Raw genomic sequence first — 288,358 nt, 5'->3', positions numbered from 1 at the left:
TCTCATCTGTCGACATCAAAAAGTCAATCCCACAGTCCATGCTGGGGCAGAATTCCCCTCCAAGGCACTAGAAATCCCTCCAGAATAAAGAAGGTAGAACTAGGGTTTTATTTTGTCTGGATTTATCTCTTCTTGTGTTTGGGATTTCATCCTTTTTGACAGAAAATAAAATGCTCTGTAGTTGGCCACTTAAACATCAGTTTGTGTCTAGGTCTCAGATTGGCATATACACAATATTTTGATCAAAAACATAAGACTGAGAGAGGAAGAGCAAGAACAGCATAGGTAAAGACTCTGTCACTCAAATTTGCAATGTTCCAGAGAAGGAAAAACTTGCTGACCCTCATGGTTACCATCCTATACCTTGAAGCATGAAATTTGACTACTTTTCTTCTATAACTGATCATCAAATACTCCTACTTTTTAAAACTCTGATCAGAGTATCTGCCTAACTGCTGTTCTACAGAATGAATCCATCAGTCTTGTTTTGTCCTTCATGTGGGTTTTGCAGGTTTTTTTGCATCTGTTAGAGTCCCAGTTTAATCTTAATGTGCTGCTGCTTAGCAGTGCTCATAACACTTGGGCATGCATTAATTGATCATTGGACATGGTCTCCTTTCCCATCTGTTTCACCAATTTGTTCCATTCAATTTCATCCAACACTTCTCACATCAAATTGTGCTGTAATTTCCTCTGCTGAAATTCAGCATCCTTCGTGTTTGACTCCTGGGTCTCTCCGTAGTTCTAATTACAAACCTGGAGGATTTAGTTGGAATTTTAATGGTAATATAATATTAAGCCTAAAGCCCAAAAAAGTACTCTGTATTTTGAAACTACCACGAACTGAGAGGCAGACCAGGCAGTGGGCTTTAAACACAAATGTGCAAAAAAAAACATTTAAGGAGACTTATCCCTAAATTCTTTCTTTTCCCCTTAACCCACTCATTTCATTAGGGAACATTTAATTTGTTAAATTGCAATTTTCAGACACCTTAAAGAGAAAAGATTCCAAAAATGTACTGCATATTTCATGCCAAAATGTTATTCCAGAGTTTGCCACCCATTTGTGTTTCTGTAGAAATACTTGCCTCCCACTCCTTGGCACTGGCTCAAAACTCTTTTTCTCAAAGGAGGTGCTGAAAAAGCATCTGAGTATTAATTTGTCTTTTGTGGGAGGTTTTAGTGTTGTTATAAATCACTATAAATCACAAATCAGGCTTTAAATGGGAGACTTCAAAAGCTGCTCACTGTGTAAAGCTGTGAAAATGAAAAGCTTAAAGCAAATGTTATCTGGATGTGTTGTATTTAAATTGCCTCTAGCAGGCTTTAGCAGCCTGGTTTTGACAATTTCTGACCTTTGCTTCCAAATGGTGAAGGAAAGTGTGGTGGGCATCTCCTCCTACATTGACAAACATGATTCAAAGCTCCATTTGCCAAAGGGAGCTGCTTCAAGTACCACATTCAGATCTGTTGGGCAGACTTTTCCAAGGATTATTGATAATTTTCCCAGTGCTCAAGATGAATTTAAGGTCTTAAGCACCACAACAGCACGTCTTGTTCTGATATGAAATACATATGATTCCTGTGTGCAGTTCTGAATGTTTCAAAACCCCAGGCAGAGACCCCATAATACCCTATATTTACATGACATTTTCATTCTGAGGTATTTTTCTGAGTCTGATACAGCAACCATGTGTAGGTAATTATCAGTAATCATCACTAATTGTTTTTGCAATTCTTTTTCCATTTTGGCCTTAACTTTGAAACAGCCTCTTAACATGAGCTCATCAAAATGTAGACTTTGTGAACACAACATTTCTGAACAGGAGCTGTATAGGAAGTTTGACGAGACAAAGCGTTCCAGCTTGGAGCCTGGCCAGGACACAAAAGTCATTGCTACAAGTCATGAGATCTTTAATGCCCACAAAGTGGTCAGGACCTCCGCTGAGTTTTACGAGTGCAATGTCTCACCCAAAGAACAACTTCTTCAGCAGCACAGTACCCCATTGTATTGCACTGGACTAGTTCATGTGCAAGGAGAAGAGTACCATTCAGTGAATCGCTCATGCCAATGTGTCCGGCAGACCAGACTGTCTTAGCGAGTCTTCCAATCCAGCAGACCACCTGTCTTGGCTCACCACATGTGGCTGAACTCCAGTAAAAGATGGCAAAGCTCTCAGCCTTCTCAGATAAGGCATCTGTCCAGCTTTACTAAATTTCGTTCATACCTTCCTGCTTTAGCCCAACAGTCTGCAGAGCAGACGGGAATTCAAACAAGGGCTGGACTGCTCTTCCTTTGGATCTGCAGCAGCTGAGGTTTGCATCTGAACCCTCTGGGCGGTCTAAAGATAATAGGCTACTGAGAAAATCCACTGAATCAGCATGTCCTAACACCACCTAGGCCAATCTACCTTTCACCACATGGGGCCATACTTCAGGTGAATTAAAGACACCCTAGCTGAGTGAAGAAAGCTGTGGAGATTGCAGCTGCTTTCCCATCTTCATTGGAGGTTTGGTTGTTTCTGTAAATGTATGGACCCTGCTGTGAGTTTAGTCTAGCAATGCAGAACTGGCACAATTTCCATAAGACAAGAACTGTGTGCAGCTCTGCCCTTTAGAGCTGATGCTTGTTTCAGTGGCTTTTGAACATCCAATAGACTTATGGCTAAAAAGGGGAAGACATATTGAAAACTTTAGGTATGTGATGAATCTGTAGATTTGTTTTAGAATCTCTAAGCAACTGCGATAATTATGAGCCTATCCCAGATTCACTACTGACAGTTCAATTTGCTGTTCACGTAGATCATCTATGCACACCATCAACTGATGGTGCTAGGAGTGAAGACCAGGCCATTATTTTCTGCAAAAGATAAGGTGAAAGATTACCACATTATTTAAAGAAATCTAACTTTAAAATCTTCCCTGGAAAATCTAGGCAGAGATTAGAGGACTTTTGGGAAGAAAGTCTTGTAGTTTGTGGGAGGGAGAAAGAGAGTAGATAGAAGAAGGGAGGGAAGAAAGTAAAGTATTGCCAATTTTAATTTTTCCTCTGGTTTGTTAATTCTGACATAGGGAAGGTGGAATAGCTCCTGGCTTTTCTTTTATTGCGATTATACTATATAATGTTGGCAAATACACCTGGAGCTGACGATAGAAAATTTTCAGTAGCACATTGTTATGAATAAACTAAAAAAAAAAAAAAAAGAAGCCAAACACAAAACTGAGTGTGTGGTTATCTTAAAGTGACACCCTAAGGCCTTACTGTTGTACTTTCAAATTTTATAAGCCTGTCACTCTGGCAACAAATAGATAAAAGAACAAAGATATGTATTTTCCTTTGAAAGTGAGGAAAGCATTTGTAAGGTTAATTCCTGTGGTCTTTGTGCAGGTAGAAATCTTGAGCAGTTTTATCTGAGTAAGATCTGAAAAAAGACATCAGGACTTAGCTAGCCAATGTACTCTGATTCTGTTCTCTCTTCCACCACTTAAACAAAAAACAAACAAAAAGCAAAATTTAAAAAAACCTATGGAATTATGATTGCCTGACATAATGTACAGGAAGTAAGAGTGTAAAATAAGGAATGCTCCTGTGTGATAAATGTGTTCTTGAGTGGTACATATCATCTAAGTGCTGACATTCCATGTTCAAAGATATAACACTGAGGCTACTGTTTTTAATTCCATAAACTTATGTCTTTATAAGAAGTATTTGTATAATAGTTGTCTACACTTTTGTTCATATATTCATGCACACACTAACATACACAGGCATGTACATTAATAAAATGTCATTCCTTAGAGGCATTCCTTTGCTGAAGGATTCTTGAAGGCAAGAAAATCTTAGCATTTCACCCACAGGTAGATCTGAAAGCACTTTCAAAGACCACATTGGTTTTTTGCTCTGGTTTGTTAAAATCTATGAATCTCAGATGGTTTTTCACGGTAGTAACTCAGAAAGCAAGACAAAACTGAGGGCAGGGAATAACTTGTACTCATTGATTTGGAAGCTGTCCCACACTTGATGATTAGAAAAGACGAAAGCGACTTTTCTTCCTGTTTCCTCTCAGATTACTATTTCTGCAAAAATTCCAGGTTCACTCATAAGTCCCAGAGATCTGGGAGTGCATCAACATGACAGAGCTGCACTGCATGGGCTGTGGCAGTGTGGAAGAGGTGAGTACTTCCTTTCTGAATCTTTAGTTTGAAATCACAAATGTAAGAAGGGTGGGCCAATACATGCTACCACCTTGTAATTTTGGCTGTTTCCCCAGTGTACAGGCTGTTGCCATTGCATGGTTTCAGTCATTGCTTCAGCAAATAATTCATTATATGAAGGAAGGCTTTAGAATGACACTTGGGAATGGAAGACAGAATATGGAAGACTTTTTGGGAGGGTCCTGTATAAGCAGAAAATAAGCCTCAATACACATTGTTAAAAACAAATTTGAAAAATATTTAACTCCTGCTCAAACAAAAAAATATTTCATACATGGTCTAATTCCTTAAAAAGTATTTTATTTCTCTATAGATGAGTAACAGCTGTGGTTAGGTTTTGTACAGACAACAAATTTCAGAGTTTGAGTGCTCCTGGGAAGCAAACACTCATATTTCTGGTATTTACTTCTTCTCACTAGAAAATTAATCCTGAAGAAAGAGTCACTCCTTCTGAATAATATCCTGAAGCCATGTATCTTTACACTCGTTAATAGCAGGTGGCATCTGGGTCAAGATCACAGGAGAAGAATTTAGCAGGTGGTCTCATGAGGTGACTCATATCACTTCTCCTTTCTGCTTCTTAGAAGTGAGGGAGGTACTAACAAGAAAGATGGTGCCAAAAGGAAGCAGTACCAGTGACTCAGTGGGTGGCAGACTCTCAGTCAGAGCTAGTGCTGCTCCCAGTCATCACCTAAACTGGTGACAGGAGGGCTTGGGTGGGACAGACATAGCATATTTCAGACAAGGGGAACAGATCGTAACCCAAATTCTTATGATCTGTTTTCCTGTAATGACTTTTTTTTTATTTATTAGCAGCTGGATCTATGCTGATGTGATACAAGATTGGCTCCCTAACTCAAAGAGATTATGAATCAGTTAGAGGGCACACATCATTGAATGGCTTGCAATGGGGTAATCAAAAGAGTTTAGGAGAAGAAAAGTCTGGGGAATGAAACAGAAAGCTGTTAAACCCCACATATTTTATTTTTTTAAAAGCAATCCAAACTAGGATAGCAACAAGATAAATAACTAGTCTGCTGTTCTAAACAAAAGCTATATAACCTTTCCCTTCTTCTCTTCAATACAAGATGTAGAGACCATCTGTGTTCCAGTACTCTAAAGCCACTGGAAACTTCAGGGAGATGTGATCTCTCAAGCTGAGCATGGATGGAAGTTCAGTTTTATTCCCCAGAAAAGCACTTTAATCACCAACCTATTATACAGAACAGAAGCTGTCTCTGCCCACCTGTACTGTGAGGATCCTTCATCCATGCTCTAGGAGCACCTACCAGCATGGAACTCCACTAAGTCCTAATGGCCTTTCAGTACTTAAGGGGGACAGATTTTTGTATTAGGGCCTGTTGCAGTAAGACAAGGGGCAATGGTTTTAAAGTAGAAGAAGGGAAATTCAAATTCAATATAGGGAAGAAACTTTTTACAATGACAGTGGTGAAACAATGAAACAGGTTCCCTAGAGAGGTGGTAGATGCTCCATCCCTAGAAACATTCAGGATCAGGTTGGACAGGTCCCTGAGCAATATGATCTTGTTTAATATGCCCCTGCTCACTATGGGGCTGTTGGACTAGATAACCTTCTAAAATCCCTTCCAACCCAAAGCATTCTGATTCTATAATTGCTGCTGTAGAGAAAAATCCTCCATGTTCATGGAAATGTCTACTTTAAAACAATGTAAATGAAGGCATGAGCAACAGAGAAAGACATCCTCAAGGATTTTCAAAAGATACCCAATACCTCCCAGATAATGTGAGGTGACCTTCATGCAGCAGAAATTTTCATAGCTTTCTAGAAACCAGTGTAGTCTTGACAAGCCTACATTGTAGCTGTCTGTAGAAATGAATGAATTAAAAAAAAAAATACCAGGGCAAAATGTTTATCTAAGGTAAATTATATTGGATACCTGGACTTTGGTGCAAACTCAGTGATTTATAGTGGTCAAGGCTATGGGCCAAATCTTTTACTATACCTTACATGCTCAAGATGCTCAAAATGATTAAAGATGCTCAAGAAAGAACTTCCTAAAAATAGAGCTTTTCTTCTAGAAAACAGTGAGTGTAAAAGAAGCTTAGGGATGAAGCTGTCCAAATGGATACACCTTTACACAGTCACAATTTAAAAAAAAAAAATTATACTCAAACAGTTCCAAGACAGTTTTTCTTCACCAAATGCAGATCTGGAATATTTTTGTTCACATCCTGATAGATTTTATTGAGTGATAATTTATAAGCCAGCTGATGTCAGCATAACCAGAGTTTAGCATAATTTCTTCTTTTTTTTTTTGCTCAGCAGAGTTATATTTATTGGTCTGTTCAGTTACATTTTAGTAAGGTGCAGCATGAGCCAACAGAACATAACTCTGAAAAACTACTGTGAACGGGGTGTCTCCATGTATTTTATACTCCCTCTCATGCCTTATATTCTCATAATATATTAAAGGCTTCTAATGCCACCTTCCAAGAAATTTTCAACTTTTGCTCATAAATAATTTTTAACAGTTCTGGCTTTTCTGAATATTTGTGAGTTTCATTTTTTTTATTCCCACTTTATCTCATGAAATGACAACCTCAGGGCAAATGCCTGATTGACTGACCCACATTAGATATTTCAAAAGTGTCTGTGCAGAGTTCAAATGTCACCAAACCAGCTCAAGAGACCTCTACAGAGTTCATCAGGTTATCATTTTCCTACAGTTTGATTTGTGGTTCCTCTGCTTCAGTAACTGTAAAGAAATTAGTTCCTGGCTAGACAGGAACTGGTAAAATGAAAGTGATGTTGGTGGAGGTGTTAGTGACATGGAGATTTTTTTTTTTTCCCTGTAAATGATATTTGCCCTGTCTTGTCCCTTTGTGTTTCTTAAAGCCATTACTTAACTATCTGCTCTGCTGATTTGTTTGTTTTTATTGTTTGGTTGGTTGGGTTTTTTCCCTTCAGCATGTAGAAGTAACCAGATTTTCTAGAAGCCTTTCTCGACTGTTTCGTCTTTGTATTCACATATCTACTTGTTATGGTCTGCAGTCATCTTTCACTGAATATAGAGCTGGTTTGCTGACTCTCTTCCATGAAGCTGTTCTCTTTTTCTTAGATGTCTAGACATTCATGCATACACCTAGAATACAGAAGAAATAGATGTGAATTGAGGCTACAGAGCTAAATGCTGCTGAAGGCTGCTGAAAAGAAAAATTACGACAAATTTGCACAAGTGAAATCTCTGTCAGAAATCTACACAGCTCCTCCGGCCTCATTCATGGAATTTGTCCTATAACATACTTACTATTTTAAAAAAAAGCATGTGTTTTCAGGGTCAGATTTAAACTAAGAATAAATGCATCTTTTCCAGAAGAGGAATAGCATAAAATATCCTTCGTTACTTGCATATGTTTTTAACCAACTCCTGATCAGACAATAAATAAGCCAAAGAGGGAGGCATTTTCCTCTTCTAAGGAAATGTTGATAGTTAAAACTTTTTTTTTTCTTTTAAAGGAAATAAAAATACTCAGACACAAAGTTTGCTGGAGTTGGGCAAATTCAACAATTTATTCTGAGAGGAAAAGAAAGAAATAATTTTAAAATTAAGTTCTCCAAGTTATAGCAAGTGTGTTTTCCACTTTGCTCTAATTAGTTAAAATTTGAAAAGAAAACCTGATTTTAATGAAACAGAAATAAATCCATTAAGTTTCTTCTTAAAAAATGCCAAAACATGCCATTTGGAGTACAATCACTTGAAAATTTTGAGTGAACTTTCCTTGAGAAATGCGACAAAACTAGCTTTTCCCACAGAAATTTTTGGCTGTTGGCGAATCAACTTTTCTTTAAAGAAGATTTACAAAAACCTTTTGAATAACTTGATCATAAAGCCCTCAACATTTAATATAAGGATTCAAGAATCAGAATAATAACTTTTTGTCATTTCCTTTGACTGAAGTAAAACCATTGATAGATTGCATCTGTTCCTTGGCTTGCTCAGTCCGATTCATTAGGGAAAATGAGTACATGAGAAAAAACTGTATAGTAAGCAGTTTCAGTATCTTAAGTTCAACTTTTTGCTTTCAAGTCATCTGGTTTGATCCCAGATGTGCTGCTTGTCACATGAACATCATGGGATGCTGAGAAAATCCACCTTTGTGTCAAATTTCTGCGTAGCTTCACTTTGCCTCTAAAGCTGTGGCTGAGCAAACTTTAATTGACTCTCAGAGAGAAGTGTGATAGCAACTTAGTAGCTCCTAAGCATGAAAACCTTTGTTGAACAAGAGGAAGAAGCCAGGGGAGAAAACTGCAAAGAAAAGAGAAGCTGAAGAATGAAAAAGATACAGTCCAAAATGACCTTAGTTCATATACTCTGTGCCCTTAAGTAAGTGTCATGGGTAGCCAAAGGTCCCAGCAAGACCTTTGCCTGGTAGGCCCCAGCAAAAATGCCTGATCAGAGCACTGGTGTCCTTTGCATCCTGAGGACTGGCTTTATGGAAAGTCCTCTCAAAGTAGTACTGATGTGGGAGAAGCACAGAAGTCATGTAGTCTACAGTGTACCCTCGTAATGGTTGAGTCAGAGAAATTAGAGATGGAAAACACACTTAGGTCACTTGGTCCATTCCCCAACTTTTAGGTTTAAAGGTTGCTCCCAACAATGTGTTCTTCATTGCTTTGTCTAGTCAGCTTCCCCCTTTTCCCTGGGGGGACCATTCCACATACTAATGGACCTCGTTGTTAGGAAAATTTTCCTGATGTGCAGCCTAAATTTTCCTTGGCTCATATTCATCCCACTACTTCAGTTAAAACCTCCTAGTCAGCTCTTAACTTCTCTCCACCTCAGGCCCTTTTCTTCCATTAGAGGAAACAAATGAGTCTGATTGAGTAAAACCCTATGTGTTTAAAAAATAACGACGTCCTTACCTCCTAAGACTGATAGTCAATATAGAATTAGCATAAAATGCTAAGATTGCCTTATTTTATGTGGAAGAAATGAATAAGCCCCTGGAAGCTTTTATGACATGTCGGTTGGCAAGGCTTGAAAATCCAACATCTACCACCATTTGCTAAAACACATGGAATCAGTTTCCATTTGGAACAGATCAAATTGCTCTGGCTAGTCAGTCAAAGCTTGAAGTCCCATGCAAATTTGTAACTTTAAGACTTGTGAGTTCCCTTTCCAATCAAGGTTAGGGAATAGAGCTCTATACCACCTCACTGGTGATGTATATCATGGACCATGGGACACCAGACTGGTGTCAACAAGATTTTCAGTACTTTGGAGAATATAGAAAGAAAAAGTGAAGTTTCAATTTCAGCTTACAGTCAAGTTAACCTAAGAACTCAGTGTATTCTCCCATCATAGCCACTTGAGTATTTGATGATTTGATCCTGACAAAAGAAATGCCATTTTCTATTGACCCACAATAAATACTCTCAAAAAATTGAGGAAATTGATAAAGTAGTAGTGCAGAGGAGACAAAATGTTTCAATTCTTGAACTACTGACATGGTTTTAATATCTTTAGTAAAATAATTATCAAGAAACAGAAACAGTCTATGGCATTCTTTCAGACTTCGGAGGAGCCTCTTATTTTTGTTTTGTTACAAAACCAATTTAGTGCCATCACCATGAATCATCAAATAGTTCAGCTGGCCAAATTCACATTGTTCTGTTCAAAATATGTTTTGAATGATGGTTATAAGAAGTAAAGCTCTTTATGAAGGCTGTTGCAACAAGGTTTGTCTCTGAATAAAATAGGGTTGAAGCCAGAATTCAAGATCAATGGGAAATACTGAGCAGTAAATGGGAAAGATGTGGATCAGACCAGATGCTGACAATATAAGATGTACAACAAGCGTTGGGAACCACTCCTACAAGCAAAAGCAGTAGTGAGAAGTTACTGTTTCTGCCCAGCTTATTTTAGAGACACACTCTGCAGCAAAACACAGCAAGAGGTTGTGGTATACTTTTCTGTCTTCAACTTCTACATTACTGAATTCCTCTTTGTTGAGAGGGTGATTTCAGTTTCCTGATACTGCTCGCTATTAATGATTATTTGTGCTGTTGCAGCGCTTAGCATCTCCTTCCATGCTAAACTTTGCACAATGACAGAACAAAAACATATTCCTTGCTCTTAAAACGTACAGCTCACAAATAGAGGGTGAGAACCATCAAGGTTGAGGAGAAGCAGATGGACAGCATTGCTTAGTGCAGTGGTCCTGGCACATCCAGGAGAAAAGAGAGTGTCTCTTCACAGTATCTGAAAACCTGGCCCAGACTATGTTATCTCTCTTTCTTTTAAAACCAGTACCAATTCCCTTGTGTTTTACAGCCTAATTCTTCATGGTTAAGACAAGAACAGAACTTTAGTGTCCTTCAAGAGGAAAGAAAATTCTGCGTGGGAGAGGATCAGAAGCACCCAAGCAACCGCAAAATCCTGTGCCTTTGAACTCACATGTGCAGTCATGTGAGAGCAAGGTCTCCCAGCTCAGTTACCAGCTGGGAAGGCCCTTATGCTCAGGATCAGTCAGTTTCTGTTCAATTTCAGAGTGGTGCTGCCTGAGTGTTTCTCTGGCACATAGTGGACTCCAATTCATCTGAAGCCAGACAGGTTCTGTCTTTCTCTGTACTTCCATGCATCCCATAGATTACATAAGCAAAGGGTTTCCCAACCCATGGGATGGGTATGAAGAATGTGGCTTCAGTTGCTGGCATCTGGGTATTCAGGATATGGCCTCGTGGTTATGGGTGCAACCAACATCCTGACCCTAGTGTCCTGGATAATGGCTCATGGACTGAAATAAAGTGAAAAGAAACCCAAAGAACTCTGCAAAATGCTGTAGTGAAAGGTCTGGGAGGAAGCTGAATGCACACAGGCTGTATGGCTTTGTGGGCAGAGATGGGTGTCCACAGGGGCATCTGGCAGATGGTACCTGCTTTATGCTTCCCAGCCAGAGCTGAATAACCACCTTGTCTGTAGTGGGGAGCTCACTCTGAGGGTCTCTACGCTGCCAGCTTGCAGCTGGGCTAATGCAAAGGAATGTGCTTCATATAAATGATTCTTTATTAATTATTTTTACTGTAGGATTTGAGTGTTGTTACATGTGAATATGTGTACAAACATTGGAAGAACAATGTGTGCTAGAGAAAACAAAGTGAAAAAAAAAAAAATCAGGTTTCCTATTCCTCCTGGGTAAACCTCTGATTTCTCCCACTTTCTTGGGCTGCAGACTAATACAGATTTGTAGAGCCTGCTGCCTCCTCAAATAATTCCTGCTGGAGCAGCAGACATTGAGCACGTCACTTAAATCCCATGAAGATGTTTAGCTCCCAGTCCACATCCTGAGGAATTTAATCTCTGGGAGAAGGAAATGACCTGGGTGTCCCTCTCGGTGCTTTCCCGGCACAGGATAACTCATGATGTGGGGCTGGAGCTGGATACTTTGCAGGGGGTTCCAGTTTTATTGTCAGTCATATTCTCCTGAGCTCCCAGTTTCCTTCTTTCAGCTCCTCACACATCTGTCAGGGCCCAAATAAATGTGATATACTGATACTTCACCAGTTTGAAATGAACTACAGATACCAAACAGAGTATTAATTCCATTTACCTCCAGCCAACTAGAAGACAAGCATCTGGCTTAAACTAGTTGTCTACAGTCATGGCAGAGGAATGGACATGCGAGAAGTCAAATGCCTTCCTCCTTTTTTAAAAAAACCTCTCTTAGGCTAGGATGAATCACATGCCTCCCCATGGCTGTAGAGGACCTAGTGACTTGAAACCCACCCTTGATACTTTCTGCAAAGCAGTTGTGAAACATGAGGTCTGTGTTTAGGATTTTAATGATGGTGGAGACAGAAAAGGTTCTGATGATCACCCATGCTGACTCTAAGAATGACAACCTGGCCTCTAGCCTATAAATTTTGCTCATCCAGACTGTTTCAGGATTTGTAATACAGAACTAAAGAAGATTGTCAATTACAAAATTAATCTTACCCTACAAATTGCTGCCTATGCAAATAACAAAGCTATAGAAGAGGAAGAAGGAGAGACTGAAGATGTCCTGAGAAAGAAGGCCAGCATGCGATTTTTGTGTAAACCCATGAGGTTATTTCTACACAGGACACTGAACACATACTATGACATTATAACTTTCAGCCCTTTGCTCTCTGAGATGAATCAAAACAAACCAAAATGAGGAAAGTCTCCTGAACTGTTTTCTGTGAGTTATGAGGCCCTGGATATGCTATCTCTGCAGAGACTGTGGGGACAGGGTGCAGGGACAATATCAGCTGCACCAGGGTTTCTGTCCCTCAGCTGCTCTGATGCCAGCTTCAGCTGCTTCAGGAGACGTTTGTTTGTGAGCTGTGCTTCAGCTTTTGACCAGCAAAGTATCATGTGTGGCAGCAGCAGCTCAGCAATGCGAGTAATGCTGCTAAGCAATCAGGAGGCAGCAGGGCTGGCAGTGCCAAGTCAAGTTTGAATGGTTGCAGATGAAAGCCAAGAAGAGCAAACAAAACCTGAGACAGAGGCAGCCTTTTTGCTATTGAAGCAATGCAGCCACTCATTTCTTGCAGTGCTTAAGTGGTTTAATTAAGTTGAACAAATAAAAAATTTCTAAAGGACATGAGTCTACTGAATGCACTGAGTAGAGAATATTGCACATTTTTTGAATGAGATGCCTGTGGGCAGGACCCCTCTTTGCACAGCAGTGAAACCCTTTTGTGCCCAGACATACATGAGATGGGTTTTAACCACCTGGCTCAGGCACTGCTAACAGAGCTCAGCATGGGCTGCCCACAAACCTTGGATGCAAATTTGCAGAAACGGACTCTGTGGCTGCAGCACTAGCAAAGCCTTGGCCAGGCTCAGGCTGGCTCAGTTTGGTCTGGATTGATGTATTTACTTCAGCAGGACCCTACCCACAGAGAGCCTCTGTCTGTCTTGTCGACTCTGGAGCCAGTTGCTGCACCCATGTGGGAGCCAGCAGTGGTTACCAAGTGAATCTGAAAGTTGCTAGTCTTGGCTATGGGCTCTCGTCCTGCCTTGTTGTCAGGATGCCACAGGACCAGACAGTTCGGAGTCTAGACTGCAAGGGTGTTGACCATCTATTATCTCTGACTGTGGGACCACAGCAAACTTGCTTCTTCAGAAAGAGGCTCAGGAACAGCACTTGTTTCCACCTGCCAGCTGGATCACATTTGTGGTATCTTAGAGAAAGAAGAGAATTGCTTTGCAGCTGAATATGTAATACTATAAACATTTTCAGGTGTTTTCTGGATTTGCATGCCCAAATCCCTTAGACATGTAAATGAAACCAACTCTAACCTTGGTTCATAAAGCATCATCAACTGCACAATAAAATTTTTATCTGTACCTGAGGAATGTATCTGTGGAATATGACTGCACAGATCCAGAAAACTCCACTGAGATTTTCACCAATATTAAGCAATGAGTGGGTACTATTCAAAAACAACAGGATAAACCAAGTAAAACTATAAAGAGTAGGAGAACATGCTATTTATTTACTACCATGCAAAACGGAAAGAGGGAAAGATGGGCAGAAATGAGAAATATTTGTTTGTTGTTTGAGGGGTTTTTTATACATATCATAGAGCTTTCCTCTTTCTTTCCTGTCATATTTTGTAATGAAAGGAGAAAAAGTGATAAACTTTGCTGTACTCTTTCTGTTTTAGTCTATGGATACTACTATAGCCAAATCAAAAGCCAAAACATTTTTCAGATACTCCTTTTATCTCTGTTGAAACACATAAAACTAAAAGGTAGCACAGGCCATCTATGAAACGTCTTTTTTTCCCTCCCCCTTTTTTTGCTATACAGATCAGAGGAAAAAAAATCTGATTACCCTCAGGTAAAAACCATGATTGAACAGGACAATTGCTTTGTCTTTCAGGCACAGATTCAAAAAACAGGGAGAGGTTTATATGTAAATAGATATGCAGTAACCAAAACCTCAAATTCAAATATACCTGAGATTTGGGGAAGTTTGTATATTCATTCAACCTTTGTGACTTAGATTCACCTGTAACAGAAATATTTGCAAATAGAATGCTTCCTCTTTCATCTTATCTAGCAATCTGTCTGTTTATCTGGGTTTTTCTTAGAGATGGCCTCCGATCCTGATATTTTAGGGCTGCATGGCTAAATTAAGGTTCACAGAGGTCTTTATTTTCTCATTTGCCATGATCATTTGTTTCATTTTAAATCATTGGAATGAAGAGAGGGGCAGCCATGCATCCTGGCTGAGCCTCCACTGGCCCTATGCTTGGCCTATTTTATTGTAACTGATGATTATTTTTTTCATGTACAGAGTGTGGATGAACAGAATGGTTTGGGTTGAAAGGGACCTTTAAAGGACCTTTAAAAATCATCTAGTCCATCCCCCCCTGCAGTGAACAGAGACATTTTCAAGGAGATCAGATTGCTCAGAGCCCAGTTCTACCCAGCCTGGAACGTTTCCAGGGATGGGACATCTAGCACCTCTCGAGCAACCTGGGCCAGTGTTCCACCACCTCCACCTAATGAAAATCTCCTCTCTTTCAGTTTAAAACCACTATCCCTTGCCCTGTCACAACAAGCCCTGCTGAAAGCTCTGACCAGCTTTCCTACAGGCCCCCTCCTGAACACTGAAAGGCCACAATCAGGTTTCTGCAAAACTTTCTCTTCTCCAGGCTGAACAATCTCAACTCTCTCAACTTTATAGGAGAGGTGTTTCATCCCTCTGATCACATTTATGACATGAAATTTGCTGCAAGAACTGTGATTCCTCTTTCTTGGGGCCCTTCCAGAGCAAGGAGCACATCCCAACTTTCAGCTCCAAGCTCTGGTGCCTCTGCCAGGCCAAGTAGCATCCAAGGGTACCTCATCAACTGCTCTTCAGGTCATGCATCTTGAAGGGGCGAGTCCTGGATTCATGACCAAGAGCTCTTCTCCCATCCACAAAGAGGATTGCTTGAGGTTTCACACCTTCAATGCCAACTTTGGGCAAGCTGCTGCAGCTTGGCAATACAAGAAGGTAGTGAAATACTGGAATCTGTCTGCATGTGCCTGGCTAATTGCTTTAAATTAGCTTGGCCCATTTATGCCCTTTAAGAACCCCAGGCACCATGGGCAAGTAGAATATATACACATCAGCTAAGTGCCTTCGGTTCACACTCTCTCAGAGGACAAGAGGTGGATGAAGCTGTTTGGTAGCTGTTCAGACCAAGTACTGCTTAGACAACTACCTGCATTGTGTTTTGACCCATTTATCATGGCCCTTACCTCCATCAGTAACTACAATTAGCCCTGAGATTTAGTGTACCAGGACGGGCTCCAACTTCCACGATCCACATGCATCATGGATGGAGAGAAATAGGAGAATTTTGCAGAATTTTATTGTATTCTTTCCTGTTTATGTCCTCCCACATTGCTCAGAGGGGTTTGACACCTCCTAGAGAACTTTGTCTTGGGTAACTTCTCACCACTTCAGATTCTCTGCATTGTCTGTGCGAGACCACACCAATTCCTAGCAGTGCTCATGTGGGTAATGGGTGAGAGGTGGGGAGCAAGCACATCTGAAAGGAATACAAGAATTATAAACAATTTTATTAAAAAGACCACAAAACTAATTTTAATATATGTGGCCATTTACAAGGAACAAACAAACAAACAGAAACAAACTGGGGAGATGTGGTTGCTGTCAGAGAGCACAGCAAACTGGCACTCATGGTGTGGGCAGATTTCAGTAGGGTTCTTTTCCTCCACCATACCTCTGCCATGGTTTGTCCCCAGCCAGCACTGGCCCCTGTGAGCAGGGTGAGCTGGTGCAGGGCCCAGCACTAAGGAGGTGGGGTGCCATGCGTGTCCTGCTGAGGTGCCAGGGATGATGCCAGCTGCGTCAAGGCTTGGGCAATGACAGAGAGATGGCTGTTCATTGTCCGTAGCTCTGCCAGGATGTCGCTCACATTTGCAGATGACTGCTCAGAGCTTGGGGGCACAGCATGGGCAGCTGGTGGTGATGAAGCAGCCCCCAGAACCCTGTCTCCCATAGGTGCTTCCCTGGGATTTTCATCATGGGAGGAGTGTAGGAGTGTGTTACTGCAGCACTTCATGCCTTCCAGGGAGCCTGTTCTTATGGGTGTCTGGTCTTCCTCCTTCCCTTGAATGGTGGCGAGTGTTGCAGAGGCAAGGAAGGGCAACCAGTTGATGAGGTGGGTGGCACTGCCAGGTGGGACTACTGGCAAATAAAGTCCAGGGTGAAGGGATGGAGTAGAGGTGGGTGGTGCAGGAAGACAAGGGAGTTTAGGATGAACAGTGGCAGCAGAAGCTGATGTTGATGGTGGAATAGGAGGTGGTTTGGGATGTAAGGCTGCAACACAAGCAGGTAATGGTGGTGAAAACGATGCAGTACCAGTGTCAGAGGAAGCAGAGGGTGATGCTGAAGCTGTAAAAGGTCCAGGTTCTTCAGAGGTTGGTGGTGAAGTGGCAGCAGGTGGTGCATCAGGCGTGCAAGGGATTGAGTCTGCAAGGAAGACATATCATGAGCCTTGATTCACGCATGTACTTACCTACAAGGACTGTTGCTTGCTGTCACTTCAGTGTTGACTGGATCTTTTTGATTCAAGAGAGAATTTCATCAGCTGGTACTGAGACTCTCTGCAGGCCGATTAGAAAAGAACAGACATGCTCAAAGACAAAAGCCTACTGTAGGTAAAAAATAATGTTATAAATCTAAACTAGCCTTCCACTCTCATTCTTCCTAAAGCTTGTGGACAGGCCTTAACATTTTTCTGGTTGACATCTCAGAGGTATGCATTAGCTGGTGAATTACCTACTGTGTTTTCCTGGCCAGTCATGGAATAATGGTAATGTCCTAACTGACTCAGATCTCCTGTGGAGATGTGAGGGCTGGACAGCTGCTGCCAGAACCAAAGTTAATTGTTGTTTCATAGAGGTTCCAGTTTTCATCATTCTGGTTCGAACAGACAGATCAACATCAGAAACAGTAAGAACTAGTTGGTGGCTTAAACTCTTTAATAATTTTATGTGGAAGCAATTTTATTGCAACACAATTAAACTTAGATGTAGACCCTTGCCTGTTGATATTTAGCAGCTTCAGCCATGAAAAGCAACAAAGAGAGAGCTTGACACCTATGCTACCTTGCAAAAAGTTCAATGGACTTCATTCTATGGTCTCTGAAGTCACTAGAACGATGCTTGCCTGCCCCGAGTCCAAAAGTGTAGGATGACAAAGAAGTCTCTGGGGAATATACAAAGTCTTGGAGAGCCACGCCATGGTCCAAGGTGCTCTAGCTATTGTGTTCAGCTAGTAAATATTGCATAGAAAGGATGATCCTATTTTAACAACAATTCTGAAAACCAGAACTGTAATAGGAAATGTTAGCCTTTCAACAGCCTCAAAGAGCTTCATAACTGGAATTACTACACCATGCCACTGATTTTTATTTTAGCGTTGGAATGTATTATACAGAAGGAACGTGAAATGCTGGAGGAATGGTCACTACAAGACAGATGGATTTTAAAACTACTTCTACTGCAATTAAGAGCAAATTTTAAGGCACTGCTGCAGCTAGAAAGACGCAAATTAATAGATTTATCTAGGGTAAGACAACCTAGAGAAAGCCAAGTACTGAGGTGCTAACACTATTATTATTCCTGGCATCTAAAAAATCTGATGTGAGAAACCCATTTCATTACTGACTGGCTTGATACTCCAGATAGGAAACTGAAAGCAAATGAAAGCTTTCCCCTGTCATTTCTAACAACAAACCAATTGGACATGCAACCAGCAAAAGTCCATCTTTGTCCCACATGGGACCACCATGTTTTGCCTAACCAAACACACATGCTGGTTGGAAGGGATTATGACAGAAACTTCAGCATGGCTTTATGTCCCTGAGATTTTTATGGAAAGTTACTGCAGGTTCCTTGAAACAGTTTCCTTCCCTTGTCTCTTGGCTTTCTTCCCAACACAAAATCCCTGCCTGCAGAGGCACTCAATCCTAGTTCACTAGAGATGGGCTGAAGGTGCTGGATGTTGAGTTTCCAAAGCGTTATTTACTGGACTTTCGTTTTCCAAAACAAAGCATAGTTCAAATACAGGTTCCATTTCCATCCAAACCGCTGAAGTTTGAAAGGGTGAGATGAAAGAGGTTCAGGTTTGGCTCAACTGTAGCGTTAACCAAAACAGTGTTTATGGTCCATATATAGCATATCTAATCCCTGTCCATGCTGGCCAAACAAACCAAATTAAGTGAAACGTTTGTCCATACATTGGAGAGCAGAGGAAGCTCAACAAACCCTGAGGTAATCTGGTTTAGCACTGCGACAAATAACTGCCACAAAGTATTCTTAAATAGTTAAAGAGTAATTTGGGTTAAAATACAAGGAGTAGTAACTAATACAGACAAAAACAGAGACTAAAATCTGGTCTTCAAAGGCTCTTGTCTCAGCTGCAGTCTTTCCAAACAGTGTGGCTTCCTTAACAGAAGCTACAGCTTTGTCACCCCACTAATCCCCCTTAAGATTTATTTATGCCATGCAGCCATTTAAATTGATCTTGCTCAGTTTGATCAGGCTCCCATGCTTCCACCTAAGAAATTCCACATGGGTGTCTGAGCACCCGTGCAGAGAGCCCCCAGCACATATCCAGAACATATGGAACCCATCACACTCCTCAGTTCCACAGCCAGATATGTGCACAGCTGACACAGTGCAGTCTGTGCATCCAGAGCAGTTGCTTCTCTGGATGGGGTCTGACTCAACTTCTCAATATCTAAAGACCCAAACTGATGGTGAAAACTGCAGAAATCACAATGTTGCTGAGGTTGGAAAGGAAATTTGGAAACTTTCTAGTTACAACCTCTGTTCAAAGCAATGTCAGCTAGCATAAATAGTTTTTATCCATGGTAAAAATTGCTAGAACACATTTGAGAAAGCCTCAGCCTGTGGAAATCCTAAGCACAGTGAAGCTTAGAGCAAGCTACTGCAGTTGCTTGCAATATACAACAGGAGGGCTGGAACACCACTCCAGTGATGAAAGGCTGAGAGAGTTGGAGTTGTTCTGCTGGGAGAAGGCTCCAGAGAGATCTTATTGTGGCCTTCTTTTTTAGAAGGGTCTGCTGTGACAGGACAAGGCATGATGGTTTCAAACAAGTAGAGAGGAGATTTATACCAGATATAAGGAAAATATTTTTGTAAATGAGGGTAGTGAAACAATGGCACAGGTTGTCCAGAGAGGTGGCAGATGCTTCATCTCTGGGAACATTCTGGGTCAGATTGGACAGGGCTCTACTCAACCTGATCTGTTTAAAGATGTCCCCAGTCACTGCAAGCAGGTTGTACTAGATGACCTTTAAAGGTCTCTCCCAACCCAAGACATCCTATGATTCTATTTATTTCCTTTTTTGCTAATTTTGTTTTATCCAAATGCTGCAACTCATCACAACTCTAGTCCCTGCTTTTTTCAGTTTTTCTGTACAGACCCAGCAGAAAGAGTCTTCCTAAGTGAGCATGCAGGTGTATACTCATTTCTGGGTGTGTTAGATTTGCATCCACACATAGCTGTAGCTAAGTGGTGTTGGATGGATACCTGGAGAGAAGTGTTGAAGACAAGGTATCACAACTCTAGTCCCTGCTTTTTTCAGTTTTTCTGTACAGACCCAGCAGAAAGAGTCTTCCTAAGTGAGCATGCAGGTGTACACTCATTTCTGGGTGTGTTAGATTTGCATCCACACATAGCTGTAGCTAAGTGGTGTTGGATGGATACCTGGAGAGAAGTGTTGAAGACAAGGTGGTCAAGTACCTTCCCTAGACATATCAACCCATCAGTGCCTGGTCATTCAGCTTCCTCCAGTACACCCAGTCTACAAAAGATGCATAGGTGTTATAGCATGCTCCCACATGCAAGCACTGACTATTAAATCAAGCTCATAGTTTAGAAGAAAAGTTATTTCACTAGTTAGGAAAGTTAATCCAGGACTCAGAAAACCTGGGTTGGGACCCACTTCATCTAAATAATTAAACTGTAAGTGCCTGGTGAAGAAATTCCAGGAAAGTACCTGCATTTTCTATGTTGTGTATACAGGGAAAGCCTCCAAACAGAAGACTCAGACACGTAGGCTGGCATCCCTGAACAACTTCAGTGTCACTTAGTTCTTTCTACTCAGTGTGTAGGGGACTTGGCCTCATCCTGTAGGGGTATTGGTTTCTTGAGATGGGGTTCAGGTCACCTTAAGCTTTGTCTACAGTATGGATACATACATCTTATCTATTTCCCTAGTCTTTCTTCACAGTCAACGGATTAAGCAGGTCTAGCAATTACCACTTTATTGCTAGAATGAGAAATATTTTTCCTCATCTCTTTTCTGGGAATAATGTAGGATAACTAACTTGAATGTGGGTGCCACGCACTGAAAATGTCTACATTTCAAGAGAAAACTCCTATCCTGGGTGCATGAAAAAAAGATGGATGCCCTGTTTGGGAACAGTACTACCCTCTGGGTCTTCCAAAGAGAAAGCAGTTTCACATCTAGGTGTTATCTGTTTGCAAGTAATAGGGAATACTTCTGCACTGCCACCTCTGAGAGCACCTTGGGGTTTTAAAAACTCACAGGACTGTAAATAGACCAGGTGATAGAGTAATGAGAGCCAAGGAGCACCTCCAGGAGAGGATTTCCCAGTACTTGTCCTGCCTGTGATGATGATGAATGTTACCACAGAATTAATGGGCTGCCCTGTGAGAATGGGGAAAATAAAGTTATTTTAAATACATTCATCTGTATGAGAAGAGCACAAAAATTTAACCTTTCAGGCAAGCTTGGCTATCTTAGCTGCTTTTGTCTGACTACTGATTTTATCTGCCTTGCAGCCAAAATGCCTCAAATTGTAGTTTCTTAGCCTTTTGTCAGCTAACAAGGGAAAGGTCTGTGAAGGAGAAACCTTGAGGGAAAAGCAAGGGCATGACTTTCCACTGACGGACTGCACGGAATTCAACTCATCTAACATTAGCCTTTCAACTGGCATCTAGTCTGAAACAGTCATCCTGCCTCCAGCAGAGAAAGAAGCACCTCTGGGGACAAGCCATTTCAAGCTATCAGGTCCTCAAGAAGGATGGGAGGATCATGCTCTCAAATGTCCCTCCCTTTCTAACACTTCTTGTAGGACTAGGTCAAATATCTTAGATAGGCTGAAGTTACAGAAACACAAAATGGCAGCAGCTGGAATGGACCTCTGGTGGAGATCATCTAGTCCAAATACCCCTGACAAAGCAGGGGCACCCAGAGCAGGTTGCACAGGACCACATCTAGGCATGTTTTGAATATTTCCACAGAAGCAAACTCCACAGCCTCTCTGGGCACCCTCTTCAGTGCTGTCACCCTCAAAGTAAAGAAGTGTTTCCTCAGGTTCAGGTGGAAGTCAGGTGAGCTCAATTCCCCTCTTTATATATAGATGCAGTAGGCAATTTGCTATCAAAGCAGTAGCTGGGCAATGCTGTCTGGCTGTGTTCCCGTGCAAGACACACAACCATGGAGATAACGTGTAAGGTGCAAAACACTGAAAACCTGGGCCCTGAGAGTGCTTCCAGAAATGAGCTGGTGGTTCAGGTGGTGATAATCTTTCAAGTGAGTCAGCACTAAACAAACAACCTATGTCAATAAGGATATTGAGATGTTGAAATGAGTAACATAGTTCCAGTAACCTGCAGGAGGCCCTTAGTGCAGTGTCCTTTCTGCTTCTGAAGCTGCTGTAAAGCCAGCAGTGACTGCATGTGTGCCAGCAGTGACAGAGTGTGTGCACACACTCCCACTTGATTTTGCAGATGCTTCCCAAGAAAGGCTAAATATATGCCTGCCTCCTCTTTCTGGTAAGAAGTGAAACTGAGGTCCTAACAGCTTGTGATAAAGGAAAGGCCAATGGTAACGTGTGTGTAAGCGAGGATGGTACTGCTCTTGCACAGAACTGGATCCAAAGGCATCCCTCCTGGGCTGCTCAGGTTTGATTCCAGTACAGACTGCTGGTCTTCAGTGGAGTTTAGAAGAGCTCCCAGCTATGAATTAAGTTTAGAAAGGATTAAATTACAGCACGAAGAGACTACCAGATATTGCATTAGGATAGATCTGAATAAAAACATCATGTTTGCACTTGCATGTTTTCAGAAGTGGAATCTGATTCTAGATATTGCGTCTAGCATCCTTTTTTTTCTTTTTTTCCGGTACAATTATGAATTTTGTTGAAATAGGACAAAGAATAATAACTTTAAACTGAAAGAGGGTAGATTTAGACTAGATATAAGGAAATTTGTTTTTTACAACAAAGGTGGTGAAACACTGGCATAGGTTGCCCAGGGGGGTGGTAGATGCCCCATCCCTGGAAATATTCCAGATCAGGTTAGATGGGGCTCTGAGCTAGTTGAAAAACATCCATCCCCTCTGCAGGGGGTTGGGCTAAATGGCTTTTAAAGATCTCTCCCAATCTAAACCATTTAACGATTCTATGAATCCATGAATCCAAAATAGCTATGAACACTCAGCTGGTTTGGGTGAATGGCTTAGAAATATATAGAAAATTCATAAAAGCAATAGGCAAGCTTACCATTAATTATTTTTCAGGTAAAGCAAATCACATTTATATCCCAGAAATCCACTCTTCTCTTCATACATGGAAATACACCAAAATATTGTATCTATCAAGATGCTGCAATCTTCAATGATGATGGCGGTTTCATGTAATTAAATACTCCCACTCAAGCTCAGGAATTTTGAACAAGATATTAACTTGAAAAAATACATTAACAGATCACAGTTTTAAAAAATGTTTTTATTGTGGTCTCTTTTGGGGTCTGTTTCTCTTCTTTCAGGTACAATACACCAAGCCTAGCTGGACTGGGCTTTATGTGACTAATCACATTATGACTCCTGTGGAGTTGTGCTCTTTCAAAATTTCTTGAGTAATAGTCTGTTATGAGTATGTACTTATTCCCCTGTCATGCGAACAAATTTGTTCTCACAGTTTGTCATGGACCATCTGCTTTTTCATCTTTGTCCCTGCCTTAATTTCAGTGAGATTTTATTCACTTCCTGACAAAGTATGCATTTTTACACTCATCTGGGACAAGATTTTCCAAGAACCTGAGGTCCTTCTTTGACACCTATGAGACAAACCCAGACTTTTTGAAGTGCTTTGCAGCTCCTGTTGTTTTCTAAAGAAGAACCCCTGAGGATGCCCTGCCGTTTCAGCATGGAGAGGGAATGGGGGAAAAGGGAGGTAGGTATGTTGGAGAGGTAATTCTGCTGGGCAGCAGGCAATTCCTCATGACAATATTCATTGCCTAACACATTTTTCCCACTGTGCTCAAAGCAATGCACAGACCAGTCTCACACTGGCTACACTTTATGGGGGCCCAACTTAAACACGTGAAAAATTAAATGCCTTGACAGAAGTCTATAATGGACTCAGGAGCAAAAGCCACATTCATCCTCCCCATCGACTGACACTGCCAATACAGCCCTCTGATGGTTCCTTCACACTGCTCCCCTATGAATATATTGTCTTAAATTGGGGAAGCCTCTTTTGCCCTCTCCTTTACAGCACAGAACTAATGCAGCGCAGGAAAATGTGTTGTTTAAGGAGATTGACAGCCCAGCTCTCACTCTAGCCATGCAAGAATATCTTCCCCATCCACATTTGCTCTCCTTCCCAAAAAAATTACTGCAGATAGAGAAGTGGCTGAAGAGAGTATTTAAGTCTTCTGAAAATAAAATAAGACTGACAATTACTTCTGGATAGACAAAAAGAAGCAGTAAGGAAAAGAAGGAATTGCCATGAGCAAGTCATTTTGTCCATTTTGTCTTGTGTTTTTCCTGCATCGTCAGTAAATGCTGCCTCAAAGGAAACTATCAAAAATGTCTTCAGTTACAGTTATGCCATCATCTGCTGCAGAAAATTTTCTCAACGTTCCTTTAATAAATCAGGATTTTGGCTCAGGACAGATGCTTTCACTGTGTATGATCACCTTTTGTACAAATCAGGCCAATAAATTTTATTTAAGATTAGGCTCTAAACGGACTGCAACTGTATGGATTACAGCTGAAAGCAGAGTAGGTGCTGCTTTGAATCTGACTAGTAGCTACACCAAAAGCTTTTTCCTGTCTTGAAGCAGATACCCTTTCCAACATATTTTAATTCTGGGAGTCTTGTTTTCTTTCTTTAATAAGTACTATTGTGTTTCTAAATGCCTTTATTATGTTCTTATTATCCTTGAAAACATCCTGCTTCTTTTTTATTTTTTTCTTTTTTCTTGTTCTTTGGCGAGATTTTAGTTTTGATTAACTCCTATAGTGATGAGTTTCTCAAGTTAGTTGTCATTATGGCAGGAAGTTTTTCCATTTACAAAGCAGATTTTTTTATACTAATCAGCCAGATAGTGTTTTCTCTGAAACCACCTGAGTATCTACACTTTGTGCCTTTCTCAACAGCACTTCCTGCCACACAAGCCCTAGAAAAAGCCTGTGATGACATGAAGTTCAGTAGGCACTAAGAATCATAGAATCACAGAATGGTTTTGATTGGAAGATGTCTTTAAATTCAGGGTGCAACCATTAACCTAGCACTGACAAGTCACCACTAAACCATGTCACTAAACACCACATCTACATGTAAATACCTCCAGTGACGGTGCCTCCACCATTTCCCTGGCCAGCCTGTTCCAGTGCTTGGCAACCCTTTCAGTGAAGAAATTCTTTTTTCTATTATCCAACCTAAACCTCCCTTGGTGCAACTTGATGTCATTTCCTCTTGTCCTGTCACTTGTTATGTGGGAGAAGAAACTGACACCCATTTTGCTACAGCCTCCTTTTGGGTTGTTGTAGAGAGCAAGAAGATCTCCCCTCAGCCTTTTTTTTTCTCCAGGCTAAACAAACCCAGTTCCCTCAGACACCCCTCATAAGGCTGGTGCTCTAGACCTTTCACCAGCTTTGTCGCCCTTCTTTGGACACTCTCCAGCACCTCAATGACCTTGTTGTAGTGGAGGGGCCCAAAACTAACACAAAGATATGGTAAAGAAGCAGAAAAGAGAAGACAGAGCAAGTGTATCTTTTGCCTTTAGTTCAAGGTTCAAGGCGACCATGAACATTATAGAAAGAAATCCTGAGGTTCCAGACATTTGGAGATTTTTTTCCTTTGCTGGTTTGAGTTTAATTTCTTTACAGATACACTCTGGAAATGTCAGAACAGATTCATATATTAAATAACAAAATGTAGTTATATTAACCTGCCCTTTTTTCCAGGAAAGATATGAGACACACCGTGCAATGTTATGGTTTTAGTAGCCGATGAGTCAAGTCTGGAAATTCAGTACACATGAGTCAATGAGATTTCATATTCCTACAGAGTGTCCAGAAGGGACATCATTCAATCAGTGGACAGACCTCTTGCCTATATATCACATAGCTCTTCTTGGGCTGACTTAATGAAACAAACTGCATCCAGGCCGGGTTACCCTGAACTTATGCCATGCTTTAGATGCGATTGTCCCTCTCAAAGATTTGTCACAGAAGAGTTTTCAACTGAAACACAGTGACTGTATCTTTTCCTAGGTATTTGCCATCAGGCTGCCTCAGCCCAAGGCTTCTGCTAAGCCTTATGGCCTACATAAGAATTTTATACCATAGCAGACCAGTAATCTTTATCTTGCTTCATTTCTCAAGCACTGGAAACTCAGTACTTAAATGCAGGAGATGCTGGGAAAGTGTAGGAAGTCTCTTGTCCCATCTTGAGCAGAAACAAAGCTGTTTGCCCTCCTTGGTAAGCATTGTCTGGGTGAAAAAGGGAGAGTCTGAGTAGCAGATCATGGTTAGACACAGCACAAAAGCTTGGCTGTTGCACTGTCTAAGAATCTGCAGGCCATAACCTGCCCATCAAACTAAAGTTGGACACTTTGTACAATTCCCTAAGTAATCTGAAGATGGCAAGGGAATGATCTTGCTTTAAGTATGCAAGAAAAATAGGAACTAACTCATGGAATTCATTAAATTTTCATCTGTTTCCCAGTATGTTTCATCCTCAGAGACATGGTGCCATTTTTAGGAAAATAACCTTGTAAGAAAAGTCCCCTGAAACTGTACAGCCTGAGGTACTTTTTCTCCTCTTCATACACTGAGCAACCCCACAGGCTACACCTCTCCTACAATTAATCCAAGTGGGAGAGAGCCATAATTGAACACCTGAGCTATGCCAGTCTGGACGTGAATAATATTTCCCTGAGTGACCCTATCGCATCTTTGTTGTTTGTGAACTCCCCCAAGTGTGTCAGGAGAGTCAGAAGAGAGGAAGTATATCTCTTTTTTTATTTTTTTTTAATTTAGATATCCTGGGATTCTTTCCCAATCTCTCCTGTCAGATTTGGGAGAACTTGTTTACTCCAAAGAAAGGCTTCCAGCAGTCATGATCAAATCTGTGTCCTCACTACAACACAGGTGGGTGCCAGCCCTTGGCCATAAAGAACCTAGGCTGCTTATCCCCTCCTTGGAGTTCCTGGCCTGAATCAAAACCACCTCTTAAGCCTGAATGAATTTTTTAACATGTGCAGAGTTGGTGCCCTAGAGATGTACCTTTCATCCTAATTTTCATTTCAGCTGCTAGATATACCCAGGCAATCATGGCAGGCACCATGGAAATGCTGTCTTCACAAAAACATTTTGTCTCCAATAACATTTTCATTTTACACCCAAGTCTAGCCAGAGGTGAATTCTTTTGTTTAATGATGAGCCACAGCTCCTTTGGAACAAAATGTTCTCCTGTAAGCCGTGTGAGCTGCTGGTTTTATTGAAGAACAGTCCTGCAGACCAAGACAATGCTGTACTTCACTACTCTTTTTGAATTACCACTCTGTCATTTCCCAGAGGAACATGATCGGCCGACCACTAAACTCTGCTTTAAGATCTCATGCCCGATCTAAATGAGACAGAATGAAGCCCTGGAGAGATTTCAACCCTTGCTTTGTTGTAAAAACATTGCTTTGTTTGGAATGTATTTGCCTTTGTCCTGGGGATGAAAATGTAACCCAGTGCCCAGTTTTGAAATATATAAATACAGTGCTTTGATAATGTAGCATATAGAGAGATCCATAGCATTTGTTCTTTTTTACAGAGCCCTTTTTCTTGGAGATCTTCAACCAGCTTTGAAATCCTCAAGCCTTGAGCCTTCTGACAGCTCAGTGAAGTAGGAACATTTCTGTGTTACACAGGCTGGCATGGTGATCCAATTAGGAAATCTGTAGCAGACTTGAAATGAAACCCAAACCTGTACTTGCAACAGTGAACTCAGCCTTCCTCTACGTCCAGTTCAATTACACAAGCCAGCAGCCACCCAAGTGTTCTTGACACCCACTCACAATTCCAGTCAGTGGTCACAACCACTTGGCTCCCTGGTCTTCCCTGTGCTTTACTTTAATATACTCAGATTGTAAACTGAATACATCTAAGTATGTGATCCAGATCTTGTCACCCTGTGGTTGAATCCTGAGCCATCAACAGTTGGATGACTGAGTCTGCTGGACTCTACTCCGCTACTCTTTTGTACAAACTCCTGTTGCTCCAATGCACCCTGGGACAGAGATTTCATGAACCCAGACCCTTGCTTTGCCATTATCTATGTATGGCACAGCACCTTTAACAGCTGTGTACCAGGAGTCAGGAATTTGTGGTGTGACACACATGACAAAGGTAGACAAACAGTCCCTCATCCCTCCACCTACCTACCTTTGCCACCACATGACCTCCTAAATAACTGACTGGAGGAGACACTCACCCACTCAGAGAGCAAACAAACGTGTCAGCTCTGCACAGAGTTACTCTTGTCTCTCCATATGAGTCCAAGTTCTTTGATCACTACGTGTACCAACCCTTGTCTGATATTTCAGGCTATGCATGGTGGGCTTGGATGCTCGCTGGGTGGAGGGAGGCACCTCTGCAGGGCAGGAAGGAGTGATTCAGACACTCCTTGCTTTGAGTTAATATTTACCCAGTAGGTCTGGGTTTGGGTGAAGGACTCTGTGTCTGGGGTCACATTCCCACTCTCCTGAGTGGAGGTATCTGGAGCCATCAGCCCTTCTCCTGGGAGCATGTCTTCTTTTTGGGGGGGCTTGCATTTTGGATGCAAACTGGCATGCTGTGGCTGTGTCTTTGGCTCTTGTTTCTTTTTTTTTTTTTTTTTTGGGGGGGGGGGTGTTGTGTGTGTTTATTTTTTGTTTGTCTTTTTTTTTTCCCCCTAATTGTAGTCTGGAGTTTTCCTTAATGGGAGAGAGAAGTTTTTGAGACTGGAACTATGCTCTTCTCTTTGTTTCTGGTAAGACATAACACTAGCCTCAGGGGACTGCACTCCAACAGGGATATTTTAGTTCTGCCTGGCTCAACTTCTTGCTGGTCTGAAGTCTGATTGCTATTTGTCATTGGGTCTGCCATCGCTGGGGAACAGACACTGCCCCCACTGTGGCTGCTCTAGTAGACTGGAGCCTTGAATTTGGCTGAGCTTCCCAGGCATTTCCACAAGGCAAATAGTAACACTAATTTCAGATGGACGCTGTATTCGTTGCTTACATTCCTAAAGGGCTGTGTTGTGCTGCTTTTGTCTGGTTCTCCATGATAAACGTATTGCTACATTTCACCCTGGGGGTTGTTGAGTCCTGCTGATGGATGATTAAGTTTCTCTGCTTGTGAGACTGAAGATGAAAGAGCATTTTGAGATCCCTTTTGCTAGATGAAGATACCTTTCTGCTCCAGTCCTGAACATGATTTTGTGAAATTGTTGAGTATATCCAATCCTACAAAGCTCAGTTTCAAATATACCTGTGTAAAACAGGAATAATTCCATTGGCATCAGTGTCATTATGCCAATGTAATCGTGGGAGAAGGAGAAGAAATACTCCTACAGGGAATTTTTCTATGTTTTTTTGGGGGGAACCATGCTGACTGGAAAACCACAGCAAAATTATTTTTAAATGAGAAAAATTTCTTTAAGACAGATCAGCCTTTTAAAAAGAGAGACAAATGGAATGAAATGCTGCAGTTCTAAGTCCTGCGGTCTTTGGGAAATAGGGCAGTTTGCTGCAAAGAGAGGCATAAATAGGCAAAGCTGCAATAGATGCAAAAAGGGAAAGACCCAGCAAATGCTGTTGCTTGTGAATTGTGTTATCAAAAGTTCTCATAGTGTATAAGAGATGAGATTGTAGAGGCAAATTTATTCTCAAGCACACAGACGGAAAAATATAAACCTCTGTAAGAACCACTGAGTAAACCTGAGAAAAGAAAATGACTGTGCCTGGAAATGTTTAGGGGATGGTGTTTGTCAATTAATGAAATGAGCAGATTAGTATACTGCAAAGATGTACACAGACTAAGTCCAAAGGAGACTTTTCTTTTTCCCCAGGTAGAGGAATGCAGGGAAATTTTGCTCCATGCTTCATATGCAACCAGTTGTTTTTCTTTCATAAAACCTGGTGATTATTGAGAAAAGAAAGTTTGCTCCATAGTGCTGGGTAGAGGATCACAATTACTCTATGCCACCAGGTTCCTGTTTACCTTCAGGTTCACTGATTTTGGAGACAAGCCCTTCCCACTCGGTTTCTCAGTTGTGTCAACAGCTTTCCCACCAACACAGTGATGTGCTTTGTGTTACAATGCGCAAACAGGAGAACAGCTCAAGCCAAAAAGGACACATCAAGATTGTACTCCTTTCACGATTTGACCAAGTCTGGATCCTGTCTCATGGTTTGGACTCATCACTAAGAGAAATATACTGATATCTCCAATAATGTATTTTAACAGAAAGAGGAAGTTTTCTAAGGACACAATCCATTCACTTTGTCAGGGATGGCTCCTCTCTGTGCCAGGAAGCTTCTCTCTTTTATGTGGGAGCTCCTTGCTTTACTACAGGACGTCCTTAAAAAGGGGGAGTGAGTGGGACTCTGGCAGCTTTAGGAATATGCAGTACAACAAAAGGAAGAAAGACTAAAGGGTCAGCTGCCTGTAAGGAGAGGGCTTCTTGATTAACTTTATGGAAAGAAAATGAGCTGTAAAAAGACAGCATTTTGTCTTTAACAAGGACTGTGAGTCAGGAACACAGCCAGCTGGGCAGTCTGCACTAGCCCTGGACTGTTAGGAAACCAAGATCAGAAGGAGCCTGGACGCCATCAGGAACGTGAGGAGAGACAGGATGGCTAAATGGCAATGTGGAAGAGCTGAGGTGCATCTGCTGAAGCCCATAAATGATTCAATGAACAAACTCATGCAGGATCCTGTCTTAGAAGGGAAAGAATTAAGTCTTCAAAGGCAAAAAAAATCCAACCAAACCCCCAAAAAACCACCCCACACTGTGCTCATCTGTTCCATAGACATCAACTATATAATCACAGAGAGAAGGAAAACATTTCAAGACAACACTGCTGCTCAGTCTCTCTAGGCATTGGGAAAGTGGATATGCCATTGGAAATGACTACAAGAACCCCAAATCATCCTTGCATAGCTTGCAGTACAGGTAATGCTTTCAGTTAATAGCAGCAGAGGTTTGCAACAAAATACACAGTGAAACACTATGTACTGTGTCAGATGGAGGCACTGAACTTGGCCAGTCCCTGTGGTGTTATGAGATGGGGCTTGAATGAAACATCCAAAGGCAGAGCAGTGCTGTGAGTCAGCTGAAATGCATACACCAACATTGTCATTATCCTGAAGTACACAAGATCACAGAATCACAGGATCACAGGATGTTAAGGGTTGGAAGGAACCTCCGGAGATCATCAAATCCAACCCCCCTGCCAGTGCAGGTCACACAGGAATGCATCCTGTGGGTCGTGAAAGTCTCCAGAGAAGGACACTCCACAACCTTCCTGGGGAGCCTGTTCCTGTGCTCTGTGACACTTACAGGAAAGAGTTTTTTCCCTCATGTTGAGATGGAACTTCCTGTGCTGTAGTTTACTTCCATTGCCCCTTTTCCTATCACAGGGTACAAGTGAGAAGAGGCTGTCCCTTCCTTATTGACACCCAGCCCTCATATATTTATATACATTTATTAGATGCTCTCTCAGTCTTCTCTTCTCCAGACTAAAAAGCCCCAGATCTCTCAGCCTCTCCTCATAGGGCACATGCTCCAGTCCCTTAATCATCCTTGTAGCCTTCCACTGGACACTCTTGAGTAGATCTCTGTCCCTCCTGAACTGGGTAGCCCAGAATTGGATGCAATATTCCAGGTGGGGCCTCACTACAGCAGAGCAGAAGGGGACCAGACCCTCCCTGGATCTGCCGGACACACTCTTCTTAATACACCCCAAGATACCATTGACCTTCTTGGCCACAAGGGCACATTGCTGTCCCAAGGATAACTTGTGGCCACCAGGACTCCCAGGTCCTTCTCCATGGGGCTGCTCTCTAGCAGATCACCTCCTAACCTGTACTGGTGCCATTTATTATTCCTCCCCAGATGCAGGACTCTGCACTTGTCCTTGTCAAATCTCCTTTGGTTCCTCTGTGTCCAGCTCTCCAGTCTGTCCAAGTCTCACTGGACGGCTGTACAGCCTTCAGCTGTTTTAGCCAAGCCTTCCAGTTTGGTGTCATCAGCAAACTTGCTGAGCAGACACTCTGTCCCCTCATCAATGTCATTGATGAAGATGTTGACCAGGACTGCCAGCACTGATCCCTGGGGGACTCCACTAGTTACAACTCTCCAGCTGGCCTTGGCGCTGTTGATCACTGCTCTTTGCACTCTATTGTGTAACCAGTTCCTAACCCATCTCACTGTCTGTTCTTCTATCCCACACTTCCTGAGCTTACTCACAAGGATGTTATGGGAGACAGTGTCAAAAGCTTTGCTAAGGTTAAGGTAGACTACATCCACTGGTCTCCCTACATCTACCCATTCAATTACAACATCATAGAAGGCTATCAGATTAGTCAATCATGATTTTCCCTTGGTAAATCCATGCTGACTACTCCTGATCATCTTCTTCTCCTCTGAGCTCCCAGAGATGACCTCCAGAATGAGCCACTCCCTCATTTTTCCATGGAGGTGAGGCTGACTGGTCTATAGTTTCCTGGAACCTCTTTCTTGCCCTTTTTGAAGACTGAAGTAACAATGGCTTTCCTCCAGTCCTCAGGCACCTTTCCTGTTTGCCACAATTTTTGCAAAAACCACATCAGTTTGTGGTAGAACTACAACATCAAGCCAGTTCTCTCAACACTCTTGGGTGCATCTCATCAGGGCCCATGGGCTTGTGTATATTCAATTTATATAACTGATCCCTAGCCTGGTCTTCATTACCTAGTGGAGAGTCTTCCCTCCTCCAGGCTTTCTCTCCTTCATCCAGGGTCTGGAGTTCATAGGGGCTGGTCTTAGGAGTAAAGACTGAGGCAAAGAAGGTATTTAGCAACTCTTTCTAGTTGCTTACTCCAGGACTTGCAAATCTTTGGCATTGATCCTTCTCAGTGCAACTGGTTGTATCAGCATTTGACCCCTGCACTTCTTTGTCCTGGATTTTTCTTTCTCCCAGGAACCCTCAATTTCAAATGTTTGTTGGACAAGTTTGCAAGCACAAGTTTATCAACTTTTGTCAATAATGCATCTGGACAAGAGATAAGGAGTGCATTTATTCTCTCTTCCATTACTGAATTAGATTGTTTTAGCAAACTTGCAATTCAACCTAAATGTCTTGTATAATGTAAAGAATGTTTTTATCTACTGTGCAGTAGAGTGAGATCAGCCCTTAAAGAAATGAGTTTTCAGAAAACCCTGTAAGATGCATTGGTCAAAGGTGGATCTGTACTCTTAGCACCAGTAATCTGAAACAGTGTCTAAGCAGTGGTGCTTCAAGGCCATGGAGACTAGTTTCTCCACTTCCTAATGCTGCTGAAATTCCTTACAATTATACCATGATCTCCCTATAGATAAACAGCCCCAGGGCCATACTCTGCCATCAATTACACTTGTAAGTTTAAAAAATGTGCTAGCAAATCACTGAGGTCAAATTCAGCCAAGAGTGAATGGGCCTGAGAGTAGAGTTTGGCTTAGAGATGTAAGTGAAACATTTCCCTGACACATATACCACAGCACATTTCCCAGGATTCATTCTTCCTACAAAAGGAATGTGTGTTTTCGTGGGTTTCAAGACTCATTCAGTTACATTCTTCTCATGATGTGGAAATGCAGGAAGCTCATCTCTGTTTGATAGTTCACCTGTGTCTTCCATAGATAAAAGGAACTGCTGCAGACAATCTTCCTTCATTATAACAGAATCACCTGCCCACCTGGAGTATACATATCTGTGATATATGGTGATGCTAATTTTATTTCAAAGGTGAAATAGGATGCCTCTCTTAAATCTGTGCTGACTGGGCAGCCGAGGGAGGCCACCCTTAAAGGAGGTTGTAGTGAAGTGGATGTCAGTCTCTTTTCACAAGTTACAATTGCTAAGATGCAAGGAAACAGTCTCAAGTTGTGCCAGAGGAGGTTTAGGTTGGATACTGGGCAAAGTTTCTTCACAAAAAAAAAAAAAAAAGAAAAAAAAGACTGCCTGGGGAAGTTGGTAGACTCACCATCCTTGGAGGTATTTAAAAGATGTGTAGGTGTGGTGCTCAAGGATATGGTTTAGTGGGTTTAGTGGACTGGTCAGCATCAGTTTTATAGTTGAACTTGATAATCTTTAAGGTCCTTTCCAACCTAAACAACTGTACGACTATGATTCCATGCAGCAGTATCTCCACTGCAGCTAGAGTCCTTAAGCTGCTAAGAGCTTTGTCTGAATGAGGATTGTTATTTGCTTCATAATTTTGCTGTCTCCCACATTCTCTCTCCCAAATACAGCAAAAGTAATTCTTCCCTCCCTCTGGCATGGCAATTCTTAACTCGCTGTTTACAAAACTCATTACAAATTCTGGGTGAAATGTGTTTGAGAAGTGCAAAATAAATTTGACACCCTTTCAAGGCTTCCTGTGATTGTCCACATTTATGGAGATTAGTCAGCTTTTCAAAAGGATTATACAAAGTGAAAGCTTGCAACAGCAGGAGGTTGGGATCAGTGACCCATAAAGTTCTTCCAGTCCTGTGTTCATGGAGGTTTCTTCCAAGTCATACCAAAGATGTTAAAGACTACTTGTGTGGTCTGAACTTAACACTTTTTCATACACACTCCCTACTGAAATTTTTTATTCCATCGATTGAACAGGGCAGAAGTAGGGGAGGGTAGGGCCTTTGTGTAAAGGTAAGAGAAACCACTTCCCACAACAATAACAGTGGAGCGCACCATACAAGCTAGTTGACAGATCGGGAAACTGAAGTGGTCACCCATGTCAAGAAATACCTCAATAAATACAAATAGCCTCATCTCTCTGGTCTCAAGATCGGAAATCTAGAAGCATCACTTGTGTTACCACTGCCTGTTCAGTCCTGGAACTCCCTTCTGAAACCAAACAGCTAGTAGCAGTTATGATGGTGGTTTGGTGGTGTGGACACCTGTCCATATGAAATTAATCTTGCACCACCAAGCTCATTTTCTTGTGGCAATTTACCAAATTACCATATGGTAATAATTTTTGACAGCCACCATTTTAGGCTGAATTAAAGTTAGTGATTCAACGACAGAAGATGCTTTGGTCATCCGTTTAGCTAAGCCCATACTTTAACCTAGGTGGAAAGTAGGCAGTAGCATTGCTTCCCAGTATTGGGGCAGGTATGTGTCAGGGATGAATTCAGATAGCCTTGCCTTCCTCCACCTCCAAGTCTATCCCACATGAGAAAACCAACAGTTTCTGGTGTTCATATATGCTTTGCCAGCCAGAATGTCAACCGCATGCCACCTCTGAGAAGGCCACAATTCAGTGGCTGCCCATCAGACCGATTGGTTCATATTTATAAAGTGCTTTGCTATGCCAGATGAAAGGACAGTATTATAAATGCCCCATTCATTTAGGTTACATACAGTAGCAGCAAACAGAAAAATCATTACCCACAGGGTTCAAGAGGCGTATTCCTGTTTATTAATTGAAGACCACATAAAGAATGCTTGGTTAAAGAGTTCATTTTGGATTGGACATTTTGGTGCTGGCCCAGCAAATGAAAATAATTGTGAAAATTTGCATGGGCAAACAGCACAAACATCAAATTTCCACAACTCAAAACAAAATCCTCCATAAAAAAGTAGTAAAAACCTTTTTATATGGACTATCCTTGTTCCCAGCACACCAATGGGAAGTGAGGCAATCGAACTTTTGCCGGATCAGGACTATGATGAAATTATTATCCTAGCAAGGAATAATTTAAGTTGGAAAAAGAAGAATTGCTATATGGTGAGCATCAGCTATTCTGCAACTTAGTATGCAACATGCTAAACCTCCTATGGGTTCACAGGATGTCTAAGTTTCTTGTCTTTTATGCGTATAGCTGAGTCTTTGGATTTCTAAACTTCAATTCCTCACTTCTTTCTCTGTATCTTTGAGACACATGACCTTCTCTGTTCATTTGGAAAGTTATGTCAAATAAAACCTTTTCTGTCTGTCATCTCACTATTCAAGTGCTGAGTAGATGCTCCTTCATAGTTCCTGGGAACATGCCGTGGCTTTAATGCATAACAACCATAAAAAAATAAATTACAAAGCAGAAAGGAGATAAGGCATGGGTTTAGGCTGCCTTTTGAAGATTTATTAAAACAAACTGATATTTCTTACAACGTGCATGTAACCAGAATACATAATTGGCAATGATAATCATTAACAGGTACTAATGTTATTTCAGAACAGAGGACAGAATGAGGCAGACTAAACCTCCATGTATACAGTAGAGGAAACCCAAACTGTAATAATTAAATGCAAATAAAGCTTGGGGGCAAAAATTCCTGGTCTCTCCAAGATAAGAGAAATGTATTTCTACCATCTATACTTCATTTATTTCTCTTGAAGACTCTAATTTGTTTTTAAGCTAATAGATCAAACATTCTTGTCACAGTTCATACAACTGTCTCAAATATGTGAGAAGTACCCACCAGGCGAGGACCACCAGCAATTTTTATGATTTCTTTACACTACAAATATTTGGCAGAACTGAAATCACCCAATAAAATAAACCTGCGGATTCATCTGCAATTTTAGACTCTCTCCAAGTATTTTTTGGACTCCTTCCCAAAATAACTGATGCTTATGATATTCCAATATCAAATAAAAATATGTCCTAATTTTCATGTCTCACTACCACCATCTGTTATTACAGAGAAAGTCATCTTTTTTCCTAGCGGGCCAGGTGGCTTGGAGACATCCATGTGGCCACGAGCATAGCTCTGGTCTGTCTGTGCTTCCAGTCCTTTTGTGTCATTGGGTTGGTGGGATATCAACATATCATAAAGGCAGAATTGTGGAGCAGTGGTGGTGGAATATAATTTCTTACAGCAGCAGCTGCCAGCTGATGCCCAAATAGCTGGCAACACTGCCACATAGGTGACCTTATCTCTCCAAGGGAAAGTGCACTTGAATTTAATTATATGCCAGAATGGCATTAGGGAAGGGTTTAGGAAATAACTTTGGTGAAGGGAATAGAAAAAAAAATACTATGTTTGAAAATCTGTCCATATATATGTTCAGTGACATTACAGAGGTCTTCAATGAAAGCCACTCAGCAGTACACAAATGTTGCTGCACTTTCATGAGGTTCAGATCCACTAGCTGCCACTTGAGAAAGTGAGTACCTGAGCTTTACACACATTCAATTCTTCTTTATATTACATCCAGGCATTAAATATGAGTAAAGTTTTTCTCCTCCAAACCAAATATGAATTTATAAACCACCCCAAACTTCTGCCTCTAATGTTGCTTTTGACAATGAAACCACATCACTGTTTATTCACCCCACAAAGTGATGTCAAAGAGCCATTCCTGAACAGCTAATACTGCTCTTCTTCATTCCTGCAGATTTTTTTCTACCCAGAGGTCTTGAGTTAGCAAGTATTACTTGCAGTACATCTTGTAAATCCTACAAATCCCTTTAAAATCTGGTGCACAGTGTCAGTTTTATGTTTTCCAGTAGGAAAGAGTATGGCTTTTGTTGCCACCAGAATCCCAGCTGTACATTGCCTTGTAGATATTAATTTTTAAGGTTACTCTGACTTTGGCAAAGTACCTGATTTTACAAGACTTGACTCACAGCTTGTTAGACTAGCTGTCATTGACTAGATGAAGAAGAAAAAAACCTTTATTAGCATACTGATGAATTCAAACATTCTTATTTCCCATGGGTTGGAATTGTATTCTTTCTCATATAGCAGTGTAGCTCCACAGCACTCAAATCAAATCAAGAGAATTAGCAAGTAGAGCCAACCATGAATTTCCCTTTTTATTTTTTTTCTGTTTTAATATCCACTTTTCTTGTGTACAAAGAAGGTGCTGGCCCTAGAAAAAGCTTTATTTTCCTGAAATATCTCCATTGACTCTCAGGAGAGCTGAGGGAAACATGGGGTCAGTGTGATCTGAAAATTGTTTAGTTCAGTTCTATCAAATTAAAATTATTGTAGGTCAAGCCAGCCTGACATGAATCTACTCTAGCTGGACTTACACATACATGGTGAGATCTGTATATCCATCATGAAGCAGTGGATATTCACTCCAACAAGGAAGTCCAGTCAGCAAGAAAACAACCAGAAAAAAATCAAATTCCACAAGGTCAGTGGAGAACAACTGTAAACACCTTAGTGTTGAAACAGCCCAAACAAACAAAATATTTCAAAATAGCTCCCACGTTTACAAAAAAGAAAAAGAAAAAAAAAAAAAAACTCCCCAAAAACTACAAGTATCTTATTCTATTATAAGTTTCCAGCTGTTTGGTTTGAGACTCAAATGAAAGATGATTGTGAATGCTTAAAGCTATGACACAAATTCAGGTCCTTGTTCTAGTGATGCATCGGGTCAGAGACAGAACCATTTTGTTAAGTGACAGGAAACGCTACATTGTGGTGGGTTTCTTGGATTTCCTAATCCCATGTATATTAGAGGTTATTGTACACTATCATTTATATTCACAGACAGGATAGTGGGACCACATGAGTATTGCTACATGGGCAATATATAAAACAGTGCAAGGACATACGTATTAAAACTAAAAATCTATCACAAAAAGTTCCCTTTGAGGTAAGCTGTCTTCCAGAACAAGACCACAAAGGCACCACATGAAACTGTGAGGTGAAAGAATAAAAAAATAAACATAAAAAAAAAGATTCCCAAAACGTGCAGCGAATATGCAAGGCTTGTGCTGAAAGATACTGTACAAGACAGATGTTTGCATGAGGTCAAAAAGTGATCACATACTGGCAGTTTGTATTGACAGAGCATGAGGAAGAGGGAGGATGTTTTTGAAGTCAGGGTGTTCTTTGTCATCCTCTTTGGCTAAACAAAGGTCACTTCAGAGAAGGGAAGGCTGGCTGTGACCCCCACTGTCTCTCTAGATCTTCCAGCCTTACCATGCCTGTGCTGTTCTTGCTCATTGAGTTTTACTTCTTGTGACATTTCAACTGCTAGTCTTGATCTTCTGTTACAGATCTGTAGATGGGTATAGAGGCTGAGAGATGAGATGTATTGTGACCTGGGAAGCAAATGTTCTGAAAACACACCTGAACTTACTAACAGTGTACATTTGCTCACAACATGGAAAACTGGAAGTGATAACCAAAAGGGTCTATTCTGAATTTATGTTTCTACTGTCATGATCCCACAAATGCACTATCATTCACAACAGTCCACACCAGGCCAGTACTTGCTGCAAATGGGCCTTTCCCTATCCTGGCTAAATGCTGAAGGACCTGCTTCTTAGGGACTGCTGTTCTTCAGAAAAAAGTCTCTCAGTTCCCTCATCAACTATCTAAACAAGCTGTTTATTTTTTCTTCTCTATGTGACTAGAATAATATGTAATAGGAGTTTAACTCTTCACTGTATTCAAAAGTAAATAGTTTTTATGGTGGTGGAAACTCTCATACATAGAGGCACAATGCAGAAACACATAAAGAGCTGAAGATGTACAGAAAGTGTCAACATTAGCAGAAATTCCATCAGGTCCAGCGCAGAGTAGGCTACACATTCAGTCAAAACAACCTCCTAGTTATTCTACTTAGGTCTTGAAGAACATTATTTCAGTGCCAGCACCAAGACAGACTGCTCCTGATGACTCTGAAATCACAGATGGAGACACCCCATCCAACGTCACCAGAACCAGCTCGCTGAAGACTGATCTGCAGGCTGAACTGAAGAGGCAAAACCTGAGAGCTGTGTTAAATCTCATATCCTCTACAAGGATCCAGTAACCCACTCACCATTGGGTTAAGCTCCTATTGAATATGAGCAGAGCTCCTTACATGTTGTGCAACACAATGGAAAATTGAGACCATACCATAGATGAGGACATACAAGTTACGTGGTTTGCCTGAGGCCACACAGTGAGTCAGCGGCTAAATTATAAACTTGGGAGTCCCTGGCTCCAAGTCACTTATTCAATCTATGCTGCCTCTAAGGCACATTACATTGGGGGTATTGTATGGAAATGACATTAACTTTAAAGAACAGTGTACAGCAGAAGCAAGCAAAATAAGTGGGCTTTTTTGTGGGCTGATTTTTTTTTCTTTAAAAAAGCATGAAAAAAGTGACATGAGCAGTTTTGCAAGCACACAGTGCAAATTAATTTTGCACAATTTGATTTCGAAACCTCCCTCCTGGATTAAAAACCTAAACACCGAGTTTTAGGCCATAATGGACCCTTCTTTTCCACTCTTTTTTTTTTCTCTCTCATTTTTTCTTTTCTTTTCTTTTTTTTCCCTTCTTTTTCTTCTGGCGATTCAGTTAACCCTCAAAAAATAGAGGTTTAATATGGAAATGCTGACAGCTCCTTAAGCAGAGCATTGCATTTGCAATACTGTAATTATGCCTACTTCAAAATGCTCCAAAGAAAACAAGATTTTCTTGTTCAAACAAATCTTGAATGGTTTCAGCCTCAGAATTGAATCATTCAGACCAAAAAGGACTGTCTTAAGCATTTTGAACCAGGACTGCACCAGGAGATGTGGAAAGAGATAAATGCAAACGGATTTTACAATATTTACCTAATTAGATCCACATCTCTGCTTTTCTCTCTTGAATGAGTAAAGACCAGATTAACCTTATTATTATTATGTTTATTTGATTGACTTAGGAATTTCATCTGGATAAAAGGGAGTCTAGATGTCTTTCTCCATGCATGCCCAGCATGAAGCCAATCAACATGTCTCTCTAAGTAACAAATTTGTTTTATGTCATCTATCAACAAGATACTGTAATATTGGATATATCTTTAGTATAATGGATGACTGCTCCTTAAAGACTTTGCAGCTTAGAGATTTCCATCCTGCATTTTTATGTCCCCACAGAAAATCAGTTGTCATATTTTCCATCCTTGGGCAGAAATTTATAAGTATATGTGTGGTGCAGAAAGTGCACACAGCACATATAATGAGGACACAATCAACATCTCAGCACTGCTCTTTGGGTGAAGGATGTTTGCTTATGTTGCATGACTTCCTTGCATCCTGTTTCTGCACTGTAAAACAAAGGCAGAGATGTGTATGTGAACAGGATTCCTATGGTGGTGATGAAAGAGTAAGAAAAAAGGGAATGATGTCTTTCACCATTCATAATGTGCAATTTTGATTGTTATGCCTGTTTCCTGCAAATAACCCATCCTAACAATATGTACTATATCCCTATTGAGCATAACCAATACTAGATCAAAACTGGAGAGGGATTTGGTGTCAGCTTCATTGCATTTGCATTTGCATTTGCATTTGCATGGGCAAAAACCCTCACACAGCAACCCTTCCCCCACAGGGAAAGAAGCCTCCAGCCAACTGAAAGCTTTCATTTTAAGAGCACAGGTATGTGTAAACCCATAATAATGCTCTTGGACTGCAGCTCTCCCTTAGTAAAACAGCAAAACAAAACACTCCTAATTAAGCTAGTGGCTCAGAGGATGTAAAAGTCCAAAATTATTTCAGCTCCCTATGGAATTTATATGGAATGCAGTATGCAATAACACACCAGCACACCCAGATGTGGATGTTCCACAGCTGCCTGTCTCTGCTTTGACGACAAGCTACAAAGATTCTTCTCTTCACAGTCATCCCCACAGGAAGGAAAAGGTGATTCCTCTGTGCTTGTGTGTCAAATTGTGTAGTGGAAGGGAAATTTTAGAAATAGAACATTCATACATGTAACCATTGCACTCAGCTTTTATTTTCTGTGTCTTCCAAAGAGTTGGCTTTGACTATCTGATCCCTCCCAAACTCAGCAATGTGTCACATAGTACCAAGGGACTCTTGGGAAGCACAACATCAATCTCCCCAAGGTTTCCCCTTGGAGTGTCAATGCAGATGTTATTTTTCACTGCAGCTGTTGGGGGCAGTAGAAAATCAGTCCTGGGTTTCTGTAACCTGTATGACCTGAGTGTGGATCATATACAGGCTATATACATGCCCTCATGCTGAACAAGTTTGCAAGCCACCTGGCATGTTGGGAAATATAGGAAAAAAGAAGTCCTGCTTTGAGAAATTGATGTTTGGGTGGACCTTGAGATATGGACTCTCGTGCTTCCGATCAGGATCAAAATCTGCTATTTTAAATTGCAATATATTTTAGTGAATGGCAGTTGGTTTTGGCTAGAATTTTTCCATTTTCAAGCCATAAGTATACTTAGTTCAGATGTAGCTGCTGAATTAAGTTGTGAAACAAGTAGTTTAAGTCCCAGGGTCAGGCAAACAAATTTGTTTTGAACATAGGAAGGAGGCACATTACAGGTGGAGACCAACAAGACAAAATTTTGGAGGTTGTTTTTACACTAATGGCTATCAAAGATCATTTTTCACCCCCAAATCCCACTCTAGAGGGCACAGTTACTACAACAGCATGTACTGAAAGTGCATGTTGGGCTGCATGGTATGGAAAGACTCTCTCTGGGTTGTGCAGCAGGAGCAAGGAGCTGGGTTCAATCCATGCATGAACAACTAATTACTTCACATTTTAGTACATTATAGGATTCCCTGGTCTTCACCGATGTCTGTGGTCAACTTTAAAATCATTTGGAAGCCCTAATGCATAAGAGCTCAACTCATCTTCATCCTTAGACCACAGAAATTAAGAGACCTGTCTCCAGTATCCAACCTCATTAACCCATGGGAAAGAGAGCAGTATCCTAGAGGACAGATGAGCCCAGAATCTGAAGGCATCAAAAAAAGTAGCTGCTTCCTCCACTGCTGAGATGGATCAGGCACTTCAATCAAACTGGAGTTCTCAAAGATAGATGGGATGAGTCCTGTGCCCTACAATGCCCAGTGACAGAGGTTTGATCACCATCTCAGAGACATGATGGAGCTGAAGTTAAGAGAGAATTCTCTGTAGGAGTTCTGGAAGCCACCTCTATCCTCCAGGTCTCCTGCATTAGAAAACTGCCTGGCATCTCTCTTTTCTGCCTTTGCAATCTCTTGCTACTGAGCAAGAAGCCCCTTTCCGTAACAACAGCACGTCATGGACAGTTTGCGGCTTGCTTAAGCAAAGCTTGGAGGAGCTGAATCAGTGCTCACATCGCACCTCTGAGACATTGCATAGTCCTTCCAGGTCCTAGCATGGCCCATAAGTTGCTGTCTTCAAGGTTTTGCTTTCTTCTACTGCCTGCTCATGGTGTTTCAGGTGCTGTTCCAAACAGCCAGTGAGCAAAATGCAATGAAAAATGGACCACTGCAGCGTAGATGCCCATATCTGGGCTGCTAGTTTAGGCTTAGAGTCAGCTAGGCCACACCTAAAAGAAATGGCTAAAATAACCCAGGTTTGTGTAGTCTCTGTATTTTCTAGGAAGCATTAACCCATGTGCCTCAGCTTAACCTACATTCATCTCAGAAGTCCAGGGATGGGATTTTTCTCTAGGCTACCCTTATTTGGAAAAGTGAATGCTCTGTGGCGTACTGGTTCCCTATGAGGTCATACTGGGATCTTCCAGAACAGCTCCAACTGCATTCTGGGCTGGGTTGGGATAGGGCAGTAGCTGGTGTGCACTGTCTGGTACAACAAGTGCCAGAATGCTCCTTTAATAAAACCATTGCTTTGAATAAAAGAATAAGAGAGAAAGAAGAATAAGAAAAGAATAAGAAAAGAATAAGAATAAGAATAAGAGTAAGAATAAGAATAAGAATAAGAATAAGAATAAGAATAAGAATAAGAATAAGAATAAGAATAAAGAATAAAGAATAAGAATAAGAATAAAGAATAAGAATAAGAATAAGAATAAAGAATAAAGAATAAGAATAAGAATGAATGCCCAGTAGCTAGAGGGTTGGGCCTTGATCCTGAAAATACAGACTCACATGGGTAATTATATGCACTTAAGAGTCCTCTTGCAGTGCTCTGAGAACTTAGGTACAGGTTGCTCCAGTTCAGAGCTGCAGCAGGAGCAGGACACACCAAGCTGCATGACTGGTTTCAGCATGCATCAAAGGAATCACGTTCCAAGTCTGAATGAGATAAGACGTCCAACCAGAAAGCTGCACCTCAGCTATATTCCCTTTTTTTTTTTTCCAGTAGGAAAAGAAAAAAAAAAAGGCAAAAGGATTTCTGGGAGTTCTATTGGAAGGAAATGCTTAAATCAGGATTTTATTAGTTAACAGGACATGGTTCAAGATTTTTGTATCCTGCAGCTTCCCAGTCTCCACTGACCTGTGAGCTGCCATGAGGATCACCTGTTTCTCATGAGATTTAACAGGGATTAGTAGTTCCTGTGTGGGAGCTATAAACACAGTCCTGCCAATCACTTCATTCTCCTTATTCAAGCCAGAAGAATAATACAAGGTCCTGCTCTTTTTCCTCTTAAATTTCACATTCTCATTTAGAATATTTTTCCTTTTTGAAAGATCATCCAGGGATACACAGATAGAGGATTATTTTAACAACTGAGCTCCTATACTGGACCTTTTATGTTGCCTGTTTCTAACTGATATTCTTGTATACAACAGACTGAAATGGTCAATCAAAATCAATAACATATGCTATACCCAGGTGTTTCATACAGCACCCATATATTATTTTCCCCTATAATTACTATGTTGTTACAAAGAGCATAGAAGTAGTTTAGTATCTGTATCAGAGAACTTCTAGGAATAAAGAGACTTGACTGAAAGAAAATATTCTTACAAAAGTTTTCCTGTACAGGTAGTTGCATGCTGACACTAACACAGTTCCTTATTACTTAACATTTTTTATGTCAGGTTTGTATGAAAAGCTCCAGCCTGGAGAACTAATGTAGTGAAACTCACCAGGTGGTTTCTGTGTTCCACCCTAGAGGTAGCTGCATTTCCACTCTGTGACTAAGCAGATGATGCCTACTTGGGGCTAGATTGTTTTATTTTTTCACTCCTACACCCAGCAATTTCCCAGCCTGAAATGGAGATACCCTAAAGTACAGAAAAGTACATGGTTCTCAGTATGGAAAGAAGTTTTTGACAGACTTAGTGAACACATAAATATTTTTTCACATATGTTGCAGCTTGGCACTTTTGTTTCTCTACTGTATGTGAAAAGAGACTTGGGTTCTGTTTTAGCTAAATAGGAGATTGCCCTAATTCTTCCTCTATCCTCAGGACAGTAAAAGAATTAGTGAGAGAATGTGTGAGCTGTTTGTAACCTAAATGTATCCTTCCTCTTATCCTCACAGCTTGCTTCATAATTGGCATGTAAAGCAAAACAAAACAAAATAAACCAAAAATCTCTGAGATAGTGCAGCATCCAACCAGCAGTGGAGGATTTGAGCTCATGGATCCCACTTCTCCTTTTTCTTATGCAGGTTTCGAACAACCCAGATGGGCTCCAGAATGAGAAGACAACTTTTCTACAAGGAATTATGCCACTGGCCAAAAGTACAACTAGTTCTACTGCTAATTATGGCCCAGAGCAGAACTGATCATAAATTTTCACTATGAAAAGCAGGAACTCCTGCTCCTTGTACCATTCAGCTCTTCACACAAAGAATTCCTCTGGAGAGGCAACTCTACCAGTTGTATTTCAGGAACACACATCCTACCCATCTTATAATCAATACCAAGAACAATTTACTACTTAAAATAATTTAATTCCCATTTTCAGAGCACCATTTCCCAGCAGGAAGCCTTTTTAGAGGTACAGCAGGCAGTGACCTCTGTGCTCATACTGCACTTGCAATCTCAGTGAGCGCTTTCACAGCATTCCTTCCCCTCAGGGCTAAGAGCTCTCATGGGTGAGGGATGGTTGCTCCCCAGTGAGTACATATGAGACAGATTTCCACCCTGCTGCATCTACCTTTGTATTTCATCACACCTCTGAGGTTTGCACACACATCAGCACACTGCTGAATGGGTGACTGCAACGACCACATGCTTTTGAGACCCTTAAGCAATCTAGCACAAATCACTTTAGGTAAAGCTTGGTTATTTAGTAAACTTCTTGATTGTTTTGTCCCTTTTGAGAATTCCTACAGTGTTTTTAAGCCCTCCTTTGGCAAATATCCATTTCTACATGTCACTGACTGCTGATTTCAGTTTATGCTATAGAATTAACTGACACAAACATTACAGGTGTCAGAAAATGTTACCTACAACCAATTCCTTACACATTCATATAATTTTGTTGCATTAACTTGTGTTCATTCACTTTTTTCTGCTCTTGATGTCAGAAGTACCACTTGTCAGAATTACCATCACAGAAGACTTGGTTCACCTTCCTAGCAGAGCTGTAGAAGGGTTGAGCAGAGAGGACAGGAGAGTTCCATGAACCAATACTGCTCTCACCAGCAGCTGACTCAGGACTGCATGGTCCAGAAGATGCCATCCAGATCTGTGTTTCTGTGAAGAGTCAGCTGCAAAGACAGTTTTCTACTTGTGAGCTTCTACTCACAGATAAAGCTTGCAGGTAAGAGCTCAAAGTGCTATAGAAAGTCGTGCCCATAAGGAGGGACAAGGCCTTATGCCAGGGCAAGATCCCTTTGGGTTTACTCTACCAACCAAAATGGCCTTTTCCTAGTCTTTCACACTGCAGAGCCAATGCCTAGTCACTCTTAACCATCATTACTAGCTCTTTCAGGAACACAGTGTTTTTTCAGATCTCTTACCCTCCTGTTAAGTATCTGTGTTTTGGATTATTATTCCCAGCTTTATTAGTTTGCCTTTTCCCAGACAGAATCTCATTCTGTTTCCTGCTCATATTTCTAACCTCTGCTTCCATTAGTGTTATTTCTCTGTCTTCACTTGGTTTACAATTCTTTCCAGCACAGTGTCATGTGCAGATCTAGTTAATGTACTTGGTTACACCTCCTTCCAGGACATTAGTAAAGGTATTAAATAATGTTGCTGCTAGCTCAAATCCATGCAGCACCCTGCTGTTCACCTCCATCATCCTCAAGACCACAGCCATCCATCACGTGCACCATTTATCACCACCAAACAGACTTTGCCAACTAAAGCTGTTCTGTTTGAATTACTCTGCTAGATCTGGGTGAGGTCAAAAGGGAAGAAATGACAAGTGTTGGTGACAGAAGAAGGTGGAACAAGTTCGGGATGATGATATCGTTCAAAGTCAATCCTTACCAAGGAATCTAAATAGACCAATAGAAACAAATGTAATCCCTTTTTACATTTTACCATGTCCTTTATCAGAGGTTTCCCTGGTCTGACACTACCAGGGACCTCATGCTCAAGGGAAGGACTATTTATTGACCCAAGAATTTCTCCACCAGCCAATGCACAATGGGAACAGTAGCCACCAACAGAAGACAAATACTATCTGTTCCTACACATTCAGACATGAACTAAAATGAAAGAAGGAGACATTCAGAGCAGGCACATCACCACTCCTCTTTCTGTTGGGAACTGGAATGAGGAAGGCTGGTGAATCTGAAACTTCTGGGCTGGAATGGACAATTGTCTGGGGACTACTATCATTTCTGGGCATCTACACTGAGAAGGAGGTTGGCAGAAAGACAGGAGAAGTCTTTTCCATCCAGGCTTCCTATTTACGAAACAACATATTTCCCCTGTACTTATCTAGATGTGTGGTATGTACAGACTGATGTCAGGAACATAAGCATTGTCACACTGAATTGAAGACCTGAGGTCCAACAAGCTTGAAGTCCTGCCTCAGACAGTGGTCAGCATCACATAAGAGGTGTAGCTCTTCTGAAGCACACAAAACTGTGTGTCAGCCCTGTCCTCCTTCTAAGGACTGCAACCAAAATCTCAAAAGCAAAAGACCATTTTAATCCCTGAGGTATGAAGCATAATATTTCAAACTGTTTGATATCACTGTGAGAACTCTGGATTCACCATCTAACCACAAAAATGTCCCAGCCTTGTCTGCAGGATAACAAGCCTCCAGACAAATTCAATGGGAAAATCTCATCTGAAGACAATACATGTAAACAAGGACAGCTGCTCTGGCCTGAACAGTTAGTTAATACCTGGACCTTTGAAGATTTGTTTCTATTAGAAGAAAATTTTCTGTTTCTTGAATGTAATCCTGTTTAACTAAGGATTAACTAAGGAATATGCACACAAACCCCTATTTCTTTGAATGCAGTAGAAACAGAAAAGTAAGCAGTTGTTTTGCTCTGAAATATCTGAGCTTGCTCCTGTAATGATTTCTGTGCCTAAAACGCCCTCTTTGTACTCCAGATATCATTTACCAAAGATAAATTAAATAAAGAAATGTGGAATTAGGTAGAATTAGAATTACAGAACTTGACTTTGTCTGGCCAGTGGTAGCAAAAAGCACTTAAAGAGAATACCAAGTAAAAGTATTTCTTGAGTGTACACACATCTCTAGCTCTAAGTTGAACACACCGATGAATATTAAGGAAGTACCCCACTACCTTACCAAAGCACTGGGGTTTCAGATTTCAGCAGCCACAGGAAATAAATGGCACGGGATAAAGGTACAAGGAAATAGGAGGGGGAAAAAATCCTAAATTACTGTGTGTTTTTAATTAAAAATAGCAGTTTGAGCAATCTAGTCAACATACATTTCTTTGCTCAGATATTATAATTATGATTATAATAAACAAGTCTGAACAGAAAAGCAAAAGAGCAAGACAGATCTCAGAGCAGAAGGTTGAAAGGGAATAATACAAATGAGATATAGAGAATATTATTTCAGACAAACAAGAACAGAGACAATTTCTTAAGTAAAACTTCAGAATTGCTGAATACAGAGCTACAGAGACGAAGGAACATAATGAATTTTAGCACAACCGTTTCAAATACCTAGATCATTTATCATGAAGGTTCCCTGCAGCAGGTCAGATTCCTAAATCCCCACACACACTGCTTGAACTAGCCCTTGTCTCTTCCATGGTGTTCAGGTGATCTATCTGTGGGTCGTGCTGTGATAATATTGGGTCCCATAAACTGACTGCTCTTGGGTGTGCCACACTACTAATATTTCACAGGAAATTTTATCCCACATATGTAGGAAAAGGCATTCATCCTCCAGAGTCTGAATGGAGCTTTTATGCACTTTAGAATCATACATATGATAGATCAGTGTTCTTGAATTGGGCCTGACTCCTTAATAATCAAAAAATGATTTTTATCTTTAAATATTTCCTTTGCTCACAGTGCTAGGCAAAAACTTTAAAAATAGAGTAAATTGTTTTTCTTTCATAATTTTAAAATTTGAAATTGCCTGTGAGAAAAGGTTGTTAAGTCTGATGTGCTGCCTGAATTCCAGTTGTGTGCCTACATTTGAATTATTTTCCATTCCTATGTCATTTAATCTAGTAGGGCAATAAATTTCATTTTCTGTCCTAAACTACATCAGCATTGTGCATTAAATGGCTTCTCATCATCTTAGACTCAAGGAAAGTGACCCTAAGGATCACTTAAGGTATACTTCATCCTGTCCCTAGTATAGACCACCTTGCCAGCAAGGCATCTCCTTGTGGTCCATCGCCCTTCCCAATGTAATCATGTAACACACAGGCATGCCAGCAACAGCTGTCATGCCTGCAATGATGTTGTGCTAGGAGAACGTTTAATTTCTTTGCAACATGGCATTACAACAATAAGAAAAGCCTGTTCTGGTGAGAGGTGCCAATAGCAGAAGTATTTTAGAGGGTACTAAATGTCAGCAGTGAAAACACCTGCATGACTGCTGGTTTAAGCTCATCTGCTCTATGTAACCAAACACTGTGGTGGAAACACATGGAGTACGATTTGTCATGCTGTTTCTCAAATAAGCCAGACCCTTATGGACAAGGTGTATTTCCCTGTGTTCACAGTCCAGAAAGCCTACCATATCCCGGCTGTATCATAAGCAGTGTGGCCAGCAGGTCAAGAGAGAGGGTTCTGCCCCTCTACTCTGCTCTGGTGAGACTCCACTTATAATGGTGTGTCTGGCTTGGCTCTGGAGTCCTCAGCATGTGAAAGGCATGGACTTGTTGGAACATGTCTGGAGAAGGGCCAGAAAAATGATCGGAGGGTCGGAACACTTCTGTTATGACGAAAGGCTCAGAGAGTTGGGACTGTTCAGCCTGGAGAGGTTCCAGGGAGATCTTACTGTGATCATTCAATACTTAAAAGGGGGCCTATAAGAAAGACAATCTTCTTAGCAGGGCCTCTTGTGACAGGACAAGGGGTAATGGTTTTAAACTAACCAAAAAAAAAGAGAGAGAGAGATTTAAGCTATAAGGAAGAAATATTTTACAATGAGGGTGGTGAAACAGAAGTGGTAGGTGCTTCATTCCTGGAAACATTCAGGGTGGACATAGCTCCGAGCAAGCTGCTCTAGTTAAGGATATCCCTGTTCACTGAAGGGACATTGGATTATATAATGTTTGAAAGTCTCTTCCAATCCAAACCATTCTGTGTGTCTGTAACTCTACTGTGCTGCACAGTAACCCTGTGCTTCAACTTTGCTGCCTATAAAAGGGTCCTCCACCTGCCCCACAAGTGATGATTAAACATGTTGAGATGGTGAGCTGCTCACTTAGCCTGTCCTGAGGTGATAAATCTTCTAGTGCCAAAAGCAGAGAGAAACTTACTGTCTTCCTTCTGCATAATACATTGTTGTAACTACAGCTTCTCAGTGCAGCTATTGGTAAATGGGATAACAACAGCTCTTCAGGAGTGAAATTGCTGTGGAATTCTGATCCAGAAGAATTTGCTTCGTTTAGGGTAGACACCAGGGCTGGGAAGGCAGGGCAAAATCAGCAAGCATTTCCTGTACTTTCTGCTGTTTTTCTCGGTTTAAACAGGCCAGCAAACAGGTGTAATTAACAACATTCCTGCCCATCTGTCAGGAATATGGTTTTCTTCTATGCAAAAGTCTTTGCAGAACATGAATACTTTCTGCAGAGAATCATGGGATGAGTCCACTTCTTCATTCAGATCATAAAGAGTGGGATACAAGTGTGATGAGGCCTGTGCAGTTGGGTGAAGAAGGTAAAACAGCATTTATTGAAGCCAGAAGATGATCAGTGCTGTCCTCTGACCACTGTGTTCTTGTCACTAGTGGGGAGCCTGGAACACCTTACCAATCCAAAATGAAAAGATTGTTCAGTCAGCAAGATTCTGTCTTCTGCTCAGTCAGCAGCGCAACAAGAGGAAATTGTGTTGGGGATTTTTAATGCAGAAAGATGCCTGGACCTCTCCTTACTGTTAGGAAATGTAAGGAAGGGTGTAAATGTGTACTCTAATACAGAATTTCCTGCTCTTTTCTTGATTCCCAATGTCTTTTTATGGCAAAAAGTAGGGTTAAGATTATAAACTGGGACACACCAAAACCATATGCTGTCTTCAGCAACTGTTTCTCTGCAGCTGGCTTACACTACTGTGAATGCAAATTCTAATTTGCCACAATTTGCACTGAAGTAATCACAACTTTTAAGGAAAACATATCAATTAGGCAAAAGATGTAATATCTGACTACCAATATGTATGGATTTTGTTCCAGCATGCTCTAGAAAGTTACACAAGGTTATCTGCAAACATATGTTATAATTTCTAATCTTAAGGTATAGCATTTTGAAGTTCTAGAAGACGCACAGGACCGGGTCAGAATTATGTGAGCACCTAATTTCTATTTAGATCCCACCTGGTATCACTGGAGCTCAGTGTCTGAACAATACTAGGGTATGAACCTTAACAGTGATATTAAGTCTGCAGTAACAAATGGTAGTTGATGTTATGAGTTGATGTTATCTCCTTAGAGTGCAGTCTTTACCCCTAATCATCTAGACCTTTTTTTTTTTCAGTCAATGGAGAGAAGCTGGCATTGCCAAATTTACCTTATCCTAAAAGAGATACCTAAATTAGGTAGAAAAAACTTTTCATAAGTGATTGTTTCTTTCCATGGAGCATACACAGTCAGCCTGTGATCACCATCTCAGCTGCGTCCATCTGGCAATCTAAAATCAGCAGAGGTAACTCCACACAGCCTGTTCAATCCTGCCATCCTCACTCTCAGTAGCTCTGCTACTGGCTTTGCTAAGCACCTATAAATTAAGACGAGTCTCGTGGGGAAGGTCTGGAGAACCTGTTAGTGAACAGGCAATAAATCAAGCTACAGGACAAAAAGGAAAAAAAATTAAGCAGAACTTGCTAGGCTTATCTTCAGTAATCCACAGAGGTTTCGCTTTTGTGTCATAATCTTGTGTGAGCAATTTCCATCAAAAGTTGCATTATTTTAATGACTTCATTTAACCAGTATGAACTCAAATGAAAACTTTGTTTAGGTAGACTGATAGGATTAAGTCAAAACCAATTATAATCTGGGTTTGTATTGTAAATGTAAAAGTGCATCTCCCAGCACCTTAAATGAAGGTAGAATAAGCTGCATGAAGCATCCACAGCTCCATTTTTTGAAAACTTTTTCATCAATTTTCACACTTTGATTTATTTAATCATACCCTTCCCTATAGAAGAAGCAACACTGTGTTTTCAAATGTAAATTAGAATTAAGCTAGGCACCTTCCTGGGCTCCCTGACCTGCCCTGGGAAAGGAATGGGCATGTCAGCAGCACAATTCATACCACCTGACAAAAACAGCACTTGATCCAAGTCTGCAGTCTCAGTTTCTCAGCAGAGACTGTTTCAGACTGTTTCAGCAGAGATCTAGATAGCTATGTCATATAAAGCTGGTGAGATGAATGTCACCTAAACCAGAGTCCAACTCAGCCTTTAAATCGATACTGCTATTCCATACAGCAGTGTCTTTAAAACTTTCCAGTTTTCATGGGAATGCTGTGTCTGTTCCCAAATTGGGTTAGCAGAGCTTTTCTCTGCTGTCTGGCAAGTTCACTTGCTTCTCCTCAAAATCACTGTGAGCACCTGGGCCCAAACAGGCACTCCTTTATATAAGCTTCAATCTAACATTTCCAGTTTCATATCAGCCTAAGAAAAACTGGTTATGGAGGAACAATGATAACTTTAAACAGCTCTGAAAACAAATACAATGCAAAAGGCTCTCAGAGGTATGTTTGTGTAAATGTAAGCATATGTTTCTGCATTTGTTTTCATATTAATGTTATTTTAGTGTCTATTTCATTGCTAGCATTCAAAATGACTTAACAATACACTGATAGTACACATTACAGTCCTCCCACATGAATTGTTCCCAAACATAGAGATAACACTCTTCCAGCACTTCATGCAATTGAAATATTTATTCATTTGCCTTCATGGGAATATAAGGCAAAGCATATTAAATCAATAACTATGCAGAGGGTTTCGTTTTTCCATTAAGCCTTCAAATTAAAACTGACAAACTGGTTAAATGGATCATATCTTGCAGTTTCCAGACTCTGCTTTATGATATTAATCAAATGCTGAGCCAGAGGAAAAACATGGTCAAAGTCAGAGAATAGTAGAGTCAGGCCCTTCACTGGTGTAAAATGGAATAATTCACTATCTCTACTTCAGTTTATATTGGCTGAATGTCTAGTCCACAGGCTTTACACTGACAGCTATTTTGACAAAATCTGCATATTAGACACTGTGTATTTTCGTTTTCATATTCATATCAGAGTAAAAGACTTAGACAGCAAGTTGTTTGAGGCAGGGATTTCCACAACTGTCTACAATGGGCTGTGTTAATATATTCACCTCCATATATTGAAGGAGAAATAGTTTTTCCTACCCTCAAAGGGATCACTACTGCTGAAGTCAGTAGTACCTGCACTTCTTTTCCATTGTGCTCTCAGCACGATGTGCTCATCGCTGACTGTAAAACCACAACGTTGGGATCCTAAGAATGAAACTGTATGTCAGGACTGTGGCCAGGAAGGAATTTCTCAGAGGTCTCAGTCTTGGGGCTTTTAAATCCTTTTTTTTTTTTTTTTCATGGGTAGCATTGTCTACTTCTAGGATCACCTCAAATTTTGCCAGTCTCACCAGCTTACAAGCACCTGTGTTGATCCATCAGCTGTTCCCACCACCCTTGAGTGTTCCCCAAAGCCTAAAATATACAGTAAAGACCACAAGTGCGAAGTAACAAGGAGAGAATAAAAGATATGAGAAGATTGAGGTACCTACAACAGGTAGGAATTGCTTCTGCAGTTCTTCTTACTTTCATGCTATCCCATCAACAGGATCTCTATGTCCCTGTTACACCTGTTATCTACAAAACCGTAATCCCACAGACAGACCCCATGTGTCTGCACTGTCAAGTAATGTATCTTTTTTTTAAAAGATAGGAGGGAGAAAACACTGCTGTGATCCAAGACCACAAGTTGCAGAGATTTCCTCCTCATCCTGACCTTTTTTTTCCCTTTTGTCTCTTGGTCTCTTTATATAATCCCTGTACTTTGCTATTGAACTGGCAGCAGAGATTATTTTTATATACATATATATATTTATATATAATTACATCACATGTAAGATCCATCTAGTCCAATATATAGCTTTGGGCACTGGCCAGCAGTGATATCTAGCATAAGAAAAGATAACTGCACTATTTCCCCAGGATACTGGAGCTGGTGGATTGGGACATTTTGTTGTAAAGGCAATTGTTAACCCACAGAGTCCATACAAGCCAGGAGTGGCAAAATTTGGATTGCACCCTTTCATGCTTGGTTAACTCCAAGCTAACCATTTCTTATCTTGGGGTCCTATAAGAAAGACAGGACAGTTGTCTTAGCAGAACTGGTTGTGACATACAAGGGGTGGTGGTTTTAAAATAAAAGAGAAGGAGCTTTAGACTAGATCGAAGGCATTTCACCACAGTGAGGGTGGTGAAATGATGGAATCTCTTGCCCAGAGAGATGTTAGACACCCCATCCCAGGAAACATTCTAGGTCAAATGTCCCATTAGCCCTGAATGGGGCTCTGAGCAACATGATCTAGTTAAATACATCCCTACTCACTGCAGGGGATTGGACTAGATGACCTTTACATGTCCCTTCCAACTCAAACCATTCCATGATCTCTACTAACTCCCCATCAACCTTTGCATTGTGGCAATGCAAAACAGTGGTAAAAGTTAGAAAAAAGGACCATTGCTATGTGGCCCTGATCTCATCACACTGAAGGTGCTGGCTGTGACCTGGTAGCATGCAGGTAAGGACCACAGCGAAGTGGGGCCAGCAGCAGGGAGTGACAGGCTCCTTGTCATCTTGATTGGACACCGCATTTCAGGACGTGTGTAGCAGCATGCACACAGCCAAATCAATTACTGCTTCAAAAGTGTCCTGTGAGTAGTTTCATATAAACCATTGCTTATTTTCCTCTTATCTGAGCACAATAGGATACATTCAGTGCAGTTAGGAAGACAGATTCCTCTTACAAACATTTTCTGCTCTTGTGTACACTTTTCCATTTTTGAGCTCTGTGGGACCATTAGCAACACACCAGTAAATCTTCAGGATCTATTCCCCATATGAACACAATTCTCTGTAGTTTGCCAGGTTACAAGAAATATAATTAGGACTCCTTCACCTGACAGATTAATGAGCCAAACAGCAAAAGCCAGATAGCAGTAAATTAAGCACCTAAACACAGCGATCTCTGCACATAATATAATCATGAAATAGCACATCTTTTGTAACAGCCTCAACTGTTTCAACACATAAATTCTTTATAACATATCAGTTTTATGGTACTTTTTTATTGTACCTTGGTATAAACATTTATACTCGTAGTTTGCCTTGTCAGTAAATATTTAGCATTTTGTTCTAAATGGTGACAGCCCTGGGTTCTTACACACAAAATGTTGCATGGATTTGTCACGTGAAAGTATTTAATGTGCATTTGGCAATAATCACCTTTTAGAAGAACTAACAAATGCTTGACAAGCTGCTTGTTAAATCCTGCATGGCCCCAGACTCAAAAGACAGAGCTCCTGACATGCTGAAAGCAGACACATCTGACCAAGGCCAACATATTTGATTAGGTTAGATTAATCTGCACTTGTGGAGAAAAGAGAAAAAAAAAAAACAACACAAAAAACAACAAAACAAATAAAACAACAACACAACAAAACCCCCAAAAACCAAAAACCGAACACCGGATCGCTCCTAAAATGATAAATCCTGTTTCAATTAGAAACAGCCATACTATGTGATTTTGAAGGCAAATTAAAAAAAAAAAAAACACTGAACATTTCATAGTTGCACTGCAGTTTTGTCCTGTTGAAGCCAATAAACAAACTTAAGGGTTTTATTTGGGATTAGATAGTAAATTACTGTTTTCCGTAGAATTTCAGAGGAAAACAGGATTATTGCTTAATTTTTAACCTAGTGGTGTCTAAAAAATAAGTTAGAGAATGAGCTGATTTCTCACATATTTAGAATTTCCCAGTATCTTACCATTTAGGTACAAAACGAGATGTAGTAAGCTGATTCAGTGGATGATCATCACCAAAGCAGTATGGTATGGCTATAAACAGAAAGACTTGCTTGCAACACTCAGCTTTTCAGTCCTCATCTTTCACAGCTACCCAAAGAGCCCCCAGCACGGTCACACTTTGTGCAGACAAGTTCTCCATGAACACACACTCTAGCAACTCATTAGCTCCCTGGATTTCCTTGGGATGGGATTTGTCTCACCTAATTAGCCATTGCCACACCAGTGGTCTGCACAGAGCCTGTCTTGTGGGCTCCCCCTCCAGCCATGGGAGAGTTGGTCACCTCCCGAGAGCCATTTGTTTTGCCCAAAGACAGAGAGAACAGCACTGAGAAGGTGCCTCCATTTCTCTGGGGTCATTAGCAGAATGCTGAATGATGGGTTTAGACTGGACACCTTGGGTTTAGACAGCTGAAGTTAGGTGAGAGAAACCCTATCCTGTGAGTGGGAGCTGATCCCACTTCCTCGTGTGGCCACATTGTTTTGCTCAACAAAAGCGTCTTTCTTTGGGGTGAGTCTCAGGATAATGTTGTAATGAAGGAAGACCAGGAGCACTTCTGCTAGAAATTGTTTACAGGAAGAAGACCTTTTCTAACCTTTTCAGAGGAAATTGTTCCCTTCAAATTTTTCACAGAAACCCAAACTCAAGTACAGCATTTAATTTCCCATTTGCTCAGAAACAAGTAGCTCAGAATACACATTAGCCTCAGGAGCTCTGTGAAAAAAATGTTATTTGGTGATCCTCCACACACAAAGTTTACACACAAAATGATTTACTAAGGTAATCATGCTTACGGTGACAGCATGTAGACACACAGCAAAACATTTCTTCCAACATGATACTTTTACTGAATTAAAATAGAGTAATTATGCTAACAAGCAGGAGGGCTGCACTTGTGTCACCCAGGCAAGGCATGAGCTAAAAGGGAATCACAGAATTATAGAAGGGTTTGAGTCAGAACAGATCTTTGAAGGTCATCTAGCTCCAACTCCCCAGCCATGAGCAAGGACATCTTCTACTAGATCAGGTTGCTCAAAACCCCATCCAATTTGATCTTGAACGTATCCAGCAATTATGCATCTACTACCCCTCTGGGCAACCTGTTCCAGTGTCTCAACATCTTCATTATAAAAAATTTCTTCCTTATATCTAGTCCTTTAGTTTAAAACAATCGCCCTTTATTCCTTTTATTTTTAGTAGGGCCCTCCTAAAAAAATCTGTTCCTACCTTTCTTATAAGCTCCCTGTAAGTACCGAAAGCCTGCAATAAGATCTCCTTGGAGCCTTCTCTTCTCCAGGATAAACAACTGCAACTCTCTCAGCCTTTATTCCTACCAGAGGTGCTTCATCCCACTGATCATTTTTGTGACCCTCTTCTGAACCTCCTCCAACAGATCCATTTCTCTCTTGTATTTGGGACCCAGAGCTAGATGCATTATTCCAGATGGGGTCTCATGAGAGCACAGGGGGAGAATCACCTCCCTGGACCTACTGACCACACTTCTTTTTACATATTCCAGAATAAGATTGGCTTCCTGGATCATGTGTATGCACTGCCAACTCATGTTGTGTCATGTCATACCATATCATATTGTCAGGTGTTATTAACATAAACACCTCTGTAGCCCAGTCTCAGTTCAGGTTAACTCTAGCACATCAGGCAGAGGGTTTAACGTTTAAAGTGACTGAAATAAAACCCCAGCCAAACAAAAAATATAATTCAGAGCTATAAGGTTGAACAACACAGTCAGTAGTCTTCATATGTGAATTATCCATCCAGATTTAATTCAGAGTAGGCAGTTTCATTTCCTCTTGTGGACACTTGAGTAATGTCATTAAGTATTCATCATCTTTGGCCACTTTCTGCCTCCACAATGGCCACCCCTTTGCAGCAGGGAAAAGAAACGCAATTTGGTTTGCAAAGCTTATGAGGCACTTTGGAATAGTGCCAGTGAAGAGTAAGAATTAAAGTGCACGTGATGAATTTTGCATATGTTTTTAGCCATTTGTGACATGAACTTTATGAACCATGCATTGCAGTAGATGGCTGTTACTGCCATGACTTTGGTGCCCATAAAGCACCGCATAAATGCTTTGCAGGAATGTGGACAGCTCAGAGTCAAATCCTCTCTGATTCAGGGATGGGTATGTCCCTGTTCCCTACATATCAAGGCACTGAGTAGACTCTTCAGGGCTTACATTACCATTTCAGCTCTTACTGCTGAAGGACATTACTTTTGGAGATGTTAAATGCCTGCTGAGGTTGTCTAGCACAGAAAGCCACCTGGATCTTCTCAGTGCCACTTGGGGTAATGCCCTACCTCCAACAATGCTGAGTCCTGAGGCCACCTCGAGGGAAATATGTTCCTGTGCCCAGTGCTGCAGGGAGCTCACTAACTACAAGGTGAACCATATGCTGCAGCACTCCCAGAGCCAGAAAACACCACACTGCAGCTCAGAAGTTTAAATGGTGGGGTGAAAGAGGCCTCAAAACCCTGGGAAGGAGAGAAAAGCACAACCTGAAGAGAAAACCAGTGTGTGGGGAAGTCTTAGCTTTGGATACAGTTAAGCAAGCAGGTCTCCGGAGAAACCCCTCAGGCAGGCAGTGCTGGTGGGATGGTGCACTCTACAGCCTGGGGGATGCTCCAAGGGCAGCAGCAATGCTGTGCTCCCATGTGCCTCCTCGGAGTCCACAGACCTCATACCAGAACTCAGGATGCTCCCTCAAAGACACCACAGGAGCACGCACAGCATCACAGTGCCCTGCTGCTCACCTGCATCAGTAACTGCTTCCTAGATCAAGTGGTTGGAAAGGGATTGGACTACCATGAGGAACAGGCCAGTGTGGCCACCAGACAGGCCAGCATTGCTTTACAGCATCCCTCATCTGCACCCATGCCCTGCAAAATTCACTACAAGCATTCCCAGCACAAAGTTCACTATCTCTCCACCCTAAAACAGTCAGGGGAGATTTTATATTGCCACTAGTCATGTTTTAAGACTGACTTTAAAAACGGTCCCTTACTCCAGCTGCTAAAACAGCAAAGGGTGACCACCAGGATTTCACAGTCCAGCAAAACCAGAACTTGGCAGAGGAAGGGTGAAAGGTCCAGAAGATCCCATTCTTCAGAGAGTGGGATTTATTCAGCATTTTGCTGAGTTTTTGGAAATAAAACAACCAATCCCTGGACAGGGGTGTAAGGACCCTGAATGAGGCACGCTCTGCAAAACCGAGAGCAACTCAGGCTGTATTGTTCTCTCGTTTGATGCCTGGGGGAGGGGAGGAGGGGGGTTGGGACGGACGTGTGAGACAAAAGGTGCCTGTTTCGGCTACATCTCCGTGGGCGTATGACGGCGACCGTGGGTTTCGGTTTGCGTGAGCCCGTGTGAGCTTCAAGCCCTGCTTGCGTAGTGGCTGTGCAGGAGCGTTGGTGGCACAGAGTGCCTGTATGTGACAGACGGTGTGGGTTCGGGGGCTGTGTGGCTGTGGTATGGACAAGTTTGTCTGTAAGCATGTCCCGTAAATGCTTCTACTGCTAAAGGGAACTGTTTCGTAACAACAAGAAAATAAAATAATAATAATACGTGTTGCCTGTTGAGGCAGGAGGCTGCAGGCTGGTACCTAGGTGGCTACCAGCCTGCTTCATGCCACAGCAGAGGTAGAAAATTTCTCAGCTATAAAAGCGATCAGAAAATGCAGTTGTTCCTCTGTAAACCAAAACCTTGTATTTGGAAACAAGCAATGCTTCATTATATCATCATGGCTTCTGACCTTGGACACCTTGAAACCAAAATGGTTAGTGCATTTCTTTTTTCTTTTTTAAAGAAAAAATTCAGACCAACAGAAATAATCCCATCTTCATTTCCATGAATGTGAAGAAGAATTAATTTTCCCTGCTTTGGTCACTGGCATTTTCAAGTATCATAGAATTATATAATGGTCTTGGTTGGAAGGGACCTCTAAAGGTCATCTAGTTCAACCCCTCTGCAATGAGCAGGGACATTTTTAACTAGATCGGGTTGCTCAGAGCCTGACCTGCAATGTTTCCAAGGATAGGGCATCTACCACCTCTCTGGACAACCTGTTTCTACAACTGTGAGCGCTAAGGTTACATTGTATGTGCATCAGAGCCACTGATAGGTTATGCTCATTTCTCCTGGGCCTCGAGGCAATAAAAGCTCTGCAAGCTTTGCTGGACAAGGGAGGACAGGAGAGGATCTTTTATTTCATGGCGTGCCCAGGTGTTGGAACAGGATTAAGACATGAATAAAAAGGAGCTGCAAGTGGGCAAAGAGAGCTTTTCAAGGACAGATCTTCCCCATTTTGTTCCAATAAGCCCTCCCAGGGCTGCCCTTTTTACTCAGCGTGAACACTGAAACCCCAGTTAATTCATAGGAGCTAAAGCAGATCACTGAAACCCTGAGTACTGAAATATGCTTAATTTATCAGCCTATCTTTGTCTCCATGTGATCTACATGATAGGGATGAATATTAACTTCCTTTGAAGAAAATAACGTGAAGCAGCCACATGTTTTACCTGGCAAACTTATGCAGGGATGATTCATTCCAAGAACACTCTGAAAAATCCCCACCTCACTTTTACCTCTAGGAAATTCCCTTTTCATGGGAATGAAAATCACAGCTCCCACGCCCACAGATGGCAAGGCTTTGGCACTCTGAAAGGTTAGAGATGCTTCATCACAGCCTCACTCACTGAGTGAGCATAAGCAACAATTGCCCCTAACCAGATCATATATTTTTTTCTAACTGGCATAATTTTATGGTGGGCTTAAGCAGCTTGCCATGCTCCTGTTGTTGCTTTTAAATTTTTTTCCCTACTTCGGGTGAAACCCCTGCAGAGGGGGCAAAAAAAAAAAAGAGAGAGAGAATAAATAAATAATGAAGAAAATGTTTCTCTTTCCCTCTCAATGTCAGGAATGTATGGAAAGCTTTAGGCTGCAGCAGTATTTTGACACTGTGCGCAGTACTGCTCCCCTCCCCTATTCCTTTGAGGTTCATCTTTCAGACCACAGCTCTGTTCCGCTGCCAACTCGTTGGAAGTGTTTAGTGACTGGAGAACTGTTGCCTGCTCTCTTCAGAACTTCACACTTCATTTTTCCAGATCCCTGTGAGCAGCAGCAAATATTTCACCAGCCTGGTTTGCTGGCTACCACCATAAATCAGACTTAGGACCCAAAAAAATATCCAGGCCTGTCAAGGCATTAAGCTTTATTTTCAGGCTGGATCTAGTGGTAAATGAGGGCTTGTATTTTCCTTTAAAACTGTAAAGGGATTTTAAGGATTGTTGTTGGACAATGGCCAGATTCAAAAGATACAATGCAGAATGTAACTGGTTAGAGGAGATTTGAAAAAGTCTTAAGTATGAAAAATGGCTTTTCTTAAAGGTTTTTCAGTGAAATGTGAAGCCAGGCTTGAATTTCATAAAGGCTTTGGCATAGGCTGTTTATGAGGAAGTCAATTGGGAAAGTGAAGAGAATGATGATCGTGAGTGTTTGAGGGGCTATTTGTCCCAGCCTGCTTCTCCAGATTCACCAGGCAGAGATCTGTTGTGGATATCGTAGGCACAACAGCAGAGAAAAATATATTTAATGGCCATTTGCTTGATATTAATTGCTTTAAAAATCAGATATAAAATAGAAACCTGTATATAACATTGTGGATTTGGGGAAGTTTGTGATTCAAAAGATGCTCAGGAAAATTACTCTTCACAGCCCAGGCCAAAATTAGATTGCAGTAGGTTTGTTTTTTTTTTTTCAATAAGAGTCTCTTGAAGTAAACAACCCCAATTCATTCAGTCTGCTCTTCATTATCCTAAACAAGCAATGAATAGAAACTGGGTGGGGAGTCTAGGAGTGGGGCTTGATTGCCAGCATTGTCGCAGGCTTGCTCTGCGACCTTATGCCACTAGGATTCAGCAGCCTGGTAGCTGTATACAAACAGTCTTTTTTTTTTTTGGCATGATAATAGCAACCAAACTCATTTGCACAATTTAACTTTAAAACATGCCACAAAGCTTCCAGGCAATGGCAAACTGAACACCAGCAGAAACACCCAACCGAGTCACCTTCACTCATCCCACGCCTCAGTTTCCCCCACATCTGAGAAACAAGGAGAAGATCTGACCCAGACAAAGTGATAAGGAGGGGAAATGTTGCTTCATTGCTCTCACCCTCACTCCTGGCTCAGCTCCACTGACCTGGGGAAAGCAGAGGTCTGTTCCCATTTTTGATGCATTTCCCCAGGCTTATCTGAAGCAGGTTTGTTCAGTATTCCTGCCCCAGAGAGAGAGCTGTCATTCACCATGGCAAGGTGTTTTGAGGATAAATTGGTTGACACTTGCTTGGTGACAATACCATTCAAAACTGTAATTAAATCAAATACATTTGAACTAACTTTTTTCTCATTGGGCAAGTATCCATTCCTGAGACTCAACACTAGCAATCCTATTTTGCGGCTTCTGGCATAGCAACTCCAGCTCCTTGTCCTAAAGAAAATCAGGATAAGACATCAGCTTTTGCATATCATGTGCTCTCCTACTTGCCCTAGTGCCTGCAGTGTGGGCTAACCACGACAAGAGCTGGTATTCAGAAACACCAGCTACTCAGCTCCCCAGAATGCCTGCCTTTATGCTGTGAAGCTCAGAAATGTCAGCATCCTCCACATAGTGCAGGCAGGGAAAGTTCAAAGGCACATGGGAGTGACAGCAACTTAAGAAATCACCAATCAGCTGAGCCTCTGTAACTATCTGTGCATGGGCATCTGGGACACCTCAGATGGGAATTAGTATGATTTAGCTGAACGTGCTTGCTCATGGCAGGGTTAGGCTGTGTCACCTCACCTCATGAGCCGAGAAGGATGAAAATGCACTTGCAGTACATCCCCACCTGTCAGCTGGCTGTGAATGGGAAGGGTTTCACTGCCAACACTCAGTTGCCTGTCTGAACCATCCTGTTTGCACAACCTGTTCAGAGCTGCACAGTTGGGCCCTGAAGAGAAGCACTGCTTTGTTAACTAAGGCTTTTCCACGGGATTTCACTCCCCAGCTACTTTTGAAGAGTTGAACTTCAGTATATTAAGACAGGCCAAACAAAGTTTTGGTATACTCTCTGCATCACAGAAAACAGACATGCTCTGAGAATGCTTTTTCTATGAGGATTCATAAAATGAGAGAAAAAGCACTGCAGCCATAGGAGAAAAGCCCTTACTGAGCTGTACCTGGCCCTCATTTCTTTTTTCTCTTAATGGACTGACTCCCAAGCAGATGGCATGCTTGAGATAAACTACATAATTTAAGATTTCTTCACACAGTAAAGACACTGCTCTCTGCACTCACAGGAGATGGTCCTTAGCATGCTCTTCACATGTCCTGGCTAGAGGCAAAGGGTCTCTGGAGACCTTCACCTCCCACAGTGAGCCAGAGGCATTCCCTGCCATAGGCATTGACAGCTTCCCCCAGTAAATACCAAAGCCTCCCAAGGTCCCTTTGCCTTGTCTCCCATGGTTGTGTTTGATCTGAATGGTTTCCTTTTACATTTCTCCACTGGTGCCCATATTCTGCTCTGCTTATTGCTTGCTGCCTCTCTTACAGTATTTCCCACCTCCTCTGACCTTGCTACCACCGCATCTTGGGTGTTCTGCATTTGAGGCTGCTTCAGCAGTAGGCTCCAAGTCAATTAATTTTCCAAATCACAGCTAACTCAGAAAGGCATTCATGAGTGGCAAGCTGGGGAGGCCAGCCATACATTGGGGGAGGAAAAAAAAAAAAAGGTTAGTTTCCCAATTTAGCCTGGTGTGTAGCAGGGGTGGCCAGGAACCGGCACCGGCTGCAAAGCAGGATCATTTTCCAGGTATGCCAAGAGTGCAGGCACTATGCTCAGAGTAAAACAGAAACTCCAGCCCCTTCACCCACAGCAGGATCAGACCCCCAGCAAAATTACTTCCTATGCTGGGAGCTGACATAAGACTCCACACTTTCAGGCAAATAAACACCTCTTCATTTCAGTGGCTATCTGACACGGGTATACCAGAGGACAGGTCAAAGCTTATAACTTCTTTATATTTTTAATAGCTATGAACACACTGCTGGTGCTTAAGAAATACTCTTGTTAATAACTGAGGAGCGTGAGAGGGCAGCTCAGTGGTTAAGGTGGGTGCTTTGGTAGAGACAGGTTCCACCCTTGCCTCTACTGCAGTCTTTTGGGGTGATTTGGGGGCAAGTCTCTTTATACAAGCATATAAACTATTTCTCACAGGGTGAGCTACAATGGAACCTCCAACTGAGTCATCTCCACCACTGAATGTGTGTTTCTTCACCATCTTGATGCCCTGGGAGCAGGCTGTTCTTCTGTAGCAGAGGGTACGGGTACTTAGTACCTACTTGGTACCTGATATTCACCATTGGTACCTTGGGGTAGCAAGCACACACAGGTACAGAGGTGGAGGAGAAAGCTCACACCCTTTTTTACCCTGCAGCAACTTGTTTGTATTTCCACACTCCCAGTTGAGCACTGATGTGGTTACAACACAGGTAAGTGCATACCCACTACTTAGCATGGGTCAAAACCACACTGAAGACACGAAACCATAGCTTCCATGCTGGGAATCTATAAACTGATTCAAGAAACAAGCATATACTACATTTTCCATGCTATGTATTTATGATGTTTAACTTTGTTAACTTGCCTGAAACCAGTTTTGTCTGACAATGCTGCTGTATGTTGGTGTACAGACAGAATTTCTTCCATCTCCTTTCCCCCTTGCTTCTATAAGGTGAATTGCTTTCTCCTACCTACCAGATGGGTTGCAAAGACAAATATGTCATGAGTTGGGAGCATGCAGACACAAGGATGTCATGGTGCAACTAAATGCTTTGGAAAGATAACAAAAATTAATATACTTGGCCACATTAAAAAACACCCAACAACAAAACAAAACAAAGACTAGGGCTCATTCTTTGGATAGAAGACCAACAGACCCATGTCCATGGTATTCAATTTAGCCTCCAGATAAGGGTAATCAAATATAAAATGACCACTGGGTATGGTCCTTGGCCTGTTTTGGCTGCTGTGCCAGGCACTGTATGGGAGAACCCAAGCCAAAAGCTTGGCCAGACCTCCTTCTAATAATTCTGTTAGGGCATGTCCATGCTAGTAACAATGATCGATGTGTCCATTGAACTGTTGAATTTATTAGTATAAATGTGTCCTTTCAGACTGACTTTCACCATTGAAATGCCTTTTCTTTGGATAACCATCTTTATTGTCACCTTTCCATTGTCCATCATAGCTCAGTGCTGTAGATATTTGCAAGAAAATACTACCTTGTGCTCATATGGCATCAATTATTTCATGTAATCTCTGCCTTCTCTCCCAGATAGACCACCTCTTTCCCTTCCCCTCCCTACCTCCTTCCCTAATCTAAGGAAACAAGAGTGATTTTCATTAGAGCATCTGAGAGCTTGCTGCTTCGTGCCCAGGTTCATCCTTGCTCCACCTGATCACAGCGGAGTGAGCGTAAAACCAGAAGAATTGAGGTCTGCTTTGAGGGAATTAGCAAGTCCTTTTTGAAGTCTCTGCCACTGTGTCCCTTGGCAGAGGTAAAGAGCTTAACTATGCTTATCTGATTTTGGGTCCCTCAGCACTAAGCCAGCTCACCACCCAGACCCAGAGCAAGACAGATCCTCCACACTGGTCCTGTCCGTATAATTCTCATAAACCCCAGATCCACACGCAGCTTGGAGAGGGACAAGGTTGAGAGCTTGAATTCTGTTTTGTCTTTAATTTTCTCTTAAATTTGTTCACTCAGTGCAAGTAAATGCATTGAGCTCCTTCAATGTGCCCTGTACTACATGGTTTTTTCACCTTAGCAAAACCTTTTCTCAGTACCATCTGTCCCTGCAGTGCATTCCTCTGGCTATTGCCTTCACTTTCTCAGGGTTGCCTCTCACTTTGTCATAGAATCATAGAAACAGAATTGTTTTGGTTGGAAGAGACCTTTAGGAATGTCAAGTCTAACTGTGAACCCAGAACTGCTAAGTTCACCACTAAACCACGTCCCTCAACACCACATCTACACATAAGTACCTCCAGAGATGGTGACTCCACTGCTTCTCTGGGCAGCCTGTTCCACGGCTTGACAACCCTTGCTTGCTCTGAAGAAACTTTTCCTGATATACAACCTAAACTGCACTGGCACAGCTTAAGGTCTTTTCCTCTAATCCTGTCACTTGTTACTTGGGAGAACAGACCAACCCCCATCTCACTACAACCTCCTTTCAGGAAGTTGTAGAGAGCAAGAGGGTTTCCTCTGAAACTAATTTTCTCCAGATTAAACAACCCCTGTTCCCTCAGCTGCTTCTCATAAGACTTACTCTCCAGTGTCATGAGTTGAGTTGCATCTACTGATGTGTATTCAGTATCATGCTGCCATTGTGCCAGCTTCAAAATGAAAGTGCTGTCTGCAGCAAAGTAGCATGGGGCTTGAAGTTCAGAGAGGCTTCTTGTTCTGGTTTCTGTTTCCGTTTTCTGTTTTTTTGAGGCGTTGGTATTTCCGCTGTGCTGGCTGCTTTGTGCTTGGGTGGGGGGAAACCATTTTATCACTGGCTTCTGCTGCTGCTTCTGCTTTTGCTAAGGTAATTGTACAGCATATTGTCTCAGTAAAGTTTTTATCTCAACTCAAAGGGTATTTTGATGTTACTTTCCCTCCCTTCTGTGTGGGGAAGAGAGGCTTGTGAGAGTGGGCTGTGTTAACCCAGGACATCCAGACCCTTCATCAGCTTCATTGTCCTTTGGACACACTCCAGCACCTCCAAGTCCTTCTTATATTGAGATGCTCAAAACTGAACACAGTATTTGAGAAGAGGCCTCACCTAAAGGGGGACAATTATTGCCCTATTTCTACTGGCCACACTATTGCTGATACAAGCCCAGCCATATGACTGGGCTGAAAGAAGGCACATCTGGACTGTCATGCCCTCTAAGACTACACTTTCCTTTTATCTCACCTTGACTCCATCTGAACCTCATACACGCTCTTATTCCCTCTGACAACCAGCTTTTGCCCATGTATCAGGAGCTGTACAAGGAGAAGAAGTGTCAGCCACTCTGCAGGTGGCATGCTCTGAAGTGGACCTGCCTGTTTCACATGAATTTGATATATTTATACAGCTCCTTCCTCTCTCCCTGAAAGGTGTTTACCTTTCTTTCTTATTCAAATGCACAAATGTAAACAACCTCTGCAACTATCTCAGGTCAAACCATCCCCTAGAGATTTATGACTATGATTTTCCAAGAAATCCCATCCCATTCTATTCTTGACATTTCTCCCTGAGTTGGCAATAGCAACATGTCCTCATCTTCATGTGGCAGGTCCCATCTTCCAGTTGGAAAGTCATATTCACAAATAGGTTAGGTGGGTCTAGCTCTGTTAAGTAGGTCATTGGTGAGTAGGACATTTCAAGCTTTTCATCTCCTTCCTGCCCAAGTCTCATCACTTGCTGCACTGTTTTCCTGCCTCTCTGCTCCCATGCTGAACACGACGCTTTACAACCAAGTACCTGCCTGCCTCCTAAATCTAGCATCACCAATGGTACCTCTGGTTTCTTCAGCACTTCCAGCTCCCAGTAACACACCCCAGTAACGTGCCTAAAGCAATCCTCTCAGGAGACCAGAAACCAGTAGTTAACAGCAATGTTGTGTTGAGGAGTATTGCATTCCCAAAGCAGGTCGTAACACCAAAACATATAAATTGAGTAGCTAAAAGGGGAGCTAAGACCTAATCAGACTTTGTGCTACTGATTACAGACACTTTGGTATAAATATTGATTTTTGAAGCATAATCAGCTGTATAATCAATTGATTCCTGGGATGGGGTGGGTTTGTTGCAGTACTAGGAAGCCTCAAGTCAGAAGCAAATATAGAACTGGAAAAAGATCCATTAAAATGGCTTCCTGTCAGAAAGTTTAATTCAAAGTAACTTTTACTTTTCTTTTCTTTTCCTTTTTTTTAACCTGAGAAAAAACTTTGATGTATAAAAGACACTTTCCTGAAACAAAATAATCTCTTTTAGAAAAAGTGTGTTTCATAAGAAGAAAAAAAGAATTGTGTCACACTACAACTGCACTTTTTATAACGTATTTGAGTACCTCTGATTTCCTAATGCCTCAGAAGTGTAAATATAACACATCAGAGATATGAAGTCATTTGATACTGTGGCAAGATGTTGAGTAAGACCTGGTAGAGCAGATGAAATAGCCTATTTATTTATTGTATATAGTTTCAGGGTTGGGGGTTTGTTGTTGTTTGGGGTTTTTTTTAATAGATATTAAAAGCAGCTGTTAGCACAAACAGCAGAGCTTATCTTATTCCTTAAATCAAAATCTAGCCTCTTGGTGATGTCATATAACAGTTTGACTCTGAGACATTGTATTGGCATTTCCTGCAAAATGGAAATAGTAAGACCATGAGTTTTGCAGAGCACTTCCTCCACACGTTCGTAGGCACGTGTTTCTCCTCCCACCTTCACTCCATCTGCAATCACTGCTCTGATGAAGTGTGACCAATCCAGAAAAAAAATTGCTATGTGGGATGGTGGATTCACTGGAAAAAGCACCGTTTATTTTCCACCCAGCAAAATCCCTTTTTGTTACTGCTCTTTGATAAGCCGTGGTTTGTGTTCTGTTTGGAAGCCTCAACGATGGTAGACTGTGCCTTTTCATCACTTGAGCGCTTTTGCTTTCAGTTGCTCAGCTATAAATAGGAAAGTCTTTGTTCTTCCCCCTTTGGATCACAGCTACAAACATGAACCATCGAGGATACTCCAGCCTTTCCATGCATCTCAGTTGCTCTCCTGCGAGAAAGCAGCCACACAAACAACAGGCTGTTTTGTTTGTGCTTTCTCTGAAGTCACAATTTCTTCCACTAAATGTTTATGCATTCCAAACTCAAGCAACTTGCCTTGCCTCTTGGGAACCCAGGGCCAGTGATTTACATTACTTTCAGGAAGATTTGGAGATGTATACTTAATGAGTTTATTTAACAAGTCAATCAGCATGTTTTTTTTTCTCAAAGCTAAACTTTTCCTAAAACCAAAATAGATAGCATTTATATTGGTGGTAATGGGAACATGTCAATAAGAACCAAATTTAGAGGCAGTAGTAGGATACTGTCTTGACACAGTTTCTTTACAAGATCATGAAAGTTCTTTGTTTCAGCAATTTTGGAGTCAGCTGCTCAGTTTAGGTTTACACTCTGTAAGACAGGGGCAATCTACCACTTAGTTTCCCCAGTGTCCTCAAGCCTGACATGGAGATCCTATCTCTAGGATTCAAAGTCAAAGTTACATTAATGGTACTGACATCCCAGTGCTGGACACTATGCTGGGCATGAGAGACAAGCTGAGAGCAAAAGGAACCCCTGAAAACCCTGATGCCTGGTCATGAGTAGTTTGGTCCAAGACTGAAACACAGAGCAAGAGGAAAGCAATCTGTTCTTCACATGTGTCTTCTCTGGGTTTCCAAGTATCCTCAGTTACTCATTTGTGACAATTTTCCCTGCCTTGTTTTCATTTCTCTTTCAGCTCAGCGTTTTACTCTTTCCTTTCTTTTGTTTTTTGCCTTCTGAGTACAAATGAACTGAATTCTCCAAACCCATCTGCATTTCTATCAGACACTGGAGGTTTTAAAAAAAAAAAATCAAACCAAAAAAACCAACTTGGCATCATTTCTGAAGTTTCCCTATGTACACTTTCCTGTTCGTGTATTTCCGTCATCCAGGTATCATCACTCAATAACCATACTGTGGCTGTAATGCTTTTCACATGGAAGGAATTGTGTTTTATTGATGGCAAATGTTGTAATGCACTTTCATGTCAAGATGAAAATCTGAGAAAGAAACTTTTTATAGTGTATGCTACATGAAACCTCTACACTGAACCAGGCTTAGAGAGAATATACTCAAGTACACATATGCTATGACTATATATAGTAAATTAAACAGTCCTGGCATGCTGGAATGGGCACAAGAACATATACAGCATGGGTACAGTTAAGTAACACTCTCCCAAGCCATTTCCAGGCATAGATCACATGTTAGCAAAACCAAGGACCAATCTGAACGGGCTTTCAGGATGTGGCTGTTCTCTTCTAGGGGCTGAGAGTGTTATGGATATAACAAATATAAAAAGCAAAGTGGCTTCAGGACCACAGCCTGGACCAAGGCACAGTTTGATTCATTTAACTTTTGGGATGAAGCCTACCATGGTTTTGGGCAATGACACCTGATTTCTGTCTGTCACTGATGATGGTGTCATTTGGCAAAGGGGTGCCACAGCTGAGCTCCTAGTCCAGAGACAAATCAGGGCAACACCATCCAAAACACTGTTCAAGTGAAATAAAGCTAATCTCTGCTGATGACTGCCTGGGGACACAGGCATTTCTGGGTAGGAGCAAATGCAAGGGCAGCCTGGACACCACACCAGCTATAAGCAATATCCGGCTCCCCAAAATCAGAGTTTCCCCTTGCAGCATCTCCACCGGCATTGCCCCAGCATTTTGAGCACAGATGGAGAATATGTTCTTCTGGAAGGCACATGTGCTGCCTTTGATGGTGAGGACCTGGGTGTGCAGTGCAGCCAGCTAATACAAAATGCCTGCCTGGCATCAAGGGACTGACTACGTGACACAGCTGGGGACAGTAGTGCCTCTAGCTTGTCATTACCCCACATCCAGAAAGACTCTTTGTGCAGCCGATTGATGTCCTTCCTCCCACTGCTTATGGAAATACACAGCCTGGCCAGAGCCTTGGTTGGGTGCCACCTGCACCCAAGCCACAGCTCTTGCTATTTCCAGCATATGGATCTTTTTCTCATTAATTTTAGGTTCCCTTGCTCTGCACAGGATCAGGAATGATGTGGCTGAAATGCAGAAGAACCCTTCCAAGACTGTTTTCTATCCCTGTTTGCTGCCCTGTGGCCACCTGCCATCAGCTTCTTTTCAACTGCTGCAACATGAGTGAGGGTTGTCGCAGCATGTTTATATCCCCATCAGAGCAGGAAGGTTCAGACACCTTTCAGTAAAAGCTTCCTGGGAGGTTTCCAACATGAGTTTTTGCAAACGTGAAATATTTATCTACATTTTGGGAAAGCATCCAAGTGTTCCAACAAAGCTGTTTGAAGGATCCTTGAAGCTTTTGTGAGGTTGAATTGTCTTCTCAACTCAGTTACCATTTGTGCATTTATTTAATGTTAGCGATTTTGTATCCAATTCATGTGCCACAGCAGCAAGATTACTACTCTTTTCAAATTCAGGAGAAATTGTTCTTCTCCTCCTTTCTCATTTGATTCCTGAAGCAATTTTCCATTAGCCACTGAGAGGAAAACCAGAAAATTCCACCCAAAGTAAAGATAATGGGTCAGGTCTCAGGTCTTCCTTGCTCATGTCACTCACTGAGACCTATTCAAAGGCTCTAACTATTAATTGAAAATCTCCTGGGGTAGTGCACGGAGCTGACAATTTTTTACAAAGAGCGCTTTCCTGTTGGAAACAATGCCTCCCTCACTATTTTGTGGACAACCATCAGTTTAAAGGTATCAGCTTAAAGGACTGAATATTAATTTGGACTTCAACATCTAGAACTATTTTGCAGCCATGAGGAATATCAAATCTACTGCTACACCAGCTCCAGAGCCATCTCATGACCCTCATCATAAAGCAGGCAGCTAAACTGGTTCAAATCAAAGTACAAAGTACTTTCCCTCTATTGAGTACAAAGGGAGCAAACTTAGGGTAACTAGCCCAGATGTGGAAGTCTGTCCTGATAAGGTGAGATAACCTCTTTGGGCTCTGGCAGTGATTTATTTGCAGCAGTTGTTCCCAAATAGATCATTACCCTTGGCTGGGTTTTGAGGGGATGCCTGCTATGTGGAAGTATTAATTACTCATTAATACATATCCAGGAAAGATTCAGACCCAGAAAAACCAAGTTGGAAATGCACTCCTTTCTCCTCCCAGGAGAAAATCACTGTTGATACACATGCTTTCTTTCCACTTTATTTTCTTGCACGCTTCATAAATCTCACTTTCCTTTCCACACTTGCAGCCCAACATCAGAGGGTTGCTCAGCCAGAAGGGAACCCCAAATTTCCATGATTAGCTAAGTCAAATGAACTCTGCGTGTTACAAGGTCGGTGTACCAGAGTGAAGGTCCAGGCAGAGTCAAGAGTGCAAAGGACAGACAGAAAGAAGCCCAAAGTGTGCAAACAGGTAGCACCCAGTCAGGCAATCCAGATAAAAAGAAAAGCTTCTGCAAACAACTAGTAGCCAGAAGGACAGACCTACTCTTGGTCTGTATTATTTTCCTACCTAGAAGTTTGGTCTACAGCAAAAAAAAAAAAAACCTTTAGAAAATAGCCAGGCCTGCATTAGCAGTTAGTTGTTTTTTGTGGACGGAAAGAGAGAGCTCTACCTTTTCTCTGAAAACACCTCACACAGGGTTCCTGGAAGAGGGTGACACCTGTTTTCTACAGTGGCTGGCTCTTATTGAGGGCTCAGGCTAGTCCATGATTCAAGTCATGACTCAAATTTTATTTCACATCTACAGAAGATCTGAGGAATAAACTCAGGAGAAGGACAGGGTGTGCAGAGATGTATAACAAGGCCTTTGCTGGTCCAGGTGTATTGTGTTCTGGAGGATATGAAAAGTGAGAACTTAAATTGTTTTAAATTGAGCATCTTCCCATCTTGCTTCTACATTGCTGGGACTTTTCTTTTAAAATCTTAATTCTCCTTTTCTTGTTCTAAGGGCTTGAGTGAGAAGAGTCATTCTCTCCTAGGTGTTTATGTTCAACATCCTGAGTTTATTCATAGAGCAACAAGCCTGCCTTTAAAAATCAAGGCTAAATCTAGGTCAAATCTGATAAACATTTTATCCTTTGCTCTGCAGAATCAGAGGGCTGAGGCACATAATTGTGTCACTGCAGCTCAGTGAGTGACACAGTGTCACCCTCACTGCACACTCAGGTGTGCACACGCAGCTGCAAGCATAAGGTCAAACACATGAACTTGAATTCTTTTTCATGGGGCTTTGAACACTTTTGCTGAGAGTCACCATTTGCGTTTTGAAGTTGCATTAAAAACTTCTTTACTATGAGAGTGACTGACAGAGCACTGGAAGAGCCTGCCTAGAAATGATGTGGAGTCTCCTTCTCTGAATAGATTCAAAACCCACCTGGATGCAGTCTTATGCAACCTTGCTCTAGGTGAACCAGTTGGACTAGATGATCTTTCCCACCATTCTTTAATTCTGTGATTCTGTGATTATTTCAGTATTTGTGGGACCAAAGCCTCTTCACAGGCTCTTAGTTTTCTACACAATAAAATTTCTTGCAGATTTTAGAAGAAGGGTCCAGGAAACATGGCACATCTATAGCTAAACCTACATACCAGAGCTGGGTAGTATTGGTCTACCTGATACCCTGTTTGGGAACCCACTGATACACAGTGCATTTGTCCAGCCTGTATGACCTTTAAAAAATATCCAGATGCAGAGGAAAATGGTCCAAGCTCAAATTTTCTCCCAGAAAAATTGTTGAGACAATGCAAGAGTGCACCCAAGTCACAAATGTTAATGGCTGGTGATTGGACTTGATAAACTTAAAGGTGACTTCCAACCCAAACAATTCTGTGATTCTGTACGTTGATGGTTGGAGAGGAAAAGGGCATTATGGAGCACTTATATTGCCTACTATGGACTCAGTCTTTGAAATAATCTCATCTTTGAACATTGAAGAGCTGCCCCAGTCCTCAGTTTATTCAATGAGGTCATTGCATGAAGAGCAAGCCAGCTTTGTTGATGTGTACAGGAGCTTGCTCTTCTGTACTACAGCATGTCTCAGCTGTCCTCTTTGCTGCATAATAAAGGCTATACTCAAACCTATGCTTGGATAGAAACACGGAAGCACAGCATAATATCAGTAGTACTGTTTCTTTCCAAAAAGGGCTGAAAAATGAACATAAACACCCTAAAATGTCTAAGTTAATCCTTCAAACTGACAGAAGGACATACTTCTTTACAAAATCCCTTGTTGTCTACCTGGGCCTTGTGTTCTTAGAGCTCCCTTATTCATGGAACAGCTTGAAGGGACAGCAGTTATTCATAGAAGTTACTTCTACATATACAAGACAGTCAGGATGTGACAGCCCAGATAGTCAGAGCAAATAAAATGCAAATAATGAAACTATCTTCATGTGGTTCAACCCTTTTCGTCTGCTATCTTCAGCATCTTTACCACACCACTGTGATGGCTGATAAGAAAACAGGGGTCAAAGCGTCAAAAAAAACAGGGGTTGTTTCCTTTGCATCGAGCACGAAAAGCAACATCTCCCAGCTTTCTCATGGTTTAGTCTAACCAAGACAGTGGCTAAATTTTGCACAGGTGGGACTCAGAGGTGCTGACTGCAGGAGGGAGGCATCTGCTCAACAATGTGTCACACCCATTAGCATGACCCAAAGCCTAGGACACCTCATTTTTCCTGTACACTCTGCTTTTCTGCATCAAGCAGAAGACTTTATATAATTTCTTCCACTGCAGGAGATAGTTGCAAAAACTTGTCAGTAGTGCTCAACATACCAGTTACAGAATGACAGAATTGCTAATTCCTAATATCCAATGTAAACATGCCCTGGTGCAATTTGCAACCATTTCCTCTTCTCCTGCCACTCAATATTAGGGAGAATACCCACATCACTACAGCCTCCTTTCAGGTAGTTGTAGAGAGCAATTAGGTCTCCGCTTAGCCTCATTTTCTCCAGACTAAACAATTACAGTGCCCTTAGCCACTTCTCATAAGAATGGCTTGTTCTCCAAGCCCTTCACCAGCTTTGTTGTCCTCCCTTGGACACGCTCCACCACCTCAATGTCTTTCTTTTTATGAGGTGCCCAAAACTGAACACTGTATTTGAGGTGCAGCCTCACCAGTGCTGAGTACAGGGGCATGATCATTTTTTTAGTCTCTCTGGTCACACTATTTTGATACAGGTCACGATGCTGTTGGCCTTCTTGGCTACCTGAGCACGCTGCTGACTCATGTTCTGCTGGCTGTCTGCTGGGGATGGGAAAGATCTCTTTGAAAGATATTCCACCTCTACGAACAACCCACTGGCCGTAAGTTTTGTTATGTTCTTGCTGTTATAATATGGGGTTCAGTGTTCAGGCTTCATATTGAGAAGTACAAGGTCATAGACTTAAAGTTCAAGTTCCTGGAGTCTAAGGATTTAAACTTGTTGGAGAAACAGTCAGGCTTGGGGAGAGAGGGCTTTTTGAGGCAGTTGATTAGACCAACTGATAGACTACAAGCTCTCACAAGCAACAGCCAAAAGCTACAAGGATACAAAAAAACCCAAAAACACAAACAAAAACAGTGCAAGATGAATCTAAGAACTGAAATTCATAATTTTACTAGATAGTAACCATTACAATGTTTTTATAGCACTTAATCTTTTCCCTCATCTCTCTCACTGCAAGGTCTCTCTCTGCTCTACTTTTATGTCTCCGATAATTTATAACATTCCAGTAAACTCAGTGCGATTTTTCCCAGTTTCTCCAGTTTCTTTTTTTATTCGGAGTCTGAAAAATGCCTTGGCCAAGAGCTTCTCATTTTTTTTCCAGCTGTGTTGGTTGATCTAATAAAGATATTGCTTTGTCTCACTGATCTCCAACAACAGCAGCATCAGACATGGGACTTTACAGAGGAGCAGTGGGATACATTACTACTCGAATGACCAAACCACTGACCAGAGGAGAATAAGACTATCTCCACCTTCTGAAGTCTTCAAAACTATCTGGAAACCTCCAGTCATACATATTATTTGGGGCTGAGGGTGTATGGTCTAGATCGTGTTCTGCACAAAGGAGGATCCCAAAGCACTGTGTCAATGAAGAGTATAACATTAATAATTATCAACATCCTTACTACTTAATTGTGCACGTGACCTTCAAATCTATGTATCTAGAAGCCAAAATTCTTCATTTTTCTAGGAAACATTAATTCATTCAGCAAAACCAGTGGGATTTCCTATGAAAAACCAGAGGTGAATTCCACCTCTTCCACCTGCTTTTCTTGGAAAGGCCAATTTGCCCCAACTCATGCACACAGACCCCCAAACATGCCCAGGCACAAGGTGCTGTTTCACTCATATGCACATAAAGCTAAAGCTCCCAAAGCCTAAAGATTCATTGTAGGGTACTTCTCCTAGCAGGGAAGCTGGAGTTTTCTTATGTTCCATTTTAAAATACTTGAGTATCACCTAAGTACTACAATACTGCATAAATACATATATAGGGAAAATTTATTTCCCCCTTTCTTGTATTGCATGTGAGTATGAGTGGGCTTCTAAGCTTCATGTCTTCCATCTTTGAAGTTCAATTTCTTATTTGTAGCTGTGGCAAAGAAGCACTAAACAAATGATTGTTACTTCATTTGTAAGGCCTGAGTTCTGTGGTCATTCTTAACTCCAGCAGCAGGCCTTTGCAAATTCAATATTGGCTTTTGCCTGTTGGATGTACATTTTCAAGAGGCAGTATCCAAGCTGCTATAATTTTCCCTGATTTTGGTTCACACAACCAGTGCAAGTTCGAAAGGACACAACAGGGTGGGAGAAGGTCTGTGTGCACCATCGATGGGTTCAGGTTACGCACTTAGAGGTGTATCCCTTTGTGCAGCTCCTATTGTCTCCCATAGGTCAGGAAGAGCAGATAATTAAAATATTTTAGTGAGGCAGTAATTAAAATACCAAAGGGCCAATAGGGACATTAAAAGTGGCAGTGACTTCAACAAATCTCCGCTTCCCCAAAGCACAAACTGGATCTGATTGTTGTTTTGCTTTTTGGCAGAAACAAAGAGCCAAATGCAAGATGTGAACACCGACTCTAGATGTCCAAAACCTTCTGGGGAAGCTGGAATAGGGAATGAGGAGGTGGCTTCATGACCTCCTCAGAAAGACAAGATATGAGCATGGAGATTTGCCTCTGAGAGTGCTTTCCTTTATGGTATGCATTCTTTTGTCCACCTTTGTCAGGATTTCACCCCTCAGCCCCACTGGAATGAGTACACGCCCCCACCAACTGGACTTGAACAGACTTGGGGTGATGCCAGCTCCACTCAACCACAGCCTGTTCAAGCCAGTGGTTTGTGTTTTCCTGTCTCTAGGCTGTCATGCTGCAGATGACCTAAATTACTCTCTCTATATTTTTTTTTCAGATGATGAGGTCTAATACAGGCAGGTGTGTCTGAGCAGACAGTTAACCCAGCACAGGGCACAAGCCCTCAGCCATGAGTAAAGGACCCTCTTTCCATCCTTCATGACAAGTGCTGCTGACACAGAGCGGGCACAGGATCTGTCCCTCTGTGTCACACATGCTTGTATAAGTAAATTTAAGAGACAAGTAAGACTGCAGTTCATCAGCATGTTATCTGTTGGTATTTTCTGTCATGGAGGAGCTGGTGAGCTGCTCCAGGGCAGATGCACACATCAAAGAAAATGCCATTCCCAGATAGTATCTTTTATAAATCAGGGTGCAGAAACAAAAAATATGTCTTTGCACCCTGTTAAATGGAGCAACCAAAATTTGTTCATAACTGGAAACTTATGCAATTGAGGGGATCCTCTTAGTCAGGCAGATGTGAAAAGGTTTGTAAAACTTTCCCTCTCTGGCAAGGAAGATGGTTGCACAAGTTCTCCGTAAATATCTTTATCTGCAGTCATTAGCCAGCAATCCTAAATATTGGCCGAGTTCTCTCCATCATTTCACAATGGGTTTTTTTCTGGTTTCTAGGAATTGTTTTCAAGAACTGCCATGCAGCATATGAGACAAACGTGTGAACACGATACAGGGTTCATTCTTTTTACTCTTGGACATTGCCCCATTACAGAAACGCAAGACATCACATCACCATGTACATTCCATTTCTCTAATACATTCCATCCTATACCTATAAGCACATTACAAATGTGAGTGATTTTACTGTGACTTCAAAGAACCCTGCCCAGAGGGAAACGCAGGTTTTGTGCAGAACATAAGGAAAGGATGATTGAAGGGTAGTGTGAAGAGAGTAAGATGTATCCTTCTAATGCTCAATACAATGCCTTAGAATGCAACAATCGTGCCTCTATCTAGTAGTTTGAATTATCTCTTCCAGACAAATGAAATAGACTAAAGAAACAAAGTGGAGGAGAAAGTACCAAAAAAAAAAAAAAAAAAAAGAAAAGAAAAGAAAAGAAAAAGGGAAAAGATGCCATTTAAAATCACTGGTCTCAGCTCAACACATAATCTTTTTCTATAGAAAGGAGCAAGTCAAGCAAATTGCTCATCATCTGGTTCTTTCTACAGCACCTTTAAAGTCAAAGGCTGTAGATTTTGCTGCTCTTTAAAGTACAGGAGGAAATCCCCACCAGCACTGCTCCAAATCCCTCAGCAGCACAAGAATTGCCGTTCGACATGTGGTGACCTATCAGCAACAGGACACAAGCACAGGCTGGATTCTCAGTCACGGACTTTGAGGTTTCTCTGCCAAACGATGTTGCAAAAACAGGCCTCTGGAGATTTCTCATACATTTTTTGGCTTGTTCTCCTAGTGTATTTGTCTTAACAGAAATCAGCTGCTCTGCTTCTTGCTTATACAGTATTAGCAGAAGAGATTTTAGTATCTGGCCTGGCTATTATTAAAAGATGAGAACATTCTGCTCTGTTAAGAGAACATCACTACTGGCAATAAAAGGACAAAGATCCTTCACACCCAGGTTTCCCAAGATCTGCCTGGATCATTTAGAATTTTTTTCCCTTCTGTCCCTTCTGGCCTTTCCTTCCTATTTCCTGACATTTGCTAGCCAGCCTTGCACACCCCAGAGCAGAGGTAAAAACTGTACTTTCCTAGGAATATCTCTCTCAGAGCATTTGGATGCAGCAGCACCATTTTCAGCTACTAAGGACTTCATTATCCAACTTTGGAATTGAAAAAGTAAACAAATGGGGGGGGGGGGGGAGGGGAGAGGAGCTGTCTTGGTCTTTTGGTTCTGACTATTTTTAATAGCCTGCCAAAGTCATGGCCTTGGGGAATACAACTGAACTCGTAGAAAGGAGAGCTCACTAGACACTAGACTCCTGTAGATGTGCAACAGGGTTTTAAACCCTTACTGCACCCTGTGCCCAAACCCAGAGGCAGAGAAAAACCCAAACACAGAGGCTGGGGTAAAAATCATTTGCACTTTGGGAGGTGAATGAAGAGAAGCGTGGGGTGGGATGCGCTGACAAAGCCCCAGCTTCATCTCCACGTTTGGAAGATCCCAAGATACGCTGAGCACAGCCACTCTGAGTGGATATAGTGGTAGTGGTCCTGTGTCAAGCTTCACTTGCCCCAGACCGCATTTTGGTGACCCTTCACTGATAACATCCACCTTCATGAGTTAAAAAATGCTTGCATCCAAAACCATGAAGCTATTAATAGAGGGACTTCAGCTGATATTTACTGGTGTAATCACCATCTGACTTTGGCCTTGTGGTGATAATTAATCACTGGCATATCAACTTTAACATGGGTTGTTTGCTTTTCTCTAAGTGTTGGGACATCCCACAAGCTCCAGCTGCTCATCCCAAGCGAGCTGCTGGGAGGGAGTGGCCAAGGGTTGCCTCCATGGATTGCAGTGATCTCTGGTTTTCTTCCTGCCCCACTGCAAATCTCGAGTAAGTCTCTTGAGACAGCACAACCTGGCCTTAACTTTGCATTGTTTTTTGACCAGATCAGCAGTCTGGAAACTGGGTCAGTTTTTCTAAACATGTGGTTTAGAAATGTGCTGTTTCAAAGGACAATATCCAATGGTGTGAGACCAAACTTTGGATTTGTAGTAAAAATAGGTAAACAACAACAGGAGTTCCAAACTCTCTGTAAACACTGAGTCCATGGGACTTTCTGACAGAGAAGGGAAATAATAAATTCCATGGTCTATATTTAGGGAAACTGAGGCATAAAAAGAGGAGTCCAAAGCTGCCTGAAAAGTCATATACGGTGCTGAAATTTCCCAGCTACAGAACAAAAACTAATTAATCTCATCTTTACAAGTTTTTACTAATATATCTATAGAGATCTTACTTTATTCTCTCACTTGAACTGCAGTAGGTAATTCAAGTCCACTTGAATTCCCAACAAGGGAAATTAAAATGCACTTGTTATTTAGATAACATACTTGACATTAGAAATGCAAGTTGCATCTACCCTACATAATATATGCAGTTAACCTGCATGGAAGTTGCAGGGTAGGCCTGAGAGTTTCAATTTTAAATGATGTCACAGGGTTACTTTGTTTGCATCACCAGATGCTTTTGGAAGTTTAGGTTTTTTTCTTTTTTGTATCTCACAACATTATGTGTTCCTGGGGCTTCCTGTTCCCAGAGGTCATGTAAGTGTCATAGAAAGACCCCATGGGAACAGCTCCAGACATAGAAGACCAGTACTGCATCAGTAGATTATAATTTTGCTTTAAGCTCATGTTAAAACTTTTCTTCAAGATGTTGAGTAGAAATGCTCAACCTGCTCTCATTATTTTATTCATCACAATTATCTCCGTCAACTATCCCAAAATCTGAATTTCTAGTGGATTTTCTTATTATTTTTAACCTGTCCAACAAATATTTCTGAATGATAATGCTCTTGAGCTCTTCTCTGCAAGCATTCATCCAAGTGTCTGAGCTGCAAACCTGGTTGCCCACATTACACCATGCCCTTTCCTATTCAACTATAGGATCTAGTGAGACCCCCCCAAGTGCTGCACAACACTGCTGTGGCCATCTGCAAGTGATCACCCAGGGGAGGGTTTTCACCCCAGAATACCTATTCATTTCCTCCTGATCATGCAGAAGGTAACTAGATGGTACATGTCAATCCTTGGACATATAACTGAGGTTATTTCCCCCTTTTCCCTTGTAAACAGCTTGATGAATTTTTTATTTGGTGCCAGCACAGGGCTTGGTACTGAACCCTGCTCCTTCTCTTCCCCACTGCTTCCCAAGAGCTTGTTTGACACACAAAAAAGGCTGATTTAGGTCTTGGCTCCTCTGAGCCCCTTCAGTGTTTCTCACAGCTACAGGAAATTAAAAAGGTTAAAACAGCCAACAGGAAAAGGTAGTGTGAGGTGCTGCCTGCTGCATGCATGCTGCATAGAACTAGCAAAGGCCTGACTTCTGTGATTCAAAGTTGATTTTCAGTCCTCATAATCCAAAGGCAAGAAGCTAGTTACTGACACCAAAAGATGAGGAAGACAACACTCATCATCCTTGTAGGAGGTATCTTTAAATCTTATCTCCTACAAGTACTTTGAGTTTGATCTCTCCCCACCAACGCACATCTCCATATTGGGCAGACCTCCATGAAGCCCAGTGGTGGTCATTTTACCTCAAGAGTGGTTGGTTTCTAGCTAAGGCAAGAGCACTCACCTTTCTTAATCTGCAAAAGGGTAAATGAATCACAAAATCTAAAGCAACACCCCCAGCATGAGGTACAATGGGAATGCCTGTACTGGATCAGTTACAGTTTGGATAGTTTTGCTCTCCCAGCCCTTATACTGATCATGTCCACCATAGATATCCCAGAGAAATGTGCCAGGAACCAACAAAAGATAGAAGGATCACTGTAACTCCTCAATAACATACCTATGTGAGAATTTCACCTTGTTAAACCTCTTTATTCAAATTGGGTTTGAATGAGTATGTGTTATCTGTGCAGTCACATAAACAGTTTTTAGCTTAGATGACAATCTGTAGCAGATAGCTCCTGGTCTGACTCACAGGGCCATGGAATAATTTGGAGGAGACCGTGCTCTGGGGTCAGACCAGGTTGCTTCACATTTTACCCATTTGGGTCCTGTAAATCTCCTAGAACAAAAGTGACACAACCTCCACAGGCCCCTATTCCACTGCTTGATCATACAAAATGGTGAAAAAATGTTTATTTCCTTTTATGAGCATCTGGATTAAATGACCATGAAAAGCAAGAACATAATGAATGTCCCTCTGTGTTCTGACTAGCTGAGCTGGGTTAACCTGTGTACCAGAGAGCAGCAAAAAGCACTAATATTTTAGCATAAGTAACCCCTAGATGATTTATATAACAATTGCACTACAGAAAATTAATTAATTTGCTTGATTCCTCCCTCTTGGATAAAGCTTCCTAAAATCAGATCTCAGATTATGGACTGGAATGAGAGCACCTTTGAAAACCCCCAAATATTTTTTCAGTCTTAACCACCACGCAAAAAAAAAAAAAAAGTGTCGATCCATGCTAATGCAAGAAGAGGTCACAACATCAGTATTAGTGATATTTGAATTTCAGAGTTAAAGGTTTCTTGAAATGATCGGAATCTCTTGCCTGTCTGTGCTACTATTTCACTTTTGCAAACTCAAGAGATAGCTAAAAAGGGTAAGAACTTACTATGAAACCAGGAACAAACTTGCAAACAATTCCTGTCCTCTCTTCTCCTCCTGCAGTCAGCCTTGGGTGAACTTAACCTCACCTTCATTAGCTGCATCTCCTCCTACCCCTGTCACTAGGCTGGAGGAAAAATAGCCTCCTCCCCCAGTCGCCTCCCTATCCATACATATATCTTTTGCTGCTTGAAAACTGTTCTTGCCTTCAGCCATGCAAATCAGAAGATTATCTGTAACTGCATTCCTCATGTCTGACCAGGAAGAGGTGGGGATAATGCAACCCCCTTCCTGGAAATGTGCCATAAACCCCAATCCCTCCCTCACTGGTTTGGAAATTTATCCCACCTTTTCCTATACTTTCAGCTCTGCCCACAGCACCATAACACCACAGTGTCCTAGCTAACATCCCATCTAATGTTACGTTTCAGAACTGAGCAGTTTGCACTCCTTTAAGACATAGATTTTGATAGTTTGAAGACTGAAGAAAAGAAGCAACATTCGGGATCAGATTTAGAAGCTGTCTTTTACCATCCACAGGTCTGGGAACTTGTCTTTTCTATTTAATTGAAAAACTAAGCGCTGTGGAAATTGATGGGGCCAACACAGAATGGCTGGCACCATGTCCTATTGTTGCATGCACTTTACCCTGCCTGGTGCTAAGAGGAGAGAGCGGAAGAATAAGAAGCATAGAAGGACATTAACAAAAAAAGCCATTTTATTGAAAATGAAATTCAAACTTCAAATTAATATTACAATCATGAGAAAATGCCAAACAATTCAATTTACAGTTGCAACATACAATACAAATAGTCCCTTTGAAGTTGAAGTAAATTGATCCACAATCATAGTCTGTGGCATAAAGCGGAGTGTGTTTGTACAATATGTGCATGAAAAGCAAATCTTGGCTGACAGCGTTTGAAAAAATAAAAAATTAAAGCTTGTATTTACACAAAATGCTACAAATATTTTGTTCCAGCAGAAATTCAAGACTGGAAAAGCATATTTAGCAGAAAAAAAAAAAAAAAGAAAAAAAGAAAAAAGGAATGTCACTCGTCTTACCTAAACCAAAAGTTACTGTAAAAGTATGGCTTTGGTTGATATACTTAGAAGTACTGCATTAAAAAAAAAAGGCAAAGGGCTATCTGTAAACATGGAATTAAACAAACATCTAAAAAAGTTCTCAGAAAATGTTAAAATGAAATGCATTATATTTAGTAACAAGAGGAAATTCAGGGGTTCAGAGAATGGGGCTTCTTTGAGCTCATGGCTCATCCAGGTTTTAATTATTGCTTTTTCTCATGCCTTCTTGGCCATGTGCAGCCCAACACAGGGCTGAGCTTTGCTTTGCTAATTGTGAAAGTGCAAAATTTTCTCCGCTTAAGATGGTACCTGCAAAAACTGGGAAATACTTGCTAAGGGGACTGCTGGCAAAAAAAGTTCAATACTATGAAAGACACAGCAGCTGGTCTTACAAAGAAACGATCAGCACCACATGAATGATGCTGTGGGTTAAACCATTTGCTTTACTCATCCATCCTGACCTGCTGACCCTGATCCAATTACCCTTAGGAGGAGGGAGAGGACAGTTTAATTCTCTGTTTGGCAAAAGGGACATCACGCCTGTTGTGCTGGAAGTATATCTTTGGTAGTATAAGAGAGCTAGAAAAAAAAAAAGGTAATTTTTAAAATCTTTAAATCTATGACTGGTGCCAAAGATTACCAGTCACCAAACTGAAAGGCTGTTGTACTTTTGACAACATTTCTTTCTGTTGATGCTAAGCACCTTGCAAAAACCATCAAATAATATGATATGCTTAACTACATATCGCTGGTTGGGATATTTTTTTGGTCTGAAATCGTGATTCAAGAGCATTTCCAAGCAAACTGGAAAGCATTTTCCGAAAGCTTTGATAAGCATCTCTGCCTCAGCCTGTACAGCTTCCTCTGGGATCATCCTGATGTACTGAAAGATTTTCAAAAGGCACCAGGAGGGCTCAGGAGCATGGGAGTCTGCTGAATGTCCAGGGGCTGGTGCTGTTCTGTCCATAGGTAATTAGAAAATCCATTCCTATCTCAAGCAGGCCAAGCCAGACACCTGCCCACACAACCAGGGAAGATGAGGGCACAGATCAGGCATGCGCACCTCGACCAGGAGGAGAAAATGTTTTCAAAGTCTGTCTCTAATGGTCCATTTGAGAAACCACGGGGACACAAACAGAGTCCTGTCAGTACTGAGCAAACCAAATTTCTGGTCTGTGCTGGATTTATCCAGAAACAAAAAACAAGTGCTTGAATTTTACAACAAAGTCTTAAAAAAAAAAAAAATCTGGGTTGCTGCCTGCAGCCACGCTCAACAACATTTCAACACAAAAGTACCCTAAAAATTACTTAATATGCATACAGTAAACCTTAAAAAGCCCTTCTCAGCAATAACAAATAATGTACAAATATAGTACCTTTTATTAAATAGGAAACAGCTTGTACTGGCAGTACATCTTTTTCTCTTGCTTACTAAACAAAAAACAAAACTGAAATGTGTAACCAGACACTGGCTTTTTAAGTGCTGCTGAGACTAACAAATGTATTTTACAGTTACAAATAAATGGACAGTGGTATGCTTCAAGCTACCACAAACCAACAAATAAATAGAATCAATTACAGCTTCCATCTTTGAAGGAAAACTAAGTATTAGAAGAAGAAAAAAAAAAGTGTCTTACTTATACTTTAAGCATACTTGGTATACAACCTTTAGAAGGCAAAGACTTTATTATTTTTTTTTAAAAGCATGTCATCACATAAGTTGGAGGGCTGTACCATGCTAATGTCAACTCGTGTAACAGCTTTGCTGTTAACGAGCGGTGATGGTGTTGTCAGGCTCTGTATGGCTACGCTCACCGTTGATTTATTCCGGTACTCTCCGCTGGAGAGTCTGGCAGCAGACAGGATGGTTAAGGGTTTCGGGTGCAATTTGCTCTCCCTATATGACACCTGGGAGCCCCAAGGTGGCTTTTAAGGTGACTTTTTATCTTCATCATTTGCAGAGGTAAGTATCACCGCCCTTGGGCTTGTCCCTCTAATACGACAATAGCCACATCAGCTTCAAAGTCAACACAGCATCCTTATGTCTCTAGCATTTAATGCTAACGTGCAGTGATGTGCTACCAGGCAGTTTCTGTCTCAAGTTTTGAACCTTTTTACTCCATCAAGTGGGCTGAAATTACAAAGGGAGGGGGGAAAGTTTCACCAATTCTCCCCCCATTTCTGAGATATTAATTGCTTGTAAAATATGGGCTTTGAAACAGTTTTGATTTTTCTGCAGAAAAGAAAACAAATCCTGTCAAAACTCAAATCACATTGTGAAAAGACAAAATTTTAAATAGGAGTATTTTCAAATTTCTAAATTCTGATAAAATTCTTGGGAGAAGAAGAAATTAGGGGAAGGGTGGAAAATATTTCTTCCTCCTAACCATTTTTTCAGTGTCTCCACAACTACTGATTAAAAGGCAAGACTGTGTTGAAGGCAACCAGACAGCTAATAAAAATATTGTAAACACAGTATTTCCTTCATAACTTAGATAAAAAAATACATCCAAAATCATTTGATATGGATGCATTTGGGCTGGGTTTGTCATTTTTACATCACATTGTAAACTGGTTCACACTGGAACTGCTTTTCGGAGTTGGGTAAGGATTTGAAGTTCACACCATTGCAGAAATGTAGTAAGTAAAAAAAGAAAACTAAAAAAATCCAAAAACACTTTTAGAGACCGAAGTCAATATATCATTACATTAAGAAACATTTAAAGGGTCCAAACATCATTAAATAATTATAAATATTATTTTTAAAGCTATATGATGATTCATGTTAGCAAACAACCTCAAATTTTACACATTTATAATTTAAGGAAAAAAAAAAAAGGAAATAACATAGCCGAACACAAACACTATGTATACCATTTTGGCTCTAATAATATATATTGCCATTTTGATATTTTGCATAAGTAATAACATTTTGTTTTTCATTTCTAAAGGTTTTGGTTGTTTTTCTTTTTTTTTGGTTTTTGGCCAATCAAAGGCAAAATGAATGGATACAAAAGCAAAAAGGAAATCCCAGGGTTGTGTAGCCTAACTTGAAAACTCATTCTCTTTAAGTACCCAAAAACAAACCAAAAAGGCAATGAACACAGAGAAGTTCCAACCATTTTCTGCAGCAAGGCTCAGACACACTTTTTTGGGACAGCTGTTTTTACCTGAAAGTATCATGGCAAAATGGAAACAACTCAATCTTTGCTTTCTTTTTATGTGCACCAATACAAGCCAGTTGAATTGCACTGTGGGTGTGAAGAGGGTCCCATACATTGTATGATTGCAACTGTATCTGGAGTTCATGGCTGGGTGGGGGGTTATTAAAAATAAAGGGGAACGCAGCCTTTGCCATGCATCACCATGTTTCTCCTGATAGCTGGGGAGTCCGTTGTCGTCTCATTGGCAAAAGAACTCACTAGTTATCACAACATTCTAGACCAAAAATACAATTTAAAAAAAAAAAAGGAAAAACATAAGAAAAAAAAATGGAGGGAGTGATTTTTTTTTTTTTGTCTGTGCTTAAAAGGTACATTTTAAATATAAAAAAGGTAAAATGGTTTCAAGGAAAAAAGTATATATATATATATATATGCTTTGATCTTTGATCCACATAATCTGAAACATGGGTTGTGGTATGTTGGTGATTCTTGTTATTTGTGGCCATTATCATCCCATTTACACAGTTGCATGTATTGGTAAAAATCTCTTTAAGAAAAAAACCAAGACAAACAAAACAAACAAATAAAAAACAACAACACAAGACCCAGGCACTTTGTAGTTAGTCGACCATTTGTTTGGTTTGGGGTTTTTTTGGCTTGCAGAGGTCAGGCCGGCTACAGAAGAAATCTCAGTATGGCCTCCAAACAGACTCATCCATTCTGCCACTAGAATTCAAGACGGTTGGAGAGCTGCTGTGGCTGCCATCCGCCTCCACACCATCACTCTGGTTGGGCAAGTTAGGGTTTAACAGCGTGCTGCCATTGGATGTGGTGGTGCATGGAGGAAGCATCCTGGAAGGGGAGCGGTCCCCTCCTGGCACCATGGGGAACTGGTATGATCCCGACGAAGTGCCATAGTAGAGATATGGAGTGCTGCTGGTCTGGAAAGGTCCACTTTGGTTTTGGGAAGAGCCAGGGTAGGGTGGTGGTAGGTAGGTATGGTAGTGAGTGGTTGCGGACATACCCAGTGACATGCCTGAGGTGACTGGCGGTGTATAAGTAAAGGTGGCTGGATAGTGCATTCGTGGGTTGGAGAAGCGGCTCTCAGTGAGGGATGAAATGCTTGTGAACTGCCTGGGATCTGAAAATGGGCCCAGCTCTGAAGCACCTAAAAAATTATAACAGAAGATGGGGGAAAAGATTTCTGTAAATACCATTTTTTGTACCAAGTGATGATAGAATTCTATTTTTCTATGAAACCCCACTTCTTTTGGCCCCCAAGAGAACAGCAGATCACATCAATTAATACATTGCAAGGAAAAGAGTCATACACCTGTCTTCTACATGCATTGGGCCAAATTCCTCCCTGGTCTAACTCCACCAATGCCAATGTAGGGAGCAGCATTGCCAACCTGGAGCATTCAAATGTCACAAGTCAGGCTGGGAAAAAAAAAATCTCAAAAATCAAGAGATTGAAAAAGAACCAAAAAGAGAAATGTGGATTTGGAGTTGATTTCTTTTCTGGTTTTTGACCTTTGAGGGTTACGTGTCTTTGGTTTTTGTTGTAGTCTCTAGAGAAATTCAGGTCTGGTTGCACATGAGAGTTGAGATTCCAATCTCAGCACAGGCCATCAGCATCTGGGGTCTTGAGAAAAGCAGAAATTACCATGTAACTTGTAATAAAACTACAAGAGTTGGCAACACAAAGTTAGTTGCACCACTGACACCAGGAGAGTTACACCAGAGATGACTAAGCCCCGCTTATTGCCTTAACCAATTTAAGTGAAGATCTGCTCAGCTACTTCCTATAGATGAAAAATATTATCTGTTTTATCTAAACGATGGACAAGGTCACTGTGCTGATAGCAAAGATGCAAATTTTACTTTTCAGTGCAGTTGATGGAAAATTACAAGCCAAACACTCCTTTTGCCAACGAAAAAAAAAATTGTTTTCCTATGTAGTCTGGGCAGACTGGTTGCAAAAAAGACCACACAGTCTATGACTACTGTGAACGTCTGGATGGTAATGCTGTGAATTGGAGTCTAACGCAAAACAGGGATGGGTAAACTCATTTTGCCTAATTTCTAATCCCACATCAAACACCCAAAGTTTTGGAGCAGAACTGGAAAGCAAGCATTAGTAGCTTGGTGATCTGCTTAGGAGACTGTGGGATGGACATGAGCACAAGATGGTGAAAGCTTGCATTGAGAGCGAGAAAAGTGGAAAACAAAAAGGATACTGGAAAAGGGACAGGGAGAAAGAGCTTAAGGCAGAAGTACCGTGCAAGAGACAGAGAAATGCATGGGTCAGCATGCAATAGGTACAAAACATTTTTATAGAGACATAGCTGGAAAGAGCAAGGTATAAATAAAGGGGGGGAAATAATTAAATCAAATTAGCTCTCCCTGTACTTCCTAGGGACACTTCTACAGCTTTACAGATAGGTTCACCCATCACTTTGCCAGCCTACTAAATCTGATTCACCTAGAAGGAAAGTACACCACCTTGTAGATGCCAAACTGACATGCTAAACACTGAAAAATCCTGTGTAACCTCATTGTAAGTTAGAGAAATGCTTTTCCTTGCAGACAGGCTTTGAATTTGACCTACCAATTCTACTGTGTAGAAGGAGAATCCCTCCAGCCCTTCTGCCTTTGCTCCCTGCAGCACACACAACAGTGATTGCTACCATAAACCATAGACTCAACAGATCCTGCTGCCCTGTGTGGCACATTTGGTGATTTAGATCACTATTCTGTCCTGTTCTACCAGCTTGTTTAATCCACACCTTCTATGATATCGAAAAGCAGCATGGGGGAAAAAACTCAGGCACAGCTTGGGTTCAGGCTGGAGGTTCTGGGCCAGAGCTAGTCAAGCGTCCAAATCCTGCAGCCTGAAACCTAGGGAATATAATCTCTCATCTCAAAAGATACTTGTAGGGAGATTTAAATGGGCAGTAAAAGACGTTTTTTTAACTCTGATGACAATGTGATTACTATTATCTTTATCAGGAACTGAATCAATGACCTACGGGTGAATGGGTCTGTCTTTATCATCAACCCCTCCAACCACAGTCCCATGGAATGTAATATAACTTGTACCTTTACAGCAAACACTCTACTACTTGATGCAACTTCTTTCGTTCCCAACTGCAAACAATAGCCAGGGGCAATACCACCCAGATTCAAAGCTGTAATTTTGGAACACTATCCTTTATATTGTGAACAGGTCTGATACGTATCTGGAAATATAAGGTTAGAGTATAATTTCCCCAGCTGCTCAAAATACTTAGTTTCAGTCTGCTACTGCTTATACTCCCCTTTTTTGTTGGTGGTTTGGTGTTGGTGTTTTGTGTTTTTTGGTTTGTTTTTGGGTTTGGGGGGTTATTTTATTTTATTATTGTTATTGCAACTCTCCCAACATGAACAGAGTTGCTTTTGGTTTACTCTGATAGAAGCCAAACAACTTTTATAATCAAAGGTAGAAAACTAGTGTGAGTGTAAGGGTGTAGAAAAACTTTGGCATTTTTTGTTTCTTTGCAACCAATATTTTTTTTCTTAGTAACAAACTATCCATACATTTCTACACATTAAAACGCTGCCAAGAGATCATGTATGTGTCAAATGACTGGGAACGTGCACACCACATGTAGGCATTTCTAATATGGGTCTACAGACCTCCTTACATGCTCTAGTAAATCTACACTTGTTTGTTTTTACTGTTGCTTGTAAAGCACAGTCTTATTTAGCCGAAGGCCAAACAACCATAACCCTTTCTTATCTCACCCATGGCTGTGTCTGCACAGCTCCTGCACACACTTCTCCAAACTCTCTTTCGTCCAATACCTTCTGCTGTTTCTATAACTCGTGATTTGTCCCCAGACCTCTGTATCTCCATCATGTAAAGGTACTTTTGGAGAGCAGAAAGCTTTCTGTGATGCCTGTTTTAAAGCCTCTTTTCTAAGTGAATCCAAAAATGCTTTAACAAGTTGCCTCTAAAACTCAGCTTCTTGCCATCCTCACTGCTATGCAACCTCACTGGTGCATTTTCCCTGTACTACACTGCCTCTTTCTGTGCTCTTACCTTCACAAGGTTGTGCTAAGGTTGATTTTGGTTGTAACTTGCAAACACCAGATGCATATTCATTTACATATGTTCAGGTCTTTGCTAGACTGGGAAAACAAACAGCTCTTCTAGGTATGGCACCCATCTTTGCCTATCTAGTTGCACACAAATAGCAATGTCAATTAGCAATACAGTAACATGACGGTGCAAGTACATAATTTATTTATTCCTCTCCCTAGCAGGATTAAAGATTTATGCCAATTTTACTTCCACCATAGCAAGGAAACTTGCATCTGTGAATTGCCACTCTCGTGATAGCTTGTATTAAATGGGTGAAGCACAGATCCTCCACCCTGCATCATCACCACAAGATTGTGAAACCACACTTTTGTGAACACTTTATTTTGTGCCATCAAAAAACAGAAACAAGGCATCAAGCACAGCAAGTAATCTTTTCCTGTGCAGCCTGATCAGATCACTGTGCTTGAAGAAAACAAACAAAAAACCAAACGAAAACCCCCCAAACCGAGGAGATTCCAAGTTAAACTATTTTAAATCTTCCAAGATGATTCCTTCCTAACATACCCTAGCACTCAGGTTTTCTGAGAATTATACCTTTAGAACAAAGAAGCGGTCATGTTAATATGCCAATATATATGCTAACATCCTAGATTCATGAATACTGCCCCAGTGTGTTTCATATTTAGAACAAGAACAATTAAAATTCCATGTGGTTTCACTTATTTTGATGCAGAAGCCTCATTAAAAACCCTAGACTTGGCCATTTGCCAGCAGCTAACTAAAAGGGGTTTGCATTTGTGCTTAAAACCCAATTTTACCTGTTGCAGCTTTGCAGCTCTACCATTTACAACTAAATGCATACCATGGTCATTTCTCTTTTTCAGTTTACAGATGCCAGCTAATGCCAGTCAACATTCATTTCTCAATTAATAAGCTGTGCTTGTGGTTTGCAGAAAACAAGGCAACAAATTTCTGCCAGGTTTACAGCACTTTGGCCAATCACTTCCAATTATTAAAGGTCATAATGTATTGTGGATAGATTAACTCCTTGTGGGTATAGCAAGATGACGTCTGCTTTAAAGGGCTATAGGTTAATTTTATAATGTACAGATATTGCAGTTTGCTTTATCATTTTATGCTATAAGGTCCCCATCAAAGAAAAAAGTTCCCCTTTGCTCATTGATAGGGAAATTTCTATCACATCAAGTCAATCCATAATCGCTGGATGCAAGAAAACAGCATAGTGCTGTATTTGAAAGTCACTGAATAGCGTGTCCCAAGAAATTCAGCTACCTATAGTGAAAGATATTTACCAGTAGCTAAATGATTCACCTGTGTTTTGGGGAACTTCAGTGTCAAGACATTTGCTGAATTAGATACTAGATTTTGTGGAGTTTTGTTCAATAGCTCCATTCAGGCTGGGCCATAGCACTAACTGATCTATTGAAACTGTTTTTTCCTTCCCTGACATCTATGTCTATATGTGCAGCTTGGATTACTTACAGCTGATAATATTGCCTTGATGAAGTATGCCACACACTTCACATGATGAGACAATTTTCAGTCTCTTAGAGCTTTGCCAGACTTTAAATGTTCTGGTTGAAATTGTCCATGCTGGGCGTCTGTCTCAGGCTGAATTGTGATTTATGCATTTATTTGTTTTTAAAATTTCAGCTGAAACTCTTCTGCTAGGAAAAATATATTGTTCTACTAATCTTAAACTCTGAGGAGCCTTCCTTTGAAAAGCTGTACCAGTTCCACTCTTTGAAGTAGGGACTTGAACTTTGGAACAGGAGTGGCTTTTGTGTGAGAGACATTGTCATGAAAATCCAGCCAAATATGAACAACTCACAAGAATTCTGCCTAAAAATGGGCAGAAGAGTCTGTGCCCCTACAAAGGCACTTGTCTAGAGAATGGAATGAAATTCAGGAGTTTCAAGTCCCAGCATTTTTTCTGCAAATATTGCTAAAACACGGAGTCATACCCACCCATCCCCGTGGCAGTCCTGATGAATAATTAGTCCATCAGTGGTTCCATTGACTAGAGCCTGCATAAAAGGAACTAAATGCTGTTCCACGTGAATGTTTGTATGATATTGCAAAGAAAAAATTGGGAAGGCAGAATTACTGGGGGGTTTGCTTTTTTTCAAAATCTGAGAAACTATGAACACAACTAGAGACAAACAAAAGGATATTGTTAAGGGTACCATGTGAAGAGTGAGAAAGTTAGGAAATATCAGCATTCCAGTTACTCTTTCATATGCACAATGATACAGCATTCAATTACAGGAGAAGATGCTATTCCTTTTACACAAACTCTCCTGCAGGCAACACACAAGCTGACCTCCTCTGGAGACGTAACAAAGATGAAACATAGAGCAGACCATTGTCTATACATCCCCCAAATCCACTGCTGCAAGAAATCAGAGAGGGTAAAGTGAATAAGGTGAGGAAGACCTCATTATTTCCTGAGCAAACTGGACTTTATATGTGTTTCTGCTGTCTTACGTGACTCACTTAAAATCTCTCCAAACCATATTTTAGCAGCTATGATTCTCTGTCCCCAGCAAAGACATTAGCTTCTAATTTGCACCTGCAATGAATATTCACAGCTGCAGCCAAAGCCAATAGGAACTCAGGTCTGAACATGAGACTAAAAATAAGAAAAAAAAACATACTGTAGGTAAGGCACAGAAGGTGCACAGAATTACAGGGGACCTCTGAGTTAGTCTCAGTACTCTAAAAAATCTGGGTTCTTTCTTTCTTGGGAATATCACACTGCAATGAACTGTATCCAAATACTATGGCAGAAACTTGAAGAGTAAAGCCCTTCAAGAAATTCCTTCTTCACTGGAGAATTTAGTGCTCTGGTATAAGCAAGGCCTGAGGAAATGCAAAGAACAAGAAGAAAACATATTGAAGAGCTGCTCATTAATTTAACACTGTCCATCCTGTGCATCGAACGAGACAGGAATCCCGTGGGAAAAGTATCATGTGATCCTGTAATTATAATCTTTAATGTAATGCATAAGCAGAATGAGGCTGATTTAAAGTTGCACAGGCAACATTAGTACTGAGATTTCCCAATTTCTGAGCACTTAGTTTTGCAATCCTAAGGATTCTTTGCAAGGTGTTTGGATGGGGGGAGTGATTATTTGTTATTTGGATTTCTGGTTTCTCCAATCATCCTTCTGTATTTGGGAGTGTTATTTTGCTTTTCATTTTGTTAAATTCTTGTCACCTGGGTCTGTTAATAAGTGTTTAGTGAATCACACAGAGCATGATTATTCTCCTGCCTTCTTCCAGGCAAACCTTTGACTCTCCAAAGCTGCTGTACCACCTTTGCTCTGATGCCACTGCAACACGGAGCTTGGGACCGCAGTTTCCAAGATCCCAAACTACCTCCTTGCTGTAGACATCAGGTCCTGATCCTGCAAACCTGCACTGGGTGCTCAGCTTTGTGCTGGAGCTCAGGGATACTCCTCCCACACATCTATTCCAGAGCATATGTCTACACACTGCCAGAGGAAGGGTCTTGTAGCACTGCAAAGACAATGTCCATGGCTTTTCCCTCCCCAGATCACTTTTGAGCTTGCCTGGGTATTTGCAACCATTTATCACAGGAAATGCTCTTTCTCCCCATTCAATTCAGGAAAAAAAGTAAAAAAAAAAAAAAAGTTAACAAACAAACAAACCCGAAACTTCAAGGTAATAATTAAAAACCATTTTACACCCTTTTTTTGCATTTTTTTCCTATGTCACCTTTGCACACCAGCAATCAGGTCTCCCAGCAAACAACAGCAGAAGAGGTGTGAACTGGCCCCCATTCCTCTTTCCTTCACCTCAACAAGGTGTGAACTTCAAGGCCTAGTTGGGACCTTTTAAACCAAACATTATTAAGCACAGCAGTCTCACAAAAGTCAGAGGGAGGAAGAAACATTTTAACCCCTAGAGAGCCTCACACACAACATATGAGAATCTAATTCTAGTGTATCTTGTGTCACCATCCCTCAGTACCCCAGTTCACATGGTAAACCTCACACTTGTGCCTTCTGGTATTTAGGTCACCGGATTTTGGCACCTAAAATATCATGGAGTAATGCGTAGATAGATCTTTTCACTGAATTTATGGCACAGCACCTAAGCCCTTTGCTAGGAGAAACACTCCATAAATAAGGTAATTAGCAGCAGCCATTAACTTACCGCTCATGCAAATAAAAGAGTGTTTCCCAAGAAGAGCTGTTATATTGTTTAAGGGCAAAATTGAGTCTCTTCACTTCTCCAGACCTGACATCATCATTACCTGCCCTACTCACTCATTTTTTTTTTTTTCTGCCAGATGAACTACGTTGGAAGAAGGTGATTTTCTTTAAGCACCTAAGTACTATATATCTAAGCACCTAAGTGACACTACATAACTAAACACAGGTGCTTGCTGCCTGTGCCTCAAGAAGTAGCTCATTTTAAATTTAGGGACATCGATGGTTAGAAATTCCTCCACATTCATGTGGAAAAAGGTAAAACCGATCTCCGTGTAGATGGACTGTTCGGAGCAGACATGGAGCTGTGGAAGCTACAGTCATCACTGTCATTTATAGATGTTGCCTCGTGAAGCTTCACTTATACAGGACTTCTAACCTTTCTAATGAGAACCACAGGAGGGGGACAAATGGTCACATTACAGAAAAAGGTTCCTGGCTTGTAGGTTTTGATCTGCCATCTGTGGATGCCCGCTGACTTGGTGTGATGGGGAGCATCTGAACTTCTCAATCTTTGCTATCTCATTCCAGTGACTTCAGTCTGGAATGACATGTCACAGGTGATTCAGGTGGAAGGGAATTGGTATTACTTCAAAATCCCCCTGAATGTTCAAAGTTTCAGGCCATTTACATGCTATACTGGAAGCAAAAAGTAAATAAATATTCCTGGTAAGCCTGGTTTGTGCTCCATGGCACAAATGCACACAGAGGTTTTGGTTTGGTTTTCCCCAACTTTTCCTGTCTGAATTCCAATTGCTGCTATTTTTCACTGGCCCCGGCAGAAACGCATCAGAGGGAACATTTGAGGCTTTTCTTGGATAGCAACCTCAGCAGCACTGTATACAGCACAGGGGTGAGAATGCAGAGATGAGAGCTGCAACACATGTACAGAGGTGGCAAGCGTTGGTACAGGAATCCTGTATAAATCCAGTGAATGTGAAGATAAAATACACTGGGGCAGTCTACTTTAGAATTTTTTTTTTCCAGAAAAATGTGCCTTAACTATCCAGTATAAATATTTGTTTCCAATGTTGTCATGAATTGTACTTTTCCACTGCATGCTAGCAGCTCAGAAATACCATCTGATCCCCAAGCAGACACAAAGAAACTATGTTTTGCAGGGGCAGGGAGGGGGAGGAAGGCCTTGGCATTGCTCTTTAATTTCACCCTTTAAACCCCTCTTTTCTCCCTCCCCATCCAAATCTTCCTTTCGAATCTCATTCAACTATTATACGTCCCTCCTGAGGACAGAGGATTCCTTGCTGGTTCTTGATTAAGAGTTTTTAAGAAGCCAGGAAGGAAGATATTCTTTGAAACTGGATCTAGTGTAGGATGGGAGCCAGCATACAGGACACCGTGTCTTTCAGAGAGGGCCACACACAGTGCCACTCCAGTCATATGACTTCTCTGTCACATCCTGAAGCCATTTCCAGCTCGTGTGCAAGTTTGTACTCCCATTTAGAAAAGGATAGGATATATTGGGAACACACATATGGAAACACTTTCAGGGAATCAGTTTCCATGAAATCCATAATAAGCCAAGTGGCTTCAGATGTGGCAGTGTGCCTCAGATTAGCCAAAAAAAAAAAAAAAAAAAAAAAAAAAAAAGAGAGAGAGAGAAACAGAAGGACAGATCTACCCTTTCAGGCATCATTATTTCAGTTTAAGGGGGAAAAAAGGAAATTAATAAATAAAAACCACTAATGACTTATGTCTACCAAAACAGGGAGCTACAAGAAAATACAGCTAAGAAGACAGTTTCTCCTGCCCCCAAATAACGGCACTGCTATCAAAACCCCTCCTGGCATCCACTGGCATGCTGAGCTTGCAGCAGTTGGGCACAGCCATCATCCTGCCTGTGCCAGTGCATGTGGGTCAGGGAGGGGTACCCACCCTCTGATAATGCAGTTGGGCAATCAAGAGCATTTCCAAAAACTGCACCTCAGTGATAAACTGGTAAATTAATCTCCTGAGAGTGACATCCTCTGGATGAGGTTGACTGTAGTTGGGTCATGCTAAGGCAGAATTTATGGTGGGCATGAATTTTAGGCAGTGATGTCAGGCTATACATGTGGATACCATTTCCCTAATGTGCTCCAGCAGTCAGGAGCCAAAAGTGCCCTCACTGATGGCTACCATTGAGCAGGAGCCAGGGAGCACAGAGCCCAAGCCCTGCTTATCCCAAATGGCATGGCAAAGGGCCGGACACCACGTCAGTCCTAGGCAAGAGGGAAGCAGCCAGATCAACCAAGCTAGCACAGTGTTGGAATATTTTTTTCATGGCTGAGGAAGCCAGAAGACACATGGAGTAAGTGGCAAGAGTTCAAACGGGCCATCAATGCCATCAAAAGAGATGGCACGTGCATCTCTGTGACAGTGTTTTTATCACAAAAAATAACCAGGAATTTGAATGCTAATTGCGGCCGTATCCTACAAAGCCTACTTTTCCTGACAAACAAATGACTCCACAAATAGTCCCTCTGTTTTCAATAGGGTTATTTGTGGTAGGAGGGACCACCCAACATGACAGGATCAGGCCCTCCATTCCCTCACTTTGCAGCTTTCTGAAATCTTCCACAGCCAAATTCGAACACAAAAATCCCCACAAATGGTAAAGGCTTTTCCCTGCTGCTGCTGGAAAAGCCCCAGACGAGAAGCTCTGTGGAAAGGTCTCCCGTGCTATTAATACGATGCTCTCCCTGACTTTCACCTCCAAAATGAGGACCTGTGATTTGTTTCTCAGGCTGTTTCTTTCCACTCATGCCTCAGCACAGTAAACTAACTGAAAACTTCTGCGTCAAGGAGAAGGTCTCTTTTAAAGTTTTGCTTGGCTTTGCTTTCAAAGAGTTGTCTGTATATTTTAGAATATGTAGAATTTGCCTTTGATTTAAACTTCACTCTTAACAATAGACAAGAAACGATTTCTCTGCTGAGTGATTTAAACAAAAACAAACATATTTTGGTTTCCTGGGCCTTGTTCTCAAAAATGCCTTTTTCTTTTTATTTTTTTCCCAGAGAAAAATCAAACCCTACAAATTGTTACACTTCTAGCCAAAAAAACTTAAATTCACAAAGCTAGGTAGTCCAAGTTATTTTTTTTCTTGAACAACATCATATATGGAGGAAGACAAGGGACCCCCTCAGCCCCCAGACATCCATAAAACATGAAACCCCCTCCTCTAAACAATTCAAAACACATTTTCCCCTCCCAAATAGCTTTTCCCTTCAATGGACGCTTGCAGCCTCAGTCACTGACCACATCCAGGGCCATGATGGTGTTTTTTTTCTCCTCTTCAGCATAAAGTCCTGTGTCCCCAGCAGGTAAATAGACACACCTCATCCTACAGGTGAGCAACTGAAAGTGGATGCTTATGTATGAAATGGGAGCTGCATGGGAGCCCACAAGAGCAGCTGCTCTAAAGAGGATAAGGGTGCTTAGCCCACAGAGATCTTCTGAGTACTCAGGAAAAGAGGGGAGATACCAGGGGGGGCATTTCCATCTTATGTTAAGGATTTTAGCAGCAGGTGAAATAATGTGGTTGGCGTGAAAACAGTGGAAAATAACTCACCCCATGATGGCCAGAGCATTTTCCCTTACAGTGAGAACACATTTACCCTAGAAGCATGAAGAGCAGTAACAGCAGGTCGTGATAAAATTGTCAAGCACATCAGTGTGACTCAAGAGTCACTGGTCAAAGGAATTTTGGGAGTCTCAGGGTGTGGAGAGCCTGTGTAGGGAAGACATATGGGCAAACAGCAAGCCAAACTGCTGTGCCCATCTCATGGGGCAGAGTGAGAGTAGGTCTTGAATGTACCAACCCTCAGCATCACAAGAGTGAAGATGTAGCTTTTGACAAGCCACAGAGCAGGGCTCATGACCATGCAATACAGCCTGCCCCAAGTGACCACAAGTCTTGGGGAGAAAGAGGAAATATTTACATGCAACTGCTGGGCTGTTGTCACCAGAGCTTCTGCTCTTAGGTGCAAGAGTCAAAAATGTTGATCAGTGCAAAGACCTACAAGGGTTTCAATTCATGCATGTAGGCACTCAATGCCCAATCAGATACCAAACTGCCATCAAGTTCATCAGGAGACACATAGCTAAACACAGTTGTATAGCAGGGCTAGACACACCGTATCCCTTTGTATATTCAGCATTGTACCACTTTAACAATAAATGATTTTCAATCTCATTTAATAAAAGCAGTGTAAAGCTCGGTGTATATTTTTTCATTCGTTTTAGAGCCACCCTGAGTTTCTTACTAAGTTAAGGCAAAGTGCTGTAAGCTACGTTTCAATCCATTATAAGCTTGTCCACACAGCATCTCCATTCATCATCTGAGCTGAGGCTTAAACCAGCCCAACTTTGAACACCTCTAAATAAACGCTTCTTCTCCATAGTGTAACCTCTGAATATGGTTTTTATCCTCCCAGGAAACTGGTGATGAGAAAGAGAAACAGACTTTGGTCTGTAATAGCTCACATTATAAACATCCTTTAGGCTGTTTGCTGTATGGCAACTTAGGCTATACCACTAGCAGCTCAAATCACTATCTCAACCTAAAATCCAAGTTACCACATCTCAGATAAACCACAGTAACAGTCACTTGAATGGCCACAGCTCATGGCAAATGTCAGACACTACAATTCTGAAACAGAGGATTAAGTTCAGACTCAATGCCTTCTGCTTGCCATAGGTTGCAGAAATGCACACTCCTATCAAAGTCTAAGCTTGCAATTAAGCCAGGTAACCTGACTAGTCACTGAATTGGCTTTGTTTCAAAAGACAGCTTGGACAATTTCTAACTAGGCTGGTAAAAAATAAATGTATCATGGAGATATTGCACAGGATAATTTGACGTCAGCAAAAAAAACAGCATATGTTATTTAGAAGTTTAGAAAGCCTACTTACCCATTAAAGCTGTTAGAAGGAGAAATGTGATGTATTGCTTTCTGGGTCTTGATTTGTGACTTTGGGCATATAATTCTATTTTCCTGGATAAATTTTGCTGGCTGTAACAGGCATATTTTAATGCTTCACACTAGTCAAGTGACAAAGGTCAGTAGCCCAGTTTGGAAAACACTATGAAATAGTTGGAAGATGTTGTGACATTACAAAGGTTAAACCTATCAGACATTTTTTTATAAGCTCTTCAACAGGTGAAGATATAGAAAATGTGGAAGTCAGAGTAAAAAGAACTTGGCTTAAAATAAGCTTTCATAGGCAATCCTGGTATCTGAAATAAAAAGGAGGCATACAAAGTCAGCCTGAATTACTGCTACCAGTTGTCTTTGTCTATTTGAGAAAGCAACAGCTATAATTGCTTTAAATTAAACGTCCTTACACTGCATCTGCAGAGCAGGCCAGTGAGAGCAGAAGCTGGCTCAGCTGAGGACCAGGCGCTGTGCTCCAGCTCTACTGTGGCTGGAACAGTTTCCTCCATGGGCAAGCAGCCTGTCCTCAAAACAGCTCCAAACCAGTCTGGCCCACCTATGTTGGCCAGACCAAACTAGGAACTGGTTGGGTTTGGACAATCCTTAAACCCAGTTTCCTATCTAATTTTGGAATCTAATACGATGGCTCCTAATTAGGTTTCAGTGGTACTTGGATCCTCCCTTGTGCTCCCTTTCACCCATGAAAACAACCAACATGGGTTGGCTTTTAGCAGGAATCAAAATGAAAACAAAAACAAACAAAAAAAAAATCCCTCTAGAAGGAGATATTTGAGAGAGGAAGAGGGAAGAATGGGGAGAGAGAGGTGCCTTTTTCCCATTGCCAGGATTCCTCTGTGGCTCCTCTGGCTATGCCAGCATCCACATCACCATTCCCAGGGACTTCCTCTGAAGAGCTTCTGCAAGATGCCTCTTCCAATAAGCCATTTCATCTCAGGCTCATGTTGCAGAGATTTTGCGTCACCAGCCCTCCTGGTGTTTTTGAGGCACTTGCTTCCCTTCCTATTTGGTAAATCAGTCACCTTTGCAGAAAGTCCAATTTTCAGTCCTCAGTCCCTTGCCCAGATCCTAGCTTTTTCAGTTTGCACCCTAGAGGCAATTTAAATGTTTATGCTTTTTCTCACAGAGGTTTCTCCTCTGTACCTTCCCTCCAACATTGCTGACAAACCCTATGCAGCTCTATATCTGTTCATCAGACTGCTGTGATGACTCCCACTTAATGGCCAGATGCATTCATAAAGCCTCCGATTATTCTTATATTCTTTTATAATATTAGCTTTGATTTTCTTTGGGTTTTGAGTTTCTTTTCTAAAAAATCATTTAACTGCACTGAAATGATGTCTTTCAATCCTAATGAAGTTTTTTGGCTAGGACTTTTCCCTCCATGGGACTTGGTTTTATTTTTGTTTTCAGTGGCAGCAATACACATAACTAGTTGGCTATACTTAGCAGGAATGACTTGTAGATGTTCAAAGCTATTTCTTCACAGAGGGGCAGCAATCATGCAATCTTACAAGGTGCCTGTCAGTCCTATCAGAAATAGAATAATCGATCCAGTAGCAACTCACAGAATCAACAGATCAAAAGCTATTGAATAAAATGATCCAGACAGAAATGTCCAGCTTTGGATATCTCTCTAGCTTGGGAACACATACATATTCTGGTTTGCATGCCAGGGGAACTGAGGGACCATTTTTGGCCATGCTGAGGAGGAAATGGGTCCCAGGTGGACCCTTAGTCTTCTGCCCCACTCAGCTTTTTCAATGATGATGCTGGCCAGTACTGTTTACCTTTTATTACAAGCAATAATGAGCAGCTTTGTGCTTTATTTCCTGCTGCCCCTGAAGCTTGGGAGGAGGTAAAGAGCCACAGATATATCTCAGTACCCTATTTCAAACATCATCTTTACACTCCCTTCTGACCCATGTTCACTACCACCCAGTTCTGGTGAGGCTTCAGCCACTGCTAGCTATCACCCCACTGGCTCTCTTCATGTTTCCTCAATTCCATCTTGTACTGCTATACGTGTTATAACCAGTTGTACTGTATTTAAGAGTGCAAACTCACTGAGGACAGGGCTGACCTCTTACCTTTTCCTCCTCTTCTTTAATTGTGCAGTCCTTAGCAATGGGATTGGACTTCCAGATGCTACTGCAATACAAACAATACTAGGAATTTCTGCCTATCGTGTGGTCAGCAATGATTCAAGCAAAGGCCCATTAGCTAGTCACAAATGCAACCAGTACTTTGATCACTGAACCACATCGCCTGCAGCAGCCAAACTTAGGTGCTTCAGCTGAAGTCAAAACCTCACACCCAGCCTTGTCAAGCAGACTGGCAAGGGGACTGATCTCCAGTTTGTGAAAATCTTTTGACCTGACATTCAGCTTTCAACACAACACAGAACACAATTTCAGCACAGAACTACATATGACAAGCTGTGTTTTTTACTAACAACTCAACATGATGTGCCTTATGCATTTGGTCCTGTACCTGTGTTCCAACCCCCTTTTCAAAGCAAACCATTTGTGCAGACAAATTACCTAAACTAAAACAAGTTGCTGACTTCACAATCCTCTGCCAATTCTAGACAAGGCTTGTGTAATAGAAAAGGGTGTAAAAAAGTAGTGATGTGTATGGATCAGACAGCGATATCCCAAGTAACAGTTAAAAATAATGAGTGGAAACTACGCATGTGGTATCACTAGAGCTCGAGTAGGACTTTTCATCTCTGTTAAATGAAAGAGTCTTTGCTCCTAAATCAAGCATACCACCTTCCACTTCTCATCACCAGAGATATGTGATGGTAAGAGGCAGAAAGATCAACACGAGATGCCTTATCCCTCAAATTTTGCTTTCGGAATTGATCCTTGTTCTAAATCCTCCAGGCTGTTTTTCGCTGCTGGTGCTCCACTTCTCTCTGCATTCTTGCTCATGTTCCTCACAAGAGCCCAAGAAGGTTTTCTCTAGCTGCTTAAACTCAGCAAGTCTGTATTACAAAATAACATAATACAGCAAACATACATAACTACCACAGAACAAAAGGGTGGTTAAAGCGACCTCTGGAAAAAAGACCCGGAAGCTTGGAGGTGACAGTACGCTGAATCTTTTCATCCTCCACAGGAACATTTAAAATGCCACAAAATGCCCTGCATTAAGTGCATGCTACCTCTTTCACCAGAATTAAACTTCTTCATGCAATGAGAGCATTGCCTGGTCCAAGTAATCCCAAGGCTTTAACACAGCCTCTATTCACAAATTCGTCCATGGAATAATTATTAATGTCGAGAGTAAAGAGGCTGATCTGACTGATTGTCTGCTACTCAGCAGGTCCAGAGCCTGAGCTCTGAACTGCAGGCTTGTCCTTGCTTCTGACACAGCAAAAGCTAACTAAATCTGGCTATATTTCTTAAAAGTGAAAGGTTAAACAGTGTGTGAAAACTAGGGTGAGAATGAGCATCCTGTTGTCCTATTCCTGTATCCACATCTAAGGTAGTGGGTGCTGAATTAAGTTCATTTTGTTAGAAAAAAATGTGAGGGACATTACAATTGGGCAAATATAAAAGCAGAAAATTTCCTGAAGCAATTGCATAGTCAGTAAAAAAATTATTTCTCAGTGCATTTTTTCAGGTGAGTTGGAAAAGTAGAGTCCCACTAGTAATTCAACCAAAAATAACTCATTTTCAGTGAACACTGTAGGAGTTTGACTGACTAGAGAAGATAATTTCCACTATTTGATAGATCACAGTAAACCCACATCAAACTTCTGTGACCAAAATATTTTTACACAGTGCCCCTCCGGTCTCATTGCAAGTCAAACCAGTTCTGTGTCCCACAACGTCCAGTTCCCTGTGGCTTCTGCCATCTCCCTGAGACCCACCACAGGCACCTCATTTCATACTTACCTCCTTGTTATATCTGTCACCACCACAGGAACTCACTTGAACCTCAAAAAATAAAAATCAGTGCTGCAATCTGGCAGGCAAAACTACAGCAAGTTCAAATGAGTGGAAACTAAAGTTAGACGAATTCAGGCTAGTAACAAGACCCAAAGCAAGCTCAATTAACATCTGTAACCAAAGGTTGTGGTGGATTTTGCTTCCCTGGATATTTTTAGATGAAGATCAACTGAGTTTTGTTCTTTGTTTTTTGTTGGTTTGTTGTTTTTTTTTTCTCAAAGTTTACCCAAAAGTTCAAATGAGAGCTAAATTGGTAAAACCTTACAGTTGGGTTTAAAGTAGATGATCACATGGGCTTCACTGTATTAATAACCTATGAATCTATATATATGTAGAAAGCTCCTTACATTGAATTATTCTTCCCTAAGCTTTTTAGACAAAGCTCTACCACTGCTAAAAATCTTTGCCCTCTGCAAAAACTTCTTGGATATAGAAGCACCACTGAGCACTGCACGGGTGCAAGGTCAGGTTGCCCTTAGGGGACTTCATCACCCACACACCACTCATGTGGACATGGAGAACTTGTCCGAAGCTCAGGAAGGCATCTCTTGCTTTGATCCCTTCCCTTGCTCTTTTTTGAGTAGGTCTGAAAGCAAATATTAAGAGATTTCCAGATTAGTGTCCCCAAACACCCTCCCTTTATGCATACAAAATAGTTCCTTCTCTCTTAATAACATTCTTTATGAGCCACGTGAAAGAGAGAACCTTCAATTTATCTCATTCATCTTCCTCTCTTTTGCTGCCTATGTTGTTTTCATTTGTACAACCAAGGAAGCCAGAACCGCCTTTCATGGCTCTTACCTTTTCTTTTGGTCACCAGTATAATCCCAATATCACCAATGTCAATGCCATAACAGACAAGCTGGCATGACACTGGATCATTTTCTGCTAAAACATCCATCAAGAGGGGAGGAGATATGGACATCTGTAAAATGGGGCCAACAACCATTATTAAAACACTTCAGAAATGTGTTGTGAATCTCTGCTAGGCTTTAACGCTCCCTTCCTGACCAAATTCAGTGTGGTTGAATCCCACATAGCCAGAAATGTGAGGAAAAGTTCACTGAAAGTCAAGGCAGCTCCAGCTCTTTCTACCAGCATCAGGTTTTGCCTGTCGAATTGCATTTTTTAGTGTAAGACTTGTAGAATTGGGCCTCTTAAACCATACACTTCCTGGAGAGCCTAAAATACTTTTCTCCCTATTTTGTCTCAAACAGTCACAGTCTGAGAAGAACTATATAATCCTGTGTTTTATGAAACTCTTTCATAAATGCAGCTTATGCAATTAATCAAACCAAATTTAGTACACTCAAGACCAACGAGACTTAAGGGCAAACTAAGTGATCACTGTATATGTACCAGAATGCTTCATGCATGGAGTTAGACTCCCCCTCTGTATTAGGACATGTGGTCCTGCATCAGCCACCACCACTGACTCTATCCCAGACAGAAAACCAGTGGTGATTCCATCCTGAGAATGGAAAAATCACAAGGATAAAACAAAGTTTGGTCCTTCCTGTTAGTAGCTTATTGACTTTATTGGGAGCACACACCTAGGTAAAGGCTCAGGATCTGGTCCTCTGAAAGTCTGGAATTGAGTGCCTCATTGCCCCATTACCAATTAGCATTCTGTTTACAAAACCCAGCAGAGTCAGTAAGAATAATCATTACAAAACATGCTCAGACTGTGATTCCGGTTTAAGTTAATATAATTTTAATGAGTTCTTCAGAAAAGGCCTGGCACTTATGGAAAATTTCCTTAATTAATATCAGACCCTAAATTAGTAATAAAAAAAAAAAAAGCCCTGAATATCATTTGGTCTCAAGCTGAAACTAAAGTATGTTTTGGCATCATTACTAACTGTTAGCAGCAAGTTCTGGAAACAGATGCAAATCTTGATATGTGTCCTAAATATAAAACACATTGCAAAAAACAGCTCAGATAAAAATATATCTATACATCCACATATATTTGAGTGTGCTATTTCCTGCCTGTATCAGCAACAAATTTATTCCATTTAAAAACATTCCACTTGTTTCTTTTTGGTATTTTTAAAATCCTTTATTTCAGGAATAAAACCCTTTGCCTCTGCCTTCATTTTCCTGTTTATTTCCTCTCTTGACAGCCATTTTAAGTAAGCGAAAATGGCTTAAAGGCAGGTATTATAATATTAAAACAACTGAAAATCAGCCCACTTGTTTTACCACCTAAATATAGATATAGATGCTTAATTTGAGGCTACCCATGCTAGAAAAACTTGGCTGTTGTCCTTGAGGTGGGGATCATGCAACACATCCTCTGGACAATTGCTCCAATGAGAGATTCTATCCAGCAGACAGGCTGGTACTGAAACCCCACAGACGAGTGCCAAGGTGCTTAGATTCCCAGGTGGCACCAAGTGAGCAGGAGACTAAAAATGGAAATCCTGTGGTAAACAAAATAAATAGAACCACTGGAAAATAATAATAAAAAAAAAAAAAAAAAGAGACAAGTTAAAAGTTTAGGGAGGATAGCAAAATGAGCGGGTTGTTTCTGAAGAGCCGAGATCCTCTAAGTTCTTTGCATTGCCTTAGCTCAGTGTCACCTCACAGGGAAAGCATTGAAAACTAGCTAGAAGAAATGGAGACAAGAGACAGCCCTGAATCTTTCAACTTCCATTAAAAAAAAAAAAAAAGGAAAGAAAAGAAAGACAGAGTGAAAACTGTTATAGTCACCAAGAAAAACATCACAGCATAGTAAGCACACTACAAACAGAGCTGGCTTCTTGGATTTGCCAAAAGCCTGAGACAATATTGCTGAAGCATGAACTGCTCAGTCATCTCAGGAGCTGCTAACTCCAAGCCTGTCCCCGGCAATAACAATGGTATTAACCATTTCTCTTTTTCCCCAAGCATGTAAAGGTGAAAAGAATTCCATTTAGGAGATAGCACTAACGCCTGCTCTTATTAAGGGATTTATCCTGAAATGTATTTATTACCCACAATTAAGTTAGTTACTATTTTATGAAGTTGTAGTAGAAATTAAGGGGCTGCAAGAATAGCTCCCTCACACGATCACAGTTTTTGCTTAGTGTCTGTAAATTTTTCTGAGCTCCTTAGAAAATAAACAACTTTTCTTTCTCAAAGTTAGTATTTTTTAAAGATCAATTCTCTCCTAAGAGAGTTAGAAACCATTTAGAGTTAGAAACCCAAGATGACAATCAGTACAGGAACGCAAGAAAAAATAGCCCATTGATGTGAGCAATTAATATTCAAACACCGAATCCAGAGGTTCAGCTGGAGCTGCTTCCATCATATGTGGGTTTTTTATTTTAAGACTTGTAGGCTTTCAAGAATGAAATTTCAGTTGTGAATTCAACAGTACTTTTCACTCATTAGGGCATGGCTAGAATTAACAGAGTTGCATTTGTACTTGCCATCCCTCAGTGAGCTGGGACAAGAACATTGCATGAATTCATTATCTGATCGAGGTCCAGGATGATCCAAATTGATGTGATACCATCTACAGAGCAAGACAAATTAATGAGAAAGTTTGGCTTCTCTTGAATGATCAAACATCCAGGGTCTGGCTCTAAATCCAGCTGTGATGGTCTGGCTACAGCTGTAATATTAAATCCTTTTAACCTCCACAACAGGGGGGCTGCTTCCAAGCTGCCCATGGAAACAGGTTTGGGATTCTGCTCATTTCCAAACCACAGCTGGGACCTGTTTGCAACCATGCTGGCCAAGCCTGCTCAAAACCGACCTCATTGACAATTTAACAGTAATGGTATTTAACATCCCAGGCCCTACCACTGTATGTGTATTACTTTCTGGCCATTTTACTTCACATGGATGGGTTTGCAAACTTGTTTAGAGTCTGAGCCTAGTGTGTTCTTCATTTGTCTTAGTATGTCCCTATTCAATGTCACAGTATATACAAAGACATCAAAATCCACTCTGAACACTTCAGGGACCCCAGTGCATGGGACAGGAGAATCTGGGCATGATGGCATGAGTCCAGCCTCTGCAGATGACAAATCTCTGGAAAGAGTATGAGTCCAGGGCTGGGAAAGGTAGGTTTGGTGATCTGTCACTGCTATTTGGATTCAGTGTTAGCATTCTGCTTTGTCATATGGACATTTGTCAAACAAATTTGCATAGGACAGGCTCTTCCATAGCCAGCAGTGAGTATGTTCATGTCACACTTGCAGGGCAGGCCCTCCAGCACGTTACGAATTTGATCTGGCAAGTTTCTCTCAAATGTGAAGCAAAAAGCAAGCAATTATGTTTGGACAGAAGGGTAAGGAGGTCCAGGAAAACTGTAAGGGAAGCAGAAGCCTCTTCGTCTTCCTTCTCAGTATTCTCAACAATATTATATTCAAGCTCAAAGCCTGCAGTAGCAGAGCAGATAGAGGGTGAGGCAGACCACTGCGGCATTAAAACAGGACTGAAGCGTAACAAGGCTATCATATGGATATGTTTATGGGACAGTTAAATAATCTCATAAATTACCCCACCAAAGGCAGACTATCTGATGAGATGTGCCTGTACCTGAACTACTCACCTAGACTTGCTTTAGAGCCTGTGGAGGCAAATAGGCTCTTCCAAGGCACTGCCAGGGACCAGTACTGCAGACTGGTCAAGTCCTGTAAATGTCAGCTTGTCCCCAGTGACCCAAAAGGGAGCTGAATGCAATTGTCTCATATATGGGTGTCTACCCTGGGGACAACTATATCCATATGTCCTTCACGTGCTGCAGAGCAGCCCTCTTGTGACTGTAGGAACAACCCAACCTGTAGTCCCTGCTCTGAACCTTGCATGAGTTGAGGACTTGCTGGATCAGCCCCAAAGCTTCATGTAAAATGGCTGTGATGTGCATTTATATGAATCATATACATTAATTACATAATAGACACCCATGCTTCCCATCCCACACACACTTTGGTTATACATAGGACACAAAGCCTGAGTGTATTGACTATGAATCATACAAGAAGACTACACCCTTCAGGCAAAACTCTTTCTAAAATGACCATGTTCTTGTATTCCCATGGTTTCCACTACAATATTATTTAATTAAGAATATTAATCTGCCAGGCCACCAACTTTCACCATCTTCTGGGGGAATCTGGGCAGACAGACATTTTAATAAAATATGAAGGAAAATCATGCTCTTTTTATGACTAAGTTGGTGCAATAAGGTAAGGCAATTGCATGCCCTGTGATCTTATTTTTTTTATTTCTTTTTGATATGAGGAGGAGGCTTTACCCATCAGAGAGATCATTGGCTCAAAAGTTGCATAAGGGATACCAGATAATCCTTTTTTTTCCTTGGCTTTTCAGCTACTGCTGCTGAATACTGCCTAAATATCTGTGACAGATGATTAATTAGTTGCATGACACTGATCCCCATTCAGAGGGGAATAAAAGACGGATACTTGAATTTTGACAGCCACGGGCACTCATCTGCACGTGCCTGCAGCATGCATGCAAACTTTTCCAGAAATCAGTCTAGACACTGACATGACCAGTTCAGCCACATTATACCAGCTTGCCTGAATAACTCCCCAGGGTTGCAGCCTGATGCCCTTTTCCCCTTTCCCATGGGATAGAGAACAGCATGAACTGCTGTAGCAGTCCTCTGTCACCTCCTGTCCTATAGCCCCAAAATTTCTTCTTGATGCTCAGCCTAATCTGAGATTGAAATACAGAAGTCCTCATCACCAAGAAATGTATTGATACCAGGACAGGGAGAAACACCAGTGTTCTGGCTATGGGATGGATGCCTTTCTGGTCATGGTCACACCACCACAAATAACTCTTGAGGGCTGCCACTGACAATATGACCAGTAGCCAGCCTTTATAATGACAAATTACTTTATTAGATGGCATATTTTCAACATCTGGGTGACCACAACTCAAGCAGTTATCAGAGCCATGGTGGCCTGTGGAAAGACTGGGTGATGTGAAATTGTGGCAGGTAGGAAGTTCTGTTCCTGTAGGTGTGACATCCAAGGCCTAAGGGGGAAGCTTTATCCATTTTTCCTCCTGCATGATGTTAAGTAACAGGCAGTAAATATGGCATTCATTAACATTACCTTGTATATTTTTAACAACCTTGATAATCAGATTTCTGCCACTGTATGGAAAGCAAAGTTTGATTTTATTCAAGATCTTGTAAAACTCTAATCTCTCCCTCATGCACTGGAAGTGCCTGAAGTCTTCTAACATTTTTAGCGTTTCTCAGCTGTCCTTTATTTCTCCCATCAAAGTTCTGCTCTCCTCTGAAATATGTATTGAGAAGTTGGTGGAAAATTCATGTTTCTCCTTGTGCGAAGGATAAACCCATTGCTGTAAGGAGCAGTTTTAAACTTGCATTTCTCTCACTACTTTACACACAAAAGGGGTTTGCTCTCTCTCCTGTGAGACTGCTAGGTTGAAACCCTTGAGAGGAACTACAGGTTTTGCTTGGGGAACTGCAATGTGCCTCTTGCAGCCTCAGTATCAGTGCTTGTCCTCTACCCAGGAACACCGATCTGTATTTCTGAATGTCAGCAAACACTGCAATCTCTGGTACTTGTGGAAGATCAAAGTCCCCTTTTTCAATCTTGAATCTAACTGGAAGCAAGGTCCCCATGCTGGGAAAAGGTAAAAGCACTGTGGAGGCATCAGTCAAACCCCAAAAGATGAACGGCAAGAAATGTGAAGTCAAATGACTGTAGAGTACAGCAGAAAAGTTCAGTCCACAGCCACACAATGTACACAGCCAAGTCTTTTAGTCATTCTGCCTGTGCCCACATGCCAGGCACTCATGTCTGAATACACACAGACAAGCAAGGGCTGCAGGGCAAGTATGCAGCAGTACAGCTGCTGAGGTCCCAGTCGAGCCTCTCCTGGAGGTGTTGCTTGGGGCACAGTTGCAAAAATAACCCATTCGACAACACAGACCATCAGGAGACTCTGACTCAAAGGGAACCTGTTTAGGGCCAATCAAAGCATTTCCTCAGCATCAAGCCAGTCAAGTTTTTTGAACCAAGTCAGCGCATTGCAGAGAGAGCCCGCGGGAACCTGCTCCACCACCCTCCACCAGCCCACATAGAGATATTTGGCATCTCTGAGGAGGCAGAGTGCGCTAGGACCACAGAGGTTTTTTTCAGCTGTTTGTTTGAGAAACAAAACTTCCCTCCTCCAAGATGAAAGAAATCAAGGAGTCTACACTAATCAAATCCTACATGTCTGTTGGCTGAAGTTCAGCTTGTCAGTAATGCAGCTCAGTGGAGTAATCTGCATTTCCAGCACTATGAATTTGGTGGAGGAGCAAAATACAACAGCAAGAAATTCACCTGGCTGCAAGTCAAACAGGTGTATGGCAGCAGCACCCAAGATTATTATAATATCTTGCAAACATGCAAAAAAGAGATGTAATAAGACTGATTCTTTAATTTTCATTAATGAATCATAAAAGCTTTCTTTATATTACACATGCTTTTTTGGCATACGCTTCTAATATTTCCACACTTGCAAGGTTGGAGTTTTTATACTGAGCCTCCCTTCCCTAAGGTTCCTCATTTTTGGCAAGATATACAAGGTGACTGTGTGCCATCTCCATCTTACTTTGGGGCAATCAGATTACTTCACACAGATGGTTTTATCACTCAGACCATTAGATATGAATTGCATGGTATGTAAATGTACACTTGTTTGATAAAAAAAAAAAGTCTCTGTTCCTCACTACTGTCTTGTCTATGTCCTGCATCATTCCAAAGCACAGTTTGTCCAATCTTTACCCTAAAGTGACTCAGTTAGTTTCTGATAGTCATCTTAAGTACACATTAACTGAGGAAACAGGTTTTCTTGAACTACTGTATTGAAATGCAGAAGCATGAACTTTAGCCTTAACTATTGAAGAAATAAAAGCATCTGTCTGTCAGGATGCCTAATGTCATATACACCACAAAAGTGAAGCACCAAAAAATCGAGAATATCACAATTACTTTGAAATATGCAAGCAAACATTCTCTTACAAGAGGAAAAAAAAAAACCACAGAGAATTTGTTCACAGAATCAGATTCACAATTTTAAAACAGTCTGATCTGATATGGACCTAGAGACATTCAAATGATACATGCTCTGAGCAACACAGCAGCTCTTCCGCTTGGGAAAAAAAGGATTTTGAGATCCCACCCACCATGCAGTAACCTTGTTATCATCAACTGAGCTTTGCTCTTCTTATTAAGGTTTGTCTGAGGCCACAGAGGTCTCTGCCAGTCCTGCTCCTATCTGCATAACTGTTTTAGGCAAAAGACAGTCTTTACCTGAGAGGCGCCTGGGCACATCAGTAATGGCTGGAAGTCCTGTACCTCGAGTGGAGGACAAGGGAGTTGTGGAGTGAATGGACGGTGAAGTCATCTGGCTCAAGTAGGATGGGTAAGACTGGTCATAGGACCATGGTGGGGATGACTGCGCCTGCCTAGGGTCTAAGGAAAAAATAAACAAAAAGGAGAACACTTTTTAAGAGAAGAAAGGGCATCAGCAGACTAATTGAAAGAGGTGGGATTACTGAGCATACACACATCAGTGCTATATAGAATGAGAATGTGATGAAACACAGCCTGCTCCTCTAAGACTCAACCTCTTCAAGCCTTGCTCTGCTTTTCCCTTTCCAGAACAATTTTTCTGGGGAAACGAACAGAGCAGTGAGCAGTTTTAAAAGATCTAGTAGCTGTGAGACGCAAATTACTGGTGTCTCTCCTCCAGGTCTAACAGTTTGTTATACCAAGACTAGCCAGTTCTTGAGGATTCAGACAGATAAGCAGACAGCAAGTACAAGACCACGGTCTGAGCTTAGGAACTGGACTTCAGAGGTGGGGAGACTCCAGACAGCACTTGGCACATCTGTCAAGTTGTTATCCAGTTTAAACACTACACAGTACTGTTTTCAGCTCTGAAAATACTACCTAAGAAAGAAAATGTCATTAATCTTATCAACATCCATCCAAAAATGTCACATTTGGATGCTGGCCCAACTACCTGAGTCACCTCAATTACAACAATATGGGAAAAAAAAATGGTTTGGGATAGCTATCAGAAGCTTATGATGCCTTTTGGTGTATTTTCTACATCTTACTACAGAGGAAATGATCCTAAGGATAAATACCGTTTACTTTTTGCTAAAGCACTGCTGGATTGCCCTAAGTGAGAGAGAGGGAGACCCAGTTTCACTTACTGGTGGCTGGATTTGCTCACAATTAATATCTGGTGATAAAGATACCACTGAATGCCTCATAAATTATTACTTCTTTACATTGATAAAAACAAAGCACTTTCAACCTCCAAGTTTGCTTTGGTGACTGCATGATAAACAGAAAATTCTCTGCACTGCCTCAGAAATCATAAATATCCTTCCAAATTTTCCAGAATATTCTCAGTGAAGCACATCAGGTCCATTCTATTAGAGAACCTTCTTCATCAGAGCACTGTGCTAAAGGTCTGCTCTGTAGACAGTAATGTGATAGCCACATGGCATAAGCAAAGACACTTCTTCAGGAAATTCAACTCTTTTTTTTCTTTTTTAAACCCCATTCCCTGCTCTTCCACACAACAAAACCTTGTAGTTTCTGCTATTTCTTGTTTGGTTTTTCTGTTCAGACATGATTTGTTTGAAGAGATGTCTGGAAAGCAGATATTTCCTTGAAGCAAAATAACTATATAGAAATATATAAACCCACCCCTCAAATCTCCAGTTTAATTTTAAGAGGATTTTCCTGGAGTTTGTCATTTACATTAGAGGTGAGTAATATAAATGGTTAACATAAACTCCTCAGAAATCCAAAGGACACTTGATCATTAAATGTAATGAACTTCTTTGTTTTAACAATTTCAAGACTGGAGTTGTATAGATTGGCGCAGTTTCAAACCTGACCGACCGCTTGTTGTTACATCTGATATCGACACATTTCTCTGCCTCATTCCACTGCTATAATTCACCATGCAGTCAATGGTAAATGATCTTCAACTGGGAACGGAAAGCCTAGGTTTGCTGGGAAAACAATCTTAAAATTAATGATGTGTCAGGAGCACAATCTCAAATCCAAGCTCCTTCAAACTCCCAGAGCTTTTCAATCTCTGCTTCCGAATCTAAAACAGAGTCCCTTAAAGTTTTGGGTTTAGGTCAGCTCAAATACTGAAAGGAAGTTATATAGCAGTAAAGGCTGAAAAAAACATAAATCACAGCAGAGGATGTTTTTATAGGAATTTGGTCCAAGATGGTGATAAGCTCAGGAAAGAAGCTGCCTTCTGGTGGCTCATGCCACTTCTGGCAGTGCACTGCTTATGAGAAGAACTTGAGAACCTAGCACCCTCAACACTTTGAACACCCATGCTAGACTTTATTTTACACCTAAGATCCTTAATCCAGCAACTGTGAATGCCTGTATGGGCACAAGAAGGATGAATGGCAAAAAGTGGTATTTCAAAGCAGTATCTCACACTGCTCTGCCAGAGGTAGAATATGGGGCTAGATGGACCGTCATAAGGAGTTGCATGGACCATCAGTTAACCCAAACCCAAGCCATATATTCCTACAACATCTAGCTTAAATTTGCATACAGCTTCTATTACTTGTTCCAGTTCCAGAGCTGCAGTATCACATTAATTTTTTAGAGACATGTATTTTATTTCAGATCTCCATGGGGTCAACAATCTGAGATCATAAACTGGAAAGTACTTTTAGAGAAAGAGAAAAAAGAGAATGGTCTATTAATAAAGACACTGCACTGTGACTTAACTGCTTCTGGTCTTGAAACAGATCTCCCATTGGACTTGAGAAACTCACTCAAACTGCACTTGACATGATTTCTAGCTAAACTTAAGGATAATAATGATATATAACATGTTTAACTGATCATTTCTTTAAGGTGCAGGCACTATCTGAGCACTTCACTCACAAAACGGGGTGCTTATCTTGGCTGGAAGATTTCAACCCAAATACTCAGGTGCAAACATCAGCCCCTCTGAAACTAGACTGCAAGCAATTTAGCTCCAATTAACTCAGATTATGTCTTCTTAGGGAATATGAAATAATAAAATAGGAAAACCCTCAACCAATTTGAACATCAGATGATGCATCAGAGCTCAGTGACTGAGGAGAAGATCACAACACTCCAGGCTGGAGGGCTACTGTGATTTCTTCACACCAAGACATGGCTGAGGTCATGGTCGAGATAGGGTGGGGTGTTTCACCCTGGGGCTCACTGACTTAGAGAGTTATCTTTGGCCCATTAGGAAACCATAAATTGAAGACACGAGTTTCCCTAGATTTTAGAGTAAATGCTCTAAAACCTACCTCTGCTGACTAATAGTGGCCAAGGTTTGCCTCAGAACACAGGAGAAACCTTAGAGCCCTGAGGCAGAACAAATACGGATTCCTCCTTAAAGGAATCCCTCCAAAACAAGGGAAAACACAAATATAAAAATACAGAAAGCAACTTAGGATAAAGCTCCCCATCTTTCCATAGGGCAACCATGGGGAAGGACTAGCAGAACATTTGACAATAGCAAAGGAGGCAGAAGGCCATTCTGAGTTGGGTTTTGCACTTGAAAATTTTGGAGTGATTACCAAGAGCAGTCCTTCTTTTGTAAACATTTCTGTTATGCTGCGTGGGTGTGAAGAACAGCGTGGCTTTCGGTGTATTCATTCACAACAGGGCATGTCATGTGTATACTAAGAAAGCCTGGGCACAGCTTGGCTGAAACAAGTCAGCAGGGCGAGGTCTAAACTAATGCACAAACAGCTCTGTCATGTTTGTACTTCCTTGCTGAAGCAGGAAATACTGAGTACTGCACATTATTCTGTGTCTAGGTTTTACTGCTACATTTATAGTCAGTGGGAGATAAATGGTTCTTGACCCTTGTGGTCTGTGATTTACTGTATCTAGGGATAATGGACACTGATGCTTAATGGACAATAAGTGGTTTTAAAAATTAGTCTAAAATTTGGTGCACTGTCTAAAACGGAAAGAAAAATAAGAGAAAGAAAAAATAATACAAAGGATGGAAGGAAGGGGAGAGAGAAAGAAAGAAAGAAAGAGAGAAAGAAAGAAAGAAAGAGAGAAAGAAAGAAAGAAAGAGAGAAAGAAAGAAAGAGAGAAAGAAAGAAAAAGAAAGAGAGAAAGAAAGAGAGAAAGAAAGAGAGAAAGAAAGAGAAAGAAAGAGAAAGAAAGAGAGAAAGAAAGAGAGAAAGAAGGAAAGAAAGAAAGAGGAAGAAAGAAAGGAAGAAAGAAAGGAAGAAAGAAAGAGAGAAAGAAAGAAAGAAAGAAAGAAGAAAGAAAGAAAGAAAGAAAGAAAGAAAGAAAGAAAGAAAGAAAGAAAGAAAGAAAGAAAGAAAGAAAGAAAGAAAGAAAGAAAGAAAGAAAGAAAGAAAGAAAGAAAGAAAGAAAGAAAGAAAGAAAGAAAGAAAGAAAGAAAGAAAGAAAGAAAGAAAGAAAGAAAGAAAGAAAGAAAGAAAGAAAGAAAGAAAGACCCTAGTGACTGTTCTCCCACCGGTGACACTGGCTCTCCAGCAATATGCCTTTTCTTCCTTCAATGGGAATGTTCTGAAGTGTCAATAGAGAAGAAAAAAACCCCATAAATAGCCCTGAAGAACTAGTTTTCCCACTGCTTTGGCACTGGATCGTGAAACACATAGATTGACTACAGAAAAAAAAAAAAAACATCTCCCATCTCCCAAGCTGAGTTACATGATCAGAGAATGATCACAGTCTCACAGCTCCTCAGCATACCATCTGTAACACCACAACATCACACACATGCACACACTTTGCAAAACCACCTCCATTAAATCCAGCCATCAGCTCCAGCGCTGGCTGTTGATGATCGTATTTGTGCCGCTGCCCATACTAAAAAATAAGCTGTCTGGAGCTATCTTTGGTAAACACTTAAAGCAAATATTCTCCCTTCTGATCTTAACAAAGCCAAGATGACTTTCTGTATGAGTAACCCAACTATTGTTGTAACACCACATCCCCCAGCCAAACAAAAACAAAAATTCAACCTCCTTCTCTATTTCTTAGACATCTTTAAAAGCCCAGGGCTTGATCTGAATTGCCCAGTTCAATCAATGAAGTCAAACCCAGTGATGTTACACCCCAATGTAAAGAAGCATAATTGAGAACAGATTTTGGCCTGAAGAACCTCTAAAACTATTTCTCCTCCCAACCCCCTCAAGAGTCACATTTCCACAGGAAAAAAAAAATAAACTAAACAAGTCGTGCCAGTAGGGCAGCTACATTGTAAAGGAGAGGGAATATAAAGTTAAAAGAACACTTTAATAGGAGAGACACAAGCTTTACCAAATGGAGGCTCTCAGTGGCAACTCTCCAGTTGCCTGAAGGATTCAATCAATTTACATAAAATACAGCAGGCTGCAGCCACCCTTGTGTCCATGGCAGCAGAAATCCCAATTCTGCCACCTCATCTTCTGAGTCTTGTGGCTGTTATTATTGGGCTACTTTGAAATTATCTGCTCCAGCCAACCTTGTACTTTGTCTTGTCCTTTCAGATTGATGCACACCATCTACAAAGTGGTGTGTGCTTCAGAATGATGCAGATTCCAGGTGAAACACAGCTAACCCCTCACAGGGCACTTGCATAGTGCTGATCTAGTAATAGCTACAGTTTCTGCTTCAAACCTGGTCTTAGAATACAGACACCGGTCTCTGAGGCAGATGCTACACAGCTTCATATCCTGACTCTGCAAAAGGGCAGCGTCTAGTCCATAGCTTGCAGCTGGTACATTCCATATCCTGAATCTGAGAGTCAAAGGTGCTTTCTGCCCAAGGTTCTTCCCAGCAAACTGAAGTTTACACTGTCCCTGAAACCAGTCCTTGCCTGCTAGTGAAGAAGGGTCCCTTCTCTAACTTCCAGGTAAGCCAGCTCTGAAGCCTTTAAATCTCCTTTCTACAACCCTAAAAATGATAAGAGATAAGCATAATGTCCCTGAAGTGCAAGGCAGGGGGGGAAGAGGAAAAGGAATTTAAAAAAAATCATGTCATGTGATCTGCTTTTGAGCACTGCTATTTCAGTGATGAAAGTCACAGATTGCTTACAGATCAGACGGTGCCACAGTGGTGATGGAGCATGAAACCTCACTTAAGTACCACTTCACAATTCCTACAGCCCAGTTGCTGGGATCCTCATGCAGACCACATTCCTGCCATTACACCCATGGCTTTTCTTGGACAAAAGAAGCTAATCCTCACCAGTTGCATTGTGGAGAAACAGCAGTTTTCCACCTTTCATGCTGAAACACTGATGCAACAGCTCAGTGTCTAAACTGGAATGTAATCGGATACATGAGTGAGCTGTGCAAGTGCCATGTGGGGAAGGGAAAAAAAAAGGCAAATATACTGGTATCCAAATGTTAACAGACAGAATTTCTGATTTATGGGCAGCAAACAGGGTTCAAATTGAATCTGCATTGCCTCAGCAAAGGCATTTGCTTATTGGAAGATTTGTTTTTTAATGACCTTTCGATGTTGCTTTCGCAGAATCCTAGTTAAAATGCCATGTTGAATAAGGGCAAGTCTGTGCCTCGTACAGCCACAGCCTGGTCCTGGGGTAGGTTTGGGACTGTGTGATTTGTAAAACTTGTACTCTGATACTTGAAGAAAATAAACACAACCTAGACAGAGAAAAGAAATATAAGAGTGAAGCTCAAAGTGCTGAGTTCTTTCAGGTTCAGGTGTGGGCGAGTCAGGCTTTAAATATTATTTCTGTTTAATCATGCAATAGCTATGCAAGGCCTCAAGTGGAACGAAACAGTAAGAGTTTGTGCTTACTAGCAACAATATGGATTTTGTCATAGGAAACCAGTATTTACTGTTAAAGTTATTAGGAATTAATTATTTTCCCTGTATTACTAGTTAAAAACATTAAGAAACAAAGGTATTTCTAAAGGAATGCTTGGTTAATTCTAACAAAAGTAATAAAAAACACCCTTGTTTTTCAGACAAGGGTCCATTCTTTTAATACATCCTTAAGCCATACCAGCCTAGTGACCCTGTTAAGAAGGCAGTAGATAATTCACACTGAGTATCACACCAAGGAAACTGGCAGAGATGGACAGCCCAAACAGCTTATTCCCTACTACCGCACCAAACACATGGACATTTAGCAATTTCCCATAGTTACGTAACAGTGATCAGAGGTGCCTCATCTCAGCATCAGCTTTGTCTCTCATTGGCATGCCTGTACGGCAACAAGAACCCATTCATCCCAGCAAAACTCAGAGGGACTGTCTGCAAAAAGCATCCCAGCACTTTGGTGGAACACCAAAGCACACAGAGCTTTACAGACTTGTAATCCCTTTTGGAAATCCAGCATAATTCACAGCGCTTGCACCAATGTAACACACTCATGCTATTCACCTTATTAAATGGGAGGACTACCAGAAAGTGAAGGAGTAGCCTCTGAGGGCTGGATGTTTGACTTTTCTAAATCGAGGAGACAAGGGTAGGCAATAATATGGCAAACTCTGTATCAGACTACTTATGCTGTATAAACTTTAATAAGGAGTCAAGTCCTTTTTGTTTTCAGGGAAATGAGAGCCATTTGAGATTCTAAAGTATCCTGTGACCATGAATTCATCCAGGAAGAAAAGCACATAATCCACAATGGATGGGAAAGTCAGCCTGCCTTCCTTGGTTCAGCTCTACCATCACCACATCTTCCTTCTCTCAATGATTAAGTCCCAGCCAGTGCTTTGAACTGATGACTCTTAAATTTGCAGAAAAGACAGAGAATGCCACACAGCTTTGTTTTCAGCCAAGATTATTTAAAGCTCATCTGAAGTTTTCACCTTCCAGATCTGTAAATGCTGCTGCTTACTCATAATGAGGCAGAGAAGTACTCTATTAATCAAACCCAGCACAACATTTTCTACAGGAGGCATTTATGTGAATGAAAGCAGAATATGAGGTTACACTTAGCTAGGAAGAAAATTACAAGGGGATCTCAGTTCTCGTGCTTCAGGGCATAAGCTGATCACCAGATGGGGTCGAGAAGAATTTCACCCTCCTTCTCTCCTAGATATAGTGTTGCACAATAGGTAAACTATGGAAGCACAAGGAAGAAGGAAAAAAGCTGATTATAGCCCCAGATTTTCTGCTTGCTTTCTTGGGAACTATGTCCCCAAACACCAGCAGATATGAAACAGTAGGTTAGGAAAAATATTGGGCAGTTCGTAGCCAAAAAATGATATGCACTGGAGCCCTGACTTCACATGTCCAGTGAGCAGAACACTAAGCCTGGGGAAAAGTCCTGCTCTGGGAAGCTGGTGAGCAAGCAGGTACCATGCAATGGGTGCTATCAATATATTTAATAGATTATAAAAATTTCACAGGAGTTAAAACTAGACTTCTACATCTGGGAGATCTTTGTCACAATGGGAATTATTTTTTATTTCAATTCTCTGAATGCTTTGGGTTCAAATTAACCCACTTACTTCTCTTTCTTACTGCAAATTAATAAACCAGTTGAACTTAAAAAGGAAGAAAAAGAAAGAAGAAGAAAGCCACAACACTTTGTTAAAACCACTGAGTTTCAGCTGGTATCATGTCAAAACCACTTGAAACATGAAACCAGAAATCTTCCTAGGTTGACTCAAAGACTATGTCTGTACTAGGAGTGCTTTACCAGTAAGGGAATACTGGTAACACCAGCAAAGGACTCCTCGTGTAGATGCAATTCTAGCAGCAAAAGTGAGTTTGAAATCAGTCTAGTAAATTGAAACAAGGGGTTTGTTGACAATCTTGTATCTAGGTGAAGTTTTCCAATAGTTCTAAGCAAGTGAACTGGTTGGAGCAATACTTCTTCACATCCTGGAGCGACACAAATATATCTGCACAAATTTTGAGTTTAGAAATAGCCACAATTAAGTGGAGGTTATTTTGAAACTCTTTAAAAATTTAACCAACTCTGAATTTAGAAAAATGACAAAATTGGCTTATTTTGTACTCTTCAGTTTTGGGGCAAGCTTCTGGCACAGCCACAATTAAACATCTTACTTCAGTTTTGTAGTCTGGGACACATGGAACTTTGTGATTTCTCTCAGCACAATGATCTGTCTCTCAGCATGCAATCATAAATGTTGCATACAACCCTCAGAAACAACCTTTGGAGATTTCTCCACAACCCAGTTCATTTACTGTAACAGTGGTCAGCACTGGTGCTGGAAGGAATCCACCACGTGAGAAGACTGTATTATTATTCTGACAGAAAGACCATTAAATGCTGGCCACTTCCCTCAACACAAGTGCGAAATAAAAAGGCTGGATAAAAATATTCATTCTATTACACAGTAATACATACTACTGCACACACGGAGGAGAAGGCAGAGCAGTGTGGCAGTTAGAATTTCACCAGATTCCTACTCAGTTTACTCCTCTTGACTATTTCAGATTATTTCTGATTTATAGCAAAAAGATATTTTAAAAAATAACGACATTTTCGGCTTCAAACACTACAGAAAAATTCACTTCCCACCTAGCTTTCCTTGGAACACATCTCTCACTCTGTAACAGCCTCTTTTACTGCAGTTGAGACACAAATATCCATAAGCAATTACTACTGTTGCCTGTGCAAGACAAACCTATGGTTCTGTCTCTTACCTGTAATCTGACTCTGTCCTTGTGGATTAAAAGGACTTGGTGCAGAGTTCAGAGAGGGCCGTGGGCTCTGAGTCGGGACCCCTACTCTCATACTGGGATGAGGAATGCGCCCTAAATCACTGAGGCGTTCAGAGAACAAACTAGGTTTAGAGTCATCAAGCTTCTGTCTGTGCCCTGGAAACAGCAAATCATAAAATAAAAGTGTTAATAACAAGATTTAGTAATTTAACATACCCCCAAAAAATCCCCAAAATGGACTCTAAGGACATGTTGTTAGATTTAGTGGACTTGCTGGTATCTCAGCTACCCCAAATAACGGTGACATTGGTGGGGGAATTTGTGCTTTGGGTATGGTTGTGCTGGCGAAAGCCTTATCGAGTAGAACTGTGCACATACGGATGTGTAATGTTGTCATTTGGGTCAAAATAAGCACCCACGAGGACACCCACACAAGGTCTTTTTTGTTGCTGCCTGTTTTTTTTTTTTTTTTTCTTCTGCTCTTTTAACTACACTAGGTAAAGAGGTAGACTTTGTTTTACATAAGCAAGTCTCATGTACAAGCACAAGTTATCAAGTGGGACAATTATTCCATGTCTGGTTTATATGTTGTGGATTTCTGCTATGAAAATGCAAGCTTTTCCTCTCTCTTTTTTTTTTCTTTAACTCTCTCACAGCTACTCATTAGCTTCCACTCCACTAGGAAGTTTTCAAAAAAGTAAATAATCACTGTCATTTGAGGAGAGCAGTTTCACAAGGAAAACCTTCAAACCTGCTGGCCAAGACTGGGTCCCACACTTCCTTGCATGGTCAGACTTCCTCAGTGCTCCTAATTTTCTCCCCCAAAACAAGCTGCCTTCCTGCCATATGACTGTGCTAGGAACACTCATTTATAGGTGCTTGGTTGACAAAATCTAAACCCAGAAAACAGTGAAAGCAGCAGGATGCCCCATGTGGACCAGCTCATACTGTCATTGAGATGTTTCAAGAGTAAAGGCTTTGTTTCTCTAATTGTTGTATTTTTGTTCCTAAGTTAATCTCTTTCCAAAGTAGTTACAGGATGCTCCTTGTCCAGTATTTTCTTTGAATTCAAGGTGCAGAAAGTGCTATTTCTATCATCCAACATATGGAGAAACAGGCATGCATAGAAATTAAGGTCAGGACTAATTTTACTTAACTTCAACCATTCATAAATCAGGCATCTAGTGTAAACTCTTCTAATGTAGACTTCCCCTGCAGTTAATGGGAAGAAGTAGCTACTTCCAGAGGGTAATTCATCTCATTTCTTTCTGACATCAGTCTTAAAATACGATGATTCACCTTCTGAATTTGCTTTCTCTTCCTTCTCTGATCAGAGAGGGAGTACACATGACTAGTTTAATTAGACAGCCTCACCATTAGTCAACGTTAAATGGAATGAGTCTCACCCTAAGTAACCAACCAAGGTCACACAAAAAGCATCTAGCATACCTGAAATGGGGGCCCAGACCCCCTAACTGCAACCCAGAACCATGTGTGCCTCCATCTCTGTAAGCAGTACTGGGGCACAAGGAATAACTAGGTAGGATATTTTTATGCTTTTTACAGTAAGAAGGTTCTCTGGTAGGGTTTGTACCCAGGTTTGATCTCCAGTGGCTTGAGATAGTCTACCTTGTCCAGCAGCAGTTTGAACTATCTGGAAGCTATAAGAGTTCAGCTCTACAGACATTGTTAGACTGTTCCATCAGTCTTAGGGCCAGAGTACCAATTCTGGGACTGGTCAATTCATTTTAAAAGCACAAACAAGGTCACTGAATTTTGAGATTGAACTATCAGACTACCATTCCTTTAAAAAATGCTGCTTAATGATACCTCTCTCACCACAGTACTGAAGTGCATGGCTTCACATCATCTAGCTGGGACCATAGTGCCTATGTGATATACAGGCAAAGTCAGTACTAGACAGCTAAATTCTAATTAGATTCAGAAAAATTATGGTTCTAGATAGAGAAGTGAAGGATTCAGGTTAGAAGATGTGAAGAAAATGGATGGAATTTAATTGGAGAAAATTCTGTGTGATTCTGTGATTCTCTAGCAAGTTAAAAATAATTAATTAGTTGGTCCATTATTTTGTACTTTGAAGTATATTTTTTCTCCTGCACAGAGCAGGCAGGAGACTTCTCCTTAAGGAGAAGGTGCTGCTATGTTTGAGCTGACATGAATGGCTATTTCTCTCTTCAGGAGGTATAAGTCACTTTAAAAGGGCAACAATTTTTGGTAGGCTTGTAAGAAGTTCTTAATGGCAGCTTAATTAACAGGATAACATCTAACCTGGGAGTTTTTAGGATTATCTTTTCAACTGAAATTACAGCTTGTACAAGATGGGGGCTGCTAAATCTGAAGAAACTACTTTCACACACACACAGAAAAATCATCTTCTATGTTCATACAGTGCAGTTCTTGCTAAATAATCACTAACAGTACACAAATTATTTTTACTGTCTTCAGATAACTCAACAAACACTTGTTATACAGGTCACCACTCCTGCACCAACCTGTACCAAATAACCTCAGCTTTGTTTTCATCACGCTCTGCCTGTGAACATCTTTGCTAGAAAAGAGTCTAATTATATATATGTATTATTACTATAATGAACCAAGTCTATCACAGGAAGACAAAGTTCAGCAGGATAGCAGTGCACTTTGGTGCAGGCGGGGGGGGGGGGGGGGGCGGAAATAAGAAAAAGCAGGGAGAGGATGTAAAGGGGGGATAAGAAGAAAGATTCCCACATGTGGTTGAACTGAAATGATCTAGAGATGTGTGGGTTTGGGTGTTGTCATCTCCCACCCCACAAAAAAAAAAGGGGGGGGGGGAGGAGGGAAACAGAACTAGATGCACATCTGGAAGACCCCAGGCATCAATTGAACTGCAAGTCCCCAGAAACCAGCAAGGGGCCAAAGGCAGACCTGCCTTCCCCTTCTGGACATTTAAAATTTAGGGTTGTAACACAAGTCATGTTGTGACAAAGAGACCCACAGAAGAAGCCACACTCCCCCAGTGAAATGTCCCAGTGAGCCAGATTACATTACAGCTTCACACGTTAGCTTTGATAAAAGCTAAGACATGCTCACATTGAAAGCAAGCAGGAAATTCAACAAAAACTTCATACTCAGGAAGTGCTCACAAAGAAGTATAGGCAACTTAAATAAATGCCTTGTGCTGATTACTGTTCAGGAAAAAAAAATCCTATTAAGTACAGAGGAGCCATGAGGTATGGGCTGAAAATACTCTGAAAAGGCCTTCGAGTAGCACATAAGCAGCAGCAATAAAATATGTGATACATGTTTAAAACTCATTCCACAAGCTGCTTTTCATCTCTCATTGATATATGTGTCTGTTGACAGAGAAATTCCCAATCCCACGGGAGCGTGCTAAGAAAAGCTGTATTCCTTGGTCTTGGTCATGAAGTGTAATTTTATTTCAGGAAAAAAGATTAGGGTAGCAAGTGTGGATAGCTCAGACAGAATCTGTGATCTGCTGCAGCAGCAAGTACATGAAGAAGAAATATAAAACCTACATGAAAAAAGGAATAAAATAAAGTTGCAACTATCCCAATGCCTGCAACACTACATTTAGGGCTGGTTACTCTGTTATAAAGATGTTTTTTGTGGAGCGGATTTGGCTTGGAGGGGGACAAAATAGTTACTGACATAGACAGACTTGGATACAAAATGAAGTCAAACAGACTGAGGGTGTCACAGAGTTACTAAACAAGAATGGGGCCCAGGGGACTTTGTAGTCAATCAGGTCACAGGTAAGGATAGAGAGGTATGAGATGAGAAAAGATGAGAAAAACTGAGAGTTAATAGACAGAAGCTATAAAAGCTGTTCTGAATTGTCTGTTGCCATAGTACAGAATGTTAGATATTAGAAATTATAGATATTATTAGCTCCAAAATGATGAGCAATTCTCATCTCTCACAGCCACTCAGCTACTTCCAGCCAAACACCAACCCAAGTATTAAAGACAGAAAGCATTGCCATTAACCCACCCCAACCAAACCAAAAAATAGTATTAAGAGAGTGTAACAGAGTCAGTGCAAACTGCACTCAAACAGTTGGCGCCTGCACTGCTGCTTAGCCTGTCAGTCTAGCACAGCCTCAGAACATGTTAAAATGGCCCATAGAAGCTAATCTTCAATTATCACATCCCAGGTGTGGCAGAAGATGTGAGGAAGCTTCATCTGCAGCTTAATCAGTTCAGTTTAAACTAAATGAAAGAATGTCTCCAGATCAAAGGAAGGCAATCTTGAGTTTGCTGGATGTGGTAACTGGAAAGGGACATGAGCTTGTCTCTCATCACTGAACTTCCAGTACTCCACTGGAGAAGTCAAGATGTAAATCAGGCCATGGAAGAGGCTGACTTGCAGAATGTAAATGTGGTGTTGATGCTTGAAGATTTTTACCTCCTCAGGGAGGAGGGGTGTGCGCTTTTGTTTTTATCTTTCAGCTTGTGGGTGTGGAACTGAAAACTAATCAGATTATCCTACACGTGGCCTCTCCAGATGCTGACACTCAGGGACTCCCTTTCTTTGTACCTTGTACACCACCCACCAGGGTGTGTGTGTTTTTTCTTTCTGGTACCAAGGGGATCTGGTTACCAGATTTTCAACAGATGCCTTTATCACTCTCAAGTGGGTCTGTTATTTTCAGTTGTTGCCCAGTTCTCTCTTTTTTGATTTGCCTTACAAGATGTCAGGTGTCTTCTCCAAAGTGCCAAGGGAAAGCAGAAACATCATGAAAGTAAGAACGTGAACTTTCACCTGCTGGGGACATATTTGCTGGAATATCCCAAGCAGAATGGAGGTTGACAGCCCAACATGAAATGCTACCACATCTTGTGTTTGGTGTATGTCAGGAGTGTTCTTATCATCAGACAGCGAAGTTTGGAGAGTCATTCCATGGAGTGACTACAGCTGGAAAGGGCAAACAAAATAAAAATCCTCTGAACACCAGCCCAGTCATCAAGGCTTTCTATGGCTCTGGGTTCAGTGTTGAGATTGAAAAAGAATAAAACTTTAATGGAAAAGGGACTTTCCTTCAGGCTAAGGAGTAGCAGAAAGAATAATAATCACCTAGTTTACAAGCTACGAATTTACAGCCTATACATCCCAAGCTTTCCCTGACTTCAAGAGAAGCACAACAGAGACCAAGAACACAAGTTTTGATTATTCCCACTGTTCTCCAAAAGTGAAGTGCTTAAAAAAGTGTAAAGAACTGGCACATTTTTCCTACTAATATTATATGTCTTTGAGACAAACACTGATTATATCTCCTTTAATGCTAGCACACTGTGTACATGCTGTAGAAGACTATTTCACACCACAACAAAGATACCTGTCCTCTGATTTTCATCACAAATTTCCTTTAAATTCTCATTAGACATCCTCCTGCATTTCATCCCACTTGGTCCTACGGATCAGCTGTAACTGGAAGAGACTGATATGGGCTTGAATGTGATTTCAGCTACAGGCTTGCAAAACTGAAGACAGGGGAGTCACATTCAGATAAGGCATTGAGACCTGAGCCTAAGGCTTCCTAACAGCTGTTGTGCAGGGATTGAATAATGCTGAGCATTCAGCATGAGCAAAAACATTAATTATTCTGTTACAGCTTTCAGACAACAACAAGACAAGATGTTGCTCCAAAGCAGTGTCAGTCTAGGCACTGGAGATAAAAATAAGAGAGCTAAAAATTAGCAAAAGTCTGAAGACGCACATCAGCTTTCTGCAAGAACAAAAAAAAAAAAAAAAAAAATCTGAAGCAAGCCACAGGAGTCCCTCTTGTGTCTCTTGTTTTGTGACAAACTATCATCCCCAGGCTGGCTTCCCCTCATGTAGTCCTACTGAACGTACCCAATCCAAAGTTCATGAAAAAAGGTCCTAAATACAAAAGAGCCAAACAATTTTTACCCAAGAAAGGGGAAAGATTGGAACCCTTCCAGTCTCTTGGGTAAAGACACAATTATGAGAAGAAAAATATAATCCACCCAAGAGACATAATTACATAATTAGGCCATAGGCTGTGCATAGGAAAGGTTCTTATAGTTCATAAAACAAGGAGCTACATAGGTGCAGTAACTGCAGCTAATTCACTCAATGGAGAAAAAAAATGTTTGTTCTTTAAATAGCTGAGGGCACCAGTTTGCACTAGACTAGAGAGCTTATTCTGCCAACTGTGCACAGAGACCCATTAGTGTCAACAGGAGTCACTCAGACACAGGCAGAAAACAAGACTGTCTCTTTTTCTTTTTTTCTTAAAAAAGACGTAATTTTTACCCAAAGCAGGTACGTCCTATACCTGAAACTACTGTAGAGAAATAGAAATAAAAACAGAGGAACATACACTGAGGATAGCCTCAGTTTCCATACAACAGATCCAGCATGGCCCACTGACAAAATCCCAGTGAGCTCCTCCTCCCTGCCCCCTGCTTTTGTGAAGGTCTGCAAACTGGCGCATAGCTCCAAAAGGGCCCCTATACAGCTCCCAGGGGAACCAGTTATGCTACCATCTTCCAGGAGCTGTGTCTCCATCCCAGGGTGTGCAGAGTCGGGGGGGGTTTGAACCTCTGTGTAGAGGTCAAGCCTGTGGAGCACCTCTGGTGTCGATGGTCATCTCCCCACTGACTTACTGGGAGCAAAAGCAAATGTTGGCTGAGCTCATCTTAGGCACAGGACAGAGCCAGAGCTTCCAGCAGGGAAGAAGGGGCAGAAAGGGTGAGGGGAAATAATCCATGGGTGTGTAACCTGTGGTCCCTTTGCGTCCATGGGAATGACTCTTAACCATTGCAAAGCCTTTGGGAACATAAAGTGTTTTCGGTGCTTTTTAAAATCCAGCTGGGGTCTGTGTAAAGCATGTATCCAGCTGAAAGACAGACCCCAGAGGTCGGCCTTTCTCGGCACACAGACACAGCTGCAATGGAGCCTCTCACTCTCAGAATTTCTCTATGTAGAGAAGTGAAACATGTCTGCTCAGAGCAAGGCTCCAGGCTGCTCCTTTGGCAGACAAGGGACTGATGGGGGGCATGTGGCAGGGATTGAGTGGGCCAGGAAGTCTGCACAGGGAAAAGTGATGATAAAGCAGCAAAACTTTAATGAATGAAACGGTGCTTTGAGAGAAAAGACAAGCAGAGGAAGGGGCTCAAGTGGGATTGCTTTTGCACCAGTTTCCTTCAACCCTTCAACTCATTGCAGCATTGCAGGACCCACTCTGCTCTGTCCGTCTGGTGTGGTATGGCTTCAGCTCACCAGTAAATGATCAAGGTTTACCTTGCTGTAGTGTTGTGGATTTTTAATTTCTCTTTTCAAAAAGCTTTTGAGTTCTGACTTGGATCTTGAGGCTTGTTCTGCAAACACCCCACATGAACATCAGCACAAACCATCCAGGTCAGACAGAGAGCAGGTAGGACTCCTTTGTGCCACAATGCTTTGCTTTCACCTTTATCCATCCTTCATGAATATAAAGGAATTTGTGTGCACGTGTGCCAGGAAACCAGCTAAACATTGCTAGCATCGCTGCTTGGAGACATTAAAGACAACTCATATAAACAGAGACTGTCACGCAAGTCTTGGTCCCTGCCTTAATTCCCTCTGCATGCTGGTATCTGTTATGCTTCTCCTCCCCCTTTTTTAGCAGAAGGGGGAAGAGGAAGAGAAAGGGTTGTCCTACAGAAGTGCAAGAGCTCCTCATTCTGACTTTATCATCCTCATACTAATCCAGTAGTATCTTTGAGGAATAAGGCATTTTCCCCCTTCAAAGATAGCTATCCAATAAATGCCCACCAACTTCTGTTGCTTGCTGAAGTGATTGGTAGTAAAGATCATAGCAAAAGAAGAGGGCAAGAGTGTGGGAGAGAAAAAAATTCTCCTTGAACTGGCCTCCCTCCAGCCTACAGGAAGGGATAGTTTTCTTAACGCTTGCAAAACCTGATTACTTTAAAAGAAAAAAGAAAAAAAGGGGGGGGGAGGTGGGGGAGAGAGGTGGTGAAGCAAACACAGCCATTAAACCAGATTTAAGGCACTTAGTTCAAATCTAGTCTCAGAGTTCTAGGATGCTGCACACTGCTCTGCTCTCTAGACATCAATACAGTGCATTCTTATTTTGGGTTTGGTTTTTTTCACCAAAACCAGGAGCGTGTTCCAGGCTGAACTCTGTGGTTACAATGGGAATTCAGGCATGGAAGAAACAACAGTTAAGCAATAATAGATGGATATGTGCATGTTTGCACTCTATCTTTCAACAGATTGCTTTGCTGCAGTAGAAGACTACTGTGTTTATATCCATGCAGCAGGTTTTAAGCTTATTGTTTAAACTCCATTAAAATGGGACATTTCTAAAATAACCTTACTAATAAAATTCATATGGCTAAAGAAACCTGAAAACGTGGTTAAAAACAAAAAAGATGCCATTCCAATCTACACTGGAGGGGAGTAACATGATATATACTCCAAAAGAAAAGTCTTTACAAGTTTGACTTGAAGGATTATCTTGTGTATCAGCACCCTCTGTGGCAGAGTAGCATTTATCCATGTATCCACCCATGTTAATGCTGTTGCACAATTTACTACAGCCATGATAGACAGATAATTGCTTTATCCACCCAAGTGTAATAAATGGAGTCTACTATGTTAATCCTTGTATTCTTATTGTCTGTGAATGCCAAGTAAAGGAGAGACATAATCTGAAAACTCTACCCTTGCCTTCCAAAACTGCTGGAGTTTACTCACCCTCAGACCTGCTAAAGTGTTCTTACTGCATTCCACTCCCCTGCTTGAAGCGCCAAGTATTTTGAGTAGTATCAAGTTATTGTTACATAAAAGGCACCTACACTCAGGTTATATGTAGGCAGAACCCAGGCAGTAGCAGCCTTTAAAAAAAAAAAAAAAGAAAGAAAGAAAAGAAAAACAACCAAAACCAACACCCAAACACCCTCAAACATCTTTTCCCACTCAGTAAGTAAAAGAGAACAAGTTATTATTTGTTCCTGGGCACAGCACAGAAAGTAATTAACCTGTCCTTCTAAAACTGGACATCCATTCAGTTTGTGTGGAGTCAGTCTGACTGCTGAAAAATGTCATTTAGCTGCTGGCCCATCAGTGTTTTCCACGAAAATCTATGAAGATTTTTTATTTTGAATGTCAAAAACAGGCGTATCCCTCTGAAAGGTTTATAGATTCCTGGCGGCTGCATGAGCTTATGTTTGTGGCATCGAATTTGTAATGACAGTTTGATGGATGCCTCCCATTATTCCTCCTGAAAGGTATAAAGATTTGGTGGTTGCTCCAGTAAAAATTATACTTAGTGACATTCTTTGCTCTTATTTATACACTCAAGAGTGTAAAAAAGTCTCGTGCTGTTGGCAGTGAATAGGTTTATTGGAACTATTTTCACATTACAGAAATTATTCAATTTTCTGTGTAATCAGAGCACTTGTACAAGCACCTACATGTGTCTGTAGATGGACAGCCTTAAGCAGCATATAAATGATGCATCTGGACTTAGAGAAGAAACACTGGCCTAAAGATGCTGCCAACAACCCTGGAGATGAGTTGCAGTTTTTATTCTTTTGTTATGCTCCATCTCTGTCTGCCAGTGCCAGGAGGGACATTTCTGTCTCAGGTAGAAACTGGGATGGATCAACCCCTGCTTTCAAGTCTTTGAGGGAAAGAAAGTGTCATTTAAAGGTTAAAAATACAGACAGAGGTGATGAATGGGTAAGAGTTTGGTGTTACGAGGTTGTCCACTGACTATCGATAGTGATATTGAAGTGGAAGGTATTTTATGCATCCTTAGCCAAATAATGCTTTTTATTTTTATTTAATAACTTGGATGATACAATACAAAGCACTATTATAAAATCTTGAGACGACATCCAACAGGGAAGTGTCCTCCAGACCTTGGAGCAAGGGGTCAGAGTTCAAAATGATCTTAGCAAATCGGAGAAGAGATATTTGCCATGTCATTAGTAAAATAGCATGCAATAAAAGTGAAGTGCATTGTACTACATTTTGGAGAAAGGAATTGAATGCTCAAGTGCAAGATGACAAATTCACTAGCCAGCAGCACTGTGAAGGAAGATCTGGGGGTAGCAGGGAGCTGAAAGTTGAATGTGACTCAGTAATATGATTCTGTCTTAAAAAAAAAAAAAAGAAAAAAGAAAAGTAAATGCAGTTCTGGGAAAGATTAATGGTTCAGTTGCATAGAAGACATAGAAGGTAACTGTTAAACTCTGTTGAGAGTGGTGAGACATCAGCTGGACTGCTTTATCTAGTTTGGGACACCGCCCTCTGAGAAAGATACAGACAAATGAGAGAGAATCCAAAGAGCAAGAGGAATGATAAGAGATTTAGAAAGCATGACCTACATGGAAAAGTTGAAGGAAATACATTTGTTTAGTCTAGAAAACAGGCGAGTGGAAAAGGACAAGATAAAAGTAAAATGCTTTCTAAAGAAAATGGTAATCAATTGATCTCCATGTCAGTTGAGAAGAGAACAAGAAAAAGATGGCTTCACTTGAAGGAAAGGAGATTTAAGAGATTAATGTATGATATTAGCAAATTCCTTTTTAAGTATAAAAGAAAAAAAAATAAAAACCAGACCTGGTAATAAGTGGAAGGCCCAGTACAAGAGGATTTAAGTATTTGGACAGATGTCAGTGATGATCTAAGTATATATAATGCTTCCTCTGAGGAAAAGAAATGGATTAGGTCGCCTGAGGTTTCTTTTAGCTCTGCTGTTGTAGGACTGAGTGAATGTCTGTGCTTGGTTAAGTCACGTACACAATATTTTTAACATGAGTGCATCAAGTCAGGCAGCTCATGCTAACTGTGGGACTGATGCTCAAAGAGTTTAGCATCTCCAGCTGCAATGAAAGGGTAGAGTGAAACACAGGCTGTGTCTGCTTAGGTATTCCAGACCACAAGGAACCTGAGTTTGGAAATGCTGGGCTTAACCACTCTGCACCAGTTTCTTATGGCTCTACCTTCAGAATAACTGTAATTTATTTGCCTCACAGTGGATATTGCAAGATATATTTCACCATTAACCTAGCAATCATGATTCTGTGTTTCACAGCTTTTCAGGCAAGACACAAAAAAAAGTAAAACTAGAAGAGAACACTAGAGTGTTCCTGCATCCCCAGATGAAGGTCCAGAAGACCACTAACATGTTACTAGTCCACAACTAGTTTTGGTTGTTGCTTTCTTATTTGTGGGCTTCATTAACTGAAGAGAGATGGTCCCATGGAGAGTAGCCCCAGCTATCCTCTTCTGCCGAAACCTATGTGCTCTTCTCCATGCCAAAGGAAGAATCACAGAATGGAAGGAGTTGGAAGGAAGCTCTGGAGATCATCTAGTCCAACTCTCCTGCTAAAGGAGATTCACGTAGAAGTTAAGTTACACAGGAACATGTCCAGGCAAGCTTTGAAGATCTCCAGAGAAGGAGATTCAAAAAACACTCTGGGCAGCCTGGCCCAGCACCTGTTCCAGTTCCACCTTCAAAGGAAATATTTTTTTCTTCATGTTCAGATGGAACTTCCTGGGTTCTGGTTTGTGCCCACTGCCCCTTGCCCTGTCGTTGGGCACCAAAAAAAAAAAAAGAGTCTGGACCCATCCTCTTGATACCCACCTTTAACATATTTATAAGAAATTATGAACAAGGGACATCAAAATTACAAACTTCTTGGGAAAAAAAAACCACACTAAGCTCAGAATCAAATGTTTTGAACAACCTATGTCTTCTATGAGAGTGTAGAATACTCCTCAATGCAGTAAGGGTTGGGATTTTCCAACAAGATAGCCTCATTATTTACATTATGTATTTGTTTCTGCAAATGCTTCACTCGTAACTACCTCCACTCAATTTTTATTGTTTTCCTTTGGTGGAGAAAATAAAGAAAATTCGCATTCTGCTGTGAACTACAAAACCACAAATTTCATCTTTGCTACAGAACTTCCAGCCCTACATACATTCATCTTATTTTAAACCCTCTCAAACCCTAATGCTGACTGCCTCTACCCCAGACCAGCTGTTTAATTACATGATGCCCAAAACTGAGCAAAGCATTGCCAGTGCATGAGATGCAAGTCATTGGCCAAAGTTAAGCCTGTCCTTACAGGCTTTGCAGGTTGTTAATTCAGTGCCTACGCCAGGAATTTGACCTGCTCATGGGCAATGCATTGCACGGAAAGCCCCAGGAAGGACAGAGGGGAGGGAGGTGAGTGACAACTGCATTTGGCTGTAAGAAATGCAGCATTTTTCTGAAGGATTCTGGTAGGGGGCTGACCCTTCTGCTGACAGTTGTAAAGTTTGTTTAGTAACGGGAAGCCTCCTGTGAACTTAAAAACAATAGGAAAACAGAATCCTGGATAATAAATCTCACCCCCTGCCCCAGTTGCCTGTGCTTTTGGCTACCAGAAGGTAACAAATCCCCAGGAATGCAGGTGGGAAGGGGGAGGGGGGATGTGCCTGCAAGACAGAGCTGGATGGTAGCCAAGACAAGCAGTGGGTGATGCCATTCATGGTGCAGCAAACTGTGCTGACAAACGTCCAGGGAAAGTCTGAGAAAGGCTGGGGCTACTGCAGTCCCCTACAACTGCTGTGGCTGCTTCTGCAGAGAACTTAGCCCACAGAAATCCCAATTACCTCTTTTATTTCTTCCATTTGTATCAGCTTTAAAAGAAAATGGGCTTCTCCTCAAGGCATAGTAGAGAAGATTCATCCAAGCGGGACCTGATTTGTGTTTCTGAATTCAGCAGTCTCTCTTGCTCACACATCGAGCTTGCTCCGAGTGCATTAAATTTTGGACACTGGACAAGATGTAGCATACAAGACAGGGAATCCTCTCTGCCTTATGACCAGTCCCTTGAGCAGCACAATCCTTCCCCAAGTTCATTTTTTAAAGACAATTATAGTTCACAGGCTTTAATTTGATCTTGCTGTACCTACTCCATTATTTCACTGCTAAACAGAAATCCATTTCAGCCAGAAAAAAGAGAAAGCAAAGAAACAGAAAGTGTGAATGCCTAAATCACAAGTTGTTCAAATGAGCAGCCGTGAGGTTGATAGCTTTCAAATACGCACACAAGCACATACAAACTGCCCTACCCAAATACATACATAGTTGTGTATATATGTGTGTGTGTATAAATATATATGCTTGAAGAGCTTGGAAAGACATTAAAACACCTTAGATCCTCACTGACACATGCTTTGAGTAATCTCTAACTATTGTATTATTATTTTGATGAGTCATCAATTTTGGATACCCACTGCAGTGCACCAATGGAAAACATCTCAACAATGCAAGGGTGCAGGGGATATTTCATTCTGCTCTCTTAAACCAGGCAGAAATAACATTGAAGTACTTAAATTCTGGAAATACTCATCATCCCTGTGCTATTAATATCACCTCAATTGCTCATTCTATTTAAAGCAAATTTCTTTCATTGGGTTTGATTTTGCGGGTGGCAAATCCTCATTTAATTCACAGGATAAAAAAGCATGAACCTACAATTGGAAAAATGGGATTGCATGGGGCCCAAAGCATTTCCTAGAGCCATGAACAGAGGCTTTGCTATCATCTGCAGTGGGAGACAGCCTGGCCTTGAATTCTTTGCAGCTTGCACGAATTTGAATTTTATTATTTGCTTTGTTTTTAATGTCATATGACTCATTTTAAGGAATAATATAGTTGCTTCCACTGAAATAGTTACAGTGTCTGCAAGACAAAACTTAAATCTCTTGGTTATGGAATTTCAGATACAAGATGAGCAGTCTACCTTTCAGCCCTACTGCTGCCTTTTTGCCACAGAGAAAATAAAGCACATTCAAGCCATCGACACCATTTTTTAGGGGGCAACACATACATATAAGAGTTGCCTTTTTCTTTAAGCCCAACCCTGATTTCATTCTATCAAAGTATGATGGAAAATAGAACACAAAATGCTCTTCCTCTTTTGTCCAAGAAACGTAAAACAAGCAACACTCGTGATGCTGAAGAAATTGGATATCATAGTGGTGCATTGCCTTGGGATTATCACAAATAAAACTCACCAGTTTTAATTAATTTAAAGTAAGTATAAAGGCAGCAACACAAAAGAAAGATGCAAAACTTTTTCCAAGTTCAACAGAACATCCATTCCCAACACTCACTCTCAGTAGATGTGGTGGTAACTTACATCCTTTGCTTCACTCAGATTTGAAAGCAAAAAGTGTTTTTTCTTGTTTTGCTTTTCTTTGATAAGTTTTTTGATAATGTTTGAGAATGGCTGATGTTACTGTTTTCTAATGTTTTGATAATGCTTCTTGCTTTCTTGTTGATTCTGGCATATACCTTCACTAAAACAAATGGATGCACACTGGTATAAAACTGATGAAGAGAGCATTTTGACTACTGAATTTAAAGTGAAAGTCAAGATTCACACACTTGGCAATTAACACAACTGTACCTCTACCAAGCTCTGTGGTTTTCACACCTTCATATTCAGTCTTTGGATGTTTCCCTCTCTGCTTTCGTAAAAACATCGATACAAAAAAACTGTCAAAGGCCTTCTCCTGTAAGCAGCAGCTCCCTGAGCCCCTCAGGCAGGGATGGGTACTCAGCTCCTGATGGCTGCTCAGGTATTCTGAGCACCAGAAGCCATTCTCTGTCCATGTCAATCCCATTGCATCAGATCAGGGTAACCCCACAGTCCCTTGTAAAAGTAGCAGGAGGTGCCATGAAGAAGGATGAGGTGCACTGTAATTAAAACCCATCCTTGGTATTTTGTGTGTGCCTGTAAGTTAAGTGGCCTCATTTAAAGTAAGGTAACATCATTTCCACTGGCTGTAGTTTCTACCAGCACTGGCTGCTTACCCTGAACTTAAGTAAAACTCATTCTGATGAGTTTCTCCATTATGCAGTTTTGCTACACATAATGGTACATTCCTTATGTATTTCTAATTTTGGTCAGAGGCAGCACCATTTTTTGCTGCTTCACTACACCAAAAAGCAATCTTACATGTGTCCACAAACAAACATACCAGCACCCTCAAGCATGCTAACAAATGACATTTCTGTGTCTGCTCACAAGGAAAATGAAGAATTAATTATGCACAAACATAACAACTTTCTCTAACTCTGCCTGGAGATGTGAAAGAGAAGTGGCCCTGTAATCACGTCTCTTTTGAGAATACTGCCATATGGTTTTAACAGAGGTTTATTTCCTGAAGCAATAGAGGACTGCAGATTCTCAATCCAACTAAAATAATTATGCAGACAATTTCACTCCATTACTTTCAGTGGAACCCAAGCTGTGTGGTCCTCACATGCTTGCTGACACCTTTAAAGAGACATTAAACCATTTTTACATAAAATTCCCTTAATGGGTGGGATGTAGGATGAATTTCCTGGAAGATTAGCACCTGTCGCATTGCATAAGGCTTGCCTCTAACTGCTGCATTAATTCCCTTCAGTTGGCAGACAGCAAAACTGTTACTGAAGCTTCCAAAACATGGAGCTGCAGAACATCAACGAGATCTCTACAGAGGGAAACTTCTCCCCTTGCTGAGGTTTCCTACACAATTGTTTTACCTCCCACATTTGGCAGAACTTAAGGACAAATGTGTGCCACACATTAAGTAGAAGGAAATTGAAACACAGCTTTAAATTTCAGTGTGGGTTATGCTATGAGCACAATGAGGAGGCTTTGCTGAGAACTTTTTTCAGAGCCACCCTGGGCTGCTGATCTTTCCCTCCAACTAGATTGATCACAGTGTAAAAATTCCAATCTTTCAATCAACAATGGGTAAAAATCCAGGCAAAATGAAACTGCTTTGACTGAAAAGAATAAAATGCGTATTAAAGCATCAGCTATCCAATTTTGAATGTAAACTACAGGAATACTGTAAAACCAGGGTTGTTAACCAAGACACACAGTAATTGAAGGAAAATTTAAAGGGAGAAGAGAGACCACCCTTAAAGTATAGAAATACTCCTTTTGAATCAAAATGCAATCTGTTTTTTTGTTGGGTTAGGTTGGCAGCGGGGGGCAGGAGGAAGGGGAGGTGTTTAGTAACTGTGTCTGATATTAGTTACAGTAGATAGCTTCTTGAATTAGCGAACAGCACATTTTAGACCAGCAAATTCAATTAAATCAGAAGAAAGCATACACATACTTTTAGTGTGCCAATCTGCCTATGGTGTTAGAAAAATAATTCCCATTAGCAAAAAGGTGAGGGAAGGGGAACAAGTTTTGCCACAGGATTGGGGAATTTTTCATATTCTTCATATTCTTCAGATCGAAAATTAAAATTTAAAGAAAAAAATGACGAGGACTAAGAGATCAAATCAGAAATCAAGTATATACTTGCAGCAAACCACAGGGCACAAACAGATGGTGCACAGAGTTGTTTTCTTGATGGTTTGCAAATTTTGGTGCAGCTAGAGGCTACTGAACGAGAACTTTCCTCTGCCAGGCATGGGAACTGTGCAATAGTTAATGATACACTCCACATGTGTGTGGCCTGAGCAGTGAGAAAACTGAGCAGGAAATATGTTTATAACCTTTTTCTAGTAGCAATTTCAACATTATGCTACAGAAAAATTATGGTAATGTAAATAGTAAAATCCAGTTTGCAGTTCTTCAGTCTTGCATCTCTACCACCTTAGGTTTCTGCAAGCATGACAGCATGGGATGCTCTGCTACAGGGCAGAGATTTTTTGCTCATGTCCTGATGGTGCTATATATAAGGTAGCCTCCTCTCTCATTCTCTCCCATGTTTTATTCCTTTACCTTCTAAGCTTGGGGGGAATCTTTTCCCATTTCATGTCTGAGAAGCATGGTACTGAAAGATCTCTCTCCTAGCTATGGCATAGATACATCTCAGTACAAACAAATTATACCCCCAATAAAAGTGTGAAAGTGTAATAACCATTATCAAAGCTTCCCTTACTAATGCAACCAAGCTTATCTGGTTGCATTTTCTAGGTCCCATGCCTGAGCAAAATGCAAAGTGAAGAAATACTGAAGCAAAGAATTACTGAAGACATCAGTGACAGCATTGTCTTTCTGTGGCACTCTAAAAAAAGCTACAAACATTTTTGTCCCAGCCGGATTTAACAATGTTCTCTCCTTTCAAAACCTTCTGTTTCCAAAACAAAGCCTAAATTTTGGGCCAACATTTCCTGTAGTGATCATTGTGGTTAAACAGTATTTTTGAGTTTTGTATTGTTGATGAGGTCTCTCAGATCCATAGCAGAAGAACTGCTTGTCAAACGAGGTGTGGCAGTTGGATATAGAGGTTAAACCCAGCAGAAATGGCCAGATCCAATTCTCCTCTGAGTTCACGGCAAAACTCCCACTTACTACAAGAGAAACAAGATTTGGGCTGACACAGCTATTCTAGTTAGCCGTTGGATTTGGTGGGGAGAGGAGCAGCAGCTTCTTTTGCATTTTTCACTGAAAAGAGAAGGAAAATGCTCCAAAGTGTAAGAGTACCAGGGTTTGACCAGCTGGACCAACTCTTCACTCTACATGCCACAAATGTCTTAAAGTGAATCTTGGGGAAATTACCCATGGTGGTTTTGAGGTTTTAAATAAGGACACATCCACACAAGAAACCCCAACCAACCAACCAACAAAAAACCAACAGTAAAACTGCACTCAAACACTGATTCGTTCTACAAATTCATTTAGCTTTCTGACAGTTGAACTGGAAGTTGAAAGAAGCAACCTGGTTTATGAAGATTCAACCCTCTTTTGAAATCATTTAGCTGAAATGTCTTCTTCCTTGAGAAGATTTTAAGTCACATATTTTAGCATGCTTTCTTGCCAGCTTGACGTGGACAAGCATGATCAAATCTGCTCAACAGCCAGTACCATTGAATGCCTAATGGAATTAAATTTTAGTTTTTCAATAAAAATAAGCACCAGTGATTTACAAATGACCAGTAAGAACTGCTGTCCTCACCAATGAATAATATTAGGTCATTTGGAGACTTTGCACAAAAGTCAGGAACTCAGCAGTCACGTAAAAAAGTGCTGATCACATGGAGCAGCAGTGAAAACTCCTACATGTCTGTTTATAATGGCTGGCATTCATGGGCCAACATTAACGTGCTGGTGAAAGTACAATGAGATCTCTGACCACAAATGATAACAACCTTAGTTTTATGCCACTCCCTGAAGGCAAAACTTCAGGAAATGCCAGTGTTCTCTTGGACTTTTCAGAAATGGCACAGACTGTTGGTACCTTATCATGATGGGGATTTTGACTCATCCTAATTCTTTAAAATGGAACCTCTGAAGTTTTTTTCTCCATAACTTGAAGGCACTGGATTCCTGTTTCCCTGACTACTATATGCAGCCCTGGACACACTTTTCCGTGTCAGACTGGGGAGAAATTGTGTCAAACACATTACTCATAATACTCCAAAATTAATGGGTAGTACTTTTGGAAAACCAAAATCCTCTCAAGCAGGGAAAGAGGTCTACTTGCCCCATGCTAAGGTCTACAAGAAATTGCCAACACCAGAAAAAGCAATTTCATGAGACATCTCATTAGTTGATCTCAAAATTGTGGTCTCACAAGACATCATTCCCTTCCCATCAGCACTGCTCAGAGTTCATTATCAGGCCTCAACAATAATTGAACTTATATCAATGTTATCAATATAGTAATTCAAAACATGCTGGCTGTTTGCCTTTTAATGAAGAAACTAAGAGGGAAACAATTTATCAGCCAGCAGCTCAAATAAATAGTATTCAAATATTTCTTTACCTGTTTTTTCCACGTTTGATCCTTTACAAATCTAATATGCCTTTTTGTTCCCTTTTTTTCTTTTCTGGTGGCTTCCTCCAGAAAATAAACCAACAGAGACTAGCAAACATTTCCTCTTTGAAGTCTCCCACTCATCTTATTTTTCCCTCCTTCTCTTCACATTTACTGTACATGCATTTTGGGATGCTGGAGAAATTATTTATTTGTTGGCTATACCAGGTACCATTTACTCTATGCTTGTACACCAAACAATATGTGGAGCAGCAGAGACATGGACTGCTTGTGCTGGTGTACTTAACAATTAACACAGTTGAAAAAGGAGAGAATTTACCATTTCCACAGGTTTTATTTTCTACCTGGGCTTTTCTACCCCAGCATTTCAGTGAACAGGAGGGAAGTGCTGAACAGTAGCACACACCTGGCATCCCAAATTACTTCCATGTGTTCACTGTCACTAACAAAATATGAGGTCAGCAACTGCAAGAGGCTCCATTTCAGAAATATTTATATGGGCAGCATGGAGAAATGACAGAAAAGTAAGTTCTTAATTACAAAAGATAACAAAAAGTCATTGCAATACTGTGAGCCAAAGTTAAACGGAATTTCACAGTGACTGCTCTGGTGCCTTGCATTTAGAAATACATGGAGCCAAAACTTTCACAAACAACTTTTATTACTGTCTGTAATGCAGAAATGAATTGGCCACAGCCAAAAAAAAAAGTTTTCTCATTAATGTCAGGCTGCAGAATTCCAGATTAAAACAGCCTAGAGGCTTTCTACCCTCTAACAGATCTCAATTATTTTTTCCCCCTTAGGGAAGAAATGACCAACTAGGTCTTGCAGCAGCAGGTTTATGGCTGGTACCTTGTCAGTATTTCCAGAAGAAGCCTCTGTTTTCAGGTTTTCTGACACTGTAGTAGAGCTTACTCAGACTAACAATTTTTTTGTCTAAGAAGCCATAAATTTTAAAATAACACTTTTTAAAATAATTCTTACTTAGGCACTCAGCTAATGGGAACTAACTTTTCTAGGGCTCACGTTCCATTCCCAAAATGTACGTCTACCTCAGCAAAACGTTTAATTGCAACCTGGTCACTGTCCACTTGCAGACCCTACTATTCAACACAAAGTTTGGACATACCTTCAGCATGGTGGGTACCCAAGCCTGACACAATCAAGGCTGTGTTCATGGGGCCTCTTCAGGTTGCAACTGTGCCAGCTGACACAGGTTATTACTTGGCCTCTCTCTGCTGTTAATCACTCATCACAGCTACTGCCGATTTGAAGCAGGGCTCTGCTAAGTCAACTTATTTTGACTGATGCTGATTAGAGGACCACTTGAGAAAGGCATCCTTCTTAGACAGCACAGCTGTGGCTGGAAGAGGTCACCCAAGGAGCCCTCAGGTTCTCCAGCCCCTGGGATTCCACCTACTAGAGGATGTGCAAGGCAAAGTGGTGTGCCATCCCCAGCAAGGATTTATTGTCACACTGATCTATGAGGCTCACAAATGTACTCCCTGGAGACCTGCAAGGAGGCTAAGGTATTTACACCAGAAGCCTCCACCTTCCCTACTGTATTTGCAGAACATTGCACTATCAGCTTCCCCCAGTGGACATGGCCCTAAGAAATGGTGAATGTAAAGTCCACCTAAGCTTATGAAGGAAGAGAAATACCTTCTTTTCTTTTCCTCCCTTAAAAAATTGTTATCTTAATCCACAGGAAGAAAATGAAAGCTTCCCCATGGACATGCATGTTTATGAACATTCATGGAGAGCCTGCATTTATATATAATAAGAATCAAGTGTTATTAGGGACACCAAAAGGTTAATAGAGGAATAGAAAACACTTGCTAGGCCACTGCATATACAGAGTAGAGGAATGACCCAGAGCATTACAAGTTAAAGAACTGGAAATCCTACTTGTTCAAAGGGGCTGCAGAAAGTTTAAAACCCAAACTCGCTACTTCTTCAAATCCCTTGTCAAGGAGGGCCAGAACATGTTAAGGAAGAATAGACTAAGGACATGTTGTGATAAATCCAGAGGCACAAGTATAGACACTTACTCTGAGCTGAAATGACTGAATGAGTTATCATTCACATTGAAAGTCATGAGCTATGCGAAGCTGTGACTTACTAAGCCAGGCTTACATTCTGCCCACGGTGCAGTCTCGCTTTCTTGCACGGAGCTCACTACCATGCCACTTGCCTATGTCCCAGAGAAGTGATGCAACTTCATCCTACTTGGCAAGCAAAGGAGGACACAAGGGACTTCGAAATCAAATTTCTTAAATCAGCTCTTGGTTGTATATATATATATGGAAATATTATAGACTGTGGGAATTATGGAGTTCAAGGTAAACGAAAGCTATTTTTCCATATCCAGACTATGTGAGAAGTCAAATTTAGGGCCTGAAATACCTGTCAAATTCCCTCCAAAGAAGTATCCTCCCAACCAGGCTAAGAAATAAAATAGTTTCTGTTTTGAATGAGTTCATCAAAATTCCATTCTCCTGTAAGTAACAATGACTGTGGGGATGAGAGAGAACTGGCAAACTCTTTCTATGCAAGTTAACAGAGTCACAGAATGGCAGCAGTTGGAAGGGACCTCTGGAAACCATCTAGATCAACACCCCTGCTAAAGAAGGTTCACCCAAAGCAGGTTGCACAGGATCGTGTTCAGGCAGGTTTTGAAGACCCCCAGAGAAGGAGACTCCACAACCTTTATGGGTAGTCTGTTTCAGTGCTTGCCACCCTCAACAAAAGAACTATTTCCTCATGTTCCAATGTTACAGTGAAACACTTCCTGTGTTCCAGTTTGTGCTCATTGCCCCTTGTCCTATCACTGGGTACCACTGGAAAAAGTTTGGCTCCATCTTCTTGACCCCTGCCCTTTAGATATTTATAAGCATTGAGACGATCCCCTCTCAGTTCTCTTCTCAAGGATAAGCAGCCTCAGGTATCTCAGCATTTATCATAAGTGAGATGCTTAATTTCCCTCATCATCTTTCTCATCTTTGTAGCCCTCCACTGGACTCTCTCCAGTGGTTCTTTGTTTCTCTTGTAAGGAACAAGTAGTTCCTTGTCTCTAATCCAGCTACGTTAAGGGATTCGACATTTTTTAATTTTTAAGAGGGAACACAAATGCTGATGTAAAAATTAACTATTGCAAATACAGGATCGTACAGACACAGAGCCAGTTGCTGGGGTGGAATGGTTACAGTGTCTAGGGACCTGAATAATAACCATCTGCGCATGTGCTTTCCTTCTGTGCCAGAGTGTGCAGTGATTCTACTTATCTTAAGTCTCTTTTATTGAGGGCTAAGCTAAATCAAATCAACTTATACTTATGGAGGGCCAAGAACACCTACTGGGCAGCTGCTGTGGCTCATCTGACATGTGGAAACACAGACGTCCCCTGTAACTTGATCATGTGTCTAAGCCCTGAAACCTCAGTATGGACTCAACTGGAGGCTGAAATTAAGTGCAATCGCAGGTCTACCTTCTTTCAGGCTGAAGTGGTGTACAGTCCTAGTGTTAACACTTCACAGTAGGGCAAATTCCACAGATACATACCAAAGGTATAATGATTCTGTAAGTTAAATATAAACAGTTTTGTTTGTGTTGAAATATTTGAGCATCTGTCTACAGTGTTAGAAGCCTGAATAACAGAAGTACACTACCGCACAACAATCAAATGATGATAAATATGGAATGGAAATAAAAAATTGTGTCAGAAGCACACAGTACCATTATGTATATGTGTGCATTATATATATGCATACATAGGCATATAACTTAATAAAAGAAAATGCAAAAAAACCCAAAAAACACCAATAAGAAAAATTTAAATGTTAAAAGTCTGTCTCACCAAATAAGTGAGACTGGTTGTAAACACAGCAACCCATATTTACACTCAAGACTTCAACATTTTAATTCTATTTACAATGTTAAAAAAAAACGAAACACCAAAAACAGAAAAAAAAAAAAAAAAAAAAACGAAAAGGAGACATGAAAAGGCCAAATTCACAATGCAAACACTGCTCCTCCCATCAGGCAGTATATTCATTATTATTTTAGATGTGCAGTCTAAAAAGCAATAAAAATATTTGAGCATGGTGTGAATCCTTTTAATTCTGCACATACTCCTCTTGTTATTTCATCAAGCATTTGGCATCAAAGGTTTTCTTTATGTGCAGGTGTGAAACCTGTGTGTACAAATTAAGGAACCATCACACTAGCTGCTCAGTCTAAGGGAACACATGAAAGAAACTAGTTATAACAACCCAAGGGATTAAATTTTATTAAGAACTAGGATTCACAGGCTGCTTCCGTCCTCTTTGTACATCCAAGAATCACAGTGACTTCTGCAGGACTTTTGCAGGAGTCCCAGTGATAGAGAAATGTTCCCTTACTACAGAGATAGATACAAATAAGCTGTCTGTCTTTTATATTAGCAATTGTTCCCTGAAAATAACAAACTTATTTGGTGAGATTCACTTTTCAAATGAGCTGCATATCTCAACAGGTGCAAGCGATCTGTCTGATTCTATTTATTTTTGTAGTTCAGATAGGGGAATGGCATTGCCCTGACAAAGTGAGGGTTGACAAGGCTGTACTGGGTTTGGCTGAGCTGGAGTTAATTCTCCTCAATGCATCTTTATAGTGTTGTGTTTTGCTGTAGCTGAGTGTTGATAACACATCAGTGTTTTGGTACTTCTAAACAAGCATCCAGGCTGCGCTTTCCCAACACTTCCCTGCCCCAAGAATATGCTGAGGGGTGGGAAAGATCTTGGGAAGGGACACAGCCAAGCCAGCTGACCCAAACTGGACAAATGGGTATTCCATGCCATACGACTTCAGCTCAGACATATAAACTAAGTGAAAGAAGGAAGTGGGGGTATATTCGTCCATGGTGTCTGTCCTCCAGAGAAACCACTACGTGTAGAACCCTGATTCCTGGGAGTCACCGACCACCGTGTGCTGATGGGAAGTAGAGATGCTTTTGCTTCCATGCATGGCATTTCGCTTGTGCTTATCATTATCATTAAATTGCTTCTGTCTTGTTACTGGCTTTTCTTATATCCTTTCCCCTCTCCCCTGTCCATCTAAGAAGGGGAGTGACAGAGTGGCTTTGGCCCCCAGCCAGGGCCAAACCACCACTAAGGCATATGCCTTCCCTGCAGATCCAGATGGCTATGAGTTCAGTCATACATTCTGGCTAGCAGTCTGAAGGCTGGGGTTAAACAAGCACCAAAAGACAATACTACATTCGAGCTCATAAAAATATTTTAATTGGTGATGATTTCCAGACAACTATGTCAAAATTAACTCAGAGTTGATGCCCACTTGCTTAAATTTCCTTCATCTGGGTTCAAATTATTTGCTTAAAAGAAGAAACATTTCCTTTTATACACACTTTGGTTTCAACCTCCAAAACCATTGCTAGAAATTAGTCTTAACCACCCGGTCGGCTGCCTCAGAAACCAAGCTCAAATCCATCACTTTAATGACATCAATAACAAATACACAACTTTAAACCCTATTGTGAACAGTGGCATACCAAGGAGCATGTGTAGCTGTCATCTCGTTAGTCACTAGAAAAACACCAATGAAACCAAAAGAGCCTAACCATGACAAATTATTCAAGAGTTTAACCTGAGACATTAATGAGCACTAAATAGCTTGTTTTCATGCTTGCTTAAGGAGATTTGTTTAAGATCCCACCAACCTCCCCTGAATGTCGCTTGGCGAAGCAGTTCGTTCTTGTCAAGCTGGTTTTCCTATTTCAGCTAAAACAGCAGGTTGCAAATGTTTGGTTAAGGATGGCTGCCTTCCCCATCCCTCAAGACACACGTGCACAGAGGCAACCACACTGGCTGTAAAGCTTCCTCCTCTCAGTAGCACAAAAGTGGCCATTTCACTTCCTAAAGGCAGCAAATATACAGTTGACAAAAGCATGCACGCCTGATTGCAGTCACTCAACAGTCAGTGATACTGAATAAATATGAAAAAAAATCTATCCATCTAAGATTTTCATCTTTTCAGAATCTATTTTGTCTGGTTTTAGTCTCTTTGGACTGTTTTAGGATAAAGCTTCTAAGCAAGAAGTACAAGAGCCTGGTACTTGTCATCCTCTGAAAGCAGCACCAGGCATTTTAACTCTGAGTAAGGGTTTGACTAATTAGAGGCTCACTTCTACAAGCCACCTTTACCTCCTGCGATGTCTTCAAGCAGTTGAAGCAGTTGAGATCTGGAGCCTAAGAGAGCACAGATGTTCTGACACAGGAATATAGATCAGCAAGGTGAACTCAAAGCTAACAGAATAGAAAAGAATAGCCCATTTATTCCCATCTTCAGGATGGACAAATGCGAAATCCATTTAAAAAAAATATAAAGGTGTTTCCATTTATCAATGGAAACTGAAGCTTTCTAACTCACATTGTAATACGCCTTGGATGTGAATATACCTTAAAGACATAGGTGAAGTGCCACTATTCGTATTTCACATAAGAGGAATTGAGGCTAAGAGAAAGAAGTAGCAAATTTCCAGCGGTATCAGTAAGTCTGGATATCTGCTTAAAAGGATTTTCAAATGCATGAATGTCACAAAGACATCAGAGGCAGATGACAGATGTGAAGGATCCATGTTCAAATGTGTCAGCCACTGAACCATCCTCTAAGAACCCTGCCTCACTCGTGTGGCCACAGAGAGCCGGTCTTCAAAACTGACACAAGAATTAAAGGGAAAAAAATGGCACTGTGTAGGAATGTTTTATTCTCTTAAAAAAAGAAACATTCTTCTAACATACAGCCTTTATGCTGATGTTCCAGATACGCTAACATTGCATTTTGCTATATACAGTCTAAATCGTCATTCAAATAAGACATAAAAAGGCTTCCAAAACAGGAGCAGTCTCAAAAGCACTCCAAAAATCTCCATTGTGCTCCAGCGTAAAACTATTCTTCAGTCCATATGGGAGATCTCAAGTATTTGCTGAGTCTGGCTTTACTTTTAATGGAATTTATGTTAGAGAAACCATTTTATTTTGACCAGATTAGGGTTTATGCCAAAATCATCTTCTTCCTCTTTTTTTCTTATATATTTTGAACCAAATTTCACTTTCAAGTATCCTTTTTGAAGTAGACAAAATTGTTCCATGTTGCATATGAGCCCCAAAAGCTAATCTCTCCCCAAACCCATATTCTTATAAAATTGTGAATCCTTTTCATAGTTTTATGTTGTTCTGCATATTGAACATAAATTAAGTGAGGGGGTTTAGAATTTTTGTTAATACTTGTAAAGTTGGGAAGTTTTCAGTGTGGATTCTGGAAATTAAGCTTAGGGCACACTGAACTAATTTTAAAATGTAAATGTGAAAAGATATGAACCGTAAGTGACAAATTAAAGAGGGAGTGTAAACAGTTTGCAGAGCGCACTGCCCTCCACCGCTGACTGCTCACAGAGTGCAGCTATTTCAGGGTCAACATTTTCTGGCAGCCCACGACAATAAAAAACACATAAACTTGCCGCGCATGGTAAAGCTACTGTGTCTGACATAACACTAACGCGGAGGCCCAGAGAGGTGACTGAACCCTGGCTCCCAGCTGCATCAATCCCTTTTTTAATCACCCTCCTGACAACACTTCCCTTTCAGCTCTCAAGCTGTTTGGCTCCCAAAAATTGGGAACACCGTGAGAGTAAAAGAAATGGGGAAAAGCTTAAACAAAGTTGTGGTAGTGAGGGGAATAAAACTGCTTGTGAAGGTGCCTTTTGCCCAGCACTCAAACCTGATTCCAAAAGAGTTTGGTTTAACTTATAATCAAAAAAACACGCAGCAGACGGATCATCCCTTCAGTGAATGAGAAACAGCCCAACAAGAAGTGTACTCCCTGCAGCTCCAGTTCTTGAGGCAGACTCAAATAAGAGAGTGTGTGTTTTACACAGAAGGAGGGAAAGACTTCCACGCAGGGAAAGATCTCAAGTATGACTTGCAACATTGCCTGCTTCTGCTCAGCTCCTCCAATTTACAAATCTATTAAAACAACACTCATTGCTAGTCTTAAATGGGCTCAGCATTTCTCAGCAGCTCTGAGTCACCTAAAAAGAGGAGAAGGTAACAAGTGTTTTTTCACTGGCTGACATCAGAATATCCAAAACACCACAGACCACTTCTGGATGCACCTATCACCCACTCTTATTTTGCAGAAGGACTGGTCATTTTCCCCAGATTTTACATAGTTTCACACCCTCCCTTGGAGGCTTTCAGGAGGCCAGAGTGTCTTTCTCCATGTTTCCTGACTCAAGTGTGACTTCAACAATGAGACTGGTTCTGGCTTTTGCCCACCGTGATCTTTGGATGGTGCCTGGACACAGGTTGTTGTTGCCCATTACCTAAGCTAAAGGGGACTCAGACAGCAGTACACAGCTGCACTCTGAGCTATTTGGTTTGGTTTTTTTTTTTCCATACCAATTTCCTGTGGTTGTTCTTAAAGACAAGAGGATTTTGCCTAAAAATACTGCTTTTCAGAAACACCATTGCCCACACTGGCTCTCAGCAGGATGAAGGGGTGGCAGATATGGCAGTGAAGAAGCCCAGCTTCACATTCCACGGACACTGGAGAAGTCCCAGTATGTGGCCCAAACCAATCCTGGTTCACATCCCATGCGTGTTACAGACTGCGCTGCTTGTGTGGACTGTGCCAATACTGTTGAAGTGTACACACACACCAAATTACCCCTCTGAGGAGGCTAAGGGTGGGGAAGAAGAGTCCTGCCAAACACCAGTGCCTGGAGGCACACAGCCTTCTAACCTGCAATGCCTCCAGAGGCCCTGCAGGCTGTGGTGGCCCTTTTTTCATCTTCTGCAAAGGCTGTTGCCTTCTTCAACACATCCCTGGCACACATGCAGGAGTGATATAGTGCTCTCCTGTGCTGCTGGAGATGGCACTTCACTCATCGCCTGTCAGCCACCAACCAAAGACCTGACCTGTTGAAGTCAATGCTGGAGCTGCTGCAGCCCATGAGGAAACCCTGCCAACTGCCAATTTAACTTCTTATGTAGGATTTCCACCAAAGCTAATGGATTATTTTTCAGTGCAAATTAATACCATGGAGGATTAAATATGTTAGAGGTGGGGCTGGTAGAATTGCCTATCATTAAAGTTGCCCAACGTTTCCCATTATAAGAAAATTTTCAGTTGCTTGCAACTTTACTGAGCTTTGACTGTTTGCATTCCATTTTTTCTTGCATGAGTTGAGAACACATTTCTTCAGTTTCAACCAAAATGGTTCAGACATTCCTGGAAATGAGTTAGCTGAGGGAAAACATAGCACCTCAAAAAACATTTTTGGCAATCTTTTCTTGAGCTCTTTTTGCACTGGATTTTGGAGTGGAGATTTGAAACTTGGCTCAGCAGGTTGGCTCTTTATTTTTCCCCATCTCCATGGTACTTCATCCAGATTTGGTAAAATTATAAAACTTTGACACACAAAATTTCACAGAATGGAAATGCCTTAGATTTTATCAGTTGAAAGCGCTGATTACTGGCTCACAGATGTTATGCTCCTGATACATGTATTTTTGTTGTCACTATAGTTAAGTCGTTTAAAACAGTGTTCAAAAATCAGTCACTCAGTGTTCATACTTCTTCCAGTGCTTGGTATGAGACCTTCAGATTCATTGTTCAGAAGCACTGACAATTCACCACTAACATAGCCTGAAAGTGGCATTTTGAACATAAAAAGCACTATGCATTGTTAGATCTCTAAAAAATAAAAGTAAGAGTAAACGGGTGTGCTCTATCCCACAAGACATTGCTGTCATGTGGATATACCAGTGCATGTCCTTACAGTGAAGGACTGTTTTGACACACACACAACAGGCATAAATTAAAGCTGCACTGATAAATGTAATCTTGGCATGTCCCAATTCTGAGTGTTTACACATGGATTTTTCCTACTGTAATTTTTGTCTGTAAAATATGTATAAAGTAAGAATTAGAGCTAGAGGTATGTGCCCTTTAATCAAAACAGATCTATTTCATTTATGTCAACAAGTTGTTATTTACCTGATGTGTAAGTATCCCCTTGTTACCTTAAATCTGCTGTTTATGTGCTTTATACCAAGTCACCAGAGAAAAACAGTTCTCATTTTAATTCTTAATGTTGCATGGCATGTATAGTTAGTGAGGTGTTTATGCTGCTTCCCCCACAGAAGTAAACACACCTCCCTGAGCACTTCTTTCATCCCTTGGATGGATCTAATGAAGAGTCACTGTTATCTGGATTTTGATAGTAACAAGTCCTTACTACACTCTCCTACTTGTTTGTAATAAAGACTATCTCTACAAGCCAGTTGCTATCAGGTTTCTCTTTTGCTGCCATCTTTCAGAAACAGCAAAGATCAAGAAGACTGAAACTAATAACATAGATTGGTAAGTCTGTATACATGCAAAGCACAAACACTACCTAAATACCTAAGTATTCTTCATGTGCAGTAAGTCTGCTGTCCTAATTCTCAGGGATGCTTATGACTGTGTGTCATACTGCAGGCAATGAATACTGCTGCATGAGAGCTCTTCATGGTACTAATAGGCCAACCCTGGGCTCACTCTTCCAAAGCAAAAGATAAAGGCTAATTAAACTGTCTGCCATAAAGCCAATGACAATCATGTATAAAACCTAGACTGTTGCTGAGCTGTAGCAGCCACAGCCTTTGGGAGAGGAACAGTAACAAGCACATTAGCATGGAGAAAGATATATTAAAACAAGATGGATATTTCTGTAGTGAGTGCTTGAGAGTTTCAAACAAGCAGGTATTGAAGAATGAAAGATCACACACTGGCTATTTTTGTCTAATGAGGAGAGGTTCACCAACATCCTAAATTGTGACAAACTTCAGAAAGCAGACCTTCAACGTGGCTTTTGAAAAAGCAGGTACTAAAGCCCCTTTTGAAAGGTTTAAAGAACAATAAAAAGGAGTATAAAGAATAATTTCAAAGCTGTGTGCTACTACAGTTGCCAGTAAGCCAGGTAGCTTGTTTAAAACAAATGCAGGTTTCTGCACAGCACTGAGCAACAGTCCTGTGGTCCACACTGCCTCACATTCCTTCTGCACTCAGTGTTCACCACCACTCACCTCCAAACATCCTCAGACTGTATCCTGGTTTGAGGCCAGACAGATCCTCTTACTTAGAGCGGGATATACCAGCTTCTAACACATACATATGTCTCCCTATCGACCATAACAGGCCAGAGATGACTCACTGAGACACCATATCTATCTTATAGACAGATACAGTTAAGGAGTTAAGGAAAGTCGATCTATCTTGTGTCTCTGAAAGTTTTATCCATATGTCCCTTTACAAAAAGGATTTTCATTTTGACTGCTTAGCTGATGAATTAAAACACTGAATAATTTACATTCACAACTCTACTGCTGAGCACTCTTCTGCAATTAACATTTCTGTCTACAGAGGTGGCAATTTTACTGCAGCACTGGGTTTACAAACAATCATTCAAAGACATCAGAAAAGACCAAAGATAGGAGTGGACACATAGCCCAGATCATCAAAGCTGAAGAGTGCCCCATATGAAAGCAAAAAGTATATTCCACAAATCTAGAGTTTGTGGTGAATAAGAGACTTGAGGAATTGAAAATTAAATTATTCTTAATTTAACTGATATTCTAGAAACCTGGAACCAACTCTATTGCACTTCAGATCTGTACAGTGCTTGATAAATTCACTAGATAAATTGAGTTAATTGAAGTATGTTGATAAGAATCTGAATTTGTGTCCTTGATTACTTATGTACATGTTTAAAGAAAACAAGTATCAGTCATTAAGTCCATGTACAATACCCTCCCATACTCCTAACCAGTGATTTGTACTACACAGTGACTGTGTATTGTATTTCCAGGTCTCTATTCTTTTCCAACTTTCTTACTACTGGGAAACAAGTCTCAGTTTTCAAAACACTACCAATAATTGTGAGTACCATCCCTTACTGATGGGTAGCCTCTGGATTTCTGATCCATTGTAATACTATCACTTAAAATCAGGCTTCTTTTACAAATCTATCCAAGCATTTACCATATGTAAACAAATACATACCCAGTACTACATCAGTGACTGAATGACTACTCATTTCCATGGAGATGCTGCACTAATGTGAAACTGCTAATGTGAAATGTAAAAAACTGCCTACCTGTCTCGTGACCTCTGAAGTGATACTCTGGAACATAATGAGCTCGACCCCTATTTTCTATCAAATTAAGCTACAAATGCAAGAGGTGCACTTGTCCATTTCTTGCACAGTTCACTTCCGTGGTGCTTGTGGAGGTGATGATTTTCTTGTTGAGCTCTAAGAGCAATTAAACAAAATACCATCGAGTGCCTCTGATTGCAAGTTAGATTTAAGACTGTGTCTACAACTGCAGGAATGCAAGAATGAGAAAGTGTATGAAGATTTCAGGAAGGAGACAAGTAATTGGCATTACTCACAGGATTACAGACAGGCAGGAAGCAGATTCTACACTTGTAAGCACTCTGAAAGCACCCTGATTATTACCTGTTTGACATTCTGAATTTAAATTAGCAGAGATCCTAAAGAAGCAGGTATTTTAAAGTGGGAGCAAAGTTCACAAGATGAGAGTTTGCAGAGCAATGGAAGCAACAAATATTTACGCCAACAATAATAAGGTAAAAGGGTTTGCCTTCCCACTCTGTGGGAAAGATTACATCTCAGAACCAAAGGAGAAGGGCAGCATGTTAACTTTGGATAAGGAAGAAAAAATTAGTATGTTCTGATGTGAAGCAGGAACACTGGAAATATTCAGTATTTTCCAGTAATAAAATCTTTAGAAGTGTTCTCCACTTCACCTTTAAGGTATTCTTCACCTTTAAGGTATTCTTCACCTTTAAGGTAACACCCCTAAAGTGTATTATCACCTTTATACTGTTTCTTATGTAGCTACAATATTTTCATTAGGGTTAGAATCTTACTGAATATTATTATTACTACAGAGAAATAACCTGAGTTTTAACCTCTATAGTTCACACAAGCCAGGCTGGGTAGGACCTGAGCAGTACTTGACTACCAAATCCCTACAAGATGTCTTAGTAGATAGCACCATTTTTTAAGGTACGTGAATACTGCACTCATTATGGCAGTTGTACAGACACTTCAAAGTCAGCTTTAGATGATTTATTACATTGTCAGAAATGTAGTATGGACTGTTCACAGTTCAACTGAAGACAAAGCATCCACCCAAGATGCTGAGCAAACCCATGCTGAACTCCATTTTACTGGTGACTGTACTGCTATCAGTACCTACGCTGCCTACTTTAAAGCTAACTCAGGTTGCCTGAATTTCACAGCACTCATTAGCTACCCCTTAGAACTATAATATTTCACAATATCATTTGATTTCAGCTGTCTCAAAAACATGGTGTCTTGTCTAGGCTAGTCATCTAACCTCCACTTATAATCAATGGGAATAGTTGGATAATTTTAAAGGGCAGTTCATTGCACTCTAAGACAGGCATTAAGATAGGTGGGATGAATTACTCTCTGAAAGTGTCTGTTTCTTCATTCACTCCAGAGGAAAGGTACCCCATATCTCTAATTTTTGTAGAGCTGAAAGCCATCTTCAGTCAACAGTGCTATCACTGGTGCTGAGTACGTTGGTCTACTGTAGATGAGGTATGTAACAAGGCATATGAGCAGACACATGCATTAAGCAATCAAGTTCTTCATAAGAGTAAGGTTTCTGGCATCCCAAACATACTGAAGCTTGAGATTAGTACTAGGTTTCTTTCCCTGAAGTTTCAAATAAGTATGATATTCTTCCTCATTTCCTCTTCTTCATTCCTTGTCTGGTTAAATCAGCATCTGTATTTCATGTCTGGGATGACCAATTTTCAACGGAGAATGAAAAAAAAATTTACAAAAACTGTACAAAAAAATTTGTGTTTGCAAGCAAGGAAAAGTTACAGAAGTACTCTATACAGAAGTAGAGAAGACAAGGGGTAATAGGTGCAAGTTATTCCTGGGAAGATTCTGAATGGAATCCAGAAGAAATTTTTTCACAATGAGAACAGTTAGACATTGGAATCATCTCCCAAGAGAAGCAGCAGATTCCCCTACATCGGGCATTTCTAAGATTCAGCTTGACAGGGTGCTGGGCCATCTCATTTAAACTACACTATCACCTAGAAAGGTTGGACCAGATGATCCTTGGGGTCTCTTTCAACCTGGCATTCTGTGATTCTGTGATACTCATGTTACTCTGATACAGCGTCTCCAAACATATTTGTCTTGTTCCTTATTTACTAACTGACTTTGGAAACTGAAGGGAGAGGTATTAGAGGTGCTACACAGAAGCGTGAGGGAAAAAAAGTGAATATTAGTAGCAACAAGTTAAAAGTATTTCAGAACTGAAGACATACAACAATTCTCTTGGGAGAAAAGTATGGAACAAAATCATAGAATCATGGAATGGTTTTGGTTGGAAGGACCTCCAATGGTCACCTAGTCCACCTCCTCCCCAGTGAGCAGGAACATCTTCAACTAGATCAGGTAGCTCAGAGCTTCATCCAACCCTGTCTTGAATGTTTTCAGGGATGGGGCATCTACCATCTCTCTGGGCAACATGTGCCAGCATTTTACCACACTCTTGTTGTCAAAAATTTCCTCCTTCTAACTAACCTAAATCTCACTTCTTTTTATAGAATCATAGACTCATTAAGGTTGGAAAAGACCTCTAAGATCAAATCCAACCATTAACCCAACACCACCATGTCCACGTCTACACATTTTTAACACCTCCAGGGATGATGATTCCATCACTCCTCTGGGGAGCCCATTCCAATGCTTGACCACTCTTTCAGTAAAGAAATTTTTCCCAATATCCAATCTAAACAATCTAATGGTGCAACTTGAGGCCAGAAGACAATCAGTTCTCTCCTCCTGTAGGCCACATTATTCCATCCAGACCAGGATATCATTGGCCTTATTGGCCACCTGAGCACACTGCTGGCTCATGTTCAGAGCTGGTTGATGACTGGTTGACAGCACACCCCAGGTCCTTTTCTGCTGGGCAGCTTTTCAGTCACTCTTCCCCAAGCCTGTAGCATTGCATGGAGTTGTTGCAACTTGGCCTCTTATACCTCATACAACTGACCTTGCCCCGTTGATCCAGCCTGTTCAGATCCCTCTAGAGAACCTTCTTATCCTCAAGAGTATCAACACTCCTGCCCAGTTTGGTGTTATCTGCAAACTCACTGGAGGTCACTCAATCCCCTCTTCCAGATCACTAATAAAGATAACAAAAAAGACTGTCCCCAAAACTGAACCCTGGGGAACACCACTAGTGACTGGCTGCCAACTGGATTTAACTCAGTTCACCACCACTTTCTGGTGTTTTTAACTCAATGAAGAGTGCACCTGTCTAATCCATGCTTCTCTAGGAGAATGCTGTGGGAAACAGGGCCAAAGGCTTCACTAAAGGTAAAAGTAAGGGTTTAAACTAGAGGTTTTTCATTTAAAACCATCACTTCTTGTCCTGTTACAGCAGGCTCTGCTAAAAAGTCTGTCTCATTCTTTCTTATAGGCTGCCTTTAAGTAATGAAAGGCTACTCTAAGGTCTCCCTAGAACCTTCTCTTCTCTGGGCTGAACAACCCCAATTCTCTCCGATAACGGTCTGAGAAAAGCTACTGTCCCCAGTATCTACATGAAGTAGACTCAAAGACTTATAAAAATGGCTTTCACTTTTCCTTTCCTCATAGTCATGTCATGTGGAGATACAGAATGAAATCGCTTCCATAATTCTAGCTATACCTCTTCTCCCATCTGTATTTGTAACAGAGACTTTAACCTACTCAGGGTAAAAATCTCTTATCATACAGCTATGCAGCCCAACTATACAGACAAGCCATGATTTTACTTGTGGCTTGGAAAAACATTTTGAATACAAACAGTAATAGCTACAACACCAAAGAGACACTACGATGTTCATTTTAGACAACCAATGTGTTGGGAATAGGCTGTTTGGAAGGAGTGTTCCCTCTACAATAGGATGGAAACAATGTGTTCTGTTGACAAAAGCAAACTGAGACTGCATTACTACTGGTGAGGACATCTGAGAGAATGGTTTTATGCTCACATTTCCCCATTTGTTTTACATAATCTTCTCAAGGCCTTTTCCCTCTCACCATAATGGCAAATATATGGTCAAATATATGGTCACTCTCTCACCATCCTGGGAAGCAATTTCCTCACATGAAGAGAGCCAGCCTGCATCATGTTGATTACTGAGACTTCGGAACCACAGCATATGAATTCAAGCTATGAGTGAAGTAAGGTAGGTTTCACTTTCATCTCACCCTGCACATTACACCAGCATATAAAAGCTGCGATCACACACTCATAGTCTGTTCCTCAGAAGACGAGTTTTTATGGAGCAGCCTTTCTCTAGATGCAGTGCAAAACTGAAAACTGACTGGTTCTTGGGATGTAGCTACCACCACCAACAGCCTCCTGGCCAACTTGTTCCAAAGGCATGACTCATGGTTGGGGTGACTGTAAGAAGTCCTGCTCTGTGGGTTACACACCTATCTCAAACATAAACTACCAGCATATATAAAGTCTGCTACCTTTGACAAGGAACACTTGAATCATCCCACCATTCTTACAGACTCAGAGAATGGTAAGGGGTTCCAGTCCCCAACTAATATGTTTTGCAAAATTACATATTTGCAAAAAGAAACCAGAAGCAAATGGCAGTGATTCAATCTATGATGTCTTGCATTTCACACTGCAAAAAGGACCCAATGTTGTACCACTGAAATCAGAAAAAATACAACTTCTGGGTACCTGAGCACAGGAGGTCAGGTCTCAACCTGTACATGCTCAGTGGATACACTCAAACATGCTAATGGTAGTAACAGAAAAGAACCTAAACCCCATAGCATAGTCACGCTGATATTTCTTTGGCTGTATGAACACATTTTGCTTCATTACTCATAAAGGGGAATTATAATGCAAACTTTAACCTTCACAAAGTCATTTAGAGCAACTTGCAAACCGCCAGACCGCCCAGTTCTGCCTTCCTCTGCTCCCACATACACTGGGAGAAATCCAGAATAACCCAGTAGAGATTTGTCACTCTGAAAGACGCCAGCACGAGTCACAGATTTTCTAACTTCAGTTTGGATGAAAACTTGTTCATCATATCTCAGGTTATTCAGCAGCTACTTTCATTAAAATCCTCCTCATCGTGCCAAAACCATGCAGGTGCAAACTTCTGCACTTGGTGTCTACAGCGCACCACTTGGAAAAACTGTGATGCTACATTTACAGTCTGAGGCAAATGCAAAAAGTAGGACCTGCCTGTAAAACTCACTGTTATTCTGCAAATTCTCTCTTTGCACTGCTCCAGTTCACCACCACACAAAAGCCCCACAGTCAAATCAATATACTCTCAGGAAGGAAGAGGGTCTGGTAGAGTCGCTTTTGAAGGCAAGCCAGAGCATACTCTAAAGAGGGAACACACAGCGAGTTTTAACTGCTGCGATAATTCTGCATGAAGAGATGCTGAGGATCTAGCTCCTTGCTGTAGCATGCCATGTGTCCCTGAATAAAATTACTGCCATGCAGGCTGTTAGCAGAAGAATGCGTAAACAGACAATGTATCCTTGCATCAGTTCCACAAAATGTTGCACAACACAAATGCCTCTCGATGTGTCATTTCCTGCTTGGCCATCAGCCCAGCTCCTGACAGGCAGTCAACAAAAAAGGAAAAAAAATATTTAAAAATAATAATAAAAAAGCAACTAACTGAAAGATTTAAAGCTGTTCTACTCCAAACTACATTCCACTAGCCCCAGACTTACCCCTCCACCCTCTGCCTTTGAAAGAAAAGAGGGAGAACTTCCTAAAAACTGTTATGGTTTTAAGCCATGGAATCTCAAAAATCTCAATCACTTATCTGCCTTTTATAAGCCGGGTCGGCCAAGCAGTTAATACAAAGGCTGAGCAGAACTTCTCACTGGCTTTTGCTGGCTTCTGCAGCATGCACAGACAAAAAGGCAATGTTTGCTCATACCTTTCATCATGTGTGCACCTCACAAGCTATGGCAGCAGAGAAATATTTGGGGGCTGAATGAAACAGAGAATATTTTTTTTCTACCAAAACACTTAATTTCAAAGCTCAGAACTACCCCTATCCATTCATGCTGATAAAGAAAATTGTGGTTGGTGACACTAAAGACCAATCAGAGACAAACTAAAATATTTGGAATCTTAAAAATAAACTTTGCAAACTACAAAAATTCCTCACAATTTCCCTCATGACTGGGTTTCTACCAAAAGCAGACAGACAGGAGGACATGCTTTCTATTTGAAAGGAACCGCTATGGAAAGATGAATCATTATTTCTGTATTTATAATGAGACAAGGCAAAGACATTAAAGGGGGGATTAGGTATAGGTTAGGGGGGTTTCTTGCTATCTGTTGGTCAGTTATGACCTCACAACAACTTATTTCTCTGGAAAATTTATTTTGGTCCTCCCAGTTGAAATGCAGCTCTGCTGCTAAGATGTGCATGTGGCAGAGGTTTCATGTTGGATATGAGGAGAGAAAAATATCTGTGGGATTTCCCGCTGATTTCAAAAGATCTTATACAACCCTGTCTCTAGATGCCATCACTCAGAGTGCAATGTGCACAAAGAATGTGCTACACAGTAGATGTCTCTGGATGGTAATCTAGATATACTGAAATAGATAAATAAAAATAAATAAATCTTTTCCATGGAAAAATCATCAGAAGACCTCTCCTTACATAGAAATGGGCAGGTTTTCCCAACAAGGTAACCTGACATCACTATCTCTATTAAAACATTTAAAAATAATAACAGAGAGGCAAGGCAGCAAGCTTCTACAAGCACATGTTTAATACAACTAAATGGCACTTACATTTAAGAACCTGACTTTTTGAAGTGCTGAGTATCCAAAACATCCAACTTCTGTCACTACATGCCATGACTGTTCAGCACTGTTGAAGTCAGGCTCTAAAATGATCATGGTATCTGTCATAGCATTGTCTCTGCTCCTACTGCTCCTGGAAATCACACAGTACTCGTATACTCGAGTCAAGCTGCCAACAGAAGGTCAGAGTGCCTTGCCTATAAACCAGCCTTACAAATTCACGATCTAAAGCATGATGTCACATCTTAAAATGATAAGCTGGCAACAAAGTAAATGACGTTTTGTGAAGATGTGCATAATTTTATGTTTACGCTACTCCGAATGAAGGTTCTAATAAGTCATTGGTTGTGTTCCTTTAAAGGGAAGTTTTATAACTGAGATGAATCACAACTGCAAAAGATCAAAGTTAGAAAACATCAATGATGCCATGGGGTACTTTTTAATCTTGTAATGAATGATGATCATGTGCTCTTATGAAGTTGGTCCAACTGCCAACGCCAGATGTGTATATTAAGAAAAAAGTTGTTTGTGATGTGACAGCTCTGGTTGAAATTGCCAGAGAGAGGAAAACTAGGATAACGTGCTTGAGACGTCAAAGTGAAATACAGATCCTGGCAGAGAGGGGCACTATTTGCCGATACATAATTTGTTAAGAAACACACATTTGCTATCAGAGCCACTCATTAACTTGAATTCCTTTGCCCCCAACCACCTAATTTTCCTTCTGCAGCAGAAATAACAGATAAACTTCTTGAATGATTACTAGCAAATAATTATAAATCTCCGCAAGTGCAAGGGCTCTGAGAAAAGAGCAAACCTTTGGTGAAACCTCCACAGCTCACTGGCACTATTCTTTCCCTGAAAATTCACGTTTAATAACTAGTCACTCCAGAGGTGACATAGCCTTGAAAGTTTCAGACTACAATAAAACTTGCCAATACAGTCTAATCCCAGAGTGGAGTTTCACTAAGTATTTAGCCAAAATATTAAAATTCAAATGGACGTTCAAGCTCAAATGTGGATTAAAAAAGGGAAAAAATAGGTAAAAAAAGGCATACCAACTACATCTAGGCTACAGGAACTAAGTTATGGAGTTTTCTAGGTTCACCTATTCAGCTATTCAATGAGAACAGCGAAGAGGTATCACGTACAGAAGCCTTTCAGATAAACTTGGAGATCTTACTAAGTTAAGCCTCACATTTAATCCACCAAACACCAAAATGGTTAGTCCCAATGCAAGCAGGTTCCCTTTCTGTGCTGCATAGAGTAGTCCACACTATTCTCCACATCATTTTAAACTGCTCTTTCACAGGGGTTGTGTCCTCTGCTGGGTGATTTCATCTTTTCTGTGTGCCTCAATACATACAAGGAAGCAGCCTCCAACTAGAAATTGCTAAATGATATGTAACTTACTCCCTTTTGTGTATTCCATGAATGCAATTTGCCCAGTGTCTCCAAGTAAGCTACGTGGAGCACCAGCTGCAGGTGAAAAATAAAAATGGGAATTGATTCGGCTCGGGAGAGAAGACAGAATAAAAATCCCCTTGGTGTGACAGAGGGACACCTCAGCTGTAAGCAGGTAGCACAAGTATCTACATAGTGTAATTTATCCACATCTACTTGCCTTTTCATATCTATTTTTCAAGGTGAAACTCTACAGTCTGGGCAGTTCATACAGAAAACATTTCAGTTCTCTTCTCTCAGTGTAAGAGGAATTTACACTGCAGCATGTTTTAGCACGAGAAACACTTAACTGCATGAATTCTGTCTGTTTCTTTCTCCTTCTTCTCCCTTTGTGGTATCTTAACAGAACTCCTTAAGGTCTCATATGTATTTGCAGATCAAAGGCAAAATAATTATTTGAGATGCTTCCATTACAGGGATCTTTTTTTATGTGGTTATTCATCAAATAATTCTTAACCTCTAGCCGTAACTCAAACACAGCTATACCTGGTTAATCCCATCTATTTAGAGAAATTCATTCTACTCAGATCAAGAAAAAAACTCCAGAAATGGCTCATCAGTGATACCCGTAAGATGTTAGACTGCTTTCCAGCTATACGGAGAGAGAGCAGTATAAATCATGGATTAACCAGACTTTATCTAAGTGCTACCCATAAAACTGCCAGAACATGAAAAAACACACAATTGTCATAAAAATATGTTCAGCAGTCACTACAAATAGATTCTTAGTAAGTTAGGAAGGTGCACTGCTATGAGATAAACTTGCTGAGTGAAAATCTGCACGACTATGCTTAAGTAAAATATTCTTTCTGTGCACAAATAAGAAACAAAGACCATGCTGCTGATACACTAGTTTTGTTTGGGTTGTTTTTTTCATCTTTTTTTGCCCCCCAGGGGGTCTATGATGAGCCCGTAGCTGAAAACCAATTTCAGGTATGATGAGATTAACCAGGTGCATTAATTATCTGATGGCAAAAGAATTCAAGGGCAAACAAAAAGGCACTATGTTACATATTTCTTCCCTCCACTAGGACTGATCCTGAAAGACCAGTCTCCTATTTTGATCTAAACATCTCCAGTTGGAAGCTTAAGAAATTCAGGGAATTCAGCATGTTGCAGGACTCTATCTATTACGCCTAAACCACATTATATATAAATACATTTGGTTTAATTCTCATTCACACTGGCAGATAATGTATCAAGACCTTGATGTGAATGAGAATCAGGTTCATGATCACCCAAATTCAGCCAAGCACTCAGGAGTGTGTTTAATGCGAGTATGTGTGTGGTCCAATAGACTCCAAATTAAGCATGCACTTACATATTTTGCTGAGCAAGAACCAATGTTTGAGAAAGATTTATATATATTTCACTTATGGGTCTCTGTTAAACAAAAATTAAGTGCAAAGTTAAGAATTTAATACTCACTTCTTGGCTCCCTTGGCCCATCCACTGTAACCTTTATAGCTCTGTGGTATGTAGCAACTTGGGGGGGATTTGTCAGGACAGTTATTGTCAAAGTAAAGCTCTTCCCTACAAAGGGAAAAAAACAACAAGGAATGAGTGATTACAACATGGAAACAGTCACATGCATGTTCAGTAAAGAATCAGAGATGTTTAAAATTATTCCCTGTTGTTACCACAATCGTGAAAATTAAAAACATAACTGACCATAGGAGTTTTCCTCCCCTTCAGTTTTACTCTATGTCAAGAATACGTCCATGTGTTGACAATCTAAATGTGTCTTATTTAATAATGGGTCATCACACAATGACAGAACAAAAGTGATTCACTGCTGAGGACAAGCCAAATTCTTTGTTGTATTGAAAGTGGTGTAAACCCAAAGCAAGTCAAACAATTTAAAAATTTACTCCAGTTTTGCAGCTGTGCGACAAAGAGCAGAATGTGACCACATGTTATTTACTTCACACAGTTTTATCATTTCATTTGTCTGACTTGACTACAATAAGATGAGGAAAGACTATATTTTCCTCCTGAGAACTACTTTAACAGGGAATCACCATCTCCTGTCCTTCACATGCCAGGGGTAATAAGATGATATCATTATTACCCGAACACACTTTTTTTCCCTACGTATATTCCATCTGTGAAATACTAAGAAAGCCCCCAAATTTCCTGTGAGAGTGAGAAACTGTTGTGTGCACACACGTTGCTATGGTGAGTCTGCATTTATTTAATTTATTTTTCAAAGTTCACATTCACACAGAGATTGCAAAAGATCATCCACAGCCTTTTAGATGAATGAAAGTTTTTAAAAGAAATAAATAAAGGGAGCTGCCTGCGCCTGAGCATACATTCTCCCAAGGTACTGGCCCCTGTTTGGGAGACTCACTGACAGTTGTAATCTGTTAGATATGCAACGGTTAGTCATGTCAGATAGTCAAAACTGAAAACTGTTTCAAGACAGGAAAAGGTGGGCGTACAACAGTGACTCAATAAAACAGTCAGCAATCTTCGGCCTTCATGCTCATTTAAGCTGCTACTTTACCAGACTCTTAAAACTCCCATTATTCCCCACCCCCCACCCCCGTGTGTAGACGTGCATTTTTGCTGCTAGGGCTCTTCCTCTTGCTGAACTCTGAAGGCATTCAATCAAGACACAAATCTTAAATGATATGTAACAGAGCAAACTTAATGCATTTTTTTTTTCTCAGCCTAATATAGAACAGCTTACATATAAGGCATAATACAGAACAGAGCTTTGGCTGTTAAACCCAGTAATTGGTCTTTCTGGTCCAAGATGCATATCCCCCAAACCTGCTTGAGACATGCATCGTTTATTATGAGGAGTGCAACTTCAAACTGCCTTGGATGTATTTTTCACAAACTAGAATGTGACATGGATTTATTTTTCTTTTTCAGAAAATATAACTGTCATTTAGAGTAAAATTATTTTCCAGGTGTAGCTGCGCTCCAGCTGTGCCCACCTCTCTGAGAGATGCAGGTCAGAGAGATGGAGATTAAGGCACCACAAGAAGTGCTGGAATCTCAGGAGGCTGAATTCCACCCCAGTGGAGATGGTCTGAAGGTGGCCTTCCCCAGTTTCATTAGGCAACGGATTACTTTTCAGATCTTTTGAGAATGATCATCACAGGAAGAGAGTGGTGTATGTAGGATGTTCAGTCTTTGTCCAGTGCATCCCCAGAGGAAAACTGTGTGTCCTGCCAGTGTACAGAGTGTGCTAAGGCAGCTTTCAGACACATAGCAATACCCTACAGAGGCACATAGTGCCTCCGTGTCTGCTTGTTTGGGGCAGAAAAGGATCCAGGCCTTTTATCCCTCTTCAAGTAGGAATTCAGCCAATTGCTTGGATATATACAATTTGTGAGGGATGGGTTCAGGGCCTCCTTTGGTACAAGTTTATCAAGTCAGAAACTCTTGTCTATGAAATGGTGTGATGAAACATTCAGATCAATTACTCATATAAAATGCATAGAATAATATTGGTTGCAAAAATACTAAAGGGATTTTCCATGTACCTTTGAATGAAGAATTTGGCCTTCTGATGCTATCATTCTATCTACACGATTTTGTTCTATCAGTGTAAAATTCTATGATGACTAAAAACTAACCCAGGAAAATCCATTATTTGTAGGACCTGTAACAATCACTCTACAGATAGAAGAAAAGCGCTGCAAGATCTACACTAAATATATCTCAACAGGATACAGTGGTTAGAAAAAAGATATTCATTAATATAAAGAGATATCTTGCCTGTGAACACTTCTAAACTGCTACCTCTCAGCCAACCTAAGATGAACAGGTAAGCATCTAATCTGAAAGGGAAACTAACTGGTACTCTATCAAACCAAAACATTACTGAAGTAACACTGACGAACCCCCTGCACTCAGTAAAACCATACATCACTCCATTGTGAGGAGCTGCAAAGCTCTGCCAGTGTGCTCAGGTTCCAGCACTTTCAGGAGATATTTACATATTACAGGATGAAGAACGAAATACTTTTTAAGGTCCTCTGTTTCAGTGAGGTTTATTCCTTCCACAGATATTTCACAGATATCCCTCCTCAGCTAAGAAATCCTTTAATGCACTTTTTATCACCTGCCTTTATTCCCTTTAGTCATTTAAAATATCCACTTTTAGAGGCTAAAGACTAATTGTAGTTCTCTTTTATTAAATTTCCCAGCCAAGCAGTCATCTGGCACTACTGCTTCAGTCTATCTGAACTGCATTCTTTGTTAGTCACACATGTGAGCCGAGCTGACACAGACGAGAAAGAGATGGACATATGCTGAAGCACAAGGCAAACCTCAGAAATTAGCTTGAAAGGTGACTCTGCAGCTTGTTCATGTTGCGTATTTTTTCAGTTAGATGCTAATGTGATTAAGGAATCAGAACACAACAAAATTAAGGTTACGATCCTTTGCTTATTGAAGACAGGAATTCTTTTTTCTCTGTGCTCTGGACTAGGCTTGTAAAAGTGAGCTACTGCCTCAAAACCACATATAAACAACTTCTGCATTCACATGAAGTGCCACGGTTACTTATTCTTATGCATCCAGAAAAGGTGTTTAAGAGAAATTATATAAACAAAAACGTGAAGCTTCTGTCAGGCAAGCAACATTAATATGTATAAAAATCAAGTTTCTCCAATGAGCCATGGGAAGCAAGAAAAAACGTGGGAGAGGAGGTGAAGTGGTAAGCTGATGATTCAGACTTCACAATCAAATTTAGAGATAGAGAGATCAAAGAGCAAGCTGTTTAGAAAGATGTAAATCTAAAGTCAGGAGCAGGTGTGGATTAGTTTCTTGCCACCAAAAAATGATTTCTTTATTACTTTATTTTTCCTGTTCTACTTCATGACTTATGTCTACTGATACTTGTCAACGTAAGAAGCTTTCTCACTTCTGTTTGCAACTACTGCTTTCTTGACCTGCTATTTTAAGCAGAGTTCTAAAAATCTATCATTAATGATAACTCTTCTCCTTCTCTCCCTCTTTCTCTCTCTCCCCCTCTCTGTTCTAAGTCTGGAAGACAAGTCTGGACCAATTTCTCCATCCTGCCTCTGGCAGCAGAATGCAGCATTTCAGATCCTCCACTGAGTCCCGGCTGCTTCAAAGGAAAAGCCCTACTTTCTTCCGTTAAGATCATAAGAAATATAGGGGGAGGGGGTCAGCTCTGTTTGGACATAATTACACTTCATCAAAAGAAGCTTTCTTCATCTTCCATGCGTGAAAAGTCTGCAAGCAGTTAAGTCTGTCTTTTTTTCTTCCTTCTTTTTTTTTTTTTTAAATATAAAAATTGCTATTTGGGAAACTAGCCAAAACTCAGAAAGCCAATATAGTAAAACAGTGCACACCCTTTGTTTTGCTTTGAAGTCTCTTAAATAAATACGTTGAAGGTTTGAAAAGTACACTATCATTTTTCCATAGATTCTACCCAGACTGATCAGAAAAATTCCTATTCCAAGTCTGCGAGATACAAATATAAATTAAACTATAAGAACCCCATTTTAGGAGGTTTGTGTCTATAGCCATATCTGCCAAGGCTTTAGGTCCTCTGCTTCATTTCCTATGCTTTAACAAAAAGTATATATCATAGGTTTCAAATTAAATTCACGGATCAGAGGTAGTACATCACGTTTCAGGTTTTTTTCAGCACTACTGAAAGACCGATACACTACTGAACTTTTACTGTAAGGCAGCAGTAGTGATGGAGCCAGAGAACTTTCAAACCTAATCCATCAGCAGAATAACAAAGCAGACTGGGTTTTGTGGGTTTTTTTAAAAGAAAGCAAGACAAATGGAAGAGAGAGGTAACACCTTACCCAAAAGGGCAATGTACTATATACTCATATTGCATTACTGTTGCAATAGTTACTCTGTCTTTCAAGTTATTCTTTGCTATCAATACTTTTAAAGTTGTAAAATGATAAAAAAGGATTGTTGGCCAGGTCACTAAAATAAAACAATAACCACAGTAAGCCATGTTCATGAATTCACTTACACAAAGCACTTGTGAAAACGTGCCAACTGATCTGGATTATCTAGGTCTCTGTCATATGTTTAACTTTTTTTTTTTTTTGACAAATAATCTTTCTTTCCTTAAGAATAATTGCAACTGTTTTCTAAAGAATTTTACTGCAAAATTAGCTTTATTGTTGATTTCCCAGCATAACTGTTTGGCTTCTGCCACTTTGGTTTGCCCCATGCAAGGCTAGTTTAAAATATGAATAATTACCTCAAATATGTAAAGGGAAAAGTTGAATCAGTGACTGATAGGACAAATCCCTCTGAAGATTTCTGCAGCAAAAAGTGAAGTGCCAGCTTCCTTCAAGCTATCCTTTCAATCATTACCTAAAATTTGAAAGCAGCTGCAAGACTCTTAAAGAGGAATTCTTGAAAGCCTGCAATGATTACAAAGGCTTTCGATGGGTATCATACAGTTTCCAGATTATAGCAAGCTCCTAAACAGCTGGAAGACAATGACAGCACTCTACATCTTCAAAAAAAAACCAAAAATAAAAAATTGAAAGTAACCCTGTCATTTAAAGTAAAGGTTACATTTAGTTCAAACCCAGACTTACCAGTAATTCACAAAAAGTCAACCAGTTTACTAAAAAGAAAAGTACAGCCTATTTTTGCAGGTCCTATGCAGTTTGATTGTAAAAGGCAAGGAAGTCACTAGAAAGCTTTCCACCAATAGCTGTAAGCTTTTAAAGATGTAAGCCGTGAAAGAACATAACCTATAGCAAATGTGATATGCAAAATCCCCTTAATTATAGGTCTTCTACAACAACTTCAGAAGCAGCTTTACTGCTAAAGGGAATTCTCAGTCTTTCACTGCCTTTGCCTGAGATACATTTCAACTCAACATAACCTATACCGCCAGCACCTCCAATTTCTTCTACCTTTGCTGTCTGATTAAAATGGGGAAGCAGGTATTCCGTGAATTGTTTTTCAAAACCTGGATCTGATAAAAATGTCCAAAGATGTGAGGAGCCAGAAAAACTCTTAACTTGGCTCACACAAACGCTGAAGTCTGCAAATAAAATATGCATTCATCCCTACAAATGAAAGGCCCACAGTGATTTATTTACAGATTAATAAGTATTTCATTGCAAAGTACATGTGATGTATAAACACCATTCTTACTTCGCTATGGACACATAAAATACAGAGGCCTACCTCTTCCACTTCTGCCCACAAATCGTAAGTCATTAAATCTGGCCACCTGGTTCTTCATCACAGCAGAAGCATTTCGCAGCTCTGCAGAGTAGTTCTCATCGTTTCCAGCCATGACAGTGACCACTGTCCCATCAGGCACTTCTCCTAAGGCCACCACCTGTTAGAAGTGGAAGAGAACCACAGCTCATGAGGCAACACTTTAAAAACACATCACCATCCCAGTTTTGCAGGCTGCCATGCTCATTATAAAGCTCTGTGGCAGCTGCTCCAGCCCTCTGTGGTGAAGAGTCGTGTATTAGCTGAACACAGAACAAAGTGCCACATTGAACAAAGACACATCTTGTATTGTCTCCCTTTCTCATAGCCTAATAGGGAGTTTCTTCTTTGTTACATTTCTTCAGAAACACTCAACATCCTTATGCAGAGTGTATGGTTTAATGCCTCCTGAAGGCCAACTTTGTTCTTAGCAACCAGTGAGAAAACATGAGGCATGGTTCGTATCCATAAATTATATGCAGGAACACATTGAAATGGAAAATTAGGAATTGCTTTTAGCAGCCTTATCAACCAGATTTGGTTCTACTTCTCCGAAGACTGCACCCATCATCCTGTCCCTGGACCTCCTCAGACTTCAAGCTAGAGAGAAACTCCTCATGTACCGACCCTAGGGGTGGCACCAGGGGCATTAGCAGACAAAGCTCTCCACCCACTATGCTGCTGTGATGGAGCACTGTACAACTGGAATTCAAACTTTGCAGATGCTACATAAAACAAAGGCTGTATTTCCTTGCAGGCATGTAGATCTTCCTAGCGCTCACAGGAGTCGCATGTGGTTAGCGCTGATACCTCCCTCAAATTCCAGAATAGGTGAACAGAAAATATCAAAGTGTTTCTCCTTACATTTCAGCTAGCATCTGATAGTCTCACTTTTATGCCTTAGTGGCTACATAGTGCTCCAACATGTGATTAGATAAATGCCATAGAGCAGACAGCTACTGCCTTCTAACTTAAAAAAAATCTAGGGATACCTACACTGTTACAGCTCTGTGACTTTTTAAAGTAAAATTAAAATTAAACAGCAATACTAAATTATGAAGATGAAAATATACATGTTTCTTCATGTAAGGTAAAAGAAAAATCCACAGAAGTATCAAGAAAATAACTTCTTTTAGCCCAGCTAGCTAATACTGATGTTGGAAACAACTTTATAACAAAAAGAGATTCACAGATATTGCATGGCTGAGCTTGAACTTTAAAAAAAAAAACATCGTGAGATACAAAGTCTGTCTCCTTGCAGATTCTACCAGCTTACATGGTTATATATGACTTTTTATATTATTCAGAGTAATTTATTCTGTCCCCTGAAATATATATTACATTTTGTTATAAGCCTGGCTTGAAATATCTTTCCCATAAAGGCTGCTGTCTGAAACTAATAATCACAGGTTGCAATTTAGCATTATTTAAGTGGAAAGAATGAGAAGTTCCAAATATATAGGGAGAGCATTATGTGTTCCAGTGCACTGTACAGTGCTTCTCTAAAACAATAAAAATTAGTGACAATGGTATTCAAAATTGGAAAATATTTAAAATAGACCATATTACTGAAATTTATAGCTTGTCTTATTTAAAAGAAATATTGAAGAGAAAGAAGAAAGGAAAGATGAAACACTGTATAAAAAAGATCTACCTTGATGCTTTTCTCTTTTTCTGTAAAACACCAGGTAGTACCACCTCAAATTGAAAAATGAGTTTGCCACAAACTACTGTGAGGTCTCTGCGTATCAAGCACAGATCTTACTTTAAAGTGATACGAATGTCTCTGAACATAAAAACACAGGAACCACCAATGTGGGTAAGATCTGAGGTCCCACTAGCTCACAGCCTTGGGTCTGACAGCAATCAGGTCTGCTTCAAAGCACAGCATAAGGAATAATAAATTACAGTAAAATAACAAATAATAATCTGCTAAACAGATTATAGAGCTGACTCTAAACTTGAATAAATGGATATTGGCTTAAACTCTAAAGCATGTGGCTTGAGACTACTTATAAAACACTCCCTTCCCAGTTTGCGATGGACGACGTTATCTCGTCACACACATTAGCATCCAGGGGAGTTGCAACCTATGCTTTTTATGTCTCATACAAAAAGAATCACATTAACTCCAGAAATGCAAAGAAGCAGAGAGCACAGGAGGAAGTGTGAGTCTGCCAGGGGCCTCGGATGAGGGAGCGAAATGACTGCAGCCTCAGCTCACCCCTTTCTTTCTAGGTAACCAGAGCACAAAGCAGATGGTGGCATCACACTGCCATCTCAACCCAGTCTCCCAGACATGGGTATAGCTTGCAACACCTAGGCAGGAGAGAGCAAAACCTCTTAAAAAAGGCCCTGCTTGTCCCGCATTGCATTTCAGAGCTTTCCGCTCTACCCTTTCCACTCAATGTCAGTTCAATTTGGCAGCTTAAAAATCAGCCTAAAACTGCACTTGCCACTGTTTGGATCGCTAAGCTGAACAAGAATTGCACCATTACTGAGATGCAACAACTTTTCCACGCAGGATGATACAGTTTCACTATTTGTCTCATTAGAAGTCCAAAGGAAAAGACTAACTGAAATCAGAGGTGAAAACAGCTTTGGCTAATAAAAGAAAGTCCTAGTACATGGGAAGCTCCCCTGATACACAACAGGGGTAAAATGCTTGTTCATAATTTTTGTCATAAAATACTAGAAGACTGTTGCATCCATATATAATAGCACAGGTTAGAAAAAAGTTTTGGAAAACATGTTTGAAACCCCAAGATATACCCATCATTATGAAAATTTTTAAAACTAACTTTACATACTGAAAGACTGTTGGCACAAACCTTGATTCAGTAATTTTATGCCACGTATCAATCAAAAATTATTTACATATTCTTAGAGAACTGTTGCTCTACTGTGAAATGAATGACTGCATAAAAAAATTAAAAATTTCAAGTAGACACAGTGCTCATTCCATATCTATTCTTTAAATGTAAATATCTCTACTTTTTCAAAATTTGTATTTCCAATTCAAAACTACCTACACATTCTGTCGATTAAAGGTGGATTTCGGGTTTGCTTTTTTGGTTTGTTTTATGTTTCTGGGTTTATTTTAAGTAAAGATCAGAAAGGTACACAAAGTCAGAAGAAGCCACAAATTAAAACTAAACCAATTCTTACAAGTTGAAAAAAAAAAATATGGGTTTTTTTTGCATAACACAATTCTCATCTTGCTAGGCAACCTGTTTGCCCAGTTTCAGTCTAGTGTGATTTGAACTGGTCAAAGCATGTACCCTAAAGACAGAAGTTAGAAGCATGAAGCAAAACTACTATGCAACAGCCAGTATTCTGCAGAGTGAAATGGTTGTTATTAAAAAAAAAAAAAAAGCTAGTGCACATGCTAAACAGTTCCTCTCAAACACTCCTAGCTACCACTTCAACAACTTTTCTTGAAAAACACTGAAATCAAAGAACCTTAAAATATAAGATCTTCCATACTGAGAACGCCTTTTCCAGAGATTGCCAAAAGAGCATCTGACACTATTACAAATATTTTAATGCTCTGTAACTTAAAACAGAATAACTGATTTGCACTACTTTTGGTTTCAAAATATACATCTGGGCTGACAATTTATACAGCAGGTTTCAGCTTGAAGCTATTTAAAACAGCTGAGTTATAAACTCTGAAAATTGGGGTTTGGAGTGGAAATGCTGACAGACAAGTCTTAACTACTGTGGTGCTACTGGGGAGAGGTTTTAGACTTCGTGTCCTTCTTTTTTCCCTTTTTTTTCCCCTTTTTTTTTCTTGCTTTTAGGTTTACTAAGACTCTCTGCTATTATCAGCTTTGTACACAACGCATAACATCTACTGTGGCAACTTGGGTCTTTATGAATTTCAGTAAGAACTCCCTGGCAGACAAATAAACCAACAACCAAATTCTGGTGACTCTACTCAAGTAAAATACTGATGACTATTAACATTACAAAGTGAATATGATTTGGACCTGAGAAAACAGTATCTATTTCTTTTATAGATAGATATCTAGTGGCGAATCAACAGGTACACATCTAATACTCTTCCCCACAAACCCAGTTTGCATTAACAATATTAGTTAGTATCCCAGTGCATGTAAATATTAATACTTAAATTTCAAACCTAGTACTAAGCCAGTATTACTTTTTTTAAAATATACAATGTAACACAGAACTGTTTATAACATACTTCCTCTCCTGCATATGATTTATATCTGCTTTTAAAAATTAAAACAATGCTATATCCAAAGCACTTTTAACTAGAGATCTTTGTAAGAGAATTATGACACACTTAACACACCACTCAAGACATTATCATCTTGCCAATAAAACTTCAAAAAGTGTGTTGTCTGTGAGCTATTTTACTTCGTTACTCTCTAGCCAAGTTTTCTATACCCCAAATCAGGGATAATTCCCATTCTGTTATATCACAGCCAAGTGTTTCACCGTATGATACACACAGATTCTTTGGCCTTGAAGTATAGGACAGCTGAATGAAAGGTACATTTGAGAAACTAAATGAATTTTAAAACTGTTCAAATTATTTCAACTCACTATCAAACTAATCTACCAGTAAATAAGGGTCTATGGATCTTCAGTGTATTTTAAAAAGTAAACATTGCGTACCACATGTGAAAACACAGAGGCATCCACAGCAGAAGGGTGCAGGGGGCAATGCCTACCCCTGATGCATCAGTCAGTAGGTCAGATCTACACCTTCCCATTTGTAGAGCCCAAAAATGTGATGTGTATGTATATATAGAGAGATATATAGATATATATATATATACACACACAAAAAGATTGGATGCTCTAAGCATTTTCTAGCCTTTTATCATGTGTCAGCATTCTCATTGTAATAATATTCTGAATACCTTAATATTTAGTTCAGATCTTTCCCTTACTCTAATGAACTGTGACCACATCCTTTGAATTGCTATAAGGTAGCAGAAGGCTCAGATGTTTCAAGTGAAAACTGCCACACAAGTACAATAATGCAGAGCTCTTGTGCCCCTTCTATAAACAGTAACTATAATACCAACTTAATCCAACGCTCAATTAAATTATAATCACAGTTCTCCAAAAGCTCCTCCTCTTTACCTCACAGCTCCTGTGAATCAGAAATCCCGTGATCCACACCTTTGAGTACGACACTGAGTCACAAAACCAGAAGACATTCCATTTTTCTGCCATTTCTACTTAGTCCGACTATCATAACCTCCAGAAGCAGGCCCCATACAAAGGGCTCTTCCTGCAACTCCAGGCTCTCCCACACAAGAGCACTTCAGTCAACTCTCATCTGTAACCCTCTAACATTTTTCAATTAAAGCTTCATCTTTATCACTACTTACTTTAACACCAGCTCATTCATCTGCTTGTACTAATTTTTCCCAGATAAATATCCATGATAAAATAGCCAGCAATCAGGAAGCACAAGGACAAGGCAATGTTCTGGAAATGTGATGGGTACAACCATTTCCAAACTCTTCTATCTTTTGAGTGTTTTCCAGGCACACTACTTTTCACGTAGCACATGTAGGAGTGATGACCCCTTCAAAGGGTCACCTCACCCTGACCCCCACACCTCACTTGGGCACATGCTCTGGGACACCCCACATGGCCCACTCCCTACCAAAGGCCACAGGAGAGAAAACTCCAAGTGGAGCACTTTCAAATATTGGCAGGGGAGGAAAAGGGCTCACTTTAAAGCATACAATTATTCTTGTTATTATTACATTTTTTTAAAAGATCTTTTCCTCTCATTGGCACGCCATGGATATGTAGACAGACAACTAAAAACAGCATCCCCGGTGCAGACCGGGGTGGTATTTATTATTTAAAAGTGCGAGCCTTGTCAAGGAGAGCATATTCTGGCCAGACGCTTCCTCGCTCGTCCACCAGGAGAAGTGAAGAGGACCCCGGCACCCTGCAGGAGCCCAGTCCCTCACTTCCCAGACCCATCTCTAACGAGGCTGCCTCTGGGGTAGGGGAGAAAAGTCCCAGCCTTCGATCTCCCACCCCAGTGCCCCCAGCCTGACCCTTGGACCTCCACCGTTCCAGCACGCTTCAAATCCTAAATTCCTCTGAATTCCCCAATCTCACCCCTGGGAGGGGAGAGGGAGGCTGGGGCACTCCTGTAGGCAAGGTACTTGGTTTGTCCTGGGGGGTACCCACTTCGCACCCTGACTCTGAGTTCTGGCCCGTGAGTGAATACCCCCTTCCTCTGGGAGAGTAAGCAGAATGGGTTTTTAAGTTTGTTTTAATAAAGGAAAGCCCAGGAAGGGGTCTGTGGGGAGAAGAGGGTGCCTCCATTGGATGCTGCTGGGGGGGTGGGGGGCGGGCGGGGAGGGTAACAAGGTGCACAGGGGCTGCAGTTTGGCACATACCAGCATTGCCCCGCGGGGATGCAGCCAGGGGTGCGCGCTGTGCGGTGGGGGAGAGGGGTGTATGGCAAGGGGTGCGGAGAGGGGACACTGGAGACACTGAAAGGATAAGGAGGGCAGAGCAGTCACTGCAAGGCGGGAGCGCACAGCGGGCATTTCGGGAGGCACAGGAAGCATGGCAGGACGGGGGGCACGGGAGCCACTGCAGAGCGGGGGGGGTGGGGGGGGGAGAGGAGTGGTGGGTGGGTGTAGTAGGCATTGTGGGGCTGCACAGGAGACACTGGACTACGATGGGGACGAGGACACCTTGCAGGGCAGAGAGAGGTAGGGGAGGCACTGTGGGAGAGGGCACAGAAGCTCCTGCAGGACCGAGGTGGGAGTGACAGGAGGCACAGTAGGACGGAGATGGGCAAGAGAAGACACTGGAATACTGATGGGGAAGAGGGGGGAGAGGGGAGCGGGTAGAGAAGGCAGTGGGGAGTATAGGAGGCATTTCAGGATGAAGGGGGTATACGAGGCATTGCAGGACCAATGGCACAGAAGCCGCTGCGCTGCATGCCCGGGGGCCGCCGAGGGCACTGCAAGACCGGACAGACATACACGGAAGCCCCAGTGGGCCGATGGGCTGTATAGGAGCTGTTGCAGGATGGGGGACACACAGAAGCCCCTGCAGATTGAAGGGGCACAGGAGGCACTGTAGACTTGGGGCGGGGGGCGGGGGGGGGGGGGGGGGGGGGAATGAGGGAGAGAGGGATGGCACAGGAGACATTGGGGGGAAGGGGGGGGCACAGAGGCCCCTGCGGGGAGGGCGGGGGTGGGGGGGCACTGCAAGCCGAGGGGGAATAGAGGAGCCAGAGAAGCCCCTGCGCTCCACGGGGGCAGAAGCGGCTCTACGGGAGGAAGCGCGGCGCGGTGTCGGGGGAGGCATCCCGATCCAGCGGTGGCTGCGGGAGGGGGTGTCTCACCTTGAATGCCACCGGGAGGGTCTTGTTGCAGCGCCAGTGCGAGGGCAGCACGGAGCAGAGGAAGTTGGGGCTGTCGGTGCGGACCAGCTCGGCGGGATGGTCAGCAATGATCTCCACCATGGTGCGGTTATCGTGGGGGCGCAGCCTGGGCACGGCGGCTGCCGCTTCTTGTTGCTGCTGCTGCTGCTGCTGCTGTTGGGCTACTACGACCGGGCTGACTTCGCTCATCTTGCCGGGCTGCAGGCTGCTGGAGGGGGGGCTGAACCTCCGGCTGGTGCTGGGATCTACGGGAATACGCATCACAACAGCCACAAGTTAGCGAATTGGGGGGCGGGGGGGGGAGGGGGAGCTGTGGGGGGATCTCTCGAGGAGGCGTGTAGTGGGGGGTGGGGGTTGTAGAAAAAAGGCGAAAAAAAAGGGGTGAATGAAAAAATGGAGGAGTGAGGGTAAGGGGCAAAAAAGCAAGTAAGGAAAACAAAATGGCAAAAAACCAGGAACGGATTAAACGCAAAAAAAATCTCAGTCTGTTTTTCTTTGGAGTTTTGTTTTTTGTTTTTAAAAGAAGGACGGAGGGGGCGGGGGGCGATGCTGGTCTGGTGGTGTCTGCAGCCTGGAGCAGCGAGGACACAAGAGTCTAGCTGTGGGGTCCGGGGCTGTCCCTCTCAGCAAAGCCCGGCTGGAAACTGCATGGTCCCGGCTTCTGCCCAGCTGCTAAACGCTGCTGCTGCTGCTTCTCCTCCTCCTTCCTTCCTTCTTGTACAGTCTCTCTGCTCTTTTCCCTCCTTCTAGCCACCGCTTCTTCCCTCAAGTGCTTGAATTTCTTCCCTTTTTTTTCTTCCCCTCCCTTCCCGTCCGCTTTTCTTTCTCGGATTTTCAAGAGGTTGTCTCGGGAGAGTGAAAACTCGCTTGCTCGTTCAGCTTCCTGGGCTGCTGCTGCTGTTGGCGGCGGCCAGAAGAGGAGCGCAGCTCTCAAACCCGGAGAGGGGGTGTTCAGGGGAATGTCCTGATTTCCTCCGAAGAAATCTTCCTCCTCCGGACCGAAAAAAAAAAAAAAACAAAAACAAAAACCAGGAGCAAACAAAAAAGCCTTGCTGAGACAGAGGCGAGGAGCCGCCGGGCTCCCCCGCTTATTGCCTTTGGCTTCAGGAAGAGGGGGCTCGGGAAAGGGCTTGGGAAAAGTGGCTCCCCCCCTCAAAAAAAGAGGCGCTCCCGAAGCGTTTTCGGAGTGGAAAGAAAGTTAGTAGGGTTACTGGGGTGAGGAGGAAAGTCACACAACCAAGAATCAAAAGAGACTTTAGCCGGTTCGGGAGGATCAAGACTTAAGAAAAGTTAAACTTTCGGATTCCCAGGGAAAAAAATGTGGGGAACATAGCTGGAAAAACCCTTCACATCACCCCAAAACACCCCTCCTTAGGCTGATTTCTAAAATATGACCAAGTAAGTTCTAGGAAAAAGCAGCCTCGGTACAGTCCGGTCCTTTTAATTCAGTCGCTGATGGGTGCAAGTCCGTGGAGCTGAATCGGCTAAGCAAAATCGTTGTTTTGTTTGTTTGTTTGTTTTTCCCCGTCCTTGACGAACAGCAGCAGGAAAAAAAAAATACGAAAATGTCGGTTTATTTGAGTTAATTTTCTTTCCGAAAAATCGTGTTTAAAAAAAAAAGAGGCAACCAAAACCAACTTCTTTTGAGTCCCCAGAAGCTGAGGTCGGTGAAGATGAAGGAGCCGAAAAAAAAAAAAAAAAACCAAAAAAAACCAAACAAAAACAAAAAAACACATACAACCACGCCACAGGTTTTTTTGTCCTGAATGTGGTTTTTGGAGGCTGGGATTTCTAATGATTAGGTTTTTGTGGTTTATATATACAGGGCTCTCTGGCTAAGGCGATCATTATGCTGATGAGAGTCAGCAGCACGTGGTGCTTCAGTCCTCAGACTTCTGCAGTCTTCAAAATAAATAAAACAATGTGCACACACACACACACCCCCCCCAGGAGGAGAAACTTCGCTTTAAGTCGCTCTCACCCACGGGGAGGGGGACAGGGGGGGGGAGCAGGAAACGGTCCCCGATCTCCACTTCTCTCCGTTTTTTTTTTCCATTAACACTTTTGAGCTTGTTTATTTAAAAAAAAAAAAAAGCATGAAAAATCTTGTTTGCAAAAAAAATAATAGTAAGAATTAATTTGCTGCCAAAGGGTTTTTTTTTTCGCTAAGTCTCCGGTAGTCTAAAGCCTAAACCATTTCCTTGAATGAATGAAAGCTATAAAACCCGCTTCAGACTATTAAGGTAAAAAGAGTCTGGTTTGTTTTCTCCCTTAAAAAAAAAAAAAGAGAGAGAGAAAGAAAAAAAAAGGCCCGATCTTATTAAAAACAATTTACATACCCAATAGTAAAATAGTGTAAGCGCCTCCCAGGGCAGATAACAACCTATCACAACCCTCCCTCTAATTTCTAAGGCTTTACTTCGACTTGCCACTTCCACCTTCTTGCAAAAAATCGGCGCTGAATGTGTGCTCCTTGGTCGCCGCCTGTGTGTGACTCTGGGCGGTGTGTGTGTGTCTGTCTGTCTGTGTCGGGGAGGGTTGTATGTGTCCTTTTAACGCAGCCTTTGCAAGCTTTAAGCCCGGCACCCAGACTCAGCAGAAAAGCCAGGTTCGTTGTGCCAGCCCCTCCGCGAGAAGCCCGGCCACGATGCCTCGCGGCCCCACATACATGGGCAGGGGAAGAGTGTGTGTTTTGAGCAAGGGGTGAAGATGCTCCTTAGGAATTGTTTCCGCGCCCCGCGGAGTCTCCGCGCTCTCCGTCGTGCTGCCCACCGTGCACTCCCCGGCCGTCTTCCTCCGTTTCCCTCTGCTCCATAATTTCTGCCCCCCCGCCGCCTCGCTCCCCCCCCGCACCTCCCCGAGAGCAAATCCTGCCTGCTGCAGCGCTGCTCCTTCCGTTTTTTATTTTAAAGAATCTTGCTAAAGAAAAGATCTGATGTTTGGTCACAGGGGAGAGCTCTCGCTCCGCGCACCGCGGATGCCGCCTCCACTCCGCATCCCGCCGGGGCCGTCGCGGCGGGCACCGCTCCCTGCCCCAATGCCTCCGCTTCTCCGTCTTTCCCACGGCTACAGTGGAGAGTAACAGCCCCTGATCAACTGCCTCGCAGGGATCAGTATCTTGTCTCTTATCCCCTTTCCCTCTTCCCTTTTGTTTTCTTTTTTTGTTTTGTTTCCCCTTATTTCTTTCTCTCCATACACCCCACACACACCCCACACACGACCTTTTTGGTCCTTTCCCTGGTCCAGAGTTGGAGGGGCTGTGGAAGTTTTCTATCCTGTTGTGAAAACGGAGTCACTGTGTATAACATTGAAATCCCCTCCTGAGCTTGCCCACCTTTTCTAACAGCCATAGAGATCTGCTTTTTCCCTAGAATTGGCCACAAGCATCTCCAAGGGACAATTTACTCATCAACTACAATGACTAGTATATTCAGAAGTTCTGGTTTGCTATAGTTGCAATACAGAAGGGATATTATTTCATAATTATTATTGTATAATATTTATGACAATAGGTTTGTTGCTTCTCCCCCCACCTTCTGCTGGAGGGGAAACAGATTCCATCAGACATTCCGAAGATGCTAGAAAGAAGGCAAGAGGTTGTCTTAAATGCTTTATTTCTAACAAGAAGATCTATTTCCACTTTTAATTAGACATACTAAAAGTTTTATAGTCTCCTCTCTTCCTACTAAAATAAAAAAGTTAATTAGGATAAACTAAACAAAGTTATTGGAAGCTACCAGTGTAAGGTCACTTAAAATAGTCCATGGTTATTTTTAATGTTGAAATAAAATTTTCCACTGAACGCCCTAACAAAGTTTCAGGTATCTGGCACAGCTGATTTTCAGCCTCCATGCAAAAATATCTTGCTGCTGAACATTTACACTTTTCACAGGAACTTACAACAGCCTGGAACAGATCAGAACTTAGAGCACTACAATTTTATTTATATGGTTGTGGACAAATTAATAAAAGTACCAGTAATCTTTATGGACCTGCATAAAAGCTGGATGGGATTTTTCGGAGAAAGTCATGATATATGTAATCTGGAACATTGGCTTGGATTTGGCTGAAATGGAGAGCAACCCCGCTGCTTGGCTTTCCTCGGCTTTTATTGCAGAACTTCTCAGAATTTTAGCATTGGTTGCAAAATGGGTCATATTTTAAGATGTTAGAGAATTGCAGGAGGTTAGTGAAAAAAATGTGCATAAAAATATGTGCTTGCCTTGCAAATTATGTCTTAACAAACACGCTTGTATTCCCTTTATAAAATAGGATTTTTATTAGTAGGACTACAGTTGCTGCAATTTCAGCTGTCTTTTAGCTTTTTTCAGTTTTAACTGTGTTCCGAATACAGCCACAATTGTATTGCTTTTTGGACAAAACAAAAGTATGTTTTAGAGAGCACCCAGTTCACATTTATAAAATGTGGGCCCAGCATGCTCTTGTTGTAAGCATCATATGCCCAAGACAAAAAAATAATTGTCAGATTTGAAATATTGAACCTGGACGATGTTCCCTAAGTAAATGTTTTTGAAGCTAGTTTGTTGAGCTGGAATGTGCCGTAAATATAACAAATACAGAAATTATTTCAATCTTCTCTATATATGTAAATAGCCTTTGTGAAGCATGAATAAACGAATGGATTCACGGGGTTTGTTATTGTATTGGGTATTTTTAGTCAGAGCAACTACAGCAATGTCAGCAATTATTACTATAGTCAAGAACTTGCCAATATTCTCTTTCCAACATATACCTTCCCCAAATTTTTTGTTCATTCTTGAGAATGTGCATCGAGCCAAACTCTGTGATATTAAGTATGCTTAATGCTACAGAGTGTTTTGTCCAAATTTCCATTCATTTCAGTAGGCAAGATAAGCTCCAGTGTCTCTTGGCAGTGCTTTACTTTCACTTTGGCTGTAAATTGACTGTTTGCCCAGCTATTCTTTGCTTTTTCTTAAGTATGACAAATAGTGACTCTAGATTTGCACATTATTTGGTCTATTAAGTAGGCATGTGGTAATGAGTGCTGTAACTACAGCAGTCATAGGCAGACTATGGACTATGTTTAACTACTGTGTCCCTGCCCCACTGATTTACAGCCCAGATAAAAGAAGATTCTTTGTGTCCCAAAATTAGTCAAAAGCCTTCACTATTTCAGCACCCATGCACTGGTTTTTAGCCTTTATAGTCCCTGATACAAACATAAGCATAAATGTTTGAGAGACAGGCTAGAAAATTATTACATGAAAAAAATCAGTCTTGAGAATATTACTTTTTTTCACAGTATTTTCAGTAGGAACTGTGTAGGACTGAGAGCTGAGGCTCTTGCATTCTGTCCCAGTATTTGGTGCTGACTTGCGCTGTGACCTCAGACAAGCCTTTTGGCAAGTTTTACTTCAGTATAAAATGGGGTATTAACTATTACCATACACCTTTTGAGATATAAAAATACAAGTTAAATTCTCAGAAGTCCACAGGTTAGCAGGGCTCTGCAGCTGTGCAACATGCCAATAATACTAAGAGAAAAATTCTGAAAGCTGGTAAGAAACCTGCCATGTCGCTCATGAAAAACTGTCGGCTTTTCCATGGCATGCAGTGAAAAGCATATTACACAAACTACAAAGTAAATAGGTACTGCTTCGGACTTTTTTCCCCACCCCGAATGATGTATTTTCTGCTTCTCTAATAAGCGAGGGCTGTAAGCCTAGGTCTCAGTCCTGCCATAGAGTTCTCTCATTTCCCTCCCTGTCTGTAACCTCTTATGCCCCATTGGAATTGCATGTATTTCAATGAGGTTTAAAGCAGCGAATGACCAAGTCAAGCAAAGGAAAGAAACATGGGCCTACTTGTCATCTTATAACAGCATTTGAAAGAGAAAGTATGACCCGTGCTTTCTGGCACTAAAAACCTGAATTAGAAAAACATATTGCCTGCCCTTTTCAAGTAAATTTTATTCTTTTTTCCCCTTTTGCTTGCAACATGCAAACTAAAAATTAGCAGTACAAAGTTGTTAGTGTCCTCATAGTTAGGGACAAACTATTTTTTCATGACAAGACTACCTTTTGTCCCTTTCTATTAATCCTCCTCCTAACTTCTGTGTAACTAATTTCAGAATGAGAAAAAAGTCACAGTTTTTTTCCTTGAATGAATTAAGGTAAAATAATCACATTTTCCTAGAGTGATAAAAGCTAAAAAATAAGAGTTTTAATTTTTTGTTTGTTTTAGTTTTCCTTATTTCACTACATATAAAACCACCATGAGCCAGAAACTTCACGGTTATTTTTAATGTTGACCTCAATGAAAATTAGTTCCATTGACTAACTGTGTGGATAGTGGGTGGTAAAACTATTTGTAATTAAAAAGGGGTTGTGCATTTGGAACCTTGCAGTGTCCCTAAATTTTGCATGTTGGCTTTTAAGAAACTAATGAACTGTACTCTGGCCAGATACAAGCTCCTGAAGGGTCACACAGAAGATGCTACAAGGTGTAAGTCAATCTTGAGGTTGATTTTGCTGCCCTCAATCACAAGCACACCATCAAATCCTTGCATTGGCTTTCTCAGTTGCAACGGTAAGGATTCCCATTGTAAATCTATTCTCAACAGCATGAATGTCAGAAAAAAATTTCAAACAGATTCTTCTTAACAACATGTCTTGAAGTGGAAGCAATAGAAAAATACCACTGCTAACTTCTAGAAATGATGCAGACATACAACATTGAAAGGGGTGGTGCAATCTGCCATTTTGAAAGAGAAGAAGAAAGCCTACAGTAATGGTAAACACTGAGCAAACATAATGGATATCAGAAATCAGCTCTTTGACAACTATAAAAATTAGTCTATTTTTTCTCTTTCTTTCCTGAAAATTCACTCAAATGGTGAACCAAGCCTAGGCAGGCCAGACTAGAGGATCAAGGTCATAATTATATTTATGGCATGACATACTGTAATCTTGAGAATGCTGAGCACTCTGGTCATGCTTTAGGCATTGTATATGTGTGCCCCACAGTCACTGTGGCCTTAGGACGTTGAGTGTGTGTGGATCAATCCCTTCATTGACTGTTGTGGAACTGGCAGCCAAGTCACACAGGGCAACACCACCAGTCAAAAAACAAGCCATAAGAGCAGATGACAAAATATTAGATATCACAGGAATGAGTCTCTCCAGTAATAAAAGACAAAGACTTGGCAGAAAAAAAATATTATAGGTGAAGCTGCCAGCGGTATCTGTAGTTGAGTTTGTCTACCACTTTCCAGTATAAGGCCTTGTTTTTACTCACATAACATTGCCAATTTTTAACTGTTCAGGATGAGCTTTTCAATCCTGAGTCTGCCTTAAGCTGAATTTTTGGGAAACTTTTCAGCAGAAATACTGCTGCTGCTTCTAAGATTGGTATTAAGAGAAAACACAGTGCTTCACAACAGTTTAAAATTTCTTAGAATCATACAGATGTCTGTTTCAGAGCTGGGATGAGCAGTTTTGCTACTTAGGAGAGGAATAAGGAAGAAAAATCAGATAAGTTCCTTTTGTTTCCCTTGACCAAAAGGATCCACCCGAACTTGGCTGAGTTTGAAGCTGCTGAAAATGGTTGAGGTTTTTCTTGCGCATGCTCAGTATAGATGCAGTAGCTGGCACTGAGCTTGCTAGACTGGATTGGATCTGTAGTCATTCTCGTCTGACCAATATTCTCCCTGACAGTAGGCCGCAGTGTTTTAGAGGAAAGGATAAGAAACTCTAGAGTCAGCAGATAGATATGGGATCTATTCCTCCTTTATGGTCTCGTCCTAGTAAATAGTAGCTTATAAAATATGATCAGAATGACTGTCAGCAGCTCAGTTTTAAATTGTCTTTTAGAAGTCTATAATTCAACCATAAAAATTCCTTACAGGCTGAAATCTGGCTTATACTCTCAGTTTAGTAGTCAAAATTCTTTACAGATTTTTTTAATAGTCTATTTTGAAGAGACAGAAAGTAAAAAAACAGTCATGTACAAATTCTAGGCATTTTTGTCATAATGCACTTCATAACTCAGTTATGATAAGAATGAAGAGTTTTAAACTATTTGTTTCAAATGCTGTTCAGCTCCTAGAGGGAACATCTTCACCATTAACATCAGACACTCAAATGTGAATAAGACTTCTAACTTCAGGATATTAGGAGTACTATTCTATTAGGAGCTTATATGATGTGATACCAAAACCTGTTATTCTAGTTTATCTTATAAATATTTAGACAATTTATTAAATGCATACATATTGAAAAGTAAGGGAGAAGTCCTTCTGTACTTTCATGGCAAAACTCATCACAAAGACACTCACTCAAACGTTTTCCTAATTTAAGCATAAGAAGGAAGACATATCCTGGAAGTATCCAGGAGGAAGATCTAAAAGGTCCTCAGAGGGAGGAAAGCAGTCATCTTGGAAGGCCACAGCAGCTCTCATTATTGCCAAGCTTCCCTTTGTAGTGAAGAAGTCCTTGGAGTGCTTTCAAACATATTGTGCTTGGTACCCTGAGGTTAGAATGATTTTGAGCACATAAAAACCCATTACATGAAAAGGCAGATTCCACCTTTCTTTTTTTTTTTGTGTGTGTGAGTGTTTTTGTTGTTGTTTTTCCCATGGTAAGAAAGAAATAAAAGCCTTATTTTATTTGCAGTTCCACTGAATTCAGTGGGAGTCTTAATGGAATAAGGTGCTGCTTCATGTAAGAGAAGTTGAGGCAAGCCTTTAGGTAATTTGCGACTTCAGGTTACTCTATCCTTTCACATTTCCACATGTAAATGCCTATCTTGCTGAAGAATATGTCAAGTCTTTCAGCTCTTCATTTCCATTCCATTTTAAAGAGCTGAAATAATTCCTATTTTTAGGCAGAAGAAAACCATCTTCCACTGTTTTTGACAATTGAAGAACATGGACTGAGGGAATCAGAGGAAAGCTCTATTTACTAAACACCACACAGAGATTACCACTGATAGTTTTTCTAAGGAAATTTATGACCTGTGTGGAGTAAACAAACTCCCTTTTTGGTAAAGAATCTGCAAGCCAATCATTCATGCTCGCTTAGAGACGTTACTGTTCCTGCCGCTTTTATGTGGAAGGCTACAGTAAAGGCTGATGTTATGTCTAAAATAGACAGCTGGCAGCTCTGGGGAAAAAAAAGAAAAAAGAAAAGCATCATTTCTGACATTACTTATAATGAGATTCTTGCTAGATTATGGCAGATCCACTAAGATTCAGGGGAAAAAAAAGGATAATGACAGGACAATTATAATTCTTGTAACTAATATGTTATCTTCATACAAGCACTTGCATGCCTAGCCACATTTACTGGCAAGTTATGGCATTTTATACATCTGAAATAAACAGAGAATTCTCAGTGTATTTAAAATGTTTAGTAAGTCTGAAAACTGTTCACTCTGTATCTCAGAGTAAGTGAGAATGGGACAGACACTTCTTGTGGCTGCCCACCTGGCATGCTACTTCCTTGCTCTCCTTCCTCTCCCCGTTTTATGCTTTGGATCCAGTAGAGACACAACTTGTTAAGACAATCATGAAAATCAAATGGGAAGAAGGAACTTTATTAAGTGCCTGTATATTAAATTTTCAGAAATATTACTGGTTTTCATGTGCAAGTAAAAGCAACGTGGCTTTCAGTGTTACATCTCTTGATTTACACTGGTGTAAGGGCTGTTACTATCTATTAAGCCTACCTTGTTGAATAGTTGTAACCAATATGTTTGATTATTTTCTTTATCACATGTGAAGTCACTAATAGAACCTTTAGCAAATACCATTCTATTTATGAAAGCATGCTGAATTTAAAGTGCATGTCTTTCTGAGTGTTGATCCCATGCCCTTAACTCACCTTACTGCATTTCAGCACACAGGCTATGTAATGACAGTGGGGCTTTGCCTTGTCTGGAAAAATGATCTGTTTTTTATGAGGGATGTCAAAACTAGTTTTCCAACCTCTTATCCACTTAAGTACTAGTAGAAAAGGTTGCCTTCCTTTATGGTTGTACAAGGTCAGGCAGGTTCATTGCTTACTGTAGCAAATCATAGCATCACAGAATCATAGAACTGTTTCAGCTGGAAAATGACTCTAAGATCAAGAATCAAGAATCAAGAATCAAGAAGGTTGGAAGAGACCTCAAGGATCATCGAGTCCAACCTGTCACTCTACACCTCATGCCTATCTAAACCATGGCACCAAGTGCCACGTCCAATCCCCTCTTGAACACCTCCAGGGATGGTGACTCCACCACCTCCCTGGGCAGCCCATTCCAATGGCCAACCACTCTCTCTGTGAAGAACTTTCTCCTCACCTCCAGCCTAAACCTCCCCTGGCGCAGCTTGAGACTGTGTCCTCTTGTTCTGGTGCTGCTTGCCTGGGAGAAGAGACCAACCCCCTCCTGGCTACAACCTCCCTTCAGGTAGTTGTAGGCAGCAATGAGGTCTCCCCTGAGCCTTCTCTTCTCCAGGCTAAACAGTCCCAGCTCCCTCAGCCTCTCCTCATAGGGCTTGTGCTCAAGGCCTCTCACCAGCCTCGTTGCCCTTCTCTGGACATGCTCCAGCAATTCAACATCTTTCCTAAACTGAGGGGCCCAGAACTGGACACAGTACTCAAGTCCATCAAGTCCATCCATTGACATAACACCACCATGGCCATTAAACGATGTCCTGACTGTCTGCACATTTTTTGAGCACCTCCAGGGACAGTGACTACACACCTCCCTGGGCAGGCTGTTCCAATGACCACTCTTTCAGTAAAGAAACGTTTCCAACCTAAGCATCCCCTGGCACAACTTGAGGCCATTTCCTCTCATTCTATCACAGGTTACTTGGGAGAAGAGATGAATCCCCACTTCGCTACAACCTCCTTCTGGATAGTTGCAGAGAGCAAGAAGGTTTCCCCTCAGCCTCCTCTTCTCCAGACTAAACAATCACAGTTCCCTCAGATGCTCCTTATAAGACCCTCTTGACTCTTCACCAGCTTTGTTGCCCTCTTTGGACATGCTCCAGAACCTTAATGTCCTTCCTGTAGCAAGGGGCCCAAAACTGAACACAGTGTTTAAAGTGCTGCGCTACCAGTGCCGAGTACAGGGGGCCAATCACTTCTCTCCTCCTGCTGGCCACACTATTCCTGATCCAGGCCAGGATGCCACTGGCGTTCTTGGCCATCTGAGCACACTGCTGTCTTATTTTCAGATAGCTGTCAACCAGCTCTCCCAGCTCTTTTCTGCTGGGCAACTTCCCAGCCACTCTTGCCCAAGCCTGTAGTGTGGCATGGGGTTGTTGTGACCCAAGTGCAGGACCTGGCACTTGGCCTTGTTGAATCTCACACAGTTGACCTCAGCCCATCAATCCAACCTGTTCAGATCCCTCTGCAGAGCCTTCCTACCCTCAAGCTTATCAACACTCCCTCCCAGCTTAGTGTTATCTGCAAACTGACTGAGAGAATGCTCAACCCTCTCATCCAGATAATTCATATATATATTAAATAAGAATGGCCCCAAAACTGAGCCCTGGGAAAAAGCACTAGTGACTGGATGCCAATTGGATTTAACTTCATTTAGCACCACCCTTTGGGCCTGGACATCCAGCCAGTTTTTAACCCAACAAAGTATCCACCCAACCAAGCCATGAGCAGCCAGTTTCTCCAGGAGGATGCTGTAGGAGATGGTGTCAAATGCCTTACTAAAGTCCAGGTAAATAACAACTACAGCCTTTCTCTTATCCACCAAATGGGACACCTTGTCATAAAAAGAGATTAGGTTCATCAAGCATGACCTGCCCTTCATGAACCCATGATAACTGGACCTGATCACCTGGTAGTCCTGCACATGCTGCATAATGGCATTCAAGATGATCTGCTCCATGAGCTTCCCTTGCAACAAAGTCAGACTGAGAGGTCTGTAGTTCCCTGGGTCCTTCTTCTGGCCCTTCTTGCAGATGGGTGCCATTTTTGTCAATGTCCAGTCAGCTGCGACCTCCCTGGTTAGCCAGGACCACTGGCAAATGATGGAAAGTGGCTTGGTTATCACTTCGGCCAATTCTCTCAGTATTGCGGGGTGTATGTCATCCAGCCCCATATACTTAGGTATGTCTAAGTGGTGCAGTAGGTCACTCATCGTCTCCTCTTGGACTATGGGGGCTTCATTCTGCTCCCTATCCCTATCTTCCAGCTCAGCAGGCTGGGCATCCAGGGAACAACTGGTCTTACTACTAAAGACTGAAGCAAAGAAGGTATTGAATACCTCAGCCTTTTCCTCATCCTTGACCAGTGTGTTCCCCTCTGCATCCAACAGAGATTCTCCTTAGTCCTCATTTTGTTGCTGATATACTTGTAGAAGAATTTCTTGTTCACTTTAACAGCTGAAGCCAAATTAGTTTCCACTTGGGCTTTGGCCCTTCTAATTTTCTCCCTGCATAGCCTCATGACAACTTTGTAGTCCTCTTGAGTGGTCTTCCCCTTCTTCCAGCAATGATAAACTCTCCTTTTCTCCCTTAGTTGCAACCAAATGTTTCTGTTCATCCAGGGTGTCTTTCTTTCTCATTGACTCTTCTTTTGGCACATGTGGATGGCCTGTTCCTGCACCTTTAAGTCTGTGCAGAGAGTAGGCATTGACAACAGTTGTCAAAACCACATTGTTTGCCTGGGGTAGGTGCATACCTACTGAAATATTGATGCTCTAAAAGGCCCAATTCCGTAAACTTGGATAGCACAAAGTCTGCAACATCAGCATAGACCAAAACTTTCTATGCTGATGCACACTTGCAGAATGTCAGTCGATCTTTAATACATTGTCACTTATCATCTACATAAATATGGGATTTGAGGACACAAGCTAATAGGACATAACCTAATTTCAAGAAAAGTTGACTTTGATATAAGAGTTAGTAGAAGAAAATACTAGTGTTATAAGCAAGTAATCAATACTCTCATCACATGAAGCTGATGACATAATACAGAATGTTGAGTCTTGCAGCACCTTCATACACTGTGTACTCTTCTGTATCCTTACATGAAAAAGCATAAGAAACTATTTTGTCAAACCAGTCTGGATCAAGTAGCTCTACTTCTTATATGTTCATTAGTAACTGACCAGCTTTGTGAATGCATCATGAAAGAAGAGGATTGCAACAGAAATTGATTGGTTGGTTTGTTTTGTTTTTTTCTGTGGTATTTATTTGTGCAATCGTGCAAAGAATAAACTAGCATTTGAGGAAGGAAACTGAAGCAGAAGCTATTTTCAAACTGATAAAAGAAGATGCTATTTTGCAATGAAAGCCCTAAACTGCTATTTTGGTCACAAATGGAATAACATTTTCAGAAGGATTAATATTTAATCTATCTGTCTTCTGTCTGTCTATCTATCTGTACAGGATTTTTAAAAGGCTAAAGGAAGCTAGCAGCTTATTCTCACTTATAATTGCATCTTTAAAACTTAAAAACTATGCAAGATCTCTTCTGGATGCCATTAGCATTAGCATATTGCCACAGAAAAAGAATCTAAAGTAGACAGTGAACTTCATAAGAAAATCTTCCAAAAGCCTTCCATCCCTCAAAAACTTTAATCCCCATCAAGAACCTGACTTTCAAAAACCCTGCTATAATATATGTACACTCACAGAGTTGATAAGAAAGTATTTTTTGATAATGATAAAATCCAGAGCTATATTAGATGGGAGAAAGTTATTTTAAAGGAATTTTGAAACCCTGGAGAAATTTCAGAGTGGTCAGACACTTCACTGATTCTTGGGGGATTTTTCACGTGGTTTTGGTTGGTTGGGGTTTTTTTTGGCATTGGTACATGTTTCTGTACAACTATATGTCCTACTGCATTCACACAATATTGCACAAATACCATACAGCAATTCTCTGTCTTTCCTGGCCCTGGATGTCAGGTAAATGTGAGAGGGATAAAATAAGATAGCAAGGATAGGGAAAGAATCCCTCCAAATTCAAGTGTTCTCTACCAGGACTCTAGCTGATGCCAGCTGCTCATTGGAAGAGGTACCAGGGTATGTCCTTTAACTGATCTGAGCACATTTCTGATAGTTTAAAATCAACATCTTTCTCATAATTTTGCAAATTAATCTAATTCATTAATCTAAGAGTATTTTTAAATGCTTCTGTATTTTCCATCATGGTGCTAAGTTGAAACTGGAAGAATGGAAATAGGAGAGAAGAGGGGAAACCCAGAAAAGTATCCTCCTCTGTTTTCCAGATACAAAAATGAACAAAGCTGCCAGAGAACCACCTTATACAAAAGGAAGACTGTCTAGAGAAGAGTAAGAATATTCTCAGGAGCTCTGCTGAAGGCAATGCTTCATATTCAAAAGAAAGACAGAAACATGTAATTGTACCCTTCCTTTAAAACTAGGTCTGACTGCTTTCCTGTGTTACAGATCACACGTTATTTTACGTTGGAAGCTTAGTGCTGAATCTCAAAGGTAAGGGCCAAGTTCAGCTCTTAGATACACACACAACTCCAATGAACTCAAAGAGAGCTGTGTTCAGATGTTTAGCAATGGAATTTGGCCCTAAAACTTTAAACATTTATTCAGAGGAAAAAAAGCTTCTCTGATACATTTGTATTTCATATCTAATGTACACAGATTACCACCATTGGGCACCCATATTAAATGATAAAAAGTTTTGGGGAGCCATAAACTCAGCATTCTACCTATTCTGCACTGTCAAATAACATGAATTTACTTCAGCATGTTGAGGAAATTAAATCCTTAGCAACCTGTGCCTGATGTTATTTATTCTGCAGCCCAGGAGTAATTTGATACTAATTCCTGGCACTATTCCTATATTTCAAGAAATTACTGTTTTGGATGGAGTGGCTCTGGAAACTTTGATTATATTAATGTGCGATCCAGAAAGAACTAATGTCCTCTGCTTATATTTCATCTGTAGAGGAAAGCTTACTGTTTTGGCGAATTCTCACTTGTCTTTCAAAGGCTTCTGACAGGAGTCTGCAACAACCTGAATGTGTCAGTTGGAAATAATTAACCTGAGAATTCTGCCTGCTATCAATGACAGAATGAGCCCAGACGTATTTTTGTTAAGGATACAAAAGATTCAGAAATCTGTAAATTTTCTTCAAGCAACATAATACTCCCAATTTGTATATCTAATATAAGTAAACAATAACTATATAGACATGCTGTTTACCTGGGACAAAGGGCAGCTAGAGGAGAGCTGAGTTCCAGTTCAGACATTTGGTTATCCACAATGTAAATGATTATACTTAAACTAGCTATTTAAGCTCCCATTGTACTCAATTCATGTGTCGAAAAGTCTCTAGTGCCATTACAGATGCCTTGGGCTACCTAAGAAATTGCCAATGGGGCTGGCACATACAAGTCAGGACCTATGTGAGGCCCTTTACTCTTTGGAAAGGCAGATGGAGGCCAGACAGCATAGCCCAGGGTATTTGACATAGGTAACTAAACTCAGTTCTAATAAATGCAGTAAGTGACTTTAACGATCAGACATAGGTGTCTACTTTTGAATGAAATGGGTTCTTGCCTGCACTGACCATATTGGCTGGGTTTTCATTAACTATAATCAGAATCTAAGCACAGACCACATGCAGGCACCTAATTTTAGGTGACTGCATTTGTTATGGAAACATATTCCTGATATCATAGTTGCCAGAATCTATGCTGTTCTTACAATAATCAATATGCTATTGGATCAAGCAAGGTTAAGCTACTTCTTTGGTTGTGGGCTTGTTTTTCATGGTTCTGTTTTTGGTTGGTTGGTTGGGTGAGATTTTTTTTCATTCTTCTTTTTGTAAGGATGGCTTCAGTTAAGTGGTGGCAGGCAGGAGAGCATGGGGTTTTTGGGCACATTCAGCTTTGTAAGAAGGACTCAACCAAGACTTCATTTCTGTTAAGTCTTTTGGTTTGGAGTTCTCTGATCACAGAAATCACCCTCGAATATGTCTGGCAACAGAGGCATGATGCAGGATGTTGCCAAGATGCTGTGACCACGGTAGGAAGTAGGTAGGAGCAAAAGAATGTGCAGATTTCTAAGTTCATTAACAATGGCCAGTTGGGCCTTCTACTCAGGTCTTGCATCAGTGCTAACAGGGTAATTCTTTACTGGTATAAATCATGATTTTGGTTTGCTGTGGTGGTTATCTTGACTGCAATCAAACCAAACAATTATTAGCATAAGTTTCCATGATTATGTGTGGAAATTCTCAACCTCATTTGTGGAAGCCATGGTTTTGAATAGCATACAACAAGCCAGCATTATTTAAGCTATAGTCTCAGGGCAGTTGACTGGAGAGGCTGCAGAAGTCAGTGGCTGGGAAAAGAACCCCCCTGAGTAGTTTTTCTTCAATGAATCAACTCAGATCAGTCAGGGACAAAACTCTGCTTTTATAAAATTTGTGTCTTATCAGTATGCTGCTTACTTAAGGTTGTGTCTGTGATGTTAGCTTCTGAGAGAAGTGCTAATACATGTGCCAAATGAATATTACAGGCTGAAGCTCTTGGTTACAACTGGAATACACAACATAACCTTCTATCTTGAAGACCATGGTGATACCTAATTCTCTTTCCCCAGGCCTTTAATTTTCAGGCTGTGGAATTGCCTTAAATTCATTTTGACACAGAATACGTCATTATTTTCATATTGTGCTAGTCTACTCTCCCACTTTCATCTATGAGCCAGGAGTGAATAAGAGTTGGCAATTTCATGCTCAACTACTATATTGCAGAGAACACTTAAATCAGCACCCCAATAAACATCAGGTCCATTTAATTGGGTCATTTGCCAGCAAACTTACTTCCCTACACTTCAATGGTTGCAAATGACGGATAAGTAGCATGCTTGCTGTTGACTGTGGGTGTATTTGTTGTAATTGACAGGTATGATTTGGTGTTTGCTGTCATATGTTTCCTCAGTAGCACTCAGCTCATTTTTGAGTTGGGTCCCTGTTCCAGTGCAGTTGCAAAAAATAAACAACAAATTTCAGTATTTGCTTAAAATGATGTAGTGCTTTTGTATTAAAAAAATAATTAATGTAATCTATTTATTTCTATGTCTTACATTCCTATATGGTTTTGACAACAAAGGTGATAATTTAATTAGCACATTCCTATTTTAATTAGTATAGCAAATAGAACTTTACCACATCATGGAATAATTTATAATAAAGGGAGGACTTTCTGCTGCAGCTTTCTTAACACTACTCTTTTTTTTTTTTTTACAGGGGGTTGCATGGTAGTTTGCTTTCAAGTGGTATTTTCTTGAGGGAGATCTGCAGAAGTAAAATCTATTTTCTAAAACTGGTATATGCCATGATTTACTGTATGCATATGACACTTTCTCTTATTTGGACACCATTTGCCAAAGAATTAAATAAAATTGAACACAGCAAACCTTTCTAATCCCCACATTCCTCACAGATTGCCTTAATGGAGACTGAAAAAATTATGGAAGCAAATGAATATGAAAAGGGAAATGGTACTGGGGAAGTCTCAACAAAGGATCTTAAAACCCAGGATGGATATGGATCAGCAAAGGGCAGAAACAGTTGTGTAATTAAAGGAGAACATAATTTGTGGGTTATCTGAAAAGAATTGACCATGTTGGCATTTACTTTGACTTGTTGGCAGAAGGAAAAGAAACCGCCCTGTACTGCTACATTTGGTTCCTTATTAGTTGTGGCTTCTGCAAAGGCTCCATCTCTTCTTTGGAGCATGGAGGATTTCTTTCATTACATAATCTGGATACTTCGATTTATTTATTTTTTTTATTTAAAGTAGATTAATTTTTTTTTCTTGTGTGTTCAAATTCTCTTTGCACCAATGCCTCTATACTGAGGTTATTATGCCAAAGGAATGCAAGCATCTAGAGTAACAATGGTTCATTTTCCTTTAATGACTTTGTCGACAGGATGGAGACATTTTTGTGGTGTGATGAATTCACTTGGTCTCCCGTTGTGTTTTCTCCACATGGTTTGGAAACTCTCTCTCCCTCTTTCTCTGAGAATTGTGGCCATCCACTCCAGCAAGAGCTTCATTACTTTATATTCATTGTATTTAAATGACACCCCAGTGGTACTGACCTCCTGGGATGATTGATGTAAATTATATGTTATGTAGAGGAAAATAAAATCTTTTTCTGACTTTTTATGTTCTGCAGAGGAATAAAAAGTGAAAACAAATGACAGAGAAAATCAAGCCTATTCAAAATGAAACTTTGTAAGCATTATGGTTTGAGCAGACTTCAGTTTGTAAAAGTGCTGAGACAGTTTATAGACCTTACAATCTGAAAGGTGACTTGAAAAGGGAAAATAATTTTTATGTGCACTTTTTAGGTTCTATATAACGCATAACAAAAACTCAATATTTTTTATTTTATTCTTCTTCTCTGTGAGCTATAGTAAGAATTCAAACTCAAGGAGAGAGCAGCTGCTGCATTTTTACTAGCTACACAAAGTACTAGAAGGGACATTGTGTTCCTCAGTTCTCTTTCCTCCTGTCTTCTAGTTAATTTTTTTTTTTGCATTTATTTAAGATTTTGCAACCTCTAGTTATCTGTCTTGCTCAATTATTCTACCAAGAGTTATCACTTATAGAAGTGGCAACATGAGGAATGTTCTTTCATCAGCCCAGCTTATAATCAGGTAGTAACTTCAATCACTGCTGAACTGGTAACCTCTCACTGAGGGCAAAAGGGTCTTGAACAGCAACAAAATTGTCAAAAAATATCCTGTCGGTGTGTTTTCAGGCACCTCTCCAAGCTCCTGAAGTTATTTCACACTGGACACACTTAGCCTTTTTATCCTGGCAACTCTGGAATTTGAATTAAAGATGGACTGAGAAAGGCAAAACAAGACAGACCCTAACTTTGGAAGTTATACATCCTGCAAACCTTCAAGAAAAGCAAGACATTTGATGGTGAAGAAAGCACTAACAGTTACTCCATTTACGTCTGTTAGTGACATTTATTAATTCCAGTTTATACCATGGTACAAATCAGCCTGTCTTTTAACAAACCTGTGCATGTACTTTCAGATGTGTAGAATGACTGAATGTAACTTACAAAAAATCTACAATTAGGAGGTGGTGAAGAAAAAAAAGGCTGGAAGATGAAAGAGTTAAAAGAAGAAAGGAAAGGTAGGTTAAATGTTCCAGCTTGCCTAGTCATGTCCTTCCCTATCAACTTGTTGAGCTGACAGGATACAGGAAGAGAAAAGATGCCATTGCCAGCCATCAGAGGGAAAACACAGCCCATGCTTATAGAGGGAAGGTATTTAACCACCCTGAAGCACTTAACCACCCCAGTACAGAACAGATTATTTCAGTTGGAAGAGACATACAGTAATCATCTAGGCCAACTGACTTAGGGAGGACCAAGTTAAAGAATATAATTAAGAGGCATATGCCTCTTAAACACTGACAGGCCTGGGACATCAACCACCTGTCTAGGAAGTCTGTTCCAGTGTTTGACTACCCTCTTGATAAAGAAGTGCTTCCTAATATCCATCCTAAACCTGCCCTGGCATGGCTTTGCGCCATTTGTTGTAGCAAGGTAGAGGTCAGTCTTTTCTCCTGCATAACAAACAGACAAGAGGAAACAGCCTCAAGTTGTGCCAGGGGAGGTTTAGATTGGACATCATGAAAACTTTATTCCCCAAGAGTTGTCAAGACTTGGAATAGGCTGCCTGGGGAAGTGATGTAGTCACCATCCCTGGAGGTTGATGTGGTGCTAAGAGACATGGTTTGGTGGAGAACTTGGCAGTGCTGAGTTAGTCGTTGGACTAAATGATCTTAAAAGGTCTTTTCCAACTGAAATGATTCTACCACTAATGGTATAGTAGTACAACTTGCTATGTTGGTATTTCCAAGGGCAAACATGTATGCAGACAGGTATTTTACTGAGGAGAAGACACTGTACCACTTTCAAGCACTTATACCTGCAGAGATGAGAGTGCACTGCCACTTGCACTGAGGCCAGATACCTGTGTAAGCACCCCCCCCCCAACCCCGCGCTGCGGAGGATCCAGCCTCCTCTCCCCAAACTCTTCCCGGCTTTGAGCACTCAAGAGTAGTGCTGAAGCCTCTTACTGCCACCCTCCAGCGGCGCCCGACGCTGAGGGGGAAACGAGATTGTCACGGCCTTCACTTCAACCGGCAGGCAGCACGGGCGGACAGCAGACCCAGAAAAGTGATCCCGCAGCGGGCTGACGGCCGCGACAGCCGGGAAGAGCCGACGAAGAGGAAGCGGCGGCAAGCACCGCCCCGTCTCTACCCCTCACCCTGGGAGGCCGCGGCTGCCACACAACAGATGGAGGTGGAGGCGCGTCGCGGCCGCTGTGTGGCGGAACTGTCCCTTCCCTTCCCCTCCTCTCTGCGGGCGGCGCCATTTTACTCCCCCCCCCACACGGCAGCGTGTGTGTCTCTGCACCGGAGCGGCTGCAGCTGCTGTGGCAGTGGCGCGTAGTGGGGGGAGAAGCGGGAGAGAGAGGCCGTCGATTGTTCGTCCCCCTCATTTCTTGTCTCGATCCAGGCAGCGCGTGGAGGGGAAGGGACGAGGTTCAGTTCCTGCACCTCTTTTCTTTCCCCTTTCGCATAACCGCACACGGGGTGGGGGGGAACTGGGCACGAACTGGGCACCACCAAGCCAGGCTGCTCCTATTCTTCTTCCGTCTGTCCTTTATCCTTTCCTTCCCCTGCACATCTTAACCTCCTCATCCATCCATCGTCCCCCGGGGGTGGGCCTTTTTGAGTGAGCCACTGGCAAGGGCACGCAATTAAACTGTGTTGCTGTTAACTAGCTTAGCGAGGTTGCATTTTTGGGGCCTTAAAACATATTAGCCCCGCGGCTTTCAGTCAGGGAGAACCTGTGAAGTACTGCTTTGTGGGATGGGGTGGCTGGGGTTGCCTGCGGGTTCGGGGGGAGCGAGGGTCGGCGGGGGAAGCGAGGGTCGGGGGGGGGGGAGGGGGGGGCGCATCTGCTAACTCCGTCTGCGTTCGGGCTTTGCGTTGCGTAGGTTGCGCTGTCTAGGTGTGTGCTGTAGCTGAAGCGTAACACACGGTGGGTTGTGTGTGGCCGGCAGACACGTGAAGAGGCTTCTCTACATAAAGCTCTGGTATTGAAGCCAAGAGGCTGACAAGTGCTCCTGCCTTCAACCCTAGTCGGGTGCTAACTTGCTCCCGACTCTGCAGCCTCCTAGCCACACAATTTTCGCAGCGGAAGGCGCTAGATACGGGTTTGCTTGCTGCTGGGAGGTTGCAGCAAACTTTCCCCATGTTTCACTCTTTTGTCAGTTTTCTCATGGCCTGTAATATTGTTACACACGTCGGACTCTGCCCTGTTCATTTTGTTGGCTTGCAGCTAGTCTTGAAGGTGTTCCTAGACTTGAAATTATATGATGGAGGTCAGGCTTTAGCCTGCACTATGTCATGTACTGTTGACTGTTAATTTTTTCTTGCTCTGATGCTGAGAAATGTCAATAGTTTGCGTATTTAGTTTGAAGGAGGGGGATTTGATGATTTTGTACTAATGGACATGGAGGTTTATTAATAGGAATCCTGTAATATTAATTATAGAAATTATTAGCCATTACAGAAATTGCTGGAAAATGCTAAAAACCTAGGAATAACAGGTAGTCCTGAAGAATGTTTCCTTATGTAGGGTTTAAATGATTTTGTCACCTACTAACTGTATTTTTGCATGTTCTGTGTACAGATAAACTGCTTCTAAGTTCCTAGAAATTACACAAATTAGTGTTTTGCAGTCTATGAATGCAAAGCACAATATGCATGCAAAATATTTATTACTCTGTGTGTGATCAGGATGTAAGACCCTGACATTGTGGACAACCAAGTTTGCTGTATGGCATTAGTATTAATGATTTATTGTAAGACATTAGATTTCCTAAAAGTTTCAAGGTATGTAGTGGTGTTGGTGATATGCTTAAACTTGCTTTTGAAGTCTTTGATCTAACTCCCACATCATTCTCAGTACAGGCCATTATTTCCCTTTGGCTAATAGTACCCTGTGCCGTGGTAACTTAATTGGCAGGGTGCAGCATGCTATTGCTCCTTTTTCACATATCTTTCTTCACTGTTGGTCAGATCAAAGTGGCATGGAAGACAGTGTGAGTTTTTCTGTTAACTTTCCATTTTGCACAGGCTCGTATTTGCATTTTACTAGTGTGCAAGTGAGTTTTTCTTTTATTTTGGTTCCTTTTTATCCTGTGTACTGTTGCTGTGTAGATGGGCAACCTGATCTAGTTGAGGATATCCCTGCTTACTGCAGGGGGCGGTGGACTGGATGACCTTTGGAGTTCCCTTCCAACCCGAACCATTCTATGATTTTAAAACTAGCATTTCTACCTGTAACAGTATTTACGGTTTTCTGCAAGCTCGTTTTCGGAGTCTTGTGAAAGTGTGAAAATGTTTTCATTAGGATAAATTCTTTGCCATGATGATTCTGAAGAAGAGCTTGAGGTCTAACCAGAATATGCCAAAAAGGTAGAAGGAAAACTCAAGGTCATCTCTCCCAGAAGTAAGAAAGAAACTCTTCTATGCTTTACTGTCGTTTTACCCTTCATTTTCAGATACATGGATTTGGGAACACTGTTTAAAGTTTGACAGGATTCAGTAGCATTTAGATTATTTGCTAAGCCTCTGAGTGTCATTACCAACTAAATTACTCTCATGGGGTCAATTCTGAGTAGCATAGAATGGAGCTGTCTGAAATTTGACTAGTCAATTAGTAACTTGTCAGCATAAGCAAGCTGTAATTTAGTAAGCTACAAGTTTTTTAAGACTTAAATATAATTGTCTAGAGCAACACTGAACATTGTTGATGTTGTTATGGCTGTTCTCATGTGATGCCCTCAAGCAATGAAACCAGATAGAGAGTGTCATTATAGGTCATTAATGCACGGGTGTTTTAAGGCATGAGGCCACACCCAAGCAGTGTTATTCCATAGATCCTAATTGAGTTGATGCTCTTGTTGCAATTGGGAAATATCCCCATGTGTAGATATACAAAGTAAGTGAAGAAAAGGAAACTAGTTAAGCTTATGTTCTCATGGAGCCAGGCAGTAGTGATTAGTTACAAGCTTATCTGGAGCTGATCAGGAAGCTGCATGTCAAAGATACTAAAAATGATATTAATTAGATCTGTGAACTGTTTTTAGATGCTTGACATTCTGTGGTAGTTTTAGGCTATGTTACATGTAATCATATTAATTTGAAGTAATCTTAATAAACTTAATTTGCAAGCTAACGCAGAATAAATTTGTATTTATAAATAATCTTTGGGTTTTCTCTACTCCTGTATTTTGCATACATTTGAAGCATTACATTTGATTACAATGGGACATTCAGAGAGTCAACTGTAAAGTTTCTGATTCACACAGCTCCTTAAACTGACATAAGTAACAGTAATAGTGAAAAGAGAAGCCTCGATCTTGTATAAAAGAGATGATCTGAAGCAAGTAGGCATTGGCCTGACTCTGGCTACTGTCTCTCAGATATAAATCGTAAGAATTATCAATTCAGCTCTCCAGTGTTAGAGTGCTTTAAAGAATCATGTGCTTAAGCACCAAAGAAAAATGTGTGTTTTCAAGTAAACATGAATACATTTTAGCAAAAACCTGCTGGACATCACGTGTAACCATGAGATGCCTGAAAGTGGCTGATGTCATGAATGTTACTGAGTGACTTCTTAAGATCTGCTTCTTAAGAGTTAATTTTTTTGAGTATAATTAAAGCTATATCTGTTTTCCTTGTAATTCCTCTTTGTGTTAATGCTGCAATGGAGGTAGACGTTTTCTGCTCTAGAGAATTTGGACTTAGGATGGCAAGCAGTGATTTCAGACAGGAGAGGAACAGTTCAACAATAAGAACTGGAGAAAATTCATAGCTATGTGTTTGGCTTGACACTCTTGGTGAGAAATTTTTGATATGTACATTGATGCCCAAACTTGAGGTCAACAATAGAGCAAAATATGACATTTCTGATATGCCAGGATGTTCGGTTAAGGTCAGGGTGGGTCTATGTTATGAACTGATTTTAATTCTGTTTCAAATGGTGAACTAAACAGAGCTCAGGGTGATGTGAAAGGAAGAGGATTGATTTAATCAGTGTGATAGGTTGGGAAGATTATGCTGTCTTGGAATGAGTTGAACAAATGAAGACAGGCAGAGATCTAGAGGGAAATGATACTGAGGGAATTAACGCTACTGGTAAGAAGAGGGTAAACTTGGTTGTGCTTTACAGAGCATTAGTGAATTATAAGTTGCTTTAGATGGAACTAGATGGGAACCACAATGACTACTGGATTTGGTTGTTGGCAGGTAGGTAGTAAAGCATGCTGGCAGAACTGACTTCATACCTGCTTAATCATATGGGAATGCTTTATTCTTTGGAAAGAGCTAAATAGTAAGTTACCGTTCAGGGACTGCTCATCTTTGCACTCTGGCGTCAAGTATGTAAGTTCCTGACAACTTGAAGCTGGTTGGGGTTTTTTGCTTGGTTTTTTTGTTTGTTTGTTTGTTTGTTTTTCCTAATCACAAGACTTTCAAGCTTCACTTAAAATTGTCAGTGGTCACACCAGGAAGGTCGTGGTTGCTAAATTACATGTCTATACAATTATTAAACAATTTGCATGGAAAATTCAGACTATTACTAAAATAATGTTTTTTGAAAAAAAATAATTGCTATTCCAAACAGTTATGGTTACAGAAGCCAGATTCTGAAAGTTATGGAAACTTTTGCTGTTAGTTACAGGTTGTCTGGTCTTTCTGCTGTTTTGTTAAAGCATTTTTAGGAAGGAAGCAAACATTTCAACGATGCTTAATTTGCAGTGCTATTAACTACCATATGTGGCATGGAGTTCTGCAAAAAGCACTGCATGTTCAGTTCAGAGGGAGATGGGCATATACATCAGATTCTTTTTTCCCTGTGGTCTTGGTTAAAAATAAATAAATCACTTCTCCAGAAGGACAGAGCTCTGATTAGACTTGTTAGAAACTCTGAGAGAACTGTTTGTAAATATCTCCAGATGTGAAGGCATTCCTCATGTAAGATTATGCTGTATGTTTCTCAGTCTCAAATAAATTGTCACATCTGCATATTAACAGTCTTCTAGTAGTCCAGACCATTCTGTGGTCTGTTTCAGAAGAGGCTTAAATAACTGTCATGTCTAACTCATGGATAGACAAATAATAGCTTAAAATATGAGGACATGCAGAATAATTTCAAGTAAAATACAGCAGTTGTTATGCAGGGTAGATCCAGAAGGTTATACTTTAGTCCGTAGTTGGTTAGTGTTTTTCTTTCCCTGAAAAGTCAACGAGAGTTATCTTTTAAAAATGTTTTCATTTAGGGGTTTTGGTAAAATTAATTCACAAAGATACTTTCTCATGAGATGCAGAAATGGACATTAAGAATTATTTTATCTCCAGGCATGTCAAACAGGACAGTTTTAAAGATAAAATCAATCAGATGTGTTTTATTCTTTGGGTTGAAATCTGCCTACACTTTTGAAGTTCTAAATGGGAATGAATGACTGAGTTGCCTTACAAAAGGAAAGGAGGATATGATGAGCACATTCATGTAGGCTTTCCAAATATATCTTTAACTGTGACATTCTTTCTTGAAACAAAATGTGATGCTTATTTGTCTGGGTGATGAAAGCTGAGCTGTGCATTGACAGCTATAAGATGAATATTTCTTTCTGGTATTCACTTTAAAATACATCTATTGTAAGCATCCAATCTACCAGGTAGTAAGTGGGAGCGGCAGTAGCAGATGTAACGTGTTATCCTTAGCATGAATAGTGCATGAATTCCACTTTGTGGTAATTAATTAAATAAATGAAAGCTGAGATTGCATCCCTAGCTTTGAACGATATTATTGTCTGCAGACCTGATGCAGATGTGTCGCTGCCTGCCCACAGATTGCTTCTAACCCTGGACCCACTCTGGCTTTTGCTTAAAAGTTTGTGCCTTTGTGTTATCTGCTTGGCTTTTTAGAAGCCATGTTTAGGAAATATGGAAGCTATTCATCTCATTGGCTGTAAGCAAAGCCATTTCTTAAATGTTATGCAAGAAGCTGGGCAGGGGGTTGTGGTTTTTTTTTTCCCCTGATAAGATGGTGGTGGAAGTTTCATTAGACTTAGAATTCATTTTCATTAGACTTAGAATTCGTTTTCATTAGACTTAGAATTCATTATACTTAGAATCACCCATTTGTTTTAAAATCCTGGCCGTCTGTTGATTGTACATATCTGAGTCTTTACAGTGTTTTGAGTTCCAGTCTGAACAGCTTGAGAGAACTTATAATTTTCAGTTATACTATGCTACTGGGAAATGGGTGATCAGCAAAATATATATATATATATATATATATACACACACACACATACACACGTGTATATATACAATCCAGTATTTGTTTTTTTCATAATATTTGTTATTTGGTTTTTTTATAAAACTTGTTTTTTAAACTTTTTTATTACAATTTTGAGCATACACTTAGAAAGCAAGTCTTGCATATGTTCAGCAGGGTTTACAGTTTAAAAGAAATGCACTAACTAAAAAAAAAAAAATATCTGTTTCCTGTACTTAATTAAGTTCTTACATCTCCAGTCCTAGAAGACTGTTATCTTACACTCTCTTGTCTGCTAGTGAGGCCAGGCATGCAGTAAAATACTCAGTGGTAACAGGCTAGTTAACGTAATTACTCTGAAGTAGAGGGTGAGAAAACAAAAGCATTCATTTTACTTTTGTGTTATTTCGTAGTCATTGTGGCTTTTATTTCCTTCCTGTTTTGTTTGGGTTTATGTACATGAAAATATGACAGTCTCTAAATTTTTGCATGGTTTCAGGTCATATGCAAAGTATATTACTGACAGACAAGAAAAGAGGACTGATGCAGTAACCACATGAGTTGTATGATTGAATTAAGTCATCATAACAGTAACTCTAATGTATTACTATTAAAAAAATTATTCAGGGCACTGTTTTTTTGATAGTTCTGCACCTTCTTTAGCCTAGAACAGAGATGTCAGAAAAAATCTGTGAGAATCCAATTTTGTTTTAAACTGACCTAGTTTAAACTTGTCCAAGAAGGCCAGTGGTATCCTGGGGTGCATGAAGAAGAGTGACCAGGTGAAGGGATGTTCTCTTCCCTGTCTATTCTTCCCTGGTGAGGCCACATCTGGAGTAGTGTGCCCAGTTCTGGGCTCTCTAGCTCAAAAGAGGCAGGAAACTACTGGAGAGAGTCCAATGGAGGGCTACAGAGATGATGGAGCATCTCTCTTATGGGGGAGAGGCAGTGAGATGTGAGGCTGTTTAGCCTGCAGAAAAGCAGACTGAGAGGGGATCTTCTCAATGCTTATAAATATCTAAAGGGTGAGGGTCAAGAGGATGCGGCTGGACTCTTTCCAGTTGTGCCTAGCAAGAGGACAACGGGTAAAGGACACAAACTTGAACACAGGAGGTTCCACCTAAACATAAAGAAAACCTTTTCTGTGGGGGCACTGGCACACGCTACTGAGGTTGTAGAGTCTGCTTCTCTGGGGACTTTGAAAACCTAGCTGGACATCATGCCAGGCAACCTGCTTTAGTAGAGAGTTTGGACTAAATAATTTCAAGAGATCCCTTCCAACCCCTACTATTTTGTATGTCATTTTTTGGTGTGTGTGTGTGTGTGTATGGAATGGAAGTATTAGTACTGTTTGCTCTTCCTGATTGTGTTTAGATCAACTATTGAACACATTTATTGGAAACCTATTCTGTAATGACTCTGGATGCACTTTTCTCTTAGATTGTCATGTGACATTTTGGCAGTGGTTGTTGGTGAAAGTATTTAGGTTGTATTTAGAAGGTGGAGTTGTTGACGCTGTATGTATACATGAGACTACTTTACATGTGTCTCAAATGATGTGAAGCAGCTCGGAGATGTGGTGCTCTACAGTTATTGGCTAAATGTATAGCATGTATATTAATTTCAGTTTTTAGGAGCAGTAGAATTTCGAGTCTAACATGTCTTGAATGGGTTATATAGATAACTTATTGATTGTACAGACAACAGTGTGAGTTGGTATTGTTTGGTAATTTCAGAGTGGAGATGAATGCGAAGGATGGCTATGAAATGAAAATTTCCTCCAATCTAATCTCTGAGAGGGATGGGCCTAAGCTTGATGAGAAGTGATTTAAAATTTGTTTCCCTCAGCTGAGAACTCTCTTGTTCTGCTGATAGGGAACAAATACTGTTATCTGTTGTAGCTTCTTAATGTAAAAACCATTGAGATTACAGTAGGTGCTTTTATATTGATTACACATACCTATTAATGTATATTTTTTTAATTAAATTTTTTTGCAGTATTTTACTTATGGAAAAGAATTTGTAGAAGCTGTACCTATTTAGATAGGAGTTCATAATTAGTAGTCCAAATAGTGTTAATCAGGCATTATCTTCTCCTCATGATTAAAATAGCATACTGAAATAATCTGTGACCTAATCCGAACATCTGCATTCAGTTTATAGAGTATGGTGAACAGCTGCATTTCAGTTTGGAGCTAAAACAAATACAGTATATTGACCCATTGAAGATTACAGTAGGCTTTACAGTTTCGTGTTAGCAGTACTTATTGAAGAAAATTGATTTGAGGGTGCCTCTGCTTTTGAATGAATTTTTTTTCCCCTTAATGTCCGGAAGAAAGGAAATAGAACATACGGATGATGGGACTTTGATGTGTGAAGAAGTTAATTATCTAAACCATCAAACAAAACGTGGGCTGTGGAAGTAATTATTGTAAAGTGTCTGAGGAAGCCTGACAAGCTGTTGGCTTTCTGTGTCAAGAAAATGCTGTACACCTGCTTCATTTGAAAGTTAAATTGTTTGGTTGGAATAGGAATACAAAGTTTCTAGTGAACCAGAATCTGATAAACTTTCGTCTCCTAAACCTGCTGATGCTTACACAGATGTACAGCCCTTCAAGTCTTTTTAGTTAAACTGTTGTTGTCCATTTGGAGGGCAGGAACCTTAAAAAATAGTTACTCCAAAATAGGACTTGCATGAATCACAGATGTTACACTGTGAGGAGGCAACTCATAAATCTGCAGAACAGAATCTCATGGATGAAGCAGAATGTGTGCTATGGATGTTGAAAGGAGTCATATGCTTTAAATGATGTAAATAGTTTTTTTAAAAAAATTAACATGCAAAGACTTAAGAGTTTGTTTAAGAATCATAGAACAGTTCAGTTTGGAAGGGACCTTAAAGATCATCTAATTGCAACATCCCTGCCATGCATAGGGATACCTCCTACTAGATCAGGTTGCTCAAGGACCCTTTCATCCTGGCTTGCAACACTGCAGGATTGAAGCCTTCACAGCTTCTCTGGGCAACCTGTTATAGTGCCTCACCACCTTTATGGTAAAGAATTTCTTCCCAATGTCTGTTCTTAATCCATCTTCTTCCAGTGTGAAGTTCTTGCCCCTCATACAGTCACTACGTGTCTTTGTAAAAAGTTTCTCTCCAGCTATCCTGTACGCCCCCTTCAAATATTGGAAGGCTGCTGTAAGGTCTCCCTGGAGCCTTTTCTTCTCCAAGCTGAACAGTGCCAATTCTTCTAGCCTGTCTTCATAGGAGAGATGATCCATCCCTCTGATCATCTTTCTGGCCCTCCTTTGGATCTGCTTTAACAGTTCCATTTGCTGGCGGCTCAAGAGCTGGATACCATACTCCAGGTGGGATCTCACAAGAGTGGAGTAGAAGGGGACAACTCCCTTGGTCATGCTGCATTTGATGCAGCCAATATTTGGTTGGCTTTCTGGACCAATTTTTAAGCTTCAAGGCAGATCTGTTCATGTTTCCGGGTATTTTCTACAATTGAAGTGTTCCCTGAACTGCTTTATCTAAGGTCTGGGTAAAATATAGAATATACAGTTCAGAAATATTAGTACTGTGGTACTGGATATATAGTATAGTATTGGATACATATAGATTATAGTATGGTATTTAGTATAAATAGAAAAATTAATTGTAATCAGTCCCAGTCAGTTAATGAACAGCAAAACACATATATTTCCAAATATTTAGGCTGTTCCTGATATGTGCGTACCATTGGAGACTCCTCTTCGCCCTCTTCCATGTGTGCATGGAGCTTTCCTAGAACTACTCTGTCACCTTCCTTGACATTACAGATATGTTTTACTTTTAAAATTTTATTTTTTTTTTAAACTCACTAATTTGACTGCTTAGTTGATGTGACTCTCTGATAACTGCTTCCTATGGCAGTATCTGGCCAACGCTTAAGTCTGGTGTTCAACTACTCGTGATTTAAATCAGACTTTAGTGGGAGTAAACTTGTGATTAAAGTTACACATGTGCATAAGTGCCTGCAGGATGGGGACCTAAATTAGAATGTACTTGAAGATGAACAGAGGTCTGTGAAAACCTACCTACTTGAAAGCATTAATAAAAGTAAACTTACATGTAAATGCATCAGCTTATTTTTGTTCATCTATTGGCTGTTGTGTCATTAGCCTTTCAAACCATTCATTACCTTAAGACATGGTTTCATTGTAATTACTACTGCTGATACTACAAGAAATGAGCAGTGCAACTCAGCTGTTACTAGTGTGCAGCAAACTGGAAGAGGAAGAAATGTAGTGGGAGTATGTTCTATTTATCAGGAGATTTACATAGTATTTGCAGTTCTTAGTTAAAAAAATTTCTTGAAGGGAAATATGTATCTCTCTATTATGTATTTCTGGAGATTTCCATCATTGAATAAATTTTGATTTGCCAGTTCTGTAGTAAATTTAAGTTGAAGAAGTTTAAAGGAAGGTGACTTGTCTTTTATTAAAGAGGAAAATGTAAATTGCTTTATAGAATACAAGTAGAATTGTCCTGGACTTGGAATGGAGTTTCTTTATGGAAAATTTATATAGAAAAGCTGTAAAATACTTTGTATAAAGATAGTACCTTCAGTCATGTTGTGATGGTCAGATTGCACTCTCTGAGGCATTTCTGTTTTAAAGACTTAAGGAATATGTGTGCTTAAAGATACTGTTTTAGAAAGCAAGCCTGATCTCAGTGCTTTTTCTGAGGTTCTGTTTTACTCCTCCAAGTTTTATTTGAGACTGTGGATGTGATTTACTATTGCTGAAGATACAGCAGGAATATAACAGGATGTAGCAAGATACTGATGTGTCTGAATTCCAGTGCTTTTAGTTACAATACACGTCAACTAATATTTTCTACAATGTCTCAGGGTAGGCTGCTTTTTGCGTGCATAATCTTTAAATTCATATCTACACCCCAAAAGCTTTTCTTCTATTTTGCATATCTAGTGTGACACGTGCATGCTGTCTTTAAAGTATTCTAAGTACTTTGTCTTTGTTTCCTCAGATGAGCAGCACTGTGGCTAGCCCAATGTCAACAGTTGCCTCTTCAAGCAGTGGAAGAAAATCAACAAGTTTTACACCTGAGTTGCAAAGTATGATGTAAGTAATCAGTCAGATATCCGGTGATATCTGTATTTTGTATGTCTTCTACTGGTTTCTTGGAATGCATGTATTGGAAGGGTGATGAGAGAAAGAGGAACAGGTATTAGCAATGGAACTGTTAGTGCTTCTGATTTGCAGAACATTCAGAGGTGACCTTTGTAAATGAAATTCTGTACTGAGAGAAAATCCTGCCAAGTAAAGAAATTAATTTTTAGTATTAGTTTAGAATTCTCTAGAGACCTATATTTCTCAGTAGTTTGTTAAAGAAAGCTAAGCTTCCTGTTGTCCTATGCACTTATTTGTCTATAAACATTTTGTATTGCTCTCTGTATTGCTAATACAGTGAGGTAGACACATGAGATCCTAATATTGGGGATGAAAATAAGATATGGAAGACTTCTAAATAACTGGATGTTGGCCATTAGGAAATAAAGCTGTTTAAAAGTGTTATTTGCTGTTGCAAATTAACAGTGTTTTTTTGGAAATTCAGTTCCAGACTATTACATTATATGATTTTGTACTTTACAATTTCTAAAACTGGGATGTTATTTAAACAGGTGGGTTTTGTCAGTCCTAAAGATTATTGCATAATCAGGAGGATCTCTTCTGTACGAAAAAATCTTTATCTTGACTCATTACCTACTACATTGGGCTGCCTCTGAATTTTCTTTTTGTACAAAAGCAACATATTCATCAAAAAGTTTGGCCTGCCACTACACAGATTTAAAAAAAAACCCACACTTTTTTTTTTTTTTTCCTTCTTTCTGTGTATATCCAAGACAATGTACTGTCAGGGGTGGAGGAAAGGGGGAAAGAAAGTAGTGATCTTGTTTCCATGTGGATTCGTGCCCCAGATTTATCAAACACTTTAAAGAATATTTCAAACTAGAGCTAAAGAGATCTAACCTCTGAGGCTGCAGATGGAGATTTGGGATATAGTGCCTTAAGTCTAAATCATACTTTTTTGTCATTTAAATATGGTTGTGAATGTTACTTATGGGGCAAGGGGAGAGGATACACATTTGCCAGTTGCTGAGGTCAGCTGCACATAAAAGGGAGCTCTGCTTTATGAAATTTTGTAAAATCATCTTAAAGAGTTCCTCCCTGTGTTCATTTGTCACAAGATGAAAGCTAATTCCAGAATACGGAGATATAAATCCATGGTTTCAAAAAGACAATGTTAATCATAGGCTGTTTTCACTAGAGTCTTGGCTTGGAATGCTGTCCAAGATGTTGTTTAAATTAGAATAAGGTAAAGAGCAATGGACTTTAACAGGAATTTTGGGCTACTGATTTATACCTATATTGGAAAACACAGTATTTGAAAGCTTCTTTTTACTGCGATTTTTTTCAAAGTTAATTTTTAATCAGCTGTATATCATCAGAACAGTTTCAGCACAGGTGGATAACTGTTTTAATGACAAGGAAATTTTCTTCATTAAAATTATGGAGGTGTCCTGACTTTTACGTTGATACTATCCCAATCATTTTGGTTTAGGTTATTAATTGTTGAAGATACATCAATTTATTTGCACGTGACTTTTAATATATTTCTTTATGCAAGTTTTTAGATACTCTTCTCAGGAGTGTTCCAATCTCCTCCTATCTCTTTCCATTGTGTTACAGCTGAAGGTTAGGACAGGAAGAATGTTGATGGTTTATTTTTTTATTTGTGTATTTATGAATATTTTTTTTCCTACCCCATTGCCCTCCATAACCAAAAAGACATTGAAGTAATTCAAGCCTCCACAGATCAAAAATATTTTCCTGCATAAAAACTGCATTTGTCTTTTTTGGATGTGACAATGTCATATAACAAAAATGGTAAATCTTCTCCATGTTGTGTGCCAAGTCTCTCACCTTCCCTGGTCTCACACTCTCAACCTGTTCCTAACAGTCCCCTCTGTTTTCCTGCTTGATACTGTTAGGAGAGTCAGGAGTTTAGGTAGATAAAATGGTGGGAACAATGCTGTTTTGTTTGTTCTGTCACATGTTTTTGAGTCACTTTTGCTGTCATGAAGCAATTTCTGAGTCAAATTTTTATATGGGCAGTACCGATAAAGGGAATTAACTTCTCTGTTAAATTCTACGAAGAGTTCCCTGTCCAAAAGTGGAAGATACAATTTGTTTTCAGTTAAACATCCTTAAGAGACTACTAGATTAAGTGGAGCATAGAATATATTCCACAACTATTTTTCACTGTAAAGTAACTGAGATTATGAACTGTTTCTTGTGCATTGAGTCTTCTAAAATAGATGAGTACTTGGTTACAGACCCAGTGGGTTGCTGTATTGACTTCTTTTCAGATGGAAAAATATTAGTTATCTTCTTCAACAGAGATCTTTTCAGTTATTGTTCACAAAAATATAATCGTTGCTCATGGTGAAGAAAATAACTGTAACTGTACTAAAAAAAACCAAAGAACCAACAACAAAGCCAAAACCAAACAACAGAAAAAGCAGCCTTTAAGTTTGGAGTCAGAGAAGCCTGTTCATCAATTTGGATCAGTATCTGGGGAGCCTGCAAGTTATTTAATTGTAGACTTCCTGATAAGTATTTTGAAACTACGTTCCCCGCCAGGATACACATGATTCTGTCAGAATGTAGAAGTTATTGTTGGCCATATAAACGGAAGAAACGGACATTTTTCCTTTTGCTTCAGAACTGGTGCAGTTACACTTTGAAAGCTATGCGAACAGATCTTTAGAGTAACAGTTTTCTCAGTTTCACTAAACTAGGAGGAACAGAAGAAACTCACTGAATGTAATGAGCACATTGACAGTTACATTTTTATTGTTTGCTGGAAAAAGAGACTTTTGAAATTATAAAGTGCCAGGGATGAACCATGTGACAAAAAACCAGTTGTTTCTTTTGGCCAGGACTGAAAATGAAGCTCCCCCTTTAAAAGAACTTTCCAGACTCTGACAGAAGCTGGCATTTTTTTATAAACTACATAATTTAGGAAGTTACAGATTCTCTCATTTAAGCAATTTATGACAAGTCCTTGCTGACATCTTAAGATACTGGGAAATAGTAAAGGCTGGAGCATTACAGTGGAGAAAAGGTAACAACTTTCTTAAAGAAAATAGAGACTTTGTGCGTGATTAGTTTTGTGAAATTGAGTAGGATCACCTGTTTCCTATGGATTATAATCCATATGGAGTAATACGAAGAGTAACTTCCACATGTCCTGCCTTTCTCAACAACAACAACAACAACAAACAACAAAAATATGTGCAGGAAGATAAATTTAAGAAATAATTTATAGAGGGACATGAATTGCTAATCCAGGCTGGCATTTGGTGATTTGGGCTGACGTTTAAAAATGGGCTGTTGGATTTTTAGGGATTTAAAATGCAGCAGAAAGGCAGAAAAACTTTTTGAATTAGAATATCAAGTGCTGTTATAACCCAGTGGTAAAATCTGGAAGTCTGTGGATAACAGTGCCTCATGGTCTGAAGAAGATATCTTTTTGATTAACTTATCTTCAGCATTGAAGTTTTGAGTTGAGCTTTGAGTTCCTGGAATGCTTAAACTGTATATGTAATGTTCAGTTTGTGACTAATCCCATTTCAGGTGAGGAGGTAGTTCATATGCTCCATCTTTTATCTGTGTTACACTTAGTTTTGAACCACAGCATTAGGGAATTAGCTGACTCCTTTTGTAGAATTGTATTTCTATGACAAGCTTACAAATTATTCTGATTTATTTGGGAACTGAGGAAATGTATAGGAAGCTTGAAATAAAATCTTAAAACACAGGCTTAATGTGTGAAGTTGCTCATTACCCATATATTTTGTCCTACTACTAAGGTGGTTCTGGTTTTCCATTTATTTTTAAAATATTTACCTGGGTTTGGAGGGATTTCTTTGTCTGTTCTGTATGATATTTAATGCCTGTGTAAATAGTATTAAATATAAATGGTGATAGTACTCAATGTGCTGATTACCTTAAAAGGAACACAGAAATAAATGTCAGAATGTTACACATCACCCAAACATGTCAGTTTACAGTGTGGTAACTTTTACATGAATATGTTTTGCTTTTAATTGTTAAGACCTTGGAATTATTTGCTCTTTATCTTACAATCTTTTAGAAGATCATAATGCTGCATAGATTTTGCTTTGGTTCCATATTCTTTATTTGCATTTGGATAATTTTATTATGTTACTACAGATTTTACAGCAGTAGGTGTTAATAATTTAATAAATTTTCAGCAGGTCTAGTGCATTTTGCTGAGGTTTGATTTACATAGCTTCATTTGCCTGATCTACAACCTGTTTCCAAACAAGCTGCTAAACTTAGGTCAGTTATACTTAACTTATAGTTCTGCCCAGTAGATTCACAACTGTGATGATCACAGAATCACAGAATTAACCAGGTTGGAAAAGACCTTCATGATCATCAAGTCCAGCCTAATCACTCAACACCATCTAATCAACTAAACCATGGCACTGAGTTCCTCATACAGTCTTATTTTAAACACTTCCAGAGACAGAGACTCCAGCACCTCCCTGGGCAGCCCATTCTAATGGCCAATCACTCTTTCTGTGAAGAACTTTCTCCTCACCTCCAGCCTAAACCTCCCCTGCCGCAGCTTGAAACTGTGTCCTCTCGTTCTATCACTGGTTGCCTGGGAGAAGAGACCAAACCCCCACCTGGCTACAGCCTCCCTTCAGGCAGCTGTAGATGGCAATAAGGTCTCTCCTGAGCCTCCTCTTCTCCAGGCTAAACAACTTCAGCTTCCTCAGCCTCTCCTCATAGGGCTTGTGCTCCAGACCCCTCACCAGCTTTGTTGCCCTTCTCTGGACATGTTTGAGCAACTCAACGTCTTTCTTAAACTGTGGAGCCCACAACTGGTCACAGTACTCAAGGTGTGGTCTAACCAGTGCTGAATACAGGGACAGAATGACTTCCCTGCTCCTGCTGGCCACACTATTCCCAAGAGAGGTCAGGATGCCACTGGCCTTCTTGGCCACCGGGGCACACTGCTGGCTCATATTCAGCCTACTGTCAAGCAGTACCCCCAGGTCCCTATCTGGCTGACTGCTCTCCAGCCACTGTCCCCAGCCTGTAGCACTGCATGGGGTTGTTGTGGCCAATGTGTAGAACCTGGCACTTAGATGTGTTAAATCTCATGCCATTGGGCTCTGCCCATTTGTCCAGCCTGTCAAGGTCCCTCTGCAGAGCCCTCCTACCCTCTAACAGATCAACACCTGCCCCCAGCTTGGTGTCATCTGCAAACTCACTGATGATGGACTCAATCCCTTCATCCAGATCATCAATAAAGGTATTGAATAGGATGGGGCCCAACTCTGATCCTTGGGGGACACCACTAGTGACAGGCTGCCAGCTGGAAGTGGCACCATTCACCACCACTCTCTGGGCTTGGCCTTCCAGCCAGTTCCTAACCCAGCGCAGAGTGCAGTGATGTCACAGTAACCATTAAAATTCATCATTTGGTTGAGATCAACTACTTTGCAGTATAAGCACTACTTACACAGGAAATTTCTGGGAACCATGACATTCTAAACACTTGTGTTGAACAATCTGCCTCGGTAAAATGTTTTGATTTTCCTAAGCTATTTCAAGTGGTTCCAAAAATACTATTTAACCATGATCTGAAGTTAATTGGGAAATTGATTTCACAGAATCGCAGAATTAACCAGGTTGGAAAAGACCTTCATGATCATCAAGTCCAACCTATCACCCAACACCATCTAATCAACTAAACCATGGCACTAAGTTTCTCATACAGTCTTATTTTAAACACTTCCAGAGACAGAGACTCCAGCACCTCCCTGGGCAGCCCATTCTAATGGCCAATCACTCTTTCTGTGAAGAATTTCTTCCTAACATCCAGCCTAAACCTCCCCTGCCACAGCTTGAAACTGTGTCCTCTCGTTCTGTCACTGGTTGCCTGGGAGAAGAGACCAACCCCCACCTGGCTACAGCCTCCCTTCAGGCAGCTGTAGATGGCAATAAGGTCTCCCCTGAGCCTCCACTTTTCCAGGCTAAACAACTTCAGCTTCCTCAGCCTCTCCTCATAGGGCTTGTGCTCCAGACCCCTTACTAGCTTTGTTGCCCTTCTCTGGACATGTTCGAGCAACTCAATATTTTTCTTAAACTGTGGAGCCCACAACTGGTCACAGTACTCAAGGTGTGGTCGAACCAGTTTTCATTGATTCAGTGTGGTTTTGTTTTCCCATGATGAGTGGTGTGCTTAGTGGGTCTGAAGTGGGACCAGTGCTGTTTAAACATCTTTGTTGATGACACTGGCAGTGGGATCAGGGCACCCTCAGCAACTTTACTGATGGCACCAAGCTGTGTGGTGTTTGTGTTTAAAGGAAGGGGTGCCATTCAGAGGGACCTGGATGGGCTTGAGAGGTGGGCCCCATGCCAACCTCATGAAGTTCAGCAAAGTCAAGTACAATGTCCTGCATCTGGATGAGGGCAATCCCAAGCACAAATACAGGCTGGGTGGAGAATGGATAGAAAGCAATCCTGAGGAGAAGGACTTGGGATGATTGATGAGAAACTCAGCATGAGCCTGCAATGTGTGCTTGCAGCCCAGAAAGTCAACTAAAGCTTGGGCCACAACCAAAGAAGCGTCATCGAGGGAGGTGATTATCCCACTCTACTCCACTCTTGTGAGACCCCACCTTCAGTACTGTGTCTAGCTCTGGAGCCCCTAATGCAGGAAGGACATAGAACTGTTAGAGCAGGGTCAGAAACATGATCTGAGGGCTGAAGCACCTCTCCTGTGAAGACAGGCTGAGAGACTTGGCATTGTTCAGCCTGGAGAAGAGAAGGCTTTTGGGAGACCTTATTTCATTTCAGTATCTGAAGGGGGCCTACAGGATAGCTGGAGTGAGATTTTTCTGGGCTGCAAGTGCATGTTGCAGGCTCACATTGAATTTCTCACCGACCAGCACTCCCAGTCCTTCCCAGGACTGCTCTCTATCCATTCTTTGTCCAGTCCTTATTTGTGCTTGGGATTTCCTTAACCCAGGTGCAGGACCTTGTACTTGGCCTTGTTGAGCTTCATGAGGTTGGCATTTGCCATCTTAAGAACATGTTAAGGAATAACATTCTGAATTTTTGAATGTGAGATGAATTTTTCGAAAGTATGATCTCGGAACTAGTGTTTTCTCCTGCTAATGTATTTGTCTAGCACGTGCTGAATTGAGTTGGATTACAATTTGTTGAGCACTGAATGCTCTGGAAAATCTCACTGATTTAGTATCAGATGTAAAATTTATTTTCAAATACAGAAATGCAAATTCTGTTTGATAACAGCAGTCTTTATGTATGCTAAAATGGTGTTTTCTCATCAGTTAGGAAGTTCAGGCAGCTTGTTCACTGCTGAGCAAGTGCGTGCCATATGTAACATTAAAGAAATGTTGTGATTCATACAGCTGCACTTTGCCAAACTGGCTTGTGCTCGTTTATTAATCCAGTTTTGAATATCAAAATAATTCTAATTTAAGTGCTTTGAATCATTCAGACTACATGTTAACTAAAAAATCCCCAAACAACCTAATAAAAAACAAACAACCCAAACAACAACAACAAAAAAAACGAATACCAAAAAAATACATAATATGTGTTTTGTGCTCTTTGCAAGACATAATTTACTGTTGAATGTTTTACCTAAAGTGTTTCATTATATGATTTAATAAGATGACTTTTAAAATGCATTCTTTTTCTGATTTCTAGCTCACGCCCCGAAATCATTGCTATTCTTTTCAGTTGTTACAGTCATCCTGCTGCTTGGGTCTGGATAAACATCTAATTTTTTTATCCTAGTCTTCAAAATGCAAATGTTATTTTTTTACATCTCTTTGCGACAAAGGGTTTGGTTGCTGATAAGTCCCATTTTCAGCTGTTAAACTGTGGCCTTGATTGTTTGTTTGTTATATCCAGATGTGTAAGATACCAGATTCCGTATGAGGCTTCCCCTCACGCCAGGTTCATTTCTTCCCTTGACTTTCATTTATTTTAGTTTTCTTGTAATGCAGAGCACATGCAGACTTTGATTCTACTTGAAATAAGTACATGATTGTAATGACAAGGAAGTTATGCTGAACAGACAGTCTAGGTGATTTGGTTTAATTAAACAGTCCAGAATTTAGTATGCAACACACAATGAGTGTATGTTTGAGATATTAATTTATTCTATCTTACTGTTTGAGGTATGACAGTACTCATATAAACCCTAGTATGACTGTTACCTTATGGCTTCTGTTGATTTGGTCCTTACCTCTGTTTGTTTTGAAGTTGATCAGTAAAATCATCTGACTTTGGGTTACATTTGGAATGACAGTGGAAGAAGTAATGACCTGACTGAAGGAGTGCTTTGGTTAACCAAACTGTAATTTGGGATTGTAAAGAATTTCTCTATCCCATACTTGTTTACCATATTTGAACCCAGAATTGTGCTGAGATTGCGTTGTTCAAAAATAACCAATTTGGCCTACTGAGCTTGAAATCCTTCTTTGCAAATGGGCATAGAAAAATCTTTTTTCCCTTGTAGTAGAGAGATGATGGAAGGACAGTGGCAACAGATGTGGTACTTGTTTATCAGACTGTGTTTTGCTATTTGTTTCCCCTCTATCTCATTAAATACATCAGGCAAGAGTGGTGTGAAGCATAAAAGGAAAACTTAGTTCGGCATCTAGTTTTCTTAAGTAGGACAGAGTACAGGAAGGACATTCTTTAGAGAGAGAAATCACTAAAGCTCCTTCTGTTTAAAGGCGGTGTCCCTTCTCTATACAGTGCTTAGCACAACGGGATTTTGAGGAGGCCTGATAGGTCTCACAGAACTGGTAATAAAAGATGCAAGAGGTAAAAATGGTGAGAGTTTTTAAAAAAAGCTATTTGAAAATTCAGGCTATGACATTTCTGTACTGCATTTGAAATGTAGTTAGTTTAGAATTCCCTTTCCTAATACTGCAGTTTAATTTTACCTTGTAGTAGCAAAGTTCCCTTGAAAGACAGACAGAACTTTGACATTATTAGTGTCAAACATCATGTCTGAAACACAATTGTTTTATCTTTGCTGCTGTCAGTCTCCAATGTGTGTTGTGGCTTTTTTTTCCTTGTTGTTGAGTATACTGTCCCTACTTACGAAGGGGGCAAAAGTTGATGGGGGATCTTAATTAACTTATGGGATAGTACCCAGGCAGTATTTTACATGAAGCAAATAAATTGCTTAGTCTCTTAACAGACGTAGGAAGAAATCTCAAAATTACTTCTATATTCAGAAAGCTTGCAAAAAACCCAACACATGAAGGATGTTTTCGAGGAGAGATTAATCTGGCTAACAATTTTTACTACAAGTAAAATTAACTGAAGTTTAGCATTATTCTGGGTAGGTCCTGTGTTTGAAATCATGTTTTGAGTTGAAATATTTTAAGATACATGGTTCCAGGATTCTGAACTTAGATTCCTGAAACTCTGTGGTTTCAGGTTTTGAGATGTTCCTTGAAAGCATTGTCTAGTACCCAAGGAACAGATTTAAAAATTTGTAGATGCGTTGTCCTGATGAAGTGAAGATGTACATGTGTTGTAACCAAATGCTGATTAAGCCATAAACTAACACATTAATCAAGTTCAGCATTTTCTACTTCCCCCCCCCCGCCCCCCAATGCAATAAGTGACAATGCATTAGTTCCAGCAAAATGAACCTGAAAATCCATTTTGACTACAGCAAGGATTGTAATTGGCAGATGTGTCTGTTCTTAACTGCTGAAGTTTTTAAACTTGCAATCTCAGTTTATTTTTGTCACGTTTAATTTGACAGTACAGGTTGTATGTGTCAGTGTGCTATGTTTTTGTAGAACATTACTCGTCCATGCAGAATGGTAAGGACACAGTAATTACTATTAGATTTTTAGTCTTCTGAAGTCATTACAGACTCTATATTGCACTGTGTCCTAAATAGCTTTGGAGAGCAATACTTAGAGCCTTTTTTTTTCCTTTTTTCTCCTGAGCCACAAAGGCTGTATAATCCTTCTCAAGTTTTGCTGGGCTGGTGCTGAAGTCTGTCTCCCCAGTATATGGTTGTCTCTTTGGAGGTACAAGACAGCCCTTAGTGGTTAGAGAAACGTGTTTTTGTGTGTTTCTCTCTCATTGTGAATTCAGTATAGTAACTTACATTCTCCCTAAACTGTTGTCTAAGATGATTTGTTATCCTCAAATCCCACACTGGCTCTAGGGCTTGCAATAAACCAGCTAAATAATGATAGATGGAGGAACTTGTCTTGTGTAGTTTCTAGCACTTTATAAATAAGTAACACTATCTCTTTTTTTTTTTTTTTTTTTAGGATAACTAAGTGTATAAATGACTCTATCATACTTTTTACTTTTCCATTTGAATGCTTAGTATATAAAATAGATACAGTATAATGCCTATTAAAGCTTGCTGTCTCATATAAGTAAATTGATGTTTAATCCCATAGATCAGCATTTCGTCTGTTTTAGTGTTTCTGTAGGACCTTAGATAATGATGCACTTCAGTGTTGCAGTGATTAGAAGGGAAGCCATGCTCCCCTCCACACCTCCTGTGGCTGTGAATTAACTGAATATTATTTCTGTGAGCTTTGCTGTAGAAATGGTAAATGGATGGCAGACTAATGGGTCAGTGGGTGAGGAAAGGGCATGAAGAGCAGTTTAATGTCATGTTTTAATTTATTCTACAAAATAATATTGGCAGTTTCTTAATATGTTAACAATTATGAGGGTTTTTTATTTCTAAAAATACCAGCACTACCCAGAACGTGTATTTTGTTGTTAAGCTTTTTTCCTTTAGAGAAAACATTGAGCAAATAATTTATTTGTCCTCCTGATTTGGTGACGTTTTCTGCTTCTGCTTTAGAACAAAAAGCTGCAAGTACTTCATGGTGTTAAAAAGCAGCAGCTTCTGACCTAATGTACCCTTCTCTGGACAATAAAGTTTCTTTGTTACTTATTTTTAGCTCAGATTGTTTTTTTCCCCTTTTCCCCCAACATGATTTGTACAACCTTTAGAAAATTGAGTAGTTGTGGTTTTGAATCATCCTCCTTTTCTAGACAGAATGAGTACTTCTGAAGAAGCACTGGCTTGCTTATGAGTGGGCCTTTTTTCTTACTTAAAAAGACAACAGCCATGACACTGTCTCACTCCCTGAAAAAGTCTGAGGGACTATAGTATTGCATCTTCTGTATTGTAACCCTGGAAAGGGCAATGTGTTAAGTACTTATTTAATTTTGTACCAGTGTTATATTGCTAGCAGATGTCCTGTTGTTGTTTTCCTTTAACTATGATTCAGAGTAATTGCGATAAACTGTCTTGAAGGATTATATTTTGGTCCCAAAATAAAGCATGACTATCCGTTGTGAAACTATAGGAGTACTTCATCATGAATCAGTCTATATTTGACTTTGTGTGTGAAGCCTTCAGTATATCTAGTACAAGTCTACGTATTGTTATTTGTGCTTTTGGTGAAGTACAGCAAGATAGCATAAAAAGCTGAGCTTTACACCCTGGAAGAAAAAGGTAAAAAAAGCTTTACACGAATAACTTCAAATTCCACAAAGTATAAATAAATGTAACTGACCATTTTAAGTGTGGAACAAATCAAATAATGGATTCTGTCAAACTTCTTTCCTATTAAAAAAAGTTAATACTTTTGTATTACAAAAGGCTCTTGTTAATTCTATAAATAATGTATCTCTCCTCTAAACCAAGCTTGCAGTTTTTAGTTGTTGCGTAGTTTTTACATTCTAAAATATTCACAGGAAATCAAACCCCAGGAGAATAGGCCTATGGTTTTTTGTGTGCTCTTATTTTTATATGGGTTTTCATTTAAGTGGGTACACACACATGCACACACATTCTCAACAGCTGGCAGTATTTGTGCACAAGAGAATTTAGAATGGAAGGGATTTTTTGAGGTCGTTTGGTCTAAGCTACCTGCTTCAGACCTACTTGCTTCAAAACTATATGAGAAAACTTTGTTTTATAGTCTGCTTTATTTAACTGTTACAGTCTGCAGTAGTAAACTCTCTTTGCTGATATAGCCAAGCTAGTGTAGTTACTCTGGAAAAACTTTTAAATGTAGACTAGAGCTTAGTATTAAGCATCATCTAAAATTGCTAAATAATTTTGATTTTCTGGAAAGTCCTTTTCACTAGCCAAGTTAAGAGTAAAAAATATATAGTCCTTATGGAAGTTATGTTTCAATGTGGTTTAATATGTGACTCTATGCCTCTGACTACTTTTTTTTCCTAGACCATAAAGCTCCTGCAAATCTGTATTTTTAAAACGTAGACATCAGAGTAGTTCTGCATATTTTCCTGCAAAAATAGATTTCACTCTTATTATTTAACACTCTGTTATGGTTCTGAATTTTGGAGAACTTGCACAAAAAATTGTTAATTCCTATTTCACAGACCTGCTTTGCAGTTAGTGCTAAGTTATGTCGGCGTACCATTAAAATCAGAGTTTACTTTATATGACTGTTACATTGCTGGAGGTTTCTATGAAGGAATTGCTTTTTTAAAGCAAGAAGTTTCAGCAAACCTGGAGACTAGCAAAAGTATTGGAAAGGATGAAAAACTACCCTTTTATTTTGCCTCCTTTTTAGGGAAAGAAAAAGTATTCACGTGTTAATAATTTTTTTCTTACTATGCATGTGTATGTATAGACCTGTACCTAGCCATAACATTTCACCGACTTAGAGTTTGTATTCTATTTGTCTGTCTAGGAAAAAAGATGGGAATAAAAATGTTAGCATGCAAAAGGAGCCTGATCTGTGTGAATGCATTTTTTTTCTTTTCATAACATCCTTCCACCCCTCCAAAAAGCTACCTAAGGAAATCAGTGTTTTGTTCCTCTGTTAGTAACATTAAATTTGAGTGTGTAACTCAGTAGTTGGCTGATTAGTTTCAGCTATATCTCTCTTCTGCAGTTACATTTTAATAAAAAATTTGGTAAAGCAGTTCAATCACTAGCAGCGAAGGTTGCCCAGTAACTTTGTCTCCTGATTTACAGCATCAATGACAAGGACTTTACTGTAGTGTACCAGGTAGTATGAAAAAAAATAGTGGGGGTTTTTGTTGTTTGTTTGTGTGGATTTTTGTTTATGTATTCATGTTTGTGAGTTTAGAGAAGAAAAAATATTAGTATTGGTGTGCTGACATAAGGGGGTGATTTATTGGCTAAGATTTTAATATATTTGCTTTGTAAAGACTATATGATTCTGAGAACCACTGAGTTGAGCATGACTTCATATTGCAAGCTTTGAGATAAGAGAAACTAGCTTTCTTTGTATTACCTACCAGAAGAAAATGTAAACTTTTTGATGATGGTCATAGCAGGAATTTGCTTTGCTTTTAGTGAATAAAAATAGTTGTTATTTTTAAACTTACTAAGCCTTTGCTGATGCCCCAGTAATTCCAATTTAGATGTATTATGAGAGTTACAGAAATTATGTTGATCCTGGACTAGGCACTCCCAGGTCTGTTTATGCCTACCGAAGTGAAATGGCAAGTAGTGAGTACTGAAAATCAGCTAAACTGAACCAGCTTTAATGTATGTTAAACAGGGCTAGATGCATATCTGGTGACTTGCAAGAGAAAGGCTCTGTAACTAGTTGGCAAACTTATGTATTCTCTGTTTCTCTATTGAATGCCAGTCTTATTCCTTCCAGAATGAGACTCTTTTGGAAAGACACGCATTAAAACAAGCTCTGCCTGTGAGTTTGCACTGGCAGGATCTTCCCCTTTGCCTGCCCAGGTAGGGCACCCTTCACATACTGCTCTAGTTATATGTCCAATGCTGCATTAAAGTGACTACCCTATATCTACGGGGTCCTGGTATGGGTCAGATAACTGAAGAGATAGGTGATCAGTTCATAGGAGGAGAGATGAAACTCTAGAGGTTCTTTCTAATGAATTAGAGAATTATTTGTGGAAAAACTGCTGCAGTGTTTGAATAATCAAAGTCAAGTATATTTCTGGAGCTGAGGTTAGGATGGCAATATTTATCTTTGGAATTCTTAAGACAGATAAAAATCAAAAGCTCAAACCACATGCTATTTTTTTAATGTTTAGATTAATCCAGAAAAATGGACCAAATGGGTTGAGGAACTGTATATGGGGCATTTATTTCTTTTCTTAAAAAGACTTCTCTGTTTAGCAATGGAAGGTTTGAAGGAAAGATATTAATTGATTTATCATTATGATCCTTTGGAAACAGGGGAGTCATAACACTATTTTATCAATTGCAAACTGAGACCCCAGGCAGAAGCTCTTGGACACCATTTAGTTTTAACAGATTTTTGTCTTCTCTTTTCCTATTCTAATAAAGCTTTCTCTAATCTTTTCAATGTAGATGTGATGAAATATTTGATATCTTTGAGGATGTCTGCTTTTTCTGTTGGCAACGCTGTTTCCTCTATTGATATACAAGTAAATATAGTTGTCCTATTCAATACAAATAAAATAGGAATTAAACTTTAAAAAAAACCCCAAAACATTGTTTGCTATATGTGAGCTTGCCATGTGGGTTTCCAGGCATGCCATATGTTTCTTGTATAAGCATCTACTATTAAAGACAAGTGTTGGTAGCTACTATCACTAACAATTCACATGCACTAAACTCAAAAGCTAACATCTTCTCCAGCTGATGATAGCTGTCATTGCTATTTTGGTACTCTTTTGTTACTTTAAATGTGGGGTGATAAAAGCATGAACAACAGCTGCTGCTACTTTAATACTGCAAGAGGGGTACAATTCATATGTGTGTTTGTGCTTGGTGAAAGCCTCGTTTTTTTTGTAGACAGAAACAAAGATACTGGGAATATTTTAGTGCTGTTTGTAAGAACATAGCTACCACTCAGGCAGCTGAGAATGTCAGAGCAGTCCACCTATTGCAACCATTGCTGGACAAAAAAAAAAAAATACTGCAGAGTTTTAAGCTTCAGAAAACAAATAAAAATGTTTTTTTAGACTGGAGGAATGAGTGTCATCACACTTCAAAACCCTGCAGTTTAGTTTCTGTGTATAGTACAGTAGTTACAATTTAAATTACTAAAGTTTTTCTGATGGACTTGCTTCTAATTCATGCAGCAACATGTGTAAATAGTTGTTACTTTTTTGCCAAATGGAAAGGACAAGGGTTTTTTTTGGTGTTTTTTTGTTGTGTTGTTGTTTGTTTTTTTTTTTTTTTTGGGGGGGGGTGTTTTTTTTTTGTGTGGGGTTTTTTTTTGTTTGTTTGTTTTGTTTTGTTTTGTTTTGTTTTTGTTTTCAAAGAGGTAATGATGAGCTGGTGCAGCCTTTCCTTCCCACATGTCAGTGTGTGGGTTCTGGTCTTTTGAGACTATTGTAGAGGTATCTGTATGATTTGTCTTCATACCTTCTTAAACTTGGGGCTTACTTTTTTTTCAGGGTTTGTAAAATTTTTCTGAACCACAACAGAAAATAAAATTGTTGCTATTTGACTTTTATTTTTAAAGAAAATTGAGTTGTGCATCACTTACCAAATTCGGTGATAGGATCTGGAAACACTTTATATGTACTTGATGTCAAGAACAGACTGTGATCAGATTATCTGGATGATTTTGAGCAGGATATGAGCATTGACTTTGGAAATAAGATACAAATAGTTGTGCATATACTTAAGTGTTTTGCTCTGTAAGGACTATATATAAATGAAACCTTTCGCTGAAATCTGGAGATATTAAGACTCGTGATATTTTTTGGTACGAATTACTGGTAGGCTTTGGACATAGAGATTCTCCATAGATAAAGTAGGATGTGAACTTGCAGTGCCTTTTACACTCTGTCATATTCACAAGTCTGTGTGCTTTTTTCCCCATACTAAATAGAAAGTTGGTCATTGCTTCAGAGCAACTGAGTGACTGCAAGGTTTCTATCATAACTTTTCTTGTGGAAAGTTTATTATGTACCGAAACCTTTACCTTTATCAATGACAGTAACTTCATACAAGAATACAGAGTTGGGAGGGAATTAAAAGAATCCATTTGTTCCAGTCAGGGTCAGTGAGGCAGGATTTTGTATTACCAAAACCTTACTGATAGCCAGCTAGCCAGTGGTCTCATCTGCTCCAAAATCCTTAAGTAAAGAAGATTATTGGCAGTTTCCACAGAGCTTATTTTTTTCTTTTTTCTCCATAGTTACACCCCTGTTTCTCTACGGAAATGATGACTGGGGTAACTTTACAATCTTGTACAACAAAAATAGTTGAGAGAATAGGATGGATTAGTGTCACTTACTCTGGATACAATGTGAAAATATGTTGGATGTGGAGGATGTATTTCATCAACTTCCTAATAGTTTAAAAAATACTATCTCAAGATACAAACAGGCTTTAGAAACTATGTAGATAGGTTTGCAGACCTAAAAGGCCCAATAAATCCAAGCTGGCAAATTCTATTGTGGCATACTTTCAACCTAGCCATGACATACTGAATTGTTAAAAATGTCCTTTTACACTTCCTTTGCTCCTGACTTATGTCTTACACCACAAGACCAAAGAAGAGTTGATTGCCGTTCACTTCATAGTGACTAATGCATTTTCTTTAACATTTACACATTGATCATGGTTCATAAAACTGTTATTGATGTCTTATTTTCCCCAAGTGTTTTGGGATCGCTACTGCCGGTCCCCACATATCTTAAAAGGTGATGTCCAAAAGGAGGAGGGGGGTGGTGTTGGGGGAGGGAGGGAAGTAACAAAATTTTCTTGTGAGCTCTTGTCATCACTGAGAAATGCAGAAGCCATCTGCTACCATTTGTAGCATCTGTGAGAAAGCAAACCTGCCACCAGTCTTTTTAATTTACAGATTTGTATTCTGAGTTACTATTTTTGATAAAGCTCTTTACCTTTACTTAAACACTTGTTTTTCAAGGTCTGCATTTTTATACTTGTCTGCTGAATTTATTCCTGTTGATTTCAGGTTTCCTCTAATTGATCAAGACTATCATGTTCTATTCAAATGTCTGACTATCCTTCAGCTTGATATCATGTAAATTGCAATAAATATTGTTCATATTCTCTCATCTAGGCTGATTAGTTTAACCTAAACAAAATTAAACATCTCTCTGTGGGACGCTTAAAACATCTTCTGTTTATAGGGAGTCATTGTTTTCAACTGCAGTTTGCAACACTGCACTGCAACACTCTGACTGTCCTGTTCCCTTGGTTAATATGTAAGCAGCATCAGTTATTTTTCTGAAGCCAAGTTGCTTTGGTTTTGCTGCCTCACGTTTACTGAAAGTCAGGTTTTCTGTGGAAATAAAAAGGTTGATATATGATGATTTGTTCTTGATCCATTTTGGTTATCTTGTCACCTTGCTACTCTGTGAGTATTTATGGCTTGGCTATTTCAGTTTGTTCAGAATCTCAGGTAAGCAGTGGTTTCAGTGACGAGCATTGTTACATTAGGACCAGGGGCAGGACAACAGTTTGTACCCATTGTAAACTGTGCTTGTAGGAAACTGGATGAGGAAAAAAACGACAATAATCAATTCATTTTAAACAGAATCCTGTGTGGTGCTGTTCTCACAACCAAGTCAGTCAGCGAGGTTTTTAACTGCCTGGAATTTTTTTTTTATTTTTTAGTTGCATCCAAAACCAGTTTTCTAGTTGAAAATACCTTTGGGATCTTACCCAAAGTAGAGTAAAGCTATATTTGGTGATAGTAGAATTGTTAGTATTGCTAATTTCGGGTTTAAAATATGCTTATGCAAAGAAAATGGAAGCATTTTGCTGACAATATTTGCTAAGCGTTTTTCCAGCAAGAACCAAAATTACCAGGTCCTGACAATGTGAGTCACTGGTATGCTTTTAAAGTTGCCTTTTTTTTTTTTTTTAGAATAGATTGCTCAAGTATACATCAGAATAAGCTAACCTTGAAGGAGACAGCTTTAATTTGGGCAAAAGCAAACAAGACTCAGAAAGGCTGTAATGATGATCCTGTTTATAAAAGGACTGTTACTGTTATTGTGTTGTCATATAAGGTTTGCACCTATGGATCAGTATTTTGTTATTGTAGGTGCTGAACAAATGTATAGCAAAAATACAATCTTTAAAATTCATGCTAAAGAAATAAAAGGTAGAGGAATTCTTGATAGAATGTCTAGAGTTTTCGGGTAACTGATTTTATATATGGGGCCAAGACCTCTAAATATCATACGAGATAACCATTGCCATGTGACAATAAGACAGTTGAAAAATCTTTAGTTGGGTGGTTGTATTCTTTCCATTTTGAAAAGTAGAAAAGTATTACATGATCATAATGCATTCAGGTAAGCTTGGAATCTGCTTCTTGTGTGAGCTGTGCCCTGTTCTATCAGAAAATAGAGGACATAGCAGGATAATGGACAAGTGTGAAGATGCTTAGAAGCACTTTTGTAAGCAGACCAATGGCCAAGATTTGAAAATGGAGGCAGACCTGTACTCCTTACTGTCAAGGTGTGAGATTGCGAAGGTCGGAAGTATGAGAGGTGGGTAGAAAAGTGCTGAGACAAGCTTGCCAGAGTCCAAATACATGGTTGTAAAATGGCATTGTTCTGCTACTTTCACCATTGTAAAATGTGGGGAGAGTCATTAAACAAAAAAATTAAATCCACTGGGAAGTGTGTAAGAATTACCAGAATTGTCATGAAAACGAGTTGTATAACTGAAATGGCACAATACCTGACCCTCCCATCTCTGAACCTCTGTTTATGTCATCAAGCACAAGTATTTTTGGTGCTTCTCTTTATTCTATGATACCAATCAGATGTCAGAAAGGTAGCTTTTCCTTTTCTGCACAGTTTTCCTTCCTTGCAAGGAAAACAGCCTTGCAAAATGTGTTCCCAGAGTTGCTCTCTGACTTCGTTTTCCATTTTTCAAGACACTGTGATCAAGTTGCAGGGTTCCTGAAGTATCATAGTTGCTTCTTTAATAGTATGCAAACTTGAGTAGTCAAGTATGTTGCTTTTTACGGACATATGTATGCGTATATGGGTGTATATATGTAAAAACCTGTACAAACTGAAAATCTGGAGGCAGTTTTTCTGTGTCAAACCTGTGCAGAGCAGACAGACTCAGTCAGAGCTACTATAGAGGCCAGTGCTCTTGAAGGTGAATGTGCACATGTTCTGTTCCATTGGAACAGAGCAGAAGGTTCCCTACATGAGTTCCTGGAAAAGCTGTGGATCTCCCCTACTAGGATATTTGTTAGTAGTCAGGAAAGGAAAGAGTTTACAGGTTAAGAATATGAAGTTAGTTTTCCACCATCTGACCTTTTTCACATGCCAGCACAGAGAGGCTTTTCTGTAGCACCAAAAGCTGTTATTGTTTGTCAGAATAACTATGCTAATATTTCCCCTTCTACAAATGTGTCTATTATGTTCTTAAAAAAAAAGAAGAAAAAAGGGGTGTTACTGTAAGTAGTTTTATAAGTAGTTTTATTAGTGTAACTGCATTTAAACTAGGCCTTTTTCCATCATCACAGTCTGTCAAAATTTGCATTTCTAACGTATTCCACTACTCTTCAGTATTGCCTAGGCTCTTCCTTTTGTCCCTAAGGTGCACTGTAAGAACAAGTAACAACAGAAGTGTTGTCCTGTAACATAACAGTGGAAGGGAGATGGAGCTCTTAGCGCCAAGCTGATCATTACAAAGATTTTTCAAATGCATATAATTCAAATGACTATTTTGTTTTGTGAAATCCATAGCTGCGCCTTAACTTCTGCTCCTTAACTTCTTATGCTTTACAAGTACTAAAGTTGAAATCAAGTAAGTATGATCTGATGTGCTTCAATAATCTTTCTAGGATCTTGTTTAGAGTTACTAGTTACATATTCATGGCTATTGTTCCCAATCTACATGCAATAACTGGTTTAGTGCTCTCAGTCTGCTATAGTACCAAGTAAAAACAGTTTGCATAAATGCAAGCACTCATCTGGCCAGATCCTTAATGGTGGAAGCCAACATGGTGGAAGGTAGAACTAGACTGGCCTTAGAAAAATCACAGCTGCATGTCACATTGGAGTCTTACTTTCATTTAGTTTGTGTGGTTCTGTTGTGGGTTTATCTGTTTGCATATGGATTCATCTTTAGAATGTTTTTCGTCTCAATGTTTTTAAGATATAAAGTTCGTGATGTATTTTCTGAAAGGCAAGACAAGCTCTTACTGACATAAGGAAAAAAATGAGTTTTCAGATACCTATTACTTTATTAGGCCATACATTCCGATTCCAGTTCATTGCTTTGATGTACTGACTTGTCTACCTTGTGAGTGCAGATAGGCACTTATTTCACTAATGAATTGTTTTAATATTTTTCTTTCTTTGTAGGATTGCTACATAATTCATGGTGGATGAGATGTATAGTTCATGGTAGATGAGAGAGAATCAGTGATTTCTAGACACTGTCAACTTCAGGAAAAAAAAACAGATTAAATGTTATTAAAAGAAAAGATCTGTATTACAGTGTATTACCTAGACTGTGCCTGGCTCTGCTTTTCTGTTGTGAAGAATAGTACATTAGAATTCTATGCTAGTAGTAATTCGGAGTAAGAGTCATTTTAATTACTAGGTGTTCTCCATTTGTTCTGTTTTGTTTTTTTTTTTTTTTAAACACTCCTCCCATCATCAGATTTACTTTATAAGAAATATAACTAATGTAATTCATAACATAAGTATGTTTGCTTCTGTTTGAGAAACTCTTCAGTCACCGTATTCACTTCAACTTTACACTGTTAAGAAGTTTACCACAGGGAGCAACTCTGAACCATTTACTTTCTGAAAAACAGGCGACTCCTGGCAATGCTCATGAGTGGTTTGTAACATTCCAAAGAACAACAAATACTAAAATACCCTTTTTTTTTTTTTTTACCCTGACTTCAAAAAATGATAGAATATGAATCTAACATCAAGAAATACTGATTTGAAATATATATGAAAATAGATTTCTGATGAAGAGGGATTTTGAGAAGTACTACTTTAAGAATTCTGGTGAGATACACAAACCACCTTCTGTAAGCTCTCTGAACATAGCTAGCATGCTGCTGAGTTTATTCAAAAAGGACTGTAAATTCTGGAAGTTTTAACTTGATATGTTTGCAGGTAACATGATTGATGTGTAACTCTAGAATGAAAGGAGTATTTAGAGACTTGGCTATCAGTTCACCAGTTATTACTCATTCTTAAACAAAGACAGATCAGATATTAGTCTTGTCCTTTCTATGTGTAACGGTTTTTCAATTCATCCTATGAATACAGACATATGCAAACTTGGAAAATAATCTAACACTCATATGCCTATGGATCACTAAATCAGAAAAAAGCATAATAGTGGAGGGGTCTTGCCTATCTATCATACAGTTTGTTTTTTTTTTTTTATAACTTCTCAGAGGTATATCATATTATAAATGCATTAGAAATGTTTTGCTCTGAGGATATGTAGCATTCCTATAAAGGTTAAATCAATAAAAATGATTTGGCCACATTCCTAAGCATGGCTAGAACAGGTAGCCCGTTGTTTAAGGTACCCTTGAATTTCTGGATCAGATTATTATGGTGCAGCAAAAAGGCTTACTAAAGGCTTCTTACTGTCTGCAGACATTTGGTGTTTCTATGTGAAGATATCGGCAGCCTAAAAAAGTATTCAGATTTTCTGGGCTACTGGAAAGGGGAAAAAAAAAAGTGCTTTTTATGTATATAGGTAGCAAATGTTGTGCTGTGTGTGCTGTAAGTTTCAAAGGAAGTTTTGCAACAAGAAGGGGTGAAGATACATCAGTAATTGATAACAACCAGGTATGTAAAGAAGAAGAAAGGAGACGTCTTTTAAATCAGTGTTGAGACTAGTACAATTGTTGCCCATCTCAGTTTATTTATTAGTTTGTTTTGACTATTCTTATGCATATATTTATCAAGTGGAATAGCCATTATATTATATGTATTTACTATATCTTAAGCAAGTAAGTTTATTAAATATAATGGTAAAAGACTTCAAACATTATTTAGTACAAAGTCTTCTTAACTTTATAAAAAACTGATAGAATTTAGTATCCATTAAGTACTGTTTATTCAATGCATCTGGTTGAGTCAGTAGATAGAGTTGAAGTCTGGCATCAGACTATTTTATAGATTTAGTGGATTTTAAAATCTTTTGTGCACTTTGAGGAGCTACTGTATATTATTGTTACAGGGCAGATCTGTGTCTAACATTGTGTGCATGTGCTAAACATCTATGCTTCTGACATTTTTCTATAGTTTTTATGGAGCACAAGCTTACTGTAAAAACATGTCCCGAAGTTTAGATTTCAGATTGTATGGGTATTTTAAATTTACTTCACTCAGCCTTACTGTGCCCTTTAAGAATGCTGGAACAGAAAACCAGTGCCCTTATAGCATTCCCTGTTTCTTCCTTTTTTTGTTTCTTTAGAAAAAGAGATTATATTACTGCTAAGATAAGTCCTAAAACGTAAAATTATGAAGAGTAAGTCTGATCAAGTAAAAAGCACCAGCACACTACTGGTAACTAGGAGTGTGTGTTTCAAGATGTTCTTCAGTTGTGAAAATTTGATCAGTGAATTAACCGCACATCCGGCTACATACATCTTTGATCAGAATTGGAACATTCCAGCTTGGGGGTGTGTGTGTATGTAAGCTGGCTCCATCAAATAGATTTTACACATGTGCATTACATATGTGCCTTGAAATTAGTCAATTAATATATATATATATATATATATATATATATATATATACACACACACATTTTTTTTTAATTAGTCTTTCAAGTCTTTTTTTTTTTTTTGGGTACCTAGTAAGTATTGTAATAATTTATGTTTCTATCTGGACAAGCCTAAGTCTTCATTTATTTTTAGATGTATTAATACACATTTAGGTGGCTCAACTGCAATTAAGTTTTTGCTTTTGCTTTTAAAGGTAATATCAAAATTTTACTTTAATGAGTTTAGAGCCCTAAATTATTATAAAGTCATGACTGAGTTAGTTGCTATACAGAATAACTTAGCATGATTTTAGGTCCTGTTTCTGAAACACTGTGAAATTGAAAGTTGTTCTAGTACTGGATATGCAATACAGTGTTGTATTATAAAGAAACTGTTCTTGCCACAATATGAAAAAGATTTGTGCTGGGAAGGATATATTTATTCCCATTTGATGCTGCATGAAATTTTTTTGGCTGTCTAGATGGTGTTATTTTATCATCCACAAATGACTGAACTTTTTCTGAATGTTGGCTTCTTTAATAAAATGTCTGTATAAACAGCGTACCCTCTGAATTTGTTCTAGTGTTTATGCCTTTTAATCAGAAAGGAAGAAATCAAAATATACTGAATATCCAGAAAAATATAGCACTTAGTTTTGAATGTACAGAGTTGGATGTAAGAGGGGTGGGAAGGAAGCAAAGTGAATGCCCTTTATGCAGAAAATCCTTTTGGGAAAAGAGCACATTTTTGCTGGTGTATACTGAGGTATGCTGCCTAAGTAAATAGTTGCTGCTTTCTGGTCCTGTCAGTTTTAAATAAACCATTCATTGTTATGGCTTATTTATTCCACAAATAACCAAACACAGTGGAGTTAAACTTTGATACCACTGATTAGAAAAACATAGATGATGAACCCTTTCAATGTGAATTTATACTGGTGGTGTTTACTTAGAGGAGACAAGTTCTGCAGATTGTGTTAGGAAGTAAATATACTGCAGACTTTATAACAAAGTTGCTTCTGTGCTTGAATATTATACAATAGCTAGAACCATTAATTCATCAAACACTTGTTAATAAAAAGAGTCACTATGCCAGACCATATGTGTCCCCTCAATGTTAAAGAGCAAACATGACACTTTTTTCATAAAAGTTCTCTATTTAGAAGTGGAGGATTTTCAGTTGGAGAGATGATACATTTGAAAGAAAGCAGTTACTTGTGGAATTTAGACAGAAAATGCAGAAAGGACATAGCTACTAGGGGAGTTCATTATTATGTCCCACCTGAAAAGCTTCTTGTGACATGATAAACTAGCATAACAACTTCTGAAACAGTCTTCAGAAGAAGGTGTGTTTGTTGTTTTTTTTCTGTTAGTCATGTCTTAAAAATGCCTTTTAATTTCTGTTGAATCCTAACCATTTAATCTGTGTGAAGTTACTCTTTCTGACTCTAGATGATGGTTGATATATATAGTAAATTATTGGTGTATTATATAAAAATAATCTTGTGAAGTATTATAATTCTTAGCAGAACAACTCTATATTTCACATCAGAATTCTTTCAACCTAAATATAATTATTTTTTTATCACTTTCAAAAGAAATATGTGTGTGAAAAACAGCAGCTGGCCTACAAATAAGACTACTTTGTATAAACTGTGTGGTTTCACTTTGAAAGTTGAGGTGAGTTAAGACTGGCCAGCCTAATCTGCACAAAATCAGTTTCTTTCTTCATGGGACAATGGGAAGAAGCAAGAAGATAACCAAGAGACTTACTCCCAAACATCTCTTTTCTCTGAAATACTTCACAGTATTCCAAAATGAGTGCTTCTGCCATCTATTTCATTACTAGCCCTAACATAATTTATGTAGAGCACTATAATAGCATTAACAGACATTCTTCCTTATATATATTAAGACAAGACCCTTGCTACAATTTCCTACTCGCATATTAGCAGAGTAAGTAGACAAATGTGAAAAGTTGTACATGTTCTTTGAGTATTTTTACTGCTGGCAAATCTGAATGCAACAGCACATTCTCTTTTAAAGCCTCAGTGTTAGGGTAGAAAATATTATACTACTAGAGATGTTTTCTAAATTGACACTGTTACTGGGTTTATTAAGCTCACTTGAATTACAGACATTTGGAAGTATGGATTAGTAGGAATTAGTTTTGAACTGTATACATGTGCGTGTTTCCACATACACAGCTCATTAACATTTCTTAAAAGAAAGAATACCCTGTTCTAATACCACACATGGATACATTAAAATGTCATGTTTTTTTAAACTCTGTCTTTTCTGATTTGTATTCAGATGAATTACAGATAGTTTGGGGGATTAACACTATTGGGAAGTGAACATGTTTAGGCATAATTATTTGTTTGTATGGGTTTTCCTTAAAAAAAAACCCAGCACCTCAAAGTGACCCTCTCTCTCGCTTTACATGTATGGTCATATCTGTTAAATGTGCTTGAGAAAGACATTCAATCTGACAATAGCATTACCCTGGTCCACTGTTTTACCAGAGCCACCTTCAGAAGAACTGCACTCAGTGTGCGATCCCTGGTGTGTATGTGTATACGTGCATATAGACACAAACACATCTTATTAGTGTTCTAGCTGATCTTCATTACGATTGAGGCTGTGTCCTTTTCCTCTGAACAATAAAATATTATGTAACTGGCAGTGGCTCAGTAGTTCTGTTTTAGTAAACCACAGAGTGGATTTAGATGTAAGATATCTGACCATGAGGGATAAGTAAACAATGGTTTGGCACACTTACGGGTCAAATAAATTCTGGGGAAAATAAATGTATGTAAGGTTGTCTGCTTTTTAACTTTCCTTATTCAAGAAAATGATAATAATTTTAAAGTCATTATGAAATGCTAGCAATTCTGATGAAACATAATATGCAAAATAAGCTTGTGTCTATCAGAAATAGAGTATATTTGAATGAAATTCTGCCAAAATATTTTTGCCACAGGGGTTTTAGCTATAGCATAATAAAACTTTAAACTATTGCTAATTCCAGAACTGCCTGACATTAATGAACATGGCATTTTTAAGAGACAGGCAGCAGAAGACACTGGTTTTATCCTTTGCTATAAAAATAAAGGTAGCTTTTTCAGATATGAAAAAATACGCTTATAGAAAACTGTTGAGAATACAGTAAATATGATATAAAAATACCTTATTTCTTAAAACACCATATGCATTAAAGGAAATTGTGGCCTTTTCCCTTTAATTTTTTCCTATGCTAACATTCATTTTAATAAATAAAAATATTTAATAAAGAGTAGATTGCAGAGAATAATTTAATTGCTCTGATTAAAATGACTTCAGCAGTTTAAGTGAGTCTGTAGCAAACCTATGGTTTTTTCCCTCCTGGGGCAAGTTCATACATGAAATAGGAAACTTGGAGCTACATGAGGAGGGCTAGAACAGTGCACAGTATGGTAACAAGCAGAATAATATATATATACAGGAAACAGATGCATGAATAATGGATTTTTTTTTTTTTTTTTTTGTATTGGAAGTGTTAAACTGTTTTACGATATAGCAACCAGAGTTATTTTGTCTTTGTGCTCATCTTTAAAATATTCTCTTTATGGTGTGCTTTTCAGTATGTTAAGTGGGAAGTCTTATATTTATTTGTAGAAGAGAGCATGTTTATGTTGGGAAATGTGCTCTTAGATTTAAGCTTTATTAACTTAAAAACAAAAACACCTGAGAGTAGAAGATAGACCTCCTTAGTCTGCTCCCTATAAGGCTCTAGAGGGCAGTTTGGAATAAACATGTACAATAGAAATTAAAGCCACTGTATATAACTCGAGCAAAAATTAATCTTGTCGATAACAGTGGTTTCTTGTGGGGATTCTGTGGTGGAGGAGGTAGATGTTTTCTGTATTTTGTGGTGTCTGCTGTCTCCAGATGAAAATCTGTGGCTAATTCCTAAGTCTGGCAAAATTTACAAGGAAAATCTCTTGGAATTAGTGCACAGTTTACTCATTTATTTCTGAGTACATTTATCAGAATAAATGTATTTATTCCATTTAGACAAATTAAGGTTTTCTATTTAAAGTAACAACTGAATATTTTCATGTTGCAGTTTCTGAACTGGTTGCATGAAACTGATTTTCTCTGTGCCCAAGACTTTAAAATGCTTCAGGTTTTACCATCTTAAGCTCACTATTTATCTTGAGGCTGCCTTAATTAAAATATTATATACTCCAGGGCATATTAAACATGGCAATTTATTGTAATTCTTATTAATGGAGTGTATTTAATGAGTTTTCAGAACCAACTCCGTCATCTACAACATACAATGTTGATTTTTATTAGGTACATAGAGTAAAACATACACATGGTCTAATTTTCAAAAGGTAGCCAGCACTGACAGCTGCTACTGGCTCTGGTAATAGCAAGCCAGGAGAAATGTGGGTGCTCAGCACCTTTGCAGCCTGGCAAGCACAGAATAATTCCTCCCTTTGCTTTCTCTGCTTTCATTTCCAACGGAGTGTATAAAGAATGATGAATTTTGCTTGTATTTTTTCAGCTTCTTGTTTTAACTCTGCAGCTTTAGAAGGTACTTCTTAGTTGCTATTAATGCTCCCTATTGTTGGGTGTGTGCCCTGATGTGGGACACATCCTTAAACACAGTTATCGTCTAACTGCACTTTTGAATTGTCTGCACTGCATAGTTAGTATCTTGCAAGATTTTTTCGCTGCTTTGTTTTTCCCTTTGTACGTGGATGGATACAGTTTTAACTATTACTTACTTAAGACTGCTCTGAGTTTATTATATATTAAGAAAATACAACTATATTCTAAAAAGCAGTGGGGAAAAGTAAAGGTATAAGGTGCAACTTTGATTAGTATTAGTCTGACCATGACTGAGAAATCACATTGCTTGAGAGGAATTTCAGTATTATTGTTATGCTCTTAATGTGGGGTGGCAGAGCCTTTAAATATTTTTGGTAGTATAGTTAATACAGCATGGAAGTTTGATATTTGTACAGTATGTAAAGGAATTTGAGGTGTTACCCTATTTTGACTTCAGTTTTCAAGTATGCACTGGTGCATCATTAATCATAGGAAATGCAAAAATAAATAATATAGTCCCTTTGGATTTTTCATGTGAATACTTACCTTTTCCTTTTTTTGTATATACAGTTGAGGTATTTAGGTAACCCCTAACCTTTTGCTTCAACAAGGAGGTACAGTATAAAAATATTACCACAGTCTTCATATGAGCAGTTTTCTCTAAGAAAACCTCTAGATGAATATTTATTGAAAAAAAGCAAAGTTGCAATACAGAATGACTTAGCTTGGCCTGAATATTATATTTTAGACCACCACTGAATCAAATTAAAAGCACATGCATTTCAAATAACTAGAAAAGGTTGTAATTGATTAGCACTGCATGAAAGTATTGAAGTGGAGTAAGTTTTGATTTGTGAATGGTTCTATTCAATAGAGATTAATCCTGTATGTTTGATAAAATCATAGTGCCTCTAATGAGTTGGATTTTTTTTTCTTTCCTTAGTTTACTTAACCATCAGGTATTTTGATGCTCTAATAAACTGGAACATTTCAATCTTAGTGAATTTTACATCAGCATAGCTGATTTACACAACATTGGCTATTAATAGTTCATTTGAGACAGATCATTAAACAGATCAGTGCGTTTTGTTGCCTAAGAGTCCTATAAGTGGTGTATTGCAATTCTGCATGGTTTAGGGGGTTCACATACAAAAAGCCTCTGGGAGAAGCTTGCAGACTTCTTAATGCACATTAGAATACTCAAGTCTTGCAGAGTTTTCAGTGCCATTTTTTAAAGTCCTAGTGTTTTGAATTATATTTTATGCAAAGGATAGTAATTCCTGAGACTTTGCTTAGCATTCAGAATAGTATAAATATGTTAAACAGAACTGGAACATAACAGAAAATTTCTGTTTTTCTACTTAATTAAAGTAAAAAACTAAGATTCCTTACCAAATAATAAAGTAGTTCAGAACAGAAATCTACAAAAGGTTTGTTTTTTTGAAGATGAAATGAAAAAATACGAGTATTTTAATAGAAGCAGAGTAAATTTTTTGTTGGTTATGTGAAGACTTTCATTTAGATTTACTATGTCTGTCTATGGGGAACAGCTCCCAGAAGTTAACACATGAAATAATTGATTAAACTACCAGCCCAATTTTTATCTGATGTATTTCTTTGGTAAAATCCTCCTATGAAGATACACAGAACATACTTGGAAACACTTGTTCTTTTTTAAATGTCTCCCACAACTGTTACAAAGTGCTTCATTCTCTGAAACACTTTGTGTAAACAAATGTTTACCAAGTTTTCTAACAGATATGCTGCTTGGTTATTTTGCATAGTGTTTATTTGGAGCTTTTTTCTTTCTCCTCAGACGATAGGAATATAATATCCTTTACTGGTTGAAATGAATGCGCTTATTTAAAAGCTTAGGAGGGTTTACTGAGGCATGATGCAGTCAAAACCTGTGTATAACTTGCATGAAGTAGAAATACTCTTGGATATGAAACCTAGTGTCTAATTAATTCAAGTTTGGTAAACTGTAGAGGGATGTATATGTTCACATTAATTAGGAAATGATCTTTTCTCTTTACTATTTGTTTTCCCTTTCATATGAAGTCAAAAACATGTAGACAAAAATGAGTTTAACAGGACTTGTCAGAGCTATAGTTGGTATAGATTAGCAGCCATGCAAGTTAATCGCTATGGCACTGTTTGCCTTCTATATTGTTACTCATCATTATGTTTCATCAGTTAATTCTGAAGAGAAACGTAATTAAATTCAACAGTCTTGAATAGAATAAAATGGAGATAGGAGCAGAGGGAGATACTGACAGCATGGAAAGGAATAGTAGGTGGTATGTTCTAACCTACTGCTGCACCATTGGTTGGAAATGGCAAATTCATAAGTAACTTGGGACTCCTGGCTTTTGTTCTTTTTAAAATATACTGTCTCCTTTTTATAAAGATTGAGGTATTAAAGTTGGGGTTATTTTAAGCTTAAGATACATTGTTTACTTATTGATAAAGTTGATGAGATTTTGTAGTTCCTTGTATCCATTCTTTTTGTGTCCACATTTGGGTTTGTGTACACAACCCTGTTTAGTGCAGTTTGGGGAAAAGTATTAGTCAGGTTACATTACTTCTGACTCGCTTTAGGAATGATCAGAAGTAGCTGAATTGAGCAGTCAGCACTCTGTGTTTTGATAATTTTAGCCAACTAAATTTCTTCTAATCTCTTTTGGAAGTAAAAGCAAAAGAAAGTCCCTATACATGTAAACTGTATTTCCTGTTGTAAACACTGGGATAATGTGGTCTGGCCACGCTTCTGCTCTGCTTCATTAAGACAGCAGTTTCAGTAGAAAAGCTGCTTACCAGTTTTACGTTAGCATTTCTGCTCAGCATTCAGTGTTTTACAGCTACATGACCAGCCACAGGTTATGTTATCTCTTCTGGTATCTACTGATCATAAATCAAATTGGTCTCACTCCTGGAAGAAGCTATTCTTCATTTCTCTTGCTACACACTGTCTTATGGCTTGTTCATGGGCTTAACTGGGAACCAGTCAAAGCGTGTGAAGTAGGAGGGGTATAAGAAACACGAGTCATCACTTCATTACAATACAAACTTAATCGGGATGTATATGCTGAAAATGGTTCTAGCATTGTTTTTCTTGGAAGGGGGATAGGGGAGGAAGAGAAATAGGTTTAACTACAGTCCAAACATAGTATCAACATGATGGACACCATTAAGAAAATATTGTAAGTTTTCAGAAACCTTTTCTTGATCTTTCAGAGCTTTGTTATTTTCCTGATCTGTCTCGGTAAAAGATGCTTTGAAAAAGCTTTTGAATATACATCTTACTACTCATCAAGTGTGACCAAAATATAGAATTTCCCAACAAATTTAAATTATAACTTCATTCTACTTGCAGATAAATCACTTAGTCATTCATTTAATATTTTGTAAGCAAGATGCTCTGTGCTGATTTTAAGACTTATCTGGCAGGAAGAAACTTTTCAAAGTAAGCAATGATAGAGGTGCAATTTTATACTGTATTTATTATTTTTATGCACATGTATGTATGCAGTGCATATAAATAATTGCCTCAATATACATACATGCTTTCTTAAAGGAATCTGTGTTTACAGTGCAGAATATTGAAGTAAATATTTGGCAATGCTCTTCCAGAGAGATTTTAAAATTCTACTTTCAATTAAAGCTTCGATTCACCAGCATGTGAAATCTTTTTATTTCATGACGTAATATTTTTTGCATGAATGTTTTGCCTTGTTCACAATTAGTGTAATGAAGAATACGCTTTTACAAATGAATATATTCTCAAACATACGTTGTTGTGAAATAGGAGCAACAGAAAACTAGAGAACTGCAGATCATTCTGAGAACTTAATTTGCTATATAGGCATGACAATAAAATGTCTGGAACAATGTTAGGATAGTCATGGGTACTGTAGGCTGCTGTATGTTACATGCTACTCATTTTCATCCAGTTTAGAGAATAAGCAGTCTTAAATCCTATCAGTTGTCTCTTAAGTATCTCTCATTAACCAGCCATGGTGAATACATCTAAGAATGTTAACCTTTACTCTGGAGTTCTTAAGGTATCTGTGCTGTTGTTGATTAGGTCACTAAATACTTATCTTTTTTCCTAAGATAACATTATATTAGATCCCATCCAAATCTTCCACCTTGACCCAGGTGACAGCTGAGCACACCTGCTGTCAACACTAAGGACTAAGCCACCAAATTAATTTTGCTCAGCTTGTCAGCTAACAAATTTGTTCAGAAATCTGAAGAAGTTATTTACAGTGACTTCCCCCCCACACTACAAACCAGATAAACTGTTTTAACACCCTAACATCCCACAAGAAAGTTTTTGCTTAACTACAGGCAACACTGGTAAAAGTAAGAAAACTCCCGACAATGGAAAACAGAAGCTCAAACGTTGCAGTACTTACCCCAAAAGAAGTTTTGCTGACATGGTGTCACTGAACTGAACAGGCTGTTTGATGCCATAGTCCCTCTTGGTTCACGCAGAGCTTTCACCTTCTGGTGTAAATACTTCTTGGATCCTCAAACTGAAAACACAAACCATAGCCAAACCTTGTTTTAGTTCTACAGTGTTCCTGGATTGCATAGACTCTATAGTTGGTTTTTTACCCTGTCAAAAAATTGTGTAGCACTGGTAACATGTGAAAAGCAAGGAAACAAAACCAAAAAAAAAAAAAAGGAGAATGAACAAATATTTGAAGGACCTACTATTACTGCATAGACTGTGGTTAGAGAGCACTTACTGACTCTGTTGGTCTCAGTGGCTGGTAGTGACCTGCGGAGATTAACCATTTAAAAACCAGAGACTTCTTTGCTGTCCTCCTGGAGAAAGTTTGCACCGCACTTGTGGTTCTGTGGTTGTTTGTGAGGCGAATGAAGCATTCACACAATCCAAAAAAGCAAAAGCTTTAAAACTCCTTTTTTTTGCAAGCACTGTTACTGGAGCGAGCGAGTCATGTGGCTGTGACATCAGAGGACTCCAACTAGGACTGCCTACACTGTGGCTTTTTCTTTCTTTCTCCCTTTTTTTTTTCTCCTCCTTTTTCTTTTATTTTCTTTTTTTCTTTTCTTTTCTTTTCTTTTTTATATTTTGACAAAAGGCCCGTGGTAAGGCCCTTCCTGGCATCCAGAAGGATATAGATTTTTAGGTTTTGTGACTCATGAGGATTTGGAGAGAGTACAAAATGCTGTAAGAGCCTAAACTTCTGTACAGTTAAAGCATATGGACAGCAGAACTTCATTTGTACTCTCAGTTCAGGTTCCCCCCCACTCTTCTTCCCCCCCCTCCTCTTTGTTAATAATTTGGGTTTTGGCTTTTTCCTCTCTCCCCCCACCCCCCCTTCCCTCTTCCTACTTCATTATTGTGTCTGTGGAAAAGTGAGCAAAATTGGCACAAGTGGCTGTGTGAAATTCTGAACAACAGTGATGATTTACAATAATTTACATCTTTGGATTGTATCACGATCTTGGGTCTGCTTCATATTTGCTGGGTGGCTGGATTCCTTCTGTTTTACTTTTTCTCCTTGTCTTCTTATACTTGTGAATCTGTAACTCATTGTAAGAAACTTTACCTTTCCTAAGGTCTAGTAGCAGACTGCTTGTTGGGGTTGTGTGTTTCACTGTAATTGGCTGTCACAGACGTGTTAGTCTGGGGATTCCTTTGCAAATCTTAAATCATGTCTGCCTTGCTTTACATGCCTTCAAAACTGCTTGGCAGTTTTATGTAATGCAAATTAAGGGCAATTATGTTTCTTTCATATTTGGGGCAAAATATGTCATTTGGATATCATAACTAGTTGTGTACTGCCGTCTGAGTGATGCTTTTGGACCCTGGTATTAGGATTTGATGTAGATGTTACATAACAGGACAAACTGTGAGAGTTGGGAGGTTTTGATTGCGCTTACATTAATTACTACTTCTAGTTTCAATGTTTGAGAGAAGTAGAACAGTCTTAGACTTTTTGGAGGACTATAAATAATTCTATGCACCAGTTAATGTTAACACTTTGCTTTAAAATGAAGCATAAATTTGATGCATATGTGAGATTTAAATACTTAATGTCGTATGTGTGCACGTGTGTATAATATTTTTTATATACTTAACATATTGTAGCTTTGACTTTGATTGTGTAATATAAGCCTTTACTGTACCAGTATGGAGTGGGTTAACAAAAGCAGTATTTTTTTGTTTATAATAGAGGCTTTGAAATAAATTGCAAAATGCTGTGAGTAGTAAGGAATAATGTGCACAGACAGTGTGTATTAGTAGTCTTGATTTGTTCACTCAGATTCAGAACAAAATTGGAAACATCTTTCAGAAAGTATCTAATTTTTTGCCTCTTTGGACATTATGTCTAGAACTTTTCATATTAGGCTGATTATATCACAGATGCACTGTATTTTTTAGCTGAGTGATTTCTGAATTTCCCTTTTTTTTGTTGTATCTGTTTTCAGGAGCAGAAAATTATGTGGAAAAAAAAAGAACAAAAAAGTTCTAGATACCATTTGGCTTTCCTTTGTAAAATGAAATACATATCTTTGAAACTGCCATACCTTTTTTAAAATTTTAATCTTTGTCCTCAGGTTTCTCCATAAGAAACTGGTCAGGAATAATGTGAGATGAATAGGTGAAGGTGTGGGTGGAGGGCAGGATCTCTGTTTTGTGGGGATGAAGAGAAAATAGGAAGAGTTCACTAAAAATTGAACTATGTTTTGATTTTTATTATAAACTTGCCAAAGAACATAAGCTCTGTTCATAAAGACTGCTTTAATAATATTTATTGTAAGGTAAATGGCATTGGTTTTGATTCAATACTTCAAAAGTTTTTAGATATTGCAAAATTTATAGAATTCTACCTTAAAATGAAAAAGGAATATTCTGTAGGTCACCCATCACATGAAAAACTAAGGTTGATAAATTTAATTTTCCTGATGATAGATTGCTTTTACTTCTTTGTATTTTCACAGTGGAATATAAAAAAGTTGTAAAGAACAGTAATCTCACAGAAAAAAAAGTTCATGTACTTTACAGTTTTGATCCACTTTTGATGCAGCAAAAGTTTTTGGAGCTTGCTGCCTCTGCTATTTGTGGAACTCTTAATTTTAAGCACAACATTCATTCAACAACAGTTACACATTGTAGATATTTATCAGCTTCTGCCTGATGGTAAGATTCAATATTTTTATATGTAACTCGTTTTCTTGATCTTAAATACTTGTTTTCATTCATATTAATGCAGCTGTTTGGGTTTTAGATCTCCGGTATTTATTCTTAGTCATATCTTTATTTTTCTAATAATGAACTTTAAAGATGTCTGAATTTTAATATTTATTTCATAGAAATACTAAGACTTTCTCTGGAGTGGCTTTTTAATTCTTTCACTTGTCTATATGAAGTTATTCTCTTTGTTATTGTTTTGATACAATCCCTTTATAACTTTTTTTTCCCTGTATGTACCATTTCACCTGTGCTGTCAAGATCAAGACCACTACAGTGAAGTCTTTATCTAGTAGAGGTGAAATCCATTAAAAGCAGAGAAACAAAAGATTTACATGTGTAATCTAGATGCAGTTTGCAGAAATTGTCACTGGGAAAAAAAAGCTTTTTTTTAATATAGAGACATTATAAAGCTAAACTTTATGCAGACCTGCTACCTGTGGTACTGTTGGCTTCTTTCAGTGTAGTTTTCATTTCTAATGAAGCAGATGCATGAATCCTGAATATTCGCTGTGTAAACCAGTGTCTTGATTGCAGAATTATGCTTGCAGCCTTTTTTTTGTTGTTGTTATTTAAAAGATGGATCTACAAAACCTGAAGCTAGCTTACATCGTCCACAGGGAGTGCTTTAAGTCACAATTGCACTTACAAAGGAAGTATTATGCTAAGGAATTTCTCTGGAAAATGATGAGCTTCATCTTTGATGAGAAATGATATTTTATTTAAAGCCAATTGTAATGCAACACTAAAAGATAATTACAACTTCCACTTTTTTTAAAAAGTATTTTAAAACTTATAAGCCATGCTTTATTTCCAAGTGTTTTGCCTTATGTCACTCAAAGTTCGTACAATATATAAACAGCATGAAACCCTGCCGAAAGTTTATTTGTACTTACGTGTTTGTGCTACAACTGGACAGATACAGATATTCTACATAAAGCAGGATGATGACAAACTTGCTAAATTGCACTTACAAGTTTTACAATATATCTTACAACAAGATTCTGATTTTTATAATACAGAAATTCCTAAAGCAGTTTCCTCAGAGGCAGGTATTAATGGTAGGCGTTATTAATGTTTGGCATTTGTTTGTTTGTTTATTTATTTAGGATTGAAACCTTTTTCCTTGGCTCTGTGAACTTAGAAGTGATTACAGTTTTTAGCAGGACAGTACTGCGTTTTCTGATGGTTCTTAGCTGATATCCTTAACATACCATTTGATTTAAAGTATTTTCACATTTTATATGATTTTTTTTGGTTAGGCTATGGTAGCTTGCAGACTTCTAATTCACAGATGTCTGCAACAGCTTTATGTATGCTGATACCACATATATACTCATTTGTTAAAGCTAAAGCTGCCTGTTAATAAAGGAGTGTAACGGCAAGGCTATTTTATCAATCCTTCATTGTAAAATACTGCTTACTGATACCTGCAAGGAGTAACACTGAATATCTTGAGTTTTACTGCTGGCTTTTTATGATTTATTTCACTTCTCTGCCTTACAACGTTTTTCTAAATAACGTATAGTTTAAAGTAGATGGCGCCTGGGACCACTGAGCATATAGACGGCGAATAATTGTTACATTTCTAGTGTAAATAAATGTTGTCTGTCTTCTGTGTAGTGAAATCAGGCTACTGAAAATCAAATTAAACCTTACACTGAACTATTATTTAAACTGTAAGGATGATAATCTTCTCTTAACCAGTAAGTACATCGTATAATAACAAATACTAATAAATTGTTTTCATTTATCTTGAGTTGCCAGCTCTCACAACTTCAGAGAATAGGTAAGATATTCTCCAGTGAAATAACCCCTGATCAGGCTGTGAATAAGAAACAAAATCTTAATGGGCAAATGTGTCTCATCTTGATTATTCTTGCTGCTCAGACATTCTTTCTGACAAGTGTTACTTTACTTGTGTTCCTCAAATACATGTCTTGAATACTTAGATTCATGCATTCTAAACAATTGGTGTGTGGTGTTTAAGATCATCCTAACTTCTTAGCTATTTTCTCCTATTTTTTTTTTTAAGTCAACTTGAAGAAAATATGGGAAACTTGTCTCATATAACAGCTGAGGATGTGGCTAGGTTAAGGCAGGAAACTGCTACCCACAATGCAATGTTACATACACTACCACTTAATAAAATTTATTTCAAACATGCTACTGACAAAACCAAAGAAAAATAATATCCTAACTATGCTAGTTAGTACACTAAATATATCTAGGGAAAAGTGAAAGTAATCTCTCTAGAGCCTTTCTTGCTTCTAGCATACAATGCTACCAGTAGTTAAACCAGAACAGATCTCAGCAGTTAAGAGCAGTGACCTATTTTTAGAAAATATACATATGGCTCTGGAAATTAATGATTATATGCTTTTTAATAACAGTCAAAGTTATTATGTATAGACAGAATTCAGGTAAACTCTTTCCATAGATTTTTCTGGTTGTCAAAATCTTCTCAGACATAGTTGTCAAACCGGCAGCTTTTCTTGCCACATCCCATTTTCCCTGAATCTTACCTTTATGGTAGCCTCTTACTCCTCCTTCCCACTTAACTTGTTTGTAGGTTAGTATGAAAATTTTTGTATGTCATACATGAGGAAGGAATTGAGGAAGGCTCATCTGCCTGGATTATATGAAAATTTAAAGGTTCTAGTTATTTGATTGTAATTTGAAGGGTGTAAAATTAAATGTAGTTAAATTTTAAGGTAAATTTAATAATCTTCAATCTTCTGTGATTATTTCCAAATATCAGAGATGCCTGAAGTCACTGATGCTGGTCTGATGTCCTCAGTCTTGTTCTAGATATATTTTTGTTTCTGTTTGCTTTTAAATGCATTTACATTAAGGGTGATCCTCTTACAGAACATTTTTGAAGCCTTTGCTTCTATAGTTAGAGAACACTTATCAAGAACAGCTGCTGTAGTGCTGTGGATCCTATCCATGGACTCATGGTGGTCTGCTGAACAACGTTCTTCAAGTTTGACAGGTGAGACAGAGACTCTCCAGTGCCACTGCTTTTGGATGAATCTAGCTGTGGTTGGAGAAAGTGCATCTTGCCAAAATATATGGGTAAGACCACACACAGTCTTTAAAATAGTTATTGTAAGCTTATTTTTAGGCAATATGTGTCCTGACAGTTCTTTTATTTGCATGCCAGTTTCACTGCTGCTTATAGATTTTTCATTTATTTTGGTAATGGCAATTGCAGATTTAGATCTATGTTTGCAAAGCTTTTGCACAACATTTGCACTGGAAAAATACAGACTCGCTACTATCAAGCCTCAGTCAAGATTAGGGAACAGATTATTAAAAATACTAGAGCAGGGGATTCACACTCTTCAGGTTTGGTGTCAGTATTTTCATTTTGAGCCCGTTTTCAAGGGCATAGTTCAGCAATAAAAATGTGCTTCTGGTTTTAAAATTATACCACTTTCAGTAGCTTCTGTGCTTGTGTAAGTCTGCAGCAATATAGATTCAAGACATAAAATTAGTCCAGTAAGTAATAAAAAAAAAAAATGTTGGTTTTGTATTTTTTTGTTTTTAATTGCATAGTTATTAAATACTGAATTTAGAATCTGCATTTGATTTATGCTATAAATCCTGGAAAGTATATTTCGTGCATATGTTAATGTGTAGCATATTCTTTGCATTCAAAGTGCCTGCTTCAACAGTTGGCTCCATGATGGGTATTTAAAATACTGTATGTTTAACTGACAGTATAGATGGGGGTTGCACCCTGTAGAATTTCTGAGTAAACAATACCGATTCCATAACTTTCAGAACAGATGTTTCTTAAATTCCCCAAGAGAAATTAAATCTAATACTGAAATGGAACATCATAAACCATTCATAGGGTAGTGATGCTTTAATGTTAGGGATTCATAATGTCATGGGGGTTTTTTGCCTACTTCTGTATTTTCCAGATTATCTGGCATAATTAATGCATGACTGTTTCTCAATGAAACATTACTCAGGTTTTATTACTTTGCATAGTACAGTTGTTAATAGCAATGGACTTTACAGACAATTAAGGAAATAGTCACTGCCCTGAGGACCATACAATTAAAGATATGCAGCTAGCCATTTAAGAAAAGTATGAACATGAGGGATGGGAAAAAACTCTGTATATAATGAACTGTAATAAAAATGAATGATTCAAAGAACCTCATGGAGAAGGGGGAGTAGTTAGTTATAATTTTATTACATTTCTTCACATATTCTGGTATAAGGAGTGATAGTTATGTCTGCAGTTAGCTGATCTGGATATCTGCTTGGACTGGAGCATGATATCTGGTCATCACAGTTGCTTCTCTATTTTTTTCTTTTTGAAAAACAAACAAAAACAACCCAAAACAACACCCACAAAACCCCAACAAACAACAACAATCCAGCAACCCCCCACCCTATAACATTTCCCTATGCAGTGAATGCCAGTTGGAATATTTCTGTGCTGTTTATGATGTTTACATAAATTTGAGATCCACAGTCCTCTAAACAGGTTTTTAAGAGGAAAAAGAAAAGAAGTAAAATGAGGTGGCTTTATCTTTTCTCCCATTTATCTAAGTCCTGTGTTTTTTGTTTTGGTTTGTTTTTTTAATAAAAAAAAGTAGTTAGTACCCATATCTACTTTCTTTCCACAGCTTTCTGTTGTAATTAAAATTGTATTATGGATTTTTGTTGAAGAAATCTGAAATTCATTCATGAGAGAGTTGAAAAGAGGATGATAAAGGAATAAAATTGCAATGAGGAGAGAGTTTAAAAGACAATCTTGTTGCTTTTTAATGAGTTTCTTTTTTAACAGTATGGCTCCCATTTTGTAGAGAAGTACACTGAAGGTAAGGAGAAATGAAGATACTGAAATAGGATGAAGAATAGAGACTTACATGCCTTTTCATGGTGCCAGCATGTAGGAGAAAATTGCCCCTGCCAGTCTCCCAATTAACATGAAACCCATTTTGTTCTGTAACAGCTAATTCAGATACTGGAAGCTGCCTAGCAGCTGTGTTCAGTGTGATGTCAGGCTCATTTGGAATGAGTTAGGCTGTCTCTCCATAGCACTTAAAATGTCCTAAAGGATGCCTAAAGGATAATAGAAGAGAATCACACTTCAGTGAGGTTGGTTGATTTCTGCTATCTGGAAAAGAAAGCAGGCAGTATTTATAGACCATGCATTCACTGATGTTCAGATAAGATGTCAGATCTCTTTAAGATACTTTTTGTCATGCTCTGAGTAAAAGTCTTTCTTAATAAGTGGACAGTAGTAATGAAGAAAATATTAAAATTAATTATGATCATTCCTCCTATTCATATCTCCTCCTCCTCTGACATTACAGCTCCAAATGTGAGGAAGCAGAGCTGGTCTTTTAGAGAGACACTGAGGTTTGGTTGTCAGAATCCAGACCTATAAAGTCTAAGGTAAACAATGCAAGCTCTGAGGAAATGTTCTGTGTGGGTAAAACAGTATATGCATTATTTGATTTCTTTTTATTTTAGTAATAGTCAGATATTTTATTACTTTAACCATTTATTTCTGTTCTGTTTAGATGGATAAATGATAATTTAAGAAGATACACCACTGGGTATACTTGTAAGCTCCATGAGGGAAGTGTCAAGTAAGCACCCAAGCCAGCTAGCTCTGTGGAATATAACCAGGGTACTTTTAACTTGGACAGCCATCCTATCAGCAGAGTGACTGGTCACATTTCCATTTCAAGGGCAAATGCAGGTTCTGGCTCTGCTGCTTGCCTGTATGTGCTGCGAGGGGACAAAGGTGGTAAGCAGGATAAAATTTTGCATTTTGGTATAAAAAGATGATGGTGGACAGCCTAGAGACTAACGGGTATTGCCTACTGATTACAGCGTGTACAAGGACAGGCCCTAGCAACGAATAGACGCTTAGTACCTGAATCGTGTTTGGAACTGTGTAGCCAAATTCCTTGTCAGCAGTTGAAATCAGATTATGTTGGAACATAAGCACTAAAAACTAGCTTGGTTAGATAATTCAGCAGCAAAGTCAGATGAAAACCAAACATTTTTCTGTAGTGTCTTATAAATTCCTTTCCTAAGAACATTCTACTTCTGGAGCGTTGGTTTTGGTTTTTTTTTTTAGTTATTCTGGACCTGAAAAGATTGTAGACTCAAGGTGTTACCAACTCTATCTGAAAAACAGTTCAAGAATCAAACAGATTTGTTTCATGTACTTGCATGTCAAAGTGCATGGTGATTAGTTATTATTCATCTGGAATAATAAAATGTCTTTTTATGTTATAAGCTTGGTATTTTAAAGAAAGCTGTGTTTTAGGAGTGTGTGATCTACATTATAGATTAATTCCTAAGCTTACTTTCTACCAAAATCCATTAGTGGAGGCTGATTAACAGAGTTGTGTCCTTTGTGACATTGATCTCCTTTGGATTTCATACTCTGTAATCGTGCTGCCAGAATAGATCCCTGCAGCCAGACTTCTTCATGTATTTGGGGAACCCTCAGGGATGTACAGATTGATTCTACTAGACCATTTTGTAAGATTAAGCAGTTCTCTGGGCAGTTTGCTACATTGCCAAAAACCCCAATGCTAAAGGAAGTGTGTCTTTCCATGAGCCAGAATTCATGCTCATGGCATGGACTTTAATGTTGGGGGGCTCAGAAATAACCGTATTGTCTGTAAAGTGTAAAATGAGTTAACCTTCCACTTCCACATTTTGTGTCTTTCTGTATAGGTGGACTATATCTTTTCTTAGTTTAAAAAGAAACTTCAGTAACTGTTAGGATTTGGAAGTAAGACAGAATATGCAATTTTATTTTGCCATTTTTATCCTGCTTGTTCTACAGAATTTGTAATTCTTGTCCTTTCTTCAAAGTCTTTTGAAATTATTTTTATTTTCTATGAAAATTTTAATGTTTTCTTGTGTTTCAAGTCCAGTTTTGCCCAGTGTGGGTTTGAAGCAGCTTTGCAGCAGAATGTTTATATTTCAGTTTCAGGAAAAACGACACCAGTCTGTTCAGAAATGGAGTATTTGCACTAGTAAGTGGCATCTTTACAAACTAAACATAGCGATCAAAGAGTAGAAGAAATAACAAATTTAGTTGTCTTTTGGACAAAATTACAATGAAATAGCATTTGGTTTGTCATTTAGCTTCAGTATGATTTATTTTTCTTCTCTTTTAATCGAAGAACAAATCCAATTCATAACCGAATGCAATTCAGTCTTCTCATTTTCTGATGTGGGTAGAAAATATCTGTTTTATCTGTGTGTAGGAGCTACAGTAATTCAAGCTTATTTTTCCTTTTTAATAGCTCAAATAACTCAGTCAGACATTCATTACATGACATTATTATGCCCAGACACAATTTTAGAATTCATGAATTTTGCAGAACACTAATTCTTCAAGTGATTTTCTTTTCAACTTTCATTAGTAACTCTTCCTAGGTGGGACGTATGACAGATATGCAGCTAAAAGATTTTCTACAACATGGCCTATTAGTTTATAGGTGAAATATAAATAATTTGAAATACAACCATTCCCAACTGATAATTTGGGGTTTTTTATGTTTGCTTGTTTTGTTCTTAAAGCTGTGCTCATCATCTAAAAAACTAAGTTTAGCTGAACTCTACACTGATCTACATTGATGAAACCAGCAATGAAATGCTAGAATTCAGGCTTCCAGTGGTCCCTAGTGCAGCTTCATTGCATGTAGTACATTATAACAGTGTTAATTGATTGCCTTTTTTTTAAAGTCCTTAGAACTCCTGACTCATTCTTTGCGTGGAACGAATACTGCTCACTTCAGAGTCAGTGATTTTATCACTCATTGCTCATTATATGGCTGTCTGCCATCTTTCTTGCACACTGTTCAAACTCTACTATGAAGAATTGCTAACATTCATGTGCTCTTTTGTGGCATGTCACACTGGGAGAGTACTTAGCCGATACTAATTATTCATTTTTCTTCACTGTATCCTTGGGAGAAATGTGGTGTTGTCTCTGTCAGATACATAGTTAGATGGAGGTACCGAGAAAATAAAGATTTTAAAAAAATTAGACAAATTAACCCCCAAACTTACCAGTCTCTGTGCACTACAAAACTAGGGTGCACTTTCTGTGAAAATGCATCTTTAAGTTTAAACAGCTCATTTAGTCAATGATGACTGAACTTCTGCAAATCAAATACCATGTTTTATATAAGGAATGAATGACTATTGATCACTTTCTAAAAGGGGACATAGTTCAACAGAGTTTTGTTCTGATCTAGTATGATGTTTCTTTATTCTTGTACATAGATAAGCTTCATTGTATGTGTTTGCCAAGCACAAGGTTAACTGTTTGGAACTCAGTTTGTCCACTTTTACAACCAAGAACATAACCAACTTTCTATAGATCCCAATGGATAGCTTTATGGAGACCAAGTGATTTCCTCACAGCATTGGAAATAATAAATTGAGGCTACAAGTCTCCTTTACCTGAATAGCAGAATCTTCTGACACATTGGCCATGTAGGTGGTTGGGTAACTTGCAGGTGACTTGCATGTGACGTGCTTCAGTATAAAACAGGTGAAGTAAGCTGATGTGTCCATCTCAACAGTTTGTACCTTGCTTAAAAAACTAAATTTAAGTGATTTTGGTGGCTTTGATGCCAACACTGACTTCTTGATTATTTAACGTATTTTACACACAGGGGCTGTATTGGAAATAAACCATATGCAGATCAAGAACCAAAATGATGCTTCTATGTTTAGGGCAATGATTTACTCTCAAGAGGCATTTATATCATTTGAGGGATATTCAGATACTGATAAAGAAATTCATAGAAGTACCAACATTAAGACTGAGCTTGTCTATGTTGTGTTCAACAGAGTTTTGTTCCCTATAACTCTGAGAAATAGAGAAGACTGCCTGGTATTTTACCATAACAGTGAAGATTTACACTGCTTAGTGCTAAGCGATATTACGATTTTTTTTTTTTGTTTTGTCCACTTATCATCACTGTAGAATATTGAGTAGAATATTGGCATCTTTCTAATTGAATTAACTCCCTTAGTGGAATCTCCTACAAGTTTTGTGATGCATTTCTTCCAACTATCAAAATTAATATATTTGGAACTGCTTGAGCTAGCTAAAGAAATTGCTAGTGACTATGGTACATTTGCAGATTTATGTGGCTACTGAGCCTGTAACCCTAGGCTTTTTTTTTTTTATTTAAGGAGGATGCAGAGCATAAGCAAGTGTTGCACTTAGTTCTGTCTATTAAACATCACCATGGAGTCATCAGAGTACAGTCATTGCCTGTCCCATGTGCTCTTCTCAGTATAACTCACTGCTTTGTTTTTTAAGAAAAAAAATATCCAGGGTGCTTACAAATCTTCTGTAAAACTAGACATTTCAACTGAGATCAACATTTTGTTGTTCAAAGCAGGATAACAGCTGTGACTTTGTAAGCTACTGTTAGTGGTTTTTAGAAGCTAATTTGTCAGCTAGCTGGCACGCTGATCTCATTTGCCGAAAGAAGTTGATGTCATCTCCCATATCATTCTTTGTCAAAGCTCAGCGTCTCTTTTTCTTTAACCAGTGATTCTCAAATAGTTCCTTACAGAATGAGGCTGTTTGCCAGTGGCATTAGTTTTCCGTTTGTGTAACTTCAATTTAGATCACTCATGGCTTGACACAAAATTCAATCGTCATGTGAAAGTTGATTACCCTTTTTTTTTTTAGTATCCTGTATTCATCTGTAGCTCCTTTTTGTGTGCTTTGAATAAAAAAATGTGAAGAGCAAAAATGTTTATTATTTTCAAGTATTGCTATTTAATTTATTCAAACAGTACTCAGTGTAGTTTATTACTGCCTGTTCCACATGCAGCACAACATAAGTATTTATTTGGTGACTATTAACTATTGATTAAAAATAAAGTTTCTTGGAAGAATGACTGTATAACATTAATGATTAGCAATTAAATGTCAGTGTTGCAAACTCTTTCAACACAAAGGGGAACCTCAGTAGTTTTAAATTGCTTAGTGGCTTTTTAGTAGTTTCAGTGTTGCAGTAGTTTTGCAGAATCATAGAATGTTTTGGGTTGGAAGGGACCTTTAAAGACCATAATGTCCAGCCCCCTTGCAGTGAGCAGGAACATCTTGAACTAGATCAGGTTGCTCAGAGCCCTGTCCAACCTGACATGGAGTGTTCCCAGGGATGGAGCGTTCACCACCTCTCTGAGCAACTTAGGCAACAGTTTTACCACCCTCATCATAAACAAATTCTTCCTTATATCTAGTTTAAACCCACCCTATTTTAGTTTAAAACCATTAACTTGTCCTCTTGTAGTAGATCCTGCTAGAAATACTGTCCCCATCATTCTTGTAGGCTCCTTTTAACTACTGCATGGCTGTAATAGTCTCCCCAGAGCCTTCTCTTCTGCAGGCTGAATAACCCTGACTCTCTTAGCCTTTACACAAAGGAGAGGTGTTGCAGCCCTCTGATCATTTTTGTGGCCCTACTCTGGACCTTTTCCAACGTTTCCCTGTCCACCACTGGACACAGTATAGGACTCGGAATGTACACACAATGTTGGAAGATATTGAGAAAAGATCCTTTTACAAGATACCAGCTAAATAAAAGATGTGAAATTAAGGGTAGGAACAGTTTATTTTCACACAAGAGCAAATAGCTTGTGAGATCTACCAAGAGTCTTGGAGAAATGAGAAAGCTTGCTTAGGGTACTGAAATCCAATGCTGATTGTGTAGAGCCACCCAAGGATTTCATGGAATTGAGTGGGTGATAAAATAGGTGTAATCTGTTGCTGATAAACCCTAAGTGATGTGTGTGAACTGTTTATTATTATTTTATGTGCTGTTTGCTTTCATAGAAAAAGAGGATCTGAGATTCACAGTAAATGACTCTCAAAGATTAGTAGTTGAGGCTTAGTAACTGTCAAAAGTTGATTAGAGTTTAAAGGAATTGAGAGCGTATGAGGAAAACTGGATTACTAGCAGTTCTGCTGTTGTGCTTATCCTATGATAAAAATAGAATTTGATCTATAGCTATAAAACACAGTTTTCTAGTCATAACTTTAGGAGCTTTCCCTAAGAATTCAGCACTGGCCTCTATAGAGAGTACTTGATCTCTGATCAGATCCTTGTTCTGAAGGTTTTATATATAGTGCTACATACTGTGTAGCAGTGTATTTCTATGGGGAAAATTGTCACCAAATCTTCACAAAGATTTGATATTAGTGTATGAATGAATAACTGATACAAAAATCAGGAGCAAAATTTAAGAGCTTTAATTGCTTATGTTTGTAAGTGTAAGTTGGCTGTACTTCTTTAGAAGTATTTTCAAAAAACATATAACCTCAGTAGTATTCATTTGATTTGTAATGTATTGGTTGTCCAAGCATTAATATTTCAATCTGAATTTTTAAAACAATAAGGTATTTTTTACCTTTAACAGGGTCATCAATCTGAGTTTTTTTCAGATCTTCCTATTCCCTGTACTCCTGACCCTCTTCCTTCCCCCTCCACCAACCCTCACCGTTTAGACTCAGTTTAATTGGAAAAGAGTTTTAATATCATCAAGTCCAGCCATGGTGCAACTTAAGGCCATCTCTTCTCATCCTGACCCTTGTTACTTGAGAGGAGAGACCAGCACCCACTTGGCTGAAACTTCTTTTCAGGTACTTGTAGAGAGCTATAAGGTCTCCCCTAAGCCTCTTTTTCTCCATGCTAAACAACCCCAGTTCTTTCAGCTGTTCCTTAGAAGACTTCTTTACCAGACCCTTCACCAACTTTGTTGCCCTTCTGTGGACGCACTCCAGCAGTGTCTTTCTTGTAATGAGGGTCCCAAAACCAAACACAGTTCGCAAGGTGTGGTCTCACCAGTGCTGGCTAGAGGGTGACAATCACTTCCTTGGTCCTGCTTGTTGCAGCATTCTTCATACAGGCCAGGACACTGTTGGCCACCTTGGCCACCTGAGCACATTGCTGGCTCATGTTCAGCTGACTGTCAATAATGTCTGGTTAATTTTGTTGATGTTTTTAAGCCTGGTTCTCTGACAATACTTTATGCTCCAGTTTTGATCTTTTTAGTAATTTTGCCTAGTCCTGTGGAAGAATTGGCTAATTGAAAGCTATATGGCTAAGTTCAATACCTGTGTGTATCATAAAAGTGAAGATTCAAATTAGAAAGGGCTTACCACTTAAAAAGTCTGGAAAATGCTGATTTTTATAATCTGCACCTATAGTTCTCTTCTGAAGGAAATAGCTCCATTAAAAGCTACATGAATACTCATGGTATCAAGGCTACTAAAATTCTGTTATCTAAAATGACTAGATTTTGGGAGAGATTCACTTGTGTAATGACTATTATCCTACTTTATTTCCTAGAAGTATGCTTTGATGAAACCCTTTGGGCATAAAATTGGTTCCGCTTTGTCCTTAGGTATGAACAAAATTAAGCCTTAAGGTATGCTTAATAATAAGAAAGTTTCATAATGTAACAGTGTAGGTGATAATTTGTAGTACCGTGACAGGTAAAATACACTGAAACTGTAATATGTGTATCTCTTATTAAACATTTACTTGAGATTTTTTTCATTTTAGTTTTGCATCCAGCGTTTATCTTCTTAAATTTCAGCCACACTTTTGTATATGCCTGGGGGTGAACTTTATACATCTTCTCATAGATTAGAAACACAAAATGTTATCATGCTGCCATCTGGACTGATTTATCCTTTTATCGTCACAGATTTATGATGATTATATTCAAAGACTTAATGTTTTCTTTTTCCAATGTTTCAACACAGTAAGCTAGTAAATCAGAACTTCTTTTTGAAAGATTGATTGGTGCAAATGTATCTAATGACATCCGAAGTATATTCAGAACTCTATTCAAAAGCGTTGTTACCGTGTTTTTGGATTATAGAAGGACCACACATATTGTAAGTGGTTCTTTAATGGTTGCATAAAACTCAGGTCTGTTTTTCCTGAATCCTGATTATTTCCAGAGGTTGTAGGTAAAAATTCCTAACTTCCTTTTCCTCTTTCTAATCCATTAAAGAGTTTTGTGAGGTAGCAGTTTTGTGGCCCGATTTGTGCATTACCATGTGATTACTTAGAAGCCTGTACCTCTATCAGAGTGATAAGACAACTGAGCTATTCTTTTCTATCTTATTTTAAAATGGGGTATCTGTAGCAAGACAGGCTTAGCTGTAGACTTTTCTTCTCCCTCCTGCCCTTGAGCATTCTCAAAAAACTTAAGGTGATCTGTTGATTTAATTTTTTTTAAATATTTTTTTAAGTGACAATGAAAATTCAGATCAGCAATCGTCAAATGTATTTTTATATTTTGAGAAATTATGTTGCAGGGCTGGAAGGTAGGATGAAATTTTGTTTGCATGAGAACCTTATGGGGGTTAGCCTCTGCAGCATACATGCCTGTTTATCTGCATGTTTGGCAGTTCTATGAAAGTGGACTGGCATTACAGTGTGACCGTGGAGGACATTTGCAGTGAAATTGTTATCTTTGTCTTGTTTTAAAGGAAAAAGAAGATTTATTTTAATGTGTAGCCTTTATGGACCTTTCAAGTGTCTGATGTTACTGTAATAGTAAAAGTAGTAATAAACCCAACCCTCTCTTTCATAGTAAATTAATTTGGATTTTGCAAAAATGCCATTACAATTTATTACTTGCTTATCTGTAGTAACAGTGTGACAATTCTGATAGCATGTAGAACTGAAAGCACTGTAGCTAGGCATACTCTGAAAAAACCTGAAATAAAGACTGAGCAAAACAAGTAGTGTGACATCGGAACATGTGTGGCATGATTAGTAGTTTCAGAAAAATGTCATGTGAATATAAATATATTGCACATTCCTCCCACCTCCCCCCTAAGAAGTAGCTAGAAAATAGCTTTGTTAAAATGTAAACAACGTGTTTAATCAGGAGGAATTTATGGCTTGTTATATAATGAACCCACATTGAGCCTCTTCTTCATGTATTTTGTCTATTGCAGTGGCCAGAGCTGGTTACTTAAGCAGAAAGTATAAGAACCTTGAGAGAGGACAGCTGTGCTATAGCCTGTTCATATGGGGAAAAAGAACCACCAGAATACCCAACCAGCAGTTAGTGATTTAAGTTTCTGAAATGCAAGCATATTTCATAAGTTACATATAACAGGAATTTAGGAATTCTTTAATTCAACTTTAACCTGAGTTATTGTGTTGTATTATAGGCATCACCACATGTTTTAGAGAAAGATGAAAGAAACTTTGCCGTAGATATATGGGATAATCAGCTTTCTAAGAAGGTCTTGTTGTAATCTTTATTACTGAAATAAAATTTTAAACCTCAGATCATGAGGTTTGTATTTCTTTCAAAACATGTTTGAATATTAGCTCTCAAGGTTCCAGAACACATTTGAGTACTAGCAGATAAGCTTTGCATTTGGTTATAGAACCATAGAACAATTTATTTAATTAACTTATTTTTCTTGATACTTGAGTCCTACCTTTCTCTTGTCCAGAAGCTCCAGCTGTAGTCTTTACTGCTGTTATTTGGCAAGGGAACTGAATCACATCTAATGTAAAACTTTACAGGACAGTTTCTTTTCGCAAAACTTCTGCATCACTATTGCCTACAAATTTCATTGGCCCATTCCAGCAAAATTTGATAAAATTGAGAAGGATAGAGGTGGTAGATGGCTGGTCAGTGCAATTCCATAAGCCTTGTTTCTTAACACTACAAGCAGTGCTGTAGAGGGATGCTGAGAGACCACTGAGTTAATCTTTCCTTTTTAAATAATAAGTGTACATAATTTTGGTGGATGTTACACTTGTAAAATGGTAGTGGAAATTTTAGTCTTCCATTTAGTCTTTTCTAAGGCTGCCCTTTTGTTTATTTATCTTGCTAACTTGTCCACAGCATCACTGACTGCAGAAGAGTTACCCAATATAAGTGAATTCTGTGGGATGATTTCTTTCAGTTAGATGGTATTCTGAGAGTTGGGGTACATTCTATCAGGAAAGAAGCATTTTCTTTCTTTGGAACTCAGTGGAGAGAGTGAAGGGCCTCCATTAAGTTTTTCTGCTTTACATAAGGGCTATGACATATAGGCAATACATGACAATATGGTATCTCATGGTTTTGGTGGTATCATCAAAAGATTCTGCAGTGACAGAATAAATCTGTAACCCTTCTCTTACTGACTTACGGCTCTTATATCTCATGCTGATTGAATTGTTTATTGACATACTGTGTTGATTGACGGTTGTTTCAGGTTGAGAGATTTGCTTTAAAAGCCTATGCTATTTTCAGTGATTAGAAATAATAATAATAATTAATAAACTTTGTGAATTCCAACAAAAATATCTTCTGTGTAAGAGCAGGACTGAGAACAATGTATCTTCATTGGATGAAGATAACTGAAAACAACTGTCTAAAATCAGCCAGATGAATCATTACATGTTTTGTTACACTGTCTTTGAAGGAAGCATAGGCTGACTCACTTAAACACAGATATTTTGTCCTCCTCAATAACATCATGCTTCCACCGTATTCAGCCATAAGTGTTTCATATTCAGACTGATGAGGAACAGGGCCCTGAAGTGCAGTCTGTTGCTTGGATGTTACTGTCAGAATCTTTGTTGTACTTGTTGTGCAGGTTATGTCAGGTTTTTAAAGTACTTTAAAATTGTTCTGTGGGTGGTGTGGAATACTGTTGTTACTTCTATCAAAGTTTCTGTTCTAGGCTATGTAACTGGACCTTAATATCAGATTATTATTTAATTTTGATAGGGCAAGCTTTGTCAGCTTTCCATTTTCCTTGAGTAATTAAAAAAACTAACATCAGTCAGTCCTAAGGTTTTGTGACATTCATCACTTTTCATCTTTGAAACAGATCCTGCATTTGCTTTTGTAAATCAGCATCTTTGCTTGTGGAAACAACTCAGTGAGGTGTGACTCAGGTAGGGTAATCTCTTGTAGATATCACATTTGTATGAGCAGGCCAGGAAAGAGATCTCACCCCAGTAGACAATAACATTTTATTTCCATTATTGTAAACTGGGTTATTAGAACTTTTCGTTTTAAGATCAGACCCTAGATTCTTTGAAATCTTGGCAGAATCTAATATTAGTGACAATATTAATTAGTGCAGCTGCAGTTTAACTTGGGCTCTGAGCTAAAGGAAATAACTTACCTCTCCTCTCAAACCTAACCTCTCCTTTTTATTGCAGATGATATGTTCCCTGTTTCCCAAGCTTGTGATTTAGATGTCATCTTCAATTTCTTTAGGATATACCTCAGAGCAATTATGGCATATAGTGCTGTTAAGCAATTTGCAAGATAACAGTATTTTCTTCAAAGTTTTAAGTCAAATTTTAATGCTATATGATTTATTTTAATTAACTCTGAAAGAAGTAGATTTTTTTTTTCCTTTGGTACATAAACTCCTTTGGAAATTTGTCTGCAGTTTCCTTACACTCTGTGATTGGGGCATGCAAATAATCTGTGATGAAACTTTAAAAGACATTCAAAGAGGAATGAGAATAGTATGTAAAATAAAATATTCGTGGGAGGATGATACTTAAAATAAGAAATTGTTTTAGTTCAGGTATTGGTTTTCTGACTTACTATTTCAAATTTACTTTCATCTGAATTATTTGCATGATCATCTCAGTAACAAATGAAACGGTGAATATATTCATGCCGTCCCTGTTTATATTTGTGTTGTTTTCAGAAAGTTTATTTCTCCTGGGAAAGAGAAAATAATTGATGTTTAACTTTTTGTCACTTCAGGTTGAACTAAAATAATATAAGCAAATCTTAGGTTTAAGTTTTGAAGGGTGTCATTGAAAATAAATTAATATCAGGACAACTTTTATAATAAAGTTGTATTCTTCTAATGGAAAGGCCCTGAGTCATTGTCAACTAAAGCTGAGAGCGATCTTTAGATTCTGTGCTGCTTGGAAGGACTGATTTTTTTTTTATAATTTTTTTTCCCCTAAAGAAGGCGGTTCATGTGGACTGAATTCTCTTTTACAAAATGGCATGTTTCCCAGAGAAAACATGATACTTCTTCACTAATCAGGATGGAGCCTTATCCTGCAATGGGACCTACATTTTGGTCTTTTCACCACATCATTGCTGTTTTCTACATGGACAAAAATAGATATAGAGTAAACCAACCCAAAAAGTCAATTATAGGGTTTTATAGTGATGTACTGTGAAAAATTTGGTCATGTTTTTCATTATAAGGAATGTTCTTTCCGAAGACATAAACAGAAAAAAAGCACATATGTTTGATTTTAAAAATAACTTTGCTTAGCTGTTTAAAAATGCTGAAGACATTTTGGATAGTTCTAAATGATCAGCATCATAATTATATGATAAAACTTCTGTGTAAAGACCTATCTGGTTTATAATATTTTAACTGATGGGATTTTGGGGTTCAAGAGGTATACTTTGAAAAATTTCTTATAAATATCTGAAAGGTCTGAGTTATTCATCTTCTCCTCTGTAATCAGGAAGTAACTGTTAAATCTGTGATGTCAGTTTAAGGAGAATGATTTAATTTAAAAAGTATTAACATGTGAAATAAATATTGGAATGAATGAAAACAGCTTGGTCCACTGACATTTAAACCAGCGATTATTCTAGGATAGTGTAGTATAGAAGAGATGCTGAAGTAATAACTGAATTACACTGTCAAAGCAACAAAAATTAATGTAATAGTAGAAATATAAACAAAAGTAACATATTTCACTTGAAGGTATCTGAAGTTTGGTAGATAAATACATATTTGGTCATCTGCAGAGATGTGGTGAGACTTTTGTAGGTATGGAGCTCTGTCCCTTCACATTGTTTTTGTGGCAAATTGCAAATGTTCAGTGCTTTTTCTAATGAGTCCAAATTCATTTAGGTTTATAAGCATGAACATTAACATTTGAAAAGTAAGAAAGATTTAAAGATGAGTTCTGCAAATGAGAATAACTGCTTTTTGAAGAATAAATGTTGGTGAGTTTTTTTAGATAGCTTAACTGAATTTGTTAGATTTAATTCTTGCTTACTTTAGTTTAAGCCTGATCCAGCTCCTTCTATATTTAATGGGAACTTTTGAAGTTTATCACTATCATGTTTTCTGACGAAATGCGCTCAGTTGTTTTGCTTGACAATGAAACTAAAACTAAGTAAACAGTTGCTTATGTAAGATTTATATAAAAACATTCTTTAGTCTTATTCTTCAAAGTGAAAAGAATTAATAAAAATTGCTTTTCCTACAGATTATTATATATGACAATACAATTAAATTATTATTTAATAATAGAGATACAGCTAAATTGGTTGCTGGGGTTTTGTACGATTTCTAAGCAGTCTGTTTTCAGTTTAGAAATATTGTTTACATTGCAGTGACCACAGTCATAGATACCTTTACATGTCAGCAGGTTTTTTCACTTGTGCAGTATCCTCCTAGTTCTTCCAATTATCAGTCTGCATCATCTTTATTTCTCAACAGAAAGGAGACCTTACTACCAACTTTTTGTTTAGTTGCCATATTTATGATGTTCTTCCTTTGCATAATAACCCAATACATATTTCCTCATTACAATTTGATTTCCCCAAGAAATAGCGTTTTTCACTTTTTTTGCACTTCAGTATTGCATTCATTCTGAATGTCTTCTGATTAATCAATTGGTCTCTGGGGCTTCCTTCTGTTCTCTGCCTCAGCCACTGGACATGCCTTCAATTTATGCATTTGAAAGCCAAAAGGTTATTTTAGCTTATCTGGCTTAACCTATCATATTAGTTATCCCTGTTAAAAAGTAGTTCCACCAAAAATGTTACTGAATGTTTGACTAAAACTTTTCTTTGAGAATGTAATCCAAATTGGATCAAAACATGAAAAGTTAATAATATGAGACATGATGGATACAATCAATTAAGATGTAGTTGTATTAAAACAAATGTGATTGTGTCTGGTATTGATTTTCAGCTGCTTCAGCTGCCTCCACTCTTTCCCATATCTTCCTCCAGAAAATACTTTCACTGGGATATTCATTTACCTTAATGATGATTTTTTTCTTTTTTTTTTTTTTTCCAGTTAAGGTAGACAGTTTGGATTTGCTCTGTCTCTTGCTATATTTTCTAGGCAGTAACTTGCTGCTTCTATATTTTAAAACTGGATTATGAGATTGGGCATATGATTTTAATATCTGTGTCACAAATGAGGCATAGGGAAGTGAAATAACTTCCACTCTTACTTCTGGTGATCTCATTAGATATTTTTTACTTATTACTGTAGTGCACACTCCTATAAATGGAATATTTGATCTAAATCTTCATTTCTTCTCAGTGTTGTCTTCGAGTGGTGTTCATTTTTCAGGTACAGTGTGTATTTTTCTCTGGAATATGTAGCTTTATTTTGAGGTCTATATCAAACTGGGTTTTGTTTAAATTGACTCCTATTTTATAGATAATCCACATCACATATGAATTTACTGTCTTGTGTTGAATGGTACTGGGATGGTGTCCCAAGTGGGGGCAGTATAGACTGGAGGGAAGCTACTGGCTGGGGTAAACTGACCACATCTTCAGGTTTTCCAGTCTCCCAACTTGCAACCAGTGTGTAGACCTGTGTAGATGAAGCGGAGAGGATACAGGACAAGAGAAGTTGAAAGAAAGGCTGGATGGAGAGGAAGAGTGGTAAATAAAATATGAGAGGGAAAAGGAGGAAGTAAAAAATGAGAGGTGGAGAAGAGAGCACTGAGACCAGCCAGAGTTGCCTCATTCTTCAGCAAAAAGCAAGACTAGAATGCCATGAAGTGGTTTCAGTTGTAGCATTCCTCAAAACTCTGTGAACAAAGATTTTAGAAAAAACAAAGTTACTTTTTATCCAAGTGAGGTTAAGTTGTCTCAGAAGTAGAACTGCATGAGAGGTCCTTGGAGTCAAGGTGGTGCAGGAATTCCAAAGACAAAATAAATTATTCAGCTGTATGCCTGTATATATTGCTTCTGGGCTTAATAGAATCAAACTGTGGTTACAATAAAGGAAACTTTGTTTACATTCTCTGGATCCATTTTATATAGTTAAATCTAAGTAATGTTTCTTTTATATGGATCATCACATACTCCAAACCATACAACAGTGACAGAATGCAACAAAAAAGACTTAAGTGTCTGTGAAATTCATGGTTAGGTTTGCAGTGAACTCTTACAAATTTCCATAGAGCTTTAAAGTTTCTATCAAAATTGCATTCACTAATACTGCAAGTTAGTCTTCCTCAATATCAAACTTTCTTTCTTTTTTTTTTTTTGGTACATGTGAATAAACACATTTGTTGGTGACCAAAAGGTAGGCTTCAGATAGAGTATGGCATGGAATTAATTTAAATTGTTCCATTTTTGTTTTTGTGCAATCAGGAGGATGCATTTTGATGCGGCATTTGAACTGGATGAGGCACTATCAGTTGTTTAGAGGTGATTACTGATTGAAGTAAGATGAGGTAAAAGATGTGTTAAATCAAATACAAACCATCAATACTTCTGCATTTTGCTCTCTGATCTATGACAAAGAGAGGAGGAATCATCTACTAGATGATTTGTATAGCCCATCTTAAAAGAAAGTGAATACTTTGAGTTGCTTTATGTTCTCTGCTGAGATTGTAGAGCAATTCATGTAAATACAGATATCTAACATTTATCTACCAAACCATGGGCGGGTGAATCAAAACATTTAAATAAAGTAATAAAGAGCAATGCCAGCCCCCTCCCCTGGTCTTTGGAGTTCTTTTATTGGATCTCTCTTCTCTGCCTATCTGTTGATTTGTTTGTTTTAATCTAACCTATAAAAGGGGTTAATTTTATTTGGGTCTTTTACCTTTTTAAAATGTTAATAAGCTTGTGGCTCACAAGTCATTATGGAGAGGCTGGCAGATAGACCAAATGATAATATAAACACATTTATCTTTGCCATCTTAGAAAACTAGGCTGAAAATGTTCAAGGTGTAGATCAATGCTAATCTCGAGTCTGAATGTATGAGCAAGTTGCAGAGCAATCGAGAGAGCACTAAAGTTTTGGAAATAACCAGGAAATAGGTAGCCAGAAATTCTCATGCTCATCAGCATAGTCCCTGAAACATGAACTTTTCTGTGGTTAAAAGCCACCAAACTGCAAACGGAACTGTTTGAAGTGGATGCAGTTTGGAGTAGTCCCTGTGTTATAATTTAGTTTTTCACTGATGACAAATTCTAAAAATTTGTTGAGATAATTTTGCCAATAAAGTTGATGCTTACCTCCTTTAAGAACAATGTGGGTAATTAATATGGGCAGAATACAATTTTGTCCACTGAAAACAAAGTCCTGCAATCAGTCTGAGTTATTCTCTTTATTTGAGTTTTTATTCTGTGATGTGCTTGGTGCTTGTTTAATTTACATGACTTACATTGCAGATTTTGGCCCTTATTAATGCTGTAGCACTCTGAGGTTTAGCGGACACCAGGACCATATTGTAGAAGGGATGCTGTTGCTGTGGTAATCTTTCACTATGTAAAATTAATAATGGATGGATTGGAAGATACTTATATTGCTATTTATTTTTTTTTTTTGTGTTTTAGAATTTCAGAGTTGTCCATCTGTCCCTTAGTCTAGTTGCCAATGAATGACCGTATGCTTGGTAAGGAATTAGCTCCTAAACAGTAATAAGGGAAGAATAATGCTATCTTTTGGTAGTAGCATCCAATACTAAAAATATCCAGTAGGTCTTGATTTGAATAAAATTCAAGTAACATTTCAGATGAAAAAATGGAATTGCTTTTTAGATATTAGAAGCAAATGATCTTATGAATGAGACTCACATCCAGGAATGGAAGGAGAGAAGAAAAAAAAAGTGCTACTAAGTCTTTTCAGAATTAAGATCTATAATATTTTCGTAATAGAGCAGGAGAAAGTGATGTTCATACTTCTGTTGCTTCTTCATGTCTAGCATCTTGTTATCTCTTCTAATTTGTACACTTTTGTGCTTTGTGTGCCTGATGAACGCCTTCAAAACTTCACTTAGGGACCAATCTGGTTCCCTTATACATGTATTTGGGCTATGGCTTTTACTCCATTACTTCCCAAAGTCATGGAGGGCTGAGACAATGTCTTTATACAGTTTTGTCATCAAAAATAGAATCTTGCTGAAGGTACTATATTTGTAATGTTGCAATTTTCCATTGTTTTTAAGTCATTGAATGACAACAGGAGGACGTATGATTGTGTTAATACCTAATAATGCATTTTTTCTACAATTTTGTGTGAAGTGCAAGATAATTAAGAAACAAGCCATTGGATGCCAATTATTGACCATGACCTTTGTAACATACTGATTATGGAAAAATACATGCTTGAGGAAAGCCTGGAAAGAAGAAAGTCTTTGGCCTCAACAGGATTCAACAAGAGCATCTAATTCCCTTTTGACAGAATCATAGAATACCAGGTTGGAAGGGACCTCAAAGATCATCTAATCCAAACTTTCCTGGCAAAACTGTGGTCTAGACAAGGTGGCCCAGCACGCTTTCCTGCTGAATCTTAAATTCTCCAGTGTTTGGGACTCCACCACTTCCCTGGGGAAAAAATTCCAGTGGCTGATTGTTCTCACTGGGAAAAATTTTCCTCCTCTTTCTTACCAAAAATCTTCCCAGGAATAATGACTACCCATTACTCCTCCTCTTTTGTGTGTGATTCCTTGTAAACAGGAGTCTTCATCTTCTTTGTAGCCACCGTTTAATTACTTGAACATGGGGATAAGGTCTCCTCTAAGCCTTCTTTTCTCAAGACTGAACATATTTAGGTTTCCTTCAAAATCTTTTTTTTTTTTTTAATAAGCCAAACAGTCACAGCCACAAATCATTTCTTTGCTATTAAGATGTTGCAAAAATGTTAACTACAATAACTGCATAGTAAAAAATGACAGTTTGTACTCATGGTATTTGTACCCTTGGACCAATACCAACAGATGGGATTGGTAATTTTAGAATAGGTACATCAACTGGCCCATGCAGTAGAGTTTGAATGCAGAATTTGGCAAGAAAAAAAATTCGTCATTTATGCAAAGAACAGTATAAACTGCTGAGGTTTATATTTGACAGTTATGTACATGCATACCAAGAAATACTTTTTAACCTTTGATGTTTTGAGACCAGGCTAAGAAAGAGTTGCATTCAAGGGAAAAGCACACTCCTTTATCTTTGCATTTTGTCCCAATATGGTATTGCTGGTTGAGGTTCATAGTTTTTCTTTCGGTTTTCTGAATTCATAGGTGAATTCTTGCTAATTTAAGGAAGGTAATATTAAATATTTATATTTATCCTAAAAATCTTTTGATCATAGCCCATCCCACTTCGTCTCAGAAGCCAGCATTTTTCTCCCTTCTGTATCAACAATCGCAACTTCTTAGAAGTTTGAGATCATAAGTATTTAAAGATATCTTGAATCTATTTAGTTCCAGATTCCTCTCTATTACCCTGCTCCGTGCCACACACATACATGCAGAGGCAGAGCTTGGTGGCCCCATAAAAGCTCAATATTGACCCTAAGGCCCTTTGAAAATCTGCTTTGAAATCTTGGTTTTATTTTCTTCAAGTTTGTAATGGTTAAAGTTCATATTCACATGTATTTAAAAGGTGTGGACCAGCATCTTATTTGTAGTGTTATTTAAAGTTCTTGGTGTCTTCAAGTCTGTTCTGAGTTTTGGTTGGTGTGTTTTGTTTGTTTTTTTTCTTCTTCTTTTTTTTCCTTCTTCTTTTTTTCTAATTAGGTTAACTATAGTGGGATTTTTTTTTTTTAATCAAAATTAATTTCTTTGTTCTTACGCCTAAATCTTGAAAATTCCCAGGAGAGAAATTTTCACATTCTGGAGTTTAAGACAGAGTTTTGCAAGATGCTTACTGTATTTGATTATTTCCATCTTAATAAGAAGGACTTTGTATGCCAAACCTCTGTTTCTATGTTTTTTATGAAATTGGGCAGTGCCCAGTTCCCTAAAAAGCCATTGTACCATAGCTGTAGCAACAGCATTTCTGCAGATCAGCTATGTGAAGCAATCTGTAATCATTTACAAAAGTTAAAAATTGAATAGAGAAACTTCAGGGAGAAACTTTTCTTAGAAGTGAACAAAAACTGCAGTTGCTTAGGTTTGTTTGTTATTTACCTGGAGCATTTTTTATGTTCACAGTCACTCAGACATCTGACAGAATGAGAAGATAAGGAAAAAATTGCCTGCCTGAAACTTTGAATTACTCTAGTATTTTCCAAATCACTTACAAGCTGCTTTGAAACATATTTGTATTTAGTGTAAAATGTTGCAGCATAACATTTTGAAGGCTTAAAATTTACATTTGTAGGCTTTAAATTGTTGTGTGGTTTTTTTGGGGGGGGTTTGGTTGGTTGATTTGTGTGTTTTTGTGTTGTTTGTGGGTTTTTATTGTTTGGTTGGTTGTTTTTTGTTCCCCCCCCCCCCCCCCCCCTTTTTTTTCCCTTTCCTGTAGGCTCTGGTTGTCATTTAATGGTTTCCTGTGTTTATAATCTTTTTCTCCTGAATATTTCCATATTGACTTAAGTGATAACAAAAGAAGGTTTTTGTGATGCTGGGAAGTGGTAGTTGGCAAGAATTTAGTAGTTTAGCAGTCACTTCGGCATCTGTCACATCTCAAAACTCTTCGTTGCTTTAAAAAAATTAAACTTGGTGGCAAATATAAGGACTGCTGTATGCTTAACTTCCAGCAATACTGAAGATACTTTAAACTCATACAGTTATTAGTAATTTTTCTCTCAGTACTCTATAAGGATTTGAAGTGGTTCAGATTTCCCAACAGAATACAAAGAAGTTAATATAAAAAAAAAAAGTTAAAAAAAATCGTGAGTTTTATTTTCAGTTTATAGTGCATAGGAGAACATTAGGCTATCAGCAGAAACTACTCATGTATCAATATAGTGGTTTAAAAAAATGTAACAAAAATTAGTCTAAGACCAATTTGTTCTTTTGCAGGATTTTTGTATGTTACGTGTGTAATTTCACAGGAATGAAATTCTTGTAAAATCAATTTAATAGAAGTTGATTTCCTTTAGAAATGTTTTTGATCTGGTTTTATAAATGGTTTTAAGTATAAATGCAACATGTGTGGTACTGAAACACACCCTTGAAGATTTTGTAATGATTTTGGTTTTGAAGCACAATTCCAAATCCTCTGTGTGAATTTATCTGCAAATCTGTAGTGAAGTATAACATCGTATGGTTCCATAAATCCAGAGTGGCTGTATGTAGGATCTGTCAATAATTTGTTTGCATCCTTGTATTAGAATTTAACTGATAGTGGTCCTGTTATATCTCTGATCAAACCATGTATCTTATGGTAAGACTGGAGGAACAGCTGCACTTTAAATGAGCTGTGAACTGTGATGTAAGTCTCCATAATTATAATGCATTTGAGACATACTCTGTTGCATCAATTTAGTTGTCACCTGTTTTTACAATAAACTAGATACCTGAGCTCTAAGCAGAAATTACAGAAGTTAGATATATATTGTTAAAGATAGCTTACTGTTACACTTCATTACATTTGCCATTAAATTAAAAAAATGTACTGTATTTTAAAGTCATAGTTTCATGATCTTTTAAATGCTAAATCAAATACTAATTTCTTGGGTTTTGAAAGAAGAGTTAATTCCAGATTATCACACGTTGGCTCATTTTCTCTTTCCACCTCTTGGAATCGTATCAGACATACTATCTGTTGCATTTAGACCTAGGAACATTCTGTGGTTTTGCTAAAATATTCTATAGGGTTGTGGAGTTATTTTGTAAACTGACAATCCTCTAATCATTATGGTTGTTTCAACTTCAAAATGATGGAATGCATTTTTTAATCATATATTTCTTCTGAAATATGAATGCATTTTTCTTTATGTAACACAATGTAGTTACAGCAGTGTTATTAAAGGATCCTGCTGAACTTAAGGATTTGGAAGGCCTGTCGTAACCTTTGGTTATTATGGTGAATTATCACCTGAAAGATTTCTTAGTTACTGCAAGTTTTGGAGAGGAATCCAATAAAGATAACAAGACAGTTTTTATGTACTATCAGACATAATTATGTCACTTATATACCAATACAGGCCTACCTTTTTATGTTCATCTGTATCTTGTGGCTTTTGAGGGTGCTGCTGTTTAAACAGAGATACGCTATATAAAGTTATTTCATATTTTCTGGCTATAAGGTGAGATGACACAAAATATGTTGCAATTTTTTTCCTCTGTGTCAGAAGTAGTTGATAAATATTGGTGTCTCTTTGATGGAACGACACCATTCCAAAACCTCAGGAAAATCAGAGCACCATTTAAATATCTGAAAGGTATATCTCTTATTGCATGATTTTTACTGCACATATATATAAGTAGTTGGCTTCGTAGGCCTTTCTTGAGGACAAGTATATTGCTTCAAGTCTTGCTGAGGAAGATAATGGATATTTAATTTTTTTTAATCTTTGAACTAGCTATACAATTTTTTCACTTTAAACTAACGGTCTGTTTTTCTCCATCTATTTTGAATGGGCTGGTTTGGTTCAGTTTTTTTCCCCACCACTATGAATAAGTGCTGTTTTGATGTTCCTGTGCATCACTAATCCACCTAATTAAAGTGTTTTATCATATTGCATCAGAACAATGGTCATTCACTGGTTGAGGACTAAAATGTGTTTAAACTAATGAGAGCCAAACAAAATGAAAGTTACTGTCAGTCAAAGAATACTTAGTCGTGAGTTCTGCTTTCAAACACAACTTCAGGCGTTATTTTCTCCTACTATCACTTGTTGATTGCATGAGCAGGAGAGTACTATAGGCTTGACCATTGGCAAAATAATGCCAAACATCTGCCCACTGCCTGCTCATAGCCTTTGTTAATCAGTAACCCAAGGGCTTGAGTAAAACCAGGCTCATCTGTATTGTCAGCCAAGAGATCATTAAGGAAGATACTGAACAGTCAGATGCAGAATTGATCCCTGGGGTACACTGCTAGTCACTGACCTCCAACTAGACTTTGTTCCAGTGGTCACCGCCCTCTGGACCCAATCATTTAGAAACTTTCAACCCACCTCACTGCTCATCTAGCCCCTAATATATCAACTTCATTCTCCTCTTGTGCATGCAAAGATCAGAAACTAGTTAGGTAGAGTTTGTGAGTGCTGCTGTTTCTGGTTTTGCCTGTCAGATCTGCCCTGTCTGCCCTGCAGCAGACTTCAGGATAATAATTAGCATTATTTCATAAATTATTAAGGAATTTAGAAAATGTGCATCAATGTTCCTTAGCTCCTAATTGTTAGTCATCCTCACTTATTCCACTTTTTTATTCCATATCAATTTTAGCCATTTTTGGTCTGTTATTCCTTATTCCTGAAAATGCTTTCATTTCTAGATTTTCTTTTCAAAATATCCCTAAATCAAAAACTATTTTCCATTAATGTATGCATACACAAACACCCATGTCTGTTGGCAGAGGAATTTTTTTTTTTTGTCTGGTCAACTTTCTTAAATGTAACTTTCTATACCTAGTATGAATCTGAACGGATTGTGTTCTTCTGTAGCTGCAAAATTTCAGTGCTTTAAAGGGCTTTGTAAACTGAAGGTATATTCCACATTTGAACTTGTGGATGCAAATTAAGGTATTTAATCACTCTAACTACTGCTTGCTTAATTTGTGAGAACTTCATAAAAGCAATCATTATGGTCCCATATAGAGGATGTATACAGTGTAATTAATCACTATTGGAAGCAAAAAAAGAACACCACAACTTTTATAGCATGTCTATGTGGGATCACAGAAAAGTTGAAGTTGGAAGGAATCTAACCCAACCAGCCTTGTCAAGTTAGTGTCAGCTAGAGCAAGTTGCTCAGAACAGCGTCGAGTTGCATTTCTTAATACCTCCAAGGATGGAGACTACATAAATATCTCTTGGCTACCTGTTTCAGTGATTGGCCACCCTCACAGTAAAAGGATCTTTTTTTTCTTAAGTGTAAGTAAAATTTCCTGTATTTCAGACCATGCCCACTTTTTCACCAGATGGCTCAGATGGGCTTTGGCTTTCCTGTTGCTTGGATAATGTCTCCGCTGCTCCTGGATTACCTGCCTCTGCTTCTACTCTATGCTTCCTTTTTACGTATAAGTTAGGAGCTGCTTGCTCATCCAAATAGACTTGTGATCTCCTTTGCTTGATTTTTCTGCTCGCTGTGATGGACCATTTTTGAACTTGGAGCAGGTGAAAAATCAGCCAGCTTTCCTGGATCACTCTTCTCACCAGGTCTGTATCCCACTGCATGTCTCTGTAGCCTTTTATCCTTCACATTCTGCTCTCTGTCCTCAGTATATGCTTACTTTCTCAGCTATAATTGGCAAGGTTTAAGCTTTCCTTGATTTTTTTTTTTCAATCATGCGTAAGTTTTGGCTTGTTAAATTCATATTGTAAAACTAATGCTGTTTCCCAAGCCTTGGGGATATCCTGCCTGTGTAATTACAGGTTTATGCTGCAACTATGCAGACGTGATTATTACCAATAGTATGAATAATTGCACCACTTGGCGGGTTTGTGGTCAGGCACTGTCTAGTACCTAGATGTGGAACAGTTGAAAAATATAACAAAAAAGTTGCTGAAATGCTTGTAAATAGTGCTTCTGACTGGCAGTTGTGTTTTCTATGGTTGTGCAGGTATGATGAGATGTAACTGACAATGATCTTACAAGGTGAAAACTCATGAATTTTATAGTTATTGGTAATAAGATAAACTGAAGGAGGCGATTTTTAAAGCTGTTCTTTCCCACTTATAGAAATATTAATTGGTACCGTCAAATGATAATGAAGGGCAGCATATGTTACGTTGGAAGTTAGTTCTGATCCAAAAAACTACTCAGGAATAGAACTGGTGATTTTATAAACATGAACACCTTTATTGCCTTATGACTTTTCTTTAAGGAAAAGTTTCAGAAGTGACCCAATTGTTTTCACCCATCCCTCTAAGAGAGCTTGACCTCTGTATTTTAAAACAGGATCGTGTTCCTGTTTCATGCTCCCATCCTCGCCAGCTGTGACTCTGTGTAACAATCTCATGAGCGCACACCTGGAAAGCTCTACATTTTCAGGTTTCTTTTGCGCTCAGACTTAAAAATAGGAGAATATAGGAAGTTAACAGCAGAAGAAGGATTAGTACCAGTAAAGCTGTTGACTGCTAACATGTAATATATAATGTGTCAATTTTCATTTTAATGTACTTCTTTACGAATATTTAAAACTAGTTAATTATAATGTCAGGATAAGTGATCTTTTGGAAGACAATGCTTATTTCCATATGAATCGTACATTTAAATCACAGTTAGTACTGTGCTTACTGACTAAGCAGGTGATAATCACAACAGACTGTGGCCAAGAGAGAAAGAGCATTCCCAGTGTGTGAGTCCTAGGGATAAAAACAATGTTAGAATACCCTTCTGGTTCAAGTAAGCATTATTAAATATTTGAGTTAGAGAAAAGATGTTCAAAGGGAAAAGGAAAATAAATAAATCTGTACAAATACAAATCCAAAATCTTGGGATGCTAATAAAATGTCACTTGAACCACAAAAAATTGAGAGAAATATTTGGAAGTTATCAAAAGATAAGTAGCATGTATATGCTTATCTTTTCTTTCATTTTGTTTCCACTGTTCATTTAATTTTCAGCTTTCTTGCCTGTTTAGTTTCTTCAGGGTAAATGGCAAACTTCAGTGGATCCTATCACTGTAGGTACCTTGATCATGATGATACGTATGCAAGCATACTTGAACAGTGCCCAGCATCTTGGATATGTTGCTGTAAGATATGCAAAGCCTATTGGGTGTTTTTCCGCTTCACTGTAGAGTTCAGTGTTCAAACTAGCAATGCAGAAATAGGTGTGAGAAAGCTTGCTGACAGCTGGGATTGTCCATGCAAGCTTCCTTAGAGATTCAGGGTGGTGGGGAGAATACTCGAATCCAAAAGACTGTCTGAAAACAGGGTACCATATATGAAATCAGATCTGAAAATCATTATATGATAAGGGTAAGAAATGTGGTTAAGACTGAGAAGAGCACAGGTAAGTTAGTGAGTATAAAAACTCAATAATTTGCAGTCAGCTTAGTTCTGGAATAATTTAAGCCCCATGGAGAATAGTCTTTTATTCTTTTTCAGTCATTTGCTTTTTTTAAGGAATCGTGTCGCTTTAGTCCTACCAAGAGCAACAGAGGGACCTCTGTGAATTCCTGCAAAACATTTCATGTTTTTTCCTCTTATTGTTATAGAATTTCACCTCGGTAAAGGATTTCCCAGTTTCTAAAGAGGATTGAGGAGGGAAAAATGAGATGGAAAATAGTGATTTGCAGATAAGCACGAAGGGAAGATGGCAGCTAATAAACTGAGAGCGATGTGAAAATAAATGTAGTAACAAGGAACCATATTTTTAATCTTAATTTTTGTGGTATTATACTATTCAGTGTTTTAAAAGTAATGTGAAAATCTCAGTTACACATGAATATTTAACTGATATGTGAGCTTTAAAGCTTTGGTTTGTGATTTGTCTCCAAAAATGGTACTTTGAAAGAAAGTATTCTAGAGTGGCAGATCACGAGTACATGTTGAAGCTTAAAATGTTTTTCTTTGCCCTTAGTGGTGTTTCTCATCAGATTTATACATCTCGTTAGTTATTTTTACTAGGAGTTAATTCAATTCAACATTTGGAGAGAATGGTGCACTCAGAAATAATAGCCACTTTCTCATGGCTCAAATTATTTTGTCTTATTTTAAAAGTAATTTTAAGATTGTAGACATGTTGATGCCATGTGAGAGGAGAGACTGCTGTTTTGCAGGGTCATGTAAGCACAAGCGAAAGGCTAAACGAGGTCAATCACATCAACTCAAGCTCCTGTTGTAGTTGGCATAACCTAGTCCACAAGTATGGAGAGCAAGGAGAAATAATTTAAGATGGATTAAATGTAAATAAGATTTGATTTTTCAGTTTCTCACTTTTTAGTATCATATTGATACAATGGGTTGCTAGCCTATCTTTTATTAACAGTTTTTATGGTATCTGGAAGGATTTTTATATTTAATATGAAGAAGTCTGTTTAAGTTCTTTTCCCCAAAACTGGACAGCAAATGCAGTGAAGTGTTGGCCTTGGAATTCGTTCACTTCGTTGCATTCTGCAAAAGTTTTCAGACCTGCGAAGTGTCATGCTCTCCATGCAATGCTCGTTCAGCCTACCTTTAACTCCCTCATCCCTGCCTATCAGCATCTTGGTCATTTTCAAAGAGTAGTACTGCTGCTTCTCCCTTGACCCAGGCTGATGCAAAGGATCATGCACTGAAGGAAACATGTCAGTTTGAGATCTCTTCCAGTTATTGATATCACGCACATTCTTTCCTGGTAGTCAGCGACATGTGACTTCAGTGAGTGGGTGTTCTAACCCTAACTGTTGTGACCTGCTGACACACCTTTTATAGACATCAAGGAGCTTTGATTGGGGTTTTTTTGTTGTTTTTAATTTGTTTCATTTTCTCCCCCTATATCTGAGAAAGAAGCTTGTGTCCATATGCATTCTAGATTTGGGGTTTTGAGCTAGCAGAGACACTTGTAATCCTCAAAGGCCATTTTCTTAATCTATAGGAATTGTGCAATTCCTTTGACTCAAATTTATATATATCACTTGAGTAGTACTGCGTGCTCCAATAACTAGCATTGAAACTGGGCTGGATCTGGTGTTGCTATCAAATATACAAAGCTATAATATACTTTATCGTTGGTGTTTAGAGAGCTTCATATATTTAGTAAACAGAGGATTCTGTAGTATAAAAAGTTTGAAAGCATTTTAACAAGTAGGATTACAGTACGAAAGTTTTTTTGATGCTGGTTTATGAGATTTTGTCTGCTTCCAAAACACCTTTAACAATTGTTCTTTGTATAGTTTACTAGATTCTTCATTCAAATACTCAGTAAAACATTTAGCTAAGGTAATGAGTATAAAATGAAAATTTCATTTGGAGAAGGGAAGGCTCTGTTTCTGTGCTCTGATTTAAACACTGGTCATAATATGTAATGCAGTAATTAAAACTTCAGTGTTCTAGGACATTTGGGAGGAGAACCTTATCTAGGGTTGCAGTTCTCTTGCCTCAGTTTATTTGGGTAGTGGGCCACTGTAAACTGAGAGAACAAATATTTCTTGGCAGATGATGAAATCCAAATTCAAACTCCAAATTTTACCCATATTAATGACAGTACATTTTCCATAACTGTGGACAATGTACATTACTCAGTTTAAAACTTGGCTTCAGTTCTTCCATCACTTGTTTAAAACAAGGGAAACACCAAATAAAAAGACAAAACACAAGGATCCATGAGCTTGTATGCTTAACTAAACCCAACACTGAATGAAGCCTTTTTAGAAATACCCCTGAGTAGCATAATATTATGCGTTACCAATTACTCAAGAATGGGATAGCTTATCAATCAACTTATATTAAGGATACCTTGTGAGAAAAATTGTATCTTAATAATAGATTTTAATGTTCCCTTAAAAGGGAGGATTAGAAATGTAAAACATTATTCCCAAGGCACCCACACTGATACTGTTAAACTTTGTACTGGGATCAAACCAAAGGTTCACTTAATCTGTTATATATCCTCTCTAGTACTGGCCAGCAGAGGATTTTAAGGAAGTAGTATGAGAAAATGAGAAATGTACAGGGATACTTTCACAGGATGCTTTCCTAACCTTTAGCTATGTGTAGTTCAGACTTCCTGAGCTAGAGGCGTCTTTGTTTTTAGTAGTTCTCAATGAATGTTTCTTCCATGAGTTTATCCAGCTGTTCTTTCAACCTATCTAAACTGTAGCAAGTCTTGCACTTCTGTAAGTCTCTTCTTCCTGCACATACAGCATGACCTTTAATGGTTATAAAAAGTCCCTCCTCTTTGGGTAGGAAGAGTGGTTGCAAAAGTTAATGAATTTTATCTGTCTTTTCTATAAGATAGTCTGCTAGCAACAGTTGGTCTGTTTGGTGTGTGATGAATAAAGCAACTAGAACTTCAGAGTGGAACCAAAACATTTAGTATTTCCCTCCCCCCCTGCCCCATGTCAGTGACTGATAAGCTGTACTATCCTGTTTGAGTTATTCCACTTTTCTGTGGGGCATAATATCCTAGTACTGATTCATAGTGGTGATAATGCAGGTGAACTTTTTCAGAACCAGAACTGACCCATGTCCAGCTGGCTTTGAGCAGCGTAAGTGTAAAATGTCCTATATGTGTCAATAGTGACACGGCTTTATTTTTCTACTTTTATAAAATGAACTATCATAAACCTCACATTAAGTATGCTATACCTGTGGTAATATACTCTGACATCTATGGATAAAAGTGCTCTTAGTCTTTATAGACCTTTTGAAGAAAGTGCAGTATGACTGTTAGGCTTGGTCTGTGGGTTGTCTTGTAGATGTTTTTAATTATACAAGTCACATCAGCACTGAAGACACATATTTTTAAAAACTGGAGGATACTGCTATTAAGCCAAGAATAAGAGTCTAATACTTTAAATATTTCACTTACCTTCTTATGATATAAATTCCCTAAAAATACCTGCCATGCTCCTAAAGCTCAATGTTTATTTTCAAAATGCAATTAGCATAAGAAAATTTACCTTTTGTAAGCTTTTCCTTAAACCCCACGTGCATATGAAAAAGTACAGCTGGAACCACAAAGTCAACCCTTTGACCCACGCCTTGTAAAGCCGTTCAGTGCCCAACTGCTCCCCCAAACACAACTCAAGATACTGTCTTATCACTGCATGGTCTTATGGAATTTGGCTGAATTTTTAATAAGTTAAGCTAACATTAATCACTTGTATTGCACAGTATTCCAGTTACTTTAATGTAGACAACAGTGACATCAAGCAATTTTCTAATTGACTAGATTAAGTGTTCAGGATATGCAATGAGCAGAAGGTTTTGCATAAAAGTTTGCTTTTTTCAGCATTAGTTTCTGCTCTTCATGTGTGAAACAAGCTAGTTTTACTTTTTTTTTTTTTTTGGAAGTGAAATTGGACCTCTTAGGAATTTTATGTAGTCATGGAAACTTTATGAACTATATCAGTGTTTCAAAATGAAGCATTAGAAGTTTGGAAGTACTACAGTGAAGCTTACCTCTGTAACCTTGATTCATCTCCTTGTGCAGTGATGAATGAGCTGGTACTAATTGCTTCTTCTGTTTTGTGAAGACATTGCCCTGGAAAGCTGCAGCAACTTAGCATTCATTAATACCATCTGACATCATTAATACCTGGACATCAGGCCTTTTCTGAAGCCATTTATGGTATTGATGTTGATAAGCTTGATATGTGACTTTCCTCTCTCACAGAATTTTGTGAATTATCTTCAAACCTTCAGATGTTTGATGTCATACTGCCAAGTCTGGGACTTTAAATAGAAGTTTTGTGCCAAACAATGAAATGCACTTGTTCTTATTACCTCATAGGATGTTTAGAGTAAGGATTTATTCTAGTGCTCCAAACTGAACTTTTTTCAAGAAACACATATCAAGAATAATAAAATAGGATTTTTTTTAACAAATAGTATTGTCTATCTTGTGTCTGTCCTTGGGTGTGTTTGTCACTTCTCTCACTTTCCAACTTCAGAAAACTACCTTTAATTCTACTACCTTTATAAGTCTCTGGCCATTTTACTCTTTCAGTGCTAAATGTAGTAGGTACTGCTTTTCCATATTCCTGTTGCAGTTTTCATAGCACTTAGTTATTTTTCTGTTCCTGTCAGCAAACTCTAGGTGGCCACCAAGAATGGCTACAAAAAATTCTTCTAAAGCAGCAGGCTCCTTGCTTTGTAAATGCTGGTTCAGAAAAGCCTGCCCTAGAGTCTTTCCTAACTGAAATCCATAGCCCTAGTTCTTTCAGATGGGTAGAACAGGGATTGCTAAATCTTCACCACATCACTGACTAGGATCCAGGTGAAAAGCACAAGTGAAGATGCATAACTGACATTGATTCAAACTGGGTGCCTTCAGTCTTTCAATACATTGTAACATCCTCTGGGGACGTGGTTTATCATAAGTGCTTAATATTCTTAATATTTGGATGAAAATTCATGTTTGTGATCATCACTTCTTAACAGAGACCCTCTAGAAATGTGTATATTATGCACTTACTGCATCAAGAAGTTGCTACTACTTTATGGCAAAACTATTTTAAGCATGATTGAATTTGCTTTCTAACCAGACAGAATTTATTTGACAAAATCTGAATAAAAGATCCTTTCTTGCAATGCTTTCCTTTGAAGGCTACATAAAATCTGTTTTGCTAACTCAGGAGGCTTTATTTAGCATAGCTTGATTATGTTTTTCCATTCTTTTTGCACTGGCTGTTAGAGACCATTATATTTTATACATATCGACATGCTGGTATTTAAAGCGTTATTCAAAATTTCCATTCTTGGATCATTATCTGGAAAGCCATTGCTAAATTTCAGTTATTTACTTTTTCCTATTCCTTAAATTTTGGCATTCAATAAAGTCTTAACTAACCTGTAAATAGCCTCCATCAGGATATTTGGAAACCACCCTGTAAGCACTTTCAAGCTTTCTGTTCACATGGTATTTTGAGATAATAAAGAGTGCTACTTTTATTTTTATTATGCTGTGGCATGTTCAAGGGTGGAATTTATTTTAAGTGGATAATACTACACCACAGGTTGTTAGTTTTTCCCCTTATGATGCTGAACAGTTGAGTATGTGGGTCAATTGCTGATGGCAGTACCTCTTAAATCCAGTTGTTTGTGATGATCTTTAAGACAGAGAAGATCTCCCAAAGTGAAAGATTTTTCTTTCCTAAAAGCCCTCCTTCTTAAGACATAAAATAAATCTTGTTGATTAATTTTATATTATTACTTGTTTTTGAATGTGTAGCTCTTAATGGCAGAATTTTATTTTATTTTTCCCAGAAAGTATTAGATAGGAGTTAAGGTCTATGGCCAATGCAGGCTGAAAACTATTTTGATTATTTAATTAAGCAAACACTTAATTTCAGTTATCTAAAATAATAGTTTTTATTTACAGCAAGTTTACCACAAAGTGTAGGTGAGTATAAAAACCTGCTTTAAATGAAAATCATTACTTAGCAGTCTTGATATTCGGTGTTTTGCAGCCAATGAAATGAGTCGCCAGAGGGAGGAAAATTAAAAGTAAGACTTGAGGAAATTAAAAATAAGAAATGAATTATGGAAAGTTCATTTCTGTAAAACATTAGAAATGAAGTGCTGGTCATTGCCAATATATTCATGCACTTTGATGGCTGAAAGCTAAATACTTGTATTATTTTCAAGATTTTGAGGTCTTTTGTAACACTTGCATTCTTAATATTTTGATTGAGTGCATTCTTCTGTAAAGGAAAATAGAGGGTTATTTCATTGTAGCTTCATTCTTTTAACATTTAGAAGCATAGAGACAATGCTGACAGGAAGAGGTGTCTTTATGTATTTTCTGAGGGACTTGGCCATCCAAGAAAATGTGTGATATGTAGTAGCAGAAGTGTATTACTGGTGTATTTCACTGTGCAGAGCAGGTAAAAGAAGGAATTTCCATGAGTTAGCAAAAAAATGGAATTTCCATGTGTTAGCAAAATTTCCATGTGTTAGTCAAAAAAAAAGCCGTATCGTGTACATGCATAAAATATTAGTAAACGCCAATTTTGCGGTATTTCTTCTGTATATATGTAGTACCATGCCTTGGAAACCTACAATATGGAAGTGTAGCTTACTAAATAGGTCTTCGTTATTCACAGTATGTATAAGACAGTTTTTAATCTATGATATCTTCATGCAACCCTTCTATTTTATTTGTTAAGGTCATAAAAGCTTGTATTTACAGGTGTAATTTTAACAACACTGAATAAATAAAGATTGATATATAGTACTGGCCATTAAGATGTAAATATTGGCCATCCCATGCAGATGAGGGAAGATAAAGTGTGATTAAAGTCAGCAAAACTGTGATTCTCCAAGAAACTTATTTTTACATAATGAAGGAAATTAAGGTGGAGGAGCAGAAATGTTCCAAGATTTGTAGTGAAAAAGGATGTCATTTCAGGTGCTAGAAACCATCACAAAGTCAAGATGAGGATCATGCATATTTATACACGGAGTTCATAGAATATCACACAATATATCTGATTGGAAGACACCTCAAAGATCATCCAGTCCAACCTTCAAGTCAGTCCTTTCACCAGTCTAGCTGTAATGCGTAGTGGCAACTGCTGATAGTAATTAGGAAGGTAACAAGACATTTTCCATCTTTTTCTATCCGTCTTCTTTCATGGCTTTTTCCTGTTATGTTTTATCCTAAACTTTTGTTGCAGGCTTTTGGGCTATGGTTTCTTTGTGCTAACAAATGTAGTTCCTCAGCTAAGAAAACCAGTCCTATGTCTGGAAACATTCAAGGCCAAATTGGACAGGGCTCTGAAGATCCTGATCTAGTTGAAGATGTCCTGGCTTACTGCAAGGGTAGTTGGATTAGATAATATTGAAAGGTCCCTTCCAACACAAACCATTCTGTGATTCTGTGATCCATTTAAGTGCTCAGGGTGTTACTACAGCATGAAAAAATACTTGCTTAAAGATGCTATTTTTGGCATCTTGTGTAATAGATTTTTCAAGCTTTTATGTTCTGCATACAGCAGCTCTATCTGAGTAGAGTTACTTCAATGTATTTTGAGGCTGATCTGCTTGACATAGAGAAGAATGCATATAATAGCTATAGTTTTGAGTTTAATTTGTAATTAAATTTCATTACAGCATTTCAATCCTTTCAGTCAAGATTTCATTAAAAAGTGAGAAATTGTTTGATTTTCCTCATTTTACTGTCACTTTTGGCTTGCTTTTTCTACTCATATTTACAAATTTTATTACAAAATTAGAATTTTGTAATAAAACACATTTATAAACTTGTTTGTTTAAATAGTTTGACTGTTTTCCCAAGTATGTTCCTTTTTTTTTTTTTTTTCCCATGCAGTTTGTGTGGTCAGAAAGTTTTGAGATTGTTGTAGGAAATCTGTTACTTGCTTCTAAACATCTCTGTACTTGGGTGGTCATTGAATAGGTAGATACTGTCATTATGAGCCATGCTGCTCATTTATATGTAACTTTCAAGTCTCAAATCTCTTCCTGCAGTTAATTGTTCTCATTATAGTAACACTTTTCTGGTTTATAAAGGTTTAATTTTCATGTTTCTAAAGTTTTTGACAGTGTTCTAGGCTTGCTTAAATTTGTTACGGTACAGCAAAATTTATCAAATGCTTATGTGAAGGAGTACATATTACAGTGTGTTTTTTCATCCATCTTTCTGCAGCATCTTTCCTCAGACATACTTTTGAAGTGATTAAGACGTTTCATAATGATATTGCACTGTTATTTAGTATAGCAGTAAATCCTTCTATTGCTGCCCATCTATATATGTATATGGTCTGCATGCTCTGTTCTTTACTAAAATGGACTTGAATGGTCTGAGGCACCTCACTTTCTTGGTGTCTGACTTGCTCTCCCTTCAAAGAAGGGCAGATATGAACACCTTCACATTTATGGTAGGATCTTTTTGTAGGATATAATTTAGGGCTTTCAGTTTAACTGACGTAAACCTCTTCACTGAGGTGAGGATCATCCTTTGCAATTAGTTTCAGGCCAAAGAATAAAATTTGAAAAGGAAACAAACTTATTCTCAAGATTGCATCATTGTTTTGACGAAACATCTCATTTTACAACTTCTGTATTGTTCATTACAATCATTTGTGTAGTCATTTTAACTAGAAAAAAATGTTCAGACTGATAAACCTGATTTGGATTTTCAACATGGTAAAAATACACATCCCAAAGGATGGTTGAGTTTATTTATATTGTTCTTTGTAAGCAACAATATCCTTCAGAGGTGCTAACTATTCAGTGATTTTTACTGTTCTTGTTCACTGTTTGTCAACTTCAACAGACATCATTCTGGGCTCCTATCACTCACATTCTCTGTTGTGGCTAGCTACAAAGACCTAATTAAACCTAATTTTTATATTGTACCTTTATAGGCTATGACATTCTCAGATAAAAATAAGACATGCCTTGGTTTAGAAATGTTACTGTCCAAGCTGCCAAAACATGCAAAAATTCAGTCACCTGTCAAAGGAAATGTAAGTAAATATGTCACTCATGGAAAGTATAACACTCCACAGATGTGAGGTTGTGAGTTCTCAGTCTTATTGTAATATGCCTTTCCAAAATAAAAATAAACTCTATTTTCATGAACAGTTTGTTGGAACTAAGAGTATTGTGCAGGAGTCTTTGTGTAAATGGTGAGTCCAGAGTGGCTGGGGAAAGGAAGCAAAACAAAAATTATTACTGAAGAAAGAATAGGAAAGAAAGAAGGTACTGAGCAGGAGAAAATGAGTTGCAAGTTTTTGCAGAAACATAATTACATTGTGAGTGTTAAGCAAAAAAGATTTTAATTTGAAGGTGAAGGTAACCTACTGGAAAAACTTTTGCTGAAAGGTTGAAATACCTGTGATGTCCTGAAGTGGTAGAAATGTACAATAGTTCCATCAGCACTTGGAAAACTTTGAGTAAGAGAACAAGCCAGAACAGAAGCTCAAGGAATTTAGCTAGAAAATTAATTTCATACGGTTTGCTGGTACGGATCAAGACAGATGGACTTTGGAATGTACAAATTGTTGTTATGCTCTATGGAAAATGAAGGCAGAGCATTTCCAACTGGCATTTTATAGCTGATGTTCATTTTCAGTGGCAGGACACAGGACTGTGCAGATGAGTAGATTTCCATTAATGGTGTTCATAATGCTTGGGGCAGAAAAATGGAAATTTCAGTATATGTGAATTTATGGATTAGAGACTGGACTAGACGATCTTCCAAAGTCCCCTTGTATGATTCTGATTGCGTTGATGAAAAACTAGTATCAGGCAAAATTTAATCAGCATGGGTTGAGATTTGGACACTGAAATCCACCTAAAGTTCAGAGAGCAATTAAGTCCTATAAGCTTTTGAAGACTACCTAGTCTTTTATATAACCTACATAGTTTATCATCCCCTGTGGCAATTTAAACTGAATGGCTACCAGAGGTCCCTTCCAAGCTAAATTACTCTATAACTGTGTTTAGCACGATAGTTTACAACATACTTAGCTTTAAACCAACATAAGCTCAAAAATGCCTCTTCTGGAGAAGTGGGCATCTGTTTCCTACTAAAAAAAAAAAAAAGTTTAGGAAGGCAGACATGGGAATTCTACCTGATTCTTCCTGATAAAAGTTAAATGTAGTATGGACTCCTGTTCATAATGTTGTGGTTTTTCAGTCCCCTCATGGCATTGTGGGGGACTGAACTGCATCAGCATGGACTGCAGCCAGAGGGATGACTCTTGTGTCCCAGAGGTTTGCCTTGCTTCCACAGAATGGGTATCAGGCCCCAGAGGGCCTTAATGTTGCACTGTGACTTGATCCTATTGAGCTGGACTAAGGTGTCAGCAGAGACAGAAGTCATAGATACCAAACTGAGAACCCTTTATGACATGCACAGGAAGAAATTGCAGAAAGCTGGAGCTGTGATACCTGTTAGTAGGACTGCTTTTATCCAACTGTGGTATAAGATGAATATACTTGTATTTGGTAGGGAGGTGGTCTGGAACCAGCTTTGTACCTTTTCCCAGCTGAATGTCCTACATGTCCATGGTGGCATGGATTGGGAACATTTTACTCATGTGGAATCATTGGAGGACAGAAAAATATTAGAAGAAAAGACAGAAAAAAATTAATCAGCAGGTGTGACACTGGAATATAAGAGACTACTGTGAAGAATAAAGATTTTTTTGTAGTTCAATTCTCTGTAGGTTAATAGTTCCTTGTAGAAGTTACTGTTATTGTTAACTCAAATTTCTTCTGAGATGCTACAATTTAAAAATCATTGGTTAGTGAGTTTCATAGTCAAACATACTGTAATTAATACTTTTAGTCTGATTTATAAGGGCATATATTTTTCATTTAATTTTAAAGTTTACTTTGTGCATGGTATCTCCTTTTTCCTCTTCTCTTTAAATACATGTTTCATTTAGTGTCTACAGGTCTTACTTCAGTGCTGACTATGTGAAATCTTACTTGCTGTGATTTGAATTGTGGCATCATAAATTAAAGGACTGAGAGGTTACCAATTTTATTTTCCTGCCTGGGCAATGTACTGCAGAGAAAGTAAAACAAATTTAACAAATACAGAAATTTAAAATGCATAGATTTCTGTGCTGTTAACATAATTTTTGAATGTGAGTGCTGAAGTTGAGACCTTCTCTTCAGTGTATTGATGTTGGAAAATGAAGAGTCTGTGTGGTGGCTGAATTTCCATTGACACTTTTTTTGCCATTTTTAGCAGTACTTACTTCAAACATTGAACGTTTAGCCCCTGTTTTTTCAACTGTTCCTTGAAAATGGCTATTTCAAATCAATATTAAAGCTACGTGTCTCATGCTGGTCTGTCACATGATAGTGTCATTTATTTTCACTTTGAAAATCGCTGATCACAGTGGAAAATAGCTTTAAATAGATTTTTAGGTATTTTATTATATCTATAGGTATTTTTACAGCTTAACTCTCTTATGAGGAGCAAAAGAAGAAACTGATTTTTTTTAAATACTGTTTTATTCTTTGCTAGTCATTTAAATAGTAAAATTTGGCTCAGAAATGCTATATCTGAGTTTCATGTATTGTTATTTTAAGTGCATTTAAATGAGACTTCATAACAAAACCTGTGTGTGTGTGTGTTTGGATTTTTGTTTCATAAAAACATCACAGATGGATTAGGTGTAGAGTCCATACTAAATTAAAAAAAATACAATAGTTGTAATTTTATCTTTCTGTCTCACTGACACAAAAAATGTTTAGTGATTATTACAAGATAGTAACATTAGGATTTAGCTTGGCTTTCTAAGATGTCATTTAACTGCAACTTTATATTTTTTTTTTTAAAGGTGATGATGTAGAAAATTTTAGGGAGGTGATTGAAGCTTAAAATTCCTGGGGGAAAAAAATGCTTCTTCTTTGGAATAACTTTTTGTAATTTCAGTGTTTCAGCAATATGATTTTCCATGATTTGACTTCATTTAACTTATCTCAGCAAGTACCCATGAAATAATTTCTTTCATAAATCAATTTCCAATGTGCTGGAACATTTGCCAAGATTAGTAACAGCTACTGCCACCTTAGACACAGTACTAACATTCTGAAAGTACATTTTATTTAATTTCTATTACAGCAGGAAAATATTTTTGGTCAAAATAATACTTGAGCAGCCTGCTTTTCATTTTCTAAAAATATTGTTATGAGGCAAGGATGTAGACCCTCTGATCGATCTATCATTCACCAGTTCTCACTGTTTCTGCTCATGGAAATAGGTGCCACTTTCCTTATTTTTACAGAGTTCTAAGTGTTAAGTGCTAGTTTATGGATGTCATGTGCAAAAGCAGTTTGTTGATTCTGTTTCTAAAATGAGGATATTTGTTCTAAATATTACTTTGTTGGAAATATATGAAGCTGGAAAGACGAAAGTACTGTTAGGCTGGTTTTGTTAACGGATTCTGAGAGGTATGATCGCTTCTGTTATGCCAAATGAAACTGAAGTTACTGCATAAAAGATACCGCTTTCTTTTGGCACCTGAACATCAGTTTCTAGTGTATTATGTAGCTTAAAAGTTATACAAAAGGTGGTATGGTTAACTGGAAGTGTACAACGTCTTTTTGGCTCAATTTATGTTAAGCTTCTATGTGTGGAAAATCAGAAACACGATAAATTGATGAAATAATTTTAAAATGTGATTGTTTTGTGGGCATTTTCCAATCACAACATAGTAGTGAAAGCTTGTCAAAGTGATAAGGTAGCTGAACTGAATGAATATTTGCATAAAGTTTTCATGTAACTTCGGTCAGCTGCAGACTTTTGGGGGAGTGTCCTTTTGAGGAGCAGCACATGAGTGTGTTATGGAATGGCTGAGGAAGCAGTGCTTGGTTATTTTAGAGATATTTTTTAAATAAAATCTCTTTGGAAATCAACTTATTTTGGTGCTTTAATCAGATTTTCTTTTTTTGTAGGCTGGCAGTATAAACATTATAAAATTGATAATGTTTTAAAAACGAAAATAAGCAGCTAGATGAGAAGCCCTGGAAAAACCCACTGTGCAGACATGCTTCTTTCTTTTAATATTTCTTTGGGGTTGTTTTTACTTTACACACTTTGATGTAATTCAAACACTATATCCACTCTTATTATAAAATTTTATGTGGCTTTTAAAATCATTCTTTTTGATACAACACAGTGTCAAAGTGATGGAACTAAATCACAAGTTACTTAAAATTGAAAGGCAATTATCCTGCTTCTTTGACAGTTAATTGCCCATTTCAGATTTCTGAGAGGCTAGGCATTCTTAGGCTGTGCATAACAAACTCAAATAACTTGCATAATAAAGTGTATCTATAGAGGCATGGGAAGAATAGTTAATTTTCCATTGTCAACTGCCAGGCGAGTCAAATTTTGAAAGAAGAACATATTAGTTGCACATAATTTTGTAGAGTCCAAAAAGCAGCAGCACTTTTACATAATCCACATATGAATATAAGTATATGAATTTAAGCAATGTCCTTTTCTGAATGAAATTAAAACAAGAAACTGTAATCTGTTGGAAATTCAGCTCAAGGAAGCTTGCTGCACGTTAAATAACGTTAATGTTTTAGTTGGAACTTGTGTAAAAGAAGTATTATTTTAAACAAAAATGAAGTCTACAGCTATCTGGTTGTGAATGTCTTTCAATTAGAGTGGCGTCCGTGGATCTTGGATCTGGATGAAGATTTGGCTAGAAATTCTCCACATCCTTATCCTGTGTTTTCCTCTGAATAAGAAACAGCATGTGTGAATTACATTTACTATAATCCGCTCCATACAGGAGGATACAAGTTCTGTGAAAAATGATTATGCATGGTTTAGAATTATTTTGATTGTAGTGGATAGATTCCATTTTAGTGTAGCTAGTTAGAAGTTAAAGTTATTTTCAGAAGTAATGCTGATCGGTTAACATCTTATTATTTAGCTAAACACAAACCTATGAGTAAGGAGTAACTGCAGTTGCAGACAATCACATTCCAATGGTGGTGTAACTTCCTGCATTTAACCAAACATGAAACATTATTCAGTGAAAAGGAAAAATACTCTCTTTCCTGAGTGTGCTACCCAAGCAATTAGGATGAATTGCTACTACTGTAAAGTGGAGAGTTACTGAATGAGATAATCTGTATTTAAGATTCCCATAATACAAAGCTATGGAATAAAAACATGGTCCCCTATGCATCAATTTAAAAATATTTTTACAGTTGTAGCTACTGAGTCTTTCCTATTTTCACAAAAACAGAATGCTTTTGTCTGTTACAGAAATAAATTTATATTTAAGTGCTGAAAGTGCTGCAATGCATTTGATGTTTTCAAGGACTGCTTACTGGGTCCAGAGATCTACCCAACTCCTCACTTTCCCGTTTCAGTCAAAACAAAGGAATGTTTTCCCATTGATGCACATACAGGAACACTACCAAACTGAAATGGTGACTGTGTGGTGTTTCCAGGGCAGAAGAGGAACTCAGTTAAAAAAATACCTACTCCTAAAACGATTGAACTATTAGTAATTTTTTGCAAAATGCAACAACATGAGTAACTTTCAATACAATATTCTTAGACTAGAATCAGAGTACAATTAAAACAAAAATTTAATGCTGCATATCTAGTGCCTCATTTCCAGAATGTTCTGTAGAATATGATGTGACCTTCATGTGGAAATTCAGTGGAGTATTAATTAAAAATTACATTTGCTGGCTTTTTCATTTGTTACTAAGAGACTGTTTGCATATTGCATAGTATAAGGAATATTCTATACATTATGAATAGACTAATGATTGAGTTATAATGTATTTAAAAGTACTGTTACAAAAAAAAAAAAAAGAAAAAAAAATTGAATTTGTGTGCATACATATAGAAACACTTAAAGTAAAGGGCAAAATACAATTTGTAAATGTCCATCTTGGGCTTTTAGCTGAAGAGGTTACTGAAAGGAAAGAATGTACTATTTAGCTTCAGATTCTAATTCATGCAGAAATGTTCCTTCTCAGATGTTACTTTTGAATTAAACTGCCTAAATTGAAGCTTTGACTGCAATTATCTGCACATCTTGGCTTCTAGATCAATGGAGTCTGTCATGTGTGAGAGACCACTATCTAAGAACTGGAAAACTCCATAACATCACGTGGAAGAAATGCAGAGAAAATATTCGTACTAGCTGAGAAATATAATTTTCTAGATGCTGTTTCCATGTCTCTCAGCAGATTAAAGAGGTCAAACTCCTGGCAGCTTGTAAAACAGAAGCAGTTAGCCCCATGGCCCCGCACAAAAATGTAGCAAGCTATTGCTTGTATTCTACCTTTGCATTTAAACCAAGAACTGCTATTTGTATTTTTAAAAATAGAATTCTCTTTACTTTGATTGAGCAATCTTGCGAGCTGCAAATGTTTTTGACCTTCTCATATATTTTCTTTTGTTTTTGGTAGAAGTAATGAATCTCATGGATTGTATTTGGACTGTCAGTGGGATATAATATAATTTACTTTACTGGCTGGTTCCCTTCCAGACGTCTACATGGGTTGAAAACTGGATTATGGTATTTAAGATACAAACTGTCTGCCCTTACTTGTCACAGAAAAATACTTGTCAGATAAGCCACAAACTCATATAAATAAGACTTTGGTCTTAGAGCAACATATTTCTTTATTGATCTTTGAAAATAGAAGCTCAAAAGGCTCTGTTCTGCAGAATTTCTGATTTTTATATGCCTAATAGGTAGATGTATTTTATTTAAGATATTTTAAAAGACAAACAGGGGAAGGGAAACAGGAGATGTGTTGCATACTTCATTGTTGAAAGCATTTGTAGCCTAACAGAAAAAAAAATAGTAAATGTATGAAGGAATTACTTAAGAGTACAGATTTTAATATAGAAGACACTGGTCCCAGTATCTATCCAAAATAGATTTTACTTAACTTAATAAGATATTAAAGTTGTAATTTGAAAAAAAAAATTATATATACAGTGCATACCTTATCTGAGCATTTATCTTTTGTTTCTAGACTTCTGCTTGATTAGAACTGCTCCATACTTTCACATTGTATTAAACATCTAATATGATCTGTAATTTCTGCCACCCTCAAGGAACCAAAAAGCCCCACCAATTTTCTGACCTTACCAATATTTTAATAAGATAGTTATTTGAAAGTATTTCTGCTATTGCATTTTTTCAGCGTCTCTGTGGCAGTTTTAGGAGGCTTCTCTGTGTGATAAAAAGATGTAATTAAAAAAAAAATTAGCCAAATATTCGTTTTACTTCATTCTGTCAAAAATTCATCATCCACATTGGATGCTTCATCATGTTCTTACAGAAATCTGAAATAAGTGATTCAGCCTTACTTTGGAAATTTGTTGTATTTATTGTTGGATGATTTAGGAGAGTTGCAATTCT

At 39.3% G+C, this 288,358-nt stretch overlaps 1 protein-coding gene across 3 annotated transcripts; it reads right to left on the bottom strand.

The window, feature by feature from the left end:
* Nucleotides 1-87,534: 87,534 nt before the first annotated feature.
* On the bottom strand, nucleotides 87,535-238,944 carry RUNX2 (RUNX family transcription factor 2). Of its 3 annotated transcripts, none has more exons than XM_054383333.1 (7): nucleotides 238,887-238,944; nucleotides 175,573-175,856; nucleotides 168,168-168,324; nucleotides 162,429-162,533; nucleotides 121,752-121,925; nucleotides 112,401-112,562; nucleotides 87,535-88,013 (listed from the first exon to the last, which is right to left on the bottom strand). In XM_054383333.1, exons 1-7 carry the CDS (start codon nucleotides 238,942-238,944, stop codon nucleotides 87,535-87,537), a joined length of 1,419 nt encoding a protein of 472 aa, XP_054239308.1. The 3 variants fall into 3 exon arrangements, with proteins under 3 accessions (XP_054239308.1, XP_054239309.1, XP_054239311.1); XM_054383334.1 differs by lacking the exon at nucleotides 238,887-238,944 and having other exon boundaries at nucleotides 175,573-175,749; nucleotides 175,780-175,872; XM_054383336.1 differs by lacking the exons at nucleotides 112,401-112,562; nucleotides 238,887-238,944 and having other exon boundaries at nucleotides 175,573-175,746; nucleotides 175,783-175,872.
* Nucleotides 238,945-288,358: the final 49,414 nt, after the last annotated feature.

The sequence above is a fragment of the Indicator indicator genome, chromosome 9 (genome assembly GCF_027791375.1).
Source record: "Indicator indicator isolate 239-I01 chromosome 9, UM_Iind_1.1, whole genome shotgun sequence".
Lineage (NCBI taxonomy): Eukaryota > Metazoa > Chordata > Aves > Piciformes > Indicatoridae > Indicator > Indicator indicator.
This window is presented reverse-complemented; position numbering and strand designations above follow the sequence as displayed.

Excerpts from the sequence above, each read along its gene's own strand:
- RUNX2 (XM_054383333.1), bottom strand. The coding sequence starts at position 238,944 with ATGGCATCAAACAGCCTGTTCAGTTCAGTGACACCATGTCAGCAAAAC. Across the intron at positions 162,534-168,167 it reads TGTGGGCAGAAGTGGAAGAG|GGAAGAGCTTTACTTTGACA; the intron begins GTAGGCCTCTGT and ends TTCCCTTTGTAG. Across the intron at positions 112,563-121,751 it reads AGGACAGAGTCAGATTACAG|ACCCTAGGCAGGCGCAGTCA; the intron begins GTAAGAGACAGA and ends TTTTTTCCTTAG.